Source organism: Scyliorhinus torazame, chromosome 12 (genome assembly GCF_047496885.1).
Source record: "Scyliorhinus torazame isolate Kashiwa2021f chromosome 12, sScyTor2.1, whole genome shotgun sequence".
NCBI classification, from domain to species: domain Eukaryota; kingdom Metazoa; phylum Chordata; class Chondrichthyes; order Carcharhiniformes; family Scyliorhinidae; genus Scyliorhinus; species Scyliorhinus torazame.
The window spans coordinates 85,128,854-85,417,211 of NC_092718.1; the positions used below are offsets into that span (position 1 = coordinate 85,128,854).

Here is a 288,358-nt window from a genome sequence, read left to right on the forward strand (position 1 = left end):
GATATTAAGATAGATAAGTCTCCTGTGCTGGATGGGATTCACCCCAGAATACTGAGGGAAGCAAGGGAGGAAATTGCTGGAGTCTTGACTGACATCTTTGTATCCTCATTGGCTACAGGTGAGATCCCAGAGGACTGGAGAATAGGTAATGTGGTACCGCTGTTGAAGAAAGTTGGCATGGATAATCATGGAAACTATAGGCCAGTGAGCCTCACGTCAGTAGTAAGTAAATTATTGGAGAGAATTATCAGAGACAGGATTTATACCCATTTGGAAAGAAATGGACTCATTACCGAGAGACAGCATGGTATTCTGAAGGGGAGGTCATGTCTCACTAACTTGATCAAGTGTTTTGAGGAGGTGACAAAAATGATTGATGAGTGGAGGGCGGTGGATGTTGTTTACATGGACATCAGTAAAGCCTTTGACAAGGTGCCTCATGGCAGACTGGTACAAAAGGTGGAGTCACACGGGATCAGAGGTGAAGTGGTAAGGTGGATACAGAACTGGCTCATTCACAGAAGGCAAAGGGTAACAGTAGACGTCTGTTTTTCTGAATGAAAGATTGTGACTAGTGGTGTTTCACATGGATCTATGCTGGGGGCTCTATTGTTTGCAGTATACTTAAACGATTTGGAGGAAAATGTAGCCGGTCTGATTAGTATGTTCGCGGATGACATCTAGATTGGTTGAGTGGCAGATAGTGTTGAGGATTGTCAGAGGACACAGCAGGACATAGATAGGTTGGAGACTTGGGCAGAAAAATGGCAAATGGAGTTTAATCCAGACAAATGCGATGTAATGCATTTTGGTAGGTCTAACATAGAGGGGAAATATACCGTAAATGGCAAAACTCTTAAGAATATAGAAAGTCAGAGCGATCTGGGCATGCAGGCTCACAGATCTTTGAAACTGGCAACACAAGTGGACAAGGCAGTCAAGAAAGCGCACGGAATGCTTGCCTTCATTGGACGGGGCATCGAGTATAAATACTGGCAAGTCAGGCTACATTTGTGTCGAACCTTGGTAAGGCCACACTTGGAATATTGCGCACAATTCTGGTCGCCAGACTACCAGAAGGAGATGGAGGCTTTGGAGAGGGTGCAGAGATTTACCAGAATGTTGCCTGGTCTGGAGGGTGTTAGCTACGCGAAGAGGCTGAATAGAGTCAGACTGATTTCATTAGAAAGAAGCAGGTTGAGGGATGACCTGATAGAGATCTTCAAGATTATGAGGGCCATGGATAGAGTGGATGGGCAGGCATTCTTTCCCAGGGTGGAGGGGCCAGTCACCAGAGGGCATAGGTTTAAGGTCCGTGGAGCAAAGTATAGAGGAGATGTGCGAGACAGGTTTTTTACGCAGAGGGTGGTGAGTGTCTGGAACGTGTTGCCAGGAATGGTTGTGGAAGCAGGTACATTAACGGTGTTCAAAAGGCATCTCGACAAGTACATAGATCGGATGGGTTTAGAGGGATATGGCAGAAGGAAATGCTGAGGGCTTTGGCCAAGGTTGGTGTCATGACCGGTACAGGCTTGGAGGGCCGAAGGGCCTGTCCTATGCTGTATTGTTCTTTGTTCTTAGGAGGGGTGGCACGATGGTACATTGGTTAGTACTGCTGCCTCACAACGTCAGGTACCCAAGTTCAATTCCAGCTTTGGGTGACTGTCTGTGTGGAGTCTGCATATGTTTCCTCTGGGTGCTCCGATTTCTTCCCACAGTCCAAAGATCTGCAGGTTAAGTGGATTGGCCATGATAAATTGCCCCTTCGTCTCCAGGGATGTGCATGTTAGGTTGGTTAATGGTATCGGGTGGAGGATTGGGCCTAGGTAGGGTGTTCTTGCACAGGATTGGTGCAGACTCAATGGGTCAAATGTCCTCCTGCTGCATTGTAGGATTCTATGAATTCTAAAGACTGCTAATTAGTTTCAACAACAAGAAAAAAAGCATTTATTAGATGTGAAAAATGTGGGTTATGTGATGTGAGCGCAGGAGCGGCTATGTTATCGAGACCTCCGGCTCTACTCATCTTTTAATTCATCTTTTCATCCTTGTGCACATTTTGATTTTGTCTATTCTTGGTTTGTGGCTTGTGCTATGTCTCGAGAAGTATCTGCTCGGTGTCTTAACATGAAAGAGCCGAGATGAAATGCTTAAATCCTCGTATTTTCATAATGACTGGAGTGGGCTGGGGTGGGGCCCTGCTTAAAAACAGGCTCAGTTGCTAATGAGTGGGCTCCCGCCCTGCCAATGCTGTGCACATTAATGGGTGATGGCTGCCAATGAAGATACTGTTCTAGCGAACAATCCCGGATCTGCAGTACAGGTCGTCCGTCAGTGTGGTGATATGCATAAGCAAGTGTATGTGTAAATATGTATAGCCTCCGACCAGTCGGTGGCAAGTAACTAATAGCACGTGACACCTGTAACCTGGGGGAGTCAGAAGGAGAAATCATCATGGTGTTTGTATTAGTTCCAGTTTGATACCATTAGTTTTCTACCCTCAGTTTATTATAAGATAATAAAATTGACTAACCGTGAACTAGATGTTCATTTGTACGCCGACTCAGTAACTGTCTCTGTACAAGAACATAACATGGTACCAGGCGTGGTGATCAAAAAACTAAAGATCAGACGTGTGATCAAATTTGGTGAAAAGGTGTGACAAGGAAAACGTGGAACGTCGGCGGGAATGTCTGAAAAAGCAAAACCAGCACAAGAAGAAGAAGGAAAGTTTAAAAACTCCTGAACATCTTCGAGTAACGGGTAATGTTGATGGCAATTGGCCTGCATTTAAACAACAATTTACACTGTGTGTGGCAGCTCTAGGATTTCAGGCACAGCCAGATGAAAGAAAGATAGCATTGCTAATGGTAACAGGCCCGCAGGCAATTGAGAGTTATAGCACATCTGTATATAATCAATAGGGTGATTGTAAAAGTTTTGATGCCGTCAAAAAACTGATGAATAATGCACGCCGAAAAAGAAAGAAACTTCTGAGCAATACATATTTAGAATGCACATGCAGAAGATGAGTCCTTTGATGGCTTTCTTACCGACCTCAAGTTAAAAGCACAAATGGGTAACTTCGCGATTTTAAAATCCTCACTAATTGGGATCAAATTGTCTTTGGAGTAAATGATGATATGGTGTGTGAATGTCTCTTAATGGAGAATGGACTTCAGTTAGAAGACGCGATTAAGATTTGGCGCTAGCTGCGCAACATATCAGCACATTGAATGCACAAAACTTTGGTGTGAAAATTAGGAGCGATGCCAACGCATAGATGTTGTGATGCACTCCAAAGTAAAATGTTGTATCAGCAGAGGCAGCCATTTTAAATGATTGCCAGAAGCAGCCATTACATGCAAAACATGTGGAAACAGGCACCGACCGAGACAATGTCCAGCATATGGCAAAATTTGCACAAAGTGCAAAGGAAAAAATAATTTTGTCAAACAATGTTTCACAAGCCAATTACTTGTCAATTAATACAATCGATGACATTAATTTGAAAGCACATTTTTTTTGATGTAGTCTTGGATGAAGACAGAACAAACACAGCCAAAAAGAATAAAATGTCGCCGACAGAAACAAAAGGTGATAAAAATGATAATGCAACAGTGACAGTTTCTTTGCTTATAAATCAACCACTGTTAAGTTAGACAGAGGAGCAAGAGCAAACCTTATAAGCATCAGTGATATCAAGACTATGAAATTAAAACCAAGAATGTCGAACAAACCAGTCTTCTGGAAGGACTATAATGATCAGAAAATTGACATATTGGGAATGTGTGAATTGGATATCCAAGTAAAAGATAAAGTTCACAAAGTAAAATGCGCGATAGTAGCTGGAGATCGTGAGTTGTTACAAGGTGATGAAGCGTGTGAAGCACTGGAACTGGTAAAAGAGTGTATAGCACTGATTGTGCCCTGAGCACACACAGTGGATCAGTGGAGTACATTGCTTTTCCAGAAATATTCCAGGGATTTGGTGTTTTACCTTTCACTTACAAGATTCAATTAAAAAATGATGCTTAACCAGTGATACATGCTCCGAGAAGAGTTCCAGCACCATTACGTGACCATCTAAAGGCTGAATTAGACAGGATGACACATCTTGGTGTGAGAAAATGATTGAAGAGCTGCCAGATTGGGTCAATTTGATGGTATGTGTAAAAAAAAAAGAAACAATGATCTTCAAATATGCATGAATCCCAAAGATTTAAATATGAATATAAAAAGGGAACACTATCTGAGAACTAAAAGAGAGGAGAACACAAGAGAGATGTCTGGTGCAAAATATTTGAGCAAACCTGATGCTTCGCAAGGATTCTGGCAGCTGAAGCTAGATGAAGAAATGACCAAGTGCTGTACGTTCAATACTCTGTTTGGTAGACATTGCTTTCTTTGTATACCCTTTGGAATAATCTCAGTGTCAGAAATATTCCATAGAGCAATGGAAAATATTGTTGAAGTCGAGTATATGCCGATAACATCATAATTTGGGGTTCCACCCAAGAGGAACCAAATGACAGGCTAATTGGGGTATTACGAAATGTCAGAAGAAATGGGCTACAACTCAACAAGGTCAAATGTCAGTTTGGTGTAAAGGAAATAACATTCCTAGGACACAGATTATTTGGTCAAGGAATAGAACCTGATGACATGAAGATAAAGCCATCATAAATATGCTTCGACCTACAGCCAAAAAGGAAGTACTAAGAGTTCTGGGCATGATCAATTTCATTGAAAAATCCATACCAAATCTCTCAGCAAAGACAGCAGATCTTAGAGATATCCTGAAGAAGGTGAATAGCTTCACTTGGACTGAACAGCATGAACAAGAATGGATAACACCAGAGAAAGCTCTAACGACCACAACAGTAGTGACATTTTTCGATTCAACAAAAAATACCAAGATTTCAACAGATGCACCGAAGGATGGTCGAGGTGCAATATTGCTGCAACAAGAAAATAGTAGTGATTGGAAACCAGTATCATATGCTTCAAGATTGATGACAGAATCTGAATGTCATTGTGCACAAATAGAAAAAGAGTGTTTAGTGCAAATGAATGGCTTGGAGAAATGCCATAGCTGCGTTTTGGTTGACCTGCTGAAGGCGGGGGGGTGGGGGGGGGGGGTTCAGCGATGATACCTGTTAAAACTCAATAGCTAGGATGTCACTAGAGTAGTTTTATACAAGCCACTTTAATAAGGATTGAGATGAATTATAGGAAGGGTACTGAGTGATCATTATTAACCATTAAACATGTATTTTTAGGACATAGCAGTAATAAGTAATCAAATGGGATTTAGGATAGCTAACTTGACCAAAAGGACGTCACTTCTGATATCTTGTCTTTGTGAAACGATCCAGGATGCTGGTTTTGCTGTCCTGCTTCTCACAGACAATGAATGCAAAGCAAACTAGTAAGCACAGCTGTCAGGATGAGGATCAATCATGGGCTGCTTGCAATTCCATTGGGTGACTTTAAACATTGCTTGCAATTCTATTGGATAAGTTAAAATGTAGCAGCTTCAGGGATTGGATCACTCCAATTGGGGTGGGCTATTGATTTTTGAAAATTGTATAAGTACCATGTTCTTGTCTTTGTTCAGCAGAACATATCTTGACAGCGATGCAGGTCTGTTCTCCATGTACATGGAACAAGCTTGATTAAATAGCCATCTTGTCCAGATTGTCAGTGTGCCTTTTTCTCTCTGTACTGAGTTGAGCCACAGGGAATAACCCCACGTGGAAGCTGACTCAATACACAGATCTTGAAACCGCTCCTACAATTTGTGGCGCAGTGAGCACGGCAGAATGATCCACCGCCTAAATATGGGTGAGTACATTTTAATTTACCACCCAGTAGATAAAGGAGTTGTGCATCAGACGGTCGGATCCATAAGTTGTGCGACCCGAACAAGGGGTGAAAGTTGTGAGCAGGTAGTGGTAGACACACGCAACACTGAGAACGTGCTAATGTTGGGTGGGCAAAGGCGGACTTTTGTGCCACGCCGATGTGCAGAGCAGGATAACCCGCAGCGCATTAAAAAGATTGGAAAGGGTAGGGCCCCACGACGATTCGATGGAGGCCAAAACAGGGACCCCCCCGAGGGGCTCAGAGTAAGTGACCAGTCAGACAAAGCTGGTGTCATTATTCTGAGTTTGTATGTGTAACAAGATTTAAAACCCCACGGCTTAGGGCAGCTGTGGAGAAAGGTGAACTGATTAGATTTCTTCAAACTTGGTGAAGTAACAGAATTTGAATTGGTTTAGGGAAAAGAAAAATAACAACAAAGGAATATAAATTGGAGCTCAAAAGTTAACTGTTTTAATAACACCAGTTAAAAGTAGAAATTCTAAGGATGCATCACCTCCATGAGGGAACAAAGGTTTGGTCGCTCATAAGGTGTTTGAGTGAAATGCCTTTGAGATTTAAATTTACTAAATGATAGGTGATGCCTATGACTTCAGGTGTTGAGGATTGGATTAAATGGAACAAAAGAAAGACAAATGAATCAAACAAATAGTTTAAGTCTTATAATGAAAAAGGGTAGTGAACCTTGTTCATTAGTTTAACCAAAAGAGTGTCAGTTTGCAGTGCAGCAAAAACAAAAGGCTGCTGTGAACTTTACGAGCAGAAGTATCATGTTTTGTTTGTTTGGAGGAGTTTCGTAGAGTAATGTTATTATTAAGATATACCTCATCTGGAGAATTAACCTTGAGTTTTGTACAATTGCAGATGCCAGAAGTGTAGAGAAGAATATGCAGACACAAAAATGTATGTCATATGTTGGTTATTTTCATTTCAAAACACTTGCTGTCTGAAGTTGCGGTTCGTTTTTTGATGTTTAATCATTTTAATGCTTCAAGTCTAAACAGTTGACAAACATCTGCAGTCATGTTTTCTGGCCAGAGGCATGATTTCAGGATATTTTTGAACAACATGTGGGAATTTTAATCCGGATATAAATTCACACATGTGAGAATGAGACCATTCTAATTTAATAGGATTGATTGGAGTTTGAGATATTTAAATTGATTATGGCTGATCCTGTATTGGATTGATTTTGTGTTAAAACTTTGGGTCAGGTTGAAAAATAATTATTCCTGACACAATTGATACTACTAGGAAGAAAGGAAACAGATTTTGAGGGAACAAAAATGGGTGTCGATTAGAGATTGATAACAATCCCGCCTCATGTTTCTGGTTAAGTCAAACAAAGGAGGGTGGTGACATAATGACGTCCAGTTGAAAACGTTTACCCCGCCTCTCTTTATACAGCAGATAATTAACCCTTGTCTGTTAACAGCTGAAGGTGTTTTTTTTACAGGCATTAAGAATTTTAACTTTGAATTGTCAGCTGAAGAGGTTTTCTTTTAACAGGACTTGCGAATTTTAATATTGACTTGTCCGAATGGATCTTTTGTGTTTCACTTTCTAGGTAACTGCCAGTTGCTATTGAAAATATGGAAAGATATGTCATTTGAAACATGGAAGTCTGGCAATATCTGGTCTGAGAGAAACATGAGAGGATACAGGGCAAGATCCCACAAAGGGTTAACAGCAGCTGCCAGGGAATGATTGTAAAATGCAGATAGCCTTGGTCAAACAGGCTCAGCAAACAAGACAAACAGGATTTTTGTTTGAAGTCAAAAACAATGGCTCACACCTTAATTGAAATTAACAATCTTAGTAAGCAGCTGGAAAGGAAAGGATGAGGTTCAGTTGAATTTGGTGACAATTCTAAGTGTGAAATGTTGCTAATACCAGGTAAATTAAAGAAAACTGGAGACTATCAGTCTACGAGAAACATAATTCAAAGCCAAAATCAAAGTCAAAATTATGAGCTGAGGACACAATTGGAAAATAAAACTATAGAAATGACAGGAACCAAACCAAAATTCACAGCTCTTGAAACCAAAGCATTTTTGAATATCACAAAGGAACTTTGAACATCACAAAGGACACAATGTAATCAGATCTATATTGTATTGGAATGTTCAGATCAAAGATACTTTTTACAATCAAAGTGATAAAAGTTACTTGAGAATAAAGACATAAAAACTAGATAACTATTAGAAAAATATATAAACCCGAAGAAAGGGGACAGCAGGCAGAACCAGAACTCAGAGGGAGAGGGGGAGAAGCAGAGAAGGAACAAGCAGCTCAGAGCCAGATTACAGTCAGCTCGGCCATGGGAAAGGGACAGGGCAAAGCAGCCGAGCTAAAATAACTAATACATCTAAGGAAGACCAGAATTTAAAGAGTGAGCTCAGAGTCAGCTCCGAGACAGCCAGCAGAGCCAGCTCTCACAGCTCGGTCCATGGGAAAGATAGGACACAGCAATCGAGCTCATCAGCGAATACATCAAAAGAAGACCAGGTTTTAAAAAGAAGATTGATTGTCAAGTTGGGCGTGAAGGTCCCTTCAACCAACCAGAAGGATCCAGAAGCAAGATCTTTTTACTTTTCTGTAAAGACAGTGATTGCATCTTTTAAAAAGAAAAAAATATATATAATAATAAAATAACTTAAAAGTTTTAACCTGAAACAGTGGTTGTTAGCCTACTTTACTTACTTAGCAACGCAGGACCCAGGATATCAATGCTACTGAGGGGTAAGTAGGTAAAATTCTTTAGTGAAGGTATGGGTTATACCGGGGGATAACTTGAAAATATAGTTTGACCTGAATAGCACCCACTGAAGCCAGCATTGGAGTTGGGGAGTGAGAATCCCTGTTCACCATTTAGAATATCGACCCTTTTTGGTATAGGGGAAATTCTATGAAGAGTGGTGAGTTTTCAACAACACAGTGGAACACGATTTGCAGTAGCTTCGAGGATTTGAGAATTTATAAGTGATTTTCAGTAGTGCAGCAATAGCCAGCATGATTTAAACTCTAGTGGAGGGGTAAGCAACCCTTGTGAAACCCCTACAAGACTTAGCAAAGGGGGGGAGGGCTAGCAAAGACAAAATAGAGTGCGGGGAGGAGATGCAGGCTTTTCCAATCTAAACAAGCAATGGTGAAGGAGCCTGCCCTGGGGTTGCCAGACCTTAGTAAGCCATTCCACATCTTCTGCCAGGAGGCTAGTGGAATGTAGGTCGCTGGAGTAGCCCAGAGGCATGGGGATGAATTAAGGCCAGTGGGATATTACTCCGCCCAAATGGATGCGGTAGCCACAGGCATTCACCGACGTGTGAGGGCCTTGGCTTGCGCTCCATGGGTAATAAATGCATCAGAACCTATCGCCCTGATGGGGAAGATAATCCTCCATAGCCCTCATATTATTGTTCATTCTTAGAGGCTGGAAGACTGAAGGGTGTCTCGGGTAGTAGATGCTCAAAGTGGGAAGCTAACATTTTACCTGGGGACAGACATGTGGAAATCTGTAAAGATATGAGGGAAAATCTCGCGATAGGGTTAACAATACAAGGAACAGAGCATGAATGTGTTGTGGAAGTAGAGTAGGACACCAGTGGAGGCTTGGCGGAAGAGCCATTAGTGGGAGAGGGAGTGAGCAACTTATATGTGGACGGAGTTGGAAGTATATAGGAGGAGAGCCCATACGGCATGGGCTGTAGTGGATAGTGCAGGTGAGTTGATTGCAAGAGAACAGATCCCCGGAGACCACTCAGCACAAATAGCTGAATTAATCGCTTTAACGAAGGCCCTGGAATGGGGAAAGGGAAAGCGAATCAATGTGTACACGGACAGTAGGTATGCTTTTGGCGTAGTTTATGACCATATGACAGCTTTGAGTCAGTGAGGGTTTGTGACCTCCAGTGGAGGACACATACAGCATGAGAATTTAATCAAGGACTTGATCTTGGCCGCCCGACAGCCCTTAGAAGCAGCCGTGATTAACGTCTAGGCCCATCGGAGAATTGAGAATTCGGCGCAGCAAGGTAATAGTTGGGCTGATCAGGCAGCAATAGACCTATTAGAGCAGGAACGGGTGGGGATGCAGACTCCAGGAATAGCAGCCGTGGAGGCCGCAGGCAATGCTGATATTGATGTAAGGCAGGGGCAAGAGTAAGCACTAGTGGAGGAAAAGGGGAGATGGAGAAATAACGGAGGATGGATAGGCCATAATGGAATATGGAGGAGAGAGGGAAAGATAATAGCCCCCGAGGCCGTGCAACAATCCCAGTTTGACATATACCATGGGCAAGCGCATACAGGGAGAGACAATATGATCAACTATGAAAGGAATGTTGGTGGTGGAAGGGAATGGGCAGGGATGTGGCCAAATTCTGCCAGCAATGCATACAGTGCCCCCTGGTGGAGCCAGGCCGTCCCTGCAAGATAAAATGGGAAGTCAGCCCCCGGCCCAAGAGACCATGGAGAAATTTGCAACTAGATTTTACTGGGTTTTTCCCTCGGCTACAGGTAGAACATACTGTTTGGTGGTTGTAGATCAATTTACCTGGAGGGTGGCAGCATTCCCGTGTAAGGACGCCACCGCTAGTACCGTGGCTTTGATATTGGCTAATGAAATAATACCAAGGTGGGGGGTGCCCCTACAACTGGATTCTGACCAAGGGCCCATTTCATGGGAAAAATCATGAAGGAGGTTTGTAGGGTTTTGGGAATCCAGCAAAGGTTCCACATCCCATTGTGGTAAACCACTGTGTTCCTCTATTGAGGGTTGTACGGTAGAACCTGCACTATAGGTTCACCTGGGCCCCTGCATGCTAGCTCCGCCCAGAAGCCGGGTTATAAATATGCGTGGCCTTCAGCTCGCAGCCATTTCATCAGCTGCTGTAGGAGGCCACACTTCAGATACTAATAAAGCCTCAGTTTGAATTCAACTTCGTCTCCAGCCAAATTGATCGTGCCTCAATTTATTAGTATCTGAAGTGTGGCCTCCTACAGCAGCTGACGAAATGCGGCACTCATCCGTCGAAAAGGATGCCTAGGCTATCGTTGAGGTTGTGCGACATTGGACGCATTACCTGGCTGGCAGGAGATTCACTCTCCTCACTGACCAACGGTCGGTAGCCTTCATGTTCAACAGCACGCAGCGGGGCAAGATCAAAAATGACAAAATCTTGCGGTGGAGGATCGAGCTCTCCACCTACAACTACGAGATTAAGTATTGCCCTGGCAAACTCAACGAGCCCCCAGACGCCCTATCCCGAGGTACAAGTGCCAGCGCACAGGTAGACCGACTCCGGACCCTGCACGACAGCCTTTGTCACCCAGGGGTCATTCGGCTGTACCACTTCATTAAGGCACAAAATTTGCCCTACGCCGTCGAGGAAGTAAGGACAATCCCCAAGGACTGCCAGGTCTGTGCGGAGTGCAAACCGCACTTTACCGGCCGGACCGCGCGCACCTGGTGAAGGCCTCCCGCCCCTTTGAACGCCTCAGCGTGGATTTCAAAGGCCTCCTCCCCTCCACCGACCGACACACGTATTTCCTCAGTATGATCGATGAATACTCCTGTTTTCCCTTCGCCATCCCATGCCCCGACATGACGTCTGCCACCGTCATTAAAGCCCTTAATTCTATCTTCACTCTGTTCGGCTTCCCCGCCTACATCCACAGTGACAGGGGATCCTCATTCATGACTGATGAGCTACGCCAGTTCCTGCTCAGCAGGGGTATCGCCTCCAGCAGAAAGACGAACTACAACCCCCGGGGAAACGGACAGGTAGAAAGGGAGAATGGGACAGTATGGAGGGCCGTCCAGCTGGCCCTACAGTCCAGAAATCTCCCGGCCTCCCGCTGGCAAGAGGTCCTCCCTGATGCACTACATTCCATTCGCTCATTACTTTGCACTGCTACTAACAGTACACCGCATTTTTGCCTTCCCCAGGAAGTCCACATCCGGGGTATCACTCCCAACTTGGCTCACAGCTCCAGGAACCGTTCTTCCCCGTAAACATGTGCGGCTCCACAAGGCATTTCCGTTGGTGGAAAGGCTGCCCCTGCTCCACGCAAACCCACAGTACGCCAACGTGGTGTTCCCCGACGGCCGCTGGATACCGTCTCCCTCAGGGACCTGGCACCAGCAGGTTCCGCCCTCACACCACCCCCGTCACCCCCGCGCCACCCTCCCCTCCCCCGCCGCCCCCATCACCCCCCCTAGGACTGTCTGTCCTCCCCCTGCCCACCCCTATTGATGAAGAGGATTTTGGCACACTCCCGGAGTCAACTTCGACCATGACAGCAGCAACATCACCGGCTCCACTTCGTCTATCCCAGAGGACGATCAAGGCGCCGGACCGGCTGAACCTCTGACCGGCCCACCGGGTGACCAGAGACATATTTTTTTTCACTGTTCTGTAAATATTATAGATTGCGAATTGTATATAATTATCCACCACCCCCGCCGGACTCAATTTTAACAGGGGGTGAATGTGGTAAACCACTGTGTTCCTATATTAAGGGTTGTATGATAGAACCTGCACTACAGGTTCACCTGGGCCCCTGCATGCTAGCTCCGCCCAGGAGCCAGGTTATAAATATGCGTGGCCTTCAGCTCGCAGCCATTTCATCAGCTGCTGTAGGAGGCCACACTTCAGATACTAATAAACCCTCAGTTTGAATTCAACTTCGTCTCCAGCCAAATTGATAGTGCCTCACCCATACCATCCTCAAAGCTCAGGAATGGTGGAGCGGATGAACCGGACGTTAAAAATAGCCTCGACAAAGCTATATTGCAGGAAGGGAGTAATTGGGCTGGGGCCCTGTCTGCAAAATTGTTGCGACAAAGAACTACCCCCACCCAGGGAACAAGTCTAGCCCCTTTTGAGTTAATGGCAGGAAGAACGATGCACCTCCCAGTGGAGGTGACAACTGGAGGGGCGGAACTTGAGATAAGCAAAGGAACTGTAGTCAAATGTATGAAAGATCTGGTAGACTGCCTGCACGTCCTTAAGGGACAGGTAATTGCACAGCAACAGCATAGAGATTGGACCAAACTGACTGGAATGGATACCCCAAAACTACCAACACCAGGGGATAGGGTCATGGTCAAACTCATGACAGGTAAAAAGGGACTAGGTGTTCGATGGGAGGGACCTTATGCAGTAATCATTACTGGACAAACATGTGCCTTAATAGACGAGAAACCCAGTCTGCAGTGGCGGCACTGGACGCAGTTGAAATCATATCCTCATGGGTACCCCCATAGTCACAAGGATTGAGAGAACCCTCCAGTGGGTTGGCAAACTCAAGGAGCAGGGGGTGGCCATGGCATTGCCAGCTGCTGCACTTGTAATAGGAATTATCTGGATTTGTGGATGGGCCACCAAAGTGGCTCAGGATATGGGACTAAGGCACAGAGAGGATGTCTACGAGGAAAGAGTGGCGATGATGCAAATGATATAATACTAATTGAGAGCCGGAAGGTGTTTGTTTATTCCCACAGATTCTATTGCTAGCACACTTTGGGACCCCACTTCATCTCTGGTTGCAGCCATCAACATCGACTGCCTCGTCGTGGACACGGAAGGAGCTGGACATTGCTGACACAAAAACCAATGATCACATGTATACTAATGTCACACGGGTGCATCGGGCTGCTGTTAATGTAATGCGGGATACAAAGGGGAGGAGTGGTATAGATTTTTATTATGATGGGACTCAGGATGTATGCACAAACAGGGCTCTATACGTCCCTGCAGAGCAGTTTATACAAATTCCTTGCATTCCAAAATACCTGGGCCCCATATCAGTTGGGAACCCAGGATCATGGGAGTTACAAGTGATACGGAAAGCTGAGACACAGGACCTTTGCCCCCAAGCAGGATGACATTGTTTTTTAAATAGACCGATCAGAGAACATTAAATGCCATCGATGGCCCACATCGCCCGATTGTGAAACAGAAAGTTCTGGGGGACCGCCTGATAATTCACTGTGTGGATCCCTGCCAGGCACCTAGCCGTACTGACAATCATGAGATGATATGTGATAGATTAACAGCTTTGTATCGGGGAAGTGAGGTAGGCAGCCAGTCAGCACAGGAGCCCGAGAATCGGGTGGGATATCGTAGGAAGCAAGGATCCCATGGGATACGGGTGGAGACCAGACCGAAGCCTTCTACCACCACTGTGACACCGGCGACCTCTGGCTCGGTTACAACCACGAATCCAAGGATAACCCCCAAGCCCGAATGTGATGAGCATATCACTAGCCACACTATGGGACACGGATTAGTTCTGACCCTCACTGATGAATCAGTGACAATAGTATCAGGATATGAACATGTAAGAGTTATGATTAATCTCGCTAACCTACACTTACCAGTCTATTGCTCTGGTCCACTTGGAGAGGGGGACTTTGGACGGGAGTGGATTGAAAATACGTAAGCGACAACGGAGAGACATAGTGGAACTCAACGCCCAGACATTGCAGAGATAAGTGAAGAGATTGAGGTTATGAAAGGGCAAATGGGAGCTGCAGTTCAGGATATACACCAGGATGCCAAAACGGCTACAGCCCTGAGCCAGCAAGTCAAGCAGCTTGTGTGGAAGGCACTTAAACAGTTGTAGCCATATCAGACAACAATTAATGAGTTACGTCATATAACAACTATACCAAGCGAGGCAATGTGTGTGAATTGTCTGGGCATAAAGTTGTTCTAACCAATTTATCTGAGTCTATTACCATTGGCCGACATGAACTTACTCCATACAGGGGTGTGTCCATCGTGGACGCGGATGAACGCGAGCGAACTGACGATGACCAACGTTTCACCGATATGTCCAGAAAGGACTTCCTCGCATCCCGCGCTTGCGGGCCGATTGGGAAGGACTTAGGGAGGAGGCAACGCAAATTGATCACATCTGAAACAAGGTGCGGGAGCTCATCCAGACTCACACCGAGGAGGCTGCGAAATTGTTTCAGTCACAGTTAGAGCCACAGTCTCTAACATATGGAATTGGGGACTGAATACCAATATCCATTCATGGATACGTATTAGATCGCACGTTGTTGTACTTTTGCAGCTATTAATGAAGCGATAATACCTTTTAAAACTGAATAGCTAGGATGTCACTAGAGTAGTTTTACAAAATTTCTTTATTAAGGATTGAGATGAATTATAGGAAGGGTACTGAGTGATCATTATTAACCATTAAACATGTATTTTTAGGACATGGCAGTAATAAGTCATCAAATGGGATTTTGGATCGCTAACTTGACCAAAAGGATGTCACTTCTGATAACTTGTCTTTGTGAAACAATCCAGGATGCTGGTTTTGCTGTCCAGCTTCTCACAGATAATGAATCACAGCAAATTACTTGTAAGCACAGCTGTCAGGGTGAGGATCAATCATGTGCTGCTTGCAATTCTATTGGGTGAAGTTTAAACATTGCTTACAATTCTATTGGATAAGTTTAAACGTAGCAGCTTCAGGGATTGGATCGGGTCCAACTGGGGTGGGCTATTGATTTTTGAAAATTGTGTAAGTACTATGTTCCGGTCTTTGTTCAGCAGAACAGATCTTGGCAGCGATGCAGGTCTGTTCTCCGTGTACACGTAACAAGCTTGATTAAATAGCCATCTTGTCCAGATTGTCGATGTGTCTTTTTCGCTCTGTACTGAGTTGAGCCACAGGGAATAACCCCACGTGGAAGCTGACTCAATACACAGGTCTTGAAACCGCTCCTACACCTGCGTTCATTGTTGAGACAGATGATAGACCGTTGGTTGCAATAGTCAAGAAGCATTTCAGTGAGATGTTACTTTGCATTCAACGTCTAATGATGAAACTTCAGAGATATGACTTTGAATTAATCTATACACCTGGCAAGCACATTATGGTAGCAGATGTGGTGTCTAGAGCTACAGCAGCACAAGATGACAATTCCATTGGAGAGGATGTGCAAGTTCATATAGATGTGATTACAGAAACACTACCAATGTCGGATGTAAAGTCAAAACTGATTGTTGAAGAAACAGAAAAAGATGAAGTATTACAAATGATGATACATAATCTCAACAATGGATGGCCGAAAGGTTCATGTTCTAAGTATCATCGCACACGATCAGAGCTAAGTATAGCAAATGGTTTGCTACAGAGGCACGAGAGAATGGTAATTCGACAGTCTCTGCGCAAAGAAATGCTGCAGAAGTTTAATGAAGGTCACCTTGGAATTGAGAAATGCAAGTGAAGAGCGCGAGATACTGTATATTGCCCAGGAATAAATAAAGACATACAGAACATGGTGGAAAAGTGTACCACTTGTCAATGATATCAATATCGACAAGCTAAAGAATGAATGAAAATAGGGGATATTGTCTCAGCTCCTTGGCAAAAGGTTGGGATAGACTCATTCTACCTTGATGGGAAAGAATATTTGCTAGTCGTAGATGATTACTCAAATTATCCAGAAGTAGCACAATTATTGAGCTCATCAGCAAATTGTGTAATCATGCACAGAAAAGCAACATTTGCATGACATGGAATACCTGAGGTAGTAATGAGTGATAATGGACCATACTTCAACAGTAAAGAATGGAAGGAATTTGCACAGCAATATGATTTTAAGCATGTAACGTCAAGTCCATTGTATCCTCAATCAAATGGTAAATCAGAAAAAGGAGTTCAGATAGTCAAGCAATTACTAAAGAAGGCAATGGACAGTAAAGATGATCTATATTTAGCACTGCTAAGCTATCGATCATCTCCATTAAATTGTGGCTTATCGCCAGCAGAAATGTTGACAAATCAGAAACTACGAACAACTCTGCCATGCTATCCCAAGCAACGAGTAAATGAGACGATAAGGGATCAAATGGAATCTCAGAAGAAGAAACAACAGGAATATTATGACAAGTCTACCTGGAGTCTGACACCTTTGATACCAAATGACATGGTGAGAGTGGAGGATCCTGATGGCCGGTCAAAATGTGCCAAGGTATCACAGAAAACAAGTCCAAGGTCATAGAAAGAATGGATGCGCACTCCTAAAAGTGAAACAACCTGCTGCTGAACAGCAAGGCGACAATGTATATGAAAGTTTACAATTGTCGAAACTGACACAAGCAGTGAATGAGTTAAATGTCAATATACAGAATGATGTTCAGAACAGTGATACAATCATAGTCGATGTACCTACAGAAGTTCAGAACTGTCACACAGATTCAGCAAATTTACCAAAGTTGAGATGGTTGACGAAAAACGGAAAGAAACCGGTACGGTTAGATCTGTGAATGGACAATAAAAATGATGTAAAATACATTGTTATGCACATCATATGTAATATTTACTGAAATAATATATTGTATGTTTTCTTTCAAATCTCAAGGAAGGGGGATGTAGTTATATGCATAAGCAAGTGTATGTGTAACTATGTATAGCCTCTGACCAACAGGTGTCAGGCAAGTGACACTGTAACCTGGGGGAACTCTGTAGGAGAAACCATCGTGGTCAGTTGTGATTGTATTAGTTCCAGTTTGATAGCATTAGTTTCCTACTCAGTAATTGTCTCTGTAAAAGAACATAACAGTCAGGGTTCATTTCCAAGTGTTGCAGGGTACTCTTATAGAGGCGATGGAGGTGCAAGAGGAGTTTCTTGCATTGGAGCACTGTTCCTGGTGGGGTTGAGATCCTGCTACATGCCTTGTCATCCATCCTGGATTCGGGAGAGAGAGAAGAGGACCAAGAGTGGAATAGCATTGAGCCCGGTCCTTGACAAGAGATGGCGGAAGGTTTCCCAAGTGAGTTTGAAAATTGGTAGCCATGTTTTGGTAATCTTAATTTGGAAGTTGGGCGTATCAAACTCAGTGAAACACAACACATCCTGTCTTTTGAGGTCTGGTCAGTTTAACCTACCGCTCACTGGTCCTGTTTTGTCCTGTTTCTGATGCTAGTCATGAGGTGTTGGAGGTGACCAAACTTGTCGAATTATCTCCCCTGGCTGGGACCTAAGTTGTGGACAGCTGGGATGAGATAGCATCGTGGAAATGATGATGTCTTGTGCTTCAATCATTGGAAACTTTGAGAGATCTTGAAGAGAGTTTGTTGATCCTGTTTTATTCTTGACTTCTGCTTTCCTCATGCATCTGGGAAGATAACTTTACCCTGAGGGCTGCCCTACAATTCATTGTTATTCTGGACATTGCTCCATGTTGATCATGTTGTTTGCTTAATGCTGTGTCTTTTCTTCTATACATGTTCCTTAGTGTCTCCCCCGTCTCGTTTAAAGGTAAGATGAGAAGAGTCAGAGTGGCGCGATGGTGAAGGACCCTGGGTCAACTTGGACTTGCTGCCACCGATCCTCCGTTCACAATTTTGTAGTCATGTGATTGATGTTGATTCTGTCCTGGGACCGGATGGAGGTTGGATCGTGTTGTGGGATGAGTATGTAATTCACCCTTAGTCCTGGGGTTCTCGTGGATTTTTCTTTAGTTCTTTTTGTAGTGCTGAGTGTGATGTATCTCTATGTTGTTGACTCTATCCTGCATTGGTACAGACGGGTCTTATATCTGTGGGAGGAACATGTTGGGAAAATTGTTCTGAATTCACCCTGCCTTGTCTGTTCCTATGTTTGCAGTGTTTCTTGTTCTGTGCTGTACCTGTTTTGCTTTCTATTGACAAACTACTTTCTTCTTGTTTTGTTGTGATATTTGTAAAAACTTAAAAATCCAATAAAAACACCTTTTTTAAAAACTGAAAGAATTGGATTATGATACAATATGTCATTTACTTAGCTTTACAATTACACGTAGATATTTAAGATTAACACAGATTACGAAGAGCATCTTAACATGCAATGGTCTCATTAACACACAAGTCCCTTTTAAGCAGACACGTTACTGTGTTGATTTCTACTCAGAATCACCCAGACAATTTTCAGGTGACAGTTTCAAAACTCCACTCCCAAAAACACACTTTAAAATCTTTGTTTATCATGAAGATTTTCATTCGTGGTTTGCATTCTGAAATCCAGTCCACCTTTTCCAAAAGTATGTGAAACAGAGCTTCTGCTCCACTTTTAGCAGGTAATCCAGTCCAGAATTTCCACCCACTCCTTTAGGATTTCTTTGCCGTGACTGCTGCCCAAATGATTCACAATTGCTTTAATTCTCAAATCCCAGGCTGTATTAAAATGGCAACAAACATTTCATTCATCACTGAAGTCTGCTGTCCCACTTTAAATCTTGTTACTGCCATTGCCCCATTTACTTAGAACACTTTGTGTACTCTTCCTTGAATTCTTCTGAACAATACCTTCTGTATAACCTGTCTACTTACCATTGGCTGGGGACTAATGACAATCCCACAATCCTGTGGGAGTAGGAGCTTCTCCAACGAGAGGGGCGGAGAAACCATTTGTAAACTCCTAGTATAAATAAAGCTGGCCAGTTTAGGAACCTGCAGGAAGGAGTGTGCAGCAAGGGACGTTGCCGCTGCTGCTATTATATATATATGTTCTTGTAAATAAATGTTATTACTTTGTATACTTAAAACTCGTGCTGTATTCTTCATGGCCCTCACAAAACTGGCAACGAAGGTTAAAGTGAATAGCTGTCTACACTGCTGAAGCCACCTCCCTGGATTTTTGTTGGATACAGGTTGGAAGTTGTTTTCTATTATACAATGCCACTGTACGGACGTTTGGATGTTTTTGATGCTGCGCTGGAAAGGTGGAACCAGTACACACAACGGATGCGTTACTATTTCTGGGCAAACAATATCACCGAAAACGAGCGCCAGGTGGTCATATTGCGCACCACCTGCGACCCGCATACCTTTGAGGTGATTAGGAGCCTTACGTACCCAGCTGCGCCAGACACCAAAACGTTTGATGAACTTGTGAATATAGTGGGGCAACATTTTAACCCAACCCCGTCCACGATAGTCCAGCGTTACCGATTTAATACCGCTGAGAGGACCCCAGGAGAATCCCTTGCCGTTTTTCTATCCAGGCTACGCAGGATTGCGGAGTACTGTGACTATGGTGAGGCCTTGTCAGAAATGTTACGCGACCGTTTGGTTTGCGGTATTAACAATGCGGCCACCCAGAGAAAGTTGTTAGCTGAGCCAACATTGACTTTTCAACAGGCCATTCAAATAGTATTGTCCCGAGAGAGTGCAGAACGAGGAGTGCAGGAGCTACAGGGAATGGAAGTGCATGCCTTGGGGCGCAACCCCTTCCGTCCGAAAGCGTCCTCCTGCGGTACCTTGGGCGAGGCAACGTCCGGACCGACGCCAGTGGCCGTCAGACACTCCTCCCCGAAGGGAGCCTTCTCCAGAACCAATGGATGAGGAGCCATGTCCGTGTCAGACTTGTAGGTGCCGACCGCGTCGCGGACGGCGGTCCTCGGGGCGCCAGAGGCGCCGTCGTTCCGACCGAAACTGGGACCAGCCCAGGAGCCGTAACTGGGACCAGCCCAGGGGCCGTACCTTCCATGTGGATGAACCTGCGGCGACTACTCCCGAGGACGTGGAGACGGAGGACGACTGCCCGCAGCTGCATTGTGTGGCAACTCCCCGTGTGGCCCCCAATAAGGTGACAGTACGGGTCAATGGCCACCCACTTGAGATGGAGTTGGACACTGGCGCTGCGGTCTCCGTGATCGCCCAGAGGACATTCGACCACATCAAGCAGGGTATACAGACCCTTACATTAACCAACTCACAGGCCAGGTTGGCCACCTACATGGGGGAACCACTGGACATTGCAGGAACTACAATGACCCCTGTTGTTTATGGATGCCAGGAGGGGCGTTTCCCACTTATCGTGGTGCGCAGCCATGGGCCCAGCCTGTTGGGTCGGGACTTTTTGCGCCACTTGCAGTTGCAATGGCAGCACATCCTCCAAACAGTTTCTGAAGGGTTGACTGAGGTACTAGGACGGTACCCAGATGTATTCCAGCCTGGTTTGGGGAAAATAAAAGGGGACGTAGCCTGTATCCAAGTCGAACCAGGAGCCACGCCGCGATATTTCCGGGCGCGCCCGGTGCTTTCCGACTTGCTCGAGAAGGTAGAAGGGGAACTCACTCGTTTGGAGAGTTTGGGCATTATCAGGCCCGTCCGTTTTGCTGACTGGGCAGCACCAATTGTACCTGTAATGAAGCCAGATGCCACAGTTCGCTTGTGTGGCGACTATAAACTTACAGTGAATACGGCTTCCCGACTCGACCGATATCCAATGCCTCGCACAGAGGATCTCTACGCGAAGCTTGCAGGTGGACTCTCGTTCACAAAATTAGATATGAGTCACGCCTACCTGCAGTTGGAGCTGGACCCTGCCTCCCGACCATATGTAACGATTAATACACACCGGGGCCTGTATGAATATACATGGTTGCCCTTTGGAGTATCCCCTGCCTGCGCAATTTTTCAACGTGTTATGGAGGGCATTTTGAGAGGTTTACGACGAGCTGCTGCCTACTTAGATGACGTTTTGATTACAGGGATGTCGGAGCAGGAACATTTGGAAAATCTGGAGGCTGTCCTTAGACGCCTTTCGGAGGCTGGAGTCCGTTTATGTCGCACAAAGTGCGTATTTCAGGCAAAGGAAGTAGTCTACCTAGGTTATCGGGTGGACCGCGAAGGTTTGCACCCCGTCGCAGAGAAGGTGCGTTCAATTCAACAGGCCCCCGACTGACACTTCGCATCTTCGTTCTTTTCTCGGTCTCGTAAACTATTACGGGAAGTTCCTCCCCAATCTGGCAACTACGCTGGCCCCTTTGCTCCTTCTGCTAAAGAAAAGTCACACCTGGGTTTGGGGTCAGCCGCAAGAAACCGCTTTCCGGCGGGTAAAGCAACAATTGTCGTCGTCTGGGTTACTAACCCACTATGATCCTGGAAAGCCTTTGCTCGTCACATGTGATGCATCCCCGTATGGTATTGGGGCCGTCCTGTCCCACAAGATGGAGAACGGGGGCGAGCGACTGATAGCTTTCGCCTCCCGCACATTGACTGCAGCGGAGAAAAAGTACGCGCAGATCGAGAAGGAGGGCCTGGCAGTGGTTTTTGCGGTGAAACGCTTCCACCAGTACGTGTATGGCCGCCATTTCACTATCATGACTGATCATAAGCCTCTGCTTGGACTTTTCAGAGAGGATAAGCCAATACCGCCCATTGCTTCTGCACGGATCCAGCGCTGGGCGTTGTTGCTTGCTGCATACGAGTATTCTCTGGAGCACAAACCAGGTACGCAGATAGCAAATGCCGACGCACTGAGCCGATTGCCTTTATCGACCGGCCCCATGTCGACCCCCACGACCGGTGAGGTGGTTGCAACCCTAAATTTTATGGACACCTTGCCTGTCACGGCATCACAGGTCCGTGAGTGGGCCCAGACGGAGCCAGTCCTGTCAAAGGTTCGGCACATAGTCCTGTATGGTGGGCAGCATAGACAGCTCCCAGGCGAGTTGCGGGCATTTTCCTCCAAGCTGTCAGAATTCAGCGTGGAAGACGGCATCCTCTTGTGGGGGACGCGTGTGATTGTCCCGGAAAAAGGCCAGGAGCTGATACTAACAGACTTGCACAATGGGCATCCAGGTGTGACCAAAATGAAAATGTTGGCCCGGAGTTATGTCTGGTGGCCAGGCCTCGACACCGACATTGAGCAGGTGGCCCAAAACTGCTCCATTTGCCAGGAGCATCAGAAGCTTCCGCCGGCTGCGCCCCTACATCACTGGGAATGGCCAGGGCGGCCTTGGGCACGCTTGCATGCAGATTTCGCAGGCCCTTTTCAAGGATCCATGTTCCTTCTATTAATTGACGCCCAGTCTAAATGGCTAGAGGTGCATAAGATGCAGGGGACAACGTCCTGCGCAACAATTGAAAAGATGCGGTTGTCGTTTTGTACGCATGGCCTCCCCGAGGTGCTGGTCACGGATAACGGCACTCCATTCACGAGTGAGGAGTTTGCGAGGTTCACATAGATGAACGGCATACACCATATCCGATCTGCCCCTTACCACCCGGCTTCAAATGGGTTGGCAGAGCGCGCAGTGCAGACATTCAAAAGAGGCCTAAAGAAGCAGTCTTCCGGATCAATGGACACGAGACTGGCTCGCTTTTTGTTTACGTATAGGACCACCCCCCATGCGGTGACTGGGGTAGCTCCCGCAGAACTCCTAATGGGCCGGAGACTTCGCACCCGCCTTAGTATGTTTTTCCCGGGCATTGGCACGAAAGTACGCCGCGCACAAGAACAGCAGGGACAGGGATTTTCTCGGCATTGGCCGATTCGGCAGTTTGCGCCCGGTGACCCAGTGTTCGTTAGGAATTTTGCTGGTGGTGCCCAGTGGGTTCCTGGTGTAATCTTTCACCAAACGGGCCCTATATCTTACCAGGTGCAAGCACAGGGTCGTCTCCAGCGCAAACATGAAGACCACGTCCGGTCCAGAAGACTATCCCCTCAAAAGATTCCCCGCCCCCGGACCTCATTTCTACAGCCGCAGAGACCAGAGACAAGGGAAGGTAGTCCTCACAATCTTACACTGGTGCCTCACTCGAAGCCTGCGCAGGTCGTTACAGGACCAAATGGAGATAAAGACGCTGACATGACGGAGACAGCAGACTCTGACTCCGAGATGGAGACACAGGATGCATCAGAGGGGGAATCCTCGGGTCCACGGGCCGTGGATGTACAACCGTTGCGCCGTTCATCACGGAAGCGCCAGTCTCCGTCTCGTTACGCGCCGCCTGATCCAGCATCGCGTGCAAATGGTTATATGTGAGCGTATAACTGCGGCAAAACGAGTCCAACGTCCTCCTTCGCCAGGGTCTTCGGTGGATTCCTTGGACTTTGGGGGGGAGGGATGTTATAACCTGCCTACTTACCATTGGCTGGGGACTAATGACAATCCCACAATCCTGTGGGAGTAGGAGCTTCCCCAATGAGGGGGGCGGAGAAACCATTAGTAAACTCCTAGTATAAATAAAGCTGGCCAGTTTAGGAACCAGCAGGAAGGAGTGTGCAGCAAGGGAAGTTGCTGCTGCTGTTATATATATATATATGTTATTGTAAATAAATGTTATTACTTTGTATCCTTAAAACTCGTGCTGGATTCTTCGTGGCCCTCACAAAACCTTCCTCTCTGTTCACTTCAGTCGACATAAATGTGCTTTCAGCCCCAATTCCCTGGTTACTTGGATTGCATCTTTTCAACTTCCTTGTCCTGTCCAGCTTCACCTGGCAGAGTTGAGAGAGGTTCACGCCCCAGTGTCCTTTCTCCAACTGCAATGTATCCACTCCAACTTGAAAAGCATTTTTTTTCCTTAAAAGGGCCTCCAGGTGCTAAGCAACATTCACCACTGCTGGACTATTATTCTTCACACCATTGCCCATTCGATGCAGAATAGAATCACAATTGGAACTTAATCAACGCTCACATATACAAACACCTTTGTCCAGCATGAATCTAACTATAAGTTTTACCCTCCCAGGCACAGAAAGATCAAATGAAACTTACTTAAAGCGATACTTTATTTCAAATGTTCACCGATAAAAATGTAAATCGCTCAAAACTACTTTTTTTTCATTAGTTTGTGACCCCATTACAGAGATTTATCTTCATGAATGAGATCGATAATTACCAATGTCAGAACTGAGGGAGTACTGTACTGTCAGAGGACCAGTTCTGAGAGTGCTGTATTTTCAGAGGGTGAGTACTGAGAGAGAGTACTGCACTGTTGGGAGGGTACTTATTGAGGGACTGCTGCACTGTTGGAGGTTCCATACTGAGGGAGTGCTATTCTGTCAGACAGTCAGTAGCAAGGGAGTGCTGCACTGTTGGAGGACAGTACTGAGAGAGTGCTGCACTGTCAGAGGGTCAGAATGAGGAAGTATGCACTGTTGGAGGTCAGTACTAAGGGAGCACTGCACTGTCTGAAAACAGTGCTCCTGTCACCCTGTCAAATTTAGAGTTTTGGGCGAGGGGGATGTGAGGAAGATTAGTCTTACCCAGCGAGCGGTAATGACGAGGAACCTGCTGCTCCAACGGGGTGGAGGCGGAGACGATGAATGATTTCAAAAGGAAATTGGATGGAAACTTGAGCGGATAGAGCAAAGGGAATGGGACTGACTGGATCACTCTACAGAGAGATAGCATGGACTCAGTCGTCTGAATGGCCTACCTCTATGCCGGAATGACTTGATGACACTAAAGTGATTCTAACCAGAACCAGTGACTAGTTTCATTGTAACCTAACCCACTATCACACGGTATTTGGCTGCACTGACAGACGAGATTGTTACTGCACAAAGCTTTAAACAGACTGAGGACTTCATTTAACTGTTCGTCTCCCAGACACAAATCCCAGCGACAGTGATAACGACAACCACAGTGAATATCACAGCTCGTATTCCCAGGATCAGGATCACGTCCAGATTCTCTCCTCCACTGTCTAGAAAACACACAGAAAGAAATCATCATTTACTCTCTGCTTTCAATCTCTCACTTTGGCTGAACAATCAAACTGAATATCACTGCGACATTTGCTGAAATGTTGAAGCACTGGGATTAAATGGATCCTGAATGTTTTCATTGTAGACACTCTAAGGTTGGACAATCTGAACTTTCACCTTAGCGTGGAACATTGGTGAGAATGGATCATTGCCCTGTTTGACTCCCAGTCCAATGTTTTCCTGAATTGCTGTGCGCAGGATTGTGTATCAGAAAAATCCAGAAACATTTATCGCAGGGTGGAAATCCATCTCGGATGTGTGTGAAAGTCGGGAAGCTTGTGACAGACTGCCCCCCTGTGGACTTACCTGCTCCGTTTAATAAACTGTTCCTATGTTTACCCACGGAGTGGGGAGAATGTGGGACTCACTCCTACAGTGAATGGGGAGAATATGGGACTCACTTCCACAGGGAGTGGTGAGAATGTAGAACTTGCTCCCACAAGGAGTGGGGAGAATTTTGCACTCACTTCCACAGGGAGTGGGGAGAATGTGGAACTCACTCCCAGTATTACTCACAATATATATTAACAATCTGGAAGAAGGAACTGAGGGCAGTGTTGCTAGGTTTGCAGATGATACAAAGATATGTAGAGGGACAGATAGTAGTGAGGAAGCAGGGAGGCTGCAGAAGGACTTGGTCAGGCTAGGAGAGTGGACAAAGAAGTGGCAGATGGAATACAATGTGGAAAAGTGTGAGCTAATGCACTTTGGTAGGAAGAATACAGACACAGACTATTTTCTAAATGGGAAAAGGCTTTGGAAATCAGATGCACAAAGGGACTCAGGAGTTCTAGTTGAGGATTCTCTTCAGGTTAACGTGCAGGTTCAGTCGGCAGTTTGGAAGGCATTCATGTTGAGAGGGCTAGAGTACAAGAGCAGGTGTGTACTGTTGGGGCTGTATGAGGCTCTGTCAGACACTATTTGGAATATTGTAAGCAGTTTTGGGCTCCGTATCAAAGGAAGGATGTGCTGACTTTGGAGAGGGTCCAGAGGAGATTCAGAAGAATACTCCCTGGAATGAAGGACTTGTCATATGAGGGACGGTTGAGGACTCTGGGTCTGTACTCATTGGAGTTTAGAAGAATGAGGGGAGGTCTCATTGAAACTTACAGGATACTGCAAGGCCTGGATAGAGTGGACATGGAGAGGATGTTTCCACTTGTAGGAAAAACTAGAACCAAATCGCAAAGCCTCTGACTGAAGGGACTATCCTTTAAAACAGGGATGAGGAGGAATTTCTTCAGCAACAGAATGGTGAATTTATGGAACTCATTGCTGCAGAAGGCTGTGGAGGTAAGCCACCGAGTGTGTTTAAGATAGAGATACATAGGTTCTTGATTACTAAGGGGATCACGGGTTATGGGGAGAAGACAGAAGAATGGGGATGAGAAACCTCGGCCATGATTGAATGGTGCAGCAGATTCGATGGGCGGAATGACCGAATTTTGCTCCTGTAGCGTATTGCCTTATGAAAAGACCAAGCGGGACGAATTGGACAGAGCTTTCAAAGAGCTGGAAAAGGAATGATGGGCCAAATAGCGTCCTTCTGTGCTGTTTCATTCTATGATTCCAAGATCTCCCTCCTAGACTGTAACCATTCCAGATCCCTCTTAAAGGCGTCAGAGAGTCAGCAGCCACCACATCAGCTGACAGTACATTCCAGAAGCTCCCTATTCTCTGGGAAAAGATGAACTTCCCAACATCCAGCCCTTTAGAGTCAAAGCCATTGAGTCATACAGTTTTACAGCACAGAAAAAGGCCCTTCAGCCCACCATGTGTGTGCTGGCCATGAAACAATTATCTATTCGAATCCCATTTTCCAGTCTTTGGTCCATCACCTTGTTTACTCTGCCATTTCAAGTGCTCACCTAAACGCTTCTTAATTGTTGTGAAGATTCCCACCTCTATCACCCTTTCAGGCAGTGAGTTCCAGATTCTATCACCCTTTGGGTGAAAAGGTTTTCATCAAATCTCTACTTCCTGCAGAGTGTAAACCCTTCAGGGATCACTGATAAAGGTTTGAATCAATTGATTAATCAAATCTACATTTTGAAAGAAAAATTATATTTCCAGTGAACTAAGACACGTGTAACAAATTGGAAGGTGTAGTTGATTGGAACTTGGTGCAGGTTGAGAAGCTGGGAGACACAAGAAGGAAGTGCTGCAGTGCCACCACTGGTGAGAGGGTGTAAATACAATGTGACGTTTGCACGGACCGTCCCCATTATCAACAGGGGCAAGGACATAATGGTCACTGGAAAGGTGAGAACATGATGTAAGCTTTTCATAAACAGGAATCCCCTCCCTAAATCCCTCCACCTCTCTCTCTTACTTTAAGATACACGTACAAAATTTGACACTGAGCCACATAAGCAGTGGTTTAGGTGGATGACTTTTTGAAGGGTTGAGCTTTGTGATGTTCCTTTAAAGAAGAGAGAGAGCCAGAGAGCTTATGTTAGTATCTTTCAGCATGTGAAAGTATGTGATAGACTTTGTAATTTCCACATTCCTCCATAAATATTAATGGGAACACAAAGCCCAGAACCCAGGCCAACACTTCAGTGCAATATTGAGGGAGGTCAGGTAACCCACAGGTGTATGTGCTAGTCTGTTTGTGTCTGAGGGAATCTTGGTGTGTGAACATACATGTGGAATTGTGTGTCTGATAATGTGTCTACTTGGGTCTATACATGTGTGAGTGTGTGCATATGCATATGTTTAAATGTATGAGAGATGTTGAAGTCTGTTTACACTCATATTCCACAGTGATGGTTATGGATCCCTCCACTGTTCCATGTTCATTCTCTGCCGCACACTCATAGTCTCCAGTGTCCCTGGATGTAACGTGAGGAATCTCCAACCACAGTTCATTGTTGGAACTTGTTCTGTTCATTGTGACATGAAGATTGATGCGTTGGGTACTCTGCTACACATACGAACCAACACGGTTGCGAATGGTACAACTCAGTTTTATTGCTAGCATTTATTTACAGTGGTAAACTGGTTACTGAGGTTCGATCATAACCCTAGAATCTGTGGACCTAATCCTAATACTATCTTGTAGTGGCACTCAGCACATGGTGGATGTCTGAGAGGCTTGCTAGGAGCTCTGTGCCCTGAGCTGTCTCCTGCTGGAATGCCCAGGAATTGTTGTGTTCCCTGTTTTGTACTGTGTATGCTCTTGCCTGTGATTGGCTGTGGTGTTGTGTGTGTGTTGATTGGTCCGTTGATCTGTCCATCAGTATGTATGTACGTGCTGTGATGTTTACCTAAATATCATGACAAAAATGTCATCGAATCACAGAATAATGCAGTGCAGAAGAGACCCTTCGGTCCATTGCGTCTGCACTGCTGCATGAAAGAAACCTGACATGCCTACCTAATCCCATTGCCAGCACTTGGCCCATAGCCTTGAATGTTATGACTTGCCAAGCGCTCATCCAGGTACTTTTTAAAGGATGTGAGGCAACCCGCCTCTTACCACCCTCCCAGGCAGTGCATTCCAGACCGTCCCCGCCCTCTGGGTAAAAAGGTTTTTCCTCAAATCCGCACTAAACCTCCTACCTCTCACCTTGAACTTGTGTTCCTCGTAACTGACCCTTCAACTGAGAGGTTCAGCTGCTCCCTATGCACCATGTCCATGCCCTTCAAAATCTTGTACACCTTGATTAGGTCACCCCTCAGTCTTTTCTGCTCCAGCAAAAAGAGCCCAAGCCTATCCAATCTCTCTCCATAACTTCAATATTCCATCCCAGGCAGCACCCTGGTGAATCGCCTCTGCACTCCCTTCCTATGATGTGGTGACCAGGATTGCACACGGTACTCCAGTTGTGGCCTCACCAAAATTCACAACTCCAACAGGACCTCGCTGCTTTTGTAATCTATGCCTTAACTGATGAAGCCAAGTGTCCCATATGGAATTTCCCAGTGTCAGGCCATTCACTGAATACTTCCTTATCACATTACTCCTTCAGAGGTTTATCACCTCACACTTTTCAGGGTTAAATTCCATCTGCCACTTTTCTGCCGATTTGACCATCTCGTCAATATCTTCTTCTAACCCAAGACACTCAACCTCACTGTTAACCAGCCGGCCAATCTTTGTGTCATCCGCAACTGATCTTCCCCCCACACAATCGTCTGTGTCATTAAGAAATGACAAACGGCAGCACGGTGGCGCAGTGGGTTAGCCCTGCAGCCTCACGGCGCCGAGGTCCCAGGTTCGATCCCGGCTCTGGGTCACTGTCCGTGTGGAGTTTCAACATTCTCCCCGTGTTTGCATGGGTTTCGCCCCCACAACCCAAAAATGTGCAGGGTAGGTGGATTGGCCACGCTAAATTGCTCCTTAATTGGAAAAAATCAATTGGGTACCCTTAATTTTTTTTTTAAATGACAAACAATATGGGACCCAGCACAGAACCTTTGGCTGTATTTATTCAGAAGTTGCTTCTCAGTTGTTGCACCTCACGTTGTTCTCAGACAAGTCTGAACTGCTTGGGCAGACTGTTAATCTGCCCACAAATGTATTTTTAACTGAACTGCGGTGAGGGTAAACTGCTTGACTTCTGCTCACAGCTCCTTCTAACTCACAGTTGAACTGCTCAACTGAACTGCTTTTTCTGCAAAATGCCTGATATCTTGGGTGGGAAGTGGGAATCCCGCCCCACCGCTCCAACGCCGGCTGCCAATTTCTCCGGCGCCGGTTTTTTGTCGGGGGCGGGAATCACGTTGCGCCAGTCGGGGACTGTTGCCAGTCGCCCCCCCCCGGCGATTCTCCGGCACATTTTCGGCCTGTCCCGCTGGCATGAAATAGACATGGTTCATACAGGCGGGACTTGGCTCTGAGGGCGGCCTGCGGAGTCCTCGGGGGGGGGGGGGGCATCCAGGGAGTCCCCCACGGTGGTCTGGCCCATGATCGGGGACCACCGATCTGTGAGCGGGCCTGTGCCGTGGGGGCATTCCCTCTGCGCCGGCCTCTGTAAAGCTCCGCGATGGCCGGCACGTGGAAGAAACCCCCTGCGCATGCGCAGGGATCACGGCAGCGGTTCTGCGCATGCGGCAGAACACGCTGGCGCTCCCGTGCATGCGCCAACTCGCGCAGCCAGCGGAGGCCATTCGGCGCCGGTTGGCACTGCACCAACCACTCCAGCACCAGTCTAGCAATTGGCACTTGACAGGTGTGATAAATGTCGGAATTTCAGAAAGATTGTATTTTCGGTATTTGGAGCAGTAATGGTTAAAAGTCTGGGTCAGAGTGTGTGTGACTGCTGCAGTCATGTTTTTAAAAGAAATCCTGATTCAAAAGACAAGTGTGTTTTGGGAGCCAGGGGTACAATTAAGGCAACGCAAAAAGCTTGGGTAACACAGGTTTGTTTGGATTAAGGGGATTTCCTGTGGAATTACTTAGATTTCAACTTAATAGGATGATGTAATTACTGGGTGGAGTTAAGGGCCGGGATTCTCCCCCAACCAGCGGGCGGGCGGAACCGGCGCCAAAGAGTGGTGTGAACCACTCAAACGTTCCCAAGACACGATAAGAGAAAGATTTTAATATTTCTCCATGACAAAGGCAGTTTTTCTGTTCTTAATTTTTATTCTGTTTTTAATGTAGAGTGAAAGATGTCCATACTTACAGGTCACAGTTAGTACGAGGGTCCGCTCCGATGAAACAGATGGATATCTCACTCTACAGGTGAGATTTTGTCCGTTGTGTTTGAGTGATGGGGTCAGGCTCAGAACAGAAGTATAGGTCAGAGTGACGCCATGCTGAGTTACAGTGTTTGAGACTGATCCAGGTACGTCAGTGGGAGTGTCCCAGGTTAAGACAGGTGCTGTTGCGTTGCACGTTGTGTTGAAGGTGCAGCTTATGTCCACACGCTTTCCTTCAATAATTTCAGCAGGGAAAATCGTGGGTTTATCTGTGAAATCTGACACACAGGATGGATCATTTTAGATAAATATATGTAAAGTGAAGCACCAGTTCAAATAGAAATCACATTCACACAAGAGAAAGCCCGTTTAGAAGGGTAATATCAGACCTGAGAGATTATTTCCTACTTTCAGAGCTAGTAGAGTGTCTGTCACTCAGCTTAATACTCTTTCACTCCAATTGACAACCTCGGGCGAGGGAGGAGGAGCTGCTCACAGTTCATGGTGAACTGGTTCATTATGTTCACAACAATTTGACAAATTTAAATTCTATCCTGTCTCCATCAGGACAGAAACAATTTGAAACAATCTGTGAACCTGTTCCTAAAACAGATGATCAGGTTATTGATCACCTCGCTGTTTATGGGAGCTTGCTGTGCACAAATTAGCTGCTGCAATTTCAGAAATTATTTCAGAAATTATTTAATTGTCTGTGAATCTGTTTGGGACATGTTGAGGTGGTGAAAGGTAAGCGATGTTTTTTGTCAATTTCCTGAGCTGTGAGACCCAAACAAGTGTCATCATCAAAAACAACAAAGACAGCGCAGGCAAGCGAGGGACACTGGTGTTTACATTTATGACAAAGACGTGGTGCAGTGGAACTTAAATCAGATTACATAGTCGACCTGCAAAATACAAACCTCTCTTTTCTGGAAGATTGATGAAACGGAAAATTATTGGAGAAAGTGAAAGAAAGTTGGGCATGTTTCTGAACGGGTTTAAACTCAATGCTTTAAACAAAGATCAAAAAACAACATTGTTTTTACAGCCAATACATCACTTCAACACCTCACTTCGCCGCTCCAAGGTCCCTACCTGCTTCAAGAAGACCACCGTAATAGAACATAGAACATAGAACAATACAGCACAGTACAGGCCCTTCGGCCCACGATGTTGCACCAAAACAAAAGCCATCTAACCTACACTATACCATTATCATCCATATGTTTATCCAATAAACTTTTAAATGCCCTCAATGTAGGTGAGTTCACTACTGTTGCAGGTAGGGCATTCCACGGCCTCACTACTCTTTGCGTAAAGAACCTACCTCTGACCTCTGTCCTATATCTATTACCCCTCAGTTTAAAGCTATATCCCCTCGTGCCAGCCATTTCCATCCGCGGGAGAAGGCTCTCACTGTCCACCCTATCCAACCCCCTGATCATTTTGTATGCCTCTATTAAGTCTCCTCTTAACCTTCTTCTCTCCAACGAAAACAACCTCAAGTCCATCAGCCTTTCCTCATAAGATTTTCCCTCCATACCAGGCAACATCCTGGTAAATCTCCTCTGCACCCGCTCCAAAGCCTCCACGTCCTTCCTATAATGCGGTGACCAGAACTGTATGCAATACTCCAAATGCGGCCGTACCAGAGTTCTGTACAGCTGCAACATGGCCTCCTGACTCCGGAACTCAATCCCTCTACCAATAAAGGCCAACACCCCATAGGCCTTTTTCACAACCCTATCAACCTGGGTGGCAACTTTCAGGGATCTATGTACATGGACACCTAGTTCCCTCTGCTCATCCACACTTTCAAGAACTTTACCATTAGCCAAATATTCCACATTCCTGTTATTCCTTCCAAAGTGAATCACCTCACACTTCTCTACATTAAATTCCATTTGCCACCTCTCAGCCCAGCTCTGCAGCTTATCTATATCCCTCTGTAACCTGGTACATCCTTCCACACTATCGACAACACCACCGACTTTAGTATCGTCTGCAAATTTACTCACCCACCCTTCTGCGCCTTCCTCTAGGTCATTGATAAAAATGACAAACAGCAACGGCCCCAGAACAGATCCTTGTGGTACTCCACTTGTGACTGAACTCCATTCTGAACATTTCCCATCAACCACCGCCCTCTGTCTTCTTTCAGCTAGCCAATTTCTGATCCACATCTCTAAATCACCCTCAATCCACAGCCTCTGTATTTTCTGCAATAGCCTACCGTGGGGAACCTTATCAAACGCTTTGCTGAAATCCATATACACCACATCAACTGCTCTACCCTCGTCTACCTGTTCAGTCACCTTCTCAAAGAACTCAATAAGGTTTGTGAGGCATGACCTACCCTTCACAAAGCCATGCTGACTATCCCTGATCATATTATTCCTATCTAGATGATTATAAATCTTGTCTCTTATAATCCCCTCCAAGACTTTACCCACTACAGACGTGAGGCTCACCGGTCTATAGTTGCCGGGGTTGTCTCTGCTCCCCTTTTTGAACAAAGGGACCACATTTGCTATCCTCCAGTCCTCTGGCACTATTCCTGTAGCCAATGATGACATAAAAATCAAAGCCAATGGTCCAGCAATCTCTTCCCTGGCCTCCCAGAGAATCCTAGGATAAATCCCATCAGGTCCCGGGGGCTTATCTATTTTCAGCCTGTCCAGAATTGCCAACACCTCTTCCCTACGTACCTCAATGCCATCTAATCTATTTACCTGGAGCTCAGCATTCTCCTCCACAACATTATCTTTTTCCTGAGTAAATACTGACGAAAAATATTCATTTAGTATCTCGCCTATCTCTTCAGACTCTACACACAACTTCCCATCCCTGTCCTTGACTGGTCCTACTCTTTCCCTAGTCATTCGCTTATTCCTGACATACCTATAGAAAGCTTTTGGGTTTTCCTTGATCCTTCCTGCCAAATACTTTTCATGTCCCCTCCTTGCTCGTCTTAGCTCTCTCTTTCGATCCTTCCTCGCTACCTTGTAACTATCCATCGCCCCAACTGAAACTTCACACCTCATCTTCACATAGGCCTCCTTCTTCCTCTTAACAAGAGATTCCACTTCTTTGGTAAACCACGGTTCCCTCGCTCGGCACCTTCCTCCCTGCCTGACCGGTACATACTTATCAAGAACACGCAGTAGCTGATCCTTGAACAAGCTCCACTTATCCAGTGTGTCCAACACTTGCAGCCTACTTCTCCACCTTATCCCCCCCAAGTCACGTCTAATGGCATCATAATTTCCCTTCCCCCAGCTATAACTCTTGCCCTGCGGTGTATACTTATCCCTCTCCATCCTTAACGTAAACGTCACCGAATTGTGGTCACTGTCCCCAAAGTGCTCACCTACCTCCAAATCCAACACCTGGCCTGGTTCATTACCCAAAACCAAATCCAATGTGGCCTCGCCTCTTGTTGGCCTGTCAACAAACTGTGTCAGGAAACCCTCCTGCACACACTGTACAAAAAACGACCCATCTAATGTACTCGAACTATATCTTTTCCAGTCAATATTTGGAAAGTTAAAGTCTCCCATAATAACTACCCTGTTACTTTCGCTCTTATCCAGGATCATCCTCGCCATCCTTTCCTCTACATCCCTAGAACTATTTGGAGGCCTATAGAAGACTCCCAACAGTGTGACCTCTCCTTTCATGTTTCTAACCTCAGCCCATACTACCTCGGAAGATGAGTCCCCATCTAGCATCCTCTCCGCCACCGTAATACTGCTCTTGACTAGCAGCGCCACACCTCCCCCTCTTTTGCCTCCTTCTCTGAGCTTACTAAAACACCTGAACCCCGGAACCTGCAACATCCATTCCTGTCCCTGCTCTATCCATGTCTCCGAAATGGCCACAACATCGAAGTCCCAGGTACCGACCCATGCTGCCAGTTCCCCTACCTTATTTCGTATACGCCTGACATTGAAGTAGACACACTTCAAACCACCTACCTGAACACTGGCCCCCTCCTGCGACGTCAAATCTGAGCTCCTGACCTCTATACTCTCATTCTCCCGTACCCTAAAACTACAATCCAGGTTCCCATGCCCCTGCTGCATTAGTTTAAACCCCCCCAAAGAGCACTAGCAAATCTCCCCCCCAGGATATTTGTGCCCCTCAGGTTCAGATGTAGACCATCCTGTCTGTAGAGGTCCCACCTTCCCCAGAAAGAGCCCCAGTTATCCAGAAATCTGAATCCCTCCCGCCTGCACCATCCCTGTAGCCACGTGTTTAATTGCTCTCTCTCCCTATTCCTCATCTCACTATCACGTGGCACGGGCAACAACCCAGAGATAACAACTCTGTTTGTTCTAGTTCTGAGCTTCCATCCTAGCTCCCTGAAAGCCTGCCTGACATCCTTATCCCCTTTCCTACCTATGTCGTTAGTGCCAATGTGGACTACGACTTGGGGCTGCTCCCCCTCCCCCCTAAGGACCCGGAAAACACGATCCGAGACATCACGTACCCTTGCACCTGGGAGGCAACATACCAAACGTGAGTCTCTCACGCTCCCACAAAATCTCCTATCTGTGCCCCTGACTATCGAGTCCCCAATTACTAATGCTCTGCTCCTCTCCCCCCTTCCCTTCTGAGCAACAGGGACAGGCTCCGTGCCAGAGGCCCGTACCCCATGGCTTACCCCTGGTAAGTCCCCCCCCCCACAAGTATCCAAAGCGGTATACTTGGTTCTCAGGGGAACGACCGCAGGGGATCCCTGCACTGACTGCTTTTTCCCAGTGCCTCTTACAGTTACCCATCTATCTCCAATCTTTGGTGTAACTAATTCCCTGAAGCTGCTATCTATGACCCCCCTCTGCCTCCCGAATGATCCGAAGTTCTTCCAACTCCAGCTCCAGTTCCCTAACTCGGTCTTGGAGGAGCTGGAGATGGCAGCACTTCCTGCAGGTAAAATCAGCAGGGACACTAACGGCATCCCTCACCTCAAACATCCTGCAGGAGGAACATTGCACTCCCTTCCCTGCCATCCCTCTAACTTTCTACCAAGATCTGGCTAACAACTAAATTAAATTTTTTATTAAAATTTTTTTTGAAATATTAATAACAATAATAAAATATAGTACTTACCTCACACCAATGGGTTTTATTATTAGGTTAGAGGAGGAGGGTGGGTGGGAGACACTACACGTGTAGTGTCTCGGGTTTCCTCTCCACCAGAATTTATTGGTGAGGGTCTTCCCAGAAGTCCGCGGGTTGACTTCCTGTTCCCACCTTAAACACTAAAATTAAAAAAAGAAATTTAAAGGAGAGACTTACCTCCCAGAAATCACTTCCGCACTGCCCCCGCTGAAATGGACTAGCCTGCTCCGCTCCTGCTGAAATCGACTGGGCCTGCAAGGTAAGTAAGTTGTTAATCAGTACTTACCTCACCCAGGCAGCGACCTTTTAAACGGTCCCCTCTGCCTCGCAGCTCCCGCGCTTTTTCAAATTCCCGCGCTGTTTCTCAGGTCCCGGCTCTCACTCCCGAACTAAACAGCTGACCTGCAAGGTAAGTAAGTTGTTAATCAGTACATACCTCACCGAGGCAGCGACCTTTTAAACGGTCCCCTCTGCCTCGCAGCTCCCGCGCTTTTTCAAATTCCCGCGCTGTTTCTAAGGTCCCAGCTCTCTCTCACTCCCGAACTAAGCAGCTGACCTGCAAGGTAAGTAAGTTGTTAATCAGTGCAAGGTAAGTAAGTTGTTATAATACCAATACCAAAGAAGAACAAGGTAGCCTGCCTCAACGCCTACCGATCGGTGGCTCTGACATCTGTTATCATGAAATACTTCGAACAGCTAGTTAGGAGACGGATCAACACCAGCCTCCCAGATGGTCCTGATCCATTACAGTTCGCCTACCGCAGTAACCGATCCACAGCAGATGCTACCTCTCTGGCCCTACAATCAACACTCGAACATCTCGACAACAAGGACACCTACGTCAGACTGCTGTCCATAGATGACACCTCCGCCTTCAACACCATTATCCCAACAAGACTAATAACCAAACTCTGCAATCTTGGAATTGACCCCTCCCTGTGCTTGACTTCCTCACCATCAGACAGCAATCTGTCAGGATAGTTAACAACACCTCCTCCACAATAGTCCTCAACACCGGAGGCCCACAAGGATGTGTGCTCTGTCCTCTACTGTCCATCCTGTGCACACATGACTGTGTGGTGAGATTCAACTCCAATTCAATCTATAAGTTTGCGGATGATACGACCATGGTGGTATCTCAAACAACGACGAATCAGACTACAGAAGGGAGATAGATCACTTGTATGCTTGGTGTACCGAAAACAACCTCTCTCTAAATGCTGAAAAGACCAAGGAACTGATCATCGATGTCAGGAAGCGTAGCACGACACGCACCTCCATCTACATCAATGGCTCCGAAATAAAGATGGTCGATGGCTTTAAGTTCCTGGGGGTCACCATCACCAACAGTCTGCCCCGGTCCACTCACATTAATGCAACAGTCAAGAAAGCCCAACAACGTCTCTACTTCCTACGGAAGCTAAGGAAATTCAGCATGTCTGTATTGACTCTCACAAACTTCTACAGATGTGCCATAGAGAGCATCCTATCCGGCTGCATTACAGCTTGGTAGGCAACTGCTCAGCCCAAGATCGCAAGAAACTGCAGAGTGTGGTGAACTCAGCCCAGCGCATCACACAAGCTTGCCACCCGCACATTGATTCTGTCTACACCTCCCGCTGCCTCAGAAAGGCAGACAGCATTGTCTGAGACTCCTCCCACCCAGGCTTTGCCCTCTTCCAGACCCTTCCATCAGGCAGAAGATACAGAAGTCTGAAGACCCGCACATCCAGACATAGGAACAGCTTCTTCCCCACAGTTACGAGACTCCCTCAATGACTCCCCCTCTGACTGATCTGTTCCCTGTAAGAACACTATTCACGTCGCCCTATGCTGCCCTTGTTTGTCCTTGTTCCGCACTGTAACCAATCACTATTTGTTGATGCACCATTGTCAATGTTCTCTGTCGATTATTCTTTTGTCCACTATGTACGTACTGTGTACATTCCCTTGGCCGCAGAAAAATACTTATCATTGTACTTCGATATTTGTGACAATAAATATCAATCAATCAATCACTCAATATTGCACATTATGATTTTAGTATTTATTCTATTTATTTCATCAGTAGATAGTTTAACTTCCTAATATCATAAACTCATCCCCTAAAAAATATAAATGTTTGAACACATCGGAACCCGAGGGACTAGCTCTGCTGTCGAAGAAATGGAGAAACGAACTGAGTGTCAGAAGAATTAAAGCCCAATCAACAGGAACTGACCACTTCAGTGATTGTATGAATAAGGGGCTGGATTCTCTGTTGCCTGACGGCGATATCATAATCGCCGATCGGGTGGAGAATCAACTCCGACGCCTAAATTAGGGCCGGCGCTGGCTTGACGCCGGTCAGTCATGCTCTGCCCTCAGGGCAGCACGGTAGCCTTGTGGATAGCACAATTGCTTCACAGCTCCAGGGTCCCAGGTTCGATTCCAGCTTGGGTCACTGTCTGTGCGGAGTCTGCACATCCTCTCCGTGTGTGCGTGGGTTTCCTCCGGGTGCTCCGGTTTCCTCCCACAGTCCAAAGATGTGCAGGTTCGGTGGATTGGCCATGATAAATTGCCCTTAGTGTTCAAAATTGCCCTTAGTGTTGGGTGGGGTTACTGGGTTATGGGGATAGGGTGGAGGTGTTGACCTTGGGTAGGGTGCTCTTTCCAAGAGCCGGTGCAGACTCGATGGGCCGAATGGCCTCCTTCTGCACTGTAAATTCTATGAAATGGCGTAATCACGTCGCGCGGCATTGCAATGGCATTGGCGCATCACCGGCAGGCCCTACCATGATGCTCCGCCCCCGATGGGCCAAGTTCCTGACGGCGCGGGACACCTGTGGTCTCAGCGATCGGGAACCCAGTGTAGTGTCTGTGGACTGTGTCTCACGCCGCCACACTGGGCCGGGATCTGTGCTGGCTTGTGGGGGCTTCCTTGAGGGCTGGGGTGACTGGTGGGGGGTCACCAGGGGTTGGCCTTTGGGGTAGCAGACAGCGGGTCCAGTCCGCGCACAGCCGACGCCATGTTGCGCCGCGCGGCTGCTGCAGGCCTTCAGCCGTGTGCATACGCAGCCAGGGACCCGGCCATTCTCTGGCAGTTTTCGGCGTGGGAGCCGAGAGTTTCACCAGTGCTGCTGCTAGCCCCTCACCGGTCCCAGAATCAGTGAGCGGTCGGTGCCAATTTTTTGATTGTAAAACTCCTGTGAATTCTCTTTTCGAGCCGGCACTTAGCCGCTGAAACGGAGAATCCAGCCTAAGGTCACAGTAACATATCTGATCATTTTAATGCTGGATTATTATTGTGAAATTTACTTTCCAGAAGTGGATAAACAAAGCAGATTTTTTGTTTGTTTGGATGGTCCCTCTGATCTGTGGACTCTTTGCGACGTTCGAGGTTATCGGACAGACTGTCATCATACTCTGATACTAGCTTAACATATGATTATTTGGACTGTGTCTACCCAGGTTACAGAGTGGACACGTTGCTCCTGGGAATGTTTCCAACCCCTCTCTCTCGGGAGTCTAACACATGACTGATCGATGTCAGTGATACATCATCATCTATGTCAGGCATTAGCATCTTAATTCTGTTCACTCTTACACTGCAATTTCAATTTCTCGCTCGTGATTTTTAATCTGTGCTTGTGTTAAATCAATAATCATGGGTACAAATAAATTAATCCTAATCAGCAAACCAGCCTTTTGAATGAATCATCACCCTGTTCCCTTGTAAATTGTGACTTGGAACAAATGAAAAGTGTGAATCTGAAAACAAGAAATGATTACAATTCGTAAAATTATAGTTTATGTTATTTCGCGTTGAGTGTTGAATGTGAATTGTTGAGTAATTCTAACCCAGCACTTACCAGAAACATGAAGCCGGGTAACAGGGTGATAACTATGGCTGGGACCATTGTCAAATTCTATTCTGAAATAATAAGGTCTTGCATCTTCCCATGTGATATTGTTTATTACCAGGGAACAGTCGCCATCTTTCAGGTCTCCAGACAACCGGATCCGGTGGCGGAACCGTGACAACTTGTGATTGTGATCCGTGGAGTGAAAGGCTATCTGCGATCTTCCCGATTCCTCTCGATTGGTTTCCCAGACACGATGGATAACTGTAATGACACGGAATCTGTACACACGAACCTTCCTGCACTGTCACCTGTTGTGGAATCCCACCTTTCCACTCTTGCGACGGTTCATCTGGGGAGAGAAATATCAATATTTAACACTGGGTGGTTTGTACATCCGCCAGACTCAAAATTCACAATGGCACTGAATTGTGTGGATAGTCAATACTGAGGAGGACTGCAATATTTTGGTAGGAAGTGTCATGTGAGGGTACCTTTAAGACATGGATGTTTAAGCAATGTACCTTTAAGAAAACAATGATGTCAGAGAGTGGGTGGGGCTGAGCTCAGGTCAGCCATTTTGCAGTTTAGTTTTGCAGTTTAGATAAGTGCCTGGCTGGTTTTGCTGAGAGTAGTTTAAAAGTGCCTGGCTGTTTTGCTGTGAACTGCTTAAAAGGAGAAAGCCAGTTTGAGACAGCAGCTTGAGAAGTTCTGGTTTGCTGTGATCTGCTTGAAGGGAGAAAGCCAGTTGTAAAAAGCAGTCGGTGTGTGTTTGTGTGTTTCCAGAGAGCTGCAGGAAGAAAGCAAGGTGCTGGAGCTGAAGTCAACCAAGGTAATATATCTCTGCCATTCTACAGAAAATATATCCTTTAACCTGATGTGATATTGTTTAAAGGTGTTAAGTCTCTTGGAAGTTTGAAGGAACATTTTAAGGAGTTATTTACTGTTGCAATATTTTCTTAGTTATCTTTGAAGTAAGGGGTGTTAAGAGATCCAATGTTTATTTAAGATGTTAAGTTAAGTTCATGGAATAAACAATTTTTTGTGTTTAAAAAACCCACGTGTCCATAATTGTAATCCCACCCCTAGGGAAAAAGCCGTGTGCTAGGAAAAGCAACAATTCCATTAAAGGGTGAGGTTGGTTGAATTCCATGATACATTTTGGGGTTCTGAAAACCCCTTGCCCATTACAGAAGAGTAGAAAATTAGAATATGATTAAAATAGAGAGGTATTGCAGAATGATGAGGTGCAGAGGGATCTGGATGTCCTTGCACATGAGAATCATAGAATCATAGAATTTACAGTGCAGAAGGAGGCCATTCGGCCCATTGAGTGTGCACCAGCCCTTGGAAAGAGCTCCCTACCTAAGCCCACACCTCCACCCTATCCCCACGCTTCCAACCCTGTAACCCAGTAATCCCACCGAACCTTTTTAGACACTAAGGGCAATGTAGCATAGCCAATCTACCTAACCTGCACATCTTTGGACTGTGGGAGAAAACTGGAGCACCCGGAGGACACCCACGCAAACACCGGGAGAACGTGTAGACTCCGCGCACACAGTGACCCAAGCTGGGTATCGAAACTGGGACCTTGGAGCTGTGGCGCAACTGTGCTAACCACTGTACTACCATGCTGCCCACGGTACCATACGTATCACACTGTATCATATGAATCGGTACGAAGTCAGAATGCAGCCGCAGCAAGCGATTCGGAAGGCAAATGGAATGTTGGTCTTTGTGCGGTGGGGTATAAAATCAGGAAATCTTGTTACAACTGTCCAGGGCATTAGTGAGACCACACTGGAGTTCTTTAGGTCCCTTTACTTAAGGAGGGATATCGGGACATTAGAAACAATTAAGAGAAAGTTCACTGGTCTGAGGCGGGATTCTCTCAGCGCGGGAACAGGCTGGAGAACCCCGCAACCGGTGCGAATCGTGCCACGCCGCCCCGACGCCGGCACATGAATCGGTGCCATTTGCACCAGTGTAGTTGGCGCGGCGCCGGTCAGGGGCCGCTATACGCGGCCGGCCCGGCGTTTCTAGGCCCATCGTGAAAAGGCCAAGTCCTGCCGGCGCCATCCACACCTGCTCTCAGCCGCTGGTAACTCGGCGTGGAAGGGTCGGGGGCGGCCTGTGGGGGGTAGGGGGTTCCGACCCTGGGGGAAGCCTCTGATGTGGCCTGGCCCGCGATCGGGGCCCACCGATCGGCGTTCCGGCCTTTCTGGCAGGCTGCCGCCTTTCGTCCGCGCCGGCCCCTGTAGCCCTGCGCCATGTTGCATCGGGGCTGGCGCGTTGAAGGAAGCCACTGCGCATGCGCACGTTGGTGCCGGTGCCACTGCGCATGCGCGCATCCCGCGGCGACCAATTGACGCCAGGATCAGCAGCTGGAACGGTGTGAACCACTCCAATGCCGTGCTAGCCCCCTGTAGGGGCCAGAATTGCTGCTCCTGAGGCCATGTTGACGCCGTCGATAAAAGCGATGGCGTTTCCGACGGAATCAACACTTAGCCTCAGGATCACAGAATCCCGCCCCGGATTTCTGGAGGTGTATCTGATGAGGAAAGGTTGAGAAGGTTGGGCCGGTACTCATTGGTTTTAGAAGAATGAGAGGTGATCTTATTAAAACAGGTAAGTTTCTGAGGGGTGTGCACGGTGGATGCTGAGAAGATGCTTCCTCTTGTCCGAATCTGGAACCGGGGTTGTTACAAAATAAAGGTCTCCCATTTAAGATGGAGGTGAGGGGGAATTTCCTCTCTCAGCAGGTGGTTAGTCTGTGGAATTCTCCCTCAGAGAGCAGTGGAGTCATCAAAGTATTCGAGTCTGAGTCAGACAGATTTTTGATTGACAAGAAAGTCGAGGTCCATGTGAGGGTTGGCAGGAAAGTGGAGTTGAGACCACAATCAGAGTTTATTAAATGGCGGAGCAGGGGCGAGGTTTTGAGCTATCAAGGCAAAGTCCTCCTTTCCCTTTTTCAAAATATTTTTTATTAGCATTCTCCAATTTTAACAGTTTGACAATTTGACATATAAAGCACAGAATATTTACGATGTTTCTTAGTTACATAGAATTTACAGTGTAGAAGGAGGCCATTCGGCCCATCGAGTCTGCATCGGCCCTTGGAAAGGGCACCCTACCCCAGCCCACACAACAACCCTATCCCAATAACACAATAACCCCACCCAACCTTTTAGGACAGTAAGAAGTCTTACAACACCAGGTTAAAGCCCAACAGGTTTGTTTTAAATCACTAGCTTTCGGAGCACTGCTTCTTCCTCACCTGAGAAAGCTAGTGACTTGAAACAAACCTGTTGGACTTTCACCTGGTGTTGTAAGACTTCTTACTGTGCTCACCCCAGTCCAACACCTGCATCTCCACATCATGGCAACCTTTTTGGACACTAAGGGTAATCTAGCAAGGCCAATCCACCTAACCTGCATATCTTTGGACTGTGGGAAGAAACCGGAGCAGCCAGAGGAAACCCACACACACTCGGGGAGAACGTGCAGACTCCGCACAGTCAGTGACCCAAGCCGGGAATCGAACCTGGGACCATGGAGCTGTGAAGCAACTGTGCTAACCACTATGCTACCCTGCTGTCACAATTTTACACATACCCCTTTTATCGGCCCACCTCCTTTCCTTGCTCCCCCTTCCCCCACCCCCCTCCCCTGTTGATAGCCGTGCTCCCTCCTGGCCCCATCTTTCATATTGTTATATTCTTTCCCTCCTTTTGTGAATCTTGCTGCTATTCTTGTGGCTTCGCTGAAAGTGGGGGGCGGGGGGGGGGCTCTCTCTCTGATCTCCCCCCTCTTTTTCCATTTGTCTCCCTGATGCTCCCCCGGGTACATTCCCTGCCTCCAACCTGCCCCTTCCCCCCCCCCCACCCCATTCCTCTCTGCTCTGTGCACTCTTGTCTGCCCTCAACGGTCCCCCTTCTCTAGGCGAAGAAATTCCGACACATCTGCCAGCCAGTCTGTAGCCGTGAGTGGTCCTGTTAATCGCCAACCGAGCAAGATTCTCCAGCGTGCAACTAGGGAAGCAAAAGCCAAAGTCTCGGCCTTTTTCTCCAAATGAAGTTCTGGCTGGTCCCATACCCCGAAGACTGCCACTCTCAGGCACAGCTGCACCCTCACCCCCAGAACCTCAGACATCGATTCAGACAGCTGTCCAAAACCCGACAAGTCTGGGGCAGGCCCAGAAGATGTGAGTGTGGTTGGCCGGGTCTCCCTGGCACCATTCACATTTGTCCTCTGTCATGATATTCAAACATACATCATAACACATACATAATGATAGACAGACCAACGGACCAATTAGCACACATAACACGACAGCCAATCACAGACAAGACCAGACACAGTAGAAGACAAGAATCACGACACTTCCTGGGCAGTCCATCTGGAGACAGCACAGGGCCAGGACCTCATAGCAAGACACTCACACAGTCACAACGTGCTGAGTACCAAGTCTGATGTATAAATAGTTAGATGGAATAAAACTGCGTTGTACCAATCGCAACCGTGTTGGTTCGTCTGTACCTCAGAGCACCCAACATCTCATGGTACCAGTGAGTGAATCGATACCTACCGGCAAATCTGCCAGACTTGTCGGGTTTTGGACAGCTGTCTGAATCGATGTCTGAGGTTCTGGGGGTAAGGGTGCAGCTGTGCCTGAGAGTGGCAGTCTTCGGGGTATGGGACCAGCCAGAACTTCATTTGGAGAAAAAGGCCGAGACTTTGGCTTTTGCTTCCCTAGTTGCACGCTGGAGAATCTTGCTCGGTTGGCGATGGCAAATCTGCCATCCTGAGCCATGGACACCCGCATCAAACCGCAGCCGTTGCAAGTCGCTGGGAACCTGGGCACAAATTGGAAGCTCTTCAAGCAGCGCTTCGAACTCTGCATGCAAGCCAATGAAAAACAGGGCGCCTCGGACGAAACAAAGATTGCCATGCTCCTCACTGACGCAGGTCAGCACGCCATCGATGTATACAACTCCTTGGTGTTCGCGGAAGGCGAGAACAAAGCTAAGAATGACACGGTCCTCCTCAAGCTCGACAAGCACTTCAACATTGAGGTCAACGAAAGTTTTGAGAGGTATGTCTTTCAGCAGCGCCTGCAAGGTAAGGATGAGCTCTTTCAGTCCTTCCTGACGCACCTCCGCATACTCACGCAGTCCTGCGGTTACGACACCACCTCAGAGTCCATGATCCGGGACCAGATCGTTTTTGGCGTTGCCTCCAGTGGCCTACGCCAGCAGCTTCAAAAAATTAAAGGCCTGACCTTAGCATCTGCAGTTGAAGCCTGTGTCCTGCATGAGAATGCGACTAGCCGATATGCCCAATTTCAGGCGACCGAATCAGCACGGAGGGGGTCCCACGCGATCGAATCGGCACGCCAGGCCGCCCACGAGGCCGAACGTGTCCAGGCAATCGAGTTTCTCCCGGCCCGCGGCCCGGACGAGGGCGACCGTTTCGTGTGCTTTTTAAGGCCTCCCGCGTTTGTTTGTGCGCACCAAAACCTACCGCAACACTGAGGGACATGCTGCGCAGGCGCGCCCGACGCAAGACCGAACTGTGCATGCGCAGTGGCGTAACGAACGCCATGACGTCATGGCGTGCAGCAACTGTGGAGCTGCACATTTAAAAGGGCAATGTCCTGCAAAAACCCGACAATGCCCACGCTGTGGCAAGATGGGCCACTACGCTGCCTACTGTCGAGCGGCTCAATCTGTCGATCTTCCACATCTCCGACAACCTCGCAGGAACGTGCGGACCATTCAGCCTCCACATCACGACATCTAAACCGACGACACAGATGACCAAGACGCCTTCCAGGTTGCGGTCATTGATGCGAACCGGGTCAACACCATCAATCCGGGCGATGAATGGAGTGCAACCCTAATGGTCAACCGATCGCCGATCACTTTCCGCCTGGACACTGGCGCCTCCGCCAACCTCATAGCATGGTCAGCCTTCTACGCCATGAAGGTCAGACCACCAATCCGGCCGTTCCGGTGCAGGGTGATCGACTACAACGGGAACGTTATCCCGGCTATGGGATCCTGCCAGCTCCAGGTGACACACAACACACACACGGCCACACTCTCGTTCGAGATAGTCGGCTCATCGAAGGACTCCCTGCTGGGCGCACAGGCATGCAAGGCTCTCCACCTTGTGCAGCGAATCCTCTCTCTCTCTCTCCAGACGGCACGTCTGACTTCCCGGATGCAGAGCTCTACGCACAGCTCCAATCGCTCCTCGCCCACAACCAGGAGGCATTCGAAGGCATTGGAACACTGCCATACACCTACCGAATTCGCCTCAAACCAGACGCCATCCCGGTCGTTCACGTACCTCGCAGGGTTCCTGCGCCACTTAAAGACCGCCTCAAGCAGCAGCTGCAGGATCTCCAGGACCAAAGGGTCAGCTCCATGGTGTGTGTCAAGATGCCCTCTGGCGAGCTCCGCATCTGTTTTGACCCCAAAGACCTCAATAATAATATTATGAGGGAACATTATCCCATACTCAAATGGGAGTAGATCACCAGTGAAATGGCCCAGGCGAAGATATTCACAAAACTGGATGCTTCTAAAGGATTTTGGCAGATCCAACTGGACCCGTCCAGCCGAAAGCTATGTACCTTCAACACCCCTTTCGGCAGGTTCTGCTACAACCGGATGCCATTTGGCATCATCTCGGCATCCGAGGTCTTCCATAGAATCATGGAGCAGATGATGGAAGGCATCGAAGGGGTGCGCGTATATGTGGACAATGTCATCATCTGGTCCACCACACCGCAGGAGCACATACATCGTCTCCAACGCGTTTTTGCCCGCATACGGGAAAACGGCCTGCGCCTCAACCGAGCCAAGTGCTCCTTTGGCCAGATCGAGTTGAAGTTCCTGGGGAACCATATCTCCCGGTCAGGGGTCCGTCCGGATGCAGACAAGGTGAGCGCCACCACAGCCATGCCGCAGCCGGCCGACAAGAAGGCTGTCCTACGCTTCCTTGGCATGGTCAACTTCCTGGGGAAGTTTATCCCCAACCTTGCCTCCCACACGACGACTCTGCGCCACCTCGTCAGAAAATCCACAGAGTTCCAGTGGCAACACACACACCAGCTGGAATGGGAGGAGCTCAAACGCAAACTCACCACGGCACCAGTGTTGGCGTTTTTTGACACGTCTCGTGCCACCAAAATCTCAACTGATGCTAGCCAATCTGGCATTGGAGCAGTGCTCCTGCAGAGGGATGACACGGCATCATGGGCCCCAGTGGCCTATGCATCGCGGGCCATGATCCCCACAGAGCAGCGTTACGTGCAAATCAAAAAAGAATGCCTGGGCTTGCTAACTGGTTTAGACAAGTTCCACAATTACGTCTATGGTCTTCCACGGTTCACGGTCGAAACTGACCACCGCCCCCTGGTCAGCATAATAAACAAGGACCTGAACGAGATGACCCCTCGCCTCCAGCGCATCCTACTTAAACTCAGGAGGTACGACTTCCAACTGGTCTACACTCCAGGGAAGGACCTCATCGTGGCGGATGCCCTATCCAGAGCAGTGAGCACGCCGCCAGATGCGAAGGAGTTCGTATGTCAGGTCGAAGCACAGGTGGCTTTCACATCGGCCAATCTGCCAGCTACTGATGCACGTCTGGCCCACATTCGCCGTGAGACTGCGGCTGTCCCCCTTCTACAACGTGTGATGCGCCACATGACGGAAGGGTGGCTCAAGGGGTAGTGCCCACAATTCTACAATGCACGAGACGACCTAGCCATCATTGATGGTGTCATTCTGAAGCTGGACCGGATTGTGATTCCACACAGCAGGCACCCGCTGGTTCTCGACCAACTAAATGAAGGCCACTTGGGGGTCGAGAAGTGCAGACTGAGGGCTCGATGGGCAGTATACTGGCCGGGCATCAGTGATGATATTGCCAACATGGTGCTCAACTGTACAACCTGCTAAAGGTTTCAGCCGGCGCAACCTCCTGAGACGCTTCTGCCCCATGAGCTGGTGACGTCCCCCTGGGCGAAGGTGGGTGTCGACCTATTTCACGCGCTCCACCAGCGCAGAGACACGCACCCCGGTGGGAAATAGCAGTGGTCAGGCCTCTGGGGCACAATCTGGTGAGCAGCACACAGCTGCTGATGCACATCAGGTGGAGGCTAGAACTCCCAAGTGAGACAGCAGTAGGAGGGCTGCTGGATTCCAGGACTCAGCTAGGTCCAAGCCTGAGGTTGAGCCTCTGGCCCAGGATCACCGGGAGCTAATGGAGTCATTCGGGCCAGGACATTCAGAGAGAGATGTCAACGACACTCCCAAAGGTCCAAAGTTGATAGGAGAAGTCCCAGAGGCTGAGGGCACAGGAAATGGTGCCAGCAATGCGTGGCACCAAGACCAACATTACTAGGGTGGCGACTGCAGTGGCGAGCTTGGTGCACGTCGTTAGCAGCATTAGTGAAGGTGTCCAAAGCATCGCACAGTCAGTGACGGCGATGGCTGAGGGTCTCGGCAGAATGTCCGACTCTCTGGGAGATGTCACCCAGTACCAGGCTGACCTTGATGAGGTTCTGCGGGACATTTCCCGCTCTCAGATGGGAATAGCCGAGGCGCTGCGGAGCTTGTCCCAGTCACAGGTAGGATTGCCGAGGAGCTGCAGAGCATGTTCCAGTCATTGAGGAGCATCGCCGAAGGTGTTGACACGATGGTGCAGACATCGGGGAGAGGCCAGGGCTGGCAGAGCCAGATGATGCTGCTCGAACTAGCTACCCCTCCATTCTGAGGTGAACCCTGGGGCCCTATGGGAAGTGAACGGGAGGAGGAGGTTCTCGGTGCCATCCCGGACCCGTCCCATAGAGCGTGGGGATAGTGGCCACCAGCACCCCCGAATTCCACCCCTCTGATGAGGCCGCGTCCCGAGGTCAGCACACGGGTTAAGACGGCACGGATGTGACTGTACCGTTGACAAGCGAGCCATGGCCCTCCACCCCAGAGCCCCCAGAAGACGCCCGCCAGGTCATCAAAGGCCCCGGATGTGGTAAGTAGCTGGCTACCTCCACCTCAGATGTGCATCCTAGGGAGACACCTGGATGTAGCAGTAGAGTTGGAAAGACCACGCACATTGAGGAACACTGAGGGAACGGGGTGAGGGGGAGAAAGTGGGAGATTAGGTAGGGGATGAGGGGGGTGTGAGGGGGTGGTGGGGAGAGTGCGATGGCACCGTCGGGGAGTGGGGAATTGTATGACGCCTGTGGTACATGAAAAACCCGTGAGCACAACCAGTGTAATGCCTCTGTCACTGTTCTGCTAAGAGGGCCGACCTCCAAACGCTTCTCCCATCTCTCCAGGCATTTCCCAAGTTCCCCGGGCATAACACATGCAGGTGATGGGTGTGAGCGAGCACTCAGCAGACAGGCAGGGGTCAGGCACTGGCATTCAGCTCCCTGCGGGTTATCATCGCCCCCCTGCCCTTGACAGTGACCCGCTGACGGTGCCGACAGTCCCAGCACCCTGGAGTGGTGTGACACAGATCCTGGGAAGGTGGGAGATGGGGGTGGGCGTGAGGTATCGATGACGGGCCAGGCCACGTCCTCAGTGAAGCTGGCGAGTATGAGGGCCTTGCTGGCCTTTCAGGCTTGCTGGTCCCTTGCCTCTGCCGCCTGCCCTGCAGCCTTCAGCTGGTCCTCCAGTTCCTCCCTGGGATCATCCTACAGCCCCTGCTGGTCCAGCACTGCCTCATCATCCTCGTCCTCCTCCTCGGAAGTGACCACATACTCCTCATCCCCAACCTCCAACTCATCATTCCGCTGCTGTGCCAGGTTGTGGAGGTCACAGTAGGCCACCACAAAGCGGGCGCCCCTCTGGGCAGGTGTACTTCAGGACATCAATAGAGCGGCTGAGGCCTCAAAACCCCGTTTTGAGCAGTCCGATGCACCAGTCAATGACAGCCCGAGTTGCCACATGGGCCTCGTTGTACCGGGTCTCCATTTCGGTCTCCGGCCTCCGTACTGGCATCATTAGCCAGGCACACAGCGGGTACCCCTTAACCCCCAAAAGCTTGCTGCCCATGCAGGAGTGGTCCTTGAAGAGTCCGGAATGACCAATTGACCCAGGATGTAGCTGCCGTGGACAATCCCTGGAAAGCATGCACACACATGCATGATCTTCGTGTGGTGGTCACGCAGAAGCTAAATGTTCAGGGAATGGAACCCCTTCCTGTTAACGTAGGGCATTCCCAGATGGCTCGGTGAGCGCAAGGTGACATGTGTGCAGTCTATCAGTCCCTGGACGAGGGGCAGACTGCTGATGGCGGAGAATCCTGCTGCCCAGGCATCTTGTCGGGCTTGGTCCATGTCAAAATTTTTATAGCTATCCACCCGAGCAAACAGGGCATCCGTGACCTGTCGGATTCATCTGTGGGCTGTAGCCTGAGAGATGCCGCACAGGTCCCCGCTCGAGCCCTGGAATGATCCTACGGCGTAAAATTTCAGGCATCAGTGTCCTTGATGGCCACCGGGAGTGGGTAGCCTCCTCCTCCATGTGATCGCCAAGTCGGTGAAGACATGGCACAGGTGCCGCACCATCTCCTTGTTGAGGCGGAGCCTCCTGTGGCACGCGCTGAACGTCATCTATTCAAACGGCCAGCGACACCTGTACACCCTGGGCCGTCATGAGCCTCCCCTCTGGGTCCCTCCCTGGCCTGATGGGCGGCTGGGTCCTCAGGGTGTGGGGCGGCGTCCGGTACATGGGCTGCTGCCTTAAGCCTCTGCAGACGCTGCTGCCGCCGTCTCTGGCGTCTGGCCACCCAGTCTACCTGCAGTACCCCTCGGGCCTGTTCTGCTGGATCCAAAATACTGTCCATGTCGTTCACTCTCTATAAGGGATTGGGAGAGGGTGTTAGACTGACAAACAGTGATGGCTCACACCCTGAGACCCTCCATTCCCCCATTGATCTCCACCCAACCAGATCGCCCTGTACACACAGCCCCGGCCGCAGCAGGCCCCCTCACCAGAACCTGTACCCCGCACATCACTCATAACGTAATCTAAACCCGGAGCTGGGTTCCATCTCTTGGGTGTTCGGATTTTGGCTGCTGCATGTGTGGTGTTGCCTCCTGCAGTGTTCAGGCATCACGGTCTGATTGGGAGGCTCGGCAATGACTCCCACATGCTACATGATCCGCCCACCCACGGGAATCCACTCAGGTTGTGTGAAATGTTCACTTACCCATGATTGCCAATTCCCCATTGGCAATAAATTTCAGCCGCACAGTCAGAGGCCTCGGCAGTTGGTGGGGGTTATGGACGGTCAGTGGGGCAGACGGGCAGGGACAAGGGTTGCTCTGGAACAGGTACACATGATCCAGGGGTTGGCATGGGGGTGTCTCCCAGCGCCTCCCCCCCCCATCGCCCCATGCTTGATGTGAGAGCTGGCAGATCCCATTGCGAGCTGCAGCGACCACATCTGCAGTAAGTGTTGGCTGCTCGAAGAGCTCCGGCTCAGAGTTGATGAGCTGGAGTCTGAGCTTCAAACACTGAGACACATCCGGGAGGGGGAGACTTACCTGGACACTGTGTTTCAGGAGGCAGTCACACCTGTCAGAGTAAGTAGTTTAAATCCTGCCAGTTGCCAGGGACAGCAGGGTGTGACTGCAAGCCAGGCAGGTAAAGGGAACCAGCAGTCAGGAACTCAGGAGCCTCTGCCCTTGACCCTGTCCAACAGGTATGAGGCACTTGCTCCCTGTGTGGATGGCGAACAGAGCTGCAGGAAGGATGAGTCAGCTGACCAAGGCACCATGGTTCAGCAGGCCATTCAAGGGGAGGGAGTAAATAGGCAAGTTGTAGTTGTAGGGGATTCTATTATCAGGGGGATAGATAGTATCCTTTGTGAGCAGGATAAAGAGTCCCGCATGGTATGTTGCCTGCTCGATGCTAGGGTGCGGGACATCTCTGACCGGCTTGAAAGGATACTGGAGAGGGAGGGGGAGGATCCAGTTGTTGTGGTCCATGTCGGTACCAACAACATAGGCAAGCCTAGGAAAGAGGACCTGTTTAGAGATTATGAAGAGCTAGGATTCAAATTAAAAAACAGGTCCTCAAGGGTCATAATCTCCGGATTACTGCCCGAGCCACGTGCAAATTGGCATAGGGAGGCAAGAATAAGGGAAGTTAACACGTGGCTGAAAGAGTGGTGTGGGAAAGAGGGGTTCCTTTTCATGGGACACTGGCATCAGTTTTGGGACAGGGGGGACCTATACCGTTGGGATGGTCTCCACCTGAACCGAGCTGGGACCAGTGTTCTGGCGAAAAGAGTAAATAGGGTGGTCAATAAGACTTTAAACTAAAGATTGGGGGGGAAGGGAAAGTCAGGGAACCAAGAGGTGAAGGAATCAGCGGGGAGCGTAGCTGCTTAGGAATACAAAAAAACACGAACAGACAAAACTCAGGAGAGGTTACGATAGTCCCCATCCCACAAAATATGACACAGTGTATGGAAAGGCTCAGTAAACCAAGGTCCACCACACTAAGAAAACAAAAAGGGATGGTCAATGGAGAATTAAAGGTGCAATATTTAAATGAGCGCAGTGTACGGAACAAGGTAGATGAGCTTGTGGCCCAGATTGTGACTGGCAGGTGTGATGTGGTAGGCATCACAGAGACGTGGTTGCAGGGGGTTCAGGACTGGCATTTAAACATCCAGGGATTCACAACCTATCGAAAAGACAGAGAGGTGGGCAGAGGGGGCGAGGTTGCCTTGTTAATTAGGAATGAAATTAAATCGATAGCACTAAATGACATAGGGTCAGATGATGTGGAGTCTGTGTGGGTAGAGTTGAGGAACCACGAAGGCAAAAAAACCATAATGGGAGTTATGTACAGGCCTCCTAACAGTGGTCAGGACCAGGGGCACAAAATGCACCACGAAATAGAAAGTGCATGTCAGAAAGACAAGGTCACAGTGATCATGGGGGACTTCAATATGCAGGTGGACTGGGTAAATAATGCTGCCAGTGGACCCAAGGAAAGGGAATTCATTGACTGTTAACAGGAGGGCTTTTTGGAACAGCTTGTGATGGAGCCCACGAGGGGACAGGCCATTCTGGACTTAGTGTTATGTAATGAGCCAGACTTGATTAAAGATCTTAAAGTAAGGGAACACTTAGGAGGCAGTGATCATAACATGGTAGAATTCAATCTCCAATTTGAAAGAAAGAAGGTAGAATCAGATGTAAAGGTGTTACAGTTAAATAAAGGTAACTACAGGGGCATGAGGGAGGAACTGACGAAAATCGACTGGGAGCAGAGCCTAGTGGGAAAGACAGTAGAACAGCAATGGCAGGAGTTTCTGGGAGTAATTGAGGACACAGTACAGAGGTTCATCCCAAAGAAAAGAAAGGTTATCAGAGGGGGGATTAGGCAGCCATGGCTGACAAAGGAAGTTAGGGAATGCATCAAAGCAAAAGAGAAAGCCTATAATGTGGCAAAGAGTAGTGGGAAGTCAGAAGATTGGGAAGGCAACAAAAACAAACAGAGGATAACAAAGAGAGAAATAAGGGGCGAGATTCTCCGACCCCCCGCCGGGTCGGAGAATCGCCAGGGCTGGCGTGAATCCCGCCCCCGCTGGTTGCCGAATTCTCCGGCACCGGATTTTCGGCGTGGGTGGGAATCGCGCCGCGCCGGTTGGCGGGCCCCCCCCCCCCGCGATTCTCCGGCCCGGATGGGCTGAAGTCCCGCCGCTAAAATGCCTGTCCCGCCGACGTACATGAAACCACCTACCTTACCGGCAGGACAAGGCGGCGCGGGTGGGCTCTGGGGTCCTGGGGGGGGCGCAGGGCGATCTGGCCCCGGGGGGGGGGGTGCCCCCACGGTGGCCTGGCCCGCGATCGGGGCCCACCAATCCGCGGGCAGGCCTGTGCCGTGGGGGCACTCTTTCCCTTCCGCCTCCGCCACGGTCTCCACCATGGCGGAGGCAGAAGAGACTCCCTCCAATGCGCATGCACGGGAATGCCGTCAGCGGCCACTAACGCTCCCACGCATGCGCCGCCCGGAGCTGTCGTTTCCGCGCCAGCTGGCGGGGCACCAAAGGCCTTTTCCGCCAGCTGGCGGGGCGGAATTTCATCCGGCGCCGACCTAGCCCCTTAAGGTTGGGGCTCGGCCCCCAAAGATGCGGAGCATTCAGCACCTTTGGGGCGGCGCGATGCCCGACTGATTTGCGCCGTTTTGGGCGCCAGTCGGCGGACATCGCGCCATTTCCGGAGAATTTCACCCAAGGAAAGAGAGGATCAATTATGAAGGGAGGCTAGCCAGTAACATTCGGAATGATAGTAAAAGTTCCTTTAAATACATTAAAAACAAACGGCAGGCAAAAGTAGACATTGGGCCGCTCCAAATTGACGCTGGTAATCTAGTGATGGGAGACAAGGAAATAGCTGAGGAACTAAATAAGTACTTTGCGTCAGTCTTCACAGTAGAAGACATGAGTAATAACCCAACAATTCAGGAGAGTCAGAAGACAGAGTTGAATATGGTAGCCATCACAAAGGAGAAAGTGCTAGAGAAACTAGGAGGTCTAAAAATTGATTAATCTCCGGGCCCAGCTGGGCTACATCCTAGAGTTCGAAAGGAGATAGCTGAAGAAATAGTGGAGGCATTAGTTATGATCTTTCAAAAGCCACTGGAGTCAGGGAAAGTCCCAGAGGATTGGAAAATCGCTGTTGTAACCCCCCTGTTCAAGAAGGGAACAAGGAAAAAGATGGAAAATTATAGGCCAATTAGCCTAACCTCGGTTGTTGGCAAGATTCTAGAATCCATTGTTAAGGATGAGATTTCTAAATTCTTGGAAGTGCAGGGTCGGATTAGGACAAGTCAGCATGGATTTAGTAAGGGGAGGTCATGCCTGACATACCTGTTAGAGTTCTTTGAAGAGATAACAAATAGGTTAGACCAAGGAGAGCCAATGGATGTTATCTATCTTGACTTCCAAAAGGCCTTTGATAAGATGCCTCACGGGAGACTGCTGAGTAAAATAAGGGCCCATGGTATTCGAGGCAAGGTACTAACATGGACTGACGATTGGCTGTCAGATGAGGAGATGAGGAGAAGGCAGAGAGTTGGGATAAAAGGTTCTTGTTCGGAATGGCAACCGGTGACGAGTGGTGTCCTGCAGGGTTCAGTGTTGGGGCCACAGCTGTTCTCTTTGTATATTAACGATCTAGATGACAGGACTGGGGGCATTCTGGCTAAGTTTGCTGATGATACAAAGGTAGGTGGAGGGGCAGGTAGTATGGAGGAGGTAGGGAGGCTGCAGAAAGATTTAGACAGTTTAGGAGAGTGGTCCAAGAAATGGCTGTGAAATTCAACGTGGGCAAGTGCGAGGTCTTGCACTTTGGAAAAAAGAATAGAGGCATGGACTATTTTCTAAACGGTGACAAGATTCATAATGCTGAAGTGCAAAGGGACTTGGGAGTCCTAGTCCAGGATTCTCTAAAGGTAAACTTGAAGGTTGAGTCCGTAATTAAGAAAGCAAATGCAATGTTGTCATTTATCTCAAGAGGCTTGGAATATAAAAGCAGGGATGTACTTCTGAAGCTTTATAAAGCATTAGTTAGGCCTCATTTAGAATACTGTGAGCAATTTTGGGCCCCACACCTCAGGAAGGACATACTGGCACTGGAGCGGGTCCAGCGGAGATTCACACGGATGATCCCAGGAATGGTAGGCCTAACATACGATGAACGTCTGAGGATCTTGGGATTATATTCATTGGAGTTTAGGAGGTTGAGGGGAGATCTAACAGAAACTTACAAGATAATGAATGGCTTAGATAGGGTGGACCTAGGAAAGATGTTTCCTTTAGCAGGGGAGACTAGGACCCGGGGGCACAGCCTTAGAATAAAAGGGAGTCACTTTCGAACAGAGATGAGGAGAAATTTCTTCAGCCAGAGAGTGGTGGGTCTGTGGAATTCATTGCCACAGAGGGCGGTGGAGGCCGGGACATTGAGTGTCTTTAAGACAGAAGTTGATAAATTCTTGATTTCTCGAGGAATTAAGGGCTATGGAGAGAGAGCGGGTAAATGGAGTTGAAATCAGCCATGATTGAATGGTGGAGTGGACTCGATGGGCCGAATGGCCTTACTTCCGCTCCTATGTCTTAAGGTGACCCACCACTACAGAGGATCCCCCACTCCCAGCTGGGGTCCCCCACATGCCTGCAGAGCAATGGAATGGCAAGACCAGCACCCCCGGGCTCTTTGCCTGTGAGCAAAGGTGTCTACTAATCTCCCCGGCTCCCCACCGAAGCACTTCCGCCAGGTTCACGTTTTTCAAAAGGAGGACCAATCAGTGCCAGCAGATACTGGGAAGGCCGCTGAATGACGGGAGGATATGGGCTGACTCCCGTTAATTGTATGGAAATGGGGCTTAAGTGGTGGAAATTGGTTTCTTCCACGCTACGGCAGATCCCGATTTTGTCTATGGGAGCGGGCCGGTTGCATCTCAAACTGTTTGGTGCCTGGTACGGTTCTCGTTTTCGGCATCTCTTGCTATTCACTGGCCTCGTTACGCTTGAGTGACAATCGCGCCATGGAATCTGTACACACGAACCTTACTGTGTTGTCACCTCTCATGGAGTGTCACATTTCCATCCAGTCTTGTGACAGTCTAACTGGGGAGTGAAATATCAATATTTAACACTGGATAGTTTGTAGATCCAGTAGACTCAATATCCACTCCCCACATCACTGGGGCACAGTGTCTGCAGTGTGGACCATCTACAGGACACAGAAGGACTCCCCAGGATTTTACAACGGGTGGACCCGAATTCTGGACACAGGAGTGGACAAGTTCATTCTACATCGGTTCATGTCCTCAGGCCCCTGTTTAGTGAATCTGGTTCTTGTGGTGTGTAAAATGTCTATTGTCTTAAAACCTAATACTTAAAAATCTTTATGTCAGTGGTCCCAAGATTTATGAAACTTTTCGAAACAAAACTCCAGCGGAAGCTGTGAAACACACGAGCAAAGTGCCTCTAGCCTGAGCTCTGTGCGTGTCAAGAGCAAAGATAAATTTGCAACAGAATGGTTGATACCTTATCCACTCACTGCTTTATCTTCCTTCTCTCTCTCAGTTATTTTGCACCCTTACCGAAGTTTCTAGCATAGCGAGAATGGACAAGAAGTGTGACACTGAACAGCTCGGCTATTCTTGGAATTGCTGTGTCGCCTTAATGCAAAATTCATCAAAAGATACAAATTTCAGCCCATCACTATCGGAGTCCTGGCATTGGGATAGATGTACAGGTTTTGGATAAGTTAAACTGTTGCTCTATATACTCCTTTAATTTCTGAAGGTTCTCATCTAAGGAAGCGTCCGGCGGGGTCTGCCTGCCTTTGACGGTGGTCGGCAACTGTTTGTTCTTTTCCTCTGCCATAATACTTCCGAACAGACACAAGCCATGTGGCTTCTTTCAGCCAGGCCGGTATATCTACCCTGTATACTGCCGAAATCCAGACGTCTGTTAGAGATTTGAGCCGACTACCATATAGGAGAAGTTTGAGGTCGCATAAGAGGGCTACTGAGTCTAAACAACAGCCGGGGAGTATTTTTTTCATCGGCTCTTTTTTCCTCTGAATGGCCCTGCTCGCAGTGCCAAATTTTAGGATCTCTTATTTTTCGGATAAGAAACATGGATCCGGTGGTATTGTTAGATTGAGTTTTATTGCAAAAATTTAGTTATTACACTTCAAAAACTGCAAAAATACAAAACAAAAGAAACAAAAGTCCAAAGGGGCATAAGGAAGAAAACAATGAAAGAGAACAAAGGCAAAAAAGAGCAGGCAACACGTGCACCAGTAACTTTATACCTGGATTGTTTGATACTGCCCCCTCTCTGCTCACTATTGGTTTACAAGTTTTGAATTGTGCCTTCTGAATAGTGTTCTTCACCATCACTCACATTGATATCTAACTTACCGGCTGTACACATTTGCAGTCTAGCTGAAAGGCTGGTGTAAGATTTTACCGCCAAGCTGCAAACCTATAATCTGACCTTGACTCAGAACACTACAAGCTTGTATTTCAACTGCAGTTATAATATTTTCAAAACGTGTTTTTAAATTATTTTCCGACAGCCATTGAGCCCGGTCCTTGGCACGAGGTGGTGGAAGAGTTCTCAAGTGAGTTTGAAAATTGGTTGCCAGGTTTCGGTAATCTTGATTTGGAGGCTGGGCGTATCAGATTCGATTGAGCACAACATATCTTGTCCACAGAGGTCTGAGTCGGTTTAACCTTCTGCTCACTGGTCCTGTATTGTCCTGTTCCTCATGTTTGTTGTGAGGTGTTGGAGGTGGGCAAACTTGTGGAGTTATCTCCCCCAGCCAGGGCCTAGGCACTGAATCACTTGGGTGTTGGTGAGACAGCATTGAGGAAATGATGGTATCTCGTGCTTCAATTGTTGGAATCCTTGAAAGACCTTGAAGAGTGTTCGTTGATCCTGTTTTATTCTTCGCTTCTGCTTTCCTCATGCATCTGGGGTGATGTCTTTATCATGAGGACTGCCCTGTATTACATTGTTATCTTGGACATTGCTCCATGTTAATCATGTTGTTTGCTTAATGCTGTCTATTTGTTCCCTAGAGAGGAGTGTGCAACAGGGGAGTGATGACCTGTATTGTTGGATATCCTGATTTAGTAAGTTCATATTGAGTTGAATTTGGAAAATGGGATTTGTGCAGTTTCAATCCTAAATGTAATCATGCCTCACTGTATCTGCCAATCTTTGTGATGGGGGAGGGGGCTGTTCCTTAGTGTCTCCCCCTGTCTTGTTTAAAGGGAAGATAAGCAGAGCTGGAATGGGTTGGTGGTGGAGGCCACGGTTTGGTGGAGTTAGTTAGTCCTCACTGTGATTGAGCATCACTCCCCCACCTCGAGTTAGAGATAATCCATTTTGAGGTTTCCTTTTCTCTTTTGGTTTTGGGTTTGAGAATCAGTGCTTTTACCTTTCTTTGGCCCGGGCAGACTTCTTGTTATCTTGGGGAAAGCTGGGTTCTGTTGGATTCTTCCTTCGGGTCAAGTTTATCTTTACTCCGAACACGGTTCTCTCTCTTTAACTGTTTTCGGCACTGTTGGAACTAATAGAGTGTAGCGCACAATGACTTACGAGAGAGACGAGTAGAGATGAAGTCGATGAGGCTTTATTAAGCGAGACTTGTCCCCCGCAGTTCAGCAACAGAATGGAGCGGCGGGGAGAAGCTCGGGTTCTTATACTCCGCCTTCAGGGCGGAGCCAGGAGTCAACAGCCAACCAGGACCCGGGATCTGTCAGCCAATAGCATCACGGCTTCACAGTCCCACATGACCCCTAATACATACTACCACATAGAGTCTGATCCGTTATTGGAGCAGATCGTAGTGGGATTGATGTCCGTGGTTGGGAACTGGGAATGAGGGTGGCCCTGGGTTAACCTTTGTATCGTGGTGGTTTCTCTTATCCAGTTTGTGTGTCGCCTTCCGAAGGATCCTTATTTCTTCTCTCATCTGGGTGAGCGTCGTGCTGGTCCTGGTTCTGGTTTGGCCTGGTGGAATGAATCGGGATCCTTGGGTGTCAGGGTATGAGGATCGGCCCTCCCTCCTTGGATACCCATTTTACTGATGTCTTGATGGTTCTTCTTCCTCCCAACTGGGGTCCCCTCCTTCTAGGACCAGACTGTTTAATCCTTTCTTTTATTGTGTTAGTGGAGTAATCCCTTGTCCTGGTTGGGATTGGGGAGGTGCAGGCTCGGGCAGCGTGTAGGAGTTGGAGTTCTGTGGGAGATCTTGGGGTCATATTCTCCTGAGTTTACTTCAAGGACAGTGCTGGGCTAGAACAACTCTGACACCGTGGTCAGTGGTCTGGGTTGGATACAAATTTCCTGGCATCCGAATGATTAGTTCTGATGGTTCTTGCTCTTTTCTGGGAGACCCTGGAGGCAAGTCTGTTGTGTCTCTCATTTTGCCTTTCTCCTGAGCTACTCGAGGTGAAGTTTAGTTCTGGAGAATGTGGGAGATGGTTGATGCTCGGTGTTCTGGTTGTTTAGGAGTGGGCCCACTCTGTGTGCTCTTTTTACTGTGGCATTAGCCTTTTTCCTGGCTGGCCTTGGTTAGTGGGGTGGCTTTCATGGTTGCAGTGGGATGGGGGGTGAATCAACCCTCCCTCCCAGGGCACCCCTTTTGGGGGGCATTTTGATGGCTCCCTTCTCCTTGGGGTGAGGGTCATCTTTCGGCTGGGACCAAAAGATATCCTGACTCAGATTTGAGGCCTCATGGTTATCCTGTCGTTCCCCTTTGGGGGCGGGGGGTGGGGGGGGGGGGTTATTTTCTAGTCAGTCGGGTGGACAATTCTCTTTTGGTTGGTGGAAACTTCACGAGTGCTGTGATGAGTCAGGACCTGGGATCCGGAGAGTCGGTTCTGGTAGCTCTGGTCTTTCCTCTTTTCCTCTTCTTCTATGAGGGACCCTGGGTCTGAGAATAACTTGGACTTGCTGCCACCGGTCCTCTCTTCACAATTTTGTAGTCATGTGATTGATGTTGGTTCTGTCCTGGGACCGGATGGGGGTTGGATCGTGTTGTGGGATGAGTATGTAATTCACCCTTCGTCCTGGGGTTCTCGTGGATTTTTCTTTATTTTTTTTTCTGGTGCTAAGTGTGATGTATCTCTCTGTTGTTGACTCTATCCTGCATTGGTACAGACGGGTCTTATATCTGTGGGAGGAACATGTTGGGAAAACTGTTCTGAATTCACCCTGTCTTATCAATTCCTACGTTTGCAGTGTTTCTTGTTCTGTGCTGCACCTGTTTTGCTTTCTATTGACTAACTACTTTCTTCTTGTTTTGTTGTGATATTTGTAAAAACTTAAAAATTCAATAAAAATACTTTAAAAAAACATGAAAGAATTGGATTATGATACAATACGTTCTTTACTTGGCTTAACAATTACACATAGATTTTTCAGGTTAACATAGATTACAAAGAACATCTTAAAATGTGATGGCCTCATTAACACACAAAGTCCCTAAAATCTTTCTTCATCACAAAGCTTTCCATTAGTGATTTGCATTCTGAAATCCAGCCCATCTTTTCCAAATGTCTCTGTGAAACAGATTCCTGCTGCACTTTTAACAGAGACCCCAGTCCAGGATTTGCACCCACTCCTTTAGGATTTATTTGTCTTGACTGCTGTTCAAATGATTCACAATTGCTTTAATTCTCAAGTCCCAGGCTGAATTAAAATGGCATCAAGCATTTAATTCACTTCTGAAGTCTGCTGTCCCACTTTAAATCTAGTTACTGCCATTGTCCCTTTTAAATAGAACACTTTGTTTACACTTTCTTGAATTATTCTGAACAATGTCTACCTCTCTGTTCACTTTGATCAACATAAATGTTCCTTCTGCCCCAACTTCCTGGTTACTTGGATTGTATCTTGTTCCTTCGGAATCTTGCATCTTTGCAACTTCCTTGTCCTCTCCAGCTTCACCTGGCAGAGTTGAGAGAGGCTCACTCCGGGTGTCCTTTCTCCAACAATGTATACAGCTAAAATTCAAACTCAAAAAGCTTTAATTGTCCTTAAAAGTGCCTTGAGTTACGAAGCAAAACTTACATACCCCTGCTGGCCTATTATTTTTCACAACATTGCCCACTCAATGCACAAGACGATCACAGTTGGAACTTAACCAACCCTCACACATACAAATACCTTTGTCCAGCATGAATCTAACCACAGGTTTTACCCTTCCAGGCACAGAAACATCAAATTAAACACACTTAAAACTACATCAGATTTCAAATGTTGACCGACACAAATATAAATCACTTAAAACTACTTTTATTTTCATTAGTTCGTGACCCCATTACAGAGATATTGGGCGTGATCTTCTGGAGTAATTTCCAAAGTTATTGCGAGTGTGAATTGTTGTGAAATTCCTGGCGTTTAGCACAGCGAAACCGGCAATGCAATTCAATAGTAATTGGTCCACTTAATGAGCCCTAATGTTATAATTAGGCCCCGAATGCCGGCTCACCAACTGATTCACCGGGATTGCGATCACCAGCTCCCCGGTAACAAATCCAAGCAGCACTTAAGCTGACGTTGTCAGCCAACCCCAGCCAGCTCAAAATAATGCGCCAAGGAGATGCAGGTTCTGCGTGACATGTCCCGCTCTCAGATGGAAATGGCCGAGGTGTTGCGGAGCTTGTCCCAGTTGCAGGTGGGTATGGCTGAGGCACTTCAGAACATGGCCCGGTCACGGGGGGGGGGGGGGGGGGGGGGGGGGTGTCCCAGTCGCTGAGGAGCATCACCACGGGCATTGAGACGATGGTGCGTACTATGGGGAACTACCAGATGATGCAGGTGCAGCCGGAGATCAAACCAGCTGCCGCTCCGCCCCTAGGTGAACCCCAGGGCACTATGGGCACTGACCGGGAGGAGGGGACGCTGAGCGCCAACCCGGGCCCGTGCCATGGGGTGGTGACGGTGACCACCAGCACTCCCGAGTTCCAGCCCCCTGATGAGGTCACTTCTCGGGGTCAGCACATAGGACAGGGCGGCACGGCTGTGCATGAGCCGGGCCACTCCAGCCCCAAAGCCCCCAGATGTGCCTCCTGGGGAAACAACAAATATGTAGTGGTAGAGCTAGGAGGGCCAGGCAGATTGAGCATCACTGAGGGCACCAGGGTAGGGGTAAGGGGTTAGGTAGGGGTTGGGGTTGGGGGCTGGGGATTACACAGCACATTAAACAACTTTTTTAACAAACATTATGATGCCTCTGTCACTTTCTTCTGCAATGCAGACTGACCCCTGGACCCTTTGCCTGTCTCTCCAGGCAACGCCCCTCCCCGTGGCACCCACCCACCCTCCGGCCATTGTCATCTTCCAGGAGCTGTGTCCCTCCCCTGGGTTGTCAGATGTTGGCTGCTGCATGTGTGGTGTTTACTCCCACACAGTGCCCAAGCATCAAGGTGCGATCGGAATGCTAGGCAATGACTCCCACATGACCCGCCTACCCAGAGAAATCCACTCGGGTAGTGTGAAGTGCTCACTGAGCCACGATTGCTAATTCCCGATTCGCGATAGCCTTCAGCCGCGCAGCCAGAAGCCTCAGCAGTCAGTGGGGGTTATGGTTGCTGGGCTGCCCCCAGAATGGGGTTGGATTCAGGGGTTGGCATGGTGGTGCCGTGTGCGATTGCCCCCCCCCCCCCCCACCCCCCACATTCCCCACACCCTCCCAAGGCGGCCCATCCTTGCAGAGGTTCCCCACCCCCCCCGAGCACTGGGGTGTCAAGCCCAGCGTCCCCGTGCTCTTTGCCTGTGAGCAAAGATGTCTACTCCCCTCCTCGGCTCCCCACAGAAGCCCTTCCGTCAGGTTCACGTTTTTAAAACGGAGTACTAATTTGAGCCAGTGTGGCCACTTGCTGGGGAGGTGGCTGAATGACGGGAGGCCGTTGGATATGGGGTGGCTCTTGTAAATTGTATGGAAATAGGACTGAAGTGGTGATCATTGGTTTCTCGCCACACTACGGCGAGATCCCCAGTTCGCCGACGGGAGTGGGCCAGTTGCATTGTAAACTGTTTGGCGCCTGGCATGGTTCCCATTTCTGGCCTCTCCCGCTATTCACTGACCTTGTTACGCTTGAGCGCGAATGTAACGAGGTCAGAAGATTGTGCCCAATATCTTAATAAATTAGATCGACAATCACCAATGTCAGTACTGAGGGAGTGCTGCACTGTCAGGGTCAGTACTGAGGGAGTGCTGCACTGCAGAGGGTCAGTACTGAGGGAGTGCTGCACTGTCAGAGGGTCAGTACTGAGGGAGCGCTGCACTGTCAGAGGGTCAGCACTGAGGGAGTGCTGCACTGTCAGAGGGTCAGCACTGAGGGAGTGCTGCACTGTCAGAGGGTCAGTCCTGAGTGAGTGCTGCACTGTCAGAGGGTCAGTACTGAGTGAGTGCTGCACTGTCAGAGGGTCAGTACTGAGGGAGTGCTGCACTGTCAGAGGGTCAGTACTGAGGGAGTGCTGCACTGTCAGAGGGTCAGTACTGAGGGAGTGCTGCACTGTCAGAGGGTCAGTACTGAGGGAGTGCTGCACTGTCAGAGGGTCAGTGCTGAGGGAGTGCTGCACTGTCAGAGGGTCAGCGCTGAGGGAGTGCTGCACTGTCAGAGGGTCAGTACTGAGTGAGTGCTGCACTGTCAGAGGGTCAGTACTGAGGGAGTGCTGCACTGTCAGAGGGACAGTACTGAGGAAGTGCTGCACTGTCGAAGGGTCAGCACTGAGGGAGTGCTGCACTGTCAGAGGGTCAGTACTGAGGGAGTGTTTCACTGTCAGAGGGTCAGTACTGAGGGAGTGCTGCACTGTCAGAGGGTCAGTACTGAGGAAGTGCTGCACTGTCAGGGTCGGTACTGAGGGAGTGCTGCACTGTTGGAGGGTCAGTACTGAGGCAGTGCTGCACTGCAGAGGGTCAGTACTGAGGGAGCGCTGCACTGTTGGAGGGTCAGTACTGAGGGAGTGCTGCACTGCAGTGGGTCAGTCCTGAGGGAGTACTGCACTGTCGGAGGGTCAGTTCTGAGAGAGCGCTGCATCTTCGGAGGGGTAGAACTGTCAGGTGGTCATCATTGAGGGACTGCTGCACTGTCGGACTGCCATTACTGAGGGATTGCTGCATTGTTGGAGGTTTCGTATTGAGGAGTGCTGTCTTGTCAGAGGGTCAGTAGCAAGGGGGTGCTGCACTGTTAAAGGGACAGTACTGAGGGACGCTGCGCTGTCTGAGAACAGTGCTCTTGTCATCCCTATCAAAACAATATCGTGTGCACAGCTACAATACTTCCTATTGTATTTGAGAATCAAAGCAGCAATCCCTAGTAGTGGCAAGAGGATGTAATTACAATGTGACGTGTTTCCATGATAACAGTCATTGCAAGAATGCATATGATAAGGAAAAGGTGGTAACACTAAAAAATAACAAATTTGAGCCAAGAACGTTGCATCAAAATAAGAAGTTTAATATGTAAATATCTACAGATCAGCCTGAACATTTTAATCAACGGTGTAACTAAATGTAATATTGTTCATAGCCCAAATGCTGCTAACAATCTAACACAGCATGAAAATGGTGCGTATCAAGAAAGCACATTCTGATATGGATACAAAGTTAAGCGACTCACATTTTTGTTCATTACTATTCAACCATGTTGGCTGCACACAGTGAGACAATGGGTGCAATTCTCCCCAAACATTTAGAAGTTAATTTGTGGCGGGGTTATCAGAGAGTTTACCGTCGGCTCTGTCGGTGAGTTCCCCACCGCTATTCAATGACACTTAGTCACTTTTTTGGGCCCTAGGGAATTTCTCACCTGTTTAGCCCTCACTTGGAACTATTTTGGCTTTGGGGAGCTGAACTCACAGATCGGGCCGCCATTTTGAAAGGGTGCCCCGATCTCTAAGTGAGCTAGTGGGTCCCCCACACTCCCCACCCATGGACAATGTCAGCCCCCACACACATGGACACTACACCACATCCTCCAAGTGAGGACACCCCGCTCAGTCCCCCCAATCCCCCTTATAGCACCTCCTCCCTTCTGGGACCCCCACCCAACACCCAACAAACCTCCCAGAGGCCCCTACCTACCTGCCCTGCACTTCCCCACTGTTCAAACCCCCCTCCACCATCATTTCATGGGCATGTTCTCCCTCACCCCTGGCCTTTGGCAGTGCCACCATGGCACTCGGACATCCTTGCACTGCCACCCTGGCACCCAGGCAGTACTCCTGCTGACTTGGCAGTGCCACCTGGGCACCTTGGCAGTGTCAGGGTGGCAGTGCCAAGGTACCAACTGGGCAGTGCCAAGATGCCTCCGTTCCAGGGGGAGGGCCAGGGGGCCACCCTGCACTTACCCTGACCGCCCGGGTGCGGTTCCTCCTGATCCATGTTTGTGTGGACCAGCACTGATCGGCACCTGGCTGCAGTCTTGCAGGGGAGGCCGAAGAATCGAAGGAGGCTGCTGGATCCCGCGCATGTTGGTCTTAAGTAGGTTTAAGACCTACTTCCGCGAGCTTAATTTTGTCCCGCCCATTTGGGGCGGGGTTCTGACTCCGACATCTCGTGGGATTTCAGAGAATCCCGGGAGGCACAGAGCACATTGTGAGGCTCGCTGGAGGCCTTTCTTGCCATTCTCCGGTCGGGTTGCGCTCAAGCGAGAGCCCAACGCAGCTGGAGAATCGCGCCCAATATCTTGGTTCTGATGTGTCCACCCAGCAGGACTGGGGAGCACCAGGGATCAGGAATAGTTTCAGCTTGCTGAAAAGGAGAAGGAGAATCTCAGGTTCCAGGTTCCTCTCCATACATTAAGAAGCAGCATGCCACTGTTTCATTGCCCTCTGTCTGCTGATGGTACTCTGCTTGTAAATCGCTGTTTATGCTGATAGAAACAATAAGCTTTTCAGAAATAGAGGGAATGAGTTTTAAAAAAAGCAATTTTATGCTGAACATTTCTAAAGTTCTGGTTAGGTCACAGCTTGAGTATGTGTCCAGTTCTGGGCATTATACTTGAGGAAGGATGTGAGGGTCGTGAAAGGATATAGAGGGTGATTTACCAGAGTGGTTGCAAAGATGGCCGCACAGTGGTTAGCACTGCTGCCTCTCAGCGCCAAGGACCCGGGCTCGATTCCAACCTCGGGTGAGTATGGGGAGCTTGGGTGTCTGCGTGGGTTTCCTCCGCACGCTCAGGTTTCTTCCCACAGTCCAAATGTGTGCAGGTTAGTTGGATTGGCCATGCTAAATTGCCCCTGAGTCTCCAAAGGTTGGGGATAAGACAGGGGAGTAAGTCTAGGTGGGGTGCTCTTTCAGAGCGTCGGTGCAGACTCGATGGGCAAAATGGCCTCCTTCTGCACTGTAGGAAAGCTATGATTCAATGGGGGATTTTAGCTCCGAGGTTCAGGTTGGAGAAGCTGGGGGCGGTTGGTTTCCTTGGAGTAAAGGAGATTGAGGGGAGATTTTATCAAGGTGGACAAGATGGTGACAGGTTTAGACAAAGCAGACTCAGAAAACCTGTTGTAAGTAGGTGATGGTACAGGAATCGGGGGTGTGGGGGGCACAGATTTAGAATGTTTGGTGAGAGAGGGGATGTGAGGAAGATTGGTTTTACCCAGCAAGTGGTAATGATGTGGAACTCACTGCTCCAAGGGGGTGGAAGCGGAGACGATGAATGATTTCGAAAGGAAATTGGGTGGAGACTTGAGGGGATACGGGGATAGAGCAAAGGGAATGGGACTGACTGGATCGCTCTATAGAGAGATAGCATGGACTCAGTAGGCTGAATGGCCTACCTCTATGCTGGAATGACTTGGTGACACTAAAATGATTCTAACCATTTTCATTGTAACCTAACCCACTATCACACGGTATTTGGCTGCACTGACAGACAAGATTGTTACTGCACAAAGCTTTAAACAGACTGAGGACTTCCTTTAACTGTTCGTCTCTCGCAGACACAAATCCCAGCGACAGTGATAACGACAACCACAGTGAATATCACAGCTCGTATTCCCAGGATCAGGATCACGTCCAGATTCTCTCCTCCACTGTCTAGAAAACACACAGAAAGAAATCATCATTGACTCTCTGCTTTCAATCTCTCACTCTGGCTGAACAATCAAATTGAATATCACTGTGACATTTGCTGTAATGTTGATCCATCCACTGGGATTAACTGGATCCTGAATGTTTTCATTGTAAACACTCTCGGAGTGGACAATCTGAACTTTCACCTCAGGGTGGAACATTGGTGAGAATGGATCATTGTCTTGTTTGACTCCCAGTCCAATGTTTTCCTGCATTGCTGTGCGCAGGATTGTGTATCAGAAAAATCCGGAAACATTTATCGCAGGGTGGAAATCCATCTCGGATGTGTGTGAAAGTCGGGAAGCTTGTGACAGACTGCGCCCCTGTGGACTTACCTGCTCCGTTTAATAAACTGTTCCTATGTTTACCCAGAGAGTGAGGAGAAGGGGTGTGGGGAGAATATGGAACTCACTCCCACAGGGTTTGGGGAATCTATGAGGCTCACTCCCGCAGGGAGTGGGGAGAGTATGAGTCTTGCTCCCACAAGGATTGGGGAGAATGTGGGACTCACTCCAACAGGGAGTGGGGAGAATATGGGACTCGCTCCCACGGGAGTGGGGAGAATGTTGGGCTTGCTTCCACACTGGGAGCAGGGAGAATGTGGGACTCACTCCCACAGGGAGTGGGGAGACTATGGGACTCGGTCCCACAGGGAGTGGGGAGAATGTTGGCCTTGCTTCCACACTGGGAGCAGGGAGAATGTGGGACTCACTCCCACAGTGAGTGGGCAGAATGTGGGACGAGCACCCACAGGGAGTGGGGAGAATGTGGATTCACTCCCAGAGGGAGTACGGAAAATGTGGAACTCGCTCCCACAGGGAGTGGGGAGACTATGGGACTCGCTCCCACGGGGAGTGGGGAGAATGTTGGGCTTGCTTCCACACTGGGAGCAGGGAGAATGTGGGACTCACACCCACAGGGAGTGGGGAGAATGTGGAACTCGCTCCCAAAGAGAACGCGAGAATATGGGACTCATTCCCACAGGGAGTGGGCAGAATGTGGGACGAGCACCCACAGGGAGTGGGGAGAATGTGGATTCACTCCCAGAGGGAGTACGGAGAATGTGGAACTTGCTCCCATGGGAGTGGGAAGAATGTGTGAGTAATTACCACAGGGAGTGGAGAGAATTTGGGACTCGCTCCCACAGGAAGTGTGGAGAATGTGGGACTCACTCCCACGGGGAGTAGGGAGAATGTGGAACTCGCTCCAACAGAGATTGGGGAGAATGTGGGACTTGCTCCCACAGGGAGTGTTTAAGGTGAACAGTGCTGATGTATTTAAGGGGAAGCTGGATAAACACATGAGGGAGCGAGGAATAGAAGAATATGGTGTTGGGGGGGTTGGAAAGGTGCACGGAGGAGACTCGTGTGGAGCAGAAACACTGGCACAGAGCAGATGGGCCGAATATTCTGTGTCTGTCCTGGAAATACTGTGTAATTCAGGGATAAAATACCAGAGCCAATAAGAATGAGAAAATGCTTTGGAAATCTTCTCTCCAACACCCTCAGACAATGAAAAACCACTGCAGGAAATCACACAGTCTGTGTATTCCCCATTAATGCATCTCCGTGATGTGACCAAGGGGAGATTTACCAGAAAGATTTTGGGGACTTCAGTTAACATGGAGAGACCGGGAGAAGCTGGGATTGTTCTCCTTCGAGCAGAGAAGGTTAAGGGGGAGATTGAATCGAGGCGTTCAAAATCAGTATGGGTTTGGTTCGAGTAAATGAGAAGAAAGTGTTTCCAGGGCAGGAGGCTTGGTAACCAGAGCGGACACAGATTGATGAGAAATGGTGAAAAAACCTGAGTGGAGGTGAGGAGATTTCTTTTTAGACAGCGAGTTGATGTGATTTTGAAGGTGCTGCCTGAAAGGGCAGTGGAAGCAGATTCAACAGGAACTTTCAAAAGGGGCACTGGATAAATACTCAAAGGGGAAATATTTGCAGGACTATGAAGGCAGATAGTGGAAATAAAGGGGTATTTTTCAGGATGGCAGATGGTGACTCATGGTGTGCCGCAGGGATCAGTGTTGGGATCACAACTATTCACGATATATATTAATCTGGAAGAAGGAACTGACGGAATTGTGGCTAAGTTTGCAGATGTAACAAAGATATGTAGAGGGACAGGTTGTGTTGAGGAAGCAGAGAGGCTGTCGAAGGACTTGGACAGGCTAGGTAAGTGGGCAAAGTGGCAGATGGAATACAATGTGGAAAAGCGTGAGGTTCTGCACTTTGGTCGGAAGAATAGAGGCATTGGGCACAGTTGAACAGCCATCTTGTGCCTGAAAGGCAGCCGCTGCGGTGCAACGTAGCTGACAGAAGCTGGGAGAGCTCGCTCCCGGGGTGTACCTAGCTCACAATGCCTCACGAATCTAATGCAACCTCACGAGATGCTGCGATGTGAATCCCGCCCATTATGGGTAGATCACTTTTTGGCAAATCTGCATATTAGAGTCAGACAGCTCGTCTTACTTTAATATGCAGTTTCCCGAGGCACCCAAGGCATTGGGATCTATTCCCTTTGCCTCAGAAACATCAGACGAGCACTGTTCAGTACTAGTCTACAATAAACAGAGATCAGATGGAATGGCACTGGTGGGGGTCTCCAAGGAGAACGGGGGCCACCAGGTGATTGTCCTTAGGGCGGGGTGGCACCCTGGCATTGCTGGTGCCCCTCTTGCATCCTGGCATTGCCACCTGGGTGCCAGCCTGGCACTGCCAATGTGCCAAGCTGGCCCTGGGACCCCGTTCACAGTGAGTTGGAGCTTGGAGGGCCAGGTCCGGGGTTGCGCTGGGGACTCCAGAGATTGGGGCGCCATTTAAAAATGGTGTCCTGATTTCTCGCCGTACTGAGGAGTTCCAGAGAGCTGAGCTCCTCTGTGCAAAAAACAGGGATTTATGCAGCCTCAGCCGTTCAATCTCCTCTGAGGCCCCCTGTCTAACCAGGGGTGTGTTAAACAGCGGGTTGTTTCCCGGTGCTGTGAATGCCGGGAAACACGGGGCTAAACACAATCGCTATCGGTCTTTGTTCCCATTTAGTTTAATCGCGCCCAGACTATTTTCTAAATGGGAAAAGGCTTCTGAAATCTGAAGCACAAAGGGACTTAGGAGTCCTAGTTCAGGATTCTCTTAAGGTTAACATGAAGGTTCAGTTGGCAATTTGGAAAGCAAATGTAATGCAAGTCGAGAGATCTAAAATGCAAGAGCAGGGATGTACTTCTGAGGTTGTATAAGGCTTTGTCAGACACGACTTGGAATAGTGTGTGGTAAACCACTGTTGCACCTCTATTAGGTGATGTATGGTCGGACCAGTACTACAGGTTCGTTAGTAGTCCCTGCCTGCTGGCTCCGCCCAGTAGGCGGAGTATAAATATGTGTGTCCTCCATGCTGCAGCCATTTCGCCAGCTGCTGTGGGAGGCCACACATCTTAGAGCAATAAAGCCTCAGTTGTACCCAACTCATGTCTTTGTGCAATTGATCGTGCATCAATTTATTGCTCTCAGATTTTCACAAGATGGACCTCCGTATCAAACCGGATCGCCTGAAGCTGGATCCGCATTCAAGCGATGCCAAAAAGGGCATTCAACACTGGCGAGCTTGCTTCGAGGCGTACATCAACTCGGCGTCCACCCCTGTCTCGGAGGCTCAGAAGATACAGATCCTGTACTCGAGGTTGAGCCCAGCGTCTTTCCGCTAATCCAGGACCCACCGAACTACGCCGAAGCCATGACGCTTCTCAAGGAGAATTACGCTCAGAAGACAAACACGCTCTTCGCCAGGCACGTACTCGCCACTTGCGCTCAACTCCCTGGTGAGTCCATAGAAGAATTCTGGCGGGCCCTAATCCCACTCGTCCAGGACTGTGACTGTCAGGCCATTACGGCCGCTGAACATTCAAACCTCCTTATGCGGGACGCGTTTGTTACGGGAATTGGGTCGGACCTCACACGCCAGTGACTGTTAGAGGGGGCCACGCTCGACCTGGCGGAGACATAGAAACTAGCGCTCTCCATGACGGTCACCTCACGCAACGTTCAGGCCTACACCCCCAGCCGGGCGGCCCACCCCTCCTACGCATCATGGATCCAACAGACTGCCGCCCCAGCGGAAGCCTTACCCAGCCAATACAACTGCACCACGCGCCAGCCAGCAAACCCCGGTGGTCCCCGATGTTATTTCTGCGGCCAGCAGAAACAGCCCTGGCAATGCTGCCCGGCCCGCGCTGCCCTTTGTAAGGCTTGAGGCAAGAAGGGGCACTTCGCCACGGCGTGCCTGGCCGTGCAGTCGCCGCTATCGCCCCCACCCCCCTCGTTTACGGACAATGGGCGCCGCTATCTTCTCTCCCTCAGACCAAGCGGGCGCCGCCATCTTCCCCCCCCCCCGAGCAACACGTGCGGCCCATGGGCGCTGCCATCTTGTTCAATCCCCGCCACGTGCGGTCCATGAGCGCCGCCATTTTGTACTCCTCTAGATCTTCAGCCGCCATTTTGTCCTCCTCGAGATCTTCAGGTGCCGCCATCTTGTCTCCCCCACGGCACATGGGCACCGCCAGCGTTCCAGGACCAGGGCCCCCTGGGCTTCCCATCATCCTACACCAGCGACGGCCGACCACGACTTGCCTCATTGACCATCGACCAATCTCGTCCGCAAAACCTGGCCACCGCATCGACCAGCGTGAAAGTCAACGGACACGTGATCTCTTGCCTGCTCGATTCCGTCCTCCCTAACCTCTGCGCTGCCCTATTGCTAGGCCTGGATTTCCAGTGCAACCTCCAGAGCCTGATCCTGAAATTCTGCGGGCCCCTACCACCCCTCACTGTATGCGGCCTCGCGACCCTAAAGGTCGATCCGCCTTCCTTCTTTGCAAATCTAACCTTGGATTGCAAACCCATCACCACCAGGAGCAGACGGTACAGCACCCAGGACAGGACCTTCATCAGGTCCGAAGTCCAGGGGCTGCTTAAGGAGGCATCATCGAGGCCAGCAACAGCCCCTGGAGAGCCCAAGTGAAACACAGAATGGTCGTGGACGACAGCCAGATCAACAATCAGTATATGCAGCTCGACGCGTAGCCCCTCCCACGCATATCTGATATGGTCAATCAGATTGCACAGTACCGGGTCTTCTCAACTGTAGACCTCAAATCCGCCTACCACCAGCTCCCCATTCATAAATCGGACCGTCCATACACTGCTTTCGAGGCAGACGGCTGCCTCTATCACTTCCTCAGGGTTCCCTTCGGCGTCACCAATGGGGTCTCGGTCTTCCAAAGGGAGATGGACCGAATGGTCGATCAGTACGGTTTGCGGGCCACCATTCCGTACCTAGACAACGTCACCATCTGCGGCCATGATCAGCAGGACCACGATGCCAACCTTGCCAAATTTCTCCACACCGCCACTCTCCTAAACTCACCTACAACAAGGAGAAGTGCGTGTTTAACACGACCCGCTTAGCCATCCTCGGCAATGTGGTCCAGAATGGAGTTCTGGGGCCCGATCCCGACCACATGCGCCCCCTTATGGAGCTCCCCCTCCCCCACTGCCCAAGGCCCTCAAACGCTGCCTGGGTTTCTTTTCGTACTACGCTCAGTGGGTCCCAAACTATGCGGACAAGGCCCACCCACTCATACAGTCCACCCAGTTTCCCCTGACGGCCGAGGCACAACAGGCCTTCGCCTGTATCAGAGCCGATATCGCCAAGACAGGGATGCACGCAGTAGATGAGACGCTGCCCATTCAAGTAGAAAGCGACGCATCAGACGTCGCCCTAGCCGCCACCCTCAATCAGGCAGGCAGATCCGTGGCATTCTTCTCCCGCACCCTTCATGCCTCAGAAATTCGGCACTCATCCGTCGAGAAAGAGGCCCAAGCTATCGTTGAAGCTGTGCGGCATTGGAGGCATTACCTGGCCGGCAGGAGATTCATTCTCCTCACTGACCAATGGTCGGTAGCCTTCATGTTCAATAACACAGAGCGGGGCAAGATCAAGAATGATAAAATGTTGAGGTGGAGGATTGAGCACTCCACGTACAATTACGAGATTTTGTATCGCCCCGGTAAGCTCAACGCGCCCCAGACACCCTATCCCGAGGTACATGTGCCAGCGCACAAGTACACCGACTCTGGACCCTGCACGACAGCCTTTGCCACCCGGGAGTCACACGGTTGTACCATTTCATAAAGGCCCGCAATCTGCCCTACTCGGTCGAGGAAGTACGGACAATCACCAGGGACTGCCAGGTCTGTGCCGAGTGCAATCCGCACTTCTACCGGCAGGACAGTGCGCGCCTGGTGAAGGCCTCCCGCCCCTTTGAATGCCTCAGCGTGGATTTCAAAGGGCCCCTCCCCTCCACCGACCGTAACACGTATTTTCTCAGTGTGGTCGATGAGTACTCCAGAATACCCTTCGCCATGCCATGCCCCGATATGACGTCTACCACCGTCATCAAAGCCCTCAACACAATATTCGCTCTGTTCAGTTTCCCCGCCTCCATCCACAGTGACAGGGGATCCTCCTTTATGAGTGATGAACTGCGTCAGTTCCTGCTCAGTAGGGGTATAGCCTCCAGCAGAACGACAAGCTCCAAACCCCGGGGAAACGGACAGGTAGAGAGGGAGAATGGGACGGTATGGAGGGCCGTCCAACTGGCCCTATTGTCCAGGAACCTCCCAGCCTCCCGCTATGCACTACACTCCATTCAGTCACGACTCTGCACCGCCACTAACAACACACCCCATGAACGTCTTTTTGCCTTCCCCAGGAAGTCCACATCCGGGGTGTCGCTCCCTACTTGGCTCGCAGCTCCAGGACCCGTCCTGCTCCGTAGACACATCCGACTCTACAAGGCGGACCCGTTGGTGGAAAGGGTGCAATTGCTCCATGCAAACCCCCAGTATGCCTACGTGGCGTACCCCGGCGGCCGCCAGGATACTGACTCCCTCAGGGACCTGGGCACCAGCAGGTTTCACACACACTCACCTCCGCGGCCATACGCCAATCTACCCTCCCCCGGCTCTCCCAGGTTTATAAGGACGGTGGGGTCAAGGATTGTTTCTTTGAGGAGAGGGTTGTGGCAGATTTGAAGGAGAGAGGGACAACACATGAAGAGAGACAACCGTTAACAATATCGCCTGATATAAGACCATAAGACTTAGGAGCAGAATTAGGCCACTCGGCCCATCGAGTCTGTTCCAACATTCAATCATGGCTGATATTTTCCTCATCCCCATTCTCCTACCTTCTCTCCATAACCCCTGATCCCCTTATTAATCAAAAACCTACCTATCTCTGTCTTAAAGACACTCAGTGATTTGGCCTCCACAGTCTTCTGCGGCAAAGAGTTCCATAGATTCACCAGCCTCTGGCTGAAGAAATTCCTCTTCATCTCTGTTTTGAAGGATTGTCCCTTCAGTCTGAGATTGTGTCCTCTGGTTCTAGTTTTTCCTACAAGTGGAAACATCCTCTCCAGTTCCACTCTACCCAGGCCACGCAGCATCCTGTAAGTTTCAATAAGATCCCTCCTCATCCTTCTAAACTCCAACAAGTACAGACCCAGAGTCCTCAACCGTTCCTCATACGACAAGCTCTTCATTCCAGGGATCATTCTTGTGAATCTCCTCTGGACCCTTTCCAAGGCCAGCACCTCCTTCCTCAGATACAGGGCCCAAAACTGCTCACAATACTCCAAATGGGGTCTGCCCAGAGCCTTATACAGCCTCAGAAGTACATCCCTGGTCTTGTATTCTAGCCCTCTCGACATGAATGCTAACATTGTGTTGCCTCCCTAACTGACGACTGAACCTGCACGTTAACCTTAAGAGAATCGTGAACAAGGACTCCCAAGTCGCTTTGTGCTTCTGATTTCCTAAGCATTTCCCATTTAGAAAATAGTCTATGCCTCCATTTCTCCTTCCAAAGTGCATAAGCTCGCACTTTTCCACATTGTATTTCATCTGCCACTTTTTTACCCACTCTGCTAGCCTGTCCAAGTCCTTCTGCATCCCGCCTACTTCCTCAATACTACCTGTCCCTCGACAGATCTTTGTATCATCTGCAAACTTAGCAGCAGTGCCTTCAGTTCCTTCTTCCAGATCATTAATGTATATTGTGAAAAGTTGTGGTCCCAGCACAGACCCCTGAGGCACACCACTAGTCACCGGCTGCCATCCTGAAAAAGACCCCTTTAGCCCCATTCTCTGCATTCTGCCAGTCAGCCAATCCGCTATCCATGCCAGGACCTTACCCTTAACACCATGGGCTCTTAACCTATTTAACAGTCTGTGGTAAACCACTGTGTTCTTATATTAAGGGTTGCACGGTAGAACCTGCACTACACGTTCACCTGGGCCCCTGCATGCTTGCTCCGCCCATGAGCCGGGTTATAAATATGCGTGGCCTCCAGCTCGCAGCCATTTCGTCAGCTGCTGTAGGAGGCCACACATCTGGGGCGAGATTCTCCGACCCCCCGCCGGGTTGGAGAATCGCCGGGGGCTGGCGTGAATCCAGCCCCTGCCTGTTGCCGAATTCTCCGGCACCGGATATTCGGCGAGGGCAGGAATCGCGCTGCGCCGGTTGGCGGGCCCCGCCCCGCGATTCTCCGGCCCGGATGGGCCGAAGCACCGCTGCTAGGATGCCTGTCCCGCCAGCGTGGATTAAACCACCTCTCTTACCAGTGGGACAAGGCGGCGCGGGCGGGCTCCGGGGTCCTGGGGGGGGCGCGGGGCGATCTGGCCCCGGGGGGTGCCCCCACGGTGGCCTGGCCCGCGATCGGGGCCCACAGATCCGCGGGCGGCCTGTGCCGTGGCGGCACTCTTTCCCTTCCGCCTTCGCCACGGTCTCCACCATGGCGGAAGCGGAAGAGACTCCTTCCACTGCGCATGCGCGGGTTGCCGTGAGCGGCCGCTATCGCTCCCGCGCATGCGCCGCCCGGCAATGTCATTTCCGCGCCAGCTGGCAGGGCACTTCCACCAGCTGGCGGGGCGGAAATCAGTCCGGCGTGGGCCTAGCCCCTCAACATTAGGGCTCGGCCCCCCAAGTTGCGGAGGATTCCGCACCTTTGGGGTGGCGCAATGCCTGACTGATTTGCGCCGATTTTGGCGCCGGTCGGCGGACATCGCGCCGATACCGGAGAATATCGCCCCAGATACTAATAAAGCCTCAGTTTGAATTCAACTTCGTCTCCAGCCAAATTGATCGTGCCTAAATTTATTAGTATGAGATTCAGAAGATGGACCTCCGGATTAAACCAGATCGACTGCAGCTGGATCCACACGCAAGCGATGCCAGAAAGGACTTTCAACACTCGCTAACTTGTTTTGAAGCATCTATCAACGCGGCGCCAACACCTGTTCCAGAGCTCAGAAGATTGAAATCTTGTACTCCAGAATCAGCTCCAAAGTCTTCCCGCTGATCCAGGATGCGCCCAATTATGCTGATGCTATGACTCGACTCAAAGAAAATTATGAGCAGAAGACGAACACGCTCTTCGCCAGACACGCGCTCGCAACGCGTACTCAACTACCTGGTGAGTCAATCGAGGACTTCTGGAGGACCCTGATCCCACTAGTGTGGGACTGTGACTGCCAGGACGTTACAGCTAAGGAGCACTCAGATCTCCTTATGAGGGACGCTTTTGTAACTGGGATTGGGTCCGATGTTATCAGGCAGCGATTACTAGAAGGGGCCACGTGCGACCTCGCAGAGACTAAAACACTAGCGCTTTCCATGACGGTCGCGGCCCACTCCTCCTACGCTTCATGGGCCCCACACACAGCCGCCCCAGCGGGGGCGCGACCCACCCAATACGCCTGTGCTATGCGCCAGCCAGCGATCTCCGGGGGGCCCCGATGCTATTTGTGCGGCCAACAAAGACACCCCCGCCAACACTGCCCATCCCGTGCTGCCCTTTGTAAGGCCTGCGGGAAGAAGGGCCACTATGCAGCGGTGTGCCAGGCCCGCTCAGCGGCAGCGGTCGCCCCCACTCTCCCCGGTCATGGACAATGGGCGCCGCTATCCTCCCCTCCTCCCCAGGCCATGTGCAAGCAATGGGCATTGCGCAGGTCAAGGAGACACAGCCTCAGTGAGAGAGATACAGACCGAGTGAGAATTTGGTGGTGAGGTAACCAGGAAAGGTAAGTGGTTAATCTAATTTTGCTATTTTTCAGTTAAAGGTGCAGTGTAGATTAGTGTCTGATTGGCTGAAGCTGCCCCCACCCTAATTGCTGAGAGGCAGTTATCTGGCAGTCACCTGAGGCCTGTTAAGGGGCACAAAGGTACACATTGTTTTCTTCTCTTTGAAGTTTAAGTGTGAGTCATCCTAAAGTCTGTATAAAAGTCAGACAGAAAGCGCACATTAGTAAGCATTGCGCAGGTCAAGGAGACACAGCCTGAGTGAGAGAGATACAGACCGAGTGAGAATTTGGTAATTTGGTGCAGTGAGATAATTCGGTAAAGAGTGGGAGAAGGTGCTTTTTCCCTACTGTTTTGTTCTCTCTCTTTCTTCGGGCCTAATTTCGGGAGCCGTTCGGAGGAGGAGGAGCAGTCTCTGTGAGTATAAAAACCTAACGTTACTTCCTGTTTCCAGTTTTTTTTTTCCAAAAGTGACGTCAGGGGGAAGCTGTGATCTGAGTGGTTGATAGCAAATCTGCCCCAAATTTAAAAAAAACACAGCTAAACTCATAAACTTAAATTAAACGAATTAATAAATTAGTGATGACTGGTCAGGTGATGTGCTTGGCTGCTTGATGTGGGAGCTGGCAGATCCCATTGCAAGCTGCAGTGACCACATCTACAGTAAGTGTTGGCTGCTCGAAGAGCTCCGTCTCAGAGTTGATGAGCTGGAGTCTGAGCTTCAAACACTGAGGCACATCCGGGAGGGGGAGACTTACCTGGACACTGTGTTTCAGGAGGAAATCCTGCCAGTGGCCAGGGACTGCAGGGTGTGACTGCAAGTCAGGCAGGTAAAGGGAACCAGCAGTCAGGAACTCAGGAGCCTCTGCCCTTGACTCTGTCCAACAGGTATGAGGCACTTGCTCCCTGTGTGGATGGCGAACAGGGCTGCAGGAAGGATGAGTCAGCTGACCAAGGCACCATGGTTCAGCAGGCCATTCAAGGGGAGGGAGTAAATAGGCAAGTTGTAGTTGTAGGGGATTCTATTATCAGGGGGATAGATAGTATCCTTTGTGACAGGATAAAGAGTCCCGCATGGTATGTTGCCTGCCCGGTACTAGGGTGCGGGACATCTCTGACCGGCTTGAAAGGATACTGGAGAGGGAGGGGGAGGATCCAGTTGTTGTGGTCCATGTCGGTACCAACAACATAGGTAAGTCTAGGAAAGAGGACCTGTTTAGAGATTATAAAGAGCTAGGATTCAAATTAAAAAACAGGTCCTCAAGGGTCATAATCTCCGGATTACTGCCCGAGCCACGTGCAAATTGGCATAGGGAGGCAAGAATAAGGGAAGTTAACACGTGGCTGAAAGAGTGGTGTGGGAAAGAGGGGTTCCTTTTCATGGGACACTGGTATCAGTTTTGGGACAGGGGGGACCTATACCGTTGGGATGGTCTCCACCTGAACTGAGCTGGGACCAGCGTTCTGGCGAAAAGAATAAATAGGGTGTCAATAGGACTTTAAGCTAAAGATTGGGGGGGAAGGGAAAGTCAGGGAACCAAGAGGTGAAGTAATCAGCGGGGAGCGTAGCTGCTTCGGAATACAAAAAAACACGAACAGACAGAACTCAAGAGTGGTTACGATAGTCCCCATCCCACAAAATATGACAGTGTATGGAAAGGCTCAGTAAACCAAGGTGCACCACACTAAGAAAACAAAAAGGGACGGTCAATAGAGAATTAAAGGTGCTATATTTAAATGCGCGCAGTGTACGGAACAAGGTAGATGAGCTTGTGGCCCAGATTGTGACTGGCAGGTATGATGTGGTAGGCATCACAGAGACATGGTTGCAGGGGGTTCAGGACTGGCATTTAAACATCCAGGGATTCACAACCTATCGAAAAGACAGGGAGGTGGGCAGATGGGGCGGGGTTGCCTTGTTAATTAGGAATGAAATTAAATCAATAGCACTAAATGACATAGGGTCAGATGATGTGGAATCTGTGTGGGTAGAGTTGAGGAACCACAAAGGCAAAAAAACCATAATGGGAGTTATGTACAGGCCTCCTAACAGTGGTCAGGACCAGGGGCACAAAATGCACCACGAAATAGAAAGTGCATGTCAGAAAGGCAAGGTCACAGTGATCATGGGGGACTTCAATATGCAGGTGGACTGGGTAAATAATGCTGCCAGTGGACCCAAGGAAAGGGAATTCATTGAATGTTTACAGGAGGGCTTTTTGGAACAGCTTGTGATGGAGCCCACGAGGGAACAGGCCATTCTGGACTTAGTGTTATGTAATGAGCCAGACTTGATTAAAGATCTTAAAGTAAGGGAGCACTTAGGAGGCAGTGATCATAATATGGTAGAATTCAATCTCCAATTTGAAAGAAAGAAGGTAGAATCAGATGTAAAGGTGTTACAGTTAAATAAAGGTAACTCCAGGGGCATGAGGGAGGAACTGACGAAAATCGACTGGGAGCAGAGCCTAGTGGGAAAGACAGTAGAACAGCAATGGCAGGAGTTTCTGGGAGTAATTGAGGACACAGTACAGAGGTTCATCCCAAAGAAAAGAAAGGTTATCAGAGGGGGAATTAGGCAGCCATGGCTGACAAAGGAATTTAGGGAATGCATCAAAGCAAAAGAGAGAGCCTATAATGTGGCAAAGTGTAGTGGGAAGTCAGAAGATTGGGAAGGCTACAAAAACAAACAGAGGATAACAAAGAGAGAAATAAGGAAAGAGAGGATCAAATATGAAGGTAGGCTAGCCAGTAACATTAGGAATGATAGGAAAAGTTTCTTTAAATACATTAAAAACAAACGGGAGGCAAAAGTTGACATTGGGCCGCTCCAAAATGACGCTGGTAATTTTGTGATGGGAGACAAGGAAATAGCTGAGGAACTAAATAAGTACTTTGCGTCAGTCTTCACAGTAGAAGACATGAGTAATATCCCAACAATTCCGGAGAGTCAGGGGGCAGAGTTGAATATGGTAGCCATCACACAGGAGAAAGTGCTAGAGAAACTAAGAGGTCTAAAAATTGATAAATCTCCGGGCCCAGATGGACTACATCCTAGAGTTCTAAAGGAGATAGCTGAAGACATAGTGGAGGCGTTAGTTATGATCTTTCAAAAGTCACTGGAGTCCGGGAAAGTCCCAGAGGATTGGAAAATTGCTGTTGTAACCCCCCTGTTCAAGAAGGGAACAAGGAAAAAGATGGAAAATTATAGGCCAATTAGGCTAACCTCGGTTGTTGGCAAGATTCTAGAATCCATTGTTAAGGATGAGATTTCTAAATTCTTGGAAGTGCAGGGTCAGGTTAGGACAAGTCTGCATGGATTTAGTAAGGGGAGATCGTGCCTGACAAACCTGTTAGAGTTCTTTGAAGAGATACCAAATAGGTTAGACCAAGGAGAGCCAATGGATGTTATCTATCTTGACTTCCAAAAGGCCTTTGATAAGATGCCTCACAGGAGACTGCTGAGTAAAATAAGGGCCCATGGTATTCGAGGCAAGGTACTAACATGGATTGACGATTGGCTGTCAGGCAGAAGGCAGAGAGTTTTGATAAAAGGTTCTTTTTCGGAATGGCAACCGGTGACGAGTGGTGTCCCGCAGGGTTCAGTGTTGGGGCCACAGCTGTTCTCTTTATATATTAACGATCTAGATGACGGGACTGGGGGCATTCTGGCTAAGTTTGCCGATGATACAAAGGGAGGTGGAGGGGCAGGTAGTATGGAGGAGGTGGGGAGGCTGCAGAAAGATTTAGACAGTTTAGGAGAGTGGTCCAAGAAATGGCTGATGAAATTCAACGTGGGCAAGTGCGAGGTCTTGCACTTTGGAAAAAAGAATTGAGGCATGGACTATTTTCTAAACGGTGACAAGATTCATAATGCTGAAGTGAAAAGGGACTTGGGAGTCCTAGTCCAGGATTCTCTAAAGGTAAACTTGCAGGTTGAGTCCGTAATTAAGAAAGCAAATACAATGTTGTCATTCATCTCAAGAGGCTTGGAATATAAAAGCAGGGATGTACTTCTGAAGCTTTATAAAGCATTAGTTAGGCCCCATTTAGAATACTGTGAGCAATTTTGGGCCCCACACCTCAGGGAGGACATACTGGCACTGGAGCGGGTCCAGCGGAGATTCACACGGATGATCCCAGGAATGGTAGGCCTAACATACGATGAACGTCTGAGGATCCTGGGATTATATTCATTGGAGTTTAGGAGGTTGAGGGGAGATCTAATAGAAACTTACAAGATAATGAATGGCTTAGATAGGGTGGATGTAGGGAAGTTGATTCCATTAGCAGGGGAGACGAGGACCTGGGGGCACAGCCTTAGAATAAAAGGGAGTCACTTTAGAACAGAGATGAGGAGAAATTTCTTCAGCCAGAGAGTGGTGGGTCTGTGGAATTCATTGCCACAGAGGGCGGTGGAGGCCGGGACATTGAGTGTCTTTAAGACAGAAGTTGATAAATTCTTGATTTCTCGAGGAATTAAGGGCTATGGAGAGAGAGCGGGTAAATGGAGTTGAAAACAGCCATGATTGAATGGTGGAGTGGACTCGATGGGCCGAATGGCCTTACTTCCGCTCCTATGTCTTATGGTCTTATGGCATCTCCATTTTCTCCCCCGCAAAACACATGCGTTTCATGGGCGCCGCCATCTTGCTCCACCCCCGCAACGTCCGTTCCATGGGCGCCGCCATTTTGTGATCCCAGGACCTCCAGGCGCCACATCTGTCCACCCCGCAGCACATGGAGACCAATGGCGTTTCAGGACCCCAACTCAGCGGCCGCCTCACTACCCGACGATCAACCACGACTTGCATCCATGGCAATCGACCACCCCTGACCACATACTCTGACCAACACATCCACCAGTGTGAAAGTCAACGGCTATGTGACCTCCTGGATTCTGGGAGCACCAAGAGCTTTGTACATCCAAATACGGAAGTCCACATCCGGGGTATCACGCCCAACTTGGCTCACAGCTCCAGGAACCCTGCTTCTCCGTAAACATGTGCGGCTCCACAAGGCGGATCCGTTGGTGGAAAGGGTGCACCTGCTCCACGCAAACCCACAGTACGCCTACGTGGCATTCCCCGACGGCCGCCAGGATACCGTCTCCCTCAGGGACGTGGCACCAGCAGGTTCCGCCCCCACACCACCCCCGCCGCCACCCTCCCCTCCCCCACCGCCCCCATCCTGTGTCTCCTGTGGGCACCTTGTCAAAGGCTTTTGGAAATCTAAATAAATAATGTCCATTGGCTCTCCTTTGTCTCACTTCTTTGTTACTTCCTCGAAGAACTCTGACAGATTTGTCAGACATGACCTCCCCTTGATGAACCCAAGGATCAGGAGGGGAAGTTGTGTGGTCAGCAATTTACTCGGAATAGGGTTAAGGTACCGGAGGTGGCTCTCATGAACAAGATGTATTCAGAAAGGACACGAGGGACCATAGGTGAGAAACTGGAGAAAGATGTGAGTTCAGGGAAAAGGCAGGGGAGGAAAGGGTTTTGGGGGGCATCAGTGGAGGTGTGGCCCAGTGGATTATTGAAATGGAGAGTCACGACAGAGGCAGCTGCTTGGATTGTCTCGATCGAAGTGACAGATGTGGTGTTGGGTGCTCTGGTGCACAGATGAGCCAACACAGTTGTATGTGGTACAACTCTATTTTATTATAACTCTTATAATACAGTTCGTTCTGGATACTCTGCACGTGCTGTCTCCCTGAGTGTGTTTGGTAACAGATGTGTCCTGGTTCTCCTCTGCAGCTAATACTGACCACCGGGGGTCGTGTCTGTGCTTTTATATCTTTCTGTCATTGGTTGTGGTGTTGTGTGTTCTGATTTGTCTGTTGGTGTGTCTATCATGATGTGTGTGTTTGAATATCATGACAACAGAGAATCCATGATTGGCAGCAGGCGATGTTCTCTGAGGAGAATGTTTTCCGTGTGCATATCAGAAAGCTTGTGAACTCAGGAGAGAGGGCAAGATGGAGGTTGAAATCTCCGAGGTTGAGAATTTATTTGATGCAGAGACCTAGTGAAGCAATTAGTGAAGATATCCCGGTGAGAACATCTGTATCGTACCTCGGGCGGCACGGTGGCGTGGCTGTGAGCACTGCTGCCTCATGTCGCCAAGGACCCGGGTTTGACCCTGGCTCCAGGTCACTGTCTGTGTCGAGTTTGCACAGTCTCCCTGTGTTTGTGTGGGTTTCGCACCCACAACCCAAAGATGTGTAGGCTAGGTGGATTGGCCGTGCTAAATTGCCCCTTAATTGGAAAAAAATGAATTGGGTACTCTCAGTTTATAATTTAAAAAAATACAAACCTTTCTTTTCTGGAAGATTGATGAAACGAAAAACATTGGAGAAAGTGAAAGAAAGATGTGCATGTTTCTGAACAGGTTCAAACCTCAAGTACAAAAAACACGATTGCGCGTTATGATTTTAGTATTTATCATATGTATTTAATCATTAGATGGTTTGACTTCTTAATATCGCAAACTCACCTCTAAAAAATATAAATGTTTGAACACACCGGAACCCGAGAGACCAGCACTGCTGTCGAGGGAATGGAGAAACGAACTGAGTGTCAGAAGAATTAAAGTCCAATCAATAGGAACTGACCACTTCAGTGATTGTCCGAATAAGGGCCGGGAATCTCCGACTCCCCGCCGGGCCGGAGAATCGCCGGGGGTGGCGTGAATCCCGCCCCGCCGCCCCGACTCCGGTTACCGGAGTCTCCTGCGCCGTTTTTTTGGCGGGGGTAGGAATCGGTCGGGGGCCGTTGGCAGCGGCCCCCCTGCTACTCTCCGCTACGCGATGGGCCGAGTGGCCTCCCATTTTCAGCGGGTCCCGCCTGCGTGAAATACACAAGGTCCATACCGGCAGGACCTGGCTCTGCGGGCGGCCTGCGGAGTCCTCGGTGGGGCGCGGGGGGGTCTGGCCCTGGGGGGGTGGGGGGCGCCCACAGTGGCCTGGCCCGGGATCGGGGCCCACCGATCTGCGGGTGGGCCTGTGCCGTGGGGCACGCTTTCCCTCCGCCATAGCCGGCGCGGAGGAGAATATCCCTGTGCATGCGCTGGGATGACACCAGCACACGCTGGCGCTACCGCGCATGCGCCAACTCGGGCCGGCCGGCGGAGGCCCTTCAGCGCCAGTTGACGCAGCGCAAAACCCGCCGGCGCTGGCCTAGCCCCTGAAGGTGCGGAGAATTCCGCACCTTCCGGGCATCCCGACGCCAGAGTGGTTCACGCCACTCCTCGGCGCCGGTGTGACCCACCCCGCTGGTTAGGGGAGAATCCCGTCAAGGTCTCGGTAACATATCTGATCATTCTAATGCTAGATTATTATTGGGAAATTTACTTTTTTGGAGTAGAGAAACAAAGTAGGTTTGTTGTTTTTTTTTTTGGATGGTCCCTCTGGTCTGTGGTCTCTTGGCGAGGTTCTAGGTTATCGAACAGACTGTCAACATGCTCTGGTACTAACGTAACAATTGTTCATTCGGACTGTCGCTACACAGGTGACAGAGTGAGCATGTTGCTCCTGGGAATGTTTCCAACCCCTCTCTCTCGGGAGTCGGACACATGACTGATCGATGTTGTAAGGTTTTCGGGCAATTCGGCCCTTTTTGGACTGCCCAAGAATAAAACCCAGAGACTGTAAACTGGACACTTTTCAGCCAAAGGAACGTAACCAAATTTCCCAGCAGGCTTGGTCCGCTGAGCTGAGTAGGGGCATAGGTATTTACAAACCCCCCCCCCCCCGGAGCTACAAGGAAGAAGAAGCCAGACAACGAAACAGGATTAAAAACAGAGACAAAGGGGAATGGTAATGCTGTAAGGGGCCTGCCTGCAAGCAGGACAATGGGATGGTCATAGCCCCATGCAGATGTAAATGACTTTGCCTCCACCAGAGCAGAATCCAATCAACACCCCATCAACATAGCAGCGATCTCCAGAGCAGATGGAAGACTTTGAAAATCTTCACAAGGGATCTCAACCTCGTTATCTCAAAAAGCAGACTGGAGTCGGACCTAGGGGAGGTACTCCCATCTTGACAGGTCTGACCGGCTCAAAGGGGGCAGGACCAGCGGGAACTTTAAACCTTATGGATTCAATGCAAAAGGGGCTGGCCGAACACAGGAAAAAGCCAGGTAAACGGATATAAAAGGGGCTGTGTTTCGATTGAGGGTCTCTTGGCTTGACCGCTCCACCTTTGACTTGACCTCCGGCAGCCTTGGACTGCAAGTACCCTGCAGCAGCTTGTGAAACTCCCTTGACTTTGATAGTGGTTGAGGCTTTGGGGCAGGGGCTTGCTTTGTGTTCCATGTCATTGCTAAAATTGTGTAACAATAAGATTTTACGTTGTGTCCGTTATAGTACTTCCTGAATAGTCTTAGTTTGTGTTAGAGTTTAAGATTTTATTATAATTTCTTCTGTTAGATGATTTTGACCTGGGTTTTGCAATAAACCTCGATTTGCTGATAATTGGAGTTGTTTCAATTCTTCAATCTCTCACCAGCGATCTCTGACCAAGTCATTGTTAAGGTATTCCTCACCTTAATTCCGGGGTCGAGAATCTAGGGTCATCTTGAACGATTCAAACCCGTTCACTCAGGACAGGCTGCTGGTTAGGTAATAAACAGCAGTGTCCTATTCTCTCTCTTGGGAAAGCTACTCCAGCGAAGTAGGAACCGGATGGGTGTTGCACCACCGGCAAGAGAGAGAATCACCTGGGCATTGGTGGGGGTCTGGATATCTGTGTGATATAAGCCTCAGGCTTCCGGTTAGGGATAAACGGCAGGCTTGATTCAGTGCTCTCTCCCGTGGAGGTGTCCCAGTGCGGCATCCCCTGGCCTCTGAAGTTTCAGTGCCAGCTGGAGAGAGACACACACAGATACTCAAACCCCAGATATCGGCCCAGTAGTGGAGTAGCAGAGATGGAACCCTCTACAATGTCAGTGATACATCATCATCTACGTCACACATTAGCATTCCATTCTGTTAACCCTGACACTGCAATTTCAATTTCCCTCTCGTGATTTTTAATCTGCGCTTGTGTTAAATCAGTAATCATGGATACAAATAAATGAATCCTGATCAGCAAACCAACCTTTTGAATGAATCATCAACCTGTTCCCTTGTAAATTGTGACTTGGGATAAACTATAAGTTTGAGTTGGAAAACAAGAAATGATTACAATTTGTAAATATTACAGTTTGTGTTATTTCCCATTGAGTGCTGAATGTGAATTGTTGAGTAATTATAACCCAGCACTTACCAGAAACATTAAGCCAAGTTACAGGGTGATAACTATGGCTGGGATCACCGTCAAATTCTATTCTGAAATAATAAGGTCCTGCATCTTCCCATGTGATATTGTTTATTATCAGGGAACAGTCGCCATCTTTCAGGTCTCCAGACAGCCGGGTCCGATCGCGGAACCGTGGCAACTCGTAATTGTGATTCTTGGAGTGAAAGACTATCTGCGATCTTCCCGATTCCTCATTAACCCAGACTCCACCTCTCGATTGGTTTCCCAGACACGATGGATAACTGTAATGACACGGAATCTGTACACACAAACCTTCCTGCGCTGTCACCTGTTGTGGAGTCTCACCTTTCCACTCTTGTGACGGTTCAGCTGGGGAGAGAAATATCAATATTTAACACTGGGTGGTTTGTACATCCACCAGACTCAAAATTTACAATGGCACTGAATCGGGGGGATAGTCAATACTGAGGAGGACTGCAATACTTTGGCAGGAAGAAGAGAAAAGCAGAATGTTATTTAAATAGAGAGAAATTGCAAAATGCTGCGGTATAGAGGGATCTGGGTGTCCTTGTACATGAATCATAAGAAGGCAGCATGCAGGTACAGCAAGTGATTAGGAAGGTAAATGGAATGTTGGTCTTTGCTACAAGTGGGGTGGAGTATAAAAGTCAGGAAGTCTCGCTGCAACTGTACAGGGCATTGGTGAGACCACACTGGAGTTCTTTCAGTCTCTTTGGTTAAGAAGGAACATAGTTACATTGGAGGCAGTTAAGAGAAGGTTCACTGGGCTGATTCCTGAAGAGTTATCTTATGAGGAAAGGTTGAGCAGGTTGGGCCGGTGTTCATTGAGGTTCATAAGAATGAGGGGTGATCTTATTGAAACAGGTAAGTTTCTGAGGGGTGTGCACGGTGGATGCTGAGAGGATGTTTCTCAGAATCTAGAACCGGGGACACAGTTTCAAAATAAGGGTCTCCCATTTAAGAAGGAGATGATGAGGAATTTCCTCTCTCAGCAGGTGGTTAGTCTGTGGAATTCTCTTTAGAAGAGGACAAAGAACAATACAGAACAGGTACATGACCTTCGGCCCTTCAATCCTGCGCCAACCATGGTAACTGCCTAAACTAAAACCTTATGCACTTACGGAGTCCGTATCCTTCCCACCCTATTCATATGTTTGTCCAGATGCCCCTTAAATGCCGCGATCATACCTGCGCCCACCACCACCCCAGGCAGCACGTTCCATATATTCCATATATTACACCCTCTGTGTAAAAAACTTGCCACGCTCTAAACTTTTCCCCACACACTTTTAATCTATGTCCCCAATACTTGACTCTCCTACGCTAGGAAAGAGCATCTGACTATCCACTCTGTCCACGCGACTCATTCTCTTTTGGACCTCTATCAGGTCGCCTCTCAATCTCTGTCGTTCCAGTGCGAACAGACCAAGTTTATCTCACTTCTCCTCGTAGCTAATGCTCTCCATACCAGGCAACATCCTAGTAAACCGCTTCTGTACCCTCTCCATGAAGTGTTGGGTACTCTGAGACACAGACGAACCAGCAAACCCCGGTGGTCCCCGATCACCGTCAAATTCTCCAAGAATCTCCAAGAATCACAATTACGATGTTATTTCTGCGGCCAGCAGAAACAGCCCTGGCAATGCTGCCCGGCCGGTGCTGCCCTTTGTAAGGCTTGAGGCAAGAAGGGGCACTTCGCCACGATGTGCCTGGCCCGTACAGTCGCCGCTATCGCCCCCACCCCCCTCGTTTATGGACAATGGGCGCCGCCATCTTCTCTCCCTCAGACCAAGCGGGCGCCGCCATCTTCCCCCCCCCCGAGCAACACGTGTGGCCCATGGGCGCTGCCATCTTGTTCAATCCCCGCCACGTGCGGCCCATGTGCACCGCCATTTTGTACTCCTCTAGATCTTCAGCCGCCATTTTGTCCTCCTCGAGATCTTCAGGTGCCGCCATCTTGTCTCCCCCACGGCACATGGGCACCGCCAGCGTTCCAGGACCAGGGCCCCCTGGGCTTCCCATCATCCTACACCAGCGACGACCGACCACGACTTGCCTCATTGACCATCGACCAATCTCGTCCGCAAAACCTGGCCACCGCATCGACCAGCGTGAAAGTCAACGGACACGTGATCTCTTGCCTGCTCGATTCCGGAAGCACCGAGAGCTTCATCCACCCGGATATGGTTTGGCGCTGCTCCCTCGCGGTACACCCCGCCAATCAAAGAATCTCCCTGGCCTCCGGATCCCATTCCGTGCCGATCCGGAGGTACTGTACGGTCACACTCACGGTCCAGGGCATAGAATTCAGCGGCTTCCGCCTCTACGTCCTCCCTAACCTCTGCGCTGCCCTATTGCTAGGCCTGGATTTCCAGTGCAACCTCCAGAGCCTGATCCTGAAATTCTGCGGGCCCCTACCACCCCTCACTGTGTGCGGCCTCGCGACCCTAAAGGTCGATCCGCCTTCCTTCTTTGCAAATCTGCCTCTATTACTTCCTCGGGGTTCCCTTCGGCGTCACCAATGGGGTCTCGGTCTTCCAAAGGGAGATGGACCGAATGGTCGATCGGTACAGTTTGCGGGCCACCTTTCCGTACCTAGACAACGTCACCATCTGCGGCCATGATCAGCAGGACCACGATGCCAACCTTGTCAAATTTCTCCACACAGCCGCTCTCCTAAACTCACCTACAACAAGGAGAAGTGCGTGTTTAACACGACCCGCTTAGCCATCCTCGGCTATGTGGTCCAGAATGGAGTTCTGGGGCCCGATCCCGACCGCATGCGCCCCCTCATGGCGCTCCCCCTCCCCCACTGCCCAAGGCCCTCAAACACTGCCTGGGGTTCTTTTCGTACTACGCTCAGTGGGTCCCAAACTATGCGGACAAGGCCCACCCACTCATACAGTCAACCCATTTTCCCCTGACGGCCGAGGCACAACAGGCCTTCGCCTGTATCAGAGCCGATATCGCCAAGGCCGGGATGCACGCAGTAGATGAGACGCTGCCCTTTCAAGTAGAGAACGACGCATCAGACGTCGCCCTAGCCGCCACCCTCAATCAGGTAGGCAGGCCCGTGGCATTCTTCTCCCGCACACTTCATGCCTCAGAAATTCGGCACTCATCCGTCGAGAAAGAGGCCCAAGCTTTCGTTGAAGCTGTGCGGCATTGGAGGCATTACCTGGCCGGCAGCAGATTCATTCTCCTCACTGACCAATGGTCGGTAGCCTTCATGTTCAATAACACAGAGCGGGGCAAGATCAAGAATGATAAAATGTTGAGGTGGAGGATCGAGCACTCCGCGTACAATTACGAGATTTTGTATCGCCCCGGTAAGCTCAACGCGCCCCAGACACCCTATCCCGAGGTACATGTGCCAGCGCACAAGTACACCGACTCTGGACCCTGCACGACAGCCTTTGCCACCCGGGAGTCACACGGTTGTACCATTTCATAAAGGCCCGCAATCTGCCCTACTCGGTCGAGGAAGTACGGACAATCACCAGGGACTGCCAGGTCTGTGCCGAGTGCAATCCGCACTTCTACCGGCAGGACAGTGCGCGCCTGGTGAAGGCCTCCCGCCCCTTTGAATGCCTCAGCGTGGATTTCAAAGGGCCCCTCCCCTCCACCGACCGTAACACGTATATTCTCAGTGTGGTCGATGAGTACTCCAGAATATCCTTCGCCATCCCATGCCCCGATATGACGTCTACCACCGTCATCAAAGCCCTCAACACAATATTCGCTCAGTTCAGTTTCCCCGCCTCCATCCACAGTGACAGGGGATCCTCCTTTATGAGTGATGAACTGCGTCAGTTCCTGCTCAGTAGGGGTATAGCCTCCAGCAGGACGACAAGCTCCAACCCCCGGGGAAACGGACAGGTAGAGAGGGAGAATGGGACGGTATGGATGGCCGTCCAACTGGCCCTATTGTCCAGGAACCTCCCAGCCTCCCGCTATGCACTACACTCCATTCAGTCACGACTCTGCACCGCCACTAACAACACACCCCATGAACGTCTTTTTGCCTTCCCCAGGAAGTCCACATCCGGGGTGTCGCTCCCTACTTGGCTCGCAGCTCCAGGACCCATCCTGCTCCGTAGACACATCCGACTCTACAAGGCGGACCCGTTGGTGGAAAGGGTGCAATTGCTCCATGCAAACCCCCAGTATGCCTACGTGGCGTACCCCGGCGGCCGCCAGGATACTGACTCCCTCAGGGACCTGGGCACCAGCAGGTTTCACACACACTCACCTCCGCGGCCATACGCCAATCTACCCTCCCCCGGCGCTCCCAGGTTTATAAGGACGGTGGGGTCAAGGATTGTTTCTTTGAGGAGAGGGTTGTGGCAGATTTGAAGGAGAGAGGGACAACACATGAAGAGAGACAACCGTTAACAATATCGCCTGATATAAGACCATAAGACTTAGGAGCAGAATTAGGCCACTCGGCCCATCGAGTCTGTTCCAACATTCAATCATGGCTGATATTTTCCTCATCCCCATTCTCCTACCTTCTCTCCATAACCCCTGATCCCCTTATTAATCAAAAACCTACCTATCTCTGTCTTAAAGACACTCAGTGATTTGGCCTCCACAGTCTTCTGCGGCAAAGAGTTCCATAGATTCACCAGCCTCTGGCTGAAGAAATTCCTCTTCATCTCTGTTTTGAAGGATTGTCCCTTCAGTCTGAGATTGTGTCCTCTGGTTCTAGTTTTTCCTACAAGTGGAAACATCCTCTCCAGTTCCACTCTACCCAGGCCACGCAGCATCCTGTAAGTTTCAATAAGATCCCTCCTCATCCTTCTAAACTCCAACAAGTACAGACCCAGAGTCCTCAACCGTTCCTCATACGACAAGCTCTTCATTCCAGGGATCATTCTTGTGAATCTCCTCTGGACCCTTTCCAAGGCCAGCACCTCCTTCCTTAGATACAGGGCCCAAAACTGCTCACAATACTCCAAATGGGGTCTGCCCAGAGCCTTATACAGCCTCAGAAGTACATCCCTGGTCTTGTATTCTAGCCCTCTCGACATGAATGCTAACATTGTGTTGCCTCCCTAACTGACGACTGAACCTGCACGTTAACCTTCAGAGAATCGTGAACAAGGACTCCCAAGTCGCTTTGTGCTTCTGATTTCCTAAGCATTTCCCATTTAGAAAATAGTCTATGCCTCCATTTCTCCTTCCAAAGTGCATAAGCTCACACTTTTCCACATTGTATTTCATCTGCCACTTTTTTACCCACTCTGCTAGCCTGTCCAAGTCCTTCTGCATCCCGCCTACTTCCTCAATACTACCTGTCCCTCGACAGATCTTTGTATCATCTGCAAACTTAGCAGCAGTGCCTTCAGTTCCTTCTTCCAGATCATTAATGTATATTGTAAAAAGTTGTGTTCCCAGCACAGACCCCTGAGGCACACCGCTAGTCACCGGCTGCCATCCTGAAAAAGACCCCTTTAGCCCCATTCTCTGCATTCTGCCAGTCAGCCAATCCGCTATCCATGCCAGGACCTTACCCTTAACACCATGGGCTCTTAACCTATTTAACAGTCTGTGGTAAACCACTGTGTTCTTATATTAAGGGTTGTACGGTAGAACCTGCACTACACGTTAACCTGGGCCCCTGCATGCTTACTCCGCCCATGAGCCGGGTTATAAATATGCGTGGCCTCCAGCTCGCAGCCATTTCGTCAGCTGCTGTCGGAGGCCACACATCTGGGGCGAGATTCTCCGACCCCCCGCCGGGTTGGAGAATCGCCGGGGGCTGGCGTGAATCCCGCCCCTGACTGTTGCCGAATTCTCCGGCACCGGATATTCGGCGAGGGCAGGAATCGCGCTGCGCCGGTTGGCGGGACCCGCCCCGCGATTCTCCGGCCCGGATGGGCCGAAGCACCGCTGCTAGGATGCCTGTCCCGCCAGCGTGGATTAAACCACCTCTCTTACCAGTGGGACAAGGCGGCGCGGGCGGGCTCCGGGGTCTTGGGGGGGCGCGCAGGGCGATCTGGCCCCGGGGGGTGCCACCACGGTGGCCTGGCCCGCGATCGGGGCCCACAGATCCGCGGGCGGCCTGTGCCGTGGCGGCACTCTTTTCCTTCCGCCTTCGCCACGGTCTCCACCATGGCGGAGGCGGAAGAGACTCCCTCCACTGCGCATGCGCGGGTTGCCGCGAACGGCCGCTATCGCTCCCACGCATGCGCCGCCCGGCAATGTCATTTCCGCGCCAGCTGGCAGGGCACTTCCACCAGCTGGCGGGGCGGAAATCAGTCCGGCGTGGGCCTAGCCCCTCAACATTAGGGCTCGGCCCCCCAAGTTGCGGAGGATTCCGCACCTTTGGGGTGGCGCAATGCCTGACTGATTTGCGCCGATTTTGGCTCCGGTCGGCGGACATCGCGCCGATACCGGAGAATTTCGCCCCAGATACTAATAAAGCCTCAGTTTGAATTCAACTTCGTCTCCAGCCAAATTGATCGTGCCTAAATTTATTAGTATGAGATTCAGAAGATGGACCTCCGGATTAAACCAGATCGACTGCAGCTGGATCCACACACAAGCAACGCCAGAAAGGACTTTCAACACTGGCTAACTTGTTTTGAAGCATCTATCAACGCGGCGCCAACACCTGTTCCAGAGCTCAGAAGATTGAAATCTTGTACTCCAGAATCAGCTCCAAAGTCTTCCCGCTGATCCAGGATGCGCCCAATTACGCTGATGCTATGACTCGACTCAAAGAAAATTATGAGCAGAAGACGAACACGCTCTTCGCCAGACACGCGCTCGCAACGCGTACTCAACTACCTGGTAAGTCAATCAAGGACTTCTGGAGGGCCCCGATCCCACTAGTGTGGGACTGTGACTGCCAGGACGTTACAGCTAAGGAGCACTCAGATCTCCTTATGAGAGACGCTTTTGTAACTGGGATTGGGTCCGATGTTATCAGGCAGCGATTACTAGAAGGGGCCACGTGCGACCTCGCAGAGACTAAAACACTAGCGCTTTCCATGACGGTCGCGGCCCACTCCTCCTATCTTCATGGACCCCACAGGCAGAGGCCCCAGCGGGGGCATGACCCACCCAATACGTCTGTGCTACGTGCCAGCCAGTGATCTCCGGGGGGCCCCGATGCTATTTTTGCAGCCAACAAAGACACCCCCGCCAACGCTGCCCATCCCGTGCTGCCCTTTGTAAGGCCTGCGGGAAGAAGGGCCACTATGCAGCGGTGTGCCAGGCCCGCTCAGCGGCAGCGGTCGCCCCCACTCCCCCCGGTCATGGACAATGGGCGCCGCTATCCTCCCCTCCTCCCCAGGCCATGTGCAAGCAAAGGGCATCTCCATTTTCTCCCCCGCAAAACACATGCGTTTCATGGGCGCCGCCATCTTGCTCCACCCCCGCAACGTCCGTTCCATGGGCGCCGCCATTTTGTGATCCCAGGACCTCCGGGCACCGCATCTGTCCACCCCGCTACACATGGAGACCAATGGCGTTTCAGGACCCCAACTCAGCGGCCGCCTCACTACCCGACGATCAACCACGACTTGCATCCATGGCAATCGACCAGCCCCGACCACATACTCTGACCAACACATCCACCAGTGTGAAAGTCAACGGCCATGTGATCTCCTGGACTCCGGGAGCACCAAGAGCTTTGTACATCCAAATACGGAAGTCCACATCCGGGGTATCACGCCCAACTTGGCTCACAGCTCCAGGAACCCTGCTTCTCCGTAAACATGTGCGGCTCCACAAGGCGGATCCGTTGGTGGAAAGGGTGCACCTGCTCCACGCAAACCCACAGTACTCCTACGTGGCATTCCCCGACGGCCGCCAGGATACCGTCTCCCTCAGGGACGTGGCACCAGCAGGTTCCGCCCCCACACCACCCCCGCCGCCACCCTCCCCTCCCCCACCGCCCCCATCCTGTGTCTCCTGTGGGCACCTTGTCAAAGGCTTTTGGAAATCTAAATAAATAATGTCCATTGGCTCTCCTTTGTCTCACTTCTTTGTTACTTCCTCGAAGAACTCTGACAGATTTGTCAGACATGACCTCCCCTTGATGAACCCAAGGATCAGGAGGGGAAGTTGTGTGGTCAGCAATTTACTCGGAATAGGGTTAAGGTACCGGAGGTGGCTCTCATGAACAAGATGTATTCAGAAAGGACACGAGGACCATAGGTGAGAAACTGGAGAAAGATGTGAGTTCAGGGAAAAGGCAGGGGAGGAAAGAGTTTTGGGGGGCATCAGTGGAGGTTTGGCCCAGTGGATTATTGAAATGGAGAGTCACGACAGAGGCAGCTGCTTGGATTGTCTCGATCGAAGTGACAGAAAATCCATGATTGGCAGCAGGCGATGCTCTCTGAGGAGAATGTTTTCCGTGTGCATATCAGAAAGCATGTGAACTCAGGAGAGAGAGCAAGATGGGTTAAGGTGGAGGTTGAAATCTCCGAGGTTGAGAATTTATTTGATGCAGAGACCTAGTGAAGCAATTAGTGAAGATATCCCGGTGAGAACATCTGTATCGTACCTCGGGCGGCACGGTGGCGTGGCTGTGAGCACTGCTGCCTCATGTCGCCGAGGACCCGGGTTTGATCCTGGCTCCAGGTCACTGTCTGTGTCGAGTTTGCACATTCTCCCTGTGTTTGTGTGGGTTTCGCACCCACAACCCAAAGATGTGTAGGCTAGGTGGATTGGCCGTGCTAAATTGCCCCTTAATTGGAAAAAAATGAATTGGGTACTCTCAGTTTATAATTTAAAAAAATACAAACCTTTCTTTTCTGAAAGATTGAGGAAACATTGGAGAAAGTGAAATAAAGAGGGTCTGGCCTTGGGGGGGGGGGCGCCCACGGTGGCCTGGCCCGGGATCGGGGCCCACCGATCTGCGGGTGGGCCTGTGCCGTGGGGCACTCTTTCCCTCCGCTATGGCCGGCGCGGAGGAGAATATCCCTGTGCATGCGCTGGGATGACACCAGCACACGCTGGCGCTACCGCGCATGCGCCAACTCGGGCCGGCCGGCGGAGGCCCTTCAGCGCCAGTTGACGCAGCGCAAACCCCGCCGGCGCTGGCCTAGCCCCTGAAGGTGCGGAGAATTCCACACCTTCCGGGCATCCCGACGCCAGAGTGGTTCACGCCACTCCTCGGCGCCGGTATGACCCACCCCGCTGGTTAGGGGAGAATCCCGTCAAGGTCTCGGTAACATATCTGATCATTCTAATGCTAGATTATTATTGGGAAATTTACTTTTTTGGAGTAGAGAAACAAAGTAGGTTTGTTGTTTTTTTTTGGATGGTCCCTCTGGTCTGTGGTCTCTTGGCGAGGTTCTAGGTTATCGAACAGACTGTCAACATGCTCTGGTACTAACGTAACAATTGTTCATTCGGACTGTCGCTACACAGGTGACAGAGTGAGCATGTTGCTCCTGGGAATGTTTCCAACCCCTCTGTCTCGGAGTCTGACACATGACTGATCGATGTCAATGATACATCATCATCTACGTCATACATTAGCATGTCCATTCTGTTAACCCTGACACTGCAATTTCAATTTCCCTCTCGGGATTTTTAATCTGTGCTTGTAATTTAAATCAGTAATCATGGATACAAATAAATGAATCCTGATCAGCAAACCAGCCTTTTGAATGAATCATCAACCTGTTCCCTTGTAAATTGTGACTTGGAACAAACTATAAGTTTGAGTTGGAAAACAAGAAATGAATTCAATTTGGAAACATCACAGTTTGTGTTATTTCCCAATGAGTGTTGAATGTGAATTGTTGAGTAATTATAACCCAGCACTTACCAGAAACATTAAGCCAGGTTACAGGGTGATAACTATGGCTGGGACCACCGTCAAATTCTATTCTGAAATAATAAGGTCCTGCATCTTCCTGCCTGATATTGTTTATTATCAGGGAACAGTCGCCATCTTTCAGGTCTCCAGACAGCCGGGTCCGATCGCGGAACCGTGGCAACTTGTGATTGTGATCCTTGGAGTGAAAGACGATCTGCGATCTTCCCGATTCCTCATTAAACCAGAGCCCGCCTCTCGATTGGTTTCCCAGACACAATGGATAACTGTAATGACACGGAATCTGTACACACAAACCTTCCTGCGCTGTCACCTGTTGTGGAGTCTCACCTTTCCACTCTTGTGACAGTTCAGCTGGGGAGAGAAATATCAATATTTAACACTGGGTGGTTTGTACATCCGCCAGACTCAAAATTCACAATGGGACTGTATCGGGGGGATAGTCAATACTGAGGAGGACTGCAATTCTTTGGCAGGAAGAAGAGAAAAGCAGAATGTTGTTTAAATAGAGAGAAATTGCAAAATGCTGCGGTATAGAGGGATCTGGGTGTCCTTGTACATGAATCATAAGAAGGCAGCATGCAGGTACAGCAAGTGATTAGGAAGGTAAATGGAATGTTGGTCTTTGCTACAAGTGGGGTGGAGTATAAAAGTCAGGAAGTCTCGCTGCAACTGTACAGGGCATTGGTGAGACCACACTGGAGTTCTTTCAGTCTCTTTGGTTAAGAAGGAACATAGTTACATTGGAGACAAGAGAAGGTTCACTGGGCTGATTCCTGAAGAGTTATCTTATGAGGAAAGGTTGAGCAGGTTGGGCCGGTGTTCATTGAGGTTCATAAGAATGAGGGGTGATCTTATTGAAACAGGTAAGTTTCTGAGGGGTGTGCACGGTGGATGCTGAGAGGATGTTTCTCAGAATCTAGAACCGGGGACACAGTTTCAAAATAAGGGTCTCCCATTTAAGAAGGAGATGAGGAGGAATTTCCTCTCTCAGCAGGTGGTTAGTCTGTGGAATTCTCTTTAGAAGAGGACAAAGAACAATACAGAACAGGTACATGACCTTCGGCCCTTCAATCCTGCGCCAACCATGGTAACTGCCTAAACTAAAACCTTATGCACTTACGGAGTCTGTATCCTTCCCACCCTATTCATATGTTTGTCCAGATGCCCCTTAAATGCCGCGATCATACCTGCGCCCACCACCACCCCAGGCAGCACGTTCCATATATTCCATATATTACACCCTCTGTGTAAAAAACATGCCACGCTCTAAACATTTCCCCACACACTTTAAATCTATGTCCCTAGTACTTGACTCTCCTACGCTAGGAAAGAGCATCTGACTATCCACTCTGTCCACGCGACTCATTCTCTTTTGGACCTTTATCAGGTCGCCTCTCAATCTCTGTCGTTCCAGTGCGAACAGACCAAGTTTATCTCACCTCTCCTCGTAGCTAATGCTCTCCATACCAGGCAACATCCTAGTAAACCGCTTCTGTACCCTCTCCATGAAGTGTTGGGTACTCTGAGATACAGACGAACCAAGACGGTTGCGATTGGTACAACGCAGTTTTATTTCTTTTAACTATTTATATAACAAACTTGGTACTCAGCACATGGTGACTGTCTGAGTGTCTGGCTTGGAGGTCCTTGCCCTGAGCCGTCTCCTGTTGGACTGCCCAGGAAGCGTCATGTTCCTTGTTTTGTATTGTGTATGCCCTTGTCTGTGATTGGCTGTCGTGTTGTGTGTGCTAATTGGTCTGTTGATATGTCTATCATTATGTATGTGTGTATGTGCTGTGATGTTCACTTGAATATCATGACATCCTCCCTTTTTTACAAGATTATGTGCCTACGTCGTTATTAATAGAGATGTGTACTGAGTGCAGCTAAATGTGTGTGTGTGTGTAATATTTACAGCATGTACATGGGGCTTAACTATATACAAGGGGCGATGTCGGGTGTGACGTAATAACGAGGTTGTACCATAACAAAGAACATGGAAATGTGGAACGATAAAATTAATTCCTGCAACGATAAGAACATAGACAGGTTAAAACAGTGGTTGCATGAGTTCAACATGGAAACAGTCTCATAAGTCCAGTCTAGTAGGTGGGCGACGAATTCGGGTTGACCGCCTCAAGGGTGGGTCCGGAACCACCGGCTGAGGTGCGGGCCTTGCCACGGGCGGTGACGGAAGGGGCATGGTAGCAGGCAGCTCCACAAAGTTGCTATCAGGAAGCACAGGAGGACACGGCGTCAGTGTAAGGTTTCGTTGTGAGCGTGGAAGTAGGCGAAGAGCCCGGCGATTGCGCCTACGCACGGATCCATCAGGCATGCGTACCAGGAATGAGCGGGGAGCCACACGTCGGAGAACTTCAGCAGGTGCTGACCAGCAACCTTCTGGTAGGTGGATGCGGACGTCGTCTCCAGGGGCCAGGGAGGGAAGATCAGTCGCCCGTATGTCGTACAATCTCTTCTGGCGACCACGCTGCAGTTGCATCCTATGCAGTACCGGAGCATGGTCTATTGTTGGTGCCAGGATGGAAGACACAGTGGTCCTGAGGGCGCGACCCATCAGCAGCTGTGCTGGTAAGAGACCAGTGGCTAGTGGGGCCGAGCGATAGGCCAGCAGGGCGAGGCAGAAGTCCGACCCGGCAGCAGCAGCCTTGCAGAGGAGCCGCTTGACAATGTGAATTCCCTTCTCCGCCTTTCCATTTGACTGGGGGTGCAGAGGGCTGGATGTCACGTGTGTGAAGCCATACGAGGTAGCAAACAATGACCATTCCTGGCTGGCGAAACAGGGCCCATTGTCCGACATGACAATCGTCGGAATGCCGTGGCGAGCAAAGGTGTCTTTGCAAGCCCTGATGACAGCAGACAACGTCAAATCGTGCAGGCGTATGACTTCTGGGTAGTTGGAGAAGTAGTCAACGATGATGACATAGTCCCTGCCGAGCGCGTGAAATAGGTCCACACCCACCTTCGCCCAGGGGGACGTCACCAGCTCATGGGGCAGAAGCGTTTCAGGAGGTTCCGCTGGCTGAAACCTTTGGCAGGTTGGACAGTTGAGCACCATGTTGGCAATATTGTCACTGACGCCCGGCCAGTATACTGCCTCTCGGGCCCTCCGTCTGCACTTCTCGACCCCCAAGTGGCCTTAGTGTAGTTGGTCGAGAACCAGCTTGTGCATGCTGTGCGGAATCACAATCCGGTCCAGCTTCAGAAGGACACCATCAATGACGGCCAGGTCGTCTTGGACATTGTAGAACTGCGTGCACTGCCCTTTAAGCCACCCTCCCGTCATGTGGCGCATCACACGTTGTAGAAGGGGGTCGGCCGCAGTCTCGCGGCGAATACGGGCCAGACTGGAGTCGTCAGCTGGCAGATTTGCCGATGTGAAGGCCACCTGCGCTTCGACCTGACAGACGAACCCCTCCGAATCTGGCGGCGTGCTTACTGCTCTGGATAGGGCATCCGCTACGATGAAGTCCTTCCCTGGAGTGTAGACCAGTTGGAAGTGGTACCTCCTGAGTTTAAGTAGGATGCGCTGGAAGCGAGGAGGTCATCTCGTTCAGGTCCTTGTTTATTATTCTGACCAGGGGCGGTGGTCAGTTTCGACAGTGAACCGGGGAAGACCATATACATAATCATGGAACTTGTCTAAACCGGTTAGCAAGCCCAGGCACTCCTTTTCGATCTGCGCGTAGCGCTGCTCTGTGGGGGTCATGGTTCGTGATGCATAGGCAACTGGGGCCCATGATGCCGTGTCATCCCGCTGCAGGATCACTGCTCCAATGCCGGCTAGGCTGGCATCAGTTGAGATTTTGGTGGGACGAGACGTGTCGAAGAACGCCAATACCGGTGCAGTGGTGAGTTTGAGTTTGAGCTCCTCCCATTTCAGCTGGTGTGTGTGTTGCCACTGGAACTCTGTGGACTTTTTGACGAGGTGGCGAAGAGCCGTCGTGTGGGAGGCAAGGTTGGGGATAAACTTCCCCAGGAAGTTGACCATGCCAAGGAAGCGTAGGACAGCCATCTTGTCGGCCGGCTGCGGCATGGCTGTGGTGGCGCTCACCTTGTCTGCATCCGGACGGACCCCTGACCGGGAGATATGGTCCCCCAGGAGCTTCAACTCAAAGGAGCACTTGGCTCGGTTGAGGTGCAGGCCGCTTTCCCGTATGCGGGCAAAAACGCGTTGGAGACGATGTATGTGCTCCTGCGATGTGGTGGACCAGATGATGACGTCGTCCACATATACGCGCACCCCTTCGATGCCTTCCATCATCTGCTCCATGATTCTATGGAAGACCTCGGATGCCGAGATGATGCCAAATGGCATCCGGTTGTAGCAGAATCTGCCGAAAGGGGTGTTGAAGGTGCATAGCTTTCAGCTGGACGGATCGAGTTGGATCTGCCAAAACCCCTTAGAGGCATCCAGTTTCGTAAATATTTTCGCCTGGGTCATTTCACTGGTGATCTCCTCCCGTTTGGGTATGGGATAATGTTCCCTCATGATATTGTTATTGAGGTCTTTGGGGTCAAACATATACGGAGCTCGTCGGAGGCCTTCTTGACACACACGATGGAGCTGACCCACGGCGTTGGCTCCGTGACCCTGGATAGGACCCCTTCGTCCTGGAGATCCTGCAGCTGCTGCTTGAGGCGGTCTTTGAGTGGCGCAGGGACTCGGCGAGGTGAGTGAATGACCGGGATGGCGTCTGGTTTGAGGCGAATTCGGTAGGTGTATGGCAGTGTTCCCATGCCCTCGAATGCCTCCTGGTTGTGGGCGAGGAGCGATTGGAGCTGTGCGTTGAACTCTGCATCCAGGAAGTCAGATGTGCCGTCTGGAGAGAGAGAGTGGACTCGTTGCACGAGGTGGAGAGCCTTGCACGCCTGTGCACCTAGCAGGGAGTCCTTCGATGAGCCGACTATCTCGAACGAGAGTGTGGCAGTGTGTGTGTTGTGTGTCACCTGGAGCTGGCAGGATCCCATGGCCGGGATAACGTTCCCGTTGTAGTCGACCATCCTGCACCGGGACGGCCGGATTGGTGGTCTGGCCTTCATGGCCAGTGTCCAGACGGAAAGTGATCGGCGATCGGTTGACCGTCAGAATGGCACACCATTCATCGCCCGGATTGATGGTGTTGACCCGGTTCCCATCAATGACCGCAACCCGGAAGGCGTCTTGGTCATCTGTGTCGTCGGTTTAGATGTCGTGATGTGGAGGCTGAATGGTCCGCACGTTCCTGCGAGGTTGTCGGAGATGCGGAAGATCGACAGATTGAGCTGCTCGACAGTAGGCAGCGTAGTGGCCCATCTTGCCACAGCGTAGGCATTGTCGGGTTTTTGCGGGGCATTGCCCTTTTAAATGTGCAGTTCCACAGTTGCCTCACGTCGTGACGTCATGGCGTTCGTTGCGCCACCGCGCATGCGCAGTTCGGTCTTGCGTCGGGCACGCCTGCGCATCACGTCCCTCAGTGTCGCCGTAGGTTTTGGCGCGCACAAGCGCGGAAGGCCTCGAAAAGCGCACGACACGGCCGCCCTCGTCATGGCCGCGGGCCGGGAGAAACTCGATCGCCTGGACCCGTTCGGCCTCGTGGGGCACCTGGCTTGCCGATTCGATCGCGTAGGACCCCCTCCGCGCCGATTCGGTCGCCTGAAATTGGACATAGCGGATAGTCGCGTTCTCGTGCAGGACACAGGCTTTCACTGCAGATGCTAAGGTCAGGCCTTTTATTTTTAGAAGCTGCTGGCGTCGGCTGCCGGAGGCAACGCCAAAAACGATCTGGTCCCAGATCATGGACTCTGAGGTGGTGTCGTAACCGCAGGACTGCGCGAGTATGCGGAGATGCCCAGGAATGACTGAAAGAGCTCATCCTTACCTTGCAGGCGCTGCTGGAAGACATAACTCTCAAAGCTCTCGTTGACCTCAACGTTGAAGTGTTGGTCGAGCTTGAGGAGGACCGTGTCATATTTAGATTTGTCCTCGCCTTCCGCGAACACCAGGGAGTTGTAGACATGGATGGCGTGCTGACCTGCGGTGGTGAGGAGGATGGCGGTCTTTCTTTTGTCCGAGGCGCCCTGTTTTTTGTTAGCTTCCATAAAGAGTTCGAAGCGCTGCTTGAACAGCGTCCAATTTACGCCAAGGTTCCCAGCGATTTGCAACGGCTGTGGTGTGTTGACGGTGTCCATGGCGCAGGATGGCAGATTTGTGGGTAGGTTTTGATTCACTTCTGGTACCATGAAGTGTTGGGTACTCTGAGATACAGACAAACCAACACGGTTGCGATTGGTACAACGCAGTTTTATTTCTTTTAACTATTTACATAACAAACTTGGTACTCAGCACATGGTGACTGTCTGAGTGTCTGGCTTGGAGGTCCTTGCCCTGAGCCGTCTCCTGTTGGACTGCCCAGGAAGTGTTGTGTTCCTTGTTTTTTCCTGTGTATGCTCTTGTCTGTGATTGGCTGTCATGTTGTGTGTGCTAATTGGTCCGTTAATCTGTCTATCATCATGTATGTGTGTATGTGCTGTGATGTTCCCCTGAATATCATGACACTCCAAAGCACCCACATCCTTCTCGTAGAGTCACAACCAGAATTGGACACAATATTCCAAATGAGGCCGAACTAATATTCTGTGCAACTGCAGCATGACTTGCCAATTTTTATATTCAGTGCCCCGACCGATGAAGGCCAGCATGCCTTCTTGACCTCCTTATCCACATGCGTTGCCACTTTCAGTGATCGGTGGACATGCACTGCATGTCCAGATCTCTCTGCCTGTCAGTACTCGCAAGAGTTCTTATATTTACTGAGTAATTCCTACAAGCATTGGACCTTCCAAAGTGCATGACCACACACTTGTCCGGATTAAACTCCTTCCGCCATTTCTCTGCCCAAGCCTCCAACCAGTTTATATCCTGCTGTAACAGTGGAGTCATCGAATATATTTGAATCTGAATCAGGGGCGTCATTCTCCGGCCCACCAGCGGGTCAGAGAATGGCCGTTGGCCGCCGTGAATCCCGCCCCCGCCGGTTGCCGAAGTCTCCGAAGGGAGAAAAGTCGGTGGGGCGTTAATGGCGCCGCTGACGTCGGAGAATGGCACGGGTCTGCGCAAGGCAGCCGATTTTCGGCCTGCCGATATTCTCCCTTCCGGATGGGCCGAAGTCCCGTCGACGTGATGACCGTTCACGTCAACGTAAATCAAACCTCCTTTTCATCGGCGTGACCCTGTGCTCCAGGTTCACGCCGACCAGCGTGGAGGTGAGTGACGGCCTGGGGGGTTGGCCGCTGGGCAGGCGATGGCGTGGCCGCAGTCTGAATGTGTGAGGAGAGGTGTGTCTCGGGCTGTGTGTGTGTGTGTGCGGCGAGGGGGGGGGGGGGGTGGTTAGAGTGGGCTGGGCTCCGGGGGAGTGCCGGGAGGGGGGTCCGTGCCGGGGATGGGGGGTCCGTGCCGGGGAGGAGATTGGGGTCCGTGCCGGGGAGGGGTATGGTGGGTCCGTGCCGGGGATGGGGATGGGGGGTCCATGCCGGGGAGGAGGTTGGGGTCCGTGCCAGGGAGGCGGATGGGGGTGTCCCTGCCAGGGAGGGGGATTGGGGGTCCGTGCCGGGGAGGAGGTTGGGGTCCGTGCCGGGGAGAGGGATGGGGTGGTCCGTGCCGGGGAGGAGGTTGGCGGGTCCGTGCCGGGGAGGGGGATGGGGGGGTCCGTGCCGGGGATGGGGATGGGGGGTCCATGCCGGGGAGGAGGTTGGGGTCCGTGCCAGGGAGGCGGATGGGGGTGTCCCTGCCAGGGAGGGGGATTGGGGGTCCGTGCCGGGGAGGAGGTTGGGGTCCGTGCCGGGGAGAGGGATGGGGTGGTCCGTGCCGGGGAGGAGGTTGGGGGGTCCGTGCCGGGGAGGGGGATGGGGGGGTCCGTGCCGGGGAGGGGGATGGGGGGGTCCGTGCCGGGGAGGAGGTTGGGGGGTCCGTGCCGGGGAGGAGGTTGGGGGGGTCCGTGCCAGGGAGGGGGATGGGGGGTCCGTGCCGGGGAGGGGGGTGCGAGGGCAAGTGAGTTGGTCCACCTGGCCACGTGCCAGCCTCCAACAGTTGGACCCATGCGGTCCATGCCACCTGGCTGGGGGGAAGGAGGGGATATGGGCAATGATGACACGTCGTCATCCTCCCCCGCCCCCCCCAACCAGGCCGTCATGTTTTCCGATCATCCAGCGATGTTGGCCGCCGTGGCGGCAGCCGCTAATGTCCATGTTGCCCTGGATGAGAAGGAGGAGGAGGAGCGTGCCCGAGAGGCGGCGCAGGCTGCCGCAGAGGGGCAGGCGGCAGCCGCTCAGGCTGGAGGGACACCTGACCGACAGGACGAGGAGGGGGAGGAGGACGTCGCGGCCCCACGGCAACGGAGGCACCCGAGGGCGCCCCGTGTGTACCGGCCCCGGCAGTCATACCAGGACCTCACGGACCAGGAATGCAGGAGGAGACTCCGGATGAGGCGGGAAACCGTGGCACACATCTGCCACCTGCTGGCACACCTGTCACCGCGTGGCACTGGCGGGGGACACCCTCTCCCCGTGTCCGTCAAGGTTACGGTGGCCCTGAACTTTTATGCAACGGGGTCATTCCAGGCACCGAGTGGGGGCCTGTCCGGCATATCGCAGACATCGGTGCATCGGTGCATCCGGGCAGTGACAGATGCCCTATATGCCATGGCGCACTGCTACATCCGCTTCCCTGTGGACCGGGCCAGCCAAGATGCCGGGGCCATGGGCTTCTCTGCCGTGGCCGGGTTCCCCATGGTCCAGGGCGCGATCGATGGGATGCACGTCGCCGTGCGGCCACCTGCAGATAACAGGGCCGTGTTCACCAATAGGAAGGGGACCTATTCGATGAACGTACAGTTGGTCTGCGACCACCGCATGATGATTCTGCAAGTCTGCGCCCGTTACCCAGGCAGTGTACACGACTCATACGTGTTGTCGCGGTCATCCATCCCCAGCATGTACGAGGGACGCCATCCCCGGCTGAGGGGCTGGTTACTGGGCGACAGGGGCTACCCATTGCGATCGTGGCTGATGACGCCTAGACGGAGGCCACGCAATGAGGCGGAGAACCGCTACAATGATGCCCATGTAGCGACAAGGGGAGTGATAGAGAGGTGCTTTGGCGTGCTGAAGATGCGTTTCAGGTGCCTGGACCTCTCTGGGGGCGCCCTCCAATATCGGTCAGATAGGGTCGGCCGCATCATTGTGGTGTGCTGCGTCCTGCACAACATAGCCCAGCAGAGGGGCGATGTGCCGCAGGCAGAGGAGGTCGGAGTGGAGGAGCAGCAGGAAGAGGCGCAGTCCTCCCCAGATGAGGGGGATGGGGGTAATGGTCAGGGCAGACGGGGTAGACACAGGCTGTCCACCGTTACCGGCTGGCCCAGCGGGCACGGGACAGACTGATAGCCGCCCGCTTCACTGACTAGATGGGCGTGGGAATCGGGTCGTATGGCCACAGACCGCACACCATAGCAAAAGCCGACCACCCACACCCCCCACCCATCCACCCACCCAGCACCCTCACCCCCCTCCCCAACCCCACCCACCCCACCCGCATGCCCACCACCCCCCCCTCATTGCCGATCCACCTGCGGCACAACGGGCCGGGCTCACACAGTTGCGGGTGGACGCGTGTCTATTGCAGGCCATGGAGGATGATGACAACCCGCCCTGCGATGAGCTCCTGGCTCCACATCGGTGGACTATGTCTGACCCATGGCCACAGTACCACCATCCACCCGGACCATCCCTGCATGCGGCTGTGACACTGCAGCGCACGGTCCCGTCCTCTGCCCGGGGGGATGTTGATGGCGGCCCAGGGGGAACGGGGCAGACTCACCTGGGGCTGAGGTAAGACCACCCCTCACACACACACCTGAGCGCAACGTACATGACACCCCCGCACGCTTTGGACAGAGCACAAAGGCAGCTTCTGTAGGTGTAACATTGACTTTAATAACCAAACGAGTTCATGCACGTGCCCTAGCCCCTAAAACTCATCTGTGCCCTGCACCCGTGCCAACTTACTCAGTGTCTAATTGTTTGGCCTTACGGGCCCTTTGACTACGCCTACGTGGTTCCCCAGACGGTACAGCAGAACTGGAGGTGGACTCCTGTGATTCCTGCCCTCTGACACTGGATCCCTTTGGCGGCCGTTTCCTGGGGCGTCCTGGCCTAGATGGGCCAGGCTGCGGCCCGGGCGACTGGGATGGCGAGCTGCCAGCCTGTCCTGCCCGTTGCCCACCCAATGCACCTGGGACGGAAGGGGGGGAGTCCGAGGTGTCGCGGTGTTCCCGGACCTCCCCTACAGGGGAGCCGGGACGGACCACACCACCTCCTCCTCCCTCGGGGTGCCCGATGGCCCCCAGGCCTCTACATGGGTGGGGGATGCGACGGACTGGCCATCGAACGCTCCCCGACATCTGGCGCTGCCAGTCCTGGAGGCCCGTGCTGGTATCGACAGGGGTCTGCAGGTTTGCAGCCATGGAGCCCAGGGGGTTGGCAAACCCTGTCTGTGACAGTGCGACACCGGCTCGCACATGGCCACTGGCGCCGATGCCCTCAGCGATGGCCTGCAGAGACTGGGCCATGGCCTGCAGAGACTGGGCCATGGCCTGCTGAGACTGGGCTATGGTGTTGAGCGCCTCTGCCATCTGGCGCTGGCACTGGCTCATGGCCTCCTGTGAGAGGGCAGCCATGTCCTGGGCCACAGACGCCGCCTGCACGGAAAGCCCCAGGCCTCGCAAACCGTTCCCCATGTCTGACACTGTCGCACCCATTGCCTCCACCGCGGACGCCACCCGTGCGGTGTCGGCCTGGGTGGCACGCATGACCGGCACCACTTCCAGCTCCTGAACGCGGGTGGACTCCTCCACCTGCGGCTGCAGCCGCCGCAAGCCGGCCGTCACCATCTTCGCTCGTCTCCGGGTCAGTGGTTGCATCGGATCTATGTGTGGGTGTGGAAATTCCAGGAACCCGGGATCCATCTGGGCGGCAGATGTTCACTTGGGCTGGGCTGCCCTCCGACCGCCCGGCCCCTCTGCTGCTCCTACCTCCACCTGCTGTACCGGGACGGCTGTGTTGTGCGCACCAGTGAGTGTACCAGACGCCTCATCACTAAAGTGCCCAACCGAGGTGAGTGTTTCTGCGATGGTGGAGGGTGTTGGTGACAGCAGTGGCGTTGTGTCGTGCTCTTCGTCCCACTCTGAGTCCATGGCACTTTGGGGTGGGGGTTCATCTCCACCCATCCACTCTGAGTCACTGTCCGGTATTGCGTCTTCCTGGATAGTGCTGTCCCGGGTAGTGGTGTCCTGGGTAGTGGTGTCCTGGGTAGTGGTGTCCTGGGTAGTGGTGTCCTGGGTAGTGGTGTCCTGGCTCGGATGTGACGGGGAACTGTGGCTGCCCCCCTCGTCGCTGGGTGGTCGCTCCCGCACGTGACGGGGGTGTTGTCTCCCTGTTGCTCCAAGTCACTCCGTCTCCCGTGGTGTGTGAGGGGCATCCTGCGGGCGTCGCATGCTGGAGGGTCTGGGTCTCTCTGTCTCCCGTGGCCTCTGAGGGGCATCCTGCGGGCGGTCTGCATCTGCGGGGATGGGTGCCTGGACGTTTGGTCCTGCGATACACAATGAAGCATGCATGGTTCACGCAGGCAGTGATCAGGTGATATGGGGGAGGGGGATATAGGGGAGGGGGGAAATGGGGACGGGCTGTCGGTGGCTCAGTAGCTAGTACGCCCCCGGCCTCTGCATCAGCAACCTCCCGTTCCTCAGGTCCGCCAGCCAGTTCCAGGGCCCTTTCCTCGTGTTCGGTCAGTGGCCTCTCATCAGCGGGGCCTCCTCAAGTCCTCACATGCTCCCTATTGTTGTGTGCGCGCTTCTCCTGTGGGGGGGGGGGGGGTGGGGGTGGTGGCAGGGGTAAAAGGCAACACTGTTAGGCAGGTATATGAATGCACGCCATCGGTTGCGCGTGCATTGCAGAGGTTAAGGTTAGGGCTGGATTCACTTGGGGATATGGGGGATATGGGGGAGGGGGGTGATATGGGGGAGGGGGGATATGGGGAGGGGGATATGGGGGAGGGGGATATGGGGAGGGGGTGATATGGGGGAGGGGGTGATATGGGGGAGGGGGGATATGGGGGAGGGGGGATATGGGGGAGGGGGGATATGGGGAGGGGGGATATGGGGGAGGGGGAAATGGGGGAGGGGGGATATGGGGAGGGGGATATGGGGGAGGGGGGGATATGGGGGAGGGGGATATGGGGAGGGGGATATGGGAATATGGGGGAGGGGGGATATGGGGGAGAGGGGATATGGGGGAAGGGGGATATGGGGAGGGGGGATATGGGGGAGGGGGGATATGGGGAGGGGGGATATGGGGGAGTGGAGATATGGGGGAGTGGGGATATGGGGGAGTGGGGATATGGGGGAGGGGGGATATGGGGGAGGGGGATATGGGGAAGGGGGATATGGGGGAGGGGGTATATGGGGGAGGGGGGATATGGGGGAGGGGGTATATGGGGGAGGGGGGATATGGGGGAGGGGGGATATGGGGGAGGGGGGATATGGGGGAGGGGGGATATGGGGAGGGGGGATATGGGGAGGAGGGATATGGGGAGGAGGGATATGGGGGAGGAGGGATATGGGGAGGGGGGATATGGGGGAGGGGGGATATGGGGCAGTGGGGATATGGGGGATATGGGGGAGGGGGGGATATGGGGGAGGGGGGATATGGGGAGGCTCACCCTACCTGCTCTGACAAGGTCGTTCACCTTCTTGTGGCACTGGGTGCCTGTCCGTGGTGTCAGGGCCGCAGCGATGACGGCCTCTGCCACCTCCCTCCACAGACGCCGGCTGTGGCATGGGGCAACTCTGCGGCCGTGCCCGGGATACAGGGCGTCCCTCCTCTGCTCCACCGCGTCCAGGAGCACCTCCACATCCCGTGACTCGAACCTCGGTGCTGAGCGACAGCCAGCCATCCAGTCGGGTGTTGCGGTCGGGTGTTCCGGTCGGGTGGGGGGGAGCAGCGCGGCCTTATGAGCCGTCACGCCGTGCGGCGCGTATGACGCTGCACGGCGTCAACCACGTGCGCAAGCGCGGATCCCGTTACGTCGCTCTAGCCCATTTCGGGCCGGAGACTTTCGACCCATTTTTCCAACGTGACGCAAGTCGGATTTGCGCCGTTTTTTGCGCCGATCGGCGGATTTTGCGCTGATAACGGAGAATTTTGCCCCAGATTTCTGAGCGATAAGGGAGTAAAGAGTCATGTGAGAACTGGCAGCAAAGTGGAGTTGAGACCAGTTGTGATTGATTTAAATGGCGGGGGTGGTGCAAACTAACAAGGCAAAGTCTTTCTTTCGCAACAGGTTCAGGACTGGCCAGGGTGCTGTGCAGCCAACCTCCAGTGGCTGGGGCCTCAGTAAAAGTACTTTATGCACTTATGGAAAGACACAAACAATGCTTAACATTAATGAGGAACGCCCCCTCGACAAAGTAATTGATGGAATAATCACCTTAAACTCAATAAAAGAGGAGACTATGGCTTGGCATTCACTGAATGAATAAAATAAAATAACATTTTGATCAGAAAAATTAGGAGATTGTATATTACCTCAGGAAGAAGACTCGAACTGGTGTAGAGGGGGAAAGAACAACAACTGATATTTACAAACAAATGTGAACATATTTAAATGAGCCAAGGTGCTGCACAGGAGCATCATAAAACAAAGTGTGACAACCAGACACAGAGCGAGATATTGGGACGTCACAAAAAGCTCAGTCAAAGAGGTACGTTTTTTAAGGCGTGGCGAAAGAGAGAGGTGGAGAAGTTTAGAGAGGCAATTCCAGGCTTTAGGACCCCAGGCAGCTGAAGGCACGGTCACCACTGGTGGAACGATGGGAATCGGGGGATGCTCACACCCAGAATTGGAGGAGCGCAGCGATGTTGCAACATTGTGGGGCTGGAGGTGATTACAGAGATGAGGAGGAAATAAGGTTGAGAAATCTGAAAGAGAGTCTTTTTCTAGACCAGGAGCCAGTCTAGGTCAGTGAGCACAGGGGTGAGAGGACAGAGGGAATTAATGCAAGTTAAGAAACTTTTAGCAGAGATTTGGATGACCTCAAGTTTAAGGGGGGTAGAATGTGTGCTGGAATAATCGAGTCTGGAGGTAAGGAAGGATTGGATGAGGGTTTCAGCTGCAGATGAACTGGGAAGGGTGGTTAGGTGGACTGGCCATGCTAAGTTGCCCCCTTAGTTATGCCCCTTTGTACATACGTTATGCAGGTTAGGTGGGATAACGGGGTTATAGGGCTAGGTAGAGTGCTCTTTCAGAGGGTCGGTGCAGACTCAATGGGTTGAATAACTTCCTTCTGCACTGTAGGGATTGTATGATATTCTACAATAATATTTTTTTGGAGCACATTTCTGTTTATTTTCTGCAGTATGTTGAATAAAATGCCTGATAATTAAACAATAGTGGAGGAATCAAGAGAGGTGGGGGTGAGGAAGAGCTGGGTGTCGTCAGTGTACATGTGATGATGTTGCAAAGTCTTACTCGTCTGTACTCATTGGATTCTCTGATTCTCTGGCTATGATTAGATAGCAATGGAACCAGGTTAGAGCAGCCCCACCCAGCTGGACAACATTGTACAGAGGCATTGGAGGAGGTGGTGTGGTTAATTGTGTCAAAGGCTGCAGAAAGGTCGAGAAGGACGAGGAGGGTAGGTTTCTCTTTGTCACAGTCATACAAAATGTCATCAGTGACTTTAATAAGAGCTGTTTCAGTACTGTCCCCGTGGCAGAAACTGGATCGGAGGGATTCAAATGTGGATTTCCTGGAGAGAGGTGAATAGATTCGGGAGATGAAAACATGTGACAGAATTTTGGAGAGGAAAGAGAGGTTGGTCCAGGATGGGGGTTTATAAGGACGGTGGGGTCAAGGATTGTTTCTTTGAGGAGAAGGTTGTGGCAGATTTAAAGGAGAGAGGGACAACACATGAAGAGAGAGAACCGTTAACATTATCGCCTGAGATTCCGGGTGCGGTGATGACCAGCTAAGCCGCACATTTCGGCAGCTCCCGTTGGAACAGACTTTTGGGCTCTTGATAAGAGCCCCAACGGCAATTTTAAACGGCCAAAATCACTGTGCGGTGAAATAGAAGGGAATCCCCCCGGACGTTGATGGACAAAGGAGAGGATAGCGGCAGGATTGCATTGGATCCTTCGGAGCAGCGGCAAGGAAGGGAAGCTCGAAGCAAGATGACGTCGGAAGGTGGCCGATTGGTATGGGGCCCGGAGCAACTAGAGTTCCTGCGGCGCTGTGTGGAAGAGCTGAAGAAGGAGGGGCGTCATTCTCCGACCCCCCGCCGGGTCGGAGAATGGCCGTTGGCCGCCGTGAATCCCGCCCCCGCCCCCGCCGAAGTCTCCACTCCCGGAGATTGGGCGGGGGCGGGAATCCGGCTGCGCCGGTTGGCGGGACCCCCCGCTGGATTCTCCGGCCCGGATGGGCCGAAGTCCCGCCCAGGAATTGCCTGTCCCGCCGGCGTAAATCAAACCTGGTATTTACCGGCGAGACCAGGCGGCGTGTGTGGGCTCCGGGGTCCTGGGGGGGGGGTGCGGGGCGATCTGACCCCGGGGGGTGCCCCCACGGTGGCCTGGCCCGCGATCGGGGCCCACCGATCCGCGGGCGGGCCTGTGCCGTGAGGGCACTCTTTCCCTTCCGCCTCCGCTACGGCCTCCACCATGGCGGAGGCGGAAGTGACTCTCCCCACTGCGCATGCGCGGGAAACTAACAGCGGCCGCTGACGCTCCCGCGCATGCGCTGGGAAACTGACAGCGGCCGCTGACGCTCCCGCGCATGCACCGCATTTCCGCGCCAACTGGCGGGGCAACAAACGCCATTTCCGCCAGCTGGCGGGGCGGAAATCCCTCCGGCGTCGGCCTAGCCCCTCAATGTTGGGGCTAGGCTGCCAAAGATGCGGAGACTTCCGCACCTTTTTGCCGGCGCGATGCCCGTCTGATTTGCGCCGGCTTTGGCGCCAGTCGGCGGGCATCCCACCGTTGGGGGAGAATTTCGCCCGAGGTGTTGACCCCGATGCCACAGGCGATTGAAGGGCTAAAGGAGGCGCAGAGGACCCAGGAGCTGGAGCTTCGGGTCGTGAAGGCAAAGGCTACTGAAAATGAAGATGAAATTTAGGGCCTGGTGGTGAAGACAAAGATGCACGAGGCGCAGCACAAGAGGTGTGTGGAGAGGTTGGAAGCCCTGGAGAATAATTCGAGGAGGAAGAATCTAAGAGTCTTAGGTCTTCCCGAGGGCGCAGAGGGGGCGGACTTTGGGGCATATGTGAGCACGATGCTTCACTCGCTAATGGGATCGGAGGCCCCGACGGGCCCTTTGGAGGCGGAGGGAGCTTATCGAGTTATGGCGCGAAGACCAAGGGCAGGAGAAATACCTCGAGCCATAGTGGTGAGGTTTCACCGCTATAATGACAGAGAGATGGTCCTAAGATGGGCGAAGAAAACTCGGAGCTGCAGGTGGGAGAACGCGGTGATCCGCGTATACCAGGATTGGAGTGCGGAGGTGGCGAGAAGGAGGGCAAGTTTCAATCGGGCTAAGGTGGTGCTTCACAAAAAGAAGGTGAAATTTGGAATGCTGCAACCGGCGAGACTGTGGGTCACATACCAAGGGAAGCACCACTACTTCGAGACGGCAGAAGAGGCGTGGACATTCATAGTGGACGAGAAGCTGGAATAGTCTGGCGAGAGAAAGAGCTTCTGGGGCAAAGTGGTGGGGTGACTATGTGGGACGAGGAAAGGGAGGCGGGGATGGTTTTTCAATTGTTAACTCTTTAATCCTGTAAATTTTCTCTCTTCCCCTCGACCCTCGTTTGGGGGGGGGGTGGGGGGGGGGGGCTGGGGGGAGTATGAGGAACTGTGGGCGCCGGTGGGTAGGAAAGCGGGGCTGAGTGGGAAACGCGAGCCTCGTTCCCGCGCTATGGTAATTAAGGCGGGAACAGGGACGCAGGAAGGTGGGGGCCTCGCACAGTGAGAGGCCGAGGGCAAACGGGGAAGCCGAGGTCAGCCAGAGTTCGCTGACTTCTGGGAGCAACATGGGGGGTGTAATTACGCTAGGGGGGATCTAGCGGAGGGGGGGGGGAGGGAGCTAACTGGGCTACTGCTGCTAAGGGGAAGGGGGAGCTGTTATGGGGCGGGGTGGTCGAGGCGGGAGGGCACCGTCGGTGGGATATACGGGTACGTGGGAACTGGGTGAGGAGCTGGGGTAAAAAAGGGGATGGCTAGTCGACAAGGGGGGGGCGGGTGGTAAAGAGCCCCCCAACCCGGTTGATCACGTGGAACGTGAGAGGGCTGAATGGGCCGATTAAAAGGGCGCGGGTACTCGCACACTTAAAGAAATTAAAGGCAGATGTGGTTATGTTGCAGGAGACGCACCTGAAATTGACAGATCAGGTCAGACTACGTAAAGGATGGGTGGGACAGGTGTTGCATTCGGGTTTGGATGCGAAGGGGGGTGGCTATTTTAGTGGGGAAACGGGTACTGTTTGAGGCAAAGACCATAGCGACGGACAGTGGGGGTAGATACGTGATGGTGAGTGGCAGACTGCAAGGGGAGGCGGTGGTTCTGGTGAACGTATACGCCCCAAACTGGGATGATGCAAACTTCATGAGGCGTATGTTGGGGCGTATCCCAGACCTGGAGGCGGGAAAGTTGGTAATGGGGGGAGATTTCAATACAGTGCTTGATCCAGGGCTGGACCGGTCGCGGTCCAGGACCGGGAGGAGGCCGGCAGCGGCCAAGGTGCTTAAGGACTTCATGGAGCAGATGGGAGGAGTAGATTCTTGGAGATTTATCAGACCTAGGAGTAAGGAGTTCTCATTCTTCTCCCATGTTCACAAGGTATATTCACGGATAGACTTTTTTGTCCTGGGAAGGGCACTGATTCCGAAGGTGACAGGGATGGAGTACACGGCCATAGCCATCTCGGACCACGCTCCACACTGGGTAGACTGGAGGTAGGAGAGGAAAAGGAACAGCACCCACTCTGGAGAATGGATATGGGCCTGTTGGCGGATGAGGGGATATGTCTAAGGGTGAGGGGGTGTATCGAAAGGTACTTGGAGCTTAATGACAATGGAGAGGTTCAGGTGGGAGTGGTCTGGGAGGCGTTGAAGGCGGTGGTCAGAGGGGAACTGGTATCCATAAGGGCACATAAAGGGAAGCAAGAGAGTAAAGAAAGGGAGCGATTGCTGAGAGAATTTCTGAGGGTGGACAGGCAATATGCAGAGGCACCGGAGGAGGGACTGTACAGGGAAAGACAAAGGTTACATGTGGAATCTGCTGACCACGGGTAAGGCAGAGGCACAGTGGAGGAGGGCACAGGGAGTGCAGTATGAGTATGGAGAGAAGGCAAGTCGGTTACTGGCCCAACAATTGAGGAAGAGGGGAGCGGCGAGGGAGATAGGTGGGGTGAGGGATGAGGAGGGAGAGATGGAACGGGGAGCGGAGAGAGTGAATGGGGTGTTTAACACATTCTATGAGAGGTTGTATAAGGCTCAGCCCCCGGAAGGGAAGGAGGGAATGATGCATTTCCTGGATCAGCTGGAATTCCCGAAGGTGGAGGAACAGGAGAGGGCGGGACTGGGAGCACAGATGGATGTGGAGGAGGTGGTAAAGGGGATTGGGAGCATGCAGGCGGGGAAGGCCCCGGGACCGGATGGGTTCCCGGTGGAATTTTATAGGAAATATATAGACCTACTGGCCCCGCTCTTGACGAGAACCTTTAATGAGGCCAGGGAAAGGGGGAAGTTGCCCCCGACTATGTCGGAGGCGACAATATCGTTACTTTTGAAGAAGGATAAAGACCCGCTGCAGTGTGGGTCCTACAGGCCCATTTCCCTTTTGAATGTAGATGCTAAGCTCCTGACCAAGGTAATGGCGATGAGGATAGAGGATTGTGTCCCGGGGGTGGTCCATGAGGATCAAACTGGGTTCGTTAAGGGGAGATAGCTGACCACGAACATACGGAGGCTGCTAGGGGTGATGATGATGCCCCCACCAGAGGGGGAGGCGGAGATAGTGGTGGCGATGGATGCCGAGAAAGCATTTGACAGGGTGGAGTGGGACTATCTGTGGGAAGTGTTGAGGAGATCTGGTTTTGGTGAAGGGTTCATTGGATGGGTACAGCTGCTATATAGGGCCCCGGTGGCAAGTGTGATCACGAACAGGCAGAGGTCTGACTATTTCCGTCTTTATAGAGGGACGAGGCAGGGGTGTCCCCTGTCTCCATTACTGTTTGCATTGGTAATTGAGCCCCTGGCCATAGCACTGAGGGGCTCCAGGAAGTGGAGGGGAGTACTCAGGGGAGGAGAAGAACACCAGGTATCATTGTATGCAAATGATTTACTGTTGTATGTTGCAGACCCGGTGGAGGGGATGCCTGAGATAATGCAGACGCTCGGGGAGTTTGGGGAATTCCCGGGGTACAAATTGAACATGGGGAAGAGTGAGTTGTTTGTGGTACATCCGGGGGAGCAGAGCAGGGGAATAGAGGATTTACCGCTGAGGAGGGTAACAAGGGATTTCCGGTACTTGGGGATCCAGATAGCCAGGAGTTGGGGAACCTTACATAGGATTAATTTAACACGATTGGTGGAACAGATGGAGGAGGATTTTAAGAGATGGGACATGGTGCCCCTGTCACTGGTGGGGAGGGTGCAGGCGGTCAAAATGGTAGTCCTCCCGAGATTCCTTTTTGTGTTTCAGTGCCTCCCGGTGATGGTCACGAAGGCTTTTTTCAAGAAGATCGAGAAAAGCGTCATGAGTTTTGTGTGGGCTGGGAAGACCCCGAGAGTGAGGAGGGGGATCTTGCAGCGTAGCAGGGAGAGGGGGGGACTGGCACTACTGAGCTTAAGTGAGTACTATTGGGCTGCCAATATTTCAATGGTGTGTAAGTGGATGGGAGAAGGGGAGGGAGCAGCGTGGAAGAGATTGGAGATGGCGTCCTGCAAAGGAACCAGCCTACAAGCACTGGTGACGGCACCGCTGCCGTTCTCCCCGAAGAAATACACCACAAGTCCAGTGGTGGTGGCAACACTGAAAATTTGGGGGCAGTGGAGATGGCATAGGGGAACGACGGGAGCCTCGGTGCGGTCCCCGATAAGAAATAATCATAGGTTTGTCCCGGGCAGAATAGATGGGGGATTTGGAGCATGGCAGAGAGCTGGGATTGTGCAACTGAGGGATCTGTTCCTGGACGGGACGTTTGCGAGTCTGGGAGCGCTGACGGAAAAATATGGGTTGCCCCAAGGGAATGAATTTCGATACATGCAACTGAGGGCTTTTGCGAGGCAACAGGTGAGGGAATTCCCGCAGCTCCCGACGCAGGAGATTCAGGATAGAGTGATCTCAGGGACATGGGTGGGGGATGGTAGGGTGTCAGATATATACAGGGAAATGAGGGATGAGGGGGAGAACATGGTGGATAACCTGAAGGGAAAATGGGAGGAAGAGCTGGGGGAAGAGATTGAAGAGGGGCTGTGGGCAGATGCCCTACGTAGGGTTATCTCTTCGTCCTCGTGCGCCAGGCTTAGCCTGATACAATTTAAGGTTTTGCACAGGGCACATATGACCGGAGCAAGGCTCAGTAAATTTTTCGGGGCAGAGGATAGGTGTGGGAGATGCTCGAGAAGCCCAGCAAACCACACCCACATGTTTTGGTCATGCCCGGCACTGCAGGGGCTCTGCGTGGGGGTGGTGAAGGTGCTTTCAAAGGTGGTGGGGGTCCGGGTCGAGCCAGGCTGGGGGCTGGCTATATTCGGGGTTGCAGAAGAGCCGGGAGTGCAGGAGGCGAGAGAGGCTGATGTTTTGGCCTTTGCGTCCCTAGTAGCGAAGGATACTGCTTATGTGGAAGGAAGCCAAGCCTCCGGGCGTGGAGACCTGGATAAACGACATGGCAGGGTTTCTAAAACTGGAACGGATAAAGTTTGCACTAAGGGGTTCGGCTCAGGTGTTCACCAGGCGGTGGTAACCGTTCATTAACTACCTCGCAGAACGATAAAGGAAATGGGAAGGTAACAGCAGCAACCCAGGGGGGAGGGTAGGTGGGGGGGGGGGCCCAGGTGGGTCCTCAGGGGTGATTTTGTAAAGATATTGGTACTTGGTTATGTATATTGAATTGCTGATTTTATTATTTGGGAGAGCTATTATTTTTGTTATGGCAGTTGCCATTTAGTTTATATATTATTTATTTACTTGTTAAAATATGGTCACGGTTATTTATATTGTTTTGCTGTTGTAAAAGGGGGAAAACCTTTATACTGTTTTGTTTGGCCGAAAAAGTTGAATAAAATATATTATAAAAAAAAACAATATCGCCTGATATAAGACCGTAAGACATAGGAGAAGAATTAGGCCACTCGGCCCATCGAGTCTGTTCCGCCATTCAATCAGGCTGATATTTTTCTCATCCCCATTCTCCTGCCTTCTCTCCATAACCCCTGATCCCCTTATTAATCAAAAACCTATCTATCTCTGTCTTAAAGACACTCAGTGATTTGGCCTCCACAGTCTTCTGCGGCAGAGAGTTCCATAGATTCACCTGCCTCTAGCTGAAGAAATTCCTCCTCATCTCTGTTTTGAAGGATTGTCCCTTCAGTCTGAGATTGTGTCCTCTGGTTCTAGTTTTTCCTACAAGTGGAAACATCCTCTCCAGTTCCACTCTACCCAGGCCACGCAGCATCCTGTAAGTTTCAATAAGATCCCTCCTCATCCTTCTAAACTCCAACGAGTACAGACCCAGAGTCCTCAACCGTTCCTCATACGACAAGCTCTTCATTCCAGGGATCATTTTTGTGAACCTCCTCTGGACCCTTTCCAAGGCCAGCACCTCCTTCCTTAGATACGGGGACCAAAACTGCTCACAATACTCCAAATGGAGTCTGCCCAGAGCCTTATGCAGCCTCAGAGTACATCCTGCCATGATATCGATATTAACATATCATGGTGCAATCACACACACACTGATGGACAGGTAGATGGACCAATCAACACACACACAACATCACAGCCAATCACCAGTGAGAACACACGCACTATAAAACAGGGAACACCACAGTTCCCGCTCTTTCCACCAGGAGATAGCTCAGAGCACAGAGCTCACAGCGTGCCACTCAGACATACACCATGTGCTGAGTGCCTCTCTAAGGTAGTGCTAAGGGCTGGGTCCACAGGTTAGCTGGTGAAGTACAAACAACAGCCAGAAGTTAATAGTTATTATTGTACAGAATAATAAAACAGAGTTGTACCATCTACAACCGTGTTGGTTCGTTTGTGTATCGGAACACCCAACACGACATGATACCAGGACTAGAAACTCGCCAGCGGCTGTGAGACCTACCTGCACCTCTTCAGAGATCCGCCATCCTGCGCCATGGAAACTGTCAGCCCGCCGCAGCCGCTCCGGATCACTGGAAATCTTGGCGTCAACTGGAAGCTGTTTAAACAGCGCTTCCAGCTCTTCTTCGAAGCCACAGACAGGGAGAATGTATCGGATACCAGGAAGATCGCCCTCCTCCTCTCCACGGCAGGGCAACACGCCATCCACATCTACAACTCCCTGGCATTCGCGGAAGGCGAGGACAAGACGAAGTACAAGACGGTCCTTCGAAAACTTGAGCAACACTTCAGTGTCGAAGTGAATGAGATCTTCGAGAGGTACCTCTTCCAGCAGCGCCTGCAGGGTAAGGATGAGCCTTTTCAATCTTATTTGACACCCCCCGTATCCTCGCGCAGTCCTGCGGCTATGAGGCCACCTCCGATTCCATGATTCGGGATCAGATAGTTTTTGGGGTCACCTCGGACACCCTACACCAGCAGCTACTCAAAATAAAGAGCCTGACCCTAGCCACCGCCATCGAAACCTGCGTCCTCCATGAAAATGCGACCAGCCGGTACTCCCAATTCCAGGCGGACGAATCGGCACGGCAGGGGTCCTACGAGGCCGAACGGGTCCAGTCAATCGAGTTCCTCCCGGCCCGCGGCCCGGACGAGGGTGGCCATTTTGCGTGCTTTCCGAGGCCTCCCGCGCTTGTACGCGCCAAAAGAGGGGACGTCGATGCAGAGGGACGTAATGCGCACACACGCTCTACGCAGGACTGCACCGTGCATGCGCGTTGGCGCAACGAACGTCATGACGTCACGACGTGCAGCAATTGTGGATCCGCACATTTAAAGCGGCAATGTCCAGCCAAAACACGACAATGCCTCCGCTGTGGCAGGATGGGCCACGACACTGCCTGCTGTCGAGCAGCTCAACCTGCCAACGCTCCGCAATTCCGCCAGCCTCGCAGGGACGTGCGGTCCATTCAGCCTCCATACACCAAGTCATACCCTGACGACGTACAGACCAGTGATACCAATGACCGGGAACCCTTCCGCGTTGCGGTAATAGTCAGGAATCGGATGTCCCAAAGTAAGACCCACCAGCCGATGCCAGTGCACAGCGTTAATCCAGGCGGTGAATGGTGTGCCACCCTAACGGTCAACCGATCACCAATCACATTCCGCGTAGACACTGGTGCCTCCGCCAATCTCATTGCATGGTCAGCCTTCCACACCTTGAAGGTCAAACCACCGATTCGGCCATCCCACTGTCAGTTGGTCGACTACAACGGTAATGTTATCCCGGCCATGGGGTCCTGCCGGCTCGAGGTTGCACACAATTCATATACAGCCACACTGTCTTTTGAGATAGTTGGATCCTCGAAGGACTCTCTGTTAGGCGCACAGGCGTGCAAGATCCTCCACCTCGTTCAGTGGGCACACACTCTGTCTCCAGAAGGCACGTCCGATTTCCCAGATGCAGACTTTAGGGCACAGCTCCACTCGCTCCTCGCCCACAACCAGGAGGTTTTCGAGGGCGTGGGCACACTGCCCTACACTTACAGAATACGACTCAAACCGGACACCACCCTGGTCATTCACGCACCTCGTAGAGTCCCAGCACCACTCAAGGACCGCCTCAAGCAGCAGCTGCAGGACCTGCGGAACCAAGGAGTGCTTTCCCGGGTCACGGAGCCAACGCCATGGGTCAGCTCCATGGTGTGCGTAAAAAAGCCCTCTGGCGAGCTCCGTATCTGCATCGACCCGAAAGACCTGGACAATAACATCATGAGGGAACACTACCCCATACCCAAACAGGAAGAGATCACGAGCGAAATGGCCCGGGCTTAAATTTTTACCAAGCTTGATGCCTCAAAGGGTTTTTGGCAGATTCAGCTGGATCAGTCCAGCAGGAAGCTGTGCACTTTCAACACTCCCTTTGGCAGATACTGCTACAATAGGATGCCGTTTGGCATCATCTTGGCATCCGAGGTGTTTCATCGAATCATGGAACAGATGATGGAGGGCATCGATGGGGTGCGCGTCTATGTTCACAACGTCATCATCTGGTCCACCACACCATAGGAGCACATCAGTCGTCTCCAGCGTGTCTTTGCGCGGATACGAGATCACGGCCTGCGCCTCAACCGAGCCAAGTGTTCTTTTGGCCAAACTGAGCTAAGGTTTCTGGGGGAACCACATATCCCGGTCAGGGGTGCGTCCGGATGCCGACAAAGTGGCAGCTATTGCAGCCATGCCGCAGCCGGCAGACAAGAAGGCAGTGCTACGCTTTCTCTGGATGGTCAACTTCCTGGGGAAGTTTATTCCCAACCTTGCCTCGCACACAACGGCTCTTCGCCACCTGGTCAAGAAGACTACGGAATTCCAGTGGCTGCCCACACACCAGAAGGAATGCGAGGAGCTTAAGATCAAGCTCACCACTGCCCTGATATTGGCGTTCTTCGACACTACTCGAGACACAAAGCTCTCGACTGATGCCAGCCAGTCCGGCAAAGAGGCGGTACTCCTGCAACGGGACGACACTGCATCAGGGCCCCGGTCTCCTATGCCTCGCAGGCCATGACCCCACAGAACAGCGCTATGCACAGATTGAGAAGGAGTGCCTGGGTTTGTTAACCGGCATCGATAAATTCCACGACTATGTGTATGGTCTTCCGCAGTTCACCGTGGAGACCGACCATCGCCCCCTGGTCGGCATCGTTCTGAAGGACCTCAACGAGATGACCCCCTCGCCTCCAGCACATTCTGCTCAAGCTCCGGAGGTACGACTTCCAACTTGTCTGCACCCCGGGAAAGGACCTCATCATCGCGGATGCCCTGTCCAGAGCAGTGAGCACACCGCCCGAATCGGGGGGGTTCGTTTGTCAGGTCGACGCACAAATAACCTTCACATCGGCCAATTTGCCGGCTACTGATGCAAGTCTGGCCCACCTTCGCCGTGAGACTGCGACTGACCCCCTTCTACAACGTGTGATGCGCCACATGACGGAAGGGTGGCTCAAGGGGCAGTGCCCACAATTCTACAATGTCCGGGATGACTTGGGCGTCATTGATGGTGTCCTCCTAAAGTTGGACCGGATTGTGATCCCACACAGCATGCACCGGCTTGTCCTCGAACAACTGCACGAAGGCTATCTCGGGGTTGAAAAGTGCAGGCGGAGGGCCCGAGAAGCTGTGTACTGGCCGGGCATCAGCGATGTCATCGCCAACATGGTGCTCAACTGCCCTGCCTGCCAAAGGTTTCAGCCGGCGCAACCCCCTGAGACGCTTCAGCCCCATGAGTTGGTGACGTCCCCCTGGGTGAAGGTGGGTGTGGACCTTTTTCATGCGCTCGGCAGGGACTACGTCATTATAATTGACTATTTTTCCAATTATCCGGTGGTCATACACCTGCACGACTTGACATCATCAGCTGCAATCAGAGCATGTAAAAAAACCTTCGCTCGCCATGGCATTCCGCTTACCGTCATGTCGGACAATGGACCCTGTTTTGCGAGCCAAGAATGGTCTTCTTTTGCCGCTTCATACGGCTTCACACACGTGACGTCCAGCCCTTTGCATCCCCAGTCGAATGGCAAGGCGGAAAAGGGCGTCCATATTGTGAAGCGGCTCCTCTGCAAGGCTGCTGATGCCGGATCTGACTTCTGTTTAGCCCTGCTGGCCTATCGCTCGGCCCCACTGTCCACGGGTCTCTCGCCAGCCCTGCTGTTGATGGGTCGCAACCTCAGGACCACTGTGCCGTCCATTCATGTTCCTAAACCCGACCATGCTCCAGTACTGCAAAGGATGCGACAGCAGCGTGCTCAGCAGAAGGTGGCACATGACACTCGGGCAACTGATCTTCCTGCCCTGGCGCCTAGAGACAACGTCCGCATACACCTACCAGAGGGTGGCTGGTCGGCAACTGCCGAGGTTCTCCACCGCGTGGCTCCCCGCTCATTCCTGATTCGCATGCCTGATGGCTCCATTCGCCAGCGCAATCGGCGGGCCCTTCGGCTGCTTCCGCGCTCGCTACGTGATCATGCACCGGTGCCACGCCCTCCTGTTGTCCCTGATGTCGACTTTGTTGAGCTTCCTGCCACTCTGCCTATTCCTCTATCGCCCATGGCCAGGCCCATTCCTCAGCCGGTGGATCCCGACCCACCCTTGAGGCGGTCAACCCGAATTCGTCGCCCACCTAATAGACTGGACTTATGATCCTGTTTGCACATTGGACTCACTGAATTGTTGTGCAATTGTGTTAATGTGTTTCTTTCTTGTCGTTCCAGAAGTTCTTTTTTGATATTTGATGATTGCACTTGTTTTGTTTGTGGTACAACCTCGCTGCTCTGTTGCACCTGACACCTTCCTCTGTATATAGTTTAGCCTCATGTACATGTTGTAAATATTGCACACACATACTCAGCTGCACTCAGTACACACCAATATTTATTACCATGTAGACACATATTCTTGTGAAATGGGGGGATGTCATGATATCTATATTAACATATCATGGTGCAATCACACACACACACTGATGGACAGGTAGATGGACCAATCAACACACACACAACATCACAGCCAATCACCACTGAGAGCACACGCACTATAAAACAGGGAACACCTCAGTTCCCACTCTTTCCACCAGGAGATAGCTCAGAGCACAGAGCTTACAGCGTGCCACTCAGACATACACCATGTGCTGAGTGCCTCTCTAAGATAGTGCTAGGGCTGGGTCCACAGGTTAGCTGGTGAAGTACGAACCACAGCCAGAAGTTAATAGTTCTTATTGTACAGAATAATAAAACAGAGTTGTACCATCTACAACTGTGTTGGTTCGTTTGTGTATCGGAACACCCAACACGACACATCCCTGGTCTTGTATTCTAGCCCTCTCGACATGAATGCTAACACTGTGTTGCCTCCCTAACTGACGACTGAACCTGCACGTTAACCTTAAGAGAATCGTGAACAAGGACTCCCAAGTTGCTTTTTGCTTCTGATTTCCTAAGCATTTCCCCATTTAGAAAATAGCCTGTGCCTCTATTCCTCCTTCTAAAGGGCATAACCTCACATTTTCATATCCTTGTATATTTAGATCCCAGCCCTGAGCCCCTTGCAGCCATGTCGCTGTGATGCCCACAACATGGCCAATTTCAATGTGCGCAACAAGCTCATTTACCTTGTTCCATGTATGGCACGCATTTAGGTACAACACCCTCAGTCCTGCATTGATCCCACTTTTCACCTTTTTTGCTCTGTCTGAGGGTGATGTTGTTCTCATATTTTATAATGGCAAATATATCACAGACTTCATCAGTAAGTGTGTCGAGGACTGTGTACCAAAGAAGACAATACGGGTGTTCCCCGATCGGAAACTTTGGTTCAACGAGAGGGTCCACTCCCTGCTGAAGTCCCGGATGGACAATTCAAGTCTGATGACCCTGACCTATATAGGAAATTCAGGTACGACGCATGTAAAGTCATCAGGGACACCAAAAGACAATACCACATCAAACTAGAGTCCCAGGCCAACGATACAAACCCACAATGCCAATGTCAGGGCTTACATGAGATCACAGGCTACAAAGCAAGGCCAGGCGGAATCTCAGGGGCTGGAACACCCCTAACCGATGCACTGAACAAGTTCTATGCCTGCTTTGAACAGTTAACCAATACATCAGTGCCACCCACCCCAACAACCCTGGACACACCGATACCCACTATTGGAGCCTCGGAGGTAAGAGCTGCCTTCTTGAAAGTTAACCCGCGGAAAGCAACCGGCCCCGACGGAGTCCCTGGGCAAGCTCTCAGAGCCTGCACTGACCAGCTGGCGAGTGTATTCGCAGATATATTCAACACCTCACTTCTCCGCACCGAGGTCCCCACCTGCTTCAAGAAGATCACCATAATACCAGTACCAAAGAAGAACAAGGTAGCCTGCCTCATCGACCGGTGGCCCTGATGTCTGTTATCATGAAATGCTTCGAACGGCTAGTCACGAGGTGGATCAACGCCAAGCTCCCAGACGGTCTCGATCCATTACAGTTCGTCTACCGCGGCAACCCATCCACAGAAAATGCTGTCTCTCTGGCCCAACAATCAACACTCGAACATCTCGACAACAAGGACACCTTTGTAAGACTGCTGTTCATGGACGACACCATTCAACACCATTATCCCAACAAGACTAATAACCAAACTCTGCAACCTTGGACTTGACCCCTCCCTGTGCAGCTGGATCCTCGACTTCTTCACCAACAAATGGCAATCTGTCAGAATAGGCAACAACACCTCCTTCACAATAGTCCTCAATAGTCCCCGCAAGGATGTGTGCTCAGTCCTCTACTGTACTCCCTATACACACACGACTGTGTGGCAAGATTCAACTCCAATTCAATCTATAAGTTTGCAGATGATACGACTGTGGTGGGTCATATCTCAAACAACGACGAATCAGTCTACAGAAGGGACATAGGTCATTTGGTTGCATGGTGTACCGAAAACAACCTCTCTCTAAATATTGGAAAGACCAAGGAACTGATCATCGACTTCAGGAAGTGTAGCATGACCCCCCCCCCCCCCCCCCCCCCCCCCCACCCACCCAGATTACATCAATGGCTCCAAAGTGGAGATGATCGATAGCTTTAAGTTCCTGAGGGTCACCATCACCTACAGTCTGTCCTGGTCCACTCATGTTGATGCAACAGTCAAGAAAGCTCAGCAACGTCTCTACTTCCTACGGAAGCTAAAGAAATTTGGCATGTCTGCATCGACTCTCACAAACCTCTACAGATGTGCCATAGAGAGCATCCTATCCAGCTGCATTACAGCTTGGTAGGCAACTGCTCAGCCCAAGATCGCAAGAAACTGCAGAGTGTGGCGCACTCAACCCAATGCATCACACAAGCTTGTCATTCTCCCATTGATTCTGTCTACACCTCCCGCTGCCTCAGACAGCATTATCAGAGACCCATCACACCCAGGCATTGCCTTCTTCCAGACCCTTCCAGCAGGCAGAAGATACAGAAGTCTGACGACCCGCCCATCTCGATACAGGAACAGCTTCTTCCACACAGCTACTAGACCCCTCAACAACTCCCCCTCAAACTGATCTGTTCCCTGTAAGGTCACGATTCACGACACCTGTGCTGCTCTTGCTCATGTATTTGTTTGTTTGGCCCTTGTTCCGCATTGTAACCAATCACTATTTGTTGATGTACCATTTGTCAATGTACTCTGTTGATTATTCTTTTGTCTACTATGTACGTACTATGTAGGTTCCCTTGGCTGCAGAAAAATACTTTTCACTGTACTTCGGTACATGTGACAATAAATATCAATCAATATCATGACTCTAGGTGCTTGCAACCTACAGGTGGAAGTTAAGGGGAAGGAATGTTTAATCATGTTCATAATAGTTCAATCATCAAGAACATCGTTATTGGGCACAGACACCTGCGAGCAGTTACAACTGGTGAAGCGTGTTGACAGAGTGGTGCAACAACCACACTGTGCCGCCATTGAGCAAATAAGAAAGAGATTTTCCCAAGTATTCCAGGGAATTGGAATGTTGCCATTCCAATACAAAATCCTGCTCAAGGATGATGCATGTCCAGTAATTCACCCGCCTAGTGAATTCACCCGCCTAGAAGAGTGCCAGCGCCACTGCACGAACGCCTCAAGACCGAGCTTGACAAGGTGCAGAGGTTTGGCACAGAGAGAAAATGGAAGAGCCAACCGACTGGGTTAGCTCGATGGTGTGCATGAAGAAGCGGAATGGAGAGTAGTGCATTTGCATAGGTCCCAAGGATCTGAATGAAAACATTAATCAGGAACACTACCAGATCTCCAAAATAACATAGAATATAGAATTTACAGTGCAGAAGGAGGCCATTCGGCCCATCGAATCTGCACCGGCTCGTGGAAAGAGCACCCGACCCAAGGTCCACACCTCCATCCTATCCCCATAACCAAATAACCCCACCCAACACTAAGGGCAATTTTGGACACTAAGGGCAATTTAGCATGGCCAATCCACCTAACCTGCACATCTTTGGACTGTGGGAGGAAACCGGAGCACCCGGAGGAAACCCACGCACACACGGGGAGAATGTGCAGACACCGCACAGACAGTGACCCAAGCCGGGAATTGAACCTGGGACCCTGGAGCTGTGAAGCAATTGTGCTATCCACAATACTACTGTGCTGCCCTCAATCATTGATTACTTGTGAGATAAAAAATGCCAAAGTCTTTAGCAAACTTGATGCTTCTAGGGGATTCTGGCAGCTGAGATTGGACAAGGTCGGCACACATTTGTGCACCTTTAATACACCGTTCGGGCAGTACTATTTTTTAAGAATGCCGTTTGGCATCATCTCTGCAGCAGAGATTTTCCAAAGAGCGATGGAACAGATCGTGGAAACCCTTCCTGGAGTTCACGTTTATGTCGATGACATAATCATCTGGGCATCAAACATGACAGAGAACAACGAAAGACTACGACAAATCATGCACAGAATTGAGCAGTACGGGCTCAAGCTCAACAAAGACAAGTGTCAGTTGTGGATCAGAGATCACCTTTTTAGGAGACAGATCATCAGCACAAGGAGTACAGCCGGATCCTGAGACGCTAAAAGCCATTGTCAGCATGCCTTGTCCGCATGACAAGAAGGCAGTACTACATATGCTTAAAATGGTGAACTTAGTGGGAAAATCCAACTCCAACTTAGCTTCCAAACAGTGCAGCTCAGGAACTCAGTAAGGAAGGCTCTACCTTTTGAATGGGCTGACAGTCATGAGATAGAGTGGTCTAACCTGAAAAATGCTTTGACCACCGCACCGGTTTTAGCATTCTTTGAACAGCAAAGAACACAAAGATATCGACTGATGCCAGCCAGAATGGGCTAGGAGCAGATTTGCTACAAGGAAACTCTGACAAATGGCAGCCGGTAGCATACTCATCCAGGGCAATGACAGACATCAAGAAACAGTATGCTCAAATAAAAAAAGAGTGCCTCAGACTAGAGGTGGGAATTAAAAAATTCCACAATTACTTTTACGGCCAGCCAACGTTCACTGTGGAGATCAACCATAGACCACTTGTGTCCATTATTTGAAAGAACCTAAGTGAGATGTCACCTCGAATCCAGAGGCTAATGATGAATTACAGAGGTACGACTTCGACCTAGTGTATTTGCCGGGCAAATACATAGTGGTTGCAGATGCTCTTTCCAAGAGCCGGTGCAGACTCGATGGGCCGAATGGCCTCCTTCTGCGCCGTAAATTCTATGATTCTATGCCCTCTCCAGAGCAACTGACAATGTAGAGCGGACAGATGTCTCAGAAATATTACAGGGACAGGTCAATCTGGTGATGGAAACTCTGCCTGTATTGGACAACAAGTCCAAATTGATAAAGGCTGAGACTGAAAAGGGTGAAACCTTGCAGAAGGTAGTCCAGCATATGAGACATATGCAAACTCATGCTCCAGGGTTCTGAAACATCAGCCATGAACTGAGCTACATCAATGGCTTTGTGCTCAGAAAAATCAGAATAATTACTCCACAATCACTACGGCACATGATCCTCGTGCAGATTCACAAAGGACACTTGGGGATTGGGAAGTGCAAGAGGTGGATTAGAGAATCAGTTTATTGGCCAGGGATCAATCTGGACATTCAATGAACAGTAGAACACTGTGAAATATGCCAAAGATAACAGAACCATCAACGCAAGTGAAAATGAAATGAAAATCGCTTATTGTCACAAGTAGGCTTCAAATGAAGTTACTGTGAAAAGCCCCTAGTCGCCACATTCTTTCGCCTGTTCGGGGAGGCTGGCACGGGAATTGAACCGTGCTGCTGGCCTGCCTTAGTCTGCTTTAAAAGCCAGTGATTCAGCCCAGTGTGCTAAACCAGACCCTGGGGATAGTGATGCCCTACCAATTGCGACGAGACGAGAGCAGAGTGTAATCGAGGCTTTATTAAGCAGAGCTGTGTAACCTCCTGCAGCTGCTGCCAAAATGGCTGCAGCTCGGTGAGCACACACACTTATACTCCGCCTACTGGGCGGAGCCAGCAGGCAGGGATCTACCCCCGTACCTGTAGCCTTACCATATTACATCTCGTATGTGATGTATACAACAGTGGTGACTACCATATTCACTCCCTGTTAAAAAAAGAGTCCAGCGGGGTGATGGAGAACTATTTACATGCATTTAAAGGTTAACATTTTGGGGAAAGTTCACAAATTCAGCCGATCGGGTGCCTTGATCCTCCGTTGTGAGCCGCCGCAGTCCCGGTGGTGATGCAGGCGTCGGTTCGGTCGCCGGTGACTCCGGGAGCGTGTAGACCTCATCTTCATCCCCGGGTGGGACCAAGGGGAGCACGGATCATCGTGGAGCGGGAGCTGTGGTGAGGTGCTCTGGGGGGAGGAAGGGTGGCGCCGGAGCAGAGGGAGGGGGGGTGGGGACCGAGCTGGTGCCAGGTCCGTGAGGGAGACTGTGTCTTAGCGGCCGTCAGGGTAAGCCACGTAGGCGTACTGCGGGTTTGCATGGAGTAGCTGTACCCTCTCGACCAATGGGTCTGCCTTGTGGAGCCGCACGTGCTTGCGGAGGAGAACGGGTCCTGGAACTGCCAGCCACGTTGGGAGCGAAATCCCGGGGGTGGACTTCCTGGGGCAGGCAAGGAGATGTTCATGGGGGGTTGCATTAGTCGCCGTGCAATGTAGGGATCAGATGGAGTGAAGGGCGTCGGGGAGGACCTCCTGCCAGCGGGAGACCGGGAGATATTTGGACAGTAGAGCCAGCTGGACGGCCTTCCAGTCCGTTCCATTCTCCCGCTCCACCTGCCTGTTTCCCCGGGGGTTGTAGCTGGTCGTTCTGCTCGAGGAGATGCCCTTGCTGAGCAGGTACTGACACAGCTCATCACTCATGAAGGAGGATTCCCAGTCGCTGTGGATGTAGGCGGGGAAACTGAACAGGGCGAAGATGGTGTTGAGTGCTTTGATGACGGTGGCAGACGTCATATCGGGGCATGGGACGGCAAAGGGATTCTGGAGTATTCGTCGACCACGTTAAGGAAGTACATGTTTCGGTCGGTGGAGGGGAGGGGCCCTTTTAAATCCACGCTGAGGCGTTCAAAGGGGCGGGAGGCCTTCACTAGATGCGTGCAGTCTGGCCGGTAGAAGTGCGGTTTGCACTCCGCGCAGACCTGGCAGTCTCTGGTGATAGCCCTGACCTCCTCAATGGAGTAGGGCAGATTGTGACCTTTATGAAGTGAAGGAATCGGGTGACCCCTGGCTGACAGATAGCGTCATGTAGGATACGGACTCGGTCCACTTGTGCGCTGGCACATGTACCTTGGGATAGGGCATCGGGGGGCTCGTTGAGCTTACCGGGGCAATACAAAATCTCGTAATTGTAGGTGGAGAGCTCAATCCTCCACCTCAAGATTTTATCATTTTCGATCTTGCCCCGCTGTGTGTTATTGAAAATGAAGGCAACCGACCGTTGGCCAGTGAGGAGAGTGAACCTCCTGCCGGCCAGATAATGCCTCCAATGCCGCACAGCTTCTACGGTGGTTTGAGCCTCCTTCTCGACGGAGGAGTGCTGAATTTCGGAGGCGTGGAGGGTGCGTGAAAAGAATGCCACGGGCCTTCCTGCCTGGTTGAGGGTGGCGGCCAGAGCGACGTCTGATGCATCGCTCTCGACTTGGAAGGGGAGCGTCTCGTCGACCGCGTGCATCGCGGCCTTGGCGATGTCGGCCTTGATACGGTTGAAGGCCTGGTGAGCCTCGGCCGTCAGGGGGAAAACGGTGGAGTGAATGAGTGGGCGGGCCTTCTCCGCATAATTAGGGACCCACTGGGCGTAGTATGAGAAGAACCCCAGGCATCGTTTGAGGTCCTGGGGGCAGTGGGGGAGGGGGAGTTCCATGAGGGGGCGCATGCGATTGGGGTTGGGCCCTAGAACTCCATTTTGCACCACATAGCCGAGGATGGCTAAGCGGTTCGTGCTGAACACGCACTTCCCCTTGTTGTAGGTTAGGTTGAGGAGTTTGGCGGTGTGGAAAAATTTGGAAAGTTTGCGTCGTGGTCCTGCTGGTCGTGGCCGCAGATGGTGACGCTGTCCAGGTACGGGAAGGTGGCCCGCAAACCGTACCGGTCAACCATTCGGTCCATCTCCCGTTGGAAGACCGAGACCCCCATTAGTGATGCCGAAGGGAACCCTAAGGAAGTGGTAAAGGCGGCCGTCCGCTTCAAACGCTGTGTACGGGGCGGTCCGCCTTGCGAATGGGGAGCTGGTGGTAGGCAGATTTCAGGTCCACTGTCGAGAAGACTCGGTACTGTGCAATCTGATTGACCATATCAAATATGCGTGGGAGGGGGTACGCGTCGAGCTGCGTGTACGATTGATGGTCTGACTGTAGTCAATGACCATTTTGTTTTTCTCCCCAGTTTTCACAACTACCACTTGGGCTCTCCAGGGGCTGTCGCTGGCCTCGATGATGCCTTCCCGTAGCAGCCGCTGGACCTCGGACCTGATGAAGGTCCTGTCCTGGGCACTGTACCGTCTGCTCCTGGTGGCGACTGGTTTGCAATCCGGGGTGACGTTGGCAAACAGAGAAGGCGGGTCGACCTGAAGGGTCGCGAGACCGCATATATTAAGGGGTGGTAGGGGCCCGCCAAATTTCTGGGTTAGACTTTGGAGGTTGCACTGGAAGTCCAGGCCGAGTAGCAAGGCAGCGCAGAGGTTGGGGAGGATGTAGAGCCGGAAGTCACTGAACTCTATGCCCTGGATGGTGAGGGTGGCGGTGCAGTACCCCTGGATCTCCACGGAGTGGGATCCGGAGGCCAGGGAGATTCTCTGGTTAATGGGGTGTACCGCGAGGTAGCAGCGCCTTACCGTATCGGGGTGGATGAAGCTCTCTGTGCTACCGGAGTCAAGAAGGCATGATGTCTTGTGCCCATCGACCTTTACCGTTGACGACGCGGTTGCGAGGTTGTGCGGCCGGGACTGGTCGATCGTGATGGAGGCGAGCTATAGCTGGTGTTGGAAGGCCCCTGGCTGGTCGGCAGGTGATGAGCGGCCCGATGAGGTGCCCGAGAAGCAGGGGTCCTGAGGCGGGGAAGATGACGGCGCCCATGGAGCGCACGTGGCGGGTGGCGTTAAAGATGGCGGAGCCCACGGGCTGCACGATGCCTGATGGGGGGGAAGATGGCGGCGCCCACAGGCTGCACGTGTCCTGAGGCAAGCAAGATGGCAGCGCCCACGGGCCGCTCGTGAGTTGCGAGGTGGAAAATGGCAGCACCCACGGGTCGCACGTGGTGAGTGCAGGAACAATGGGCCTGGTTACAGCGGCGATCAAGCGGGCCTGGCACACAGCAGCGAAATGTCCTTTCTTCCCACAGGCCTTGCAGAGTGCACTCCGCACCGGGCAGCGCTGCCAGGGGTGCTTTGTCTGTCCACAGAAATAGCACTTGGGACCCCCGCGGTTGGCTGGCTGCCGCGCGGCGCAGGCTTGGGGTTGGCTGGATACGGTCGCTGGTGGGTCCACGATGGTGTGTTCGCTGGGGGTTAACGATGTCCAGGAGGGGGGCGCCGTGCAGTCGAGGCGTACGCTTGTACATTACGGGAGGCGACCATTAGTGAGATCGCGAGTTTCTTGGTCGCCGGAGTTCGAGGGTAGCCCCTTCTAAGAGGTGCCGGGGATGTACGCCGAGCCTATGCCCGTAACGAAAGCGTCCCTGATTAGGAATTCGGAATGTTCAATGGCCGAAACGGCCTGGCAATCGCAGTCCCTCGCCAGAGCATGCAGGGCACGCCAGAAATCTTCCACAGACTCACCGGGGAGTTGGTGCCGCGTGGACAGGAGGTGCCTGGCGTAGAGCTTGTTGGTCTGCTGAGTGTAGTTCTCTTTCAGTAGCGCCATGGCCTCAGCGTAGGTAGGCGCGTTCCGGATGAGGGGATAGATATCGGAGCTCAGGATCTGGATCTGGAGCATCTGTGCCTCTGAGGGTGGTTCTGTCGCAGATCCGATGTAGGCTCCAAAGCAAACTAGCCAATGTGCGAAGGCCGACTTTGCATTGTCTGCTTGAGGGTGCAGCTGCAGGCGATCAGGCTTGATGCGGAGATCCATCTTTGTAAAATCTCAGCTTCATAAATTGATGCACTATCAATACGACGAGACGAGAGCAGAGTGTAATCGAGGCTTTATTATACAGAGATGTGTTGCCTCCTGCAGCTGCCGCTGAAATGACTGCAGCTCGGTGAGCACACACATTTATACTCCGCCTACTGGGCGGAGCCAGCAGGCAGGGATCTATCCCCGTACCTGTAGTACAGGAGCCTTACCGTATTACATCTCGTATGTGATATATACAACAGTTGTGACTACCACAGCAAGCAACCATGACTGACAATGAGTTAGTCAATAAACCATGGATGAAGGTCGGGATTGATTTTTTTTACCTGGATGGCACTGAATACATGCTGCTAATTGATCACTACTCCAATTACCCGGAGGTAATGAAACTACCAAATTACAGCAATGCCAGCGTGATCCGAGCTGTAAAAGAAGTTTTTGCACGTCATGGCATACCACAAATTGTCATGAGCGACAGCAGTCCCTGCTTTGACTGTTGGGAGTGGCAGGATTTTTCTAGGAGATATGATTTCAAGCATGTCACCTCCAGTCCGCACTACCCTCAATTCAATGGGCAAGCAGAAAAAGGGGTCCGCATCACTAAGACTCTACTCAAGAAGGCCATTGCTTCACACAGTGACCCGTATCTAGCCCTGTTGGCGCGTACACCACTGAATAATGGATTAGCTCCAGCTCAACTGCTAATGGATAGGACGCTGCGGACAACATTTCCCAGCATTCCTGCAAACATCCGTAATAAGCCCATAATGTAAAAAATGGCTGCTCAAAAGCAGAAACAAACTCACTACTACAACCGCTCCAGCAGAATGTTGGAGGGTTTGGGACCAGATGAACCGTCAGGGTTGAGACACCACAAGGATGGTCCATGACTGCCTGTGGTCATAAGACAGGCAGGTCCCAACTCCTTTGTCGTTCTCACGATCAAGGCTCAATATTGAGACGCAACCGCAGAGCGTTGCTGAAGCTGAAGGCGAATTACCCATTTACTCTTCAATTAAGACTGGATGATGGGGTTCCTCCTCCATGTACGTCTGAAAGTACGCATCCGGCTGTAGAAACGCTGAATACTGAAGCAACCAATGGGCAAGTTAGCTTACCGGAAAATAACCAGACGACCCCATCTTCACCTCAAGCACTGCGACAATCCACCAGGGCTCGGAGACAACTTGATAGAGTTAATTTATGAACATCTCTAGCCTGATCGATTGAACTGATGAAATGTCACGTTTGCATGCATGCAGTTTTACCTGCCTAAAATCACTGTATATGTGCATAGTTTGAATGTGCATGCCTATGATTCAAAATCATTTCAAAAGAAAGGAGGATGTGATGATAGGCAGACTATCATCTGTATGTAATATGAGTAGTTCATCATCACTGTAAATTCTATGATCTATGATCTGCATGAGTATTATAAGTTATATGTTTTACTGTTGTAGTTCTAGCATCCGGCCAGCAGGTGGGGGGGGAAATAGAGTCGCGGGACCCGGATGCACCATGTGTTCCTTCAGAAGGTGTTTGTAAGGAGTTGATAGCAGTTGTATATTAGAGCAGCTCTGTTGTATCTCAGTGTAAATTAGTGTTTGATATTTATTTCCAAATTTATTCATCTTACACATTTTAGTTATTCGTTAGTGTAGTGTTAGTAATAAATAGCTTTGTTTATAAAACAAAGTCTAATGTTCTTTGTTCACAGGTCAGAATCAACATCAGCTGCAGTGCCAGATAGTTCAGCAGTTCCTGAGCATGAGGATGTCATGGAGAAAATTCAATCTACATGTTCTGAGCGGCAAGGTCAAACTTTGAGAAGATCACCCAGAGTCAGAAGAAAACCAGATCGACTCAATTTGTAGCTGTGGACTATTTGTACATCTGATGCTTGCTGTTCTTGTGTATATATATGTGTATATTTGTTAAACCAGTTTTTAAAATTTTAAAGAAAAAAAATAATATGTTAGACTCACAGGCTAATGATATCACATGTAAATATACTGATGATAATGCATTAATTTATTCCTTCTAAGGAAAGGGGGTGCAGTGATATCTTGGTTGTGTTGTAATTCACTGACTGACCACAAGGGAGCTGGGAGAGAGGTTGCTTGTGCTTGTTCATACCATTAATCTTCTGTTGTTTTGTACATATTTGACCTACAGTTAATGTTAATAAATCATTTGTAGCATTTGCAACAATGTTCTTGTAATATATATCAGCCATCCGACAAGAATATTACATACATTGAGCAGCGAAATGGATCTATATGATCCACATTCCGTCGTGTCTTTGTCTTTCTTGGATATCAGCGATATTGTGTGTTTGCATTGGAGGCAGGGTGCCCCTCGCTAGCGAATCAGCAAACATTTTCCGTAGGCGCAGGGCCAGGGTTGGTGCAAATTTTTTTATAGAAGTCCGCTGGGAACCCATTAGGTTCCGGCGCCTTCCCCGCCTGCATGAAGTTGATGCTCTCCATGATCTCTCCCAGTCCTGTTGCTGCTTCCAGCTCCCTCCATCTGTCGTCCCCCACAACTGGCATGTCCAGTCCATCGAGGAATTGTTTCATCCCCTCGTCCCCATCGGGGGGCTCGGAGGTGTACATGAGCAGAAGGCCTCAAATACTTGATTGACCTTTTTTGGTTAGGCTACCAGTCCGTCTCTGCTATCTTTCACCTATGCTATCTCCCTCGTGGCTGCCTGCTTCCTCAGCTTGTGAGCCAATAGGTGGCTAGCCTTCTCTCTGTGCTCAGAGAAGGTCCCCCATGTCTGGCGGAGTTGGTGCATTGTTTTCCTCGTGGATAGCATGTGAAAGTCCATTTGTAGTTTTTTCCTCTCCTCCAGAAGCTCTACAGTCGGGGTCTCAGAGTGTCTTCTGTCGACCTCCAGAATGTTGTTGCCTCGCTGTCCTCTCCTCCCTGTCTCTATGCATCTTGTAGGCTATAAATTCTCCCCCAATCACCGCCTTCAGTGGAAGCTGAGACTTCCTCTTTCTGGTTGTCAGTGACGTACTTGCCTATGGCCTGTGATGTTTTCTGGCAGAAGTCCTTGTCGGTCAAAAGATCCGTGTCCAACCTCCATGCGGGGCGTTGGGCAACGCCCGTCTCCAACCTCTTACCCATGTAATGTGGAGCGTGATCGGAGATGATCATCGCGGAGTATTCCACTCTGACTATTTCTGAAAGCACTGATTTCACCACTGCAAATAAATCAATATGGGTGTATACCTTGGGCACCGGTGAAAAGAATGAGAATTCACATTTGCCAGGACTACCGATGCCTCTTCCAGGACACCGCTGACCATAAGCATTCTCGTCACCATAAACACCGTCCTCTTGCCAATCAGTATTGCTACCCTTTAGCCCTCGTCCCGTAGCATGAATGGGACGTCTGTCCCACCCAGCCCTTCACCATTACCTGTAGTCGGTCCTTCTCCCTCAGGTGTGTTTCTTGCAGGAAGACTATGTCGGCTTTCAAACTTCTTAAATAGTGAAGACTCTGGGTCTTTTCACTGGGTCATTAAGTCCCCTGACATTCCAGGTGATAATCCTGGTGGGGGGAAGGTTTTTTCCCCCCCTTCCTGTAGGATCAACCATACCTACCTGGTGGACACGTCCCTTTGTAAGGGGGCCGTCCAAAATGGCCGCAATGGCCGTTCTCATCATGAGGCCGGACCCCTGCACTCCGGGGTTTCCCTTTGTCCAGGGGACAAGCAACATGGCCGCCGACTGTGCATACGCCACGTGGGCGCGCCCCTGAACTCCAGAGTTTTCCAATGTTCAGGGACCCTCCAAAGTGGCTGTTTGTGGCACCATCTTGTTCGCTCAACCTGCACCTTACCTGCTGAAACCAATCTGAGACTCAACCCTTTATTCTTTTCATGTCCCTTTGTGTTCCTTCCCCCCACACCGATATCCCCAACCAACCCCCCCCCCTACCTGTGTACACCCCTCCCCGTCTCCCCCTTTGTGTTCCCCCGCCCTGCTCTTTGTGTGTCCGTCCCCCCGACTGCCAGGTGCTCCCCCCCCCCTGCCAGGAGATGCGGCATGGCACCCCTTGCTATCCTACTTCCTGCGCTAACTATCCCTGCTAGTTGGTGCCCCCCCCCCCCACCCCCCCCACCCAGGGCTGATCTCACCCCTGTCCCATGCCCGCTGACTGTCCGCTCCCTCTGCCTATGCCCTCACCGTTTCATGTGATTTGACCTTTCAGATCAAAGCAAGACAGAACAGTTCGGCCAAAACATATTGTGTGTCCATCTTTGTTCTTTCTTTCCTTCTTTACTCCTCTGCTTCGCCCTCAGCATTGCCTTGCCTGTCCCTTGTCCAGGCTTTTCATCTGAACAAACTCGTCCGCCTCCACTGGGGTGTTGAAGTAATGATCCTTATTCTGGAGCGTGTTCCAGAGCGTGGCTGGGAACAGCATTCCAAATTTTTCTCCGTTCCTGTACAGGCCCAGGTTTTGCCAAGTCCACCCCAATGCCTTGATAGACCTGGATTCTGTGTCCTTCCCAGCTGCTCACCTTCAACTGTCTTGCCCACCTCAGGATCCTCGCACAATCCTGATACCGATGCAATTTCACGATTATCGCACTCGCTTGTTTCCCCGCCTTGGGCTTCGGCCGGAGCGACCTGTGCGCTCTGCCGATCTCCAGGGAGTTGGGGAAGCTGTCCCTCCTGAATAGGTTGCCCAGCATTTGGGCCACATAGCTCCTCGGGTCCCTGCCCTCGATCGCCTCTCGCAGACACACAGTCTGAATGTTCTAGCATCGGGGCCTATTCTCCTGGTCCTCAACCTTCCCCTTCAAGCTACCCCGGGTCACCACCAACATTCTGATGTCGGCCTCCAGGCTGAAATTCCTGTTGCTCTGGTCCGTCGATGCATTCTCCAGCTCAAGGATCCTTTTTCCCTGCGTCACCACCTTCTTCCCCAGTCCATCGATCGCCGTTTGCATGGCGACCAATGCCTCTGTAACTGCCACTCAGGTCATCGATCTGCCTGTCACTGGGAAGGCCGGGGCCCCCTCGTCTCGTGGGTCTACCAGCTCGTCCGCCTGTTGTTTGCGTCCTTTTCCTCCGCTCCCGCCATCTCTTCGGCCCCTCGAGCTCCCATTTGCTGACATGCTGGCTCTGTCCTTCCCTTTCTTAATTCAGGGTGTGATGCTACCAAATGTTCGGGCTAATTTCACCTATCAGTGCCTAGTTGGCTATGTCCTGGAGGAGAGCCACCTGATGTGCATCTGCTCAGTACACCACCATCACCGGAAACCAAGTCCTCCTTTCTCAACATGTTCAGGGCAGGTTCAGGAAGGCCAGGGCCACTGTGCAGCCAACCTCCAAAGGCTGGGGCATCAGTAAAAATTTGTGAAAAGGCTCGAACAATTCCGAGGGATGTCCCCTCTACAGAGTAATTGGTGGAATAGTCACCTTAAACTCAGCAATTGAGGAGACTATCGCTCGGCATTCACTGAATTAAAATAATAAAATTATATTCTGGTAAAAAATAAGGAGATTGTATATTACCTCAGAAAGAAGACTCAAACTGGGGGAGAGGGGGAAGAACAACAACAGCTGATATTTACAGACAAACCTTAACAAATTTACATGTCCCAAGATGTTGCACGGGAGCATCATAAAACAAAGTGTGACAGACAGACACAGAGCGAGATATTGGGACAGGTGGTCAAAAGCTCAGTCAAATGGTACGTTTTTAAGGTTTGCGGAAAGGGGAGAGAGATAGAGGGACAAAGAGAGAGAGAGAGAGAGAGGTGGAGAGGTGTAGAAAGACAATTCCAGGGTTTAGGACCCCTGGCAGCTGAAGGCATGATCGCCACTGTTGGAACGATGGGACTGGAGGTGAATACAGAGATGAGGAGGAAGTAAGGATGAGAAATCTGAAACGGAGTCTTTGCTTGTCCAGGAGCCAGTCTGGGTCAGTGAGCACAGGGGCGAGAGGACAGTGGGAATTGGTGCAAGTTAAGACACAAGCAGCAGAGATTTGGATGACCTCAAGTTTATGGAGGGGAGAATATGTGCTGGAACAATTGAGTCTGGAGGTAAGGAAGGATTGGATGAGGGTTTCGGCAGCAGATGAGTTGAGACAGGGTGATGATGACCGATGTGACAGAGGTGGAAATAGGCAGCCTTCGTGATGGTATGGATGTGAGTTCAGAAATCATCTCAGGACCAAATGTGGCACCAAGTTTGTGAACAGATTGCCTTCAGCTCAGACAGATCCCGAGGAGACGGATGGATTTCGACACAGGGGTACAAGGTTTGGAATGAGGACTGGAAACGATGGCTTCATTTTTCTCAATACGGTCCGGTGGCACAGTATTTAGCACTGCTCTCTCACAGCGTCAGTGACCGAGGTTCAATTCCGGCCTCGGGTGACTGTCTGCTTGGAGTTTGCATGTTCTCCCTGTGTCTGCGTGGGTTTTATCCGGGTTACCCGTTTTCTCCCATAATCCAAAGATGTGCAGGTTAAGTGGATTGGCCATGCTAAATTGCCAATTCGTGTCCAAAAGATGTGCAGGTTAGGTGGGATAACGGCGTTACGGGTTAGGCGAGTGGGTCGAGGTAGAGTGCTCTTTCAGAGAATCGGTGCAGACTCAATGAGTTGAACAGTTTCCTTCTGCACTGCAGGGATTTTATGATATTCAATGATAATATTTATTTGGAGCAAATATCAGTTTATTTTCTGCAGTATGTTGGATAAGATGTCTGATAATTAAACAACAGTGGAGGAGTTAAGAGAGGTAGATTTGAGGAAGAGCTGGGTGTCGTCAGTGTACAAGTGAAAACTAACACTGTTCAAATGATGTTGCAAAGCCATTACAAGTGATTCTCTGGCCATGATTAGATAGGAATGGAACCAGGCTAGAGAAGTCCCACCCAGCTGGACAACTGAGTCCAGAGGTATTGGAGGAGGTGTTGTGGCCAACTGTGTCAAAGGCTGCAGCAAGGTCGAGAAGGACGAGGAGGGTAGGTTTCTCTTTGTCACAGTCATACAAGATGTTGTTAGTGACTTTAATAAGAGCTGTTTCAGTGCTATCACCGTGACAGGAACTGGATTGGAGGGATTCAAATGTGGTATTCCGGGAGAGATGTGAACAGATTCAGGAGATGAAAATATGTTCAAAGATTCTGGAGAGGAAAGAGAAGTTGGATCCAGGATGGGAATTTATATGGACAGTGGGGTCAAGGATTGTTCCTTTGAGGAGGAGGCAAAGGTGACAGATTTAAAGGAGAGAGGGATGACACATAGAATCATAGAATTTACAGTGCAGAAGGAGGCCATTCGGCCCATCGAGTCTGCACCGGCTCTTGGAAAGAGCACAATACCCAAGGTCAACACCTTCACCCTATCCTCACAACCCAGTAACCCCACCCAACACGAAGGGCAATTTTGGACACTAAGGGCAATTTATCATGGTCAATCCACCTAACCTGCACATCTTTGGACTGTGGGAGGAAACCGGGGCACCCAGAGGAAACCCACACACACACGGGGAGGATGTGCAGACTCCGCACAGACAGTGACCCAAGCCGGAATCAAACCTGGGACCCTGGAGCTGTGAAGCAATTGTGCTATCCACAATGCTACCGTGCTACATGAAGAGGGAGAACCGTTAACAATATCGGCTGATATGAGGATCAGGAGGGGAAGTTGTGTGGTCAGCAGTATACTGCAAATAGGGTTAAGGGAACAGGAGGTGGCTCTCATGGACAAGATGTGTTCAGAAAGGACACGAGGGAAGGTAGGTAAGAAACTGGAGAAAGATGTGAGTTCAGGGATGGTGGAGGGGGGGTTGTGGGGGGGGGGGGGGGGTGGGCATCAGTAGAGGTTTATCTCACTTCGTTATTGGAAGGGAGGGTCACGACAGAGGCAGCTGATTGGATTGTCTCGATCTAAATGACAGAGAATCGATGAGTTGTCAGCAGGCAACGTCCTTTGAGGAGAATGTTTTCCTTATGCATATCAGGAAGCTAGTGAACTCAGGAGAGAGAGCAGGATGAGTTAAGATGGATGTTGAAAGCTCTGAGGATGAGAATTTATTCGGTGCAGAGATCGAGTGAAGCAATTAGTGAAGATATCCCGGTGGGAACATTGTTATGGTACCCCTGGCGGCACGGTGGCGCAGTGGGAAACACTGCTGCCTTATGGCGCTGAGGACCTTTGTTTGATCCTGGCTCTGGATCACTGGCTATGTCGAGTTTGCACATTCTCCCTGTATCTGCATGGGTCTTACCCACACAATCCAAAGATATGCAGATTAGGTGGATTGGCAACGCTAAATCATCCTTGAATTAGAAAAAAAATCTTTATCGTACCCGAGAGGGCGATCGAGAATGAGAATTTTGAAAAAAGAGCTGAGGGGCTGGAACGCGGTAGATGCTAAAAGAGGAGAAAGTGACAGGAGTCGGGGGACGGGGGTGCTGAGGCTAAGGCATGATTTGGTCTCATCCTCGATACCACCACCACGCTGGACTTGATGGAGCGAGTAGTGGAAGATACAGCCAGGAGGGGTGTGGGCTTCATTAAGGGGGAAGGTGTCACCAACCCTGTCAAGGTTGCGATGTTGATTCAATCAAACACAATAAGTTCATGGATCGGGGAGTAGAAATAGACAAATCATTAAAAATATTGATGCTGGTTAACACGGCCACAAAACAAGCAAATCACGCACTAGAATGTGTTATTTCCCATTGAGTGTTGAATGTGAATTGTTGAGGAATTATAACCCAGCACTTACCAGAAACCTGAAGCCGGGTTACAGGGTGATAACTATGGCTGGGACCACCGTCAAATTCTATTCTGAAATAATAAGGTCCTGCATCTTCCCGCCTGATATTGTTTATTATCAGGGAACAGTCGCCATCTTTCAGGTCTCCAGACAGCCGGGTCCGATCGCGGAACCGTGGCTTCTTGTAGTTCTGATCCTTGGAGTGAAAGGCTATCTGCGATCTTCCCGATTCCTCATTAAACCAGAGTCCGCCTCTCGATTGGTTTCCCAGACACGATGGATAACTGTAATGACACGGAATCTGCACACACAAACCTTCCTGCGCTGTCACCTGTTGTGGAGTCTCACCTTTCCACTCTTGCGACGGTTCAGCTGGGGAGAGAAATATCAATATTTAACACTGGGTGGTTTGTGCATCCGCCAGACTCAAAATTTACAATGGCACTGAATCGGGGGGATAGTCAATACTGAGGAGGACTGCAATACTTTGGTAAGAAGAATAGAAAAGAAGAACACCATTTAAATAGAGTGGGGTCTGGGTGTCCTTGCACATGAATCATAAGAAGGCAGCATGCAGGTACAGCAAGTGATTAGGAAGGTAAATGGAATGTTGGTCTTTGCTACAAGTGGGGTGGAGTATAAAAGTCAGGAGGTCTCGCTACAACTGTACAGGGCATTGGTGAGACCACATTGGAGTTATTTAGGTCTCTTTACTTGAGGAAGGATATTGGTACATTAGAGACAGTTAAGAACATAAGAACATAAGAACTAGGAGCAGGAGTAGGCCATCTGGCCCCTCGAGCCTGCTCCACCATTCAATGAGATCATGGCTGATCTTTTGTGGACTCAGCTCCACTTTCCGGCCCGAACACCATAACCCTTAATCCCTTTATTCTTCAAAAAAAATCTATCTTTATCTTAAAAACATTTAATGAAGGAGCCTCTACTGCTTCATTGGGCAAGGAATTCCATAGATTCACAACCCTTTGGGTGAAGAAGTTCCTCCTAAACTCAGTCCTAAATCTACTTCCCCTTATTTTGAGACTATGCCCCCTAGTTCTGCTTTCACCCACCAGTGGAAACAACCTGCCCGCATCTATCCTATTCCCTTCATAATTTTATATGTTTCTATAAGATCCCCCCTCATCCTTCTAAATTCCAACGAGTACAGTCCCAGTCTACTCAACCTCTCCTCATAATCCAACCCCTTCAGCTCTGGGATTAACCTAGTGAATCTCCTCTGCACACCCTCCAGTGCCAGTATGTCCTTTCTCAAGTAAGGAGACCAAAACTGAACACAATACTCCAGGTGTGGCCTCACTTAACACCTTATACAATTGCAGCACAACCTCCCTAGTCTTAAACTCCATCCCTCTAGCAATGAAGGACAAAATTCCATTTGCCTTCTTAATCACCTGTTGCACCTGTAAACCAACTTTTTGCGACCCATGGACCAGCACACCCAGGTCTCTCTTCACAGCAGCACGTTTTAACATTTTATCATTTAAATAATAATCCCTTTTGCTGTTATTCCTACCAAAATGGATAACCTCACATTTGTCAACATTGTATTCCATCTGCCAGACCCTAGCCCAGTCACTTAGCCTATCCAAATCCCTCAGCAGACTTCCAGTATCCTCTGCACTTTTTGCTTTACCACTCATCTTAGTGTCGTCTGCAAACTTGGACACATTGCCCTTGGTCCCCAGCTCCAAATCATCTATGTAAATTGTGAACAATTGTGGGCCCAACACTGATCCCTGAGGGACACCACTAGCTACTGATTGCCAACCAGAGAAACACCCGTTAATCCCCACTCTTTGCTTTCTATTTATTAACCAATCCTCTATCCATGCTACTACTTTCTCCTTAATGCCATGCATCTTTATCTTATGCAGCAACGTTTTGTGTGGCACCTTGTCAAAGGCTTTCTGGAAATCCAGATATACCACATCCATTGGCTCCCCGTTATCTACCGCACTGGTAATGTCCTCAAAAAATTCCACTAAATTAGCTCGGCACGACCTGCCCTTTATGACCCCATGCTGCATCTGCCCAATGGGACAATTTCCATCCCGATGCCTCGCTATTTCTTCCTTGATGATAGATTCCAGCATCTTCCCTACTACTGAAGTTAAGCTCACTGGCCTACAATTACCCGCTTTCTGCCTACCTCCTTTTTTAAACAGTGGTTTCACGTTTGCTAATTTCCAATCCGCTGGGACCACCCCAGAGTCTAGTGAATTTTGGTAAATTATCACTAGTGCATTTGCAATTTCCCTAGCCATCTCTTTTAGCACTCTGGGATGCATTCCATCAGGGCCAGGAGACTTGACTACCTTCAGCCCCATTAGCTTGCCCATCACTACCTCCTTAGTGATAACAATCCGCTCAAGATCCTCAGCTGTCATAGCCTCATTTCCATCAGTCACTGGCATGTTATTTGTGTCTTCCACTGTGAAGACCGACCCAAAAAACCTGTTCTGTTCCTCAGCCATTTCCTCATCTCCCATTATTAAATCTCCCTTCTCATCCTCTAAAGGACCAAAATTTACCTTAGCCACTCTTTTTTGTTTTATATGTTTGCAGAAACTTTTACTATCTGTTTTTATATTCTGAGCAAGTGAAAAATGAAATGAAAATTGCTTATTGTCACAAGTAGGCTTCAAATGAAGTTACTGTGAAAAGCCCCTCGTCGCCACATTACGGCACCTGTTCGGGGAGGCTGTTACGGGAATTGAACTGTGCTGCTGGCCTGCCTTGGTCTGCTTTCAAAGCCAGCGAATTAGCCCTGTGTTAAACAGCCCCTTGAGTTTACTCTCATAATCTATCTTACTCTTCTTTATAGCTTTTTTAGTAGCTTTCTGTTGCCCCCTAAAGATTTCCCAGTCCTCTAGCCTCCCACTAATCTTTGCTCCTTTGTATGCTTTTTCCTTCAATTTGATACTCTCCCTTATTTCCTTAGCTATACTCCCCTTATTTCCTTAGATATCCATGGTCGATTTTCCCTCTTTCTACCGTCCTTCCTTTTTGTTGGTATAAACCTTTGCTGAGCACTGTGAAAAATCGCTTGGAAGGTTCTCCACTGTTCCTCAACTGTTAAGAGAAGATTCACTGGGCTGATTCCTGGAGGTTTATCTTATGAGGAAAGGTGGAGCAGGTTGGGCTGGTGCTCATTGGGGTTTCGAAGAATGAGAGGTGATTTTATTGAAACAGGTAAGTTTCTGAGGGGTGTACACGGTGGATGCTGAGAGGATGTTTCCCCTTGTCCGTATCTAGAACCGGGGACACAGTTTCAAAATAAGGGTCTCCCATTTAAGATGGAGATGAGGGGGAATTTCCTATCTCAGCAGGTGGTTAGTCTGTGGAATTCTCTTTACAAGAGAACAGTGGAGTCAACAAATATATTCTGTTTAGCACAGGGCTAAATCGCTGGCTTTGAAAGCAGACCAAAGCAGGCCAGCAGCACGGTTCAATTCCCGTAACAGCCTCCCCGAACAGGCGCCGGAACGTGGCGACTAGGGACTTTTCACAGTAACTTCATTTGAAGCTTACTTGTGACAATATGTTGGATAAGATGTCTGATAATTAAACAACAGTGGAGGAGTCAAGAGAGGTGGATTTCAGGAAGAGCTGGGTGTCGTCAGTGTACATGTGAAAACTAGCACTGTTCAAATGATGTTGCAAAGCCATTACAAGTGATTCTCTGGCCATGATTAGATAGGAATGGAACCAGGCTAGCGAAGTCCCACCCAGCTGGACAACAGAGTACAGAGGTATTGGAGGAGGTGTTGTGGCCAACTGTGTCAAAGGCTGCAGCAAGGTCGAGAAGGACGAGGAGGGTAGGTTTCTCTTTGTCACACAAGATGTTGTTAGTGACTTTAATAAGAGCTGTTTCAGTGCTATCACCGTGACAGGAACTGGATTGGAGGGATTCAAATGTGATATTCCGGGAGAGATGTGAACAGATTCAGGAGATGAAAATGTGTTCAAAGATTCTGGAGAGGAAAGAGAAGTTGGATCCAGGATGGGAATTTATATGGACAGTGGGGTCAAGGATTGTTCCTTTGAGGAGGAGGCAAAGGTGACAGATTTAAAGGAGAGAGGGATGACACATAGAATCATAGAATTTACAGCGCAGAAGGAGGCCATTCGGCCCATCGAGTCTGCACCGGCTCTTGGAAAGAGCACCCTACTCAAGGTCAACACCTTGACCCTATCCTCATTACCCAGTAACCCCACCCAACACTAAGGGCAATTTTGGACACTAAGGGCAATTTATCATGGTCAATCCACCTAACCTGCACATCTTTGGACTGATGGGGGAAACCGGAGTACCCAGAGGAAACCCACACACACACGGGGAGGATGTGCAGACTCCGCACAGACAGTGACCCAAGCCGCAATCAAACCTGGGACCCTGGAGCTGTGAAGCAATTGTGCTATCCACAATGCTACCGTGCTACATGAAGAGGGAGAACCGTTAACAATATCGGCTGATATGAGGATCAGGAGGGGAAGTAGTGTGGTCAGCAGTATACTGGAAATAGGGTTAAGGGAACAGGAGGTGGCTCTCATGGACAAGATGTGTTCAGAAAGGTCACGAGGGAAGGTAGGTAAGAAACTGGAGAAAGATGTGAGTTCAGGGATGGGGGGGGGCTGCGGTTGGGGTGGGGGGCATCAGTGGAGGTTTATCTCACTTCGTTATTGGAAGGGAGGGTCACGACAGAGGCAGCTGATTGGATTGTCTCGATCTAAATGACAGAGAATCGATGAGTTGTCAGCAGGCAACGTCCTTTGAGGAGAATGTTTTCCTTATGCATATCAGGAAGCTAGTGAACTCAGGAGAGAGAGCAGGATGAGTTAAGATGGATGTTGAAAGCTCTGAGGATGAGAATTTATTCGGTGCAGAGATCGAGTGAAGCAATTAGTGAAGATATCCCGGTGGGAACATTGTTATGGTACCCCTGGCGGCACGGTGGCGCAGTGGTTAACACTGCTGCCTTATGGCGCTGAGGACCTTTGTTTGATCCTGGCTCTGGATCACTGGCTATGTCGAGTTTGCACATTCTCCCTGTATCTGCATGGGTCTTACCCACACAATCCAAAGATATGCAGATTAGGTGGATTGGCAACGCTAAATCATCCTTGAATTAGAAAAAAAATCTTTATCGTACCCGAGAGGGCGATCGAGAATGAGAATTTTGAAAAAAGAGCTGAGGGGCTGGAACGCGGTAGATGCTAAAAGAGGAGAAAGTGACAGGAGTCGGGGGACGGGGGTGCTGAGGCTAAGGCATGATTTGGTCTCATCCTCGATACCACCACCACACTGGACTTGATGGAGCGAGTAGTGGAAGATACAGCCAGGAGGGGTGTGGGCTTCATTAAGGGGGAAGGTGTCACCAACCCTGTCAAGGCTGCGATGTTGATTCAATCAAACACAATAAGTTCATGGATCGGGGAGTAGAAATAGACAAATCATTAAAAATATTGATGCTGGTTAACACGGCCACAAAACAAGCAAATCACGCACTAGAATGTGTTATTTACCGTTGAATGTGAATTGTTGAGGAATTATAACCCAGCACTTACCAGAAACCTGAAGCCGGGTTACAGGGTGATAACTATGGCTGGGACCATTGTCAAATTCTATTCTGAAATAATAAGGTCCTGCATCTTCCTGCTTGATATTGTTTATTATCAGGGAACAGTCGCCATCTTTCAGGTCTCCAGGCAGCCGGGTCCGATCGCGGAACCGTGACAACGCGTGATTGTGATCCTTGGAGTGAAAGGCTATCTGCGAAGTTCCCGATTCCGCATTAAACCAGAGTCCGCCTCTCGATTGGTTTCCCAGACACGATGGATAACTGTAATGACACGGAATCTGTACACACAAACCTTCCTGCGCTGTCACCTGTTGTGGAATCTCACCTTTCCACTCTTGCGACGGTTCAGCTGGGGAGAGAAATATCAATATTTAACACTGGGTGGTTTGTACATCCGCCAGATTCAAAATTTACAATGGCACTGAATCGGGGGGATAGTCAATACTGAGGAGGACTGCAATACTTTGGTAAGAAGAATAGAAAAGAAGAACACCATTTAAATAGAGTGGGGTCTGGGTGTCCTTGTACATGAATCATAAGAAGGCAGCATGCAGGTACAGCAAGTGATTAGGAAGGAAAAATGGAATGTTGGTCTTTGCTACAAGTGGGGTGGAGTATAAAAGTCAGGAGGTCTCGCTACAACTGTACAGGGCATTGGTGAGACCACACTGGAGTTATTTAGGTCTCTTTACTTGAGAAAGAGTATTGGTACATTAGAGACAGTTAAGAACATAAGAACATAAGAACTAGGAGCAGGAGTAGGCCATCTGGCCCCTCGAGCCTGCTCCACCATTCAATGAGATCATGGCTGATCTTTTGTGGACTCAGCTCCACTTTCTGGCCCGAACACCATAACCCTTAATCCCTTTATTCTTCAAAAAACTATCTATCTTTATCTTAAAAACATTTAATGAAGGAGCCTCTACTGCTTCATTGGGCAAGGAATTCCATAGATTCACAACCCTTTGGGTGAAGAAGTTCCTCCTAAACTCAGTCCTAAATCTACTTCCCCTTATTTTGAGACTATGCCCCCTAGTTCTGCTTTCACCCACCAGTGGAAACAACCTGCCCGCATCTATCCTATCTATTCCCTTCATAATTTTATATGTTTCTATAAGATCCCCCCTCATCCTTCTAAATTCCAACGAGTACAGTCCCAGTCTACTCAACCTCTCCTCATAATCCAACCCCTTCAGCTCTGGGATTAACCTAGAGAATCTCCTCTGCACACCCTCCAGTGCCAGTACGTCCTTTCTCAAGTAAGGAGACCAAAACTGAACACAATACTCCAGGTATGGCCTCACTAACACCTTATACAATTGCAGCACAACCTCCCTAGTCTTAAACTCGATCCCTCTAGCAATGAAGGACAAAATTCCATTTGCCTTCTTAATCACCTGTTGTACCTGTAAACCAACTTTTTGCGACTCATGGACCAGCACACCCAGGTCTCTCTGCACAGCAGCATGTTTTAACATTTTATCATTTAAATAATAATCCCTTTTGCTGTTATTCCTACCAAAATGGATAACCTCACATTTGTCAACATTGTATTCCATCTGCCAGACCCTAGCCCAGTCACTTAGCCTATCCAAATCCCTCGGCAGACTTCCAGTATCCTCTGCACTTTTTGCTTTACCACTCATCTTAGTGTCGTCTGCAAACTTGGACACATGGCCCTTGGTCCCTAGCTCCAAATCATCAATGTAAATTGTGAACAATTGTGGGCCCTACACTGATCCCTGAGGTACACCACTAGCTACTGATTGCCAACCAGAGAAACACCCATTAATCCCCACTCTTTGCTTTCGATTAATTAACCAATCCTCTATCCATGCTAGTACTTTCTTCTTAATGCCATGCATCTTTATCTTATGCAGCAACGTTTTGTGTGGCACCTTGTCAAAGGCTTTCTGGAAATCCAGATATACCACATCCATTGGCTCCCCGTTATCTACCGCACTGGTAATGTCCTCAAAAAATTCCACTAAATTAGTTAGGCACGACCTGCCCTTTATGATCCCATGCTGCATCTGCCCAATGGGACAATTTCCATCCAGATGCCTCGCTATTTCTTCCTTGATGATAGATTCCAGCATCTTCCCTACTACTGAAGTTAAGCTCACTGGCCTATAATTACCCGCTTTCTGCCTACCTCCTTTTTTAAACAGTGGTATTACGTTTGCTAATTTCCAATCCGCTGGGACCACCCCAGAGTCTAGTGAATTTTGGTAAATTATTACTAGTGCATTTGCAATTTCCCTAGCCATCTCTTTTAGCACTCTGGGATGCATTCCATCAGGGCCAGGAGACTTGACTACCTTCAGCCCCATTAGCTTGCCCATCACTACCTCCTTAGTGATAACAATCCGCTCAAGATCCTCAGCAGTCATAGTCTCATTTCCATCAGTCACTGGCATGTTATTTGTGTCTTCCACTGTGAAGACCGACCCAAAAAACCTGATCAGTTCCTCAGCCATTTCCTCATCTCCCATTATTAAATCTCCCTTCTCATCCTCTAAAGGACCAATATTTACCTTAGCCACTCTTTTTTGTTTTACATATTTGTAGAAACTTTTACTATCTGTTTTTATATTCTGAGCAAGTGAAAAATGAAATGAAATGAAAATTGCTTATTGTCACAAGTAGGCTTCAAATGAAGTTACTGTGAAAAGCCCCAAGTCACCACATTCCGGCGCCTGTTCGGGGAGGCTGTTACAGGAATTGAACTGTGCTGCTGGCCTGCCTTGGTCTGCTTTCAAAGCCAGCGAATTAGCCCTGTGCTAAACAGCCCCTTGAGTTTACTCTCATAATCTATCTTACTCTTCTTTATAGCTTTTTTAGTAGCTTTCTGTTGCCCCCTAAAGATTTCCCAGTCCTCTAGCCTCCCACTAATCTTTGCTCCTTTGTATGCTTTTTCCTTCAATTTGATACTCTCCCTTATTTCCTTAGCTATACTCCCCTTATTTCCTTAGATATCCATGGTCGATTTTCCCTCTTTCTACCGTCCTTCCTTTTTGTTGGTATAAACCTTTGCTGAGCACTGTGAAAAATCGCTTGGAAGGTTCTCCACTGTTCCTCAACTGTTAAGAGAAGATTCACTGGGCTGATTCCTGGAGGTTTATCTTATGAGGAAAGGTGGAGCAGGTTGGGCTGGTGCTCATTGGGGTTTCGAAGAATGAGAGGTGATTTTATTGAAACAGGTAAGTTTCTGAGGGGTGTACACGGTGGATGCTGAGAGGATGTTTCCCCTTGTCCGTATCTAGAACCGGGGACACAGTTTCAAAATAAGGGTCTCCCATTTAAGATGGAGATGAGGGGGAATTTCCTATCTCAGCAGGTGGTTAGTCTGTGGAATTCTCTTTACAAGAGAACAGTGGAGTCAACAAATATATTCTGTTTAGCACAGGGCTAAATCGCTGGCTTTGAAAGCAGACCAAGGCAGGTCAGCAGCATGGTTCAATTCCTGTAACAGGTGCTGGAATGTGGCGACTAGGGGCTTTTCACAGTAACTTTGTTTGAAGCCTACTTGTGACAATAAGCGATTTTCATTTTTCATATTCGAGTCTGAGTCAGACAGATTTTTCATTGACAAGGAGATCGAGGTCCATGTGAGGGCCGGCAGGAAAGTGGAGTTGAGACCACAATCAGAGTTTATTAAATGGTGGAGCAGGGGCGAGGTTTTGAGCTATCAAGGCAAAGTCCTCCTTTCTCAATATGTTCAGGACAGGTTCAGGTCAGGTCAGGGCCGCTGTGCAGCCAACCTCCAGTGGCTGGGGCCTCAGTAAAAACACCTTATGCACTTGTGGAAAGACACAAACAATGCTGACCATTACCGAGGAACGTCCCCTCTACAGAGTAATTGGTGGATTAATCACCTGAAATTCAGTAAATGAGGAGACTATCACTCGGCATTCACTAAATTAAAACAATAAAATTACAATTTGGTCAGAAAAATAAGGGGCTGAATTCTCCTTTCTGGGGATTAAGTGTTGACGCCGTTATGAAAACGGTGGAGTTTCATGACGGTGTGATTGGGGCCCCAGCTGCAGCAATTCAACCGCTCCCAAGGGGCTAGCACGGGCATATAGGGAACCACTAGATGCGGTTAACGGACCAGAGGCCGATTCGCCGGTGCCGTGATTGATGCGACGCTGCAGCTGCACATAATTCATTCTTCCCCCACCCCTCACACACACAAGCGTCGCAGCCAACATGGCCGCAAAGTGGGCAGAGCCGCGCTTCAGGGACGCCGAACTGGAGACCTTCCTTGAGTCCATCGAGGAGAGGTGGATGTGCTGTACCCCGGGCCGCGATGGAGGTCATCAGGTGGCATCATTCGCCGTGCCTGGGCAGAGGGGGGAGCCGCCGGCAGCGCTGTCAGTGCCATCAGCGAGGTGGCCCGGACTGGAGACCAGTGCAGGAAAAAACTGCACAACCTCCTCAGGGCAGCCTTGGTGAGTACCCAGCGCTGTGCCCCTGGCACTAACCCCCATACACATGTGACCAGGACCCCTCCTCCAGGGGGACGGCCATACCTCCACCCTCACCCACATGGCTGCACCCATGACAGCCGCAACGCCCGTGTGCCCTGGCCACTGATGCCATCAGATACCCAACCCCTGGGCTGCATGCGTCAAGCGGTCTAACACTGTCGCTGTTTGTGCTTGACCCCCAGGACAAGGCTGTGCACAACTGCTGGGAGCGGGAGAAGACCGGAGAGGTACCACTAGACCTGCGATCTCTCACCATGCCCGAGCAGAGGCCACTAGACATCGGAGGGCGAAGGAGAGGGAGGTTACCGACGCAGAGGTCGGCAGCGCACCACAAAGTGAGACACCCCCCCTGTCTGGTTGCGGGTCCCCACAACAAATATGTGCCCACCCCAACCCCCAACCTCCCTCACTCCACACCCCAACCCCTCTCACCCCTTCACCACCTCACGCCTCACCCCCGTCCGGCTGTCGAACCATACATGCCGTCTTGTGTCTTACAGGACCAGCCGGTGATGGTCCCGGCCCATCCGGGGTACCATGCCCCCAGCGTGTGCCAGAGCCGGTGCCCCCCAGACAGCCGAGCACCGATGGGGAGAGCAGCAAGAACACCAGCCCTCTGCCCGAGACGACCCAGGACACCACGACCCAGGACACCACGACCCAGGACACCACGATCCAGGACATCATGACCCAGGAGCCCCTGGAGTTCAGGTCGGAGGAGGACACAGACTTTCCGTCACAGCTGTCTCCAACACCCTCCAACATCTCAGAGACTATCACCTTGGTTGGGCAAATTAGTGAGGAGGCTTCTGGGACACTCACCGGTGCGCACCATACAGTCGTTCTGGTACAGAAGGTGGAGGTAGGAGCAGCCGAGGGGCCGGACGGTCGGAGGGCTGCCCGGCCCCAGCATCACCTGCCGCCCAGAAGGGTCCCGGGCTCCTGGAACATCCAGTCCCACCCATAGTGCAGGGCCCCAGGGACGAGAGGAGATGACACCTCACTTCCAGCACCTGCAGGGGCAGGTGGAGGAGTCCATCCACGTGCAGGAGCAGGGAGTGGTGCCGGTCATACGTGCCACCCAGGCCGAAACCGCACGGGTGGAGTCCACGGGCGACAGTGTCGGACATGGGTCAGCGTGTGCAAGGCCTGGGGCATTCTGTGCAGGTGGGGGCATGGCCCAGGGCAGGGCTGCCCTCTCACAGGCAGCCATGTGCCAGAGCCACCTGCAGATTGCAGCAGCTCCTCAGCATGGCCCAGTCACAGCAGGCCATTGCTCAGAGCATTGCCCAGGTGCTGGCTGGCGTCGCACGGACACAGAGGGAGGTGGTCTAGTCCCAGAGGGAGATGGCACACTTCCTGTGCTCCATAGCCGCTAACGTTCAGACCCTTGTCAATACCAGAGTGGGCATCCAGGACTGGCAGCGCCAGGTGTCGGGGGGCCTCGCGAGATGGCTCGCTCACACTCCCATCCCAAGGAGAAGCCCGAGGGAGGAGGAGGTGCTGGGGCCCGTGCCGGTGACTCCTGCAGAGGAGGTTCCGGGACACAGCAGCACCTCGGACTCCCCCCCTCCTGCCCGTGGTGCATCTAGTGGGCAGCGGGCAGACCAGGGCGGCACCATGCCACGCAGGTCGTCCGAGGGCCACCGGGCCCTTCCAGGCCAGGCCGCCCCAGGAGACGTGCGCCAACGGGGACGCTCGTCGCAGGGCAGGAGTCTCAGCAGTCCGCCTCCACTCCTGCTGTACCAACTGGGGAATCACCTAGGCGTAGTGTTAGGGCCAGTGAGGCCAGAAAGTTAGACACCAGTTAAGTTGGCACGGGTGCAGGGCACAGTTTAGTTTAGGAACTAAGGCACAGACTGTATATACCTCTTCACATTAAACACCTATTCACACCATTGAAACCAGGCTTGGTGCTCTGCCTGATGGGTGTGGGGGTGGGGCGGTCAGTGATGGTCACTGGGAGTGAGGGGTGATGGACGAGTGAGGTCCAGTGGGTGGACCGTGCAGTCTGACCCCTCCCCTGACCGTCCCCATCACTCCGTCCCCAGCTATTCGACAGGACCATTGATGGACTGGCCAGCTCGCAAACAGTGATCACGCAGGTGGAAGGTGCTACTGTGAGTCAGACATTGTCTAACAACGTTAAAAACGGAGCTCATCGCAGAGCGGGCTATCATCATCCTCCATCCCATGGACCAGGCCCACTGACACTGTCAACCCAATGCCACCAGCTCATTGTGCCGCAGGTATATATGACGGAGGGGCATGTGTATGTAGGTGGTTCGGTTGTGTGGGGGGTGAGGGTGTTCGAAGATGTGTGAGGTGAGTGTGTTCGGAGGAGTGGAAGGTGAGGGTGTTCGGTGGTGTGGGGGGTGAGGGTGTTCGGAGGTGTGGGGGGGTGAGGGTGTTCGGAGGAGCGGAAGGTGAGGGTGTTCGGAGGTGTGGGGGGTGAGGGTGTTCGGTGGTGTGGGGGGTGAGGGTGTTCGGAGGTGTGGGAGGTGAGTGTGTTCGGAGGAGTGGAAGGTGAGGGTGTTCGGAGGTGTGGGGGGGTGAGGGTGTTCGGAGGAGCGGAAGGTGAGGGTGTTCGGAGGTGTGGGGGTGAGGGTGATTGGAGGAGCGGAAGGTGAGGGTGTTCGGAGGTGTGGGGGTGAGGGTGATTGGAGGTGTGGGGGGTGAGGGTGTTCGGTGGTGGGGGGGTGAGGGTGTTCGTGGGTGAGGGTGTTCGGTGGTGGGGGGGGTGAGGGTGTTCGGAGGTGTGGGGGGTGGGGGGGTTCGGTGGTGGGGGGGTGAGTATGTTCGGTGGTGTGGGGGGTGAGGGTGTTCGGAGGTGTGGGGGGGTTCCGTGGTGTGGGGGGTGAGGGTGTTCGGTGGTGTGGGGGGTGAGGGTGTTTGGAGGTGTGGGGGGGTGAGGGTGTTCGGTGGTGGGGGAGGTGAGGGTGTTCGGTGGTGTGGGAGGTGAGGGTGTTCAGTGGTGTGGGAGGTGAGGGTGTTCGGTGGTGTGGGAGGTGAGGGTGTTCGGAGGTGAGGGAGGTGAGGGTGTTCGGTGGTGTGGGAGGTGAGGGTGTTCGGTGGTGTGGGGGGTGAGGGTGTTCGGTGGTGGGGGAGGTGAGGGTGTTCGGTGGTGTGGGGGGAGAGGGTGTTCGGTGGTGGGGAGGTGAGGGTGTTCGGTGGTGGGGGAGGTGAGGGTGTTCGGTGGTGTGGGAGGTGAGGGTGTTCGGAGGTGAGGGAGGTGAGGGTGTTCGGTGGTGTGGGAGGTGAGGATGTTCGGTGGTGTGGGGGGTGAGGGTGTTCGGTGGTGGGGGAGGTGAGGGTGTTCGGTGGTGGGGGAGGTGAGGGTGTTCGGTGGTGTGGGGGGTGAGGATGTTCGGTGGTGGGGGAGGTGAGGGTGTTCGGTGGTGTGGGGGGGTGAGGGTGTTCGGTGGTGGGAGAGGTGAGGGTGTTCGGTGGTGAGGGGGGTGAGGGTGTTCGGTGGTGGGGGAGGTGAGGGTGTTCGGTGGTGAGGGGGGTGAGGGTGTTCGGTGGTGTGGGAGGTGAGGGTGTTTGGTGGTGAGGGAGGTGAGGGTGTTCGGTGGTGTGAGAGGTGAGGGTGTTCGGTGGTGTGGGGGGTGAGGGTGTTCGGTGGTGTGGGAGATGAGGGTTTTCGGTGGTGTGAGAAGTGAGGGTGTTCGGTGGTGTGGGAGGTGAGGATGTTCGGTGGTGGGGGAGGTGAGGGTGTTCGGTGGTGTGGGAGGTGAGGGTGTTCGGTGGTGGGGGAGGTGAGGGTGTTCGGTGGTGTGGGAGGTCAGGGTGTTCGGTGGTGTGGGAGGTGAGGGTGTTCGGTGGTGTGGGAGGTGAGGGTGGTAATACCAGGTATTGCGGTACCAGAGAGAGGAATAACCATTGGCTAGGCCGCGGGGTCTACCATTGGGCAATGTACATAGCCCCGCCCTGAGAGGCGGGGTATAAGTACCAGTGCCTTCCCCAGCAGCCTTCACTTCTGTAACTTCGCTGCTGGGTACAGTTCTATCTGATTAAAGCTGAATTGATATGACTCCACATGGACTCAAACGTATTGATTATTCATCAATTTAATCAGATAAGTACTTTTGAAGGATGGATCTCCGCCTCAAGCCGGCGTGCCTTCAGCTCAGCCCGCACGCAGAAAGCTCCATCGAGATTTTTAAGCATTGGCTGGCATGCTTCCAGAGCTACCTCGAGACGGCTGCCGACACCCCCACGGAAAGGCAGAAAATGCACCTCCTACGCTCGCGGGTCGGCCCGGCGATCTACCCCCTGATCGAAGGGGCGGCGAACTACATTCGTCCACTTAATCAGGTCTACGCCCATCACCTGCTGGCAACGAGATGGCAGAGCCCAGATGAGACGCTAGAAGATTTCTACAGGGCGCTGATCGTGCTGGGCCAAAACTGCGGCTGCCCAGCGGTGACGGCGAACGAGAACTCCGAACTTTTAATTCGAGACGCCTTCGTGGCAGGTATGATATCCCCTGATATTCGCCGAAGGCTTCTCGAAATGGAGACGCTGGGCCTCGCCGAGGCCCGGGCCCTGGCAGGGTCTATGGACGTGGTGTACAGAAACGCCCTGGCGTATGCCCCCGCACGCACTGCGCCCCCCTGGGCTGCGTGGCACCCCGCCACGGCAGCCCCCCCGACTTACCCGCCTAACCCCCCGACATACCCGCAAACTCCGCAGGCCTGCGCGGCACGGCGCCCCGCTACCGTCGCCGGCCAACGCTGCTTCCTCTGCGGCCAAGCGAATCACCTGCGCGCGCGCTGCCCGGCCCGCACCGTCACCTGCAAAGAGTGCGGCAAGAAAAGCCACTATGCCGCGGTCTGCCTCGCCCGCGCGGTGAACGCGTGTCCAGCGACTACCCTCAGCCATTCCTCCAGCCGCCCGTCGCGCAACCACAGCCGTTCCTCCACGCCCCGACTGTTCCAGGCCCACCGCCGCACTCCCTATTCCCAGCCCCGCCGGCCCAACGCGCACCGCAGTTTTTGCCCCGCCAGGCAGCATCGCTGCCACAGCCTTTCTTCTCCACGGCAACCACGCTGGAGGAGTACGCGCAGCCATTTGGTCCCTCGCCGACCCAATCGTCGGGGTCTCCGTTCCCGAACTCCACGGGCGACCCCTGGACGGCGCCATCCTGGACGGGGCCTCAACCTCCCAGCGCGGCTGGCTACGCGCTGCCGGGCCAAAACCCCTTGCTGCAGCTGGCCTCCGTCACACTGGAGCAGCATGCGCCGCTCGTTTACTCCTCCCCGCCCAAAACGCCGCAGCTCCAGGCCCCGACCGCCCACCTCTCCCCGCCCCGCGCCGTGGCCGCGGTCTTCTGTGCACCCGGAACGACGTAGCATGCCCCGCTCCGGGCCCCGACCGGTCAGCGCTCACCGCCCAAAACACCGCGGCACGCCCCGCTCCAGCGCTCACCTCCACCCCCCTGCCCTAGGGCCACGGCCGACCCACGGGCGCAGTCTTTCTGGCGGGTCCCGGCCGTCCAAGGCCCACCTCCGCCAGTTTGCTCCCCCCCGCCGCCATCTTCCGAGTCCCCGGACTCCACGTGCGATCCATGGCCGGCGCCACCTTGGATGGGGCCTCAAGCCCCCAGCGCAGATGGCTCCGCGCTGCCCGTCCAAAACCCATTGTTGCAGCTGGCCTCCGCCTCGTGGGAGCAGAGTGCGCCGCCATTTTGTCCCTCCCCGCCGCCATTTTGTTCCTCCCCGCCGCCATCCTCGGAGTCCCCGGACTCCATGTGCGAGCCATGGAGCCTTGGATGGGGCCTCAAGCCCCAACACGGCTGACGATGCGCTGCCCGATCTTCACTCCTTGCTGCAGCTGGCCTCCGTCACCCTGGACCAGAGTTGGCCCCGAACGCTAGCAAAGGCCACCATGACGATCGGTATCAACGGCCACGTGATGTCATGCCTCATCGACTCCGGGAGCACGGAGAGTTTCGTCCACCCCGACACGGTAAGGCGCTGTTCTCTGGTCACCTACCCCACCCAACAAGGGATCTCCCTGGCCTCCAGGTCACACGCGGTGCAGATAAAAGGCTTCTGCCTCGCGAACCTCACCGTCCAAGGCAGGGAATTCCGCAATTTCCGCCTATACGTGCTGCCGCACCTCTGCGCAGCCACCCTTCTGGGACTGGATTTCCAGTGCCACCTACAAAGCTTTACTTTTAAATTTGGCGGCCCTGTACCCCCCCTTACTGTTTGCGGCCTCGCAACCCTTAAGGTCGACCTGCCTTCCTTGTTTGCGAACCTCACCCCGGATTGCAAACCCGTCGCCATCAGGAGCAGACGGTACAGTGCCCAGGACCGGACCTTCATCAGGTCCGAGGTCCAAAGGCTGCTGAAGGAAGGGGTCATCGAAGCGAACAACAGCCCCTGGAGAGCTCAAGTAGTGGTGGTAAAGACCGGGGAGAAGCATAGGATGGTCTTAGACTATAGCCAGACCATCAACCGGTTTACGCAGCTGGACGTGTACCCTCTCCCCCGTATAGCCGACCTGGTGAACAGGATCGCGCAATACAAAGTCTTCTCCACGGTGGATCTCAAGTCTGCCTACCACCAGCTGCCCCTCCGTCATGGGGACCGCCAGTACACTGCCTTCGAAGCAGATGGGCGGCTCTACCACTTTTTAAGGGTTCCCTTTGGTGTCACAAACGGGGTCTCGGTCTTCCAGCGTGAGATGGACCGAATGGTTGACCGGTACGGCTTACACGTAATGTTCCCGTATCTTGACAACGTCACCATCTGCGGCCATGACCAGCAGGACCACGACACCAACCTCCGTAAATTTCTCCAGACCGCGCACCTCCTGAATCTGACCTACAATAAGGAGAAGTGCGTGTTTAGCACCGACTGTCTAGCCATCCTAGGCTACGTAGTGCGAAATGGAGTCATAGGCCCCGACCCCGAACGCATGCACCGCCTCATGGAGTTCCCCCTCCCTCACTGCCCCAAGGCCCTAAAGCGCTGCCTCGGCTTCTTTAGCTACTATGCACAATGGGTCCCTAATTACGCCGACAAGGCCCGACCCCTAATCCAATCCACGACCTTCCCCCTGTCGACGGAGGCCCGCCATGCCTTCTGCCACATCAAAGCGGACATCGCAAATGCCACGATGCGCGCCATCGACGAGTCCCCCCCCTTCCAGGTCGAGAGCGACGCGCCTGACGTAGCTCTGGCCGCCACCCTCAACCAAGCAGGCAGGCCCGTGGCTTTCTTCTCCCGCACTCTCCATGCTTCCGAAATTCGCCACTCCGCGGTCGAAAAGGAGGCCCAGGCCATTGTGGAAGCTGTGCGGCACTGGAGGCATTACCTGGCCGACAGGAGATTCACTCTCCTCACGGACCAACGGTCGGTGGCCTTCATGTTCGATAATGCACAGCGGGGCAAGATCAAGAACGACAAGATCTTGCAGTGGGGGATCAAACTCTCCACCTTCAATTACGAGATCTTGTATCGTCCCGGGAAGCTGAACGAGCCTCCTGATGCCCTATCCCGCGGCACTTGTGCCACCGCGCAAGTAGACCGCCTCCGAGCCCTCCACGAGGACCTCTGCCACCCGGGAGTCACCCGGTTCTTCCATTTTGTTAAGTCCCGGAACCTGCCTTACTCCATCGAGGAGGTCAGGACTGTCACCAGGGACTGCCAAATCTGCGCGGAGTGCAAACCGCACTTCTACGAACCAGAGAGGGCGCATCTGATCAAGGCTTTGATCCCTTTGAACGCCTCAGCATGGACTTCAAAGGCCCCCTCCCCTCCACCGACTGCAACACGTACTTCCTTAACGTGATTGATGAGTACTCCCGGTTCCCATTCGCCATCCCCTGCCCGGATATGACCACAACCACCGTCATCAAGGCATTCCAAACTATTTTTACACTGTTCGGTTTCCCCGCATACATCCACAGTGATAGGGGGTCCTCGTTTATGAGCGACGAGCTGCGCCAGTTCCTGCTTAGCAAAGGCATCGCCTCGAGCAGGACGACCAGCTACAACCCCCGGGGAAACGGGCAGGTAGAAAGGGAGAACGGAACGGTCTGGAAGACCGTCCTGCTGGCCCTTCGGTCCAGGAATCTCCCAGTCTCCCGCTGGCAAGAAGTCCTCCCAGCGGCCCTGCACTCCATTCGGTCACTGCTATGTACTACCACGAACCAGACACCTCATGAACGTCTCCTTGTTTTCCCCAGGAAGTCCTCCTCGGGACCTCGCTCCCAACCTGGCTAGCAACACCCGGAACCGTCCTGCTGCGGAAACATGCGAGGGCGCACAAGTCGGACCCGCTGGTCGAAAGGGTCCACCTGCTGCATGCCAACCCCCAGTACGCCTACATAGCATTCCCCGACGGACGCCAAGATACGGTCTCCCTCCGGGACCTGGCGCCCGCCGGAGCCCCACCCGCGCCCGAGCCACTGCCCCCCCCCCCCCCCCCCCCCCCCACCGCACCTGACCGGAGGGTCAGTTCTGCGCCACAACCCGGAGCCGAGCAGGCACCGATGCCCCCTTCAGGCACCCATTCCTTCTGCCCATCCTTCGACCTTACAGCGCCGACTAGGGGTGACGAAACTGCCTGGGAGGAAGACACCACGTTCCCGGAGTCACTACTGCCGGGGCCCTCACCAGGATCGCCGCCGAAACTTAGACGCTCCAGTAGGACGACCAGGCCGCCCAATCGTCTGATTGCAGCACCATGAAGAAGAATTAACAACGCAAGAACTTTCTCCGCAACCCTCGATAGCATGGTACCTGCAATACCTGGTCCTACCAGAAAACGGCGACAGCAATACTGGCCATCACCCCGCTGGCTCTTTTTTTAACATGGGGTGAATGTGGTAATACCAGATATTGCGGTACCAGAGAGAGGAATAACAATTGGCTAGACCGCGGGTTCTACCATTGGGCAATGTACATAGCCCCGCCCTGAGAGGCGGGGTAAAAGAACCAGTGCCGTCCCCAGCAGCCTTCACTTCTGTAACTTCGCTGCTGGGTACAGTTCTATCTGATTAAAGCTGAATCGATATGACTCCACGTCGACTCAAGCGTATTGATTGTGCATCAGTGAGGGTGTTCGGTGGTGAGGGGGGTGAGGGTGTTCGGTGTGGGAGGTGAGGGTGTTCGGGGGTGAGGGTGTTCGGTGGTGGGGGGGGGTGAGGGTGCTCGGTAGTGTGGGGGGTGAGGGTGTTCGGTGGTGGGGGGGTGAGTATGTTCGGTGGTGTGGGGTGTGAGGGTGTTCGGAGGTGAGGGGGGTGAGGGTGTTCGGAGGTGTGGGGGTGAGGGTGTTCGGAGGTGTGGGGGTGAGGGTGTTCGGAGGTGAGGGGGGTGAGGGTGTTCGGAGGTGTGGGGGTGAGGGTGTTCGGAGGTGTGGGGGTGAGGGTGTTCGGTGGTGAGGGGGTTGAGGGTGTTCGGTGGTGGGGGGGTGAGTATGTTCGGTGGTGTGGGAGGTGAGGGTGTTCGGTGGTGTGGGGGGTGAGGGTGTTCGGTGGTGGGGGGGGTGAGGGTGTTCGGTGGTGTGGGGGGTGAGGGTGTTCGGTGGTGTGGGAGGTGAGGGTGTTCGGTGGTGTGGGAGGTGAGGGTGTTCGGTGGTGTGGGAGGTGAGGGTGTTCGGTGGTGTGGGAGGTGAGGGTGTTCGGTGGTGTGAGAGGTGAGGGTGTTCGGTGGTGTGGGAGGTGAGGGTGCTCGGTGCTGGGGGGGTGAGGGTGTTCGGTGGTGTGGGAGGTGAGGGTGTTCGGTGGTGTGGGAGGTGAGGGTGTTCGGTGGTGTGGAAGGTGAGGGTGTTCGGAGGTGTGGGAGGTGAGGGTGTTCGGAGGTGTGGGAGGTGAGGGTGTTCGGTGGTGTGGGAGGTGAGGGTGTTCGGTGGTGTGGGAGGTGAGGGTGTTCGGAGGTGTGGGAGGTGAGGGTGTTCGGTGGTGTGAGAGGTGAGGGTGTTCGGTGGTGTGGGAGGTGAGGGTGTTCGGTGGTCAGGGGGGTGAGGGTGTTCGGTGGTGTGAGAGGTGAGGGTGTTTGGAGGTGTGGGAGGTGAGGGTGTTCGGTGGTGTGAGAGGTGAGGGTGTTCGGTGGTGTGGGAGGTGAGGGTGTTCGGAGGTTTGGGAGGTGAGGGTGTTCGGTGGTGTGAGAGGTGAGGGTGTTCGGTGGTGTGGGAGGTGAGGGTGTTCGGAGGTGTGGGAGGTGAGGGTGTTCGGTGGTGTGGGAGGTGAGGGTGTTCGGTGGTGAGGGAGGTGAGGGTGCTCGGTGCTGGGGGGGTGAGGGTGTTCGGTGGTGTGGGAGGTGAGGGTGTTCGGTGGTGGGGGGGGTGAGGGTGTTCGGTGGTGTGGGAGGTGAGGGTGTTCGGTGGTGTGGGAGGTGAGGGTGTTCGGTGGTCAGGGGGGTGAGGGTGTTCGGTGGTGTGGGAGGTGAGGGTGTTCAGTGATGTGGGAGGTGAGGGTGTTCAGTGGTGTGGGAGGTGAGGGTGTTCGGTGGTGTGGGAGGTGAGGGTTTTCGGTGGTGTGAGAGGTGACGGTGTTCGGTGGTGTGGGAGGTGAGGGTGTTCGGTGGTGTGGGAGGTGAGGGTGTTCGGTGGTGTGGGAGATGAGGGTGTTCGGTGGTGAGGGTGGTTCGGTGGTAAAGCGGTGTGGTTCTGTGGTGTCCATGCCCCTGCCCAGCAGCCCCCCCCCACCAGGTTGGTGAAATGTGCGATGATCAAAGCGTCCCGTGCTCCCTGGCCCTGCTGGTGGTGTAGTGCAAACTCCCGTCCATGTCCAGCCCCCCATGTCCCACCCATTGTCCCCCTCCCCCTCATCCTCCTCATCTGGAGAGGCCTGCCCTTGCTCCTCATCGTCCTCCAACACATCGCCCCTCTGCTGTGCTATATTATGGAGGACGCAGCAGACCACAACGATGCGGCCAACCCTCCTTGCCTCGTACTGGAGGGCCCCTCCAGAGTGGTTCAGGCACCTGAAGCACATCTTCAGCACCCCGAAGCACCTCTCCACCACACCCCTGGTCGCACAATGGGCATCATTGTAGCGGGTCTTTATGTTGGTCTCTGGCCTCCACATAGGCGCCATCAGCCACGACCACAGCGGATAACCCCTGTCGCCCACAACCAGCCCCGCAGCCGGCGGGGTGTCCCTCGAACATGTCGGGGTGTGCCAATATCAAGGAGTCATGGACACTGCCCGGGTACCGGGCGCTGACGTGTAGGATCCGCAGAAAGCACAGCTGGTGTCCGATCCGGCAGCTGGCAGACCCCCTACGCCACTTCCTACCTCCTCTTGCAGCCGCCTCAGCCAGCACGCCGACTTCACGATATTTTAAAGGAGGTTAGAAACACACCGAGTTAAAATCGGCTCATTTGCTGGGTGCAGAATCGCTGAAGCCCAGGAGAATCAATCGCCAGGGCAGATAATGAGTTTCGGACTGTAATTCTGAGCCGCGCAGCGGGCGCCGCAATTTTGTCGAGTTGGGGGGTCTGGAGAATGCCGAACCGGCACAAAACCGGCATCAAGCCCGATTTCGACGTCGGAGCTGATTCTCCGGCTGATCACGTTTCCGATTTCGGCGTCGCCGCACGGAGAATCCAGCCCGAGGAAGTTGTATATTACCTCAGAAAGAAGACTCAAACTGGGTAGATGGGGAAAGAACAATATTAACTGAAACTTACAGAACAACGTTAACAAATTTAAATGTCCAAAGGTGCTGCACAGGAGCATCATAAAACAAAGTGTGACAGCCAGAAACAGAGCGAGATATGCGACAGGTGACCAAAAGTTCAGTCAAAGAGGTAAGTTTTTAAGGAATGTGTAAGGAGGTAGAGAGAGAGATAGAGATAGATAGAGAGAGAGAGAGAGATAAATGGAGAGTTTAGAAAGGCAACTCCAGGGTTTATGGCCCCAGGCAGCCGAAGGCACGGTCACCGCTGGTGAAGCGATGGGAATCGGGAGATGCTCATGAGGCCGGAGTTGAAGGAGTGCAGATGATTTTGGGGCTGGAGCCGCTTAGAGACACGCCAGGTAAGACCAGGTTAGAACGGCGTCGGCGGGATTCAGGATTTTCTGTTCAGCCGCTCGGCCCATCCCAGGCCGGGAATCGCCGGAGGGGCCGCGTAGAGCAACTGACAATAAATCCCTGTGGAAAAATGTGCACTCTACAAAAAGTGTCATTGGGAAAAGGTTAAGGATAGACATTGCAAGTTTGCAGCAGATGTTAGACAGAAGGTGAGGTGTTGGGTGCTCTGAGGTACAGACGAACCAACACGGTTGCGATTGGTACAACGCAGTTTTATTCCAACTAACTATTTACACATCTGACTTGGTACTCAGCACGTTGTGACTGTGTGAGTGTCTTGCTAATGAGGTCCTGGCCCTGTGCTGTCTCCAGATGGACTGCCCAGGAAGTGTCGTGTTTCTTGTCTTATACTGTGTCTGCTCTTGTCTGTGATTGGCTGTCGTGTTATGTGTGCTAATTGGTCCGTTGGTCTGTCTATCATTATGTGTGTGTTATGATGTATGTTTGAATATCATGACATCCTCCCTTTTTTACAAGATTATGTGCCTACATGCATATAAATATAAATGTGTCCTGAGTGCAGCTAAAGGTGTGTGTGCGTAATATTTACATCATGTACATGGGGCTTAACTATATACAAGGGGCGATGTCAGGTGTGACATGCTAACGAGGTTGTACCATAACAAAAGAAGAACAACGTTGAAATTTAGAACGATCAAACGAGGTCTGGAACGATAAAACAGTGACATGTTACAAAACAGTAGTTGCTAAAGTTTGACATGTGAACAGTCTCATAAGTCGAGTCTAGTAGGTGGGCGACGAATTCGGGTTGACCGCCTCAAGGGTGGCTCGAGAACCACCGGCTGAGGTGCGAGCCTGGCCATGGGCGGCGACAGAAGGGGCATGGTATATGGCAGCTCCACGAAGTCGCTATCTGGAGCCAGTGGAGGACACGGCGCCTGTGTAGGGTCCCGTTGCGAGCGTGGAAGTAAGCAAAGGGCTCGGCGATTGCGCCTACGCACAGATCCATCCGGCATGCGTACCAGGAACGAGCGGGGAGCCACGAGTCGGAGAACTTCGGCAGGTGCTGACCAGCCACTGTCTGGTAGGTGGATGCAGACGTTGTCTCCAGGGGCCAGGGAGGGAAGATCAGTCGCCCGTATGTCGTACAATCTCTTCTGGCGATCGCGCTGCAGTTGCATCCTATGCAGTACCGGAGCATGGTCTATTGTTGGTGCCAGGATGGAAGGCACAGTGGTTCTGAGGGCACGACCCATCAGCAGCTGTGCGGGTGAGAGACCAGTGGCTAGTGGGGCCGAGCGATAGGCCAGCAGGGCGAGGTAGAAGTCCGACCCGGCAGCAGCAGCCTTGCAGAGGATGTGAACGCCCTTCTCCGCCTTTCCATTTGACTGGGGATGCAGAGGGCTGGACGTCACGTGTGTGAAGCCATACGAAGCAGCAAAGGACGACCATTCATGGCTGGCAAAACAGGGCCCATTGTCCGACATGACAGTCATCGGAATGCCGTGGCGAGCAAAGGTGTCTTTGCAGGCCCTGATGACAGCAGACGACGTCAAATCGTGTAGGCGTATGACTTCTGGGTAGTTTGAGAAGTAGTCAACTATGATGACATAGTCCATGCCGAGCTCGTGAAATAGGTCGACACCCACCTTCGCCCAGGGGGACGTCACCAGCTCATGGGGCAGAAGCGTCCATGGAGGTTGCGCCGGCTGAAACCTTTGGCAGGTTGTACAGTTGAGCACCATGTTGGCAATATCGTCACTGATGCCCGGCCAGTATACCGCCCCTCGAGCCCTCTGTCTGCACTTCTCGACCCCCAAGTGGCCTTTGTGTATTTGATCGAGAACCAGCTGGCACATGCTGTGCGGAATCACAATCCGGTCCAGCTTCAGAAGGACACCATCAATGATGGCTAGGTCGTCTCGTACATTGTAGAACTGCGGGCACTGCCCTTTGAGCCATCCTCCCGTCACGTGGCGCATCACTCGCTGCAGAAGGGGGTCGGCCGCAGTCTCTCGGCGGATACGGGCCAGACTGGAGTCATCAGCCGGCAGATTTGCCTCTGTAAAAGCCACCTGTGCCTCGACCTGACATACGAACCCCTCCGCATCTGGCGGCGTGCTCACTGCTCTGGATAGGGCATCCGCCACGATGAGGTCCTTCCCTGGAGTGTAGACCAGTTGGAAGTCGTACCTCCTGAGTTTAAGTAGGATGCGCTGGAGGCGAGGGGTCATCTCGTTCAGGTCCTTGTTTCTTATACGGACCAGGGGCAGTGGTCAGTTTCGACCGTGAACCGTGGAAGACCATAGACGTAAAAGTGGAACTTGTCTAAACCGGTTAGCAAGCCCAGGCATTCTTTTTCGATTTGCGCGTAGCGCTGCTCTGTGGGGGGTCATGGCCCGCGATGCATAGGCCACTGAGGCCCATGATGCCGTGTCATCCCGCTGCAGGAGCACTGCTCCAATGCTGGATTGGCTAGCATCAGTTGAGATTTTGGTGGCACGAGACGTGTCAAAAAACGCCAACACTTGTGCCGTAGTGAGTTTGCGTTTGAGCTCCTCCCATTCCAGCTGGTGTGTGTGTTGCCACTGGAACTCTGTGGATTTTCTGACGAGGTGGCGCAGAGTCGTCGTGTGGGAGGCAAGGTTGGGAATGAACTTCCCCAGGAAGTTGACCATGCCAAGGAAGCGTAGGACAGCCTTCTTGTTGGCCGGCTGCGGCATGGCTGTGATGGCGCTCACCTTGTCTGCATCCGGACGGACCCCTGACCGGGAGATATGGTCCCTCAGGAACTTCAACTCGGTCTGGCCAAAGGAGCACTTGGCTCGGTTGAGGCGCAGGCCGTTTTCCCGTATGCGGGCAAAAACGCGTTGGAGACGATGTCTGTGCTCCTGCGGTGTGGTGGACCAGATGATGACATCGTCCACATCTACGCGCACCCCTTCGATGCCTTCCATCATCTGCTCCATGATTCTATGGAAGACCTCGGATGCCGAGATGATGCCAAATGGCATCCGGTTGTAGCAGTACCTGCCGAAAGGGGTGTTAAAGGTACATAGCTTTCGGCTGGACGGGTCCAGTTGGAACTGCCAAAATCCTTTAGAAGCATCCAGTTTCGTGAATATCTTCGCCTGGGCCATTTCACTGGTGATCTCCTCCCGTTTGGGTATGGGATAATGTTCCCTCATAATATTATTATTGAGGTCTTTGGGGTCAATACAGATGCGGAGCTCGCCGGAGGGCTTCTTGCCACACACATGGAGCTGACCCATGGTGTTGGCTCCGTGACCCTGGATAGGACTCCTTGGTCCTGGAGATCCTGCAGCTGCTGCTTGAGGCGGTCTTTAAGTGGCGCAGGAACCCTGCGAGGTGCGTGAACGACCGAGATGGCGTCCGGTTTGAGGCGAATTCGGTAGGTGTATGGCAGTGTTCCCATGCCTTCGAATACCTCCTGGTTGTGGGCGAGGAGCGATTGGAGCTGTGCGAAGAACTCTGCATCCGGGAAGTCAGACGTGCCGTCTGGAGCGAGAGAGAGAATTTGTTGCACAAGGTGGAGAGCCTTACATGCCTGTGCGCCCAGCAGGGAGTCCTTCGATGAGCCAACTATCTCGAACGAGAGTGTGGCCGTGTGTGTTTTGTGTGTCATCTGGAGCTGGCAGGATCCCATGGCCGGGATAACGTTCCTGTTGTAGTCGACCATCTTGCACCAGGATGGCTGGATTGGTGGTCTGACCTTCATGGTGTAGAAGGCTGACCATGCTATGAGGTTGGCGGAGGCGCCAGTGTCCAGGTGAAAAGTGATCGGCGATCGGTTGACCGTTAGGGTTGCACTCCATTAATCGCCCGGATTGATTGTGTTGACCCGGTTCGCATCAATGACCGCAACCCGGAAGGCGCCTTGGTCATCTGTGTCATCGGTTTGGATGTCGTAATGTGGAGGCTGAATGGTCCGCACGTTCCTGCGAGGTTGTCGGAGATGTGGAAGATCGACAGGCTGAGCCACTCGACAGTAGGCAGCGTAGTCGCCCATCTTGCCACAGCGTAGGCATTGTCAGGTTTTTGCAGGACATTGCCCTTTTAAATGTGCAGCTCCACAGTTGCCGCACGTCATGACGTCATGGTGTTTGTTACGCCACTGCGCATGCGCAGTTCGGTCTTGCGTCGGGCGCGCCTGCGTAGCACGTCCCTCAGTGTTGCAGTAGGTTTTGGCGCGCACAAACGCGGGAGGCCTTAAAAAGCGCGAGAAACGGCCGCCCTCGTCCGGGCCGCGGGCCGGGAGAAACTCGATTGCCTGGATGCGTTCGGCCTCGTGGGCGGCCTGGCTTGCCGATTCGATCGCGTGGGACCCCCTCCGTGCCGATTCGGTCGCCTGAAATTGGGCATAGCGGCTGGTCGCATTTTCATGCAGGACACAGGCTTCAACTGCAGATGCTAAGGTCAGGCCTTTAATTTTTTGAAGCTGCTGGCGTAGGCCACTGGAGGCAACGCCAAAAACGATCCGGTCCCAGATCATGGACTCTGAGGTGGTGTCGTAACCGCAGGACTGCGTGAGTATGCGGAGGTGCGTCAGGAAGGACTGAAAGAGCTCATCCTTACCTTGCAGGTGCTGCTGAAAGACATACCTCTCAAAGCTTTCATTGACCTCAACGTTGAAGTGCTTGTCGAGCTTGAGGAGGACCGTGTCATACTTAGATTTGTTCTCGTCTTCCGCGAACACCAAGGAGTTGTATACGTCGATGGCGTGCTGACCTGCGGTAGTGAGGAGCATGGCAATCTTTGTTTCGTCCGAGGCACCCTGTTTTTCATTGGCTTGGATGAACAGTTCGAATCGCTGCTTGAAGAGCTTCCAATTTGTGCCCAGGTTCCCAGTGACTTGCAACGGCTGCGGTTTGTTGTGGGTGTCCATGGCTCAGGATGGCAGATTTGCCGGTAGGTATCGATTCACTCACTGGTACCATGAGGTGTTGGGTGCTCTGAGGTACAGACGAAACAACACGGTTGCGATTGGTGCAACGCAGTTTTATTCCAACCAACTACTTACACATCTGACTTGGTGCTCAGCACATTGTGACTGTGTGAGTGTCTTGCTAATGAGGTCCTGGCCCTGTGCTGTCTCCAGATAGACTGCCCAGGAAGTGTCGTGTTTCTTGTCTTATACTGTGTCTGCTCTTGTCTGTGATTGGCTGTCGTGTTATGTGTGCTAATTGGTCCGTTGGTCTGTCTATCATTATGTGTGTGTTATGATGTATGTTTGAATATCATGACAGAAGGGAGTGGGTCGACAGTAGCTATCAATTGTCCGACTGTTTTACGAAAAGAGGGGCTAGTTCACAGAAACTTTTGGATATTGGTAATGAAGGGTGTTTGTTTCTATGACTGTTTTTCTTCCTTCCAAAAACGGAAAAAAAAGAAGGGGGGAAATTGCGTGTGTTTTAGAGTTTCTTGTAATTTTGTTTTCACCAAATTATTATTTTTTCTCCAAGGAAGGGGAGACTGTTAAGGAATGGGTTAAGAGACATTCCAATTAAATGTCTCATTTATGTTAAGTATCCAACAATTGACACTGATATGTAAAGAAGCTTCAGGTGGCCTTTGAGGCATGTGATGTGGTAATAGATTTTTTGTGCAGAGTTGTGTTAAAGGAAAATAAAGGTGTTTGTGAGAAGAAGCAGAACTTTTGACTCTTTATACAACAGCAGCTATACGGCTAACATGCCACTCTGAACGCGATCGCTAATGGCTCTATCGCTAATGCGAACAGCAGCGGGGATAGCAGGTATCCCTGTCTCGTGCCCCTGTGTAGCTGGAAGTACTTAGAGCTGGTGGTGTTTTTCCGAATGCTCGCCATGGGGACGTTATACAGGAATTTTACCCAGGCGATGAATCCTGTTCCGAGCCCAAACCGCTTCACCTCAAAGGCCTTTTCTGCGTCCTGGGAGACGATCACCTCAGGTGTTCTCTCCCCGGATGGGGTCATGATCACGTTCAGCAGGCGCCTGATGTTTGATGTGAGCTGCATGCCCCTGCACTCCAGGCTTTCCCTTTGTTAGGGGGCCGTCCAAAATGGCTGTGGCTACTGTTCTCCCAATGCAGTCGGACCCCTGCTCTCCGGGGTTTCCTTTTGTCCAGGGGACACCCAACATGGCCGTCAACTGTGCGTCCGCTGCATGGATAAGCCCCTACACTCCGGGGTCTCCTTTTGCCCAGGGGCCCTTCTAACTGGTTGCTTTTCCCATGTGTGGCCTGCTGCTGCCAGTCTGCCATTTTTGATATGTCCTTGCCCCTTGCTGGAGCCGCAGCCACTGTCCTTCGCATGAGTCCTGGTGCTAGCTATCTCAGTAGTGTGGTGGCTCCCTCCCAGGAGTTACTGTGTCCCCTCTCTTACACTGTACTTGTCCGGACGTCACTCATCCTTCCCTTTTTCGCTACCTTAGGTTTTCAGAACAAGGCCATGTTCTCCCGCGTAAAGCGGTTGCTTTGGTGCTGGTTTGATGTTGGTTGTGCAGGTTGTAGGGGGGGTGGGGAGATTCTTTCCTCGCCCCCCCAATCCCCTGTCAGCACATTGCCGAGTTACCATCTAGTTCTGTTGGTTCCTCATCGTTTCCCCTGTTGCTGCTTTTCCAGCCCGCACTATACAACAAACTTATCCACCTCAGCAGTGACAGTAAAAAAGTGTTCTTTGCCTTTGTATGGACCCAGAGCTTGGCTGGGTACAGCATATCAAATCTTACATCACTTTTATACAGCACGGCCTTTGCCTTGTTGAATTTGGCCCGGCACTTGACCAGGTCAGCCCCAATGTCCTGGTATATCCGGATCCGGATCTTGTGTCCTTCCCAGCTGCAGATTTTGGACTGTCTGACCCAGCGCAGGATTCTCTCCCAGTCTTGGCACCGGTGCATTTTCTCTATAATCGCCCTTGGCTGGGCCCCGGCTTTGGGCTTTTAGTCTGTGCGCCCTGTCTATTTCTGGTGGGTTGGGAAAGATCTCCCTTCCCACCAGGTTGCCAGCATTTGGGCCACATACCTTCGATCCCCTCCGTAGGCCCACGATTCGTAGGTCTGCCATCTCGACCGGTTCCCTTGGCCCTCGACATTTCCTGTTGAGCTGTCCTGTGTCGCAATCAGCCTCGCCACCTCTTTTTTTAGGGCGACGATTCGGCCGCTCTGGTCCGTTGCGGCCCTTTCCAGTTCTGTGATCATCACCTCCTGGGCCTCAAATCTCTTTTCTGCTTCGTCCAATGCGAGCTGTATGTGCGACAGGGCTTTGGCTACTGCGCCTTCCCCGCTGCCGGGATGTCCGATTTAGTCTCGTCCCTGTGCTCCCTTAGTGCACTCGAGAGGAACGCCGTCCAGCCATTCCCCACCCCCGGTGAGGGAGGGCTTCGTGCATGACTGGTCGGGCCCCCTTGCTCCGGCGAAGTTTGGGTTTCGCTGCCTCGTGCACGGATCAGTTTGTCCGTTCGCTTCTGTTCCAGGCTCGTCTCACTCCTGGTCCCTGCTCGGCCCCTGGATTGAGTTTTTCCTGGCATCCATTCTTTTTTCTTTTGTCCCCTGGTGTCCTGTTAAAGCCGAGGGGATGAATTGCTCAGTTTTTAGGCATTTTTCCAGTGAAAAGTGGCTATTTTACAGGTTCGCGGGAGGAGAATCACCTGATGTGCAAATTCTCAGCATATGGTCATCATCGGAAGTCTTGAAGCAAATTTCTGTTTATTCACTGCAGGATGTTGGATAAGATGTCTGATAATCAAAACAGCAGAGGAGTCAAGAGAGGTGGGGAGGGGGGTAGAGCTGGGTGTCGTTCAGTGTACATGTGAAAACTTACACTGTTCAGATGATGCTGCAAAGACAAGTAATCCTCTATCTAGGATTAGATAGCAATGGAACCAAGTTAGAGCAGCCCCACCCAGCTGGACAACATTGTACAGAAGCATTGGAGGGGTAGGTGTGGTTAATCGTGTCAAAGACTGCAGAATGGTCAAGAAAGGCAGGTTTCTCTTTCTCACAGTCACATAAGGTGTCATTAGTGACTATAAATTTAGAGTACCCAATTCATTTTTTCCAATTAAGGGGCAATTTAGCGTGGCCAATCCACCTGCTCTGCACATCTTTGGGTTGTGGGGGCAAAACCCACGCAAACACGGGGAGAATGTGCAAACACCACACGGACAGTGACCCAGTGACGGGATCGAACCTGGGACCTCGGCGCCATGAGGCAGCAGTGTTATCCACTGTGCCACCGTGCTGCCCCGTCATTAGTGATTTTAATAAGAGCTGTTTCATTACTGTCACCGTGGCAGAAACCAAATTGGAAGGGATCAAATATGGAGTTCCTGGAGAGGTGTGAACGGATTCGGGAGAAGAAAACATGTTCAAGGATTTTGGAGAGGGAAGAGAGGTTGGAGATGGACTGGGAGTTTATAAGGACGGTGGGGTCAAGGATTGTTTCTTTGAGGAGAGGGTTGTTTGTGGCAGATTTGAAGGAGAGAGAGATGACACATGAAGAGAGAGAACTGTTAACAATATCAGCTGGTATGAGGATCAGGAGGGGAAGTTGTGGGTCAGCAATTTACTAAGAATAGAGTGAAGGGAAGAGGAGATGGCTCTGATGGAACAGATGTGTTTGCAAAGGACACGAGAGAAGATAGGTGAGAAACTGGAAAAAGATGTGAGTTCAGGGATAGGGCGGAGGGGCATCACTGGCGGTTGTCACAGTGGATTATTGGAAGGGAGGGTCACGACAGAGGCAGCTGATTCGATTGTCTCAATCTTCATGACGCAGAATCCAGGCGTTTTCTTTGAGGAGGATGTTTTCCCTGTAGACATCAGGAGGACCCTGAACCCAGAGGAGAGAGAGCAAGATGAGTTAAGGTGGAGGTTGAAATCTCCGAGGATGGGAATTTATTCAATGCAGACACTGAGTGAGGAAGGCAGTGAAGATATCTCGGTGAGAAATAGAAAATCGTTAAAAACAGTGATGCTGGTTAACACGGCCACAAAACAAGCAAATCAAATACTAGGATGTGTTATTTCCCATTGAGTATTGAATGTGAATTGTTGAGGAATTATATAACACAGCACTTACCAGAAACCTGAAGCCGGGTTTCAGGTTTGTAACTGTATTTATTATTGCCATCAAATTCTATTCTGAAATGGTATCTTCCTGCATCTTGTTGTCTGACGTTGTTTATAATCAGGGAACAGTTGTCATCGTTCAGGTCTCCAGACAGCCGGGTCCGATGGAGGAACTGTGTTGAGATAGCATTCTGATCCTTGGAATGAAAGGCTGTAGTCACTGTTCCACTTTTATTGTAATACCAGATTCCAACTCGTGTTCGGTTTGTCAAGTTCAATGGGTAACTGTAATTACATGCAATCTGTACACAGGAACCTTTCTCTGCTGTGACCTCTTCTGGAGTGTAGGCTTTCCACTCTTGTGACAGTCCAACTGCAGAGAGAAATATCAACGTTTAACCCTGCATAGTTTGTAGATACACTTGACTCAACATCCACCCCCTCCTTCACTGATGCACATGACTGCAGTGTGGACAATCTACAGGACACAAAGTAACTCCCCAAGGTTTCACAATGGATGGAAGAGAATCCTGGATACAGGAGTGGACAAGTGTATCCTACATTAGGGGCTGGTTTAGCACAGGGCTAAATCGCTGGCTTTGAAAGCAGACTAAGGCAGGCCAGCAGCACGGTTCAATTCCTGTACCAGCCTCCCCGAACAGGCTCCGGAATGTGGCGATTAGGGGCTTTTCACAGTAACTTCATTTTGAAGCCTACTTGTGACAATAAGTGATTTTCATTTCATTTCATTTTCATTGTCTCATGGTCCTCAGACCCGGCTTAGTTAAGCCAGTCTTCCACCCTACTCAGTGTCTACAAGATGCACCAATCAAATACATGCAGACAAAACAATGGATTAGGAGCCCTCAGATCTCCCACCATTATCACCATCATGAATCACTCATTAGCCTCACCTTCCTGGATCCTCACTGTCTCAGACAGCAGTTCCTATTGTAATATGTGTTTAAGGGTTAGCAGCATGGTGATCCAGCCTCAGTTTCACTTTGGCCTGTGAGCAGATCATAGCACACACAGCTCTGTTACTGGGGTCTTCCAGCTTTCATCCATTTTGATCGGAAAAATGGAAAGGCAACGTATTATCTAAATGGGGAGAGACTTTGGGGTGCTCCAATGCAGAGGGATCTGGGTGTCCACGTTTATGCATCACAGAAAACTAGCTTTTATAGCTGAAGAAATAGAGTATAAAGATAAGAAAGTGTTGTTGCAACTGTACAAGGCATTGGTGAGACATGGAGTATTGTGCACAGTTTTGGTCCCATTATTTGAGTAAAGATGTAGTGGCATTGGAGGCAGTTCAGAGGAGGTTCACTTGATTGATTCTAGAAATGAAAAATGAAATGAAATGAAAATCGCTTATTGTCACAAGTAGGCTTCAATGAAGTTACTGTGAAATGCCCCTAGTCGCCACATTCCGGCGCCTGTTCGGGGAGGCTGTTACGGGAATTGAACCGTGCTGCTGGCCTGCCTTGGTCTGCTTTCAAAGCCAGCAATGAAGGGTTTGATTTATGAATAGAGATTGAGCAGTTTAGGCCTACACTCGAGTTAAGAAGAATGAAGGGAGGCTAAATTGAGATATATAAGATGATAATAGGTGTGGATAAGGTAGACATGGAGCAGATTCTTCCTCTTGTGGGGCATTCTAGAAACTTCTAGGTCTTAGTCTCAGGATAAGTGGGAGCAAACTAAAAAGAGAGATGAGGAGAAAGTACTTCTCACAATGGGTTTTGAATCTGTGGAATTCGCTTCCCCAGAGTGCAGTGGATGTTGGGAAAGTGAATAAATTTGAGGAAGGGACAGACAGATTTTTAATTCGCAATGGGTTGAAGGGTAACGGAGAACGGGCAGGACGATGGAGTTGAGGCCATGATGAGATCAGCCATGATCGTATTGAACGATGGAGCAGGCTCGAGAGGCTAAATGACCTACTCCTCCTAGCTCTTATGTTTTTATTGTTACATCACCCTGGGTGAGGTCACGGTCAATTCCAGCCCACAGACCCCGGTGTCCCAACATAAGTGAATTAACCAATAATTTACGCTTTCTGAAGATCTTTAACCCTTGACTGGTCCAATGAGTTACAGACACCAGATTTATAAGTAAAACAGGAACAAAATAGTTATGAATAAAAAGGAGAAAAGGTGAACATATATAAGGAAATAACAGGATAACCATCTCCCAGTCTACCTAATCCCAAGATTCCTCCCACCCTCTACCCAGACACACACAAGATAGACACTGGGCAAGGGTCGATGGGGAATAAAATAAAATAGGGATTAAAGGGGTAGGATTTGAAATGAATCTGCACTACTGTGGTTGCAGCCTCTGGGAAATAGGTTTACTTGAGAGGTTCAGGTTAGCGCAATTCCGACCTTCGACCGCCAGATGGCGTTTCACCTAAGAATTCTAGGTCGATGCGATCCCACTCTATTTTTCGAAGCCGGGAATCGAACCTAGGACTCTGGTGCTGTGAAGCCATAGTGCTAACCACTATGCTACCGTGCTGCCTATCTTTAGCCAACAGGTGGAGCAAAGGCCGGGGAGTTCAGATCAATGCCGATCTCATTGTCGGCCACCAGACGTTGCTGTACACAGGATGTTCAGATCGGTGCACTTCTGCCTTTCTACCACCAGATGGAGCTTTCACCTCCCTGCGAGAACAATACAGCTCTGATCCTGGAATTTAGCAGTTTTCATTGGCCTGATTCCTGTATAACACTGACGGTTTTATCGCAAATGCTCCGACTTAAAGCTTTAATTCTTCATCCCTTCCCAGCCTTTGACACACACGTTTGAAGGTTACTGATCTTTGGGAAAACTTGTATTTTCACCACTCAAGATCTCTTTACCAGTTCTGTTGGATGTCTGTGCTCCTTTCACATATTTGGCTAGAATGCTCTTAAAATCGACCTGCAGAGAGAGAAAGAGAGAGGCAGTCCTCAGGATGCTTGCTCGTTGGCTTCTTAACAGGACTGAACAAAAGATAGCACTCTCCAGAAGACCTGCCTGTGATGATGTGCCTATGGGTTATATCATAGTTGGATGGTGTGCAACCTCCAACCAGCAGGTGGCGGTACAGATACACCATGCTGTCTTCAGACCAAGGTCATGTGACCTGGGACCCGGATATAAAGGGAGACACATCCAGCCATCTTTAGACGAAGATTGAGATGTTAATAAGACATACATGTAATTGGCCAGTGCGGTGTAAGTTCCAGAGGAGTGGCAAGACTCCATGGTAACGTGCTCTGTATCAGATTGCCATCTTACCACAAGACACAATAAAAGGATCCTGGTTTGGACATATCAAAATGTTTGGTGAGTTACTTCATAAAGTACAAGGGACCAAACACAACATGGTACCACGAGTGCTGAAGATTTGAAGTGGCAACGGCAGTGACCATGTTAGGCATTCGGCTTGAAGACCAGCCTGGTGAACTGCAACCTGAGGCAACCCAACGTGAAAAAAATACTGAAGTTCGAGATGGACGGACTGAGGGCCCCCCACCAGCTTCAGATGTCCGGTAACGTAAGTGAGAACTGGCGGCTGTTAAAATACCAATTCGAACTTTATGTTTTGGCCGTCAGCCTGCAGGCCCAGCCTGATGAAAGGCAAATGAACTGGCAAATCTGGCAGTTTCACTCGAATCACTCGAACTTATAACTAATTTGTGTTTGAACGTGAAGTGTGTCAGAAGAATTTTGATGAAGTTATGAAGCGCTTCGATCAGCATTGTCTCCCCAAGAAGAATGAAACGTTTGAACGCTATATGATTTATATGCGTACCCAGAGACCTGGTGAATCATTTGACAGTTTTGTCACAGACTGAACGCCCAGTCATGCAACTTCGGTGACTTCAAATCTTCCTTAATCCACAACCAAATTGTCTTTAATTTGCTTGATGATGAGCCTAAGGCGATATTATTGCAGGAGGAGGCTTTGGTATTGGAAAAGGCAGTGAAGATTTGCCAGGCCAGCGAGATTGCTGCACAAAGAGTAGGTGCACTCTGCTCAAAAGGGTTTGGTGTCAACGTGGATGAAGAAGCCAGCGTCATTAGTGCTGTGACGCACATCGTAAGGAAACATGGTCTCAGTGCGGGCGGCCATTTTAAGCGGTCGATAAGAGCCGCCGCCATTTTGTGCAAAAAATGTGGCCCTCGACATCCTCCACGGCAATGCCTGGCCCATGGAAAGGTTTGTTCCAGGTGCTGCCATGTTGGGCACTTTGCAAAGCAATGCTTTGCGTGGTCCACCACAGATCAAGCACAAGAAGTGCACGCAGCCGATGAGATAAACACAGACGAACATTTTTTCATTGATCTCATAGCGCCAAGAAACCACACGACTAGCAGAAACAAAGACAGAAGCAGACACGGAACAGAGCATGAAGACAATCAGAATGTTCGAAAAACTTTTACTTCCGTACTCAAATCGATGGTAATGCTCAATGATACTTTCATTCAGTGTGACTTTGACCCTAAAGCGATAGCCAACTTCGGAAGTTGACAGGCTTTGCAGAAGCTAACTGTGCAGTGAGACTTTGCTAATCAGTCAGGGATCAAGATAGACTTCGGCACAAGACTCTAGGGACCTTTAATGTTTGTGAATTAGTGGGGCGGAACGGTAGCACAGTGGATAGCACTGTTGCTTCACAGCGGCAGGGTCCCAGGTTCGATTCATGGCTTGGGTCACTGTCTGTGTGGAGTGCGCACGTTCTCCCCGTGTCTACGTGGGTTTCCTTCGGGTGCTCCGGTTTCCTCCCCAAGTCCCGAAAAACATGCTGTTAGGTGAATTGGCCATTCTGAATTCTCCCTCAGTGTAGCCGAACAGGCGCCAGAATGTGGTGACTAGGGGCTTTTCACAGTAACTTCATTGCAGTGTCAGCCTACGTGTGGCAATAAAGATTATTATTATTATGGTGTTCTCAGTGGCAGGCAATACACAATACTCTTTCATATTGTAGATTTGGATGTAGACTTAGTCATTGGGATAAAAACATGTGAATCCTTGAATATAGTCGAGCGGATAAATCTTCTGGGAGATAGCTGGTCACCTGAGCACAGTGAATCATTGCAAGGCATTACGGTGTGCACAGTGTATGAGGATTCAGATGAAATCCCAGTGGAATATGACAAACCAGGCACAGGGATGGAACTGCTGGCGAGCATTCCGCAATTCTGGTTAACAGTCTTGAAGAACGTGCATAGACTCAATGGCATGACATGAGGCCATGATGAACCCGTATTAAAGCATCTGCGAGATGTGAGTGTTAAATGGATAGAGATTGACAAGCCGTGGACCTTCACTCTTGGACTCATGACCACTGAAATCGTATGTGGATGAGCCACAGATCATCGGCTGCACTGGCTGCACAATCGATTGGAGAGAGGGAAAATATGTAACAGTACAAACAATTCAAACAAAACCAAAATACAGATTGTGGTGATATACATCACTGTAAGAACACAAAGGGTTAATGTACATACACGTCACCTAGCTAGGCACTAGAGGGAGCACCAGAGACGTGACACACAGTCAGCCAATAGGTCAGTAAGATAGGATACGACCAATGGGCATTCGAGATACACACAGAGGTGACACTGCAACAGGAGGGCATTGCACCAACCCATATAAAAGGACACAGCACACATGATCTTCCTCTTTCCAGTGGAGACACTCATTGAGTACAGACACAGGGTTGATTGAACATCACACCCACCATGTGGATTGTAGCAGACTGGTTTGTCAGTCTGAGTAGCTATAGCAGGATTAACAGGAGCGTTGAATCTAAGTAGGAGAACTGTTAATAGTTAATAAACGTGTTAAAGCTATCCCCAAGTCTGAACCTTCCTTTGTCAGAGTTCACATCAAGGAAGCAGCTTAAGCTAGTTCAGGAGCATAACAAAACGCAGAGGTCGGACAATCCATGAACAGTGGAAAGAACCATATCCAAGGAATCGTTCTTCAACTTCTTCAGTCCCACTGAAGTTCCGCAGGGTGGAATTTTAAACCAAGCTTTGGCGGCCAAATAAAAGGCTGATTTTGAACTCGGCGTGCTGTTTCAAAAACAAATAATCCCGTATGTAAAGTTATATTTTTCATGTGAAAAGACTGACGCTGAGGCTGAATCCGAGGCCGACTACTATGAAAATCTGTTTGAGATTACTGACGATGATGAAGGTGAGACGGATGACGAACACTATGAGCTGCTTGTACAAGCCTTCTCCAGCAGCACAGATAAGGTTCCAGTGGCACGGCTCCAGTGGTCAGCAAGAAATGACAAGGTGGTGACAGGGAACTCCCAGACAGCGCTGGACTCTGTGGAGTGCGGGAGATTGGAGATGGCAAGCTCTACGATGGCTCCCTGCTAGCCCCCAGCAAAATGGGGAATCTGTGGCCATTTGATGCCAGTTTTCCTGCCGTCAAAGACCACAGTTTTCACAACGGTGTGGGAACTTAGTCCCCAAAAAGGAGAATCCAGCCCCACATACCTCTGAGGCTAGCTTTTCCAAGATCGGGACAATTTCTTGCGCCTTTGGTTCCCTCAATAGCCGATCTTCAGTAATATCAGCAGCCTTGAATTCGACAAGAGCCATCTCCAAGCTCCCGCTCTCCACAGTATCCAGCGTGGTCTGGGCGTCCCCCGTGACCACTTCGTCATTGCTGCCAGACCACTGGAGCCACGCCACTGGAGCCTCATCCCTGCTGCTGGAGAAAAATGGAAATTCGGCCGGTCGGGGACGGAGCATCGTGGGGCGGGTCTCAGGCAATGGCCTGAGGCGGTGGATACTCGGCGCGGAGTGCGCGATTTTCGGGGGGCAAAGAATTTAAAAACCGGCGCTGCTTCCGATTTCGGCGGCAAAAGGATTCCCTGCCCCATCGCCGAACGCAATTGTGTTCCGCCACAAGTCCTTGAAACTGCCCCAGTAATTTACTCCCAAGCAGTCTGCCACATGTACCATCTTCAAATGAAATGGCTGTAACAACAAACTCCATCAAAACAGTTTGGCATTGTTATTCTGGAATCACTCCAAAAATATCAATTGATTATGATCAGTACAGACAACTTTGTCAGATGGATTGCTGGTCACATAAATTTGGAAATGTTGCAAAGCCAGCACCAAGCTCAAAGTCTCCTTCTCAATTGTCGAACACTTCTTCTGGTGAGAATTACATTTTTTTGAAAAATAACCAATCGGCCGCTTCAGTCCTTCGTCGTCGTCTTGTAGAAGCACCGCACCTACACCCACATCACTCGCATCAACAGCCACTTTGAATGGTTTTGTGTAATTTGGGATGGCTAACACAGGAGCAGGCTGTCAAATGCCTGTTGACACTCTGCTGTCCACTGGAATTTGTTACGCTTCTTCAGAAAGTCTGTCAGTGAGCAACCACACTGCTCAAATTCGGTACAATTTTCCGGTAAAATCCACTCATACCCAGAAATCGCATTATTTCCCTTTGTGTCGAGGGTATCGGAAACTTCCCAATAACTTTTGTTTTCACATCCTGTGGGACTATTCGACCCTGTCCGATTGTATGGTCAAGGAATGTGACTTGGGCTTTTCCAAATTCACTTTTGGCTAGGTTTAGCACAAAACCCGCCACCTGAAGTCGATCGAGTAACTACATCAGATGCTTCAAATGTTCTGTCCATGTCTGGCTAAATATTGCCGGATCATCGATGTATACTGCACAATTGAGTAATCAGGAAACAACTTTGTTAATTAACCGTTGAAATGTGGCTGGGACGTTTTTCATGCCAAATGGCATAACTTTGAATTGGTATATACCATCTGGAATCACAAAAGCTGAAATCTCCTTCGCCCTTTCGGATAAAGGTACCTGCCAGTAACCTTTAAGTAAATCCGATTTGAAAATAAAAGCGGATTGTCCCACTTTCTCAATGCAATCCTCCAAACGTGGGATAGGATAAGAGCCCATTCTTGTAACCGCATTAACTTTTCTATAGTTCACACACAACCATTGAGTGCAGTCTGGTTTAGGTACCATCACTATGGGTGAGCTCCATTGGCTGTAACCCACTTCAATTATGCCATTTTTAAGCATACTCTCAATTTCTTTGTTAACCTGTGCTAATTTTAAAGGGTTAAGTCTATATGGATGTTGTGTAATTGGAACAGCATTTCCCACATCTACATCATGTATAGCCATTTTAGTACTTCCCAATTTATATCCACAAACCTGCCCGTGTGATATCAAGAACTCTTTCAGGTCAGTTTGTTTTTCCTCTGGAAGGTAACTCAACAATTTATCCCAATCCTCTGGATAATCGTAACAATAAGCCCTCAACATTGTCTTTAATGTCTGATGCCACCTTTCTAACGCCCCCTGCGATTCTGAATGATACGCAGTTGATTTTAAGTGTTTTATTCCTAAGCTGTCCAGGACTTCTTTAAATAACTTTTAGGTGAAATTTGATCCTTGATCCGATTGAATTTCTGTGGGTAGTCTATATCTAGTAAAGATTTTCAGTAACTCCTCCACAATCTTTTTTGCTGTAATATTGCGTACTGGAATGGTCTCTGAAAACATAGTAGACACATCCATTATAGTCAAAAGATATAATTCCCACTTTTTGTTTCAGGAAGCGGTCCTCCGCAATCAATTAGGGCCCTTGTAAAAGGTTCCTCAAATGCTGGTATGAGTATTAAGGGTGCTGGTTTTATCACTGCTTGAGATTTCCCTATCACTTGTCATGTGTGACATGATCAACAAAATTTAACTACATCTGTATGCAGTCCAGGCCAATAAAAATGTTTTTGGATTTTAGCTTGAGTTTTCCTTACTTCCAAATGACCTCCCACTGGTACCTCATGCGCTATTCACAACACCTCCTTTCTATGCGGACTGGAAATACCAATTGATAAACATCTGCCCACTTTTCATCCTCCTGCATATGAAACAGTCTCCATTTTCTCATCAAGACATCACTTTTACGATAATAACACTCTGGTATACACTCAGATTCCTCTTCCGTGTATGCTTTCTGATACATCCGTTTTATTTCTACATCTTTCTGTTGTCACTCCGCCAATTTTCCTGAACTAAAAACATCCGCTTCATCCTCCATCTGTTCTTTTCCAACCACCTGATCAAAAATAATTTCTGATATTGGCACGTCACCTTTATCTTCACTCTCTGATTTCTCCTCTTGTCTTAATCTGTGACTTTGCGACCCTGTTACGACACAATCCGGAAAAATCTCAGGATATTCATCCTTCAACACTTCAGTTGTCTGATTTGCCACTGGCTTATCAACTACAGTAGGCATCACTCCCACCTACGATCCAGCCATATCATTACCCAAGATAAACTGTATTCCTGGACAAGATAGTTTCTCTATTGCTCCGACTACCACTTCACCACTCTTCACTGGACTTTCCAACCTTACCTTATATAATGGAACACTATTCTTCTCACCCTGAATTCCACATATTACCACCTTTTCTGGCAATGTTCCTCCCAAACTGCATAACTCCTCATCTCTTACCATCAAAGATTGGCTAGCTTCTGTATCTCTTAAAATTGTGACTGCTTTACCTGCTCCTCCTGATACACGAGTGAACTTTACCCACACAAGTAAATTGTTTAAAGAGATCTGGCACCTTCTTCTCAATAACCTTGTGATCAGGCTGTACAATCTTTTTCACCTCCTTGGCTTCACTTGGGCTTTCCTTGACCACTTTAACAAACCCCACTGTCTCATATAGTTTTACCACATCAGCCTTCCCAGTGCTTTTCTACCACCACCAACACTGTGACTATACATGGCCTCGTTTATTACAGTGAAAACATTTGAAACTTTTCATGTCTCTTCCACCCTCCTGGATTTCCTCTTTAATCTGAGGTACACTCTCCTTATTTTCTCCCATCAGATCACCTTTACCTTTACCTCTTGAGTATTTCTCATGTCCCCAGTTTCTATCCCTCACAGGCTGAAACTGCTGTTGTAAACCAAACTTTGATTTATGATCTAATTCATAATCATCTGCCATTTCTGCTGCTAATCTTGCAGTTTTAACCCTCCGTTCTTCCACATGAGTTCTCACTACATCAGGAATTGAATGTTAAAGTCCTCCAAAAGTATAATTTCTCTGAGAGCTTTATACGTTTGGTCTATTTTCAAAGCCCTTATCCACCTATCAAAATTACTCTGATCCTTTCAAACCACATGTACGTTTGCCCAGGTTCTTTCCTTAAGTTTCTAAACCTTTGTCTGTAGGCTTCAGGCACTAGTTCATATGCACCTAAGATGAATTTTTTCACCTCCTCATACGTCTCAGGTAACTCCTCTGATAGTGATGCAAACACTTCACTCGCTCTATCTGCCAACTTTGTTTGAATCAGTAATAGCCACATGTCCTGTGGCCATTTCATTTGTTTAGCTACCTTTTCAAATGAAATGAAAAAGGCTTCTACCTCCTTCTCATCAAACCTTGGCAATGCGTGGACATACTTAAATAGATCCCCACCAAGCCTTCGACTATGAAGCTCTTTCGCTTCATCCTCATCACTATCCTCCAACTGTACGTTTTTCTTTCCATCCGCAATCTTAACTGACTGTCATGTTTCATGGCCATTTTCCAAAGTTCAAACTCTCTCTCTTTCCCTGTCCTCTCTCTTTCTTTTTCCGCTCTCTCTTTCTTTCTTTCTTTTTCCCTGATCTGTATTTCCCTTTGTCTTTCTTTTTGTTCTGCTTGAGCCATTATTTATTTTCTTCTTTCTTCTCTCTCCTTTTCTTTTTCTTCTCTATCTCTTTCTCTCTCTTTTTCTTTTTCCTCTCTGTCTCTTTCTCTCTCTTTTTCTTTTTCCTCTATCTCTTTCTCTCTCTTTTTCTTTTTCCCTGAGCCATACCTCCCTTTCTCTCTCTTTTTGGTCTGCTAGGGCTATTCTTTCTTTTTCTCTCATTTTGTATTCAAGCTGTTTAATTCTTTTTTATGTTCAAGTTGCTTGATTTGTAACTGAAGTTTTGCCATTTCTAATGCGTCAGATTGTATCTCAGGCAATTTTAAATGCTGAGCTACCGCCGTGAGTACCTCATGTATTTGCCAAATCTAACAGTCTGCTTTTAGTCTCTGTCCGTAAGGTACTGCGTGTGACCATTTCCACCCCCAAAATCTTCTGAGCGTCTGAAAGAGCAATTGTACACTACACACTCCCTACTTAAACTAAAACACCACACCTGAAAATCAATCACAATATGCTCACCCCTCACCGTCTTTAAGTTCGCAAAGCCAACCCAATAGATAGACTTTTATCACCTTCGAGCCCCCAATTTGCCAGGGTTTAGAAAACTCCAAAGTATATCCAAAGGTAAGATTCAGGGTGGGAGATATATGAGGGATGTCCAAGGTAGGTTCTTTACTCAGAGAGTGGTTAGGGTGTGGAATGGACAGCCTGCTGTGATGGTGGAGTCGGACACTTTAGGAACTTTCATGCGGTTATTGGATAGGCACATGGAGCACACCAGAATGACAGGGGGTGGGATAGCTTGATCTTGGTTTCGGACAATGCTCGGCACAACATTGAGGGCCGAAGGGCCTGTTCTGTGCTGTACTGTTCTCTGTTCTTTGTTTTGTATCATGGATATCACCTGACCCACGACTTTTACTAGATTGTGGTACGGGGAGCACATGGCCCACTCTACAGGTGTGGTGCAGCAGAAATCTAAAATATTTGTTTAAAGCAAAACAGTGTTTATTCTTTGAACTCTGTTAACCTTTTAAAAACATATATTGAACATCTTAGCAACCATCAATTCAAATGCAACCCCCCAAAGAATACAACACTCTAAGTAATCCTTGAACTTTCCTTTTAATATCCAGAAGACAAAAACCCTTTTTACAAAAGCACATCAGGTTTAAATTCTCGACTGAGAGCAGTTATCACGCTGAATTCACCAAATGATCTAGAGACAGGCTTTAGATGACAGAGAGATCAAAATTACACCTTCTTTGGCTGGCTGCAGCTCTATCACTGAAACGAAACTAAAAAACACAGACACACCCAAGCTTTTCCTCAAAGCGAAACTAAAAAGCAGAGCCAGAGCTCAGCTCCACCCACACTCTGACATCACTGCAGCCACTTGAGCAGACAAAACACTTCTTAAAGTGACATTCCCATGACAGCATATAGAAAATAGGAGCAGGAGGAGGCCATTCAGCCCTCGAGCCTGCTGCCATTCGTTATGGCGGCTCACCACCTCAATAGCCTAATCCCGCTTTCCCCCCATATCTTTTGATTCCCTATGCCTTAAGTGCTCTATCTTACTGCTTCTTGAAAACATACAGGGTAGGATTCTCAGTCCCATCGCACCTGTTTTATGATGCGGTGCGTCCCCGCCGGCATCGGGATTCTCCGTCGCGGAAGCCGGCCCTCTCATGTGGGCACATCCATGCCGTTGAGAAATTCATGGTTGTGAGTGCTCTGCCGGTGAAACAGAGGATCCCGCCAATGGGAAATCCAGCCCACAATGTTTGGGCCTATATACTTCCTGTGGTAATGTGTTGCACAGGCTCACCACTCTCTGGCTGAAGAAATTTCTCCTCATCTCTGTCCTAAATGGCCTACCCCGTATCCTCAGACAGTGACCCCTGGTTCTGGACACACCCAAATCGATCCTGCATCTACCCTGTCTAGTCGTGGTAGAATCGTATAGGTTTCTTTGAGATGCCCCCCCACCTCATTCTTCTGACTTTCAGCGAATACAATTCTAACCATTTCTATAATGGTAATGAAAGGTGAACAAAACACCAGGAACCTCTCACTTCATGTCCTTCTGAAACATCCATGACTTCATCAGGAATCTGAAGAGTTACTGATAAGGGTCTATGTGATGACCTTTATGAGGCCCACGGGAATACATTAATCGATGTCCTGGTGTGACTCGTGGAATGCGAACTTCACTGCTAGTGGGCGGAGGCCCGCACTGCTGGGGCCCGGCCCAGTCTGTGACCAGCATTCTGGTAGACCCGACTGGGACATATTGGGAGTGATTCAATGGTCACGCTGCGCCTGAAAAGTAGCTCGCCGTGGCGCAGCAGAGCCGATAAAAGCCGGGAGAACTCACTCCCGGGGTCTACCTAGCTCGCAAAACATCATGAGATCCAATGCGATCTCACAAGACATTGTGATGTAAATCCCGTCCACATTGGGTCTCACTTTAATGTGCAGATTTTTGAGGTACCTGAGGCTTTGAGATTTACCCTCTTCACCGTGGAGGCCTTGGGCATGCGTTGTTCAATACTGGTGTCCAAATTTGGGGACCAGATGGAACAGCACTTGTGCGGGTCTCCCACAGGATCGGAGGACCCTAGTTCCTTCCCCATGAGCAAGACAATGCCCTGGTACTGCTGGTGTTCCGCGGAATCTTGGCAGTGCCAGCCTGGCACCTTCACAGTGCTACATGGGTGCCAAACTGACACTACCAAGGTGCCCCAGGTGTACTGCCAGCTGACATGGACACTGCCAGGGTGCCAATCTGCCATTTTATTCTGAAAATGTGTGATTGAGCCAGGGGGTGCCCTGAGGGATCACGGGGGAGGGAGGGGGCTGGGACTTTCCTGCAGTATGTTTCGGCTGGGAGGGTCAGGTTTTGCTTCGGGGCCTCGGAGTTTGAGACGCCATATTAAAATGGAGCCCCGTTCTATTGCTACACTGGGGAGTTCCAGCGAGTGGAGCTCCACAGCGTAGAAAACGGGGCTATGTGTGGCCTTGGCCCTGCTGAGGCCTCTTATACAACGCAAGTCACTGTGAGTGCTTGAAACATGTGGCTAAACGTGCTCGCTAGGGGACTTTGTTTCCAATTAGTTGAATCGCGCCTATTGTGTGTACTGTTGCTCATTTTAGCCTTAGTTTAATTGCTCTTGTTCTATCACCTTTGCTCTTGAGTCGCCAGGTATCTTTCTGATACCGCCACGTGGTTCAAGTCCGAGTAATGATCAATAATCCAACACACCGCTTAGTAAGAGTTAAATCAACGCACATTTATTATATACAGTAATCAATACTTATGCATTAATTCTACTTCTAAGCTACTTCCTACAGCTAACAGGCCAATACTTAACTTTGGAAATGGCCCACAAGGTCAGGGAAACAAATGGCCTTTTGTATGGGTTCTGAGCCTGCGGGATTCAAAGCTGGTACAGGTCGATAGTCAGGAGTGCCTATCTCATAGCGAGCGTTGGACTTACTGTTTCTTGTGGCTGTTGTAGAGGGTCAGCAGAAGTGTCTCGAAGGGTGAGGAGAGGAGAAGAAGGGTCGATTTGAACCTGGCCCCTATTCTTATAGTCCCCAGGGGCTTCCCGCCACTCGGGGCGGACCTTGTACCTGGTTCCAAGTGATTGGACTTGGTCCCAATCACTTGGTTCGATATTCTCCAAAGCTGGAGCGATTCCTTGATCGATGGGCGGTTTCGAGGTGGTCATTCACCTCTCTTTGTGTAAGCTCCTGCTGGCGCCGAGAAGTCTGGGTTGGCTTTGTGTGTCTAATTTGTAGCGTATTGTTCCCGGGGATTGCTAATTAGTATTCAGATGGCTGGTGTGTTGTTGTGTTGATGGCTGCAGGTATCGATTCTGTCTGGCTTCCCCAGAGGCGAATACACAGTTTTGCCTGCAGCTGCCTGTTTGAGTCCTGTTGGCTGATTTTCCCATCAGCCTCTTCCGTTCGCCATTTTAAATCAGGGTTTGGCCATTCTAATCGGGAGTTAGCCATTTTAAATGGCTACAGTACTCCGTCGTCATGGCCGTTTTCATTGGTTTGAATAAACTTCCTTTTATTTACCATCTCTGGTCTTCTGGGTCTTCGTAGCCTTTAAATGATCTGAAATTGAAGAATGATAGGGCAGCACGGTGGCACAGTGGTTAACACTGCTGTCTCAAGGCGCCGAGGGCCCGGATTTGATTCCGGCCCTGGGTCACTGTCCATGTGGAGTTTGCACATTCTCCCCGTATCTGCGTGGGTCTCACCCCCACAACCCAAAGATGTGCAGGGCAGGTGAATTGGCTATGCTAAATTGCCCCTTAATTGGAAAAAAATAGTTGGGTACTCGAAATTTATTTTACAAAGCATTGTAAAGAAGGAGGCCATTCAGCCTTTTGTGATTGTGCTAGCTCTTTGACAGATCTATCCAGTTTGTCCCACTCCAAAGTCCTGCAAATCTATCCCCTTCAAGTATTTATTCAATTTCCCCATTTTGGAAGTTCCTCTTCAATCTGCTTCCAGCGCCCTCTCAGCCAGTGAGTCAATGATCTCCATCTGAGCTGCAAAGTTCAGAGATTCTGTGAAATTTAAACTTTGCAGCAGATCAGAGACAATCATGAGAACTAGAAATATTTCACATCTTTATCCACTGACTGTTTTGTCTTCCTTCTCTCTATCAGTTATCTTTCACCCTTATTGAAGTGTCCAGCATGGTGAGAATGGACAGGAAGTGTGACGCTGAACAGCCCGTCTATTCTCGGAGCTGCTGTGTTGTTCTCATGGGAAATTCTGACCAAAATCAGCAAATTTCAGGCCATTGACATTGGAGACTCAGCATCGGGATAGAATTCATGCCCCAGTTTTTATCCCTGGTTCTCTGCTCAAACTATCACCTCCTCATTAACTTGCTGAAAACATTGGTCTGCAGTACAGCAGCACCTCGAGTTTACGATTCTCATCTGCAATTTTCAAATACTCCCATTGCTCTCTCCATTCCCCATCTCTGGGCCGAGTCCAGCCCTGGAACCCTCTGAATTCTCTGCTCTTCCCCCAATTCTGCTGTCAGACAGGGAGTCAGCATATCTCAGTGAGGGTGATGGGTGAATGGGACTTGGTGTGGGTTTGTCCACTGGGTCACTGCTGAATTAGTTCCCAATCACAGCTCAATAAGAATGATCTTTTATAAACACCATTAACGATAACTTTTTCCAAACTGAAGATGATATTACCTTGAAGAAGTGAGAAAAGGAAGTAAGATTTCCCGACCATTGTCCACTCCCAGATATTTCATCAGCTTCTCACTCTCAAACTCTGAAAGAGAAAGGAGTTAATGAGATCTCACTTCTTGTCCGATAACTCTCGAGTGAACTGCTTTTAAACAATTTATTGTGTTTTGTGTGGGATGATAGGTGTTCTGCAGAGAGTGACAAGGCTTTAAGTATGAAAATCAATGAGGGACTTCCATTTCTATAGTGCCTATCACCATCTCAGGATGTCCTAGAAAGATGTTCTGTACAACAGACGTGAGCCTCAAACCCAGATCGCAATGAAAAGCAGAAATCTTCCAAAGGCATCAATCATTGGAATCTGTCTTTGTAAAGTCACAACATCCACAATGTTGGTCATGGAAGTGAATTCCAATCATTGGTTACTTACCCAGGGCTTGTCCGATTGCTCGCCTGGGGAGTAACTGCCGCCACGTTCTTCTTGGTCTGAATGAGCTCTTCCTGTGTTGCTCCCATTGTGTATTTAATTAGAAAGGGTTGATGTGACTCAAAATGAGGAAGTTCAAAACTCGACAAAGGTTTGAGCTTTAAGCAAAATGTTGACCATTTGAACCTGACTCTGTGATGATATAGCGACTCAAAGCTGAGCTGCCTTTTCCAATAAGAACCCCAAACCTCAACTCAGAGGCTGGAAATCTGGCACTCAAGTTTCCAATCCAGAATCTCGAGTTCCATGATCCTGGTAAATACTTTCTAGAATAATAACAGAGGGAGAACTGCAGTATTGGAGGATCAGTACTGAAGGGATGCCACACAGTTAGAAGGTCAGTACTGAGAATGGGCTGCACTGTTGGAGGGTCAGTACAGAGGGTGCACTGCACTGCCAAAAAGTTAGGCATGAGGCGGTGTATCAGTTTCGGTGGACTTGTACTGAGGGATTGTCACAATGTCGGATGATCAGTACTCTGGGGATACTGCACTTTCCGAGGGTCAGTACTGAGGGAGTGCTGTACAGTCGGAGGGTCAGCACTGAGGGAGTGCTACACTGTTGGAGGGTCAGTACTGAGGGAGTTTGCACTGTTGGAGTGTCAGTACTGAGAGAGTGCTGCACTTTCAGAGAGTCAGAACTGAGGAGGGCTGCATTACTGGAGGGTCAGTACTGAAGGGGAACCACATAGTTGGAAGGTCAGTACTGAGGGAGCGCTGCACTGCCGGAGTGTCAGTACTGAGAGAGTATTGCACTGATGGAGACTCAGTAATGAGGGAGTGCTGCACTGTCGGAGGGTCAGCACTGAGGGAGTGCTGCACTGATGGAGGGCCAGTACTGAAGGAATGCTGCACTGTCAGAGGGACAGTACTGAGGGAGTGCTGAAATTCCAGAGGGTCTGTATTGAGGAAGAGCCACGCTGTTGGAGGATTAGCACTGAGGAAGTTTGCATTGTTGGAGAGTCAGTACTGAGGGAGCGCTGCACAGTCTGAGGGTCAGTACTGAAGGATGGCTGCACTGTCGGAAAATCAGTACTGATGGAGTGCTGCACTGTGGGAGGGTCAGTAGTGTGGGAGTGCTGCACTTTCAGAGGGTCAGTACTGAGGGAGCACTGCGTAACTGGAGGTCTGTACTGAAGGGGTATAACACAGTTATACGGTCAGTACTGAGGGAGTGCTGCAATATCAGAGGATCAGTCCTGAGTAAGAGCTGCACTGTCAGAGGGTCATTACTGAGGAAGTTTGCACTGTTGGACGGTAAGTACTGAGGGAGGTCTGTGCTGTCAAACGGTCAGTACTGAGGGAGTGTGGCATTGTCTGAGGGTCAGTACAGAGGGATGGCTACACTGTTAGAGGATCAGAACTGATGGAGTACTGCACTGTGGGAGGGTCAGTACTGAGGGAGCACTGCATTACTGGGTCAGTACTCAAGGGGTACCATGCAGTTGTACGGTGTGTACTGAGCGGGTGCAGCGTTGTTGGAGGATCATTACTGAGGGTGTGCTGCACTGTCAGAGGGTAAGTAGTGAGGGATGGCTACACTGTGGGAGGGTTAGTACTGATGGAGTGCTGCACTGTCAGAGGGTCAGTATTGAGGGAGTGCTGCACTTTCAGAGGGTCAGTACTGAGGGAGTGCAGCATTACTGGAGGGTCAGTACTGATGGTGCACCACACAGTTGTAAGGTCAGTACTGAGGGAGAGTTTCACTGTTGGAGGATAAGTACCAAGGACGTTTGCACTGTTAGAGGGTCAGTACTGAGGGAGTGCTACCCTTTTGGAGGGTCAGCACTGAGGGTGCGCTACACTGCCATAGTCAGTACTAAAGTGTCAGGATTGAGGAAGTGCTGCACTGTCGCCAGGTAACTACTAAGGGAGTGTGCATTGTTGGAGGATCAGTACTGAGGGAGTTTGCACTGTAGGGGGGTCAGTACTGAGGGAGAGCTGCACAGTCGGTGGGTCAGTACTGAGGAAGTATTGGACAGTTGGAGCGTCAGTACTGAGGGAGTGCCGCACTGTCAGGGGGTCAGCACTGAGGGAGTGCTGCACGGTTGAGGTTCTGTCATGAGGGAGTGCTCCACTGTTGGTGGGTCAGTACTGACAGAGTGTTGAACTGCCAGAGGGTCAGTAATGAGGAAGTGTTGCACTTTTGGAAGGTCAGTACTGAGGGTGCACTTCACTGTCAGAGAGTCAGTACTAAAGGGGCATTAAGCTGTTGATGGGTTAGAACTGAGGGAGTGATGCACTGTTCGAGGATCAGTATTGAAGCAGTGCTGAACTGTCGCCATGTCAGTACTGAGGGAGTGCTGCACTGACGGCTGGTCTGTACTGAGGGAGTGCTGCACTGACGGCTGGTCTGTACTGAGGGAGCGCTACACTATTGGAGGTTCAGTACCAAGGGAGTTTGCTCTATAAAAGGGTCAGCACTGAGGGAGGGCGGCATGTCGGAGGGTCAGTACTGAGGGAACATTGCACTGCCAGAGACTCCATACTGAGGGAACGCTTCACTGCCAGAGACTCCGTACTGAGGGAGTGTTGCACTGCCAGAGAGTCAGTATTAAAGTGGCATCACGCTGTTGATGGACCAGTATTGAGGCAGTGTCATAATGTCGGAGGGTCAGTACTGTGGTGGTGTTGCATTTTTGGAGCATCAGTACTGAAGAAATGTTACACTGTCGGCGGGTCAATACTGAGGGCAGCACGGTGGCGCAATGTTTAGCATTTTTCCCTCACAGCGCCAGGGACCTGGGTTCAATTCGGCTTTGGGTGACTGTGTGAAGTTTGCACTTTCTCTTTGTGTCTGTGTGTGTTTTCTCGAGATGGTCAGGTTTCATTCCACAGTGCAAAGATGGACAGGTTAGATGGACTGGCCTGTTCAGTTGCCCCTTAGTGTCGAAGCATGTGCAGGTTAGGTGCGGTTACAAGGATAGAATGGGCTAGTGGGCTTAGGTAGGGTGCTCATTCAGGAGGTCATTGTGGGGATTCTATGGAGTGCTGCACTGACGGATGGTCAGTATTGAAGGAGTATTGCACTGATAGCGGGTCAGTTCTGAGTCAGTGATGCACTGCCATATGGTTGCCAAAGGGTTGCAGCTGTACAGGACCTTAGTTCGGCCTCATTTGGAATATTGTGTACAATTCTGATCGCCACACTACCAGAAGAATGTGAATACTTTGGAGAGGGTACAGAAGCAGTTTACTAGGATTTTGCCTGGTATGCAGGGCATTAGCTATGAGGAGAGTTAGATAAACTTGGTCTGTTCTCACTGGAATAACGGAGGTTGAGAGGCGACCTGATAGAGGCCTACAAAATTATGAGTGGCATGGACAGAGTGGATAGTCAGATGCTTTTTCCTAGAATAGGAGAGTTAAGTACTAGGGGACACAGGTTTAAAGTGCGTGGGGAAAAGTTTAGAACTGATGTGCGAGGCAAGTTTTTTACACAGAGGATGGCAAATATATGGACTGCACTGTCTGGGGAGGTGGTGGGAGCAGGTACGATACCAGCCTTTAAGGGGCATCTAGACGAATATATGAATAGGGTGGGAATGGAAGGATACGGACTCCGTAAGTGCATATGGTTTTAGTTTAGGCAGGTACCATAGTTGGCGCAGGCTTGGAGGGCCGAAGGGCCTGTTCCTGTGTTGTATTGTTCTTTGTTCTTTGTCAGTACTGAGGGAGTGCTGCACTGTCGGAAGGTCAGTACTGAGGGAGTGCAGCATTGTTGGAGCATCAGTGCTGGACTGTCAGAGGATCAATGCTGAGAGAAATCAGTACTGAGGGAATGTTGTTCTGCCTATGAGTTAGGACTGAAGGTTTGTGTGTAAATGACCGGCTCATGGCCAATTTCATGGGAGCACATGAACCATGACCAATAGAGAGACAGCGCATGACCCTGGGAGCAGAGTCCCAGGTCGTGGGGCCCCCCGAGCCAGAGAATCAAATCCTAACCACCATTGCTCTGTGTCTGTCTGTAGTTGCCTTTACCTGCTGTTAATAAGCCCCCTTTGTTGTTACTGGAAATTTCCGGTGTATTGCCTCGAGCCACCATGTTTTTTCTTGTTCGTTCATAGGACGTGGGTGCCGTAGGCTGTGCCAGCATTTATTGGCCATCCCTTACAGTCCTTGAGGGGCAGTTAAGTGTCAACCCCACATTGCTGTCACGTGATCTGGAGTCACGTGTCGGCCAGACCAGGTAAGGATGGCAGATTTCCTTCCCTAAAGGACATTAGTGAACCAGAAAGGTTTTTATGACAATCGACAATGGTTTCATGGTCATCATTTTAATTCCAGATTTTCATTGAATTCAAATTTCACCATCTGCAGTGGCGGGATTTGAACCTGTGTCCCCAGAGCATTACTCTGCGTCTCTGGTTTACTCAGGTTTACTAGTCCAGTGACAATACCACTACACCACCACCTCCCCATATTGGAGCGAGATAAGCGATTCGATGACCCATCCTCTCAGAAGAAACAAGGCACAGTTGCCCTCTCATGTGAAGGTAAAGGATAATTCAACAGGGTCCAACACTGATACTTTTAAACAGTGGAGTTAAACATTATGGAGAGCCAGAGGAGATATCTCTTCATGGGAAAGCGTTATTGGGAACTGGAATATTTTGTGACACTGGATAAAAGCAAATTACTGCAGATGCTGGAATCTGAAACGAAAGAGAAAATGCTGGAAAATCTCAGCAAGACTGGCAGCATCTGTAGGGAGAGAAAAGAGCTAACGTTTCGAGTCTGATGACTCTTTGTCAAAGCTGACAGACAAAGTGAACTAACGTTTTGAGTCCGATGAATATTTTGTGACAGATTGTTTGAGATAGGGACCGTTGCCCATCGCACTGGTGAAGCTTTGAATGGGTGCGAGCTACGGGAATGTGGAAGAATAGAAGAGATGAAAAAATGCTTTGGGATTGTTTTTGGAAAGAATAGTCAGAGTCACAACTGGTTAAATCGCTTCTGAAAGGCAGCAACCATTTTTGGCTTATACATAGATACATAGAAGGCAGGAGCAGGAGGAGGACTTTTGGCCCTTCGAGCCTGCTCTGCCATTCATCACGATCATGGCTGATCATCCAATTCAATAGCCTAATCCTGCTTTCTCCTCATAGTCTTTGATCCCATCGCCCCAAGTGCTATATCTAGCCTCCTCTTGAATATATTCAATATTTTGGCATCAACTCCTTCCTGTGGTAATGGATTCCACAGGCTCACCACTCTTTGGGTGAAGAAATGTCTCCTCATCTCTGTCCGAAATGATTTAGCCTGAATCCTCAGGCTGTGACCCCTGGTTCTGGACACACCCATCATTGGTAACATCTTCCCTGCATCTACCCTGTCTAGTCCTGTTACAATATGACATCCCCCCTCATTCTTCTGAGGCTTCAAAGAGAACAATCCTAACCTAGTCAATCTCTCCTCATATGAGAGACCCGCCATCCCTGGAATCAGTCTGGTAAACCTTCGCTGCACTCCCTCAAGAGCAAGAACATCCTCCCTCAGAAAAAGAGACCAAAGCTGCACGCAATATTCTAGGTGTGGCCACACCAAAGCCCCGTACAATTGCAGCAACTCATCCCTGCTTCTGTACTCGAAACCTCTCGCAATGAAGGCCAACCTCCCATTAACCTTCTTTATCGCCTGCTGCACCTGCATGCTTACCTTCAGCGAATGGTGCACAAGGACACCCAGGTCCCGCAGCACACTCCCCTCTCCCAATTTACAACCATTCATGTAGTAACCTGCCTTCCTGTTTTCGCTTCCAAAGTAAATAACCTCACACTTATCCAAATTATACTGCATCTGCCATTGATTTGCCCACTCGCCCAAACTGTCCAGGTCATGCTGTAGGATCTCTGCATCCTCCTCACAGTTCACCCTCCTACCCAACGTGGTATCATTTGCAAACTTTAAGATGCAAAATTTTGTTCATTCAGCCAAATCATTAATATATATTGTGAATAGCCGGGATTGAATACCGGTCCCTGTGGCACCCCACTAGTTACTGTCTGCCAATTTGAAAAGGAGCCATTAATTCCTATTCTTTGTTTCCTCTCTGCCAACCAGTTTTCTATTCACCCCAATATACTTCCCCCAATCCCATGCGCTTTAATCTTGCACAATAATCTCTTATGCGGAACTTTGTCAAACGCCTTCTGAAAGTCCAAAAATACCACATCGACTGGTTCCCCCTTGTCAACTGTACTGGTTACATCTTGAAAGAATTGCAACATATTTGTCAAGCACGATTTCCCCTTCATCAATCCATGCCGACTCAAACGGATCCTGCCACTGCTTTCTAAATGTTCCGCTATAAAGTCCTTGATAATGGATTCAAGAATTTTCCCCACTACCGATGTTAGGCTTACTGGTTTATAACTCCCTGCTTTCTCTCTTTTTTTTCTTGTGTTTTATTGTCACAAATAGGATTCCATTAACACTGCAATGTGAAAAGCCCCTAGTCACAAGATTCCGGTGCCTGTTCGGGTACTCGGAGGGAGAATTCAGAATTTTCAGCTGGTACAGGAATTGAACCCGAACCTCCCTTTTTGAGGATTGGAGTGACATTAGCTACCCTCCAATCAGCAGGGACTATCCCAGAGTCCATGGAATCCCAGAAGATGACCACCAATGCATCTACTATTTCCAGAACCACCTCCTGTATCCTGGGATACAGATTCTCAGGTCTGGGGATTTATCCACCTTCAATCCCATCAATTTTCCCAGCATCTTTTCTCTACTAATATTAATCTCCCTCAGTTCTTCCCTTTCACTAAACGTTTCATTCTCCAACATTTCTGGTATCTGATTTGTGTTGTCTTTTGTGAAGACAGAAGCAAAGTGTGTATTCCATCACTCAGCCATTTCTTTATCCCTTATAATGCATTCTCCTGTTTCTGTCTGTAAGGGGCCTACATTTGTCTTCGCCAGTCTCTTTCTCTTCACATATCGAAATAAACTCTTAGTGTCAGTCTCTATGTTCTCTGCAAGCTACCTTTCTTACTGTACTTTCCCCTTCTTAATCAATACCTTGGTCCTTCTATGCTGAATTCTCAACTGCTCCCAATCCTCAGACTTATTGGCCAAGATTCTCCGACCCTGCACCGGGTCGGAGAATCCCCGGGGGGAAGCGAGAATCGCACCCAGCCGCCGGCTTCCCGATCTCCCCTGCCGATTCTCGGGCGCCCGCGGGATTCCTGCTGCGCCTGTCAGGGTCCGTTCCGTTGATAGCGCCCCCCCCCCCCCCCGGTGATTCTCCGGGCCCCGACGGGCCGAGTGGCCGCCGAGTTCGGCCGAGTCATGCCGGCGTTGGTTACTCAGGTACCACACGACGGGACCTGGAAAGTGTGTCTGCAGGGACCATCCTGGAGAGGGGGCGGGGGGATCCGACCCCGAGAGGGGGCCCCCATGGTGGCCAGGGCCATGATTGGAGCCTACCGATCAGCGGGCGGGCTGGTTCCGTGGGGGCCTATGTTCCTCTGCACCGGGCCCCTGTAGGGCTCCGCCATATTGCCCGGGGGCCGGCGCGGAGAAGGGAACCCCCACACATGCGCGGAATCATGCCGACCATAGTGCGCATGTGCGGAATCACGCCAGCCGTTCCGCGCATGCGTGAACTCGCGCCGGCCGTTCTGTGCCATCTGGAGCTGCGGGGACCACTCTGGCACTGACCTAGCCCCCTAGGAAGGGGAGCATTCCCCATTATCGGGGACCATTGATGCCAGAGTGGTTAGCGCCACGTTTCACGCCGGCGTGGGGAGATAGCCCTATGATTGGAGAATCCCGTCCATTATTTTTCGTGGCCAATCTGTATGCTTCTTCCTTGGATCGGAAACTATTTCTAATTTCCTTCGTAAGCGATAGATTGGCTCTTCTCCCCATTGTGCTTTTGTGCCAGACAGGAATGAACAGTTGCTGCACTTCCCCTATGCATTCCTTGAATTTTTGGCATTGCCTATCCACTGTCATCCCTTTAAGTAACTCTCCCTAATCTATCAAGGCCAACTCATGCCTCATATCTTCATAGTTTCCTTTATTAACATTCAGCACTCTAGTCTCCGAATCAACTACTTCACTCTCCAATTTGCTAAAACATTCTATCATGTTATGGATGCTCATCCCCAAGGGGTCTCGCACAGCCAGATTGGTAATGCTTCCCTTCTCATAACACAGCACCCAGTCTAAGATGGCATGCTCTCTAGTTGGTTCCCCCAGATATTGGTCAAGAAAACCATCCCGTATACATTCCAGGAATTCCGGCATTGTGGCTAATTTGATTTGCCCAACCTATGTGAAGATTAAAATCACCCATGAACACCGATATTCCCTTATTACATGCATCTTTAATTTTATGTTTAATGCCATTCCCAACATCATCACTGCAGTTTGGGGGTCAATGATACCCACTAATGTTTTTGCCCCTTGGTATTTCTCAACTGTACCCATACAGACACCACGGGCGAAATTCTCCATTATCGGCGGAAAGTCCGCCGATCGGCGCAAAAAACGGCGCAAATCCCACTTGCGTCACGTCATAAAAATGGGCCGATATTCTGCGGCCCGAAATGGGCTAGCAGCGACGTAACGGGATCCGCGCTTGCGCAGTGGTTCACGCCGTGCAGCGTCATACGCGCTGCACGGCGTGACGGCTCATAAGGCCGCGCAGCTCCCCCCCACCCGACCGGAACAGCCGACCGCAACACCCGACTTGATGGCTGGCCGTCGCTCAGCCCCGAGGTTCGAGTCACGCGATGTGGAGGCGCTCCTGGATGCGGTGGAGCAGAGGAGGGACGCCCTGTATCCCGGGCACGGCCGCAGAGTTGCCCCACGCCACAGCCGGCGTCTGTGGAGGGAGGTGGCAGAGGCCGTCACCGCTGTGGCCCTAACACCACGGACAGGCACCCAGTGCCACAAGAAGGTGAACAACCTCGTCAGAGCAGGCAGGGTGAGCCTCCCCCATATCCCCCATATCCCCCCTCCCCCAAATCCCCCCTCCCCCATATCCCCCCCTCCCCCATATCCCCCATATTCCCTCCTCCCCCATATCCCCCCTCCCCATATCCCCCATATCCCCCCCTCACCCATATCTCCCATATTCCCCCCTCCCCCATATCCCCCCTCCCCCATATCCCCCCTCCCCCATATCCCCCATATCCCCCCTCCCCCATATCCCCCTCCCCCATATCCCCCATATCCCCCCTCCCCCATATCCCCCATATTCCCCCCTCCCCCATATCCCCCCTCCCCATATCCCCCATATCCCCCCTCCCCCATATCCCCCCCTCCCCCATATCCCCCATATCCCCCCTCCCCCATATCCCCCATATTCCCCCCTCCCCCATATCCCCCATATCCCCCCTCCCCCATACCCCCCATATCCCCCCCTCCCCCATATCCCCCCCTCCCCCATATCCCCAAGTGAATCCAGCCCTAACCTTAACCTCTGCAATGCACGCGCAACCGATGGCGTGCATTCATATACCTGCCTAACACTGTTGCCTTTTACCCCTGCCACCACCCCCCCCCCCCCCCCCCCCCCAGGAGAAGCGCGCACACAACAATAGGGAGCATGTGAGGACTGGAGGAGGGCCCGCTGATGAGAGGCCACTGACCGTACACGAGGAAAGGGCCCTGGAACTGGCTGGCGGACCTGAGGACCGGGAGGTTGCTGATGCAGAGGTCGGGGCCCCACGAGCAAGTGAGCCACCAACAGCCCGTCCCCATATCCCCCCTCCCCTATATCCCCCTCCCCCGTATCACCTGATCACTGCCTGATGTCTAACCATGCATGCTTCATTGTGTATCGCAGGACCAAACGTCCAGGCACCCATCCCCGCAGATGCAGACCGCCCGCAGGATGCCCCTCGGAGACGAAAAGGAGACGGAGAGACCCGCACCCTCCAGCATGCGACGCCCGCAGGATGCCCCTCGGAGACCACAGGAGACGGAGAGACCCGCACCCTCCAGCATGCGACGCCCGCAGGATGCCCCTCGGAGACCACGGGAGACGGAGAGACCCGCACCCTCCAGCATGCGACGCCCGCAGGATGCCCCTCGCACACCACGGGAGACGGAGAGACCTGGAGCAACAGGGAGACGACACCCCCGTCACGTGCGGGAGCGACCACCCAGCGATGAGGGGGGCAGCCACAGGCCCCCGTCACATCCGAGCCAGGACACCACTACCCAGGACACCACTATCCAGGACACCCCTACCCGGGACACCACTACCCAGGACACCCCTACCCGGGACACCACTACCCGGGACAGCACTACCCGGGACAGCACTACCCGGGACAGCACTACCCGGGACAGCACTACCCAGGACACCCCTACCCGGGAAGACGAAATACCGGACAGTGACTCAGAGTGGATGGGTGGAGACGAACCCCCACCCCAAAGTGCCATGGACTCAGAGTGGGACGAAGAGCACGACACAACGCCACTGCTGTCACCAACACCCTCCACCATCGCAGAAACACTCACCACGGTTGGGCACTTTAGTGATGAGGCGTCTGGTACACTCACTGGTGCGCACAACACAGCCGTCCCGGTACAGCAGGTGGAGGTAGGAGCAGCAGAGGGACCGGGCGGTCGGAGGGCAGCCCAGGCCAAGCGAACATCTGCCGCCCAGATGGATCCCGGGTTCCTGCAGTTACCACACCCACACATAGATCCGATGCAACCACTGACACGGAGACGAGCGAATAGGGTGACGGGTGGCTTGCGGCGGCTGCGGTCGCAGGTGGAGGAGTCCACCCGCGTCCAGGAGCTGGGAGTGGTCCCGGTCATGCGTGCCACCCAGACTGACACCGCACGGGTGGCGTCCGCGGTGGAGGCAATGGGTGCGACGGTGTCAGACATGGGGAACGGTTTGCGAGGCCTGGGGCCTTCCGTGCAGGCGGCGTCTGTGGCCCAGGAAATGGCTGCCCTCTCACAGGAGGCCATGAGCCAGTGCCAGCGCCAGATGGCAGAGGCGCTCAACGCCATAGCCCAGTCTCAGCACGCCATAGCCCAGTCTCAGCAGGCCATGGCCCAGTCTCAGCAGGCCATGGCCCAGTCTCAGCAGGCCATAGCCCAGTCTCTGCAGGCCATGGCCCAGTCTCTGCAGGCCATGGCCCAGTCTCAGCAGGCCATCTCTGAGGGCATCAGCGCCAGTGGCCATGTGCGAGCTGGCGTCGCACTGTCGCAGACAGGGTTCGACAACCCCCTGGGCTCCATGGCTGCAAACCTGCAGACCCCTGTCGATACCAGCACGGGCCTCCAGGACTGGCAGCGCCAGATGTCGGGGGCGCGTCGGATGGCCAGTCCGTTCGCATCCCCCACCCATGTAGAGGCCTGGGGGCCATCGGGCACCCCGAGGGAGGAGGAGGTGGTGTGGTCCGTCCCGGCTCCCTCTGTAGGGGAGGTCCCGGTACACCGCGACACCTCGGACTCCCCCCCTTCCGTCCCAGGTGCATCGGGTGGGCAACGGGCAGGACAGGCTGGCAGCTCGCCATCCCAGTCGCCCGGGCCGCAGCCTGGCCCATCTAGGCCAGGACGCCCCAGGAAACGGCCGCCAAAGGGATCCAGTGTCAGAGGGCAGGAATCACAGGAGTCCACCTCCAGTTCTGCTGTACCGTCTGGGGAACCACGTAGACGTAGTCAAAGGGCCCATAAGGCCAAACAATTAGACACTGAGTAAGTTGACACGGGTGCAGGGCACAGATGAGTTTTAGGCGCTAGGGCACGTGCATGAACTCCTTTGGTTATTAAAGTCAATGTTACACCTACCGAAGCTGCCTTTGTGCTCTGTCCAAAGTGTGCGGGGGTGTCATGTACGTTGAGCGCAAGTGTGTGTGTGAGGGGTGGTCTTACCTCAGCCCCAGGTGAGTCTGCCCCCTTCCCCCTGGGCCGCCATCAACATCCCCCGGGCAGAGGACGGGACCGTGCGCTGCAGTGTCACAGCCGCATGCAGGGATGGTCCGGGTGGATGGTGGTACTGTGGCCATGGGTCAGACATAGTCCAACGATGTAGAGCCAGGAGCTCATCGGAGGCGGGTTGTCATCATTCTCCATGGCCTGCGATAGACACGCGTCCACCCGCAACTGGGTGAGCCCGGCCCGTTGTGCCGCCGGTGGATCGGCAATTGGGGGTGGGGGGGTGGTGTGCATGCGGGTGGGGTGTGTGGGGTTGGGGAGGGGGGTGAGGGTGCTGGGTGGGTGGATGGGTGGGGGGTGTGGGTGGTCGGCTGTTGTCATGGTGTGCGGTCTGTGGCCATACTACCCGATTCCCACGCCCATCTAGTCAGTGAAGCGGGCGTCTATCAGTCTGTCCCGTGCCCGCTGGGCCAGCCGGTAACGGTGGACAGCCACCCGTCTGTGTCTACCCCGTCTGCCCTGACCATTGCCCCCATCCCCCTCATCTGGGGAGGACTGGGCCTCTTCCTGCTGCTCCTCCACTCCGCCCTCCTCTGCCTGCGGCACATCGCCCCTCTGCTGGGCTATGTTGTGCAGGACGCAGCACACCACAATGATGCGGCCGACCCTATCTGACCGATACTGGAGGGCGCCCCCAGAGAGGTCCAGGCACCTGAAACGCATCTTCAGCACGCCAAAGCACCTCTCGATCACTCCCCTTGTCGCTACATGGGCATCATTGTAGCGGTTCTCCGCCTCATTGCGTGGCCTCCGTATAGGCGTCATCAGCCACGATCGCAATGGGTAACCCCTGTCGCCCAGCAACCAGCCCCTCAGCCGGGGATGGCGTCCCTCGTACATGCCGGGGATGGATGACCGCGACAACACGAATGAGTCGTGTACACTGCCTGGGTGACGGGCGCAGACGTGCAGGATCATCATGCGGTGGTCGCAGACCACCTGTACGTTCATTGAATAGGTCCCATTCCTATTAGTGAACACGGCCCTGTTCTCTGCAGGTGGCCGCACGGCGACGTGCATCCCATCGATCGCGCCCTGGACCATGGGGAACCCGGCAACGGCAGAGAAGCCCACGGCCCGGGCATCTTGGCTGGCCCGGTCCACGGGGAAGCGGATGTAGCGGTGCGCCATGGCATAAAGGGCATCTGTCACTGCCCGGATGCACCGATGCACCGATGTCTGCGATATGCCGGACAGGTCCCCACTCGGTGCCTGGAATGACCCCGTTGCATAAAAGTTCAGGGCCACCGTAACCTTGACGGACATGGGGAGAGGGTGTCCCCCGCCAGTGCCACGCGGTGACAGGTGTGCCAGCAGGTGGCAGATGTGTGCCACGGTTACCCGGCTCATCCGGAGTCTCCTCCTGCATTCCCGGTCCGTGAGGTCCTGGTATGACTGCCGGGGCCGGTACACACGGGGCGCCCTCGGGTGCCTCCGTTGCCGTGGGGCCGCGACGTCCTCCTCCCCCTCCTCGTCCTGTCGGTCAGGTGTCCCTCCAGCCTGGGCGGCTGCCGCCTGCCCCTCTGCGGCAGCCTGCGCCGCCTCTCTGGCACGCTCCTCCTCCTCCTCCTCCTCCTCATCCAGGGCAACCTAGACATGAGCGGCTGCCACCACGGCGGCCAACATCGCTGGATGGTCTGAAAACATGACGGCCTGGTGGGGGGGAGGGGAACGACGACATGTCATCATTGCCCATATCCCCTCCTCCCCCCAGCCAGGTGGCATGGACCGCATGGGTCCAACTGTTGGAGGCTGGCACCTGGCCAGGTGGACCAACTCATTTGCCCTCCCATCACCCACCCCAGCACGGACTCCCCCCCAACCCCCAACCTCCACCCCGGCACGGACCCCCTCCCCAACCCCCAACCTCCACCCCGGCACGGACCCCCCCCCCCCAACCTCCACCCCGGCACGGACCCCCTCCCCAACCCCCAACCTCCACCCCGGCACGGACCCCCCCCCCCAACCTCCACCCCGGCACGGACCCCCCCCCCCCAACCTCCACCCCGGCACTGACCCCCTCCCCAACCTCCACCCCGGCACGGACCCCCCCCCCAACCTCCACCCCGGCACGGACCCCCTCCCCAACCTCCACCCCGGCACGGACCCCCTCCCCAACCTCCACCCCAGCACGGACCCCCCCCAACCCCCAACCTCCACCCCGGCACGGACCCCCTCCCCAACCTCCACCCCAGCACGGACCCCCCCCAACCCCCAACCTCCACCCCGGCACGGACCCCCTCCCCAACCTCCACCCCGGCACGGACCCCCTCCCCAACCCCCAACCTCCACCCCGGCACGGACCCCCCCCCCAACCTCCACGCCGGCACGGACCCCCCCCCCAACCTCCACCCCGGCACGGACCCCCTCCCCAACCTCCACCCCGGCACGGACCCCCTCCCCAACCTCCACCCCAGCACGGACCCCCCCCCCAACCCCCAACCTCCACCCCGGCACGGACCCCCCCCCCCCAACCTCCACCCCGGCACGGACCCCCTCCCCAACCCCCAACCTCCACCCCGGCACGGACCCCCCCCCCAACCTCCACCCCGGCACGGACCCCCTCCCGGCACTCCCCCGGAGCCCAACCTACTCTAACCACCCCCCCCCCCCCGCCGCACACACACACACACACAAGCCGAGACACACCTCTCCTCACGCAATCAGTCTGCGGCCACGCCATTTCCTGCCCAGAGCCAACCCCCCAGGCCGTCACTCACCTCCTCGCTGGTCGGCGTGAGCCTGGAGCACCGGGTCACGCCGATGAAAAGGAGGTTTGATTGACGTCGACGTGAACGGTCATCACGTCGACGGGACTTCGGCCCATCCGGAAGGGAGAATATCGGCAGGCCGAAAATCGGCTGCCTTGCGCAGACCCGTGACATTCTCCGCGGCAGCGGCGCCATTAACGCCCCGCCGACTTTTCTCCCTTCGGAGACTTCGGCGGGGGCGGGGGCGGGATTCACGGCGGCCAACGGCCATTCTCCGACCCAGCGGGGGGTCGGAGAATGACGCCCCACATTTCTCACTATTGTTAATTTCCTCGTTAACCAGCAATGCCACACCACCACCTTTTCTTTTATGCCTGTCCTTCCTAAATACTGAATACCCTGGGACATTCAGTTTCCATCCCTGGTCACCCTGCAGACATGTCTCCGTAATCCCAATTATATCGTACCCTTTTATATCTATCTGCGTGATTGGTTCATCCACTTTATTGCAAATGCTCGGGGCATTAAGGCACAGAGCCTTTAAGTTTGTCTTTTTCATATTGTTTGTTCTGCTCCCAATATTTTTCTCTTTTGCCCAGTTTGAATTTTGCCCTTGATTTCCCCACATTATCACTTTTCTTATTCCCTTTTCTACCTTTTGTTTTAGTTCTTGCTCCCTATTTCTCTGACTCCTTGCATAGGTTTGCATCCCCCTGGTTTGAGAGCCTCTGTCCACCATAGCCACATCAGTATGTTTCTTCTGTGTGTTATTGTGAAAGAACGGATTTGAGCAACTAAACCAGCTATTGTGTCTTTTGTTCAGAACTTTGAGATGTCTTGAATTTACCACTTCCTATTTTGGAAGATGATCAGGATTTCAGCAACTCTCACTGTCAGAGGGTCAATACTGAGGGAATTCTGCACTGTCGTGGGGTCAGTACTGAGCGAGCCTCCGCTGCACTGTCGGAGGGCCAGTACTAGGGAATTCTGCACTGACGGAGGGTCTGTACTGAGAGAGTGATGCACTGTCGGAGGGTCAGTACTGAGTGAGCCTCCGTTACACTGTCGGAGGGTCGGTACTGAGGGAGTGCTGCACTGTCAGAGGGTCTGTACTGAGGGAGTGCTGCACTGTCAGAGGGCCAGTACTGAGGGAGTGCCGCACTGTCAGAGGGTCTGTACTGAGGGAGTGCTGCACTGTCAGAGGGTCTGTACTCAGGGAGTGCAGCACTGTCAGAGGGTCTGTACTGAGGGAGTGCTGCACCGTCAGAGGGTCAGTACTGATGGAATGCTGCACAATTGGAGGGTCAGTACTGAGGCAATTCTGCACTGTCGGAGGGTCAGTACTGAGGCAATTCTGCACTGTCGGAGGGTCAGTACTGAGGGATTGCTGCACTGTCAGAGGGTCAGTGCTGAGGTTGTGCTGCACTGTCAGAGGGTCAGTACTGAGGGAGACCTGCACTGTCAGAGGGTCAGTACTGAGGGAGTGTGGCACCGTCAGACGGTCAGTACTGAGGGAGTGCTGCACTGTCAGATGGTCGGTACTGAGGGAGTGCGGCACCGTCAGAGGATCAGTACTGAGGGAGTGCTGCACTGTCAGAGAGTCAGTCCTGAGGGAGTGCCGCACTGTCAGAGGGTCTGTACTGAGGGAGTGCTGCACTGTCAGAGGGTCTGTACTCAGGGAGTGCTGCACCGTCAGAGGGTCAGTACTGATGGAATGCTGCACAGTTGGAGGGTCAGTACTGAGGCAATTCTGCACTGTCGGAGGGCCAGTACTGAGGGAGTGCCGCACTGTCAGAGGGTCTGTACTGAGGGAGTGCTGCACTGTCAGAGGGTCTGTACTCAGGGAGTGCTGCACCGTCAGAGGGTCAGTACTGATGGAATGCTGCACAGTTGGAGGGTCAGTACTGAGGCAATTCTGCACTGTCGGAGGGCCAGTACTGAGGGAGTGCCGAACTGCCAGAGGGTCTGTACTGAGGGAGTGCTGCACCGTCAGAGGGTCAGGACTGAGGGAGTGCTGCACTGTCAGAGGGTCAGCACTGAGGGAGTGCTGCACCGTCAGAGGGTCAGTACTGATGGAATGCTGCTCAGTTGGAGGGTCAGCACTGAGGCAATTCTGCACTGTCAGAGGGTCAGTACTGAGGTTGTGCTGCACTGTCAGAGGGCCAGTACTGAGGGAGTGCCGCACTGTCAGAGGGTCTGTACTGAGGGAGTGTTGCACTGTCAGAGGGTCTGTACTCAGGGAGTGCAGCACTGTCAGAGGGTCTGTACTGAGGGAGTGCTGCGCCGTCAGAGGGTCAGTACTGATGGAATGCTGCACAGTTGGAGGGTCAGTACTGCGGCAATTCTGCACTGTCGTAGGGCCAATACTGAGGGAGTGATGCACTGTCAGAGGGCCAGTACTGAGGGAGTGCTGCACCGTCAGAGGGTCAGTACTGAGGGAGTGCTGCACTGTCAGAGGGTCGGTACTGAGGGAGTGCTGCACCGTCAGAGGGTCAGTACTGAGGGAGTGCTGCACTGTCAGAGGGTCAGTACTGAGGGAGTGCTGCACCGTCAGAGGGTCAGTACTGAGGGAGTGCTGCACTGTCAGATGGTCAGTACTGAGGGAGTGCTGCACCGTCAGAGGGTCAGTACTGAGGGAGTGCTGCACTGTCAGAGGGTCGGTACTGAGGGAGTGCTGCACCGTCAGAGGGTCAGTACTGAGGGAGTGCTGCACTGTCAGAGGGTCAGTACTGAGGGAGTGCTGCACCGTCAGAGGGTCAGTACTGAGGGAGTGCTGCACTGTCAGATGGTCAGTACTGAGGGAGTGCTGCACCGTCAGAGGGTCAGTACTGAGGGAGTGCTGCACTGTCAGAGGGTCGGTACTGAGGGAGTGCTGCACCGTCAGAGGGTCAGTACTGAGGGAATGCTGCACTGTCAGAGGGTCAGTACTGAGGTTGTGCTGCACTGTCAGAGGGTCAGTACTGAGGGAGACCTGCACTGTCGGAAGGTCAGTACTGAGGGAGTGCTGCACTGTCAGAGGGTCAGTACTGAGGGAGACCTGCACTGTCGTAAGGTCAGTACTGAGAGAGTGCGGCACTGTCAGAGGGTCAGTACTGAGGTTGTGCTGCACTGTCAGAGGGTCAGTACTGAGGGAGACCTCCACTGTCGGAAGGTCAGTACTGAGGGAGCACTCCTCCGTTGATCAGAAGAATGTTCGACAAAACAGTTTTGAGCCTCACACCCAGATCTCAATACTAAGTAGAAATATTTCAATATCACCAATCATTGGAACCTTTCTTTATAAAGTCACAGCATCAACAACAGACAATGTTGGTCATGGATGTAAATTCCATTTATTTATTACTTACCCAGGACCTGTCCGGCTGCTTGACTGGAGAGCTCGTGCCGACACAATCTGCTTGGGTTGAACAAGCTCATCCACTGCTGCTCTCTCTGTGTATTTCACCAGAAAGGCTTGATCTGTCACTGTGACACAAAATGAGGAAGCTGTATCAAAGTGAGACAGCACGTTTCACTCCCCTAACAGCAAACCCTGTGGCTATAAAAGAATATCAGAACATAATTGGAACACGAGATGGACATCCAGCCCCTCAAGCCTGCTCCACCATTTAATCATTGTGGTGATACACCACTGTACTTCCCTACCATTGTACATAGTATATAATAGTTGTGTGTAACGTGGCCCTGTAGTACTGTGTATTGTACTGTAGCTCTGCAGAGGTTCGGTCACTGGTAGGTAACCCGACCTGGCCACGGAGAGCTCCGCCTTAGCCACTCCCCCGGGAGTTACGTATAAGAACCCTCTTCTGGGACCGGCCCCATTCTGTCTGGGGTCGTCTGTGTCGGGTAAGCCTCCCATGTAGTATATTAAAGCCTGAGTTAAAGTCTCACATGTCTTTGTGGTTCTTGACGCTTAGTGCATCAATCATACAAATCTAACCTGGCCTTAACTCCACTTTCCTGATTGCCCCCCATGACCTTTGACTCCTGAGATTAATGTAAGAAATTATCATATGTTATATTTATTTGCAGTAATGAAATTGGGACATAGAACATCCAGTGCAGAAGGAGGCCATTCGGCCCATCGAGCCTGCACCGACACATTTAAGGTCTCACTTCCACCCCATCCCCGCAACCCAACAACCCCTCCTAACCTGTTTGGTCACTCAGGGCAATTTATCATGGCCAATCCACCTAACGTGCACGTCTTTGGACTCTGGGAGGAAAGTGGAGTACCCGGAGGAAACCCACGCAGACACCGGGAGAACGTGCAGACTCCACACAGACATTGAACCAACGGGGAATCAAACCTGGGATCCTGGCGCTGTGAAGCCACAGTGCTATCCACTTGTGCTACTGTGCTGCCTTGCCTGTGTTCAGATGCATACAGACAGTATGACTAGTCGAGCTATGATTAAGGTGTTGTAAAAGTGAACTAATCATTGATTTTCAGCTGAAGCTAAGAGATATTGAGAACATTTACTTGTTCACAGATATATAGTTAATGGAATATTATTTATGTTTGAAAGACCTCTGGGGTGTATATATTTTATGATTGGTATTGTGTTTGGTCTTGGCTAAACGTGTCAAGAGATGTCTTGTTGGAAGAGACAGAATAACGTCTGATAATTTGAGTACATGATGTGGAGATGCCGGCGTTGGACTGGGGTCAGCACAGTAAGAAGTCTTACAACGCCAGGTTAAAGTCTAACAGGTTTATTTAGAATCACTAGTTTTCGGAGTGTAGCTCCTTCATCAGGTGAATCATTCGTTGTTTGGCTTGGTATTACTGAATTTAAAGATAGCAAGTCTAAGGAGCTGCTGTTTTCACGCGTTGATGCTCTGACAGTTTATCTTTGATCATAGAATCATATAATTTACACAGGCCCTTGGAAAGAGCACCCTACTTTAAAAAAAAAAAATTTTTTGGAGTACCCAATTAATTTTTCCCAATTAAGGGGCAATTTAGCATGGCCAATCCACCAACCCTGCACATCTTTGGGTTGTGGGGGTGAAACCCACGCAAACACGGGGAGAATGTGCAACTCCACACAGAAGTGACCCAGAGCCGGGATCGAACCTAGGACCTCGGCACCGTGAGGCAGCAGGGCTAATCCATTGCACCACTGTGCTGCCTTAAGAGCACCTACTTAGGCCCACACCTCTACCATATTCCCGTTAACCAGTAACCCCACCAAAACTTTTTTGTGCACTAAGGACAATTTAACATGGCCCCTCCACCTAATCTGCACATCTTTGTACTGTGGGAGGAAACCGGAGCACCCGGAGGAAACCCACGCAGACACGGGGAGGACGTGCAGACTGCGCACAGACAGTGACCCAAGCCAGGGATCGAAGCTAGGTTCCTGGCACTGTGAAGCAACAGTGCTAACCACTGTGCTACAGTGCGCCGCCAATAGGGGTTAATAGGGAGTGACTTCTAAAATGGATCTTTCAGAGGCTAAAGGTGTGATTCAACAATTCGTCGTGCCGACTCGGAGTCGAGACCGACAGTTGAATCCTGGGAGCAAACAAAATCGGACTCGTGGAGCCCAACGCGATCTAGGTCTCGCCCTCGCTGTTGATAGGCAAGTATCAGATCTTTTCAAAGATTTTATTCATGAGGGTAAGATTTACTCATGTGTACAAGGTGGAGTAGGTAAGGAAGTTAAAATCTTAAGAGGTACGGGAGCAAGGTAATTTTTAGTGGTGAGAGTTAAGGAGATATGTAGCTCAGAAGGTGTATTGCAAGAAAAATGTCAATATGTGGGATTGATGGTGAAGTGAATAGTCCATTAATTGAGCTAAGGCTAGGGGGTGTTGTGAAATGCGTTGAAGTGGTCGTAAGAGTAATAGAGAAATTACCTTTTTCAGAGAATAGCTTATCCTGGGTAATGATATCGCTGGATCACAGGGGGAGTGATACCTATTGTGGTTGAAAGCCAATGGAAAGCCAATCAATTGAGGTGTTGCAAGTAGCATACATAGGGGGTGCGATTCTCCGCTCCCTGGCCGGTTGGGAGAATCGCCTAGCGCGCCATTTTTCCACGCAACGTCGGTCCGACGCCCTCCCGCGATTCACCCAAGCGGCGAGAATGGCCCCGTCGTGTTCTGCGCGGCGCAGGCCGGAGAATCGCCCGAGACACCCAAAATGGCGATTCTCCGCTATCCCCGCTATTCTCCGGCCTGGATGGGCCGAGCGGCCTGCCCAATACGACGGGTTCCCACCGGCGCCGTCCACACCTGGTCGCTGCCGGCGGGAACAGCGCGGGAATGCTGGGGGCCGGCCTGTGGGGGGGGGGAGGTGGGTTCCTGCACCAGTGGGGGGGCCTCAAGTGGGGTCTGGCCCGCGATCGGTGCCCACCGATCGGCGGGCCGGCCTCTCTGAAGGCGGACCTCATTTCCTCCGCGCCCTGCAAGATCCATCCGACATCTTCTTGCGGGACAGCCTCGGGGAGGACTGTAACCACGCATGCACGGGTTGGCGTCGGCTGGCACCGGCCAACCCATGCATACGCGGGTGACGGCAGTTACGCCAGTTACGCAGCGCCGGCTGCGTCATTTATGCGGCGCCGCTTTTGCGCAGCGCCAATGCCCGGCGTGCGCTGACAACGCTGCTTTAGCGACACGCCCTCCGAGTTTCTCGCGGCCCTGAATCGGTCAATATCGGGGCCGTTTCGTGCCGTCGTGAACCTCGACGGCGTTCACGACGGCGTGGGCACTTAGTCGCGGGAGCGGAGAATCGCGCCCAGGGTGTTTCCAGATCACAACAAGATCACAAAGATCACAAAGCCACAGGGCAAATATAGGGAGTCTGAGGTTCAGTTCTCAAAACAATCATTGACCAGATTGTTGATAAAGAACAAGGGGCGGGATTCTCCCCTACCCGGCGGGGCGGGGGGTCCGCTTAATGGAGTGGCGGGAACCACTCCGGCGTTGGGCCGCCCCTAAAGGTACGGAAGTCTCCGCACCTTTAGGGGCCAAGCCCTCACCTTGAGGGGCTAGGCCGGCGCCGGAGTGGTTTCCGCTCCTCCGGATGGCGGGAAAGGCCTTTGGCGCCACGCCAGCCGGCTCCGCAAGGTCTTCGGCGGGCGACGCATGCGCGAGAGTGTCAGCAGCTGCTGACGTCATCCCCGCGCATGCGCAGGGGAGGGGGTCTCTTCCGCCTCCGCCATAGTGAAGACCATGGCGAAGGCGGAAGAGAAAGAGTGCCCCCATGGCACAGGCCCGCCCGCGGATCAGTGGGCCCCGATCGCGGGCCAGGCCACCGTGGGGGCACCCCCCCGGGCCAGATTGCCCCGCGCCCCCCCCCAGGACTCCGGAGCCTGCCCGCGCCGCCTTTTCCGCCGGTAAGTAAGTGGTTTAATCCACGCCGGCAGGAGAGGGTTGACAGCGGCGGGACCTTGGCCAATCGCGGGCCGGAGAATCGCCGGGGGTGGGCCCGCCGACCAGCGCGGCACGATTCCCGCCTCCGCCGACCGGCGCGGCGCGATTCCCGCCCCCGCCGAATCTCTGGTGGCGGAGAATTCGGGACACGGCGGGGGCGGGATTCACGGCGATTCTCCGACCCGGTGGGAGATCGGAGAATTTCGCCCCTGAGCGGTGGAGGAGGAAGCTGATAACTTTAGTTCAGGCAAGTTGGTCAAATTATCACGGAAAGATTTTGAGTTAAAGTGTTGAACCAGAAACCACACATAGAGATAGACTCTGAGTGTATGCCGGAGTGTTATTACATTAGAAATAATGTATTACTGAGAGAGTGGAGACCTTTATATATTCAGTCAGTTGAGAAATGGACAGGACTTTATCAAGTAATATTGCCAGTGGGTTATAGAAAGGAGGCTTTGCAGGGAGCACATCAGGTTCCAGTAGGCCGGCATTTAGGAGCAAGGAAAACTCAAATGAAAATAAAGAACATTTTATTGGCCTCGCCTGCATAAGAATTTTGTGGATTATGTCACACATACCAGGTGATAAGAAAACCTCAAGTGGTAATAAAATCTATTTACTTAATAACCATTCTGGCTTTTGAGGAAATTTTCACTTGGATTCAATAAATTTCATGGGAACCTTTCCTAAGCTGAAAAGTGGGAATCGATACAGCCGAATCCCCACCATCCCCACATGTTAGCATCCAGACCAGCCTCCATGGACGGGTGCCCTGGCCACTGAGCCCACCAGCTACCCATCCCCCAGGCTGCATGTGATGGACCGCCTTACAGAGTTGTTGTCTGTTTTCCCCACCTCCCCACCCCTAAGAAGGCCGCGCACAACCGCCGAGTGGGAGGAGACTGGAGGGTGACCACCATACCTGCAGCACCTCACCATGGCCAAGCAGAGGGCCCTGGAGCAGTTCGGAGGAACGGAAGATATCTGAGGTGGAGTGGGGCCATGGGCGAGGAAGTGAGACACTGCTGAGCTGCGGTTCCTCAAGACACGTCTGCCGAGACCCCTCCTTCACCCCGCATCACCCTCACCCCCACACCACTCTCACCCCACACCACTCTCACCCCACACCACCCTTAACCCCACACCCCACTCACTCCCACGCCACCCGCACCCCCAAATCACCCACACACTCCACCACTAACACCTGCCCCCCCACGTCGACAACCCCCACTCTTTCCCCAGCCCACAGTTTAATCATGCATGTTGTCATGTGTCTTACGGGACCTGCCAGAGATGGGGTGGGTCCAGCTGGCACCCCCATCTAGTGCCAGAGCCGGTGCCCCCCCCTCAGCCAGGCACTGATGTGGTGTGCAGCTCGGATACCAGCCCTCCGCCCAAGGCGCAGGACACCCCGAAGCTCGAGTCTGAGAGTGATACAAATTTTCCGTCACAGCTGTCTCCAACAGCCTCCACCATCTCAGACACACTCACCGCGGTTGGGTACTTTAGTGCAGAGGTTCCTGGGACACACTAGTGCGCACCACGCAATCAACCCGGGAGGAACTCCCAAGGGGGTGGATGTTCGGAGGGCCAGCCGACCCCAGGAACCTCCTGCCGACCAGACGGGTGCCGGGCGTCTGGAACATCCAGTCCCAACCACAGTGCAGTTGAGTCAGAGAGTCAGGGACTACATGAGGGAATGTCGGCAAGCATCCAGAACCTGTGCAGGTGGAGGAGTCCAACCGTGTGCAGGAGCAGGAGATGGTGCTGACAATGCATGCCACGCAAGCCGATACCACATGGGTGGCATCCGCAATGGAGGCATAAGGGGCGATGATTTTGGCTATGGATCAGCATGTCCAAGGCCTGGGGCATTCTGTGCGGGCGCTGGCCAAGATCCAGGGCAGATTTGCCCTCTCACAGGCAGCCATGTGCCAGAGCCACCTGGACATTGCAGTGGCGCTCCTCAGCGTGGCCCAATTACAGCGGGCCATGGATCAGAACATTGGCGGCATTGCCCACGGGCTGGCCGGCGTGGCGCAGACAGTGAGGGAGGTGGCCCAGTCCAAGACGGGGATGACGCAGCCCCAGACGGAGATGGTCCACTCCCTGTGCTCCATATCCATGAGCATGCAGACCCTGGCAGAGACCAGAGCGGGCCGCCATGACTGGCAGTGCCAGGTGGCGGGGAGGGCCTCAGGGAATGGCTCCGCTTGCACCCCCATCCTATTGAAACCCGAGGGAGGGGGAGATGATGTGGCCCGTGCCGGTAACTCCCGTATGAAAGGTGCCTGAACACCGCAGCACCTCGGGCTCCCCCACTCATGTCCCTGGTGCATGTGGTGGCCACTGAGCAGAATAAAACGACTCCATGCCACCTGGGTCACCCGAGTAGCAGCTGGGCCCATCCTGGTCGGATCGCCCCAGAAAACGGCAGCCAACTTGTAGCTGGTCCCTTGTAGCAGGGCGAGAATCACAGCAGGCCGCCACCATTCCTGCTGTGCCGTCTGGGGATCCACCGAGACGTCGCGCAAGGGCCCGTAAGGCCAGAAGGTTAGACACCAGTTAGATTGGCATGCGTGCAGGGCAAAGTTTAGTCATAGGGGCTCAGGCACAGATCTGTCAATATTTGTTCATAATAAACACCTATTACCACGGTTATAGCCTGCCTCGGTGCTTTGTCTCATGGGTGGTGGGCTTGTCTGGGCTGGCTGGCGGGGTGGGGAAGGGCAGGGGAATGGTGCAGGCTCTGTGGGTGGCCCGTGCTTCCCACCGTCCTCACCTCCGCACCCCCCGACCTTCCTCCCTCCCAGGTGTGATATTACAATTGGCTGACAGGCAAGGACCCCAGCGTGGACGGCTCCACACTGCCTGAAGACAACGATCTGATGCACCAACCACGTTTGGCATCGGTGACCCTCGACCAGTCGCGGCCCCGGACGCTCCAGACGACAACGACAAAGGTGCTGGTGAACGGGCAGGAGGCGCCGTGTTTGATCGACTCGGGAAGCACGGAGAGTTTTATTCATCCGGACACGGTAAGACGCTGTTCCCTTGTAATTCGGCCAGGCACCCAAAAATGTTTCCTGGTGGCGGGATCCCACTCCGTTGCAATCAAAGGGTTCTGCATCGCAAACCTAACGTTGCAGGGGAGAGAGTTCAAAAATTACCGGCTGTACGTCCTTCCCCACCTCTGCGCTCCCACTCTCCTGGGGTTGGACTTCCAATGCAACCTCCAGAGCTTAACAGTTAAATTTGGCGGCCCTATACCCCCACTGACTATCTGCGGCCTCGCGACACACAAGGTCGAACCGCCCTCCTTGTTTGCGAACCTCACCCCGGATTGCAAACCCGTCCCCACTAGGAGCAGACGGTACAGCACCCAGGACCGGACGTTTATCAGGTCTGAAGTCCAGCGGCTGCTGAAGGAAGGCATAATCCAGGCCAGCAATAGTCCCTGGAGAGCTCAGGTGGTAGTAGTGAAGACAGCGGAGAAGCAGAGGATGGTCGTAGACTACAGTCAGACCATCAACAGGTACACGCAGCTAGATGCGTACCCTCTTCCCCGCATATCCGACATGGTCAATCGGATTGCACAATACAAGGTCTTCTCCACCGTGGACCTTAAGTCCGCCTACCACCAGCTCCCCATTCGCCCCGGTGACCGCAAGTACACTCCCTTCAAAGCAGACGGGTGGCTATACCACTTCTTAAGGGTTCCATTCGGCGTCACGAACGGAGTCTCGGTCTTCCAACGGGAGATGGACCGAATGGTTGACCAGCACGGTTTACGGGCCATGTTCCCGTACCTCGACAACGTCACCATCCGCGGCCACGACCAGCAGGACCACGACACCAACCTCCGCAAATTCCTCCAGACCGCTAATGCCCTCAACCTCACCTACAACGAGGAAAAATGCGTGTTTAGCACCAACCGTCTAGCCATCTTGGGCTACATAGTGCGTAATGGAGTGATAGGCCCCGACACTGAATGCATGCGCTCCCTCATGGAGTTCCCTCTCCCCCACTGTGCCAAAGCCTTGAAACACTGCCTGGGCTTCTTTTCTTATTACGCTCAGTGGGTCCCCCAGTACGCAGACAAGGCCCGCCCACTAATCCAGTCCACTACTTTGCCCCTGTCGACAGAGGCCCGCCAGGCCTTCAGCCGCATCAAAGCGGATATCGCAAAGGCCACGATGCGCGCCATCGACATGTCCCTCCCCTTCCAAGTCGAGAGCGACACATCCGACGTAGCTCTGGCGGCCACTCTCAACCAAGCGGGCAGACCCGTGGCCTTTTTCTCCCGGACCCTCCACTCTTCAGAAATTCGCCACTCCTCAGTAGAAAAGAAGGCCCAAGCCATGGTGGAAGCTGTGCGACATTGGAGGCATTACCTGGCCGGTAGGAGATTCACTCTCCTCACTGACCAACGGTCGGTAGCCTTCATGTTCGATAATGCACAGTGGGGCAAGATAAAGAACGACAAGATCCTGCGGTGGAGGATCGAACTCTCCACCTACAACTATGAGATCTTGTACCGTTCCGGAAAGCTGAACGAACCGTCCGATGCCCTATCTCGCAGCACATGTGCCAACGCACAAGTGGACCGCCTCCAAGCCCTCCACGAGGACCTCTGCCACCCGGGGGTCACTCGCTTTTACCACTTTATAAAGACCCGCAACCTCCCGTACTCCGTCGAGGAGGTCCGAACAGTCACCAGGAACTGCCAAATCTGCGCAGAATGCAAACCGCATTTTTTCAGGCCAGATAGAGCGCACCTGATAAAGGCCTCCTGTCCCTTTGAACGCCTCAGTCTGGATTTCAAAGGCCCCCTCCCTACACCGATCACAACACGTACTTTCTTAACGTCGTTGACGAATACTCCCGTTTCCCTTTTGCCATCCCCTGCCCCGACATGACCGCGGCCACGGTCATTAAAGCCCTCTGCACCATCTTTACCCTGTTCGGTTTCCCCGCCTACATCCATAGCGATCGGGGGTCCTCCTTCATGAGCGATGAGCTGCGTCAATTCCTGCTCAGCAAGGGCATAGCCTCGAGCAGGGTGACCAGCTACAACCCCCGGGGGAACGGGCAGGTAGAGAGGGAGAACGGAAGGTCTGGAAGACCATCCTACTGGCCCTATGGTCTAGGAATCTTCCAACTTCCCGCTGGCAGGAAGTCCTCCCAGATGCCCTTCATTCTATCCGGTCCCTGCTGTGCACCACCACGAACCAAACGCCGCACGAGCGCCTCCTTGTCTTCCCTAGGAAGTCCGCTTCTGGAACGTCACTTCTGACCTGGCTGGCAGCCCCGGGACCCATACTGCTCCGGAAACATGTGCGGGCGCACAAATCAGACCCACTGGTGGAAAAGGTACATCTACTCCACGCCAACCCGCAGTACGCCTACGTGGCGTTCCCAGACGGCCGACAGGACACGGTCTCTGTGCGGGACCTGGTGCCCGCCGGAGATCCCCACACCCCGCTAACACCAATCACCACCCCCTCACTCCCGCTGGTGCACCCCACAGCCACCCCCTTCCCGGGGGGATCGGTTCTCCTCCCAGGCCCGCCCAGGAGTAAGGAAACAGAGAGGGACAGCGCGATGCTCCCAGAGTCGACCGGACCCGAGCCAGCACCACCACCACCACCACCCGGGCTGCGGCGATCGGAGAGGGCGACCAGAGCACCATCTCGACTCATCGAGTCGACTTAAGATGTATATAATTCAGTAGCCCAGTAAAGCGGCATTGTTGTAAATAGTTAACGCTGCTAATCGGGTAAAATGTGAATAATTCAGTGGCCCAGTAAAAGCGGCATGGTTGTATATAGTTCAATGGTTAAGGCACCGACCCTGCAAACCCCGACCACCATACCACCCACCACCACGCCGGGTTCCTTTTTAACAAGGGGAGAATGTGGTGGTATGTATTAGGGGTAAGACGGTACACCATGAATGCCGAGGAGCTATTGGAGGACAGATGCTGGGCCCCGATTGGATCTGCCACCTACTGGGCTCCACCCAGATAGGCGGGGTATAAGAACCCGGTTTACTCCCCACAGCTGCATTCTGTGACTGAGCTGCTGGGGAACAAGTCTGAACAAGTCTGCGCAATAAAGCCTCAATTGAAGTTCTCTACGTCTCAACTCGTGTGTGATCGATGGTGCTACACAGAAATCACCAAGCCAGCTCTTTTCCTTCCTGCAGCTCTCAGCAAATCCAGCCAGGCACTTTTCAGCTGCTCTCTCAAACTGAAACTTCAAAATGGCTGAACTGAGCTCAGCTCCACCCACTCTCTGACATCACTGCATTTCTTAAAGGTACATTGCTTAAACACCCATTTTCTTAAAGGTACGCTCACATTACAGCAACCATGCAATGGACTGGCCAGCTCACATGCAGGGATCACCCAGGTGGAAAGTGCTACTGTGGGCAGGAGTCAGACGTTGTCACACGATGTGGAGCACCAGACCTCATCGCAGAGCGGGTTGGCATCACCTTCCATACCATGGACGAGACCCGGTGTTACTGCCAACCCAGGGCCCCCTGACCATTCCCCACTCCATCACACCCCACCTAGTCGGTGAACCTTGAGGCGATTTGAGCATTCCATGTCCGTTGGTCCTGGCACAAACGTTGCGCAGCTTCCCGTGCATGCCGGAGTTCCATGTCATGCCCATCTTCACCCTCCCCTGCATCCTCCTCATCAGACGAGGCCTGTCCTTCCTCCTCATCCTCCTCCAGCACATCGTGCCTCTCCTGGGCGATATTGTGGAGGAAGCAGCAGGCCGCCACAAAATGGGCGACTCCCTCAGCGTCATACTCGATGACCCCTCCAGAATAATCCAGGCACTGAACCACATCTCCAGGAGGCCGAAGCACGGCTCGGGCACACTGCTGGTCGCTGCTTGGGGGTCGTGGTAGCGGGTCTCCACATCGTTCTGTGGCCTCCAGATAGGTGTCATCAGCCACGGCTGCAGCGGGTAACCCCGTCACCCAGGAGCCAACCCCTCATCCAGGGGGTTGCGTCTCGAACATGCCAGGAATTGCCGAGTGTGTCAGGATGGAGGCGTCGTGCACACTGCCCAGGCATCGACTGCAGGGGTGTATGATGCCCAGCTGATGGTCACAGACCAGCTGAACGTTCATTCAACATTCATTGAGTGGAATCCCTTTCGGTTTGTATAGTGAGGCCTGTATCTAAAGGAGCTCGTAGGGGGAAATGCATCCCGTCGATCCCCCCCTGAACCCTTGGGCATCCTGGCGATGGCTACGAATCCCGCTGCCCAGGCATCCTAGTGGGCTCGGTCCACATCGAAATAGGTGTATTGATCCGCCTGTGCATATAGGGCCTCCGTGGCAGCGCGGATGCATCTGTGCACCGAGGTCTGTGAGATACGGCACAAGTCCCCTCTCGGCGTCTGCAAGGACCCCGTCCCATAGACGTTCAGGGCTACTTCATCTTGACGGCCACCGGGAGTGGGTGCCCATCCCCATACCCCTGAGGTGCCAAGTGTGCCATCATCTAGCAGATATGCCGCACTGTCTATCTGCTCATCTCTCTGCTTTGTCTCTGATGGCATGTCCGGTCTGGCAGCTCCTCGAATGACAGGCGGCGCCGGTACACATGAGGCCTGATGTGGTGCCTCCTTGGCCTGTTGGACTGCCGGCTGTGCAACCTGGGCGGCTGCCACCTGCCCCTCTGGGGCACGCTCCACTGCTGCAGCTTCCACGTCCTCTTCGAGCGGCTCCCGCTCATACAGCCGCAGGGCATTCCATAGAGCAGCGGCGACCACCAGGGCGGCCACCATTGCTGGTCGAACCCCAAAATCCATTGACTGCAGGGGGTGAAAGGCCAACATGTTAGCGTGGCGCATACTCCCGTGGCAAACCAGGTTCGACGGGCTACACATTGGCCCTGGTTGGAACTGTGGGCTCTGCCCCCACATGTTCCCCCCCACCCATCGCCTCACCCCTGCCCGATCAGTGGCTGGCACCGTGGGGGCCTCCGGCACTGGCTCCCGTCCCTGATGCCAGGGGTACCTTTGGCAGGCACTGCCCTCACTGGAGTGGGTGGTCCGCCGGTGTGTGGCAGGTGGTTGGGCGGGTAGTTTGGGGCAGGGGGTGGCGGTGTGGTGGGGGGTGGGGTGCGGGGGTGGGGGCACCCATACGGCCGGTGTCACTGTGGTGAAACAGGAACCACGGTGGGTGGTCGGTGGGTGCGCAGCAAGATGGCCGCCATAATAGCAGTCGTTGCCTGAGCACTGCCCCAGTGCCGTGGGGGGTTTAAAGGCCTGTCCCCCTTCCCCCGCCGCCCGCTCCACCCTCCCCCAGGGCAGCCCCTCAGCCAGCATGGCCAGTGTCCGGACTGGCAGCCCGCAGTCGCTCCTCTTCGTGTCCTAACTCCTCTCGCTCTCCCTCTCTCAGCAGCCACCACGCCAGATTCAAGATTATTGAGAGCACACGTGGACCCCATTATTAACTCCCCAGTCACATCATCTGAGGGAGCAGAGTTGAATTTATGTACTCTCTTCCTTTTATATAGTCATAGAATCTTTTGCTATCTGTTTTTAAATTTTGCATTTTTTATTACTTTTTCACGAACACTCTGTTGATCTTTTAAGGTTTTCCAATCCTCCAGCCTGCCACTGACCTGTGCAATATGGCATGGCCTTGTTTTTGCCTTTATCTTGTACCTCCTTGCTTAGCCTCGGATGCAATTTCACCCCATTACAATCTTTCTTCCTCTCAGAAATATATTTGATCTGGAAGGAATTGAATATCTCCATAAGTGTCTGCCACTGTTGATCAACTGTCCTACCTTTTAGTCTATCTGCCCAGTCCACTCGGGCCAAATCTGTCCTCATGCCTATGTAATTACCTTGGTTTAAAGCCAGCACACTGGTGTCAAAGTTATTGCCCTCAACCTGAAATAGAAATTCAAGCATGCAATGATCACTCTTCCCCAGAGACTCCTCTACTACCAAATTATTTACTAATCCCATCTCATTACCCAATACTAATCTAAAATAGTGTGCCAGTGTGGAATTCCTGATCACTGGAAGAAGTCCCAATGGCAGCGACCGGCTGTTAAGATTGCTGGCCACGGGCAGTCCCTGATTTGTTGCGACGTTTGAGAGGGCGGGTGGCGCGAGGCTGGGATGTGTGCTGATCACCGTGTGTGCATGGGGTGATGGGGACAGGGGCTGACAGCCGTCCACGTGGCCATGCGATGCTAATGGTGGTGGCACCGGCTTGGAGCTCCGTTCTAATGCTCGTCCTCTGCGAGGTGCTCAGCTCGTCCCCCACCATCGATCGGCAGTATGAGACCAGCGGCTCCGCAGTCAAGCTATTCAACGGCCGCGCATCGTTCGCTTGCACTCACACAACGTGAGGTACTGGTCGGGAAGTGGTCAGCAGTCAGTGACTGGGGTGGATGTAGCTACTGGACAGTGAGAGGGAAGCCAGGCCAGGTTTGACAGCCAGGAATACCAACCAAGCGAGGCCAGTCAATACGGCTAACACAAGTCAACACTGGAAGAAGCCTAAACAGTCATCATTTTGTGTCGCCACTCTCTGGAAACGGGAAATAAGTGTTCTTTATCAGAATATGGAAGGAGACGCCGTGACTGTTTGGATAGCGCAATGCAGTGGAACCAGAAAGAAATATTGTGACATTGTTTGTGTTTGACAAGTTACTTCATCTCGTCTAAAGGCATCATTTGTCAAGTAAAAACAAGATTGAACTTTTTTCTATACTTGTTTCAATTTCTAAAGAAATGGGTATATATTTGAAATTAAGCTTGTGTGTTAATGTAAAGATGCGCATGCTCAACTGAAATTGTTTAATTTTCAGAAGTAAAAAGACATAAACTTGGAAAACTCAGGGGTGGGAGCAGGAGTAGGCCATCTGGCGCCTCGAGCCTGCTCCACCATTCAACGAGATCATGGCTGATCTTTTGTGGACTCAGCTCCACTTTCCAACCCGAACACCATAACCCTTAATCCCTTCATTCTTCAAAAAACTATCTATCTTTATCTTAAAAACATTTAATGAAGGAGCCTCTACTGCTTCATTGGGCAAGGAATTCCATAGATTCACAACCCTTTGGGTGAAGAAGTTCCTCCTAAACTCAGTCCTAAATCTACTTCCCCTTATTTTGAGGCTATGCCCCCTAGTTCTGCTTTCACCCGCCAGTGGAAACAACCTGCCCGCATCTATCCTATCTATTCCCTTCATAATCTTATATGTTTCTATAAGATCCCCCCTCATCCTTCTAAATTCCAAAGAGTACAGTCCCAGTCTACTCAACCGCTCCTCGTAATCCAACCCCTTCAGCTCTGGAATTAACCTAGTGAATCTCCTCTGCACACCCTCCAGTGCCAGTATGTCCTTTCTCAAGTAAGGAGACCAAAACTGAACACAATACTCCAGGTGTGGCCTCACTAACACCTTATACAATTGCAGCAGAACCTCCTTAGTCTTAAACTCCATCCCTCTAGCAATGAAGGACAAAATCCATTTGCCTTCTTAATCACCTGTTGCACCTGAAAACCAACTTTTTGTGACTCATGCACTAGCACACCCAGGTCTCTCTGCACAGCAGCATGTTTTAATATTTTATCATTTAAATAATAATCCCTTTTGCTGTTATTCCTACCAATATGGATAACCTCACATTTGTCAACATTGTATTCCATCTGCCAGATCCTAGCCCATTCACTTAGCCTATCCAAATCCCTCTGCAGACTTCCAGTATCCTCTGCACTTTTTGCTTTACCACTTATCTTAGTGTCGTCTGCAAACTTGGACACATTGCCCTTGGTCCCCAACTCCAAATCATCTATGTAAACTGATGCCATGTGGCCTGTACGTCCGTGCTTTGCAAAACTCATGGAGGAGGAATTCCTCCATTTTGTAGCTGCTACCAAGCAAGCAAAAGGACTGTGTGAAGAACTGAAGATGTTTTGTAATAAGGAAGAGAGGGCCAGAGACACAAGTAGGCCAGGATCTCACAACTAAATCCGCTGGAGAGAGCTTCCCAGGAGAGTCCATGACAAGACAAAGCAGTGCTTGTGTGAGCGGTATACAGAGCGCCAGGGCCTCTGGTGAACAACTCATTAAGAAGAAACTGAAATCGGGAACAAAGCAGCATAAAGATGATTTTTTTCAGGTGTGGTTTATTGTGCCAAATCAGGATGCAAAAGCCATTTGTGTTATATTCAGGGAAATATTGGCAAATGAAAGTTCAACACCCTCAAATCTTTAAATGCATTTGAAGACTAAGCATGGCGAGTTCGAGGACAAACCTCTTGATTTTTTCAAAGGATGCAGTGAGAACTTAAACCGTCAGCTGAAGTCCTGAGAAGAAATGTCACGTTCAATGAGGACGCAAGTGAGATCATGAGGATCACGGAGGCTCCCCAGTCGCACTAATGGTAAGCAATATAGTGTGTCGTGATTGTCGGCTGGCTTGGGTCGTGAATGTCAGCTGGCATGGGCCCCAAAGTTCTGCCGGTTGGTAAAAGTGGGTCCCGGGTAAAAAAGTTTGAAAAACAATGCTCTAATGCACTCTATGAACTGTCCCTCGAGGTTACCTTCTAAAACAGGTCTCAGGCATGAATGCTGTTTGACAAACAGCTTGGTATAAATTGGTTTATGCGGCCAGCAGAGTAAAACAACACCTTGAAATGATTAAGGCACTGACTTACAGTATGGCAAGTGTCTGGGGGAATTGATGAGAAATCCGTAGAAACATCTGGGTCGGGGTTCTCCGACCCCCCGCCGGCCGCCGAATTCTCCGGCACCGGAGATTCGGCGGGGGTGGGAATCGTACCGCGCTGCGCCAGTCGGCGGTCTCTCCCCCCGGCGATTCTCCAGCCTGCGATGGGCCGAAGTCCCGCTGCTTCTATGCCGGTCCCGCCGGCGTAGATTGAACCAGGTCCCTTACCGATGGGACCTGGCGGCGCGGGCTTGATCCGGGGTCCTGGGGGGGTGGCGCGGGACAATCTAGCCCCGGGGGGTGCCCTCTCGGTGGCCTGGCCCGCGATCGGGGCCCACCGATCCGCGGGCTGGCCTGTGCACTCTTTCCCTCCGCGCCGACCATCAGCCTCCGCCATGGCCGACGCGTAGGTGAACCCCCCTGCGCATGCGCGGGGATGACACCCCGGACTCGCGCCGGCCGGTGGAGTCCCTTCGGTCCTGGCTGGCGTGGCGCCAAAGGCCTTCCACGCCAGCCAGCGGGGCGTCAACCACTCCGGGAAGGGCCTCCCCCCTAAAAGTGCGAGCCTAGCCCCTAAAGGTACAGAGGATTCCACACCGTTGGGGCGGGCCGACGCCGGAGTGGTTCACGGCACTCGTTCCGCGGGACCCCCCGCTCCGCCGGGTAGGGGAGAATCCCGCCCATGCTGCTTGGTTTCAGAGTGTGGGGTATCTGACCAGTTTGCCCACTGGTTTATCTGAACTATGTACTTTGTATGAACATTAGAGTATGAGGTGGATTTTGTAACTTGTATTGTGGCTATGAATCTGTACATATCGAAAGGTAGAGTTGCAGAGAAGGAGTAGTGTATAATAGTGCATCAAATTTTGTTGTGTACATGTTTCCTTCTTTTCTTGGGAGTACATCAGCAGTCTCTGTGGCTTCATTCAGCAACCGCCCTAAATGTTATGAAGCAAAAGATAAATGTTAGGATCTCCCAAGCCACGTTTCGCCCTGGGATCTAACTTGACCAGGAGTAACCCCAGCTGAGAGCATAACATCATTGATATCAAAGTGAATATAAGAGGTTGCTTTAGGACTGAACTGGAAGCTATCACCAGGTTACTGATCATCAGACATTGTGTCATTCTAAGCTGTGTTTTGTGTCAATGTGGAAACATCACAGTTTTGGATGTGAATTGTTGAGTAATTATAACCCAGCACTTACCAGAAATGTGAAGCCAGGTTTCCGGGTAACAGTTATGGCGGGAATCAGGTCAAATTCTATGCAGAAAAAACAACATCCTGCATCTTTCCGTGTCGTGTTGTTTGTACTCAGGGAACAGTCGCCAGTTTTCAGGTCTCCAGAACCGGGTAAGGTGGTGAAACTCTGACAATGCGTAATTATGATCCTTGGAGTTAAAGGATATCAACAGTCTTCCATATTTCTCATCATTTCTCGCCATTGGTTTTCCCAGACACGATGAATAACTGTAATGACACAGAATCTGTACACACAAATCTTCCTGCCCTGTCACCTTTTGTGGAGTCTCACCTTTCCACTGGGGTTCAGCTGGGGAGAGAAATATCGATATTTTACAATGGATAGTTTGTACATCCACCAGACTCAAAATGTACAGTTGGGACTTAATTAGGGAGACATTCAATACTGAGGAGAACTGCAATAAATTACAGAAAGATATTAATAAACGTATAAAATGGACAGATCATTGACAAATTAATTTCAACATTGATAAATGCGAGGTGTTACATTTAGTTTAGAAAGATATGGAGGGGACCTCCGGTGACGGGGATGTGCTGAGTAGTCACACATCAGGTGGCTCTTCTCCTACGAACCCAAAGATGGGCTCTTTCCTTTGAAATAGTCCGCTAATACAAGGAAAAGAAATATCCTCACACATCAACCAACATCCACGCAAAAGGAGATGCCAAACAACAGCCACTCCAGAGGCCGTGCAGAAACAAGGGGCGTAATTCTCTGATAATGGGCCAAGTCCTCATGCCCATGAGAAAACGGGTACAAATCACTCTGAATGTACCTGGAGAAAGTCCAGAGTGATTCCCCGTTTTGAAAGGGGCTTGCAGGGCCTGGAGTAGTCCTCGCAGCTCCAGCTACCGATACGGGGCCCTGCACTTCCGGACGGAGGTCCAAGCATGTGTGCGGTGGCATTGTAAACCCATCACGTCACCATGTGATCTGGGAGTTGGTCGTGCTGGGAGATAGAAGTATTTGCAGTAGTTCCACCAGAGTTGTTTAGTGTTAGTTGTTTGTTCGCTCATTTATCCTAGTTATTTTACCACGCAGTTTCTTCCATAATAAATTATTTTGTACTACATGTTCTGTAGTTCATCATTCACTTCAGCCAGTCTACAGAATATGACATGGTACCAGTGTGGCGATTTAACCGGAAATTGAAGATTCTGTACAAGAAAATGCGAACCACAGACGATAACTGTGCAGGATAAGAACAGAAACAAATCTTTGCGGCAGACCTTGCAAGCTACTGGTATCTTGTGCTCAATGCGCGGTAAAACTTCGAAGTCTGGAAAGGAAGGCATCAAGGCACCTCGACAGCTTTGGTTTACCGGTAATGTAGCCAAAGATTTGAGGGTGTTTAAGCAGCAGTTTGAACTATATGTTGCAGCCCTTGGTCTGAAGCCACAGCCTGACGAGAGGCACATCATGTTGCTGCTCACTGTAGCAGGTCCCCAGGCACTTGTGATCTTCAATATGTTTGCATTTGAAAACAAGTCTGACGGCAAAAACTTTGAAGAAGTACTTAAAAGATTCAATCGGCATTGCTCCCTAAGAAAAAACTAAACCTTTGAGCGCTATAAATTCCGTACGCGCACCCAAAACATGGGCGAGGCATCTGATAGCTTCCTCGCTGAATTGCAATTGAAAGCGCAGTTGTGCAACTTCAGTACACTCCAGTCATCGGTGATAAGAGACCAGATGTGTTTGGAATCTCCAATAATAAAGTGAACGACCGACTACTACGGGAAACAGACCTGAAACGTGAAAGTGCCATTCAAGTACGTCACACTAGTGAGCTTGCTGCAAAGCAGCTCGACACTTTGAATCTCCGTAGTTTTGGCACGAATGCACAAGAGGCGGCAGACGCCATTAGTGTGGTGATGCAGCTGAATGGGAAATGTGCTCCCAGTGCAGATGGCCATTTTGAGCAGCCGACCCGATCCTCCAGGATATGCAGCGATGTGGCACTCAACATTTGCCACAAAAATGTCCAGATTTTGGACTGATCTGTTCCAAACCACTTTGCCTGGCAATGTTATTCCCGTTGGAGCTGGAGTGACCAAGACAGTTCACTTGGTGGAGGAGACAGACAGCGAAGTCCTGTGTGTCATTGATACGGTTTTCAGTGAGAGCAAATTAATGGCGAACAGCCAACTGGTACTTAAAGAAATAATCCCCATTTTGGACAAATTGGCTCCAGAGAAATATGATGAATTAGCCGATGCGCACAGAATGGTTCCTGCAGTGGACTCTCATGTACTCGAGGCCAGTCCATCAAAAAAACGTTCAGGAAGGACAGGTGGATACATCTTCTTGCAGTTCTCCAGCACAAGATTAAGCATGTATTGTTGTATCCGATGAGGATGAGCCACCAATTGAGACTAAAACACAAAGTGAAGAAGCAATGCCTAATATTGAGGACATTGATCCAGCTAAGATACGAGAATGCGACGGTTTACAGATCATTTCTGAAGTTGCACGTTTGACTGCAACTTCGAATGCGTCCAAAAGTATGCGGACAGTGGATGCCTCACCAGTTGATGGGCATGCAGCACAGCGTTCGAGCGCAAGCACCATGGATCAGCCAAAACTCCTCAATCTAACAGAAGATCCAGGAACAGCTAATCCTTTGGCCGAGACCAGTAGCAAGAATGATGCTTTGGGTGCACAGGCAGATGTGAGTGTTGACTGTACCAATTTCACGGATAATGGCACTAAAGCCAAGAAGAAAAGGTGAAGGAAAAAGCGTCATTTCAAAAGGCTGAAAGAAAGGCTGAAAGAGTTGGTGACTCAAAGACCAGAAAGAAAACTGGTCTTTTGAAAAAGGAAACAAGATCACATCTTCAGTCAAAGCTCAGGAGACCAACAAGAAGATGGTGTTAACCTGAAACACTGAACGTGTAGTGAACGGTGTATCATGGTGAAATGTAGAAAGTAATTTCATGCTTGTCAATAATTTTCTTTTACAAAGGAAAGGGGATGTGATGATATGCATAATGTAAGTTTGTACATTATGTTATGCACAATTTCCGACCATGAGATGGCATTTTACACCCAGCACGTCACCAAGTGATCTGGGAGTTGGGAGTTGATCGTGCTGGGAGTTGACGTATTTGCAGCAGTTCCATAAGAGTTGTTTTGTGTCAGTTGTTTGTTAGTTAATTTATCCTAGTTATCTTACCACGCAGTTTGGTCGATGATAAATTACTTTAAACTACATCTTCTGGAGATTATCATTCACTTCAGGCGGTCCACAAAATATGACGGGAGCAGCACAGACTATCTGGCCCAAATGCTGGGAAATCTGGTAGGAAGGGATAGCTCGAAGTCACATTCTGAGTCACATCTCAGGGCAGGCAGCACTTCTTCACAGCCCCTGCAGATGTGGACAAATCTGTCCTGGAGAACGGGGTGGAGAAACGGTAGCAGGGACAGCGATGACAAGATCATCCAAAGAGACTTTATTTATTTACTAAATCAATTGACCAACTCACTGAACACTTTGCGCGGGGCTACACTGCCTCATTCTGAGGATGGGAGGTGAAATAGAGGAAAGAAAGAGCAAGGGCAGCAGACCGCAGGAAAGGGTGGGGAGTAAGGTAGGTAGTGAGCACAGAGAGCAAGCGACGGGAGGATACATAACCAACCCTATGAGAGGGCCACCACACTAGCAGGGAAGCTAGCACCGGGAAGGATGAAGGAAAGAGAGGTCGCGGTGCATCTCCGGAAGGGGACAGAGCGCTTGACAAAGGGTGGGGGGGGGGGGTTGTTAGCATCCCCATCGGGGGGACAACTAGGGCAAGAAACAGAGGGAAGGGAACTTGGGGATGGGGCAACTCTGGGGGCATGGGGGGAGGGGGGGGGAGGAAGAAAGGACCATAGGGGGATCTTGGAACAAAGATAGCAAGGGCATTAGGCTGGCTACAACAGACTGCACGTGGCGACTTGGAACACAAAGGCACCACAAACAACCACGTTGGAGGATCCCTGAACAAAGGGAAACCCTGGAGTGCAGGGGCTCCCCCACATGGCGTACACACTTTTGGCGGCCATGTTGGGTGGCCCCTGGACAAAGGGAAACTCCGGACTGCAGGAGCCCAACATCATGGGTGGAACAGTGACCGCGGTCATCTTGGATGGCCCTCTAACAAAGGGAAACCCCGGAGTGCACGTGCGCATCTGCAAGGTAAGTATGGTTGATCCTGCAGGAAGTGGGGGCGGGACAAAAACCCCCATCAGGATAATCACCTGGAACGTCAGGGGACTTAACAACCCAGTGAAAAGATCCAGAGTCTTCGCCCACCTGAAAAGTTTGAAAGCTGACATAGTCTTCCTCCAAGAAACACACCGAAGGGAGTAGGACCGACTGCGGGTAAGGAAGGGCTGGGTGGGACAGACATACCCTTCCTGCTACGGGATGAGGGCCAGGGGGGTAGCCATACTGTTAACTAAGGATGATGTTTGCTGCGATGTGCACGGTTAGGAACCCAGGCAGGGAACAGTACGTCATGGTCAGCGGTGTCCTGGACAGGGTAGTCATGGTTAACGTGTATGCTCCCAACTGAGACGGCATGGAGTTCATAAAGAGGACCATGGCGGAAATCCCCAATGCCGACACACGCCAACTTATCTTATGGGAGGGGGGGCGGTGGGGGGACTTTAACTACGCACTGGACCCATGGCCAGACAGGTTGAATTCGACATGGCGAAAGAACTCGGCATATTCATGGAGCAGATGGAGGTTCACCCACCCAGGAGAGAAGGAATTCCTTTTCTCCCAGGTACTCAACATATATACATAGATCGACTTCTTTGAGTGAGGAAATCGATGCTTCCAGGGCTAGTAAGAGTGGAATATTCCATTATCATAATCTCCGACCACACTCCACATTATATGGATGTGCCCAACGCCCCCCATGGAGGTTGGACACGGCCCTCCTGGATGATAAGGATTCTGCGAACAGATATCACAGGCCTTAGACGAGTATATTAGTAATAACCGTAATGGGGAGGTCTCATCCTCCACGCTCTGGGCGACACTGAAGACTGTGATCAGGGGTGAAATTATTGCTTTCAAAGCATGAAGAGGCAGGGAAGAGAGGGTAGTTAGGCAACAGCAACGCGACTCCACACTGGAAGGAAACCGGCAATACTCTGAGGCCCTGATCCTAGACCTCCTGGCGGAGAGGAAAATGCTACAAATGGGCTTTGACCTACTCTCCATGAGGAAAGCAGTGCACCAACTCTGCCAGGTGTGGGGGACCCTGGAAGAGCATAGAGACAACACCAGCCACTTGCTGGCTCATCAGCTGCGAAAGTAGATAGTCACATAGAGAAATGGTACAGATTAGAGACAACAAGGGCAAACTTGTAGCAGATTCGGAAAAGGTAATGAGACATTTGAGACCTTCCACCGGGGTCTGTTCAACTCCGAGCCCCAGCAGAGGACTTGGGGATGAAACAGTTCCTCGATGGGCTGGACATGCCAGTCATGGGGAGGACAGAAAACGGGGACTGGAAGCCCCACTAGAACTGGGAGAAGTCATGGAGAGTATTAATTCCATGCCGGTGGGGAAGGCCCCGGGACCAGATGGATTTCCGGTGGACTTCTGCAAAAAGTTCACCACGGCACTGGCCCCGCACCTGTGGGAGATGTTCACAGACTTGCTGGCGAGGGGCACACTGCCGCCTACGCTAGCACAAGCCCCAATCTCACCCCAACACAAAGACCCAACCAAATGCGTGTCTTGCAAACCCATTTCGCTGCGAAACCTGGACGCGAGAATAGTGGCCAACGGCGCCAAAGAGGCCCAGCCAACCACGCCCACATGTTCTGGTCGTATCCCAGACTTGTCGGGCAAAGTGGTTAGCACTGTTGCTTCACAGCGACAGGGTCCCAGGTTCGAGTCTGCACGTTCTCCGTGTTTGCGTAGGTTACCTCCAGGTGCTCCGGCTTCCTCCCACAAATCCTGAAAGATGTGGTAATTTGGACATTCTGAATTTTCCCTCCGTGTATCCGAACAGGCACTGGAATGGTGTGACTGGAGGCTTTTCACAGTAACTTCATTGCAGTGTTAATGTAAGCTATTTGTGACAATGATGAAGATTATTATTCCCGACAGCCTTCATCGAGGCAACGTGCAAGGTGGTGGGTTTGAGGGTAGAGCCGTGTCCAAGAGTGGCAGTTTTCGGGTTCTCAGAATAGCCAGATCACTTCATGGGGAGGACGGCCGATGCCCTAGCCTCTCTAATCGCCCACCGGAGAATCCTGCTCCACTGCCAATTAGCATCACCACCCAAAGTTGCACCCAAAGCTGCAGACTGGCTATCTGACCTCTCGATATTTCTCCAGATGGTGAAAATCAAATTCGCTATCCGTGGGTCAGAGGAAATCTTCCACATAACGTGGGAACCATTCACTCAGTTGTTACAAGGCCTGTTTGCAGCCAACAGCCAATAAGCCAGAGGGAACTGAAAGCCATGAAACAACGATGAATGCCAATGAAAGAGGGGGAGGGGGGACAAAGAAACATGGAGACCACCCAGCCTTTGCTAATAACAATATACATGGCATCACGCCAACCAAACAGGAACAAAATATATGAGCTGAACAGGGAAGAGGACATGCCAGACAACTAGAAGGGGAGGGGGCCATCAAGAAAAGGGGAGAGGAAGGTTGGGGACCCGGCTGGAAATAAGCACCTACTGGAGAATGCAAAACAAGAAGCCATAACTGATGTAAATAACAAAAGACAACTGGGGCGTCATTCTCCGGTCCCCCAGAGGGTCGGAGAATGGCCGTTGGCCGCCGTGAATCCCGCCCCCGCCGGTTGCCGAAGTCTCCGAAGGGAGAAAAGTCGGCGGGGCGTTAATGGCGCCGCTGCCGTCGGAGAATGGCACGGGTCTGCGCAAGGCAGCCGATTTTCGGCCTGCCGATACTCTCCCTTCCGGATGGGCCGAAGTCCCGTCGACGTGATGACCGTTCACGTCGACGTAAATCAAACCTCCTTTTGATCGGCGTGACCCTGTGCTCCAGGTTCACGCCGACCAGCGTGGAGGTGGGTGACGGCCTGGGGGGTTGGCTCTGGGCAGGCGATGGCGTGGCCGCAGTCTGATTGTGTGGGGAGAGGTGTGTCTCGGGATGTGTGTGTATGTGTGCGGCGGGGGGGGGGGGGGGTGGTTAGCGTGGGCTGGGCTCCGGGGGAGTGCCGGGAGGGGGGTCCGTGCCGGGGAGGAGGTTGGGGGGTGTCCGTGCCGGGAAGGGGGATGGGGGGGGTCCGTGCCGGGGAGGAGGTTGGGGGGGCCCGTTCCGGGGAGGGGGATGGGGGGTCCGTGCCGGGGAGGAGGTTGGGGTCCGTGCCGGGGAGGGGGATGGGGGGTCCGTGCCGGGGAGGAGGTTGGGGTCCGTGCCGGGGAGGAGGTTGGGGGGGGGTCCGTGCCGGGGAGGGGGATGGGGGGTCCGTGCCGGGGTGGAGGATGGGGGGTCCGTGCCGGGGAGGAGGTTGGGAGGGTCCGTGCCGGGGAGGAGGTTGGGGTCCGTGCCGGGGAGGAGGTTGGGGGGGTCCGTGCCGGGGAGGGGAATGGGGGGGGTCCGTGCCGGGGAGGAGGTTGGGGGGGTCCCTGCCGGGGAGGGGGATGGGGGGGGGTCCGTGCCGGGGAGGGGGATGGGGGGTCCGTGCCGCGGAGGGGGATGGGGGGTCCGTGCCGGGGAGGAGGTTGGGATCCGTGCCGGGGAGGGGGATGCGAGGGCAAGTGAGTTGCTCCACCTGGCCAGGTGCCAGCATCCAACAGTTGGACCCATGCTGTCCATGCCACCTGGCTGAGGGGAGGAGGGGATATGGGCAATGATGACATGTCGTCGTTCCCTTCCCCCCCACCAGGCCGTCATGTTTTCCGATCATCCAGCGATGTTGGCCGCCGTGGCGGCAGCCGCTATTTTCTATGTTGCCCTGGATCAGGAGGAGGAGGAGGAGCGTGCCAGAGAGGCGGCGCAGGCTGCCACAGAGGGACAGGCGGCAGCCGCCCAGGCTGGAGGGACACCTGACCGACAGGACGAGGAGGGGGAGGAGGACGTCGTGTCCCCATGGCAACGGAGGCACCCGAGGGCGCCCCGTGTGTACCGGCACCGGCAGTCATACCAGGACCTCACGGACTGGGAATGCAGGAGGAGACTCCGGATGAGGCGGGAAACCGTGGCACACATCTGCCACCTGCTGGCACGCCTGTCACCGTGTGGCACTGGCGGGGGACACCCTCTCCCCGTGTCCGTCAAGGTTACGGTGGCCCTGAATTTTTATGCAACGGGGTCATTCCAGGCACCGAGTGGGGACCTGTCCGGCATATCGCAGACATCGGTGCATCGGTGCATCCGGGCAGTGACAGATGCCCTATATGCCATGGCGCACCGCTACATCCGCTTCCCTGTGGACCGGGCCAGCCAAGGTGCCCAGGCCGTGGGCTTCTCTGCCGTGGCTGGGTTCCCCATGGTCCAGGGCGCGATTGATGGGATGCATGTCGCCGTGCGGCCACGTGCAAATAACAGGGCCGTGTTCACCAATAGGAAGGGGACCTATTCGATGAACATACAGGTGGTCTGCGACCACCGCATGATGATCCTGCACGTCTGCGCCCGTTACCCAGGCAGTGTACACGACTCATACGTGTTGTCGCGGTCATCCATCCCCGGCATGTACGAGGGACGCCATCCCCGGCTGAGGGGCTGGTTGCTGGGCGATAGGGGCTACCCATTGCGATCGTGGCTGATGACGCCTATACGGAGGCTACGCAATGAGGCGGAGAACCGCTACAATGATGCCCATGTAGCGACAAGGGGAGTGATAGGGAGGTGCTTTGGCGTGCTGAAGATGCGTTTCAGGTGCCTGGACCTCTCTGGGGGCGCCCTCCAGTATCTGTCAGATAGGGTCGGCCGCATCATTGTGGTGTGCTGCGTCCTGCACAACATAGCCCAGCAGGGGGGCGATGTGCCGCAGGCAGAGGAGGGCGGAGTGGAGGAGCAGCAGGAAGAGGCGCAGTCCTCCCCAGATGAGGGGGACGGGGGTAATGGTCAGGGCAGACGGGGAAGACACAGGCAGGTGGCTGGCCACCGTTACCGGCTGGCCCAGCGGGCACGGGACAGACTGATAGCCGCCCGCTTCACTGACTAGATGGGCGTGGGAATCGGGTAGTATGGCCACAGACCGCACACCATGGCAACAGCCGACCACCCACACCCCCCACCCATCCACCCACCCAGCAACCTCACCCCCCTCCCCAACCCCACCCACCCCACCCGCATGCACACCACCCACCCCCATTGTCGATCCACCTGCGGCACAACGGGCCGGGCTCACACAGTTGCGGGTGGACGCGTGTCTATTGCAGGCCATGGAGGATGATGACAACCCGCCCTGCGGTGAGCTCCTGGCTCCACATCGTTGGACTATGTCTGACCCATGGCCACAGTACCACCATCCACCCGGACCATCCCTGCATGCGGCTGTGACACTGCAGCGCACGGTCCCGTCCTCTGTCCGGGGGGGGATGTTGATGGCGGCTAAGGGGGAATGGGGCAGACTCACCTGGGGCTGAGGTAAGACCACCCCTCACACACACACTTGCGCTCAACGTACATGACACCCCCGCACGCTTTGGACAGAGCACAAAGGCAGCTTCTGTAGGTGTAACATTGACTTTAATAACCAAACGAGTTCATGCACGTGCCCTAGCCCCTAAAACTCATCTGTGCCCTGCACCCGTGCCAACTTACTCAGTGTCTAATTGTTTGGCCTTACGGGCCCTTTGACTACGTCTACGTGGTTCCCCAGACGGTACAGCAGAACTGGAGGTGGACTCCTGTGATTCCTGCCCTCTGACACTGGATCCCTTTGGCGGCCGTTTCCTGGGGCCTCCTGGCCTAGATGGGCCAGGCTGCGGCCCGAGCGACTGGGATGGCGAGCTGCCAGCCTGTCCTGCCCGTTGCCCATCCGATGCACCTGGGACGGAAGGGGGGGGGAGTCCGAGGTGTCGCGGTGTTCCCGGACCTCCCCTACAGGGGGACCAGGGACGGACCACACCACCTCATCCTCCCTCGGGGTGCCCGATGGCCCCCAGGCCTCTACATGGGTGGGGGATGCGAACGGACTGGCCATCCGACGCCCCCCTGGCATCTGGCGCTGCCAGTCCTGGAGGCCCGTGCTGGTATCGACAGGGGTCTGCAGGTTTGCAGCCATGGAGCCCAGGGGGTTGGCAAACCCTGTCTGTGACAGTGCGACGCCGGCTCGCACATGGCCACTGGCGCCGATGCCCTCAGCGATGGCCTGCAGAGACTGGGCCATGGCCTGCAGAGACTGGGCCATGGCCTGGTGAGACTGGGCTGTGGCCTGCTGAGACTGGGCTATGGTGTTGAGCGCCTCTGCCATCTGGCGCTGGCACTGGCTCATGGCCTCCTGTGAGAGGGCAGCCATGTCCTGGGCCACAGACGCCGCCTGCACGGAAAGCCCCAGGCCTCACAAACTGTTCCCCATGTCTGACACCGTCGCACCCATTGCCTCCACCGCGGACGCCACCCGTGCGGTGTCGGCCTGGGTGGCACGTATGACCGGCACCACTTCTAGCTCCTGGACGCGGGTGGACTCCTCCACCTGCGACTGCAGCCGCCGCAAGCCGGCCGTCACCCTCTTCGCTCGTCTCCGGGTCGGTGGTTGCATCGGATCTATGTGTGGGTGTGGTAACTCCAGGAACCCGCGATCCATCTGGGCGGCAGATGTTCGCTTGGGCTGGACTGCCCTCCAACCGCCCGGCCCCTCTACTGCTCCTACCTCCACCTGCTGTACCGGGACGGCTGTGTTGTGCGCACCAGTGAGTGTACCAGACGCCTCATCACTAAAGTGCCCAACCGAGGTGAGTGTTTCTGCGATGGCGGAGGGTGTTGGTGACAGCAGTGGCATTGTGTCGTGCTCTTCGTCCCACTCTGAGTCCATGGCACAATGGGGTGGGTGTTCGTCTCCACCCATCCACTCTGAGTCACTGTCCGGTATTTCATCTTCCTGGGTAGTGCTGTCCCGGGTAGGGGTGTCCTGGGCAGTTCTGTCCGGGTAGTGGTGTCCTGGGTAGTGGTGTCCTGGGTAGTGGTGTCCTGGGTAGTGGTGTCCTGGGTAGTGGTGCCCTGGGTAGTGGTGTCCTGGGTAGTGGTGTCCTGGCTCGGATGTGACGGGGGCCTGTGGTTGCCCCCGTCGTCGCTGGGTGGTCGCTCCCGCACATGACAGGGGTGTCGTCTCCCTGTTGCTCCAGGTCTCTCCGTCTCCCGTGGTGTGCGAGGGGCATCCTGCGGGCGTCGCATGCTGGAGGGTCCGGGTCTCTCTGTCTCCCGTGGCCTCCGAGGGGCATCCTGCGGGCGTCGCATGCTGGAGGGTCTGTGTCTCTCTGTCTCCCTTGGCCTCCGAGGGGCATCCTGCGGGCGTCGCATGCCGGAGGGTCCGGGTCTCTCCGTCTCCCGTGGCCTCCGAGGGGCATCCTGCGGGCGGTCTGCATCTGCGGGGATGGGTGCCTGGACGTTTGGTTCTGCGATACACAATGAAGCATGCATGGTTAGACACGCAGGCAGTGATCAGGTGATATGGGGGAGGGGGATATAGGGGAGGGGGGATATGGGGACGGGCTGTCGGTGGCTCACTTGCTAGTACGCCCCCGACCTCTGCATCAGCAACCTCCTGATCCTCAGGTCCGCCAGCCAGTTCCAGGGCCCTTTCCACGTGTTCGGTCAGTGGCCTCTCATCAGCGGGGCCTCCTCCAGTCCTCACATGCTCCCTATTGTTGTGTGCGCGCTTCTCCTGTGGGGGGGGGGGGTGGTGGCAGGGGTAAAAGGCAACACTGTTAGGCAGGTATATGAATGCACGCCATCGGTTGCTCGTGCATTGCAGAGGTTAAGGTTAGGGCTGGATTCACTTGGGGATATGGGGGATATGGGGAGGGGGGATATGGGGGAGGGGGGATATGGGGGAGGGGGGATATGGGGGATATGGGGGAGGGGGGATATGGGGGAGGGGGGTATATGGGGGATATGGGGAGGGGGGATATGGGGAAGGGGGATATGGGGGAGGGGATATGGGGGATATGGGGGAGGGGGGATAAGGGGAGGGGGATATGGGGAGGGGGGATATGGGGAGGGGGGATATGGGGGATGTGGGGGAGGGGGGATATGGGGGAGGGGGGATATGGGGGATATGGGGGAGTGGGGATATAGGGGAGGGGGATACGGGGAGGGGGGATATGGGAGAGGGGGATATGGGGGAAGGGGTCTATGGGGAGGGGGATATGGGGGATTTGGGGGAGGCGGGATATGGGGATATGGGGGAGGGGGGATATGGGGGAGGGGGGATATGGGGGATATGGGGAGGGGGGATATGGGGGATATGGGGGAGTGGGGATATGGGTGAGGGGGGATATGGGGGAGGGGGGATACGGGGGAGGGGGGATATGTAAGAGGGGGATATGGGGAGGGGGGATATGGGGAGGGGGATATGGGGGATTCGGGGGAGGGTGGATATGGGGGATATGGGGGAGGGGGATATGGGGGAGGGGGGATATGGGGGATATGGGGGAGGGGGGATATGGGGAGGGGGATATGGGGGAGGGGGATATGGGGGATATGGGGAGGGGGATATGGGGGATGTTGGGTAGGGGGGATATGGGGAGGGGGGATATGGGGGATATGGGGGAGTGGGGATATGGGGGAGGGGGGATATGGGGGAGGGGGGATACGGGGGAGGGGGGATATGGGAGAGGAGGGATATGGGGAGGGGGGATATGGGGAGGGGGGATATGGGGGATATAGGGGAGGGGGATATGGGGGAGGGGGATATGGGGAGGGGGGATACGGGGGAGGGGGGATATGGGGAGGGGGGATATGGGGGATATGGGGAGGGGGGATATGGGGGAGGGGGGATATAGGGGATATGGGGGAGGGGGGATATGGGGGAGGGCTGCCAAGTATATGAGCTAATTCGCCACGGCACTGTGATTCAATCAGAGGGAGTTACAAGGAATGTAGGGGGCAGTAGGTGACAGTATGGTTCGAGAGATTGACACCATTCTCTGCAGCAAAGAATGTGAACCTAGACAGCCATGTTTCCAGGATTCTGGAACTCGGGAGGTTTCCAGGATTCTCCTCGGGACTGGGGAGGAACTTTCCATTCTGGGGACGGGGAGTTCCTCTCACAACAACATAGACAGGACAAAGAAGCAGACTCTGCACGGACAGTATGAGCATAATGGCACCAAATTAAGAAGCAGAACTTCAAATATCACAGCCTCTCTCTTGCTAATCAGACACAGTGTTATAATAAGCTATGTTTAATATGTAAACGTTGCAGTTTGTGTTATTTCCCGTTGATTGTGAACTGTTGAATATTTATAGCACAGCACTTACCAGAAACGTGATGGTGTGTTATAGCATCGTAGTTCTAGTTATTGTCGCTATTCTTGTCAAATTTTATTCTGAAATAAAAAGGTCCTGCATCATTCAGTGTGATGTTGTTTGTAATCAGGGAACAGTTGCCATCGTTCGGGCCTCCAGACAGCCGGGTCCGATGACGGAACTGTGGCAACTCGTGTTTGTGATCCATGGAGTGAAAGGCTCTAGACCATGTTCCACAAGAGTCCCAGACCTCACTTGTAAACTGATTCCAGATGTGATGGATATCTGTAATGTTATGGGATCTGTACACACAAATCTTCCTGTGCTGTCACCTCTCGTGGAATCCACTCTTGTGACAGTCTAACTGGGGAGAGAAATATCAATATTTAACACTGGAGAGCTTGTAGATCCAGTAGTCTCAATATCCACTCCCCACGTCACTGGTGCACAGTGTCTGCAGTGTAGACCATCTGCAGGACACACAAGGACTCCCCAAGAATTTACAACAGATGGACGAGAATTCTGGACACAGGAGTGGACAAGTTCATTGTACATCGAGTCATGTCCTCAGGCCCCTGTTTAGTAAATCTGGTTCTTGTGGTGTGTAAAATGTCGATTGCCTTAGACCAATTATTTAAAAATCTTTATATCAGTGGTCCCATGACTCTGGCAAGCCAATGTGAGCAAAGCTATTTCTCCAAACGACACCTTTTAATGAACAAATCTCCAGCAGAAACTATGAAGCACACAAGCAAAGCACCTCTAGCCATTGGCTGCTTTGTCTTCCTTCTCACTTTCAGTTATCTTGCCTCTTTATCAAAGTTTCTAGCATGGTGAGAATGGACAGGACGTGTTGCACTGAACAGTCCGTCTATTCTGGAGTTGCTGTGTTGTCTTCATGGGGAATTCAACAAAAGACACACATTTCAGCCTATCAATATCGGAGTCCTAACATTGAACATAGAACATAGAACAGTACAGCACAGTACAGGCCCTTCAGCCCACGATGTTGTGCCGACCATTTATCCTAATCTAAGAGCAACCTAACCTACACCGCTTCAATTTACTGCTGTCCATGTGTCTGTCTAAGAGTTGCTTTTAAATGTCCCTAATGACTCTGACTCCACCACCTTTTCTGGCAATGCATTCCACACACCCACCACTCTCTGTGTAAAGAACCTACCTCTGACATCTCCCCTATACCTTCCTCCAATCACCTTAAAATTATGTCCCCTCGTGACAGCCATTTCCACCCTGGGGAAAATTCTATCCATTCTACCCATGCCTCTCATCACCTTGTACACCTCTATCGAGTCACCTCTCTGCCTTCTTCGCTCCAGTAAGAAAAGCCCTAGCTCCCTCAACCTTTCTTCATATGACATGCCCTCCAGTCCAGGCAGCATCCTGGTAAATCTCCTCTGCACCCTCTCCAAAGCATCCACATCCTTCCTATAAAGAGGCGACCAGAACTGGACACAATATTCCAAGTGTGGTCTAACTAGAGTTTTATAAAGCTGCAGCAAAACCTCACGGCTCTTAAACTCAATCCCCCTGTTAATGAAAGCCAACACATCGTACGCCTTCTTAACAACCCTATCAACCTGGGTGGCAACTTTGAGGGATCTATGTACGTGGACCCCAAGATCCCTTTGTTCCTCCACACTTCCAAGAATCCTGCCTTTAACCCTGTATTCAGCATTCAAATTCGACCTTCCAAAATGAATCACTTCACATTTATCAAGGTTAAATTCCATCTGCCATTTCTCAGCCCAGGTCTGCATCCTGTCAATGTCCTGCTGTAACCTGCAACAAACCTCAACACTATCTGCAACTCCCCCAACCTTTGTGTCATTGGCAAACTTACTAACCCACTCTTTCACTTCCTCATCCAAGTCATTTATAAAAACCACAAAGAGCAGAGGTCCCAGAACAGATCCTTGCGGGACACCACTGGTCACCCACCTCCAGGCAGAATACTTTCCATCCACTACCACTCACTGTCTTCTTTCGGCCAGCCAATTCTGTATCCAGACAGACAAATTTCCCTGTATGCCATGCCCCCTAACTTTCTGAATGAGCCTACCATGGGGAACCTTATCAAATGCCTTACGAATATCCATATACACCACATCCACTGCCCGACCTACATCAATGTGTCTCATCACATCCTCAAAGAATTCAATGAGGCATGACCTGCCCCTCACAAAGCCATGCTGACTATCTTTAATCAAACTATGTTTTTCTAAATAATCATTAATCCTATCTCTCAGAATCCTTTCCAATATTTTGCTCACCACAGCTGATCGGTCTGTAATTCCCAGGGATTTCCCTATTCCATTTCTTGAACAGGGGAACAACATTCGCCCCCCTCCAATCATCCGGTACTACCCCAGTGGAGAGTGAGGATGCAAAGATCATCGCCAACGGTGCAGCAATCTCCTCCCTCGCTTCCCATAGTAACCTTGGGTGTATCCCGTCAGGCCCAGGGGACTTATCTATCCTGATGCTTTTCAAAATTTCCAGCACATCCTCCTTCTTAATATCAACCTGTTCGAGTCTATTAACCTGGTTTCACACTGTTCTCATGAGCAACAAGGTCCCTCTCTCTAGTGAATACTGAAGCAAATTATTCATTTAGGGCCTCCCCCACCTCTTCAGACTCTAGGCACAAATTCCCTCCATTATCCCTGATCGGCCCTACTCTCACTCTGATCATCTTCTTATTTCTCACAAAAGTGTCAAAATTATTCACAGTTTTTACCGCTCCTTCTCCTGTCAACACATTATCCTGCTGTCACACTCTGACCTACATTGACTCCCAGTCTGGCACAACCTTGATTTAAGATTCTCATCCTCGATTTCCTATCCCTCTCCACTCCTTATCTCTGCAATCTCGTTCAGCTTTGCAATCCATCAAGATCTTTGCTCTCCTCAAGGTCTTCTGTCAGTGTAACAGTAAGCACAGGGTTGATGAGTGAATGGGACTTGGTGTGAGTTTGTACACTGAGCCACTGTTGAATTTGTTCCCAACCAGATCTCAATAAGAATCTTTTACAGACTATTAACGATAAACCTGCCTGAGCTGATGATGAATTGACAGGCCATCTTGGACTGGGTGTTGTGCAATGAGAAAGGATTAGTTTGCAATCTAGTTGTGAGAGAACCCTTGGGGATGAGTGACCATAATATGATTGAATTCTTTATCAAGGTGAAAAGTGAGGTAGTTGATTCGAAGACCAGGGTCCTGAACCTCAACAAAGGTAACTATGATTATTTGAGGCATGAGCTGGCCATGACGGACTGGGAAACATTACTGAAATGAAGGACAGCGGACTGACACTAGCGAGCATTCAAGGAACGTACAGGTGAACTCCAAAAGTTGTTTTTCCTATTTGGCGCAAGAGTAGAAAGGGAACTTTAGCCAAACCATGGCAAGGGAAATTAGAGATAGTATTAGATTCAAAGAAGAGGCATACAAATTAGCTAGAATAAGCAATAGACCTGTGAATCGGGAACAGTTTAAAATTCAGCAAAGGCGGACCAAGGGATTGATTAAGAAGGGGAAAATGCAATTTGAAAGTAAACTGGCAGGAAACATAAAAACAGACTGTCAAAGTTTCTATCGGTATGGAAAGAGAAAATGGTTAATAAAAACTAGTGTAGGCCCCTGACAGTCAGAAATGGGGGAATTCATAACAGGGAACAAAGAAATGGCTAAGGAACTAAATTTGTACTTTGATTCTGTCTTCACAATGGAAGACATGAATAATATACTGGAAGTTCTCAGAAACAGAGGTTTTAGTGAGGCGTTGGAAAGAAATAGTTTTGGGAAAATTAATGGAATTGAAGGCGCACAAATCTCCAGGGCCTGATAACCTTCATCCCAGAGTAGTTCAGGAAGTGGCTCTAGAAATAGTAGATCCATTGGTGGTCATTTTCCAACATTCTTTGGACTCTGAAACATTTCCTATAGATTAGAGGGTAGCTAATATAACTTCACTATTCAAAAAGGGCGGTAGAGAGAAAACAGGGAACTATAGACCAGTGAGCCTAACATCAGTAGGAGAGAAGTTGCTGAAGTCCATTATCAAGGAGTTGTATAATCAGCAAAGTCAGTATGGATTTACAAAAGGAAAATCATGCTTGACAAATGTAAGAGAATTCTTTGAAGATGTCACTAGTAGAGTTGACCAGGGAGAACCGGTGGATGAGGTTTATTTAGACTTTCAGAAGGCTCTCGACAAGGTCTCACATAGCAGATTAATATGTAAAGTTAAAGTGCATGGAATTAGGGGGAGTGTCTTGAGATGGATAGAAAGCTCGTTCGCAGACAGGAAGCAAAAGTTAGAACAATTTGTTTTATTTCTGATTGGCAGGCAGTAAATAGTGGGATACCACAGGGAAGTAGGATTGAGGTGAATCCCAAAGCTTTTTATTCATATGTAAAAAGCAAGAGGGTGGCCAAGGAAAGGGTTGGACTACTTAAGGACAGTGGAAGGAATCTATTTGTTGAGCCAGAGGGAATAGGCGAGTTACTAAATGAGTACTTTGCATCAGTGTTCGCCAAAGAAAAGGACTTTATGGACGATGATCCTTGGGTAGGGTGTGTGGACAGTCTGGATCATATTGACATCGAAAAGGAAGAGGCATTGTGTCTTTTAAAAGATATTAAGATAGATAAGTCTCCTGTGCTGGATGGGATTCACCCCAGAATACTGAGGGAAGCAAGGGAGGAAATTGCTGGAGTCTTGACTGACATCTTTGTATCCTCATTGGCTACAGGTGAGATCCCAGAGGACTGGAGAATAGGTAATGTGGTACCGCTGTTGAAGAAAGTTGGCATGGATAATCATGGAAACTATAGGCCAGTGAGCCTCACGTCAGTAGTAAGTAAATTATTGGAGAGAATTATCAGAGACAGGAGTTATACCCATTTGGAAAGAAATGGACTCATTACCGAGAGACAGCATGGTATTCTGAAGGGGAGGTCATGTCTCACTAACTTGATCAAGTGTTTTGAGGAGGTGACAAAAATGATTGATGAGTGGAGGGCGGTGGATGTTGTTTACATGGACATCAGTAAAGCCTTTGACAAGGTGCCTCATGGCAGACTGGTACAAAAGGTGGAGTCACACGGGATCAGAGGTGAAGTGGTAAGGTGGATACAGAACTGGCTCATTCACAGAAGGCAAAGGGTAACAGTAGAAGTCTGTTTTTCTGAATGAAAGATTGTGACTAGTGGTGTTTCACATGGATCTATGCTGGGGGCTCTATTGTTTGCAGTATACTTAAACGATTTGGAGGAAAATGTAGCCGGTCTGATTAGTATGTTCGCGGATGACATCTAGATTGGTTGAGTGGCAGATAGTGTTGAGGACTGTCAGAGGACACAGCAGGACATAGATAGGTTGGAGACTTGGGCAGAAAAATGGCAAATGGAGTTTAATCCAGACAAATGCGATGTAATGCATTTTGGTAGGTCTAACATAGAGGGGAAATATACCGTAAATGGCAAAACTCTTAAGAATATAGAAAGTCAGAGCGATCTGGGCGTGCAGGCTCACAGATCTTTGAAACTGGCAACACAAATGGACAAGGCAGTCAAGAAAGCGCACGGAATGCTTGCCTTCATTGGACGGGGCATCGAGTATAAATACTGGCAAGTCATGCTACATTTGTGTCGAACCTTGGTAAGGCCACACTTGGAATATTGCGCACAATTCTGGTCGCCAGACTACCAGAAGGAGATGGAGGCTTTGGAGAGGGTGCAGAGATTTACCAGATTTGCCTGGTCTGGAGGGTGTTAGCTACGCGAAGAGGCTGAATAGAGTCAGACTGATTTCATTAGAAAGAAGCAGGTTGAGGGATGACCTGATAGAGATCTTCAAGATTATGAGGGCCATGGATAGAGTGGATGGGCAGGCATTCTTTCCCAGGGTGGAGGGGCCAGTCACCAGAGGGCATAGGTTTAAGGTCCGTGGAGCAAAGTATAGAGGAGATGTGCGAGACAGGTTTTTTATGCAGAGGGTGGTGAGTGTCTGGAACGTGTTGCCAGGAATGGTTGTGGAAGCAGGTACATTAACGGTGTTCAAAAGGCATCTCGACAAGTACATAGATCGGATGGGTTTAGAGGGATATGGCAGAAGGAAATGCTGAGGGCTTTGGCCAAGGTTGGTGTCATGACCGGTACAGGCTTGGAGGGCCGAAGGGCCTGTCCTATGCTGTATTGTTCTTTGTTCTTAGGAGGGGTGGCACGATGGTACATTGGTTAGTACTGCTGCCTCACAGCGTCAGGTACCCAAGTTCAATTCCAGCTTTGGGTGACTGTCTGTGTGGAGTCTGCATATGTTTCCTCTGGGTGCTCCGATTTCTTCCCACAGTCCAAAGATCTGCAGGTTAAGTGGATTGGCCATGATAAATTGCCCCTTCGTCTCCAGGGATGTGCATGTTAGGTTGGTTAATGGTATCGGGTGGAGGATTGGGCCTAGGTAGGGTGTTCTTGCACAGGATTGGTGCAGACTCGATGGGTCAAATGTCCTCCTGCTGCATTGTAGGATTCTATGAATTCTAAAGACTGCTAATTAGTTTCAACAACAAGAAAAAAAACATTTATTAGATGTGAAAAATGTGGGTTATGTGATGTGAGCGCAGGAGCGGCTATGTTATCGAGACCTCCGGCTCTACTCATCTTTTAATTCATCTTTTCATCCTTGTGCACATTTTGATTTTGTCTATTCTTGGTTTGTGGCTTGTGCTATGTCTCGAGAAGTATCTGCTCGGTGTCTTAACATGGAAGAGCCGAGATGAAATGCTTAAATCCTCGTATTTTCATAATGACTGGAGTGGGCTGGGGTGGGGCCCTGCTTAAAAACAGGCTCAGTTGCTAATGAGTGGGCTCCCGCCCTGCCAATGCTGTGCACATTAATGGGTGATGGCTGCCAATGAAGATACTGTTCTAGCGAACAATCCCGGATCTGCAGTACAGGTCGTCCGTCAGTGTGGTGATATGCATAAGCAAGTGTATGTGTAAATATGTATAGCCTCCGACCAGTCGGTGGCAAGTAACTAATAGCACGTGACACTGTAACCTGGGGGAGTCAGAAGGAGAAATCATCATGGTGTTTGTATTAGTTCCAGTTTGATACCATTAGTTTTCTACCCTCAGTTTATTATAAGATAATAAAATTGACTAACCGTGAACTAGATGTTCATTTGTACGCCGACTCAGTAACTGTCTCTGTACAAGAACATAACATGGTACCAGGCGTGGTGATCAAAAAACTAAAGATCAGACGTGTGATCAAATTTGGTGAAAAGGTGTGACAAGGAAAACGTGGAACGTCGGCGGGAATGTCTGAAAAAGCAAAACCAGCACAAGAAGAAGAAGGAAAGTTTAAAAACTCCTGAACATCTTCGAGTAACGGGTAATGTTGATGGCAATTGGCCTGCATTTAAACAACAATTTACACTGTGTGTGGCAGCTCTAGGATTTCAGGCACAGCCAGATGAAAGAAAGATAGCATTGCTAATGGTAACAGGCCCGCAGACAATTGAGAGTTATAGCACATCTGTATATAATCAATAGGGTGATTGTAAAAGTTTTGATGCCGTCAAAAAACTGATGAATAATGCACGCCGAAAAAGAAAGAAACTTCTGAGCAATACATATTTAGAATGCACATGCAGAAGATGAGTCCTTTGATGGCTTTCTTACCTCAAGTTAAAAGCACAAATGGGTAACTTCGCGATTTTAAAATCCTCACTAATTGGGATCAAATTGTCTTTGGAGTAAATGATGATATGGTGTGTGAATGTCTCTTAATGGAGAATGGACTTCAGTTAGGAGACGCGATTAAGATTTGGCGCTAGCTGCGCAACATATTAGCACATTGAATGCACAAAACTTTGGCGTAAAAATTAGGAGTGATGCCAACGCATAGATGTTGTGATGCACTCCAAAGTAAAATGTTGTCTCAGCAGAGGCAGCCATTTTAAATGATTGCCAGAAGCAGCCATTACATGCAAAACATGTGGAAACAGGCACCGACCGAGACAATGTCCAGCATATGGCAAAATTTGCACAAAGTGCAAAGGAAAAAATAATTTTGTCAAACAATGTTTCACAAGCCAATTACTTGTCAATTAATACAATCGATGACATTAATTTGAAAGCACATTTTTTTTGATGTAGTCTTGGATGAAGACAGAACAAACACAGCCAAAAAGAATAAAATGTCGCCGACAGAAACAAAAGGTGATAAAAATGATAATGCAACAGTGACAGTTTCTTTGCTTATAAATCAACCACTGTTAAGTTAGACAGAGGAGCAAGAGCAAACCTTATAAGCATCAGTGATATCAAGACTATGAAATTAAAACCAAGAATGTCGAACAAACCAGTCTTCTGGAAGGACTATAATGATCAGAAAATTGACATATTGGGAATGTGTGAATTGGATATCCAAGTAAAAGATAAAGTTCACAAAGTAAAATGCGCGATAGTAGCTGGAGATCGTGAGTTGTTACAAGGTGATGAAGCGTGTGAAGCACTGGAACTGGTAAAAGAGTGTATAGCACTGATTGTGCCCTGAGCGCACACAGTGGATCAGTGGAGTACATTGCTTTTCCAGAAATATTCCAGGGATTTGGTGTTTTACCTTTCACTTACAAGATTCAATTAAAAAATGATGCTTAACCAGTGATACATGCTCCGAGAAGAGTTCCAGCACCATTACGTGACCATCTAAAGGCTGAATTAGGCAGGATGACACATCTTGGTGTGAGAAAATGATTGAAGAGCTGCCAGATTGGGTCAATTTGATGGTATGTGTAAAAAAAAAGAAACAATGATCTTCAAATATGCATGAATCCCAAAGATTTAAATATGAATATAAAAAGGGAACACTATCTGAGAACTAAAAGAGAGGAGAACACAAGAGAGATGTCTGGTGCAAAATATTTGAGCAAACCTGATGCTTTGCAAGGATTCTGGCAGCTGAAGCTAGATGAAGAAATGACCAAGTGCTGTACGTTCAATACTCTGTTTGGTAGACATTGCTTTCTTTGTATACCCTTTGGAATAATCTCAGTGTCAGAAATATTCCATAGAGCAATGGAAAATATTGTTGAAGTCGAGTATATGCCGATAACATCATAATTTGGGGTTCCACCCAAGAGGAACCAAATGACAGGCTAATTGGGGTATTACGAAATGTCAGAAGAAATGGGCTACAACTCAACAAGGTCAAATGTCAGTTTGGTGTAAAGGAAATAACATTCCTAGGACACAGATTATTTGGTCAAGGAATAGAACCTGATGACATGAAGATAAAGCCATCATAAATATGCTTCGACCTACAGCCAAAAAGGAAGTACTAAGAGTTCTGGGCATGATCAATTTCATTGAAAAATCCATACCAAATCTCTCAGCAAAGACAGCAGATCTTAGAGATATCCTGAAGAAGGTGAATAGCTTCACTTGGACTGAACAGCATGAACAAGAATGGATAACACCAGAGAAAGCTCTAACGACCACAACAGTAGTGACATTTTTCGATTCAACAAAAAATACCAAGATTTCAACAGATGCACCGAAGGATGGTCGAGGTGCAATATTGCTGCAACAAGAAAATAGTAGTGATTGGAAACCAGTATCATATGCTTCAAGATTGATGACAGAATCTGAATGTCATTATGCACAAATAGAAAAAGAGTGTTTAGTGCAAATGAATGGCTTGGAGAAATGCCATAGCTGCGTTCTGGTTGACCTGCTGAAGGCGGGGGGGGTGGGGGGTGTTCAGCGATGATACCTGTTAAAACTCAATAGCTAGGATGTCACTAGAGTAGTTTTATACAAGCCACTTTAATAAGGATTGAGATGAATTATAGGAAGGGTACTGAGTGATCATTATTAACCATTAAACATGTATTTTTAGGACATAGCAGTAATAAGTAATCAAATGGGATTTAGGATAGCTAACTTGACCAAAAGGACGTCACTTCTGATATCTGGTCTTTGTGAAACGATCCAGGATGCTGGTTTTGCTGTCCTGCTTCTCACAGACAATGAATGCAAAGCAAACTAGTAAGCACAGCTGTCAGGATGAGGATCAATCATGGGCTGCTTGCAATTCCATTGGGTGACTTTAAACATTGCTTGCAATTCTATTGGATAAGTTAAAATGTTGCAGCTTCAGGGATTGGATCACTCCAATTGGGGTGGGCTATTGATTTTTGAAAATTGTATAAGTACCATGTTCTGGTCTTTGTTCAGCAGAACATATCTTGACAGCGATGCAGGTCTGTTCTCCATGTACATGGAACAAGCTTGATTAAATAGCCATCTTGTCCAGATTGTCAGTGTGCCTTTTTCTCTCTGTACTGAGTTGAGCCACAGGGAATAACCCCACGTGGAAGCTGACTCAATACACAGGTCTTGAAACCGCTCCTACAATTTGTGGCGCAGTGAGCACGGCAGAATGATCCACCGCCTAAATATGGGTGAGTACATTTTAATTTACCACCCAGTAGATAAAGGAGTTGTGCATCAGACGGTCGGATCCATAAGTTGTGCGACCCGAACAAGGGGTGAAAGTTGTGAGCAGGTAGTGGTAGACACACGCAACACTGAGAACGTGCTAATGTTGGGTGGGCAAAGGCGGACTTTTGTGCCACGCCGATGTGCAGAGCAGGATAACCCGCAGCGCATTAAAAAGATTGGAAAGGGTAGGGCCCCACGACGATTCGATGGAGGCCAAAACAGGGACCCCCCAGAGGGGCTCAGAGTAAGTGACCAGTCAGACAAAGCTGGTGTCATTATTCTGAGTTTGTATGTGTAACAAGATTTAAAACCCCACGGCTTAGGGCAGCTGTGGAGAAAGGTGAACTGATTAGATTTCTTCAAACTTGGTGAAGTAACAGAATTTGAATTGGTTTAGGGAAAAGAAAAATAACAACAAAGGAATATAAATTGGAGCTCAAAAGTTAACTGTTTTAATAACACCAGTTAAAAGTAGAAATTCTAAGGATGCATCACCTCCATGAGGGAACAAAGGTTTGGTCGCTCATAAGGTGTTTGAGTGAAATGCCTTTGAGATTTAAATTTACTAAAGGATAGGTGATGCCTATGACTTCAGGTGTTGAGGATTGGATTAAATGGAACAAAAGAAAGACAAATGAATCAAACAAATAGTTTAAGTCTTATAATGAAAAAGGGTAGTGAACCTTGTTCATTAGTTTAACCAAAAGAGTGTCAGTTTGCAGTGCAGCAAAAACAAAAGGCTGCTGTGAACTTTACGAGCAGAAGTATCATGTTTTGTTTGTTTGGAGGAGTTTCGTAGAGTAATGTTATTATTAAGATATACCTTTCTGGAGAATTAACCTTGAGTTTTGTACAATTGCAGATGCCAGAAGTGTAGAGAAGAATTTGCAGACACAAAAATGTATGTCATATGTTGGTTATTTTCATTTCAAAACACTTGCTGTCTGAAGTTGCGATTTGTTTTTTGATGTTTAATCATTTTAATGCTTCAAGTCTAAACAGTTGACAAACATCTGCAGTCATGTTTTCTGGCCAGAGGCATGATTTCAGGATATTTTTGAACAACATGTGGGAATTTTAATCCGGATATAAATTCACACATGTGAGAATGAGACCATTCTAATTTAATAGGATTGATTGGAGTTTGAGATATTTAAACTGATTATGGCTGATCCTGTATTGGATTGATTTTGTGTTAAAACTTTGGGTCAGGTTGAAAAATAATTATTCCTGACACAATTGATACTACTAGGAAGAAAGGAAACAGATTTTGAGGGAACAAAAATGGGTGTCGATTAGAGATTGATAACAATCCCGCCTCATGTTTCTGGTTAAGTCAAACAAAGGAGGGTGGTGACATAATGACGTCCAGTTGAAAACGTTTACCCTGCCTCTCTTTATACAACAGATAATTAACCCTTGTCTGTTAACAGCTGAAGGTGTTTTTTTTACAGGCATTAAGAATTTTAACTTTGAATTGTCAGCTGAAGAGGTTTTCTTTTAACAGGACTTGCGAATTTTAATATTGACTTGTCCGAATGGATCTTTTGTGTTTCACTTTCTAGGTAACTGCCAGTTGCTATTGAAAATATGGAAAGATATGTCATTTGAAACATGGAAGTCTGGCAATATCTGGTCTGAGAGAAACATGAGAGGATACAGGGCAAGATCCCACAAAGGGTTAACAGCAGCTGCCAGGGAATGATTGTAAAATGCAGATAGCCTTGGTCAAACAGGCTCAGCAAACAAGACAAACAGGATTTTTGTTTGAAGTCAAAAACAATGGCTCACACCTTAATTGAAATTAACAATCTTAGTAAGCAGCTGGAAAGGAAAGGATGAGGTTCAGTTGAATTTGGTGACAATTCTAAGTGTGAAATGTTGCTAATACCAGGTAAATTAAAGAAAACTGGAGACTATCAGTCTACGAGAAACATAATTCAAAGCCAAAATCAAAGTCAAAATTATGAGCTGAGGACACAATTGGAAAATAAAACTATAGAAATGACAGGAACCAAACCAAAATTCACAGCTCTTGAAACCAAAGCATTTTTGAATATCACAAAGGAACTTTGAACATCACAAAGGACACAATGTAATCAGATCTATATTGTATTGGAATGTTCAGATCAAAGATACTTTTTACAATCAAAGTGATAAAAGTTACTTGAGAATAAAGACATAAAAACTAGATAACTATTAGAAAAATATATAAACCCGAAGAAAGGGGACAGCAGGCAGAACCAGAACTCAGAGGGAGAGGGGGAGAAGCAGAGAAGGAACAAGCAGCTCAGAGCCAGATTACAGTCAGCTCGGCCATGGGAAAGGGACAGGGCAAAGCAGCCGAGCTAAAATAACTAATACATCTAAGGAAGACCAGAATTTAAAGAGTGAGCTCAGAGTCAGCTCCAAGACAGCCAGCAGAGCCAGCTCTCACAGCTCGGTCCATGGGAAAGATAGGACACAGCAATCGAGCTCATCAGCGAATACATCAAAAGAAGACCAGGTTTTAAAAAGAAGATTGATTGTCAAGTTGGGCGTGAAGGTCCCTTCAACCAACCAGAAGGATCCAGAAGCAAGATCTTTTTACTTTTCTGTAAAGACAGTGATTGCATCTTTTAAAAAGAAAAAAATATATACAATAATAAAATAACTTAAAAGTTTTAACCTGAAACAGTGGTTGTTAGCCTACTTTACTTACTTAGCAATGCAGGACCCAGGATATCAATGCTACTGAGGGGTAAGTAGGTAAAATTCTTTAGTGAAGGTATGGGTTATACCGGGGGATAACTTGAAAATATAGTTTGACCTGAATAGCACCCACTGAAGCCAGCATTGGAGTTGGGGAGTGAGAATCCCTGTTCACCATTTAGAATATCGACCCTTTTTGGTATAGGGGAAATTCTATGAAGAGTGGTGAGTTTTCAACAACACAGTGGAACACGATTTGCAGTAGCTTCGAGGATTTGAGAATTTATAAGTGATTTTCAGTAGTGCAGCAATAGCCAGCATGATTTAAACTCTAGTGGAGGGGTAAGCAACCCTTGTGAAACCCCTACAAGACTTAGCAAAGGGGGGGAGGGCTAGCAAAGACAAAATAGAGTGCGGGGAGGAGATGCAGGCTTTTCCAATCTAAACAAGCAATGGTGAAGGAGCCTGTCCTGGGGTTGCCAGACCTTAGTAAGCCATTCCACATCTTCTGCCAGGAGGCTAGTGGAATGTAGGTCGCTGGAGTAGCCCAGAGGCATGGGGATGAATTAAGGCCAGTGGGATATTACTCCGCCCAAATGGATGCGGTAGCGACAGGCAATCACCGACGTGTGAGGGCCTTGGCTTGCGCTCCATGGGTAATAAATGCATCAGAACCTATCGCCCTGATGGGGAAGATAATCCTCCATAGCCCTCATATTATTGTTCATTCTTAGAGGCTGGAAGACTGAAGGGTGTCTCGGGTAGTAGATGCTCAAAGTGGGAAGCTAACATTTTACCTGGGGACAGACATGTGGAAATCTGTAAAGATATGAGGGAAAATCTCGCGATAGGGTTAACAATACAAGGAACAGAGCATGAATGTGTTGTGGAAGTAGAGTAGGACACCAGTGGAGGCTTGGCGGAAGAGCCATTAGTGGGAGAGGGAGTGAGCAACTTATATGTGGACGGAGTTGGAAGTATATAGGAGGAGAGCCCATACGGCATGGGCTGTAGTGGATAGTGCAGGTGAGTTGATTGCAAGAGAACAGATCCCCGGAGACCACTCAGCACAAATAGCTGAATTAATCGCTTTAACGAAGGCCCTGGAATGGGGAAAGGGAAAGCGAATCAATGTGTACACGGACAGTAGGTATGCTTTTGGCGTAGTTTATGACCATATGACAGCTTTGAGTCAGTGAGGGTTTGTGACCTCCAGTGGAGGACACATACAGCATGAGAATTTAATCAAGGACTTGATCTTGGCCGCCCGACAGCCCTTAGAAGCAGCCGTGATTAACGTCTAGGCCCATCGGAGAATTGAGAATTAGGCGCAGCAAGGTAATAGTTGGGCTGATCAGGCAGCAATAGACCTATTAGAGCAGGAACGGGTGGGGATGCAGACTCCAGGAATAGCAGCCGTGGAGGCCGCAGGCAATGCTGATATTGATGTAAGGCAGGGGCAAGAGTAAGCACTAGTGAAGGAAAAGGGGAGATGGAGAAATAACGGAGGATGGATAGGCCATAATGGAATATGGAGGAGAGAGGGAAAGATAATAGCCCCCGAGGCCGTTCAACAATCCCAGTTAGACATATACCATGGGCAAGCGCATACAGGGAGAGACAATATGATCAACTATGAAAGGAATGTTGGTGGTGGAAGGGAATGGGCAGGGATGTGGCCAAATTCTGCCAGCAATGCATACAGTGCCCCCTGGTGGAGCCAGGCCGTCCCTGCAAGATAAAATGGGAAGTCAGCCCCCGGCCCAAGAGACCATGGAGAAATTTGCAACTAGATTTTACTGGGTTTTTCCCTCGGCTACAGGTAGAACATACTGTTTGGTGGTTGTAGATCAATTTACCTGGAGGGTGGCAGCATTCCCGTGTAAGGACGCCACCGCTAGTACCGTGGCTTTGATATTGGCTAATGAAATAATACCAAGGTGGGGGGTGCCCCTACAACTGGATTCTGACCAAGGGCCCATTTCATGGGAAAAATCATGAAGGAGGTTTGTAGGGTTTTGGGAATCCAGCAAAGGTTCCACATCCCATTGTGGTAAACCACTGTGTTCCTCTATTGAGGGTTGTACGGTAGAACCTGCACTATAGGTTCACCTGGGCCCCTGCATGCTAGCTCCGCCCAGAAGCCGGGTTACAAATATGCGTGGCCTTCAGCTCGCAGCCATTTCATCAGCTGCTGTAGGAGGCCACACTTCAGATACTAATAAAGCCTCAGTTTGAATTCAACTTCGTCTCCAGCCAAATTGATCGTGCCTCAATTTATTAGTATCTGAAGTGTGGCCTCCTACAGCAGCTGACGAAATGCGGCACTCATCCGTCGAAAAGGATGCCTAGGCTATCGTTGAGGTTGTGCGACATTGGACGCATTACCTGGCTGGCAGGAGATTCACTCTCCTCACTGACCAACGGTCGGTAGCCTTCATGTTCAACAACACGCGGTGAGGCAAGATCAAAAATGACAAAATCTTGCGGTGGAGGATCGAGCTCTCCACCTACAACTACGAGATTAAGTATCGCCCTGGCAAACTCAACGAGCCCCCAGACGCCCTATCCCGAGGTACAAGTGCCAGCGCACAGGTAGACCGACTCCGGACCCTGCACGACAGCCTTTGTCACCCAGGGGTCATTCGGCTGTACCACTTCATTAAGGCACAAAATTTGCCCTACGCCGTCGAGGAAGTAAGGACAATCCCCAAGGACTGCCAGGTCTGTGCGGAGTGCAAACCGCACTTTACCGGCCGGACCGCGCGCACCTGGTGAAGGCCTCCCGCCCCTTTGAACGCCTCAGCGTGGATTTCAAAGGCCTCCTCCCCTCCACCGACCGACACACGTATTTCCTCAGTATGATCGATGAATACTCCTGTTTTCCCTTCGCCATCCCATGCGCCGACATGACGTCTGCCACCGTCATTAAAGCCCTTAATTCTATCTTCACTCTGTTCGGCTTCCCCGCCTACATCCACAGTGACAGGGGATCCTCATTCATGACTGATGAGCTACGCCAGTTCCTGCTCAGCAGGGGTATCGCCTCCAGCAGAAAGACGAACTACAACCCCCGGGGAAACGGACAGGTAGAAAGGGAGAATGGGACAGTATGGAGGGCCGTCCAGCTGGCCCTACAGTCCAGAAATTTCCCGGCCTCCCGCTGGCAAGAGGTCCTCCCTGATGCACTACATTCCATTCGCTCATTACTTTGCACTGCTACTAACAGTACACCGCATTTTTGCCTTCCCCAGGAAGTCCACATCCGGGGTATCACTCCCAACTTGGCTCACAGCTCCAGGAACCGTTCTTCCCCGTAAACATGTGCAGCTCCACAAGGCATTTCCGTTGGTGGAAAGGCTGCCCCTGCTCCACGCAAACCCACAGTACGCCAACGTGGTGTTCCCCGACAGCCGCTGGATACCGTCTCCCTCAGGGACCTGGCACCAGCAGGTTCCGCCCTCACACCACCCCCGTCACCCCCGCGCCACCCTCCCCTCCCCCGCCGCCCCCATCACCCCCCCTAGGACTGTCCGTCCTCCCCCTGCCCACCCCCGTTGATGAAGAGGATTTTGGCACACTCCCGGAGTCAACTTCGACCATGACAGCAGCAACATCACCGGCTCCACTTCGTCTATCCCAGAGGACGATCAAGGCGCCGGACCGGCTGAACCTCTGACCGGCCCACCGGATGACCAGAGACATTTTTTTTTTCACTGTTCTGTAAATATTATAGATTGCGAATTGTATATAGTTATCCACCACCCCCGCCGGACTCAATTTTAACAGGGGGCGAATGTGGTAAACCACTGTGTTCCTATATTAAGGGTTGTATGATAGAACCTGCACTACAGGTTCACCTGGGCCCCTGCATGCTAGCTCCGCCCAGGAGCCAGGTTATAAATATGCGTGGCCTTCAGCTCGCAGCCATTTCATCAGCTGCTGTAGGAGGCCACACTTCAGATACTAATAAACCCTCAGTTTGAATTCAACTTCGTCTCCAGCCAAATTGATAGTGCCTCACCCATACCATCCTCAAAGTTCAGGAATGGTGGAGCGGATGAACCGGACGTTAAAAATAGCCTCGACAAAGCTATATTGCAGGAAGGGAGTAATTGGGTTGGGGCCCTGTCTGCAAAATTGTTGCGACAAAGAACTACCCCCACCCAGGGAACAGGTCTAGCCCCTTTTGAGTTAATGGCAGGAAGAACGATGCACTTCCCAGTGGAGGTGACAACTGGAGGGGCGGAACTTGAGATAAGCAAAGGAACTGTAGTCAAATGTATGAAAGATCTGGTAGACTGCCTGCACGTCCTTAAGGGACAGGTAATTGCACAGCAACAGCATAGAGATTGGACCAAACTGACTGGAATGGATACCCCAAAACTACCAACACCAGGGGATAGGGTCATGGTCAAACTCATGACAGGTAAAAAGGGACTAGGTGTTCGATGGGAGGGACCTTATGCAGTAATCATTACTGGACAAACATGTGCCTTAATAGACGAGAAACCCAGTCTGCAGTGGCGGCACTGGACGCAGTTGAAATCATATCCTCATGGGTACCCCCATAGTCACAAGGATTGAGAGAACCCTCCAGTGGGTTGGCAAACTCAAGGAGCAGGGGGTGGCCATGGCATTGCCAGCTGCTGCACTTGTAATAGGAATTATCTGGATTTGTGGATGGGCCACCAAAGTGGCTCAGGATATGGGACTAAGGCACAAAGAGGATGTCTACGAGGAAAGAGTGGCGATGATGCAAATGATATAATACTAATTGAGAGCCGGAAGGTGTTTGTTTATTCCCACAGATTCTATTGCTAGCACACTTTGGGACCCCACTTCATCTCTGGTTGCAGCCATCAACATCGACTGCCTCGTCGTGGACACGGAAGGAGCTGGACATTGCTGACACAAAAACCAATGATCGCATGTATACTAATGTCACACGGGTGCATCGGGCTGCTGTTAATGTAATGCGGGATACAAAGGGGAGGAGTGGTATAGATTTTTATTATGATGGGACTCAGGATGTATGCACAAACAGGGCTCTATACGTCCCTGCAGAGCAGTTTATACAAATTCCTTGCATTCCAAAATACCTGGGCCCCATATCAGTTGGGAACCCAGGATCATGGGAGTTACAAGTGATACGGAAAGCTGAGACACAGGACCTTTGCCCCCAAGCAGGATGACATTGTTTTTTAAATAGACCGATCAGAGAACATTAAATGCCATCGATGGCCCACATCGCCCGATTGTGAAACAGAAAGTTCTGGGGGACCGCCTGATAATTCACTGTGTGGATCCCTGCCAGGCACCTAGCCGTACTGACAATCATGAGATGATATGTGATAGATTAACAGCTTTGTATCGGGGAAGTGAGGTAGGCAGCCAGTCAGCACAGGAGCCCGAGAATCGGGTGGGATATCGTAGGAAGCAAGGATCCCATGGGATACGGGTGGAGACCAGACCGAAGCCTTCTACCACCACTGTGACACCGGCGACCTCTGGCTCGGTTACAACCACGAATCCAAGGATAACCCCCAAGCCCGAATGTGATGAGCATATCACTAGCCACACTATGGGACACGGATTAGTTCTGACCCTCACTGATGAATCAGTGACAATAGTATCAGGATATGAACATGTAAGAGTTATGATTAATCTCGCTAACCTACACTTACCAGTCTATTGCTCTGGTCCACTTGGAGAGGGGGACTTTGGACGGGAGTGGATTGAAAATACGTAAGCGACAACGGAGAGACATAGTGGAACTCAACGCCCAGACATTGCAGAGATAAGTGAAGAGATTGAGGTTATGAAAGGGCAAATGGGAGCTGCAGTTCAGGATATACACCAGGATGCCAAAACGGCTACAGCCCTGAGCCAGCAAGTCAAGCAGCTTGTGTGGAAGGCACTTAAACAGTTGTAGCCATATCAGACAACAATTAATGAGTTACGTCATATAACAACTATACCAAGCGAGGCAATGTGTGTGAATTGTCTGGGCATAAAGTTGTTCTAACCAATTTATCTGAGTCTATTACCATTGGCCGACATGAACTTACTCCATACAGGGGTGTGTCCATCGTGGACGCGGATGAACGCGAGCGAACTGACGATGACCAACGTTTCACCGATATGTCCAGAAAGGACTTCCTCGCATCCCGCGCTTGCGGGCCGATTGGGAAGGACTTAGGGAGGAGGCAACGCAAATTGATCACATCTGAAACAAGGTGCGGGAGCTCATCCAGACTCACACCGAGGAGGCTGCGAAATTGTTTCAGTCACAGTTAGAGCCACAGTCTCTAACATATGGAATTGGGGACTGAATACCAATATCCATTCATGGATACGTATTAGATCGCACGTTGTTGTACTTTTGCAGCTATTAATGAAGCGATAATACCTTTTAAAACTGAATAGCTAGGATGTCACTAGAGTAGTTTTACAAAATTTCTTTATTAAGGATTGAGATGAATTATAGGAAGGGTACTGAGTGATCATTATTAACCATTAAACATGTATTTTTAGGACATGGCAGTAATAAGTCATCAAATGGGATTTTGGATCGCTAACTTGACCAAAAGGATGTCACTTCTGATAACTTGTCTTTGTGAAACAATCCAGGATGCTGGTTTTGCTGTCCAGCTTCTCACAGATAATGAATCACAGCAAATTACTTGTAAGCACAGCTGTCAGGGTGAGGATCAATCATGTGCTGCTTGCAATTCTATTGGGTGAAGTTTAAACATTGCTTACAATTCTATTGGATAAGTTTAAACGTAGCAGCTTCAGGGATTGGATCGGGTCCAACTGGGGTGGGCTATTGATTTTGAAAATTGTGTAAGTACTATGTTCCGGTCTTTGTTCAGCAGAACAGATCTTGGCAGCGATGCAGGTCTGTTCTCCATGTACACGTAACAAGCTTGATTAAATAGCCATCTTGTCCAGATTGTCGATGTGTCTTTTTCGCTCTGTACTGAGTTGAGCCACAGGGAATAACCCCACGTGGAAGCTGACTCAATACACAGGTCTTGAAACCGCTCCTACACCTGCGTTCATTGTTGAGACAGATGATAGACCGTTGGTTGCAATAGTCAAGAAGCATTTCAGTGAGATGTTACTTTGCATTCAACGTCTAATGATGAAACTTCAGAGATATGACTTTGAATTAATCTATACACCTGGCAAGCACATTATGGTAGCAGATGTGGTGTCTAGAGCTACAGCAGCACAAGATGACAATTCCATTGGAGAGGATGTGCAAGTTCATATAGATGTGATTACAGAAACACTACCAATGTCGGATGTAAAGTCAAAACTGATTGTTGAAGAAACAGAAAAAGATGAAGTATTACAAATGATGATACATAATCTCAACAATGGATGGCCGAAAGGTTCATGTTCTAAGTATCATCGCACACGATCAGAGCTAAGTATAGCAAATGGTTTGCTACAGAAGCACGAGAGAATGGTAATTCGACAGTCTCTGCGCAAAGAAATGCTGCAGAAGTTTAATGAAGGTCACCTTGGAATTGAGAAATGCAAGTGAAGAGCGCGAGATACTGTATATTGCCCAGGAATAAATAAAGACATACAGAACATGGTGGAAAAGTGTACCACTTGTCAATGATATCAATATCGACAAGCTAAAGAATGAATGAAAATAGGGGATATTGTCTCAGTTCCTTGGCAAAAGGTTGGGATAGACTCATTCTACCTTGATGGGAAAGAATATTTGCTCGTCGTAGATGATTACTCAAATTATCCAGAAGTAGCACAATTATTGAGCTCATCAGCAAATTGTGTAATCATGCACAGAAAAGCAACATTTGCATGACATGGAATACCTGAGGTAGTAATGAGTGATAATGGACCATACTTCAACAGTAAAGAATGGAAGGAATTTGCACAGCAATATGATTTTAAGCATGTAACGTCAAGTCCATTGTATCCTCAATCAAATGGTAAATCAGAAAAAGGAGTTCAGATAGTCAAGCAATTACTAAAGAAGGCAATGGACAGTAAAGATGATCTATATTTAGCACTGCTAAGCTATCGATCATCTCCATTAAATTGTGGTTTATCGCCAGCAGAAATGTTGACAAATCAGAAACTACGAACAACTCTGCCATGCTATCCCAAGCAACGAGTAAATGAGACGATAAGGGATCAAATGGAATCTCAGAAGAAGAAACAACAGGAATATTATGACAAGTCTACCTGGAGTCTGACACCTTTGATACCAAATGACATGGTGAGAGTGGAGGATCCTGATGGCCGGTCAAAATGTGCCAAGGTATCACAGAAAACAAGTCCAAGGTCATAGAAAGAATGGATGCGCACTCCTAAAAGTGAAACAACCTGCTGCTGAACAGCAAGGCGACAATGTATATGAAAGTTTACATTTGTCGAAACTGACACAAGCAGTGAATGAGTTAAATGTCAATATACAGAATGATGTTCAGAACAGTGATACAATCATAGTCGATGTACCTACAGAAGTTCAGAACTGTCACACAGATTCAGCAAATTTACCAAAGTTGAGATGGTTGACGAAAAATGGAAAGAAACCGGTACGGTTAGATCTGTGAATGGACAATAAAAATGATGTAAAATACATTGTTATGCACATCATATGTAATATTTACTGAAATAATATATTGTATGTTTTCTTTCAAATCTCAAGGAAGGGGGATGTAGTTATATGCATAAGCAAGTGTTTGTGTAACTATGTATAGCCTCTGACCAACAGGTGTCAGGCAAATGACACTGTAACCTGGGGGAACTCTGTAGGAGAAACCATCGTGGTCAGTTGTGATTGTATTAGTTCCAGTTTGATAGCATTAGTTTCCTACTCAGTAATTGTCTCTGTAAAAGAACATAACAGTCAGGGTTCATTTCCAAGTGTTGCAGGGTACTCTTATAGAGGCGATGGAGGTGCAAGAGGAGTTTCTTGCATTGGAGCACTGTTCCTGGTGGGGTTGAGATCCTGCTACATGCCTTGTCATCCCTCCTGGATTCGGGAGAGAGAGAAGAGGACCAAGAGTGGAATAGCATTGAGCCCGGTCCTTGACAAGAGATGGCGGAAGGTTTCCCAAGTGAGTTTGAAAATTGGTAGCCATGTTTTGATAATCTTAATTTGGAAGTTCTGCGTATCAAACTCAGTGAAACACAACACATCCTGTCTTTTGAGGTCTGGTCAGTTCAACCTACCACTCACTGGTCCTGTTTTGTCCTGTTTCTGATGCTAGTCATGAGGTGTTGGAGGTGACCAAACTTGTCGAATTATCTCCCCTGGCTGGGACCTAAGTTGTGGACAGCTGGGATGAGATAGCATCGTGGAAATGATGATGTCTTGTGCTTCAATCATTGGAAACTTTGAGAGATCTTGAAGAGAGTTTGTTGATCCTGTTTTATTCTTGACTTCTGCTTTCCTCATGCATCTGGGAAGATAACTTTACCCTGAGGGCTGCCCTACAATTCATTGTTATTCTGGACATTGCTCCATGTTGATCATGTTGTTTGCTTAATGCTGTGTCTTTTCTTCTATACATGTTCCTTAGTGTCTCCCCCGTCTCGTTTAAAGGTAAGATGAGAAGAGTCAGAGTGGCGCGATGGTGAAGGACCCTGGGTCAACTTGGACTTGCTGCCACCGATCCTCCGTTCACAATTTTGTAGTCATGTGATTGATGTTGATTCTGTCCTGGGACCGGATGGAGGTTGGATCGTGTTGTGGGATGAGTATGTAATTCACCCTTAGTCCTGGGGTTCTCGTGGATTTTTCTTTAGTTCTTTTTGTAGTGCTGAGTGTGATGTATCTCTATGTTGTTGACTCTATCCTGCATTGGTACAGACGGGTCTTATATCTGTGGGAGGAACATGTTGGGAAAATTGTTCTGAATTCACCCTGCCTTGTCTGTTCCTATGTTTGCAGTGTTTCTTGTTCTGTGCTGTACCTGTTTTGCTTTCTATTGACAAACTACTTTCTTCTTGTTTTATTGTGATATTTGTAAAAACTTAAAAAGCCAATAAAAACACTTTTTTTAAAAACTGAAAGAATTGGATTATGATACAATATGTCCTTTACTTAGCTTTACAATTACACGTAGATATTTAAGATTAGCACAGATTACGAAGAGCATCTTAACATGCAATGGTCTCATTAACACACAAGTCCCTTTTAAGCAGACAAGATGATTGTGTTCAAATATCCGCACTCCGCTCTGCACACATGTTACTGTCTATTGATTTCTATTCAGAATCACCCAGACGATTTTCAGGTGACAGTTTCCAAACTCCACTCCCAAAAACACACTTTAAAATCTTTGTTTATCATGAAGATTTTCATTCGTGGTTTGCATTCTGAAATCCAGTCCATCTTTTCCAAAAGTATCTGTGAAACAGAGCTTCTGCTCCACTTTTAGCAGGTAATCCATTCCAGAATTTCCACCCACTTCTTTAGGATTTCTTTGTCGTGACTGCTGCCCAAATGATTCACAATTGCTTTAATTCTCAAATCCCAGACTGTATTAAAATGGCATCAAACATTTCATTCATCACTGAAGTCTGCTGTCCCACTTTAAATGTAGTTACTGCCATTGCCCCATTTACTTAGAACACCTTGTGTACTCTTCCTTGAATTCTTCTGAACAATACCTTCCTCTCTGTTCACTTCAGTCGACACAAATGTGCTTTCAGCCCCAATTCCCTGGTTACTTGGATTGCATCTTTTCAACTTCCTTGTCCTGTCCAGCTTCACCTGGCAGAGTTGAGAGAGGTTCACTCCCCAGTGTCCTTTCTCCAACTGCAATGTACCCACTCTAACTTGAAAAGCAATTTTTTTCCTTAAAAGGGCCTCCAGGTGCTAAGCAACATTCACCACTGCTGGACTATTATTCTTCACGCCATTGCCCATTCGATGCAGAATAGAATCACAATTGGAACTTAATCAACGCTCACATATACAAACACCTTTGTCCAGCATGAATCTAACTATAAGTTTTACCCTCCCAGGCATAGAAAAATTAAATGAAACTTATTTAAAGCGATACTTTATTTCAAATGTTCACCAATAAAAATGTAAATCGTTCAAAACTACTTTTTTTTCATTAGTTTGTGACCCCCATTAGAGAGATTTATCTTCATGAATGAGATCGATAACTACCAATGTCAGAACTGAGGGAGTACTGTACTGTCAGAGGACCAGTTCTGAGAGTGCTGTATTTTCAGAGGGTGAGTACTGAGAGAGAGTACTGCACTGTTGGGAGGGTACTTATTGAGGGACTGCTGCACTGTTGGAGGTTCCATACTGAGGGAGTGCTATTCTGTCAGACAGTCAGTAGCAAGGGAGTGCTGCACTGTTGGAGGACAGTACTGAGAGAGTGCTGCACTGTCAGAGGGTCAGTACGAAGAAGTATGCACTGTTGGAGGACAGTACTAAGGGAGCACTGCACTGTCTGTAAACAGTGCTCCTGTCTCCCCTATCAAAACAATATCTTGTGCACAGATATTGTCTACTTCTGACAATAAAGATGATTATTATTATTGTTGTTGTATTTGAGAAGCAAAGCAGCAATGATACATCAGTACTAGTGACAGGAAGCTGTAACTGCAATGTGACATGTTTACACAGGAATTATGACGTGGTCGCAGGAATGCACAACATTAAATAACAAATTTGAGCGAAGAACTTTGGATCAAAATAAGGGGCGTCATTCCCCGACCCCCCAGAGGGTCGGAGAATGGCCGTTGGCCGCCGTGAATCCCGCCCCCGCCGGTTGCCGAAGTCTCCGAAGGGAGAAAAGTCGGTGGGGCGTTAATGTCGCCGCTGCCGTCGGAGAATGTCACGGGTCTGCCAAGGCAGCCGATTTTTGGCCTGCCGATATTATCCCTTCCGGATGGGCCGAAGTCCCGTCGAAGTGATGACCGTTCACGTCGACGTAAATTAAACCTCCTTTTCATCGGCGTGACCCTGTGCTCCAGGTTCACGCCGACCAGCGTGGAGGTGAGTGACGGCCTGGGGGGTTGGCTCTGGGCAGGCGATGGCGTGGCCGCAGTCTGAATGTGTGAGGAGAGGTGTGTCTCGGGTTGTGTGTGTGTGTGCGGCGGGGGGGGGGGGGGGTGGTTAGAGTAGGCTGGGCTCCGGGGGAGTGCCGGGAGGGGGTCCATGCCGGGCAGGGGGATGTGGGGGGGTCCGTGCCGGGGAGGGGGATGGGGGGTCCGTGCCGGGGTGGAGGTTGGGGGGGAGTCCGTGCCGGGGTGGAGGTTGGGGGGGGGTCCGTGCCGGGGTGGAGGTTGGGGGGGGTGTCCGTGCCGGGGAGGGGGATGGGGGGTCCATGCCGGGGTGGAGGTTGGGGGGGGTCCGTGCCGGGGTGGAGGTTGGGGGGGGGGTCCGTGCCGGGGTGGAGGTTGGGGGGGGGTCCGTGCCGGGGAGGGGGATGGGGGGTCCGTGCCAGGGTGGAGGTTGGGGGGGGTCCGTGCCGGGGTGGAGGTTGGGGGGGGTTCCGTGCCGGGGAGGGGGATGGGGGTCCGTGCCGGGGTGGAGGTTGGGGGGGGTCCGTGCTGGGGTGGAGGTTGGGGGGGGTCTGTGCCGGGGTGGAGGTTGGGGGGGGGTTCCGTGCCGGGGTGGAGGTTGGGGGGGGGTGTCCGTGCCGGGGAGGGGGATGGGGGGTCCGTGCCAGGGTGGAGGTTGGGGGGGGGGTCCGTGCCGGGGTGGAGGTTGGGGGGGGGGGGGGTCCGTGCTGGGGAGGGGGATGGGGGTCCGTGCCAGGGTGGAGGTTGGGGGGGGGGGGTCCGTGCCGGGGTGGAGGTTGGGGGGGTGTCCGTGCCGGGGTGGAGGTTGGGGGGGGTCCGTGCCGGGGTGGAGGTTGGGGGGGGGTCCGTGCCGGGGTGGAGGTTGGGGGGGGGTTCCGTGCCGGGGAGGGGGATGGGGAGTCCGTGCCGGGGTGGAGGTTGGGGGGGGTCCGTGCCAGGGTGGAGGTTGGGGGGGGGTCCGTGCCGGGGAGGGGGATGGGGGGTCCGTGCCGGGGAGGGGGATGCGAGGGCAAGTGAGTTGGTCCACCTGCCCAGGTGCCAGCCTCCAACAGTTGGACCCATGCTGTCCATGCCACCTGGCTGGGGGGAGGAGGGGATATGGGCAATGATGACATGTCGTTGTTCCCCTCCCCCCCACCAGGCCGTCATGTTTTCCGATCATCCAGCGATGTTGGCCGCCGTGGCGGCAGCCGCTATTGTCTATGTTGCCCTGGATCAGGAGGAGGAGGAGCGTGCCAGAGAGGCGGCGCAGGCTGCCGCAGAGGGACAGGCGGCAGCCGCCCAGGCTGGAGGGACACCTGACCGACAGGACGAGGAGGGGGAGGAGGACGTCGTGGCCCCACGGCAACGGAGGCACCCGAGGGCGCCCCGTGTGTACCGGCCCCGGCAGTCATACCAGGACCTCACGGACCGGGAATGCAGGAGGAGACTCCGGATGAGGCGGGAAACCGTGGCACACATCTGCCACCTGCTGGCACACCTGTCACCGCGTGGCACTGGCGGGGGACACCCTCTCCCCGTGTCCGTCAATGTTACGGTGGCCCTGAACCTTTATGTAGCGGGGTCATTCCAGGCACCGAGTGGGGACCTGTCCGGCATATCGCAGACATCGGTGCACCGGTGCATCCGGGCAGTGACAGATGCCCTATATGCCATGGCGCACCGCTACATCCGCTTCCCCGTGGACCGGGCCAGCCAAGATGCCTGGGCCGTGGGCTTCTCTGCCGTGGCCGGGTTCCCCATTATCCAGGGCGCGATCGATGGGATGCACGTCGCCGTGCGGCCACCTGCAGATAACAGGACCGTGTTCACCAATAGGAAGGGGACCTATTCGATGAACATACAGGTGGTCTGCGACCACCGCATGATGATCCTGCACGTCTGCGCCCGTTACCCAGGCAGTGTACACGACTCATACGTGTTGTCGCAGTCATCCAACCCCGGCATGTACGAGGGACGCCATCCCCGGCTGAGGGGCTGGTTGCTGGGCGACAGGGGCTACCCATTGCGATCGTGGCTGATGACGCCTATACGGAGGCCACGCAATGAGGCGGAGAACCGCTACAATGATGCCCATGTGGCGACAAGGGGAGTGATAGAGAGGTGCTTTGGCGTGCTGAAGATGCCCTCCAGTATCGGTCAGATAGGGTCGGCCGCATCATTGTGGTGTGCTGCGTCCTGCACAACATAGCCCAGCAGAGGGGCGATGTGCCGCAGGCAGAGGAGGGCGGAGTGGAGGAGCAGCAGGAAGAGGCGCAGTCCTCCCCAGATGAGGGGGATGGGGGTAATGGTCAGGGCAGACGGGGTAGACACAGGCGGGTGGCTGTCCACCGTTACCGGCTGGCCCAGCGGGCACGGGACAGACTGATAGCCGCCCGCTTCACTGACTAGATGGGCATGGGAATCGGGTAGTATGGCCACAGACCGCAACCCCACCCACCCGTATGCACACCACCCCCCCCCATTGCCGATCCAGCTGCGGCACAACGGGCCGGGCTCATACAGTTGCGGGTGGACATGTGTCTATTGCAGGCCATGGAGGATGCTGACAACCCGCCCTGCGGTGAGCTCCTGGCTCTACACCGTTGGACTATGTCTGACCCATGGCCACAGTACCACCATCCACCTGGACCATCACTGCATGCGGCTGTGACACTGCAGCGCACGGTCCCGTCCTCTGCCCAGGGGATGTTGATGGCGGCCCAGGGGGAAGGGGGCAGACTCACCTGGGGCTGAGGTAAGACCACCCCTCACACACACACTTGCGCTCAACGTACATGACACCCCCGCATGCTTTGGACAGAGTTTAAAGGCAGCTTCTGTAGGTGTAACATTGACTTTAATAACCAAAGGAGTTCATGCACGTGCCCTAGCCCCTAACACTCATCTGTGCCCTGCACCCGTGCCAACTTACTCAGTGTCTAATTGTTTGGCCTTACGGGCCCTTTGACTAGGTCTACGTGGTTCCCCAGACGGTACAGCAGAACTGGAGGTGGACTCCTGTGATTCCTGCCCTCTGACACTGGATCCCTTTGGCGGCCGTTTCCTGGGGCGTCCTGGCCTAGATGGGCCAGGCTGCGGCCCGGGCGACTGGGATGGCGAGCTGCCAGCCTGTCCTGCCCGTTGCCCACCCGATGCACCTGGGACGGAAGGGGGGGAGTCCGAGGTGTCGCGGTGTACCGGGACCTCCCCTACAGGGGGACCAGGGACGGACCACACCACCTCCTCCTCCCTCGGGGTGCCCGATGGCCCCCAGGCCTCTACATGGGTGGGGGATGCGAACGGACTGGCCATCCGACGCCCCCCCGACATCTGGCTGCCTGCTTTCTCAGCTATTAAACGAACAATCGGATAGCCCTCTCTCCATGTTCATACTAGGCCCCCCGTGTCTGGCAGAGTTGGTGCACTGCTTTCCTGGTGGATAGCAGGTTAAAGTCCATTTGGAGCTTTTTCCTCTCCGCCAGAAGCTCGACGATTGGGGTCTCAGAGTATCTTCTGTCGACATCCAGGAATGAGTCGATCAGTTGTACCGAGCCGGCTTCTCGTCCCCATCTCTATGAACCTTGTGGGCTATAATCTATCCCCCAATCACTGCCTTCAGTGCCTCCCAGAACATAGAAGGTGAGACTTCCCCATTCTGGTTGTTAGTGATGTACTCGCCTATGGTCTGTGGTGTTTTCTGGCATAAGACCTTGTCAGCTTTTGTGAGGGCCTCGAAGAATCCAGCACGAGTTTTAAGGATACAAAGTAATAACATTTATTTACAATAACATATATATATATATAACAGCAGCAGCAACTTCCCTTGCTGCACACTCCTTCCTGCTGTTTCCAAACTGGCCAGCTTTATTTATACTTGGAGTTTACTAATGGTTTCTCCACCCCCCCTCATTGGGGAAGTGTGGTAGTATGCATTAGGGGTCATGTGGGACTGTGAAGCCGTGATGCCATTGGCTGACAGATCCCGGGTCCTGGTTGGCTGTTGATCTCTAGCTCCGCCCTGAAGGCGGAGTATAAGAACCAGGAGTTCTCCCCGCAGCTCCAGTCTGTTGCTGAACTGCGGGGAACAAGTCATGCTTAATAAAGCCTCATCGACTTCATCTCTATTCGTCTCTCGTGCGTCATTGTGCGCTACAATTTATTAAGCGTGCTTAAAGGACTATGGAGCTCAGGATCGTCCCGGAATGCCTGAGGATCAGCCCCCACGCAGTGAACTCAGCAGCAATTTTTAAACACTGGCAGACTTGTTTCGAAGGCTACCTCCGAACGGCCCCCGGCCGGATCACAGAAGACCAGAAACTGCAGGTCCTGCATTCGAGGGTAAGCCCGGAAATTTTCCCTCGAATAGAAGACGCAGAGGATTTCCAGACGGCGTTTGCAGCACTAAAGAGCGTCTACATTCGCCCAGTGAACCAGATCTACGCACGCTACCAACTCGCAACGAGACGGCAAAGTCCCGGAGAATCGCTAGACAAATTCTACGCCGCGTTGCTAATTTTGGGACGGGCCTGCAGCTGCCCGCCGGTAAACACGGCTGAACACACGGACATGTTAATTTGCGAAGCGTTTGTGGCAGGTATGAACTCTCCCCAAATCCGCCAAAGACTTTTAGAAAAAGAGTCGCTAGGACTCTCAGAGGCACGGGCCCTTGCAGCCTCCCTAGATGTGGCCGCGCAAAATGCCCGCGCGAACGGCCCCGACCGCGCGGCAGCCCCGTGGGCTCCGTGGACCCCCGTCGGGACAAACCCCTCCCCCTCACAGGCTTGCGCGGTTAAAGCGCCAGATCATCCCGGGGGGGCCCGCTGCTATTTCTGCGGCCAGGTGTAACACCCCAGGCAGCGCTGCCCGGCCCGCGCAGCAACTTGCAAAAGCTGCGGGGAAAAGGGCCATTTTGCGGCTGTGTGCCGGTCCCGGGGGGTCGCCGCTGTCCCCAGAGAAAAAAGAGTCCAGCGCATCCCAAACGCTCCCCAACCCCCCCCCCCCAGCGCCCCATGTGCGACCCGCAGGCGCCGCCATTTTGGGTCCCGGCCACCGCGAGGGGAGGATGGGTGCCGCAATCTTGTGACCCCCCAGCCATGTGCGATGCATGGGGGCGGCCAATTTGTCCACCCCCACCACCATCTTGGGACCCCCCAGCCATGTGCGATGCGTGGGGGCGGCCATTTTGTTCACCCCGCCGCCATCTTGGACGACAACAATGGCCCCCAGCATCGACGGCTCCACGGGGTTCGAAGAAGACGCTGAGACACTGCGACCACGTCTGGCCTCGGTGACGCTGGACCAAGCACGGCCCCGGACGCTCCAGACGACGACAACAACGGTGCTCATCAACGGACACGAGACACCATGCCTGATTGACTCCGGGAGCACAGAAAGCTTCATCCACCCCGACACGGTAAGACGCTGTTTTTTGACCATCCGTCCCAGTACACAAAAGATTTCCCTAGCTGCAGGATCCCACTCCGTACAGATCAAAGGGTTCTGCATAGTGACCCTAACGGTGCAAGGGAGGGAGTTAAAAAACTACAGGCTCTACGTCCTTCCCCAACTCTGCGCGCCCACATTACTGGGATTAGACTTCCAGTGCAACCTGCAGAGCCTAACATTCCAATTCGGCGGCCCAATACCCCCACTCACTATCTGCGGCCTCGCAACCCTCAAAGTTGAACCCCCATCCTTGTTTGCAAACCTCACCCCGGATTGCAAACCCGTCGCCACTAGGAGCAGACGGTACAGCGCCCAGGACCGGACATTTATTCGGTCCGAAGTCCAGCGGTTGCTGAAGGAAGGCATAATCCAGGCCAGCAATAGTCCCTGGAGAGCACAGGTGGTAGTAGTAAAGACAGGGGAGAAGCAAAGGATGGTCATTGACTATAGCCAGACCATCAACAGGTACACGCAGCTAGATGCGTACCCTCTCCCCCGCATATCCGACATGGTCAATCGGATTGCCCAATATAAGGTCTTCTCCACCGTGGACCTCAAGTCCGCATATCACCAGCTCCCCATCCGCCCAAGTGACCGCAAGTACACAGCTTTCGAGGCAGACGGGCGACTATACCACTTCCTAAGGGTCCCATTTGGCGTCACAAACGGGGTCTCGGTCTTCCAATGGGAGATGGACCGAATGGTTGATCAACACGGGTTGCAGGCCACGTTCCCGTATCTCGACAACGTAACCATCTGCGGCCACGATCAGCAGGACCACGACGCCAACCTCCAAAAATTCCTCCAGACCGCTAAAGCCTTGAACCTCACATACAACGAGGACAAGTGCGAGTTTAGCACAAACCGGCTAGCCATCTTGGGATATGTAGTGCGCAATGGGATAATAGGCCCCGACCCCGAACGCATGCGCCCCCTCATGGAATTTCCCCTCCCCCACTGCTCCAAAGCCCTGAAACGCTGCCTGGGCTTCTTTTCATATTACGCCCAGTGGGTCCCCCAGTACGCAGACAAGGCCCGCCCCCTAATACAGACCACTACCTTCCCCCTGTCGACAGAGGCTCGCCAGGCCTTCAGCCGTATCAAAGCGGATATCGCAAAGGCCACGATGTGCGCCATCGACGAGTCCCTCCCCTTCCAAGTCGAGAGCGACGCCTCCGACGTAGCTCTGGCGGCCACCCTTAACCAAGCGGGCAGACCCGTGGCCTTTTTCTCCCGAACCCTCCACGCCTCAGAAATCCGCCACTCCTCAGTGGAAAAGGAAGCCCAAGCCATAGTGGAAGCTGTGCGACATTGGAGGCATTACCTGGCCGGCATGAGATTCACTCTCCTCACTGACCAACGGTCGGTAGCTTTCATGTTCGATAATGCACAGCGGGGCAAAATTAAAAATGACAAGATCTTAAGGTGGAGGATCGAGCTCTCCACCTTCAACTACGAGATCTTGTACCGTCCCGGAAAGCTGAACGAGCCGTCCGATGCCCTATCCCGCGGCACATGTGCCAACGCACAAATAAACCGTCTCCAAACCCTCCACGAGGACCTCTGCCACCCGGGGGTCACTCGGTTCTACCATTTTATAAAGTCCCGCAACCTCCCCTACTCCATGGAGGAGGTCTGTACAGTCACTAGGAACTGCCACATCTGCACAGAGTGCAAACCGCACTTTTTCAGGCCGGCTAGAGGGCACCTGATCAAGGCTTCCCGCCCCTTTGAACGCTTCAGTCTGGAGTTCAAAGGGCCCCTCCCCTCCACCGACTGCAACACATACTTCCTGACGTGGTGGACGAGTACTCTCGTTTCCCTTTCGCCATCCCCTGCCCCGACATGAAAGCGGCCACAGTTATTAAAGCCCTTAGCACCATACTCACACTGTTCGGTTGCCCCGCATATATCCATAGCGACAGGGGGTCCTCCTTCGTGAGTGACGAGCTGCGCCAGTTCCTGCTCAGCAAGGGTATAGCCTCGAGCAGGACGACCAGCTACAACCCCCGGGGGAACGGGCAAGTAGAGAGGGAGAACGGCACGGTCTGGAAGACCGTCCTACGGTCCTACGGTCCAGGGATCTCCCAGTTTCACGGCGGCAGGAGGTCCTCCCGGACGCTCTCCACTCCATCCGGTCGCTGCTGTGTACCACCACTAACCAAACGCCTCATGAGCGCCTCCTTGTCTTCCCCAGGAAGTCCTCCTCTGGAACGTCACTGCCGACCTGGCTGGCGGCCCCAGGACCCATCTTGCTCCGGAAACATGTGCGGGCGCACAAGACGGACCCGTTGGTCGAGAGGGTTCACCTCCTCCACGCGAACCCGCAGTACGCCTACGTGGCGTACCCCGACGGCCGACAGGACACGGTCTCCCTGCGAGACCTGGCGCCCGCCGGCAACACGCACACACCCCCCTCACCAATCACCCCCTCCCTGCCACCGGCGCACCCCGCGACCGCCCCCTTCCCGGGAGGATCAGTTCTCCTCCCATGTCCGACCAGGAGTAAAGCAGAAGCAGACACCGTAAAGCTCCCGGAGACGACAACGCTGGAACAAGCACCTGCACCACCACCGGGGCTGAGGCGATCGACAAGGGAGACCAGACCGCCCGCTCGACTCGTGGCATCGGTGTAACACAAGAATGTTATGGACTTTAACGAGAATGTTTTTTTTGTTCTTCCTACAAATATTGTAAATAGTTCACAAACCCTGTACATAGCCCAGTTTAGGGCAAAGTGTAGGGCACTGTAATGACATGCAAAAGTTTTTTTCTCCTCCCAGGACCAGCCTTGTAAACCCCTACCACCATGCGAAGCACCACCCCGCCGGGTTCATTTTAACAAGGGGTGAATGTGGTAGTATGCATTAGGGGTCATGTGGGACTGTGAAGCCGTGATGCCATTGGCTGACAGATCCCGGGTCCTGGTTGGCTGTTGATCTCTAGCTCCGCCCTGAAGGCGGAGTGTAAGAACCAGGAGTTCTCCCCACAGCTCCAGTCTGTTGCTGAATTGCGGGGAACAAGTCACGCTTAATAAAGCCTCATCGACTTCATCTCTATTCGTCTCTCGTGAGTCATTGTGCGCTACAGGAAGCTCATACTCCCACAGGATTGTGGGATTGTCATTAGTCCCCAGCCAATGCTAAGTAGGCAGGTTATAACATCCCTCCCCCCCCAAAGTCCAAGGAATCCACCGAAGACCCTGGCGAAGGAGGGCTTCGGACTAGTTTTGCCGCAGGCCGGACACCATTTGCACGCGGCGCTGGATCAGGCGGCATGTAACGAGACGGAGACCGGCGCTTCCGTGATGAACGGCGCAACGGTTGTACATCCACGGCCCGTGGACCCGAGGATTCCCCCTCTGATGCATCCTGTGTCTCCATCTCGGAGTCAGAGTCTGCTGCCTCCGTCATGTCAGCGTCTCTATCTCCATTCGGTTCTGTAACGACCTGCGCAGGTTTCGAGTGAGGCACCAGTGGAAGATTGTGAGGACTACCTTCCCTTGTCTCTGGTCTCTGCGGCTGTAGAAATTAGCTCCGGGGGCGGGGAATCTTTTGAGGGAATAGTCTTCTGGACCGAACGTGGTCTACATGTTTGCGCTGGAGACGACCCTGGGCTTGCACCTGGTAAGATATAGGGCCCATTTGGCGAAGGATTACACCTGGATCCCACTGGGCTCCACCAGCATAATTCCGAATGAACACTGGGTCACCGGGTGCAAACTGCCGAATCGGCCGATGCCGAGAAAATCCCTGTCCCTGCCGTTCTTGTGTGCGGCGTACTTTTGCGCCAATGTCCGGGAAAACCATACTAAGGCGGGTGCGAAGTCTCCGGCCCATTAGGAGTTCTGCGGGAGCTACCCCAGTCACCGCATGGGGGGTGGTCCAATACGTAAACAAAAAGCGAGCCAGTCTCGTGTCCATTGATCCGGAAGACTGCTTCTTTAGGCCTCTTTTGAATGTTCCTGGCAAATGGAGCAGTTTTGGGCCACTTTCTCAATGTCGGTGTCGAGGCCTGGCCACCAGACATAACTCTGGGCCAACATTTTCATTTTGGTCACACCTGGATGCCCATTGTGCAAGTCTGTTAGTATCAGCTCCTGGCCTTTTTCCGGGACAATCACACGCGTCCCCCACAAGAGGATGCTGTCTTCCATGCTGAATTCTGACAGCTTGGAGGAAAATGCCCGCAACTCGCCTGGGAGCTGTCTATGCTGCCCACCATACAGGACTATGTGCCGAACCTTTGACAGGACTGGCTCCATCTGGGTCCACTCACGGATCTGTGATGCCGTGACAGGCAAGGTGTCCATAAAATTTAGGGTTGCAACCACCTCACCGGTCGTGGGGGTCGACATGGGGCCGGTCGACAAAGGCAATCGGCTCAGTGCGTCGGCATTTGCTATCTGCGTACCTGGTTTGTGCTCCAGAGAATACTCGTATGCAGCAAGCAACAACGCATAATCAAAACGTCATCTAAGTAGACAGCAACACGTGGTAAACCTCTCAAAATGCCCTCCATAACACGTTGAAAAATAGCGCAGGCAGAGGATACTCCAAAGGGCAACCGTGTATATTCATACGGGCCCCGGTGTGTATTAATCGTTACATATGGTCGGGAGGCAGGGTCCAGCTCCAACTGCAGGTAGGCATGACTCATATCTAATTTTGTGAACGAGAGTCCACCTGCAAGCTTCGCGTAGAGATCCTCTATGCGAGGCATTGGATATCGGTCGAGTCGGGAAGCCGTATTCACTGTAGGTTTATAGTCGCCACACAAGCGAACTGTGGCATCTGGCTTCATTACTGTGGCATTTTGCCCAGTCAGCAAAACGGACGGGCCTGATAATACCCAAACTCTCCAAACGAGTGAGCTCCCCTTCTACCTTCTCGAGCAAGGCGTAAGGCACCGAGCGCGCCCGGAAATAGCGCGGTGTGGCTCCTGGTTCGACTTGGATACAGGCTACGGCTCCTTTTATTTTCCCCAAAGCAGGCTGGAATACATCTGGGTATCGTCCTAGCACCTCAGTCAACCCTTCAGAAATTGTTTGGAGGATGTGCTGCCATTGCAACCGCAAATGACGCAACCAGTCCCACCCCAACAGGCTGGGCCCATGGCCGCGCACCACGATAAGTGGGAAACGCCCCTCCTGGCGTCCATAAACAACAGTATTCATTGTAGTTCCTGCAATGTCCAGTGGTTCCCCCGTGTAGGTGGCCAACCTGGCCTGTGAGTCGGTTAATGTAAGGGTCTGTATACCCTGCTTGATGCGGTCGAATGTCCTCTGGGCGATCACGGAGACCGCTGCGCCAGTGTCCAACTCTATCTCAAGCGGGTGGCCATTGACCCGTACTGTCACCTTAATGGGGGCCACATGGAGAGCTGCCACATAATGGAGCTGCAGGCAGTCGTCCTCCGTCTCCACATCCTCAGGAGTAGTCGCCGCATTTCATCCACATAGAAAGGTACAGCCCCTGGTCTGGTCCCAGTTACGGCCCCTGGGCTGGTCCCAGTTTCGGTCGGAACGACGGCACCTCTGGTGCCCCCAGGACCGCCGTCCGCGACGGGGTCGGCGCCTACAGGTCTGCCACGGACATGGCTCCTCATCCATTGGTTCTGGAGAAGGCTCCCTTCGGGGAGGAATGTCCGACGGCCACTGGCCGACGGAGGTGACAGAAGTAGGCTGACAGCTCCAGGGTCCCAGGTTCGATTCCCGGCTTGGGTCACTGACTGTGCGGAGTCTGCACGTTCCACCTGTGTGTGCGTGGGTTTCCTCTGGCTGCTCCGGTTTCTTTCCACAGTCCAAAGATGTGCAGATTAGGTGGATTGGCCTTGCTAGATTAACCTTAGTGTCCAAAAAGGTTGCCATGATGTGGAGATGCGGGCGTTGGACTGGGGTGAGCACAGTAAGAAGTCTTACAACACCAGGTTAAAGTCCAACAGGTTTGTTTCAAGTCACTAGCTTTCTCAGGTGAGGAAGAAGCAGTGCTCCGAAAGCTAGTGATTTAAAACAAACCTGTTGGGCTTTAACCTGGTGTTGTAAGACTTCTTACTGTCCTAAAAGGTTGGGTGGGGTTATTGTGTTATTGGGATAGGGTTGTTGTGTGGGCTGGGGTAGGGTGCCCTTTCCAAGGGCCAATGCAGACTCGATGGGCCGAATGGCCTCCTTCTGCATTGTAAATTCTATGAATCTATGAATCAACGTATGGAGGTCGTGTATACAGTGTGCTACGACGCTTTCCAGGGAGCGGAGCATCGCGAAAGCGGCGCCAGCCCCCGATTTTGACGTCATGGGGGATTCTCAGCCCGGTCGCCGAACGCGATTTTGGCGTCGGGGATCGGAGAATCCAGCCCAGTATTTCCAGTGATATGACCCTCGATAACCAGAGGGACAAGGATGGAAGAGAATCTGGAAAAGAACCAGAGAGGGGAAATTAGGAGAATTTTTATTTACACAGTGAGTTGTTGTGATCTGGAAGGTGCTGCCTGAAAGAGTGATGGAAGCAGATTCAATCTTTCAAAAGAGGAATTCAATAAATACTTGGAGGAGAAAAATGTGCAGGGGTATATGGGAAAGAGCAGGATGGGGGAAAGTGGGGACTAATTGGAGAGATCTTTCAAAGAGCCAGGACAGGAACATGGGACTCAATGGCCTCCTCCTGTGCTGAATCTATAATTATCTTCACTTTTGCCTCACACTACCATGGCCCTCCCCTTCCTCACTTTCCCTGACTCTGCACTGAACACATTTAGTCCAGAAATTGCTTCAGTTCTGTTGAAAAGCCATTGAGCTGAAATATTTATGGAATCCTAGAATACCTACAGTGAAGAAGGAGGCCTTTCAGCCCATCGAGTTTGCACCGACCGTCTGAAAGAGCACTCCACCCAAGCTTACTTTCCTGGCCTATCCCAATAACCCTTTAACCCAATCTGCACACGAAAGAGCAACTCTAGCATGGCCAATCTACCATCCTGCACATCTTTGGACTGTGGGAGGAAACAGGAGCACCCGGAGGAAACCCACGCAGACACGGAGAGATCGTGCAAATGCCACACGTTTCCGTTTCCCTCACCAGTGGTGCTGCCAGATCTGCCAAATGTTTCCAGAATCATCTGTATTTATTATTACCCGCTAACCCCTTTCGATAAACCCGCTTAGCTAACAGTGTTGGGTCTTTCAATCCAAAACTCTTCATTTTAACAGGATCACAAACAGATTGTAGTGTTAAGCTGCTGAGGTGGTTGACATCTTTCGTAACATCCTGCTTTTTCTCTTCAACAATCTGTCAAATTCGGTTCCACTTCAATCTGTCACTGAAGGTTTCTGATCTAAAATCCCATCTACGAGCAGTCTTTTCAAAGTCTTCACATCCTCTTGCTATCTCGGATCTTTTCCAACACTCAGACTGCCTACACTCACCTCTGTGACACCACTTGTCTCTACTGCTGCTCAGCTCATCCACTGCTGATGCCCTTATGCCGCTGTCAGCACCTTCTTTAGTCTTTTTTTAGGTATATTTATTTTTTAATATATTGAAGTTTTACACAATAACAAAAAACTACAACTGATGAGAACGCAAGAGTGCAAAAACAAAAATTACAAGCAAATATAAAACAAAAACACATCATTAAATGTAAACACTATAACTAAACGTCCTAACAGCTAATGGTGTCTAGGTCCTTAAAACCTCCCCACTGACCCTCTGATGGTATATTTAATTTTCTCCAAGTGCAGGAATGACATTAAATCGCCCAACCAGACTGAAGCACTCGGTGGAATATTTGCCTCTGGGCTGTCAGTGAGGCAAAGGTGACAACGCCTGCTCCTACTCCAGAGTGAAACACTGGTGAAGCTGAAACCCCAAGTATGGTTACCAATGAATATGGATTTAAATCCATCCGGAGTATCGTGCTAAAGAAGGAAGCTCAGAATCTGGCGGGTTTGGGACAGGCAAGCTGGAGCAAGCAAACAGTGATCACATCTGTTCTCCACGTTTGAACAAAACCCACTCATCCTCACCTTGGTCAAGTGTGTCCTGTGTAACACTCCTGGCACATGAGGACGTGGAGTTGACCCTGTAAAAGGCCTCCCTCCAAGCCTCACTGGTGGGTATAGGACCGAGCTCACTCTCCCATCTCGCCCTCGCCCCATCCAGTGGGACAGGTTCCGACGAGAGAATATAGACATATAGGTCTGAAATAGACCCTTCACCAGGGACAGAATCCTCTTCAGCAAGGAGGAAGGTGGAGCCAAAGGAAAGGAAGGGAAAAGCGTGCGAGAGAAGTTGTGAACTAGAAAATAGCAAAAAAGACTGGAGTTGGGTTGCTGGAATTTGTCAGCCGGCTCTCTGAATCTGTCAAACTCCCTCTCCACAAATAGATCCCCAAATGCTCAAGTCGCTTTGCTTTCCCAGATTTAAATGTTGGGTTCAACCCCAAAGGTAAGAAAAGGTGATTGTTACAAATAGGGGCCAGTGGAGATGGGGAGAGGAGCTTAAAATGCTGCCAAAACTGTTATGGTTATAATAATAATAATCTTTATTATTGTCACAAGTAGGCTTACATTAACACTACAATGAAGTTACTATGAAAATCCCCGAGTCGCCACATTCCGACGCCTGTTCGGGTACACAGAGGGAGAATTCAGAATGTCCAATTCACCTAACAAGCACGTCTTTCGGGACTTGTGGGAGGAAATCGGAGCAAATCCAAGCAGACACAGGAAGAACGTGCAGACTCCGCACACACAGTGACCTAAACCGGGAATCGAACCGGGTCCCTGGTGCTGTGAAGCAACAGTGCTAAACACAATGCTACCCTGTGGTTAAGGAGGGACAGGACTGGCATCTTAACATTCCGGTATATCATGGTTTTAAACGGGGCAGCACAGTAGCCTTGTGGATAGCACAATTGCTTCACAGCTCCAGGGTCCCAGGTTCGATTCCGGCTTGGGTCACTGTCTGTGCGGAGTCTGCACATCCTCCCCGTGTGTGCGTGGGTTTCCTCCGGGTGCTCCGGTTTCCGCCCACAGTCCAAAGATGTGCAGGTTAGGTGGATTGGCCATGATAAATTGCCCTTAGTGTCCAAAATTGCCCTTAGTGTTGGGTGGGGTTACTGGATTATGGGGCTAGGGTGGTGGTGTTGACCTTGGGTAGGGTGCTCTTTCCAAGAGCCGGTGCAGACTCGATGGGCCGAATGGCCTCCTTCTGCACTGTAAATTCTATGAAATCTATGAAACAGGACAGAAGGGAAACAAGAGGTGGGGAAGTTGCAATGCTGATTAGGGAGCAGGTCACAGCTGTGTTGAGGCAGGATACATTGGAGGGATCTTGTAGTGAAGCATTATGGATGGAGCTCAGAATAAGAAGGGTAAAATCAGAATGTTGGGAGTGTACTAAAGACTTCCCAATAGCCTGCAGGAGACTGAGGAGCAATTGTGTAATCAGATACTGAAATGGTGTGAAAAAAGCAGGGTAGTTGTGATGGGTGACTTTAACTTCACCCATATTGAGTGGGAATCCCTTACAGCCAGGGCCTCGGATGGAGAGCAATTTGTTAGATGTGTCAAGTAGGCCTTTTGATACAGTATGTTGACAATCAAACCAGGGAGGGGGCCATACTAGACCTGGTATTGGGGAATGAGCCAGGCCAGGTGATTGATGTTTCAGTGGGGGAACATTTTGGCTTATCGACCATAATTCCGTAAGATTCTGAGGAGTCAGGGGCAGGACGGTGGCACAGTGGGTTAGCACTGCTGCCTCACGGCGCCAAGGTCCCAGGTTCGAATCCCGGCTCTGGGTCACTGTCCGTGGGGAGTTTGCACATTCTCCCCGTGTCTGCGTGGGTCTCACCCCCACAGCCCAAAGATGTGCAGGGTAGGTGGATTGGCCATGCTAAATTGCCCATTAATTGGAAAAAATGAATTGGGTCATTTGTTCACCGTATACGGGTTAAGACACACTGTGGCTTAGGCACAACAACTCCTTAATCAGGTGTCAGACATTCCCAAAGATAGATTCCAAGCAAGGGATACTGAAAAGATAAAGTAAAAAGATCCACCCAAGATTGCCACTGAGCCTAGTCTGATGACTCAACAAAGGGAAACCAACATGCACCGTCAGCAAACTAACACTAACTCTCCCTCCCCATCCCAAATACACCATATTGAAACAGTAACAAACAATACATAATCCTAAATCCTACATGTGGAGATGTCGGCATTGGACTGGGGTGAGCACAGTAAGACGTTGTTGTACCAGTAGACCAAAGACTTCTTACTAAATCCTACAGTTGACAAACCAAAACTACACATAAGCTCTAAGATCATTTTTGAGCTGAAAATCGCTTATTGTCACAAGTAGGCTTCAAATAAAGTTACTGTGAAAAGCCCCTAGTCGCCACATTCCGATGCCTGTTTGAGGAGGCTGGTGCGGGAATTGAACCGTGCTGCTGGCCTGCCTTGGCTGCTTTCAAAGCCAGCGATTTAGCCCTGTGCTAAACCAGCCCCTACTTTTAAAATACTTTTAAAAAGTATTATAATGAGCTGCAGAAAACCCCCTTATCACCATTCCAGTTAACTAACTCCTCTGTTAGCAGGGAGACTCCCAAATGGAAATAAAACCCTATTTAATTCACGGCGCCAGCTAGTCCTTAACTCTTGCGCCCAATGACAACAATGAAAATAGAAATGGAACAATAGATTGGCATAAAAAAACTCATAGCAGAGTTCCATCAAATTTAACCAAATGCATTAAGAGCAAACAATGAACATGAAAAGACATAAAATACAAAGTGCCCGTCCACAGAGCCACAAAACAGATTAAACAGCGGCCAGCTTTAACTTTTGAACAAAAGAGTTTGCATCTTCCGGCATGTCAAAAAAATGGTCTTTTTCCCCAAACGACACTCGAAGGCATCCCATCCCGATCTTGACTCCATTCTTGTACAAGACTGCTTTCATTCCGTTAAAAGCGACCCTTCTCTTTTTGTAGATCCACACACGTATCTTGCTACAGCCTAATGGAGTTACCTTCCAACTTGAGATCATGATGCATTGAAGAACCTGTTCCTTTTCTTTAAAACTATGAAATCATATGATCATCGCACAAGGCGGATCTCCAGATCGAGGCTTTAGTGAAGTGAGCGATGGGCCCGCTCTAAATAATTGAAACTAAATTGTGGGGGGGGGGGGGTTCAGTAGTTTGGAAAATTAGATCTTCAAAGTTAAAAGAGAAGGTAGGGGTGTAGATTGATGATGAGGACTTCAATCTAGTTAAAGGGGGAATGGTTCAGAAGAGGTTAGTAAGGTTTCCAGAAAAAGTAATAGAACAGAGCATATGTGAAGCGGCAAGAATCTATCTAAAGGCACTGCGGATAAGGGGACAACTATGAGAAGGGGAGGTGGTCAAAGCAGGACTGAGGGTGTTGTACCTAAATTGGCGCAATATACAAAATAAGGTAAATGAGCTTTTAGCACATATTGAAATTGACGGGTATGATGTGGGCATTACAGAGACGTTTGCTCCAAGGGGATCAGGGTTAGGATCCAAATATTCAAGGATATGTGTCCTATCAAAAGGACATTATTAATAAGGAATTTAATTAATCAACAGCAAAGAGCAATATAAGATCAGAAGGTATAGAATCTGAATGGGTAGAGTTGAGGAATCGTAAAGGTAAAAAGACCCTGATGGGAGTTATGTACAGGCCCCCGAGCAATAGTCAGGATGTGGGGCAGAAAATAAATCAGGAGATAGAAAAGGCATAGAAGAAAGGCAATATTGCTATAATCATGGGGGACTTCAATAGGCAGGTGGACTGGGAAAATCAGGTTGGTAGTGGGTCCGAAGAAAAGGAACTTGTGGAATGTCGACGCAGTGGTTTTTTGGAGCAGCTTGTGGTAGAGCCCACTGGGGAATAAGCAATTCTGGATTTGGTGATGTGTAATGAGGCAGACTTGATTCGGGTTAAGGTGAGGGAAACCTTAGGGGGCAGTGACCACAATCTGAAAGCATCCTATCTGATCGCATTACAGCCTGGTATGGCAACTGCTCGGCCCAAGACCGTAAGGACCTACAGAGAGTCATGAATACAGCCCAGTCCATCACACAAAACCTCCTCCCATCCATTGACTTTGTCTACACCTCCCGCTGCCTTGGGAAAGTGGACAGCATAATCATAGGCCCCTCCCACCGGGGTTATTCTCTCTTCCAACTTCTTCCATCAGACAGGAGATACAAAAGTCTGAGAACAGATTCAAAAACAGCTTCTTCCCCGGTGTTACCAGACTCCTGAATGACCCTCTTATGGGCTGATCTGATCTCTTCGCACATCTTCTCTACTGAGTTGTATTACACTCCGTAAGCATGACCCGATGCATGTGTCCATGTATGTACATTGTGTATTTATGTATGTTGTTATGGGCGAGGCATTTTCAGAAGTCCAAAATGTATCATGGAGTTCAACCTACCTCTCCCTTTAATGGATTGTTGCCCAGGTGTGATATTACAATTATGGACACGTGGTTTTTAGCACATAACAATGTTTATTCCATGAACTCAAATTAACCTATTAAATAAACATTGGATCTCTTAACACCCCTTACTTCAAAGATAACCCCGAAAATAACACAACACTAAATAATCCCTCAAAATGTTCCTTCAAACATCCAAAAGGCTTCAAACCTTCAAAACAGTAACACACCAGTCACAGAATATATATATTTTCTGTTGGGTGGCAAAGATATATCAGCTTGGTTGGCTTCAGCTCCAGCACCTTGCTTTCCTTCCTGCAGCTCTCTAGAAACACACAGACACACACAAGCTGCTTTTTCAAACTGGCTTTCTCCCTTCAAGCAACTCACAGCAAACCAGAACTTCTCAAGCCTCTGTCTCAAATTGGCTTTCTCCTTTTAAGCAGCTCACAGCAAAAACAGCCAGGCACTTTTAAACTGCTCTCAGCAAAACTAGCCAGGCACCTTTTAGCTGCTCTCAGCAAAACTGAAACTAAAAGCAGAAGTGAGCTCAGCTCCCCCCCTGTGACATCACTTCAGTAATATGATCATCTCCAATCCTTAAAGGTACATTGCTTAAAAATCCATCTCTTAAAGGGACTCTCACATGACACCTCCCCCCAAGAAAAAAAACCCCACCAACTTCAAGATGGTTTCATTTTTCACTTTTGCACCATTGACTAAGAAATTCACACAGTAAAAATACTTTTTTGTTTCACAAAAAAAACCCACACGCAAATAGGCATAATAATATAGTCAATTTTTCTTTGCTCTTCTTCCTCCAACCGAAATCCTGCTCGATTGACAGTCTCTTTGAACAAAGTCTACACGATCCATCCATTCCTCTACTCCTCGGCATTTCTCTTTAGAATCAGATATTTTAGTTCAATCTGACCACAGAGTCCCTTGCAATTCTCCAATATAGGAACATTGGTTACCACAGCTTTCAGGCAGTCAAATGCCTGTTGAAAGTCTGCTGTCCATTGAAATTTTTGACGTTTCCTTAATAAGTCCATCAGTGGAGTAATCAAGCCACAAAACGTTTGCACAAATGTTCGATCAAATCCACTCATGCTAAGAAATCGCATTATTTCCCTTCGTCTTGAGGGTATCGGAATCTCCTCAAGGAAAGTGATTCAGGCTTTTCCAAATTCACTTTCGGCTAGGTTCATCACCAAACCCGCCTCCTGAAGTCGATCGAAGACCTCCATACGATGTTTTAAATGTTCTTTCCATGTCTGGAAGTTGGAAATAAAAGCAGATTGTCCCACTTTCTCAATGCAATCCTTCAAACGTGATATAGGATAAGAGTCCGTTCTTGTAACTGCATTCACCTTTCTGTAGTCCACACACAACCGTTGGGTACCATCTGGTTTAGGTACCATCACTATGGGTGAGCTCCATTGGCTACAACCCACTTCAATTATGCCATTTTTAAGCATACTCTCAATCTCTCTGTTAACCTGTGACAATTTTAAAGTATTAAGTCTATATGGATGTTGTTTGATAGGAACAGCATTTCCCACATCTACATCATGTATATCCATTTGAGTACTTCCCAATTTATCTCTACAAACTTGCCCATGTGATATCAATAACTCTTTCAGGTCAGTTTGTTTTTCCTCTGGAAGGTAACTTAATAATTCATCCCAATTTTTAAGAACATCCCCATTTTCCAATTTAATTTGTCAAATTCACAGTCATCTGGATTTGGTTCGTCATTCTAAGTTAGAATCATTAAAACCTCCTTTTTCTCTCCTTCCCTTTCAAGGTACCTTTTAAGCATATTCACATGACACACTCGGTGAGTCTTCCTTCTATCTGGTGCTTTTACCACATAATTGACCTCACTTAATTTCCTTTCAATCTGATATGGTCCACAAAACCTAGCTTTTAAAGGCTCACCTACCACTGGTAACAACACTAAAACTTTATCCCCACTGGCAAAACTACGAACTTTTGATTTCTTGTCCGCTATCCGTTTCGTCACATTTTGTGCAACTTTCAATTGTTGTCTAGCCAATTTACCTGCCCTATTTAATCGTTCCCTAAAATTTGACATGTAATCCAAAACACTCTGGTATACTCTCAGATTCCTCTTCCGTATATGCTTTCCGATATATCCGTTTTATTTCTACATCTTTCAGTTGTAACTCCGCCAATTTTCCTGAACTAAAAATATCCGCCTCATCCTCCTCTTCTTGGTCTTTTTCAAACATCTGATCAAAAATCATTTCTGATAATTGCACTTCAACTTCATCTTCATTCTTTGATTTCTCCTCTTGTCTTAACCTGTGACTTTGCGACCTTGTTACTACACAATCCGGAAAAATCCCAGGATATTCGTCCTTCAACACTTCAGTTGTCTGACTTTCCACTGGCGTATCAATCACAGTAGGCATCACTCCCACCTGCGATCCAGCTAGATCACTACCGAAGATAAACTGTATTCCTGGAAAAGATAGTTTCTCTATTACTCCTACTACCACTTCACCACTCTTCCCCGGACTTTCCAACCTGACCTTATATAACGGAACACTACTCCTCTCACCCTGAATTCCACATATCAACATCTTTTCTGTCAACATTCTTCCCAAACTACATAATTCCTCATCTCTTACCATTAAAGATTGACTAGCCCCTGTATCTCTTAAAATTGTGACTTCTTTACCTGCTCCTCCTGATACACAAGAGTAAACTTTACCCACACAAGTAAATTCTTTCAAGACATCTGGCACCTTCTTAACCATTGAACAGGCTGTACAATCATTTGCACCTCCTTCGCTTCCCTTGGGCTTTCCTTTACCACTCTAACAAATCCCACTGTCTTATCCTGTTTTACCACATCAGCCTTCTCAGTGCTTTTCTTCAACCACCAACACTGTGGCTTTACATGGCCTAGTTTATTACAGTGAAAACATTTGAAACTTTTCATCTCTTTTTCACCCTCCTGGATTTCTTTTTTAATCTGAGGTACACTCTCTTTATTGTCTCCCATCAGATCACCTTTACCTTTGCCACTTGAGTATTTCTCATGTCCCCAGTTTCTATCCCTCTCTACCGGCTGAAACTGATGTCGGAAACCAATCTTTGATTTATGAACTAATTCATAATCATCTGCCATTTGCTCTGCTAATCTCGCAGTTTTAACCCTCTGTTCTTCCACATGAGTTCTCACTACATCAGGAATTGAATTTTTAAACTTCTCCAAAAGCATAATTTCTCTGAGAGCTTCATACGTTTGGTCTATTTTCAAAGCCCTTATCCACCTATCAAAATTACTCTGTTTGAGCCTTTCAAACTCCATGTATGTTTGACCAAATCCTTTCCTTAAATTTCTAAACCTTTGTCTGTAAGCTTCAGGCACTAGCTCATATGCACTTAAGATGGATTTCTTCACCTCCTCATACATTCAACATACCTCCTCCGGTAGTGATGCAAACACTTCACTAGACCTACCTTGTCTACCTTTGAATCAGTAATACCCACATGTCCTGTGGCCATTGCATTTGTTTAGCTACCTTCTCAAATGAAATGAAAAAGGCTTCTACCTCCTTCTTGTCAAACCTTGGCAATGCTTGGTCATATTTAACTAGATCTCCACCACATCTTCGACGATGAAGCGCTGTCTCATTATCCTCATCCATCTCCTCCAACTGTACGTGTCCCTTTGCGTCTGCCAATTTTAACTGATTTTCATGTTTCAGAGCCATTTTCCAAAGTTCAAACTCTCTCTCTTTTTCCCTTTCCTCTCTATCTCTTTCTTTGTTTCTTTCTTCTCTCTCCTTTTCTTTTTCCTCTCTATCTCTATCTCTTTCTTTTTCTACCATTGCATATTCAAGCCGCTTTAATTCTTTTTCATGTTCAAGTTGCTTTAATTCTTTTTCAAGTTCAAATTGCTTAATCTGCAACTGGAGCTTTGCCATATCAAATGACTCAGAATGTATCACAGGCAAATGTAAATGCGCAGATACCGTGTTGAGTAGCTCATCTTTTCGTATTTTGCTAGGCAGTGTTAACTGCAGTGCTTTTGCCAAACCTAACAGTCTGTCTTTAGTCTCTGTCTGTAAGGTATCACATGTTATCGCATCCAACCCCAAAAACATCTGAGCTTCCGAAAGAGCCATTGTTCACAACACTCTCCCCACTTAAACTAAAATACCACACCGGAAAAGCAACAAACCTTCAGTGTCTTTAAGTTCACAAAAGCCAATCCAATAGATAGACTTTTATCCCGGACAAGCCCCCAATTGTTATGGGCGAGGCATTTTCAGAAGTCCAAAATGTATCATGGAGTTCAACCAACCTCTCCCTTTAATGGATTGTTGCTTTTCCAGCACACGGCTTGTTCCCCAGGTGTGATATTACAATTATGGACACATGGTTTTTAGCACATAACAATGTTTATTCCATGAACTCAAATTAACCTATTAAATAAACATTGGATCTCGTAACACCTCTTACTTCAAAGATAACCCCGAAAATAACACAACACTAAATAATCCCTCAAAATGTTCCTTCAAACATCCAAAAGGCTTCAAACCTTCAAAACAATAACACACCAGTCACAGAATATATATATTTTCTGTTGGGTGGCAAAGATATATCAGCTTGGTTGGCTTCAGCTCCAGCACCTTGCTTTCTTTCCTGCGGCTCTCTGGAAACACACAGACGCACATAAGCTGCTTTTTCAAACCGGCTTTCTCCCTTCAAGCAACTCACAGCAAAGCAGAACCTCTCAAGCTGCTGTCTCAAACTGGCTTTCTCCTTTTAAGCAGCTCACAGCAAAAACAGCCAGGCACTTTTAAACTGCTCTCAGCAAAACCAGCCAGGCACTTTTCAGCTGCTCTCAGCAAAACTGAAACTAAAAGCAGAAGTGAGCTCAGCTCCTCCCCTGTGACATCACTTCAGTAATATGATCATCTCCATTCCTTAAAGGTACATTGCTTAAAAATCCATCTCTTAAAGGGACTCTCACATGACAATGTCCTATCTTTTTTCATGTATAGAACGATCTGGCTGGACTGTACACAGAACAATACTTTTCACTGTACCTCAGTACACGTGACAATAAATCAAATCAAAACAAATGTTAGCATTCATGTCGAGTGGGCTAGAATACAAGAGTAGGGATGTACTGCTGAGGATGTATAAGGCTCCATTTGGAATATTGTGAACAGTTTTGGGCCTAATATCTAAGGAAGGATTTGCTGGCTCACAAGAATGATCCTGGAAATGAAGGCCTTGTCATATGAGGAGTGGTTGAGGAGTCTGGGCCTGTGCACCATGGAGTTTAGAAGGATGAGAGGGGATCTGATTGAAACTTACAGAATACTGAGAGGCTAGATAGAGTGGATGTGGAGAAGATAGTTCCACTAGTAGGAGCGACTAGAACCCGAGGGCACAGCCTCAGACTGAAGGGAGGATCCTTTAAATCTCAGGCGAGAAGGAATTTCTTCAGCCAGAGCGGCTGTGAATCTGTGGAACTCATTCCGCAAAAGGCTGTGGAGGACAAGTCAATGAGTGTCTTTAAGACAGAGATAGATAGTTCTTGATTAATAAGGGGATCAGGGGTTACACGGAGAAGGCAGGAGAACGGGATGAGAAAAATATCAGCCAGGATCGAATGGCTGAGCAGACTTGATGGGCCGAATGGCCTAATTCTACTCCTATATCTTATGTTCTAATTCTTGGGGGGATGAAAACACACTTTCATTCACCATCTTGTAGAACATGACCGAGAAATATTCAGTTGTGGTGTGGCCCTCAGTCTCCTCGGTTAACCCCACAATATGAATGTTCTGTCTCCTGCACCTATTCTCCTATTTGGTTTTTAATAGTTTGTTGACTTCTTTTTTTTAAATTAAGGGGCAATTTAGCGTGGCCAATCCACCAACCCTGCACATCTTTGGGTTGTGGGAGTGAGGCCCACACAGACATGGGGAGAATGTGCAAACTCCACATGGAGAGTGACCCAGGGCCAGGATCGAACTCGGTTCCTCGACTCAGTGAGGCAGCAGTGCTAACCACTGCACCACCGTGCCACCCCATAGTTTGTTGACTTATTTTTTTAAAACAAATTTAGAGTACCCAATTCTTTTTTTCAATTACGGGGCAATTTAGCGTGGCCAATCCACCTACCCTGCAAATCTTTGGGTAGTGGGGGTGAGACCCACGCAGACACATGGAGAATGTGCAAACTCCACACGAACAGTGACCCGGAGCCGGGATTGAACCCAGGTCTTCGCTGCTGTGAGGCAGCAGTGCTAACCACTGCGCCACCGTGCTGCCCATAGTTTGTTAACGTCAACCACCAATGTAAGATCGGTCTCCAGAGAGGTGATCCGATCATTGTGACCCAGTATTGCCGCCTCCATGCTCTTAATTCTGGCTACATGTGCTTCTACCGTCTTTCTTGTGTTATCAAGAGCCAAAGGAGTGGTGGCCAAGGCCTCCTCAATCAATCTTTTAGGATCCACCTTTTAAGCTTTCTCAATGTTCATCAAGCTCGCTCGCCAAAATGCTGGTGAGAGCCTCGGCGATTAGTGGAGTGGTTGGAGAGGAAGGATCCACCTCCGCCATCTTAGCTCTAGATTGCTCACAGGCTTCAGAATCAGTCGACGGGTTTAGGTTCAAATTCTTCTTGGTTTCATCTCTCCTGGGCTCTCAGAGAAGGGAAAACTCTGTCCCACGAAATTACCAGAGTTCCTAAGAGGCAAATGGTCCGTGGCACTAGAAAAAGTGCAAAATGTTCAGCTTTCCGGGGTTGCATGGTGCCGCAGTGGTTAGCACTGTTGCCTCACAGCGCTGAGGACCCGGTTTAATCCCAGCCCCGGGTCACTGTCCATGTGGAGTTTGCACAACCTC

The 288,358-nt window shown here is 50.9% G+C and overlaps 1 protein-coding gene and 2 long non-coding RNA genes across 3 annotated transcripts; 2 read left to right on the forward strand and 1 right to left on the reverse strand.

Annotated features, from left to right (window-relative positions):
* Positions 1-5,641: 5,641 nt before the first annotated feature.
* LOC140387204 (uncharacterized) lies at positions 5,642-8,490 on the forward strand. Its single transcript, XR_011933780.1, has 3 exons — positions 5,642-5,847; positions 6,751-6,789; positions 7,454-8,490. It is a non-coding gene; the product is annotated as an uncharacterized lncRNA (long non-coding RNA).
* A 15,889-nt stretch (positions 8,491-24,379) lies between these two features.
* LOC140387070 (polymeric immunoglobulin receptor-like) lies at positions 24,380-207,962 on the reverse strand. The gene is made up of 12 exons (XM_072470080.1): positions 207,844-207,962; positions 189,381-189,462; positions 173,419-173,781; positions 147,811-148,173; positions 142,228-142,590; positions 96,883-97,245; positions 87,078-87,440; positions 67,691-67,889; positions 61,348-61,592; positions 40,024-40,278; positions 31,033-31,326; positions 24,380-25,338 (listed from the first exon to the last, which is right to left on the reverse strand). Exons 2-12 carry the CDS (start codon positions 189,418-189,420, stop codon positions 25,223-25,225), a joined length of 2,964 nt encoding a protein of 987 aa, XP_072326181.1. The 5' UTR covers positions 189,421-189,462; positions 207,844-207,962; the 3' UTR covers positions 24,380-25,222.
* A 40,665-nt stretch (positions 207,963-248,627) lies between these two features.
* On the forward strand, positions 248,628-251,422 carry LOC140387205 (uncharacterized). Its single transcript, XR_011933781.1, has 3 exons — positions 248,628-248,780; positions 249,683-249,721; positions 250,386-251,422. It is a non-coding gene; the product is annotated as an uncharacterized lncRNA (long non-coding RNA).
* Positions 251,423-288,358: the final 36,936 nt, after the last annotated feature.

What these genes read in the sequence shown, in the direction of transcription:
- LOC140387070 (XM_072470080.1), bottom strand. Translation starts at nt 189,420, where the DNA reads ATGGTCGGGAAATCTTACTTCCTTTTCTCACTTCTTCAAG. An exon ending in AACCCGGCTTCAGGTTTCTG is followed by an intron (nt 97,246 to 142,227) that starts GTAAGTGCTGGG and finishes TTCTCTCCCCAG; the next exon opens with CTGAACTGTCACAAGAGTGG. An exon ending in AACCTGGCTTAATGTTTCTG is followed by an intron (nt 87,441 to 96,882) that starts GTAAGTGCTGGG and finishes TTCTCTCCCCAG; the next exon opens with CTGAACCGTCACAAGAGTGG.